Source organism: Metopolophium dirhodum, chromosome 5, assembly GCF_019925205.1.
Source record: "Metopolophium dirhodum isolate CAU chromosome 5, ASM1992520v1, whole genome shotgun sequence".
Taxonomy (NCBI): Eukaryota; Metazoa; Arthropoda; class Insecta; order Hemiptera; family Aphididae; genus Metopolophium; species Metopolophium dirhodum.
Window position 1 is genome coordinate 7,302,658 of NC_083564.1, and position 260,325 is coordinate 7,562,982.

The 260,325-nt window shown below is 30.0% G+C and overlaps 15 protein-coding genes and 1 pseudogene across 25 annotated transcripts; 8 read left to right on the plus strand and 8 right to left on the minus strand.

Moving 5' to 3' along the window:
* The first annotated feature begins 2,264 nt into the window (after positions 1-2,264).
* Positions 2,265-19,118, plus strand: LOC132945408 (protein SCAI). The gene is made up of 15 exons (XM_061015143.1): positions 2,265-3,440; positions 6,723-6,818; positions 7,997-8,083; positions 9,095-9,193; positions 10,183-10,279; positions 10,500-10,657; positions 11,972-12,065; positions 12,220-12,333; positions 12,738-12,885; positions 12,948-13,034; positions 13,522-13,612; positions 13,706-13,860; positions 15,560-15,736; positions 15,832-15,932; positions 17,363-19,118. Exons 1-15 carry the CDS (start codon positions 3,334-3,336, stop codon positions 17,495-17,497), a joined length of 1,746 nt encoding a protein of 581 aa, XP_060871126.1. The 5' UTR covers positions 2,265-3,333; the 3' UTR covers positions 17,498-19,118.
* Positions 19,119-19,932: 814 nt separating this feature from the next.
* LOC132945407 (uncharacterized) lies at positions 19,933-32,390 on the plus strand. 4 transcript variants are annotated; one of them, XM_061015138.1, is made up of 4 exons: positions 19,933-20,304; positions 21,700-22,021; positions 25,304-27,074; positions 30,179-32,390. In XM_061015138.1, exons 1-4 carry the CDS (start codon positions 20,283-20,285, stop codon positions 32,192-32,194), a joined length of 4,131 nt encoding a protein of 1,376 aa, XP_060871121.1. In that variant the 5' UTR covers positions 19,933-20,282; the 3' UTR covers positions 32,195-32,390. The 4 variants fall into 4 exon arrangements, with proteins under 4 accessions (XP_060871121.1, XP_060871125.1, XP_060871122.1 ...); XM_061015142.1 differs by lacking the exon at positions 21,700-22,021; XM_061015139.1 differs by lacking the exons at positions 19,933-20,304; positions 21,700-22,021 and adding an exon at positions 23,954-24,410.
* A 683-nt stretch (positions 32,391-33,073) lies between these two features.
* LOC132945409 (negative elongation factor E) lies at positions 33,074-36,275 on the minus strand. Its single transcript, XM_061015144.1, has 6 exons — positions 35,979-36,275; positions 35,579-35,908; positions 35,313-35,515; positions 35,196-35,250; positions 35,027-35,129; positions 33,074-33,568 (listed from the first exon to the last, which is right to left on the minus strand). The coding sequence occupies exons 1-6, from the start codon at positions 36,057-36,059 to the stop codon at positions 33,495-33,497; spliced, it is 846 nt and encodes a 281-aa protein (XP_060871127.1). The 5' UTR covers positions 36,060-36,275; the 3' UTR covers positions 33,074-33,494.
* Positions 36,276-50,274: 13,999 nt separating this feature from the next.
* Positions 50,275-69,224, minus strand: LOC132945024 (adenosine receptor A2b-like). Of its 3 annotated transcripts, XM_061014632.1 has the most exons (6): positions 69,080-69,224; positions 68,919-68,998; positions 68,033-68,275; positions 66,241-66,908; positions 53,918-54,132; positions 50,275-51,906 (listed from the first exon to the last, which is right to left on the minus strand). In XM_061014632.1, the coding sequence occupies exons 4-6, from the start codon at positions 66,617-66,619 to the stop codon at positions 51,205-51,207; spliced, it is 1,296 nt and encodes a 431-aa protein (XP_060870615.1). In that variant the 5' UTR covers positions 66,620-66,908; positions 68,033-68,275; positions 68,919-68,998; positions 69,080-69,224; the 3' UTR covers positions 50,275-51,204. The 3 variants fall into 3 exon arrangements, with proteins under 3 accessions (XP_060870615.1, XP_060870616.1, XP_060870617.1); XM_061014633.1 differs by having other exon boundaries at positions 68,919-69,224; XM_061014634.1 differs by lacking the exons at positions 68,919-68,998; positions 69,080-69,224 and adding an exon at positions 68,366-68,892.
* A 4,500-nt stretch (positions 69,225-73,724) lies between these two features.
* Positions 73,725-80,416, minus strand: LOC132945796 (ecdysteroid-phosphate phosphatase). Its single transcript, XM_061015561.1, has 9 exons — positions 79,978-80,416; positions 79,668-79,908; positions 79,379-79,577; positions 78,514-78,689; positions 78,286-78,424; positions 78,153-78,222; positions 77,638-78,089; positions 77,298-77,555; positions 73,725-76,504 (listed from the first exon to the last, which is right to left on the minus strand). Exons 1-9 carry the CDS (start codon positions 80,088-80,090, stop codon positions 76,245-76,247), a joined length of 1,908 nt encoding a protein of 635 aa, XP_060871544.1. The 5' UTR covers positions 80,091-80,416; the 3' UTR covers positions 73,725-76,244.
* Positions 80,417-80,540: 124 nt separating this feature from the next.
* LOC132945798 (DNA-directed RNA polymerases I, II, and III subunit RPABC3) lies at positions 80,541-150,475 on the plus strand. Of its 2 annotated transcripts, none has more exons than XM_061015563.1 (4): positions 80,541-80,768; positions 120,074-120,157; positions 131,120-131,306; positions 150,246-150,475. In XM_061015563.1, the coding sequence occupies exons 1-4, from the start codon at positions 80,693-80,695 to the stop codon at positions 150,361-150,363; spliced, it is 465 nt and encodes a 154-aa protein (XP_060871546.1). In that variant the 5' UTR covers positions 80,541-80,692; the 3' UTR covers positions 150,364-150,475. The 2 variants fall into 2 exon arrangements, with proteins under 2 accessions (XP_060871546.1, XP_060871547.1); XM_061015564.1 differs by lacking the exon at positions 80,541-80,768 and adding an exon at positions 108,456-108,610.
* On the plus strand, positions 131,323-142,262 carry LOC132945797 (uncharacterized; annotated as a pseudogene).
* A 564-nt stretch (positions 150,476-151,039) lies between the features above and the next one.
* On the minus strand, positions 151,040-159,777 carry LOC132944796 (uncharacterized). Its single transcript, XM_061014305.1, has 3 exons — positions 159,493-159,777; positions 155,990-156,448; positions 151,040-151,565 (listed from the first exon to the last, which is right to left on the minus strand). The coding sequence occupies exons 1-3, from the start codon at positions 159,775-159,777 to the stop codon at positions 151,356-151,358; spliced, it is 954 nt and encodes a 317-aa protein (XP_060870288.1). The 3' UTR covers positions 151,040-151,355.
* A 12,187-nt stretch (positions 159,778-171,964) lies between these two features.
* Positions 171,965-174,981, minus strand: LOC132945334 (replication factor C subunit 4). The gene is made up of 2 exons (XM_061015048.1): positions 174,731-174,981; positions 171,965-173,148 (listed from the first exon to the last, which is right to left on the minus strand). The coding sequence occupies exon 2, from the start codon at positions 173,132-173,134 to the stop codon at positions 172,055-172,057; it is 1,080 nt and encodes a 359-aa protein (XP_060871031.1). The 5' UTR covers positions 173,135-173,148; positions 174,731-174,981; the 3' UTR covers positions 171,965-172,054.
* A 127-nt stretch (positions 174,982-175,108) lies between these two features.
* Positions 175,109-176,493, plus strand: LOC132945336 (density-regulated protein homolog). Its single transcript, XM_061015050.1, has 3 exons — positions 175,109-175,262; positions 175,714-176,008; positions 176,075-176,493. The coding sequence occupies exons 2-3, from the start codon at positions 175,739-175,741 to the stop codon at positions 176,327-176,329; spliced, it is 525 nt and encodes a 174-aa protein (XP_060871033.1). The 5' UTR covers positions 175,109-175,262; positions 175,714-175,738; the 3' UTR covers positions 176,330-176,493.
* Positions 176,494-177,476: 983 nt separating this feature from the next.
* On the minus strand, positions 177,477-188,104 carry LOC132945333 (WD repeat-containing protein 76-like). Of its 3 annotated transcripts, none has more exons than XM_061015046.1 (12): positions 187,895-188,104; positions 186,662-186,823; positions 185,984-186,076; positions 185,764-185,906; positions 183,660-183,765; positions 180,988-181,124; positions 180,739-180,899; positions 180,557-180,650; positions 180,350-180,488; positions 179,977-180,161; positions 179,024-179,145; positions 177,477-178,045 (listed from the first exon to the last, which is right to left on the minus strand). In XM_061015046.1, exons 2-12 carry the CDS (start codon positions 186,790-186,792, stop codon positions 177,881-177,883), a joined length of 1,476 nt encoding a protein of 491 aa, XP_060871029.1. In that variant the 5' UTR covers positions 186,793-186,823; positions 187,895-188,104; the 3' UTR covers positions 177,477-177,880. The 3 variants fall into 3 exon arrangements, with proteins under 3 accessions (XP_060871029.1, XP_060871030.1, XP_060871028.1); XM_061015047.1 differs by having other exon boundaries at positions 186,662-186,832; XM_061015045.1 differs by having other exon boundaries at positions 186,662-186,813; positions 187,895-188,103.
* Positions 188,105-188,218: 114 nt separating this feature from the next.
* Positions 188,219-191,784, plus strand: LOC132945332 (splicing factor 3B subunit 2). 2 transcript variants are annotated; one of them, XM_061015043.1, is made up of 2 exons: positions 188,219-188,376; positions 189,465-191,784. In XM_061015043.1, the coding sequence occupies exon 2, from the start codon at positions 189,644-189,646 to the stop codon at positions 191,570-191,572; it is 1,929 nt and encodes a 642-aa protein (XP_060871026.1). In that variant the 5' UTR covers positions 188,219-188,376; positions 189,465-189,643; the 3' UTR covers positions 191,573-191,784. The 2 variants fall into 2 exon arrangements, with proteins under 2 accessions (XP_060871026.1, XP_060871027.1); XM_061015044.1 differs by lacking the exon at positions 188,219-188,376 and adding an exon at positions 188,653-188,916.
* A 3,709-nt stretch (positions 191,785-195,493) lies between these two features.
* Positions 195,494-196,565, plus strand: LOC132945335 (tetratricopeptide repeat protein 9C-like). The gene has a single exon (XM_061015049.1). It carries the CDS (start codon positions 195,581-195,583, stop codon positions 196,418-196,420), a length of 840 nt encoding a protein of 279 aa, XP_060871032.1. The 5' UTR covers positions 195,494-195,580; the 3' UTR covers positions 196,421-196,565.
* A 3,419-nt stretch (positions 196,566-199,984) lies between these two features.
* LOC132945083 (atlastin) lies at positions 199,985-208,331 on the minus strand. 2 transcript variants are annotated; one of them, XM_061014708.1, is made up of 9 exons: positions 207,924-208,331; positions 204,128-204,351; positions 203,746-204,057; positions 203,390-203,678; positions 203,132-203,316; positions 202,842-203,063; positions 202,534-202,748; positions 201,500-201,566; positions 199,985-201,435 (listed from the first exon to the last, which is right to left on the minus strand). In XM_061014708.1, the coding sequence occupies exons 2-9, from the start codon at positions 204,344-204,346 to the stop codon at positions 201,250-201,252; spliced, it is 1,695 nt and encodes a 564-aa protein (XP_060870691.1). In that variant the 5' UTR covers positions 204,347-204,351; positions 207,924-208,331; the 3' UTR covers positions 199,985-201,249. The 2 variants fall into 2 exon arrangements, with proteins under 2 accessions (XP_060870691.1, XP_060870692.1); XM_061014709.1 differs by lacking the exon at positions 207,924-208,331 and adding an exon at positions 205,253-205,399.
* Positions 208,332-218,940: 10,609 nt separating this feature from the next.
* On the plus strand, positions 218,941-221,774 carry LOC132944979 (uncharacterized). The gene is made up of 2 exons (XM_061014560.1): positions 218,941-219,598; positions 220,742-221,774. The coding sequence occupies exons 1-2, from the start codon at positions 219,236-219,238 to the stop codon at positions 221,375-221,377; spliced, it is 999 nt and encodes a 332-aa protein (XP_060870543.1). The 5' UTR covers positions 218,941-219,235; the 3' UTR covers positions 221,378-221,774.
* On the minus strand, positions 219,613-222,146 carry LOC132944978 (putative nuclease HARBI1). The gene is made up of 2 exons (XM_061014559.1): positions 221,645-222,146; positions 219,613-220,594 (listed from the first exon to the last, which is right to left on the minus strand). The coding sequence occupies exons 1-2, from the start codon at positions 222,086-222,088 to the stop codon at positions 219,809-219,811; spliced, it is 1,230 nt and encodes a 409-aa protein (XP_060870542.1). The 5' UTR covers positions 222,089-222,146; the 3' UTR covers positions 219,613-219,808.
* Between the last annotated feature and the right edge of the window lie 38,179 nt (positions 222,147-260,325).

Genomic DNA, 260,325 nt, shown 5'->3' on the forward strand with positions numbered 1-260,325 from the left:
GAATCTACGACAAGAGATGACACCACTATCGATGCAGTATTTTCAAGATATTTGGAAAAAATTATATCACAAACATACATGTATCATATTTCAGTTATCACAGGTATGTAATTTCGATTATTGAATATGATTAATAATAGTAATTAAATAGTAATAATAATAATTTTCATTTTCATTTATTTTTCACATTTACTTAAATACATTTACTTATTGATAATTACTTTTATTTTGAATGGTTACACTAAAATGTATTTGTAATCTATAATATTTGTTGGAAAAGAAACTTCGTTTTTACCGGATGTCCCAAGACAGCACTCACTTTCAATATTTTTTTTTAAATAGAGTTGGTATCTGGTTAAAATAGGTAGGGCCTAAATAGTCTACAAAATATTGCCCATTTTCGTGCACTTTACAGGTAATTTATAAGCTCTATGTTTTCAAAATTGTGAAAAAATTGAGTGATATAATATAACTCTTTAGAAATCTAGTCGAGCCACAAGAACTCGAAATTGTCGATACCTATTTAAAACAAATAAAGTTTCACTTCAAATAAGAACAACACTTACGTAATGTTTAAATAATCTTGTTGACTCGAAAATTAATTTGACAAGTTTTCTATGTCTCTAATTTATTCAAATGTAGTACTAAAAATATGTAGTATATCAACGCGATTTGTAAAACCTAACAAATTCAAAATTACTAACCTAACCATTACTAAGTACTAACATAGGCATTGAAGGTATGGAAGATTTATTAGAACCACTCGATTGTTTAGAAAATAGATTTGAGTGGAATTTAAATAAACAACAACAATTAACCTTAGACCAATTCTTCAAAAATGATAGCATGATGTAAATAGGTATATGTAATATACTAATACGCATAAATATAAATTTGTATTATTTTTGTAAACAACATACTGTAATTTAAAAATAAATGAGTACTTTTTTAAGATTTTGATAATTCGAAATTTTTAGTAATTTGAATTTTTTGTTGCGCCCCTTGATCTTTTAGTTACCGAGAGTCGACTATATCTTGTTCTAGCCTTCTAGATTTCAGGAATATCGCATTCTAAACTTCCTATAACAGAAATATTGTGTAGTTCGTAGTGTTTGTACTATCCGTAACGAGTCCTGATATCTTTGATTTTATATTAATGTATAACATATTTTGGTCTAAAACCTTTTACAATCTCTTCCATGGTTTCAAACAATTTATTTAAAAATCTGCAGGCTTTTCTTGTGGTTTTGCTTTTTTTTTGTTGGTAAATAATTATTTAAGACTTGTGCCATTTAGTGGAAGGTTTCTTTTTCTAATAATAGACAAGTTTGCGTTGCTGTCATTGTCAGTCATTACCTATATATTATATTATATTATGCACACTTTGCTCAGAATCGTTTTCGTATACAATGACAATATTACTAAATCACGAAGTAAATTTGAAACTATAAAGCAGATAGAGTTTTCTGTTTTTTTATTACGACTATTGTATTTTGATGCAGAACTGCAGAAGCTTTACTTATTGAATCATCGACATTGAGGACAGTTTCTATGGCATGATTTTTTAATAAGCAACCCCCAGTATACATATCATTTTCAGTTTTCATGGTTATTGCGGAAAAAATAAAACAAACAATCGTGAAAAAATGTATGTAACGCCAGTTTTTGAATCAAGTAGATTTTATTTTATTTTTCATTAAAATTCAGAAAGGATTTACACTTGATAATGTATGAAATGATTGTTAAATTATTTTGTCACTTTTGAGATCTTTATAGACATTTTAAATTCAATAGTTTCTTCATTTTACAATTGTATTCAAATCATTAGACATCCATTACGTTTACCTAATTACCTATATTCAGATACAACGTAGGTTAATCCCCCGGGCCAGCTCGTCATCTCTGATAATATCGTTATGGCCTCGACGAGCGATGTCGCTATAATAACACTCGTCGGGTGTAATAATAAAAAATAAATAATAATATAAAATTCAATACAGCTGCTGCAGGTCAAGAAAAAGGTTTTGAATAAAAACCGTAACTGGTGTCGACATCTGTGCGCGCGGTAGACCAAAGCGCGCCATCTATAAGTAGTGCTCGTTTCGGCGACATCGCTACCGGCGCGTCGTCTGTCGTCGTCGACCGGTCGGCAAAAAGTTCACGGTCGTTCGTCGTCGGCGGTGGCGGCGGCGGCGGCACCCCGCGCTGGCCAGATCCAACCCTTCACGTGACGGTGCGGCTGTCGTTCGCGGGGAGTGGCGGTGCAATCAATAACGACGCAACCCTTATGCGTCGAAGCCGGCGCAGCGGATTCGGCCGACGAGACGCGTCGTCGTCGTCGTCCGTTCACCGCCTACGCCGCGCCGCTACCGAAATTTAAACGACCGACGCGAGCGCCGCCGTCTCCAGTCCACCAACGCAACCACCCTCCACACCACCACTCATCGAGCCGTACCACTGCTACCACTCGCGAAAACCCGCAAAACGCGTGCCACCGCGCCCCGAGATTACGTATTTTTGTTGTTTCGCTGGACGCGGATGAACGCCGACCGAGCGCGCGCCGCAGCCGTACATCGATCCGTACACGTGCGTGGGCGATACGGCGCTAAACACATCCCCCGCCGCCCACGAGACGCGTCTCTCGATCGGCGATTGTGCGATCGCCGTCGCTGCTCGCTGCACACACTCCCGACGACAGACGTGTATACATCGCGGTCGCAGCACCGTTTACCGGCCACTGTACAGCAACCGCCCGTGAGTGGTACCGTGTGAGTAATAATAACGACGTGACGAAATACCACCTACCTACGCGTAAAGTATAAAAATCGGAATAAACTGCGTGTGTCGATCGTGTGACGATCGGTTTAAAATATTGTATTAAACCCCGTCGCGCATCGCCGTGTATTGTAACAATATTGTCGTCACAATATTACAATATTATCGTATCCTATCAGTGCCGCGGGTGCCGGTGCCAACGGTTGTCTGGTCGGCGGTGACCGACATGGACCGCCGCGCCGAACCACCGACCACATCGGGCGCGACGCGGTCCTGCTGCTGCTGCTGCCCGACGACGGGACGGACCTGCTGGTCGTCAACACGCGCTGCGGCCGCGCGAACACGTCCCGCCGCTAGTACGTGAGATCGCTACTGCTGCTGCTGCAGGGCTCCGTCCGCGGCGGCGACGGTGACGACGGTGACGACGACGACGACGTCGTCGTCGACCACTGTGCAGCGAAGGTGCAGGCGGCGGATGAGGCGACGTGGTGATCGCCGGTGGTGGCTTGTACCGTCACAGCAGCAGGTCGTCTCTCGACACCGGTTTACGTGATAATTATGGTCGTGGCCGCAACCATGGCCAGCATGGATGACCACGAGCGGAAGATTGTCGTCGAGTTCTGTCAACTGCTCGAACAGTCCAAGCAGCTATTCAACGGGCTCCGGTAAGTGGCGGTGCTATAATTACGTGTGCAGTCGGTGACTGATTATAATATCAACCCGTCGGGTGAGTGACGATGATCGATGTCCGTCGTCACGTCTATAATTTGATAATAATTTATTTAAATTTTACAATAGCCTTTCGGCGCGAGCTTTTAGCTTTTGAAGGGTTAACAATAACTTTTTTTTCTTTTATATGACGTTTATACTGATGAGTTATGACTTATGTTGACTATATTGACGGACTAAAAACAATAAATAATTTTTAAATTTTAAATTTTAAATAATAATTGTATACTTATATTATATACTTTATGGTAATATGTCAGCGTGGTACGATATTATGATATTATAACAAGAGAGAGAGAGAGAGAGAATAGACGATAATATTCTCTTATCGCGTCCTCGCGTACTACAGCTAAAATATAGCTGCAGCGTACACGCGTATGCGTCATGTCCGTATAATATATAGACCGGTGTTTTTGCGTTTTTATGTATTTCGTCATACTCATATTATAATATTATACTCGACGATCCAAATATTCGACGTTACTGCTTTTTGAAAAAGCACGTAGCTAGGGGCGGTTCAGAATTGAAAAATGGGGTGAGGGGGATTTTTTCAGAGAAAATTTAAATATAGTTTTAATATACACAACTTTAACATTTAATATGCCATTTATTTATTAATATACTAAATGCGTGATGTCAGACAAGTCCAAAGGGGGTAAGCCTCTTTAGCCCTCTCCCCATCGTACTAGATCCACTGACGCACGTCGTATAATATTATAATGACGTCGACAAATTATTGTTTCAATGTGGTGCTCTCGTTAGTCGTTATGTAACTAAGCTTAGAGTAGGTTTAAGAAATATAAATACATTTCCGAGTATAACACTAATCATATATAGGTATACTTTACCTATACGCCATAATAATATTACATTGTATTTACGTCATCGTGTGGCATTTATACGTCTACGCAATAATACACCTATTGTGCTCGCGTTGACAAAAAACACAAACACGCACATACACACACACACGTCCGTTGAAATAGTAAAATACTAACGGTAGTACGTTACCAAGCGACGCTTATATACCCTGATTACGTTATTTCGTGCGCTTAGCGTTTTTTTTTTTTTAAATGATGGTTTTACGAATATTATATTCAAACGTGGGACGTGATTTAGTCGTTCAAAAAAGTCTGTATGTGGGGGGGGGGGGGTTTGGAAAAATATAATACGAGACCATCAAAACACGTACCGGGTGCCCCATCCAGGAAGGTATACGAATATATAGTAATATAATCGTATCGTGCATCGTTATGAATATGCACGGGTTCGATTTTATTTTAATTTTCTACAAATCCGGGGACGTTGGCGGTTGACATCGTTTCAGATTTTCAGCAGGGAGCAAACGCTTTAAGCACACTGATTTTATCCCACACGGCCCACATTTTGTTTTTTACCATACCTACTAAACGCTTAGGTTTTAATGGCGGGCTAGGGTCTTTTTTTTAAATATTTTATATTGCCTACCTGTCTACATTAAAATATTTTAAACGATGGTATCCAGTGAACATTTATACGATTGATATATAACCGATTGGCGATTATATATAATATAAGTACAAGGTACTTCCGGTAATATTCTTATGATTACATAATGCTAATTAGTAATTACACATAATGATAAATGATAACACATGATATAGAATAGAAAATGGGGAGGAAAAGAATACCCAGTCTGACGACCACAAATAACGTTTCCAGTGATTTAAGTTTTTCACTGTGCTCAGTGCTGTGTATATGCCTGTATATTATATTAGTAGTGTTAAATACATATTATTATGATCCCTTCCCAATAAAAAAAAAATTGCATCGTTTTGATACTTATATTTTGTTTAATACTTAATTGTTGGGTACATAATATTTTTACTAATCGTTACTAAACGCTCGACATAGGTACATTACGGTAAGGTTAGGTAAGTACGTTTCATAGATCTCCGTGCACTGAAAAACTTGTTAAGCTCAAATATATCACTATAGAAACCAAAAATACAATATACACTATAAACAAATCATATTATAATATGTCGTATACTCGAATGGTGTATTGATAGGTATTCGAGTATTCGACATTGGGGTAAAGCCAAAAAATCTAATATTAACATCATCCAATTCATTCTGTTAATCAACCTACGCTCAGTGACAGGTGCATCGTGGTTCGCAACCTACGACGATAGCATAACCACTAACTCCACAATTACTTAAAAATACAAACACTTGCTAAACTAGTCTGTGACCATTACAGAATAAATTCCATGTCACTACACTAATCCGTCTAAACCACACAAATACATTTTTTATCCAGGCTCTACGCCTATACTAACGCTTTAGTAACCCCTCACACCATTTTTAAACGCAACTCAAATGGCAGAGATCTCTTCTAATATTTTCATCATCTTACTTTACAACTAGCAAATAATAACAAAATAAAAATATTTATCTCAGAGTATAAATCCACGGCGCTTTTGAAGTGATCTTACTGGACAACCATTTCCCACAAGTCAACGCGTCACCATTTTTAATTGAATCAAATTTACACATTCTATAGGTATTTGTGTACGGTGTATAGGTACTGATTTTAAATATTTACTTTAAAGTAAAATATTTTAGAAAACTACATATTTAATAACATATTTACCTGCAGAATGTGCATTAAAAACACCCTGAAAGGGCTGCGTACGAATTGATTCCCGGGTAATCAAGAGGTATGTACAAGTTGAATCCCTGGTCATTTTATATTATTTTCAATATTTAGTCAAATATTCAGCCTATTAGCCTCACCCAAGAAACACCACGAGGAGGTTGGCCGACAAGTTTCTCAAAAATATTGTTCATTTTAGTTTTTTCATGATTTAAAAATCATTCAATTTTTTGTTAAAAAATTATTATTTAAAAAAAATAGTAATTTGGTAAAGTGTATATTGTATAACATATTGTTTTTAAAAATTGGTATCTGCAGGTAATGAGAATACCAGTATACCATGAAATATAATGACCCGGGAATCAACTAATACATAAAGTAGGTCCAGGAATCAACTCACCTACTGCACCTGAAAGACCCTGTTATGTCACTTATAAAAAAGTCAATTGGAGGTCTATCCCTCCCCCGTACAACCAACCACCACGAAAAAATCGCCCACACACGCAGTGATACGCAATGATTGTATAAACTATTTTTACCCAGAGAGATTTTAATTTTTAATTTTAAATTCTATTTACAGAGACCTTCCACAATGCGGTCAGAAAATCTGGCAAGGGTATTTCGGCAAGACTTTCGACGTTTATACAAAACTTTGGAAGTTTCAGCAGCAACATAGGTAATTCGTGAATGTGTATATTTTGTAATATTGTAATATAACTCTTACATTGAGGCAGCACAATTATTATAATAATTGGTCGTATATATATACTGCAAGAGGGATGACCAACCGGCGGCGGGTCTATCCGCCAAATCGTTTTGTTCGGCCTACTGCACTTTAATACTGTTTTTCATTGTCTAATATTAATATGAAGTTTATTATGTATATTTTTATCAGTAACTATATTAAATTAATAATTTAATATTGTGTTTAAGCACTTCATTTCACATGACAATATTATACGATTGACAAAAAAAACCCTTTTTTTCTTGTCCGCAAACATTATAAAATGTAAAACATTCATCTCGATTGTTATTTTTTTCTTTTTTTTTACTCAAAGTAAATATTATATTATTTAAAAAGCTATACCGTAATAACCAAAATATCACACGTACAATGATATAATTTATGCGAATTTATTATTATTATAATAATTTAATATTCCTTTCATGTGTTCACTTCAGTGTTGAACAAAAAATATTATAGAATTTAATCTTAATTTTTTTTGTCTGTTTTTACTTTTAACAATGCTGTTTAGTATGTTTTAACGTTTTTTGATGACATACTCTCAAGTTTATAAATAAAAGATAATTTGTTGTACTGCACAGCTTAAATTATTTCAACTCTTGATTACCTACGTAGCATATAATAATTATATTTATTATTTATATAATATGTACCTACAATTGTACACTTAGTATTTTATACAGTTTACCTTTGTTTTTTACTATAAATGAAAAACTTAATCAATGTTTTTTCTATTTAATATATTTTATTGATCGTTTATAACATTTACTCGCTGTAGTTTTCACATAAATGAAACTTAACTCATAATGTTTTGATGTGGGGAACTATTTAAATTTGATTTTTTTTACATCGTTGCGGCGGTACCCAACAAACTGTATAAATTCGACCTTAAATAATAATATTATTATTTTTCCAACATATTAAAAATAAATAGAATAATTAACGCAGGTACTTAAAATAATAATATACAATGAAAACATATTTACCTGACCAAGTAATTATATACCTCCAAACCTAATAAAACATTTTTCTCGAAAAATACTCGCACGACTAAATCCATAAAATCGAAAATGTTCAGTCTAATTTCATGTTGAATTGTTTTGTTTCAGACAAGTGTTGGATACAAAGTATGGCTTAAAGCGATGGCAAATAGGTGAAATAGCCTCGAAAATAGGTCAACTGTATTATCATTACTAGTGAGTATATTCATATTCTTCAGTCAGGCATAAAAATTCCACACTATCCGATGAGCCCATAACTATATTGATCCCTTCAACATACTTAACGTGGTGTAAAGATAAAAAAATTCGTACAAAAGCCAACGAACCAAGCGACGACAGCCCCTAAATGGCAAACGGGCAAACTAAATTAATTTCGAATTCGACGCTGCTGTGTTTTACTCGAGGTTTTAAGTGTTTTTTCGGGTTATCCTTATAAATTATCGGTCAAGGGTTTTAATTATATTATCCACTTGTGAACGTGATCTCGGGGAAAAAACTACCATTTTACACTATTACGAGTATATATATAACATATATATATATAGGTACCCTATTATAATGTATGGCAGTCACTCCATTATATAGCTTATTTTACATAATGCGTAAAATCGATGCAAACGCGGTCATACTTGGACTTGTCGGCTTATATATACAGGGTGTAACAGAAATAACTGACACACGTAGTAAACCAAATATGTGTAATGACTTTGGTTCTAAGTAATATAACATTTTTTTTTTTTAATTTATTAATAACAACAGTCGTAATATAATATTTAATTTTAAAAAAATATTTAAAACAGATATTTATAAAAATAAAAGTTATTCCATAGTTGGTTAATTAAATCTATCAGCTGTTTCTATTACACGCTGTACATGGGTTTTTTTTTATTTAGCGAGAGTTTTAAGGGATTGGGGGTAGTATAGTTTTCAAGTATAAAACAATAGTGTCGTGGCATGTCTTTTGAGCGTGACGGGCCTATTTTTTTTTCACAATTCACTTATCGATTAAAAACTCTTTGGCCGTTGTATAATACAAGTTTTCATTACACAAGATCCATGTAAATTTTAATTTAACACATTCCTACATTATATCATATAAGTAGGTACGTACAAAATCCTCACATTTACTTACACAATATTATTATATCCATCACTCCATTAGGTGTATATGGCATAATTTAAATGCAATTAAATAATTTGTTTTAGCCTTAGAACCAGCGATACGAACAATTTGAACGAAGCGTATTCTTTCTATTCGGCGATAAGAGGAAGACAATACTATTCTCGAGTATCTCAGGAAGATAGGTAAGTTAAAAATAAACAAATTGACATTTAGCAATAGCAATTATTGTTTGATAGTTTAATTATAATATTTATATTTTTGAATTAAAAGTTACAATTTAGTATATACCTATAATAAATACACTGACAAAATAAAATTAAACACATATTATTATGAGTATTAATCTTTTATTTCATTATTTTTACCTATTATAAATACCTCCTGACATTTAAAGAAATATTAAGTTCTTACGATGACATGTAGCTAATATTATATTTATGCATCATGACTAGACATATAGCTATATGAAAACACATAATTTTGTATTGGCCCGAACGAGTGAATTAAAATCTATATTCCAAATATAAGCTAATTAATTTTAGTCAAGTTTTAAATAAAATTTTGATTTAATTTTGAACAAAGTCACTATTTTTTTCAATATAATATTGTGTAATAAAAATTATGTTTATAAGGTCAGTAAATAATTTAAAAATTTATATTTTCAATATATTTAAAATTAAAACTTTACAATTTAATGAAAAATATTTTTGAAAAATATTTTTGTAAAAATACAACCTTTTGTATAGATAAATACCATTTTATGTAATGTAAATAGTAAAATAAATTACCATTTTGAGACACTGAGACGTTAAATTAAAATGTATAGTTACTATATACTGTTTGAGATAACAAAATACAGCCTTTGATTATTATCCGCGAAAATATGAAAGTATATTTATACTCGAACCTTTATTATAGTTAATAGTTTTAATGTCAACTATACTATAAATGGAATAGTTCATTTTCAATATACACCAGTGTTTTAATGTTTTGATTGATCAATAAGAGTATAATATCATCAATTAAATATATAATGCTATATCCTGTTGGCCATAATACATTTAATAATAATATGCACCTTCTTATCGTATTATTATATTTTATGTTTAAAGCTGTTTTTACATCATAATGTTTAGTGGTAGATGTTAATTTATAAATTTTTTTGTTTCAGGTCTGATCTAATGGTGAAGAAACTGAGGTACTATGCTAGGTTTATCGTGGTGTGTCTGTTGCTAAGAAGAGTGGGAGCCATTCGCGAATTATTGGCTGTACGTATAATTTAGCGATAATTTGTATTAATATGAAATATATTGTAATTATTCTGAGTCAGCACTCAGTATCGTTTCCTCTTTACGCCTACATAATAATAAAGAGAAAAAAATCGATAACATTTTCATTGAATAGCATCGTTTTATTTTTATTTTTTACCTACAAGCATTTTTCTTACGTCTTATAAATTCGTGACTGTGTACTATTTTATGTACCTAGGAGCTCGACAAGCAAATCGTAGACTATACGAGTACGTACGAACCGGACGACCAGTTGGAATGGTCTTTGGTGTTGGAAGAAATCAAGACATTCGTAAAAGCCGACAGCATTGTAAACGTTTTACACGCTGACCAGAGCAGTGTCATACTTTCACACAGGTAAACAATACAACAATATACCTATAAAAAACACAATTCACCACACAATGTAATATACATACACAATATAATATAATATCATACTTAAGCCGGGTCCACACTACGCCATAACGTGTTGTTTCGCGTTTTCATGTTTATATCAAAATGCAATACCAATGATATGAATATTGTACTTGATTATAACATAATATAATTTTTTTTTAGTTATCACTTTTCCGCACATAAATGTAACCACACGGTCAAAAGTTGAATTTATTTAACTAGGCGGTATCGTCTGTTCACTGTTACTGGTAACTGTAATTATTTTATACGACACGGTGTAGTGTGAACCCGGCTTTATTCATGTCGAATAATATATTATGTTCCTATATATTATTACCTATGTTCCTTATATTCACGATACTCCACAATAGCTTTTGAGTATTCGTACTTCGTATATTATATATTATATTATAATGGTCGCCTTTTTACAGGCACAAGTGTTTTCAGCTCGTTGAAAATTAAAACTTATAAACCTAACCACCATATGAACGTGACCATATGCGTATGTGATAAGAATCCGGAATAAATATAAATTATATCATTAATTTTAAAGAATTTAATAGTCTACTACTTTAATTAATCCAATATGTAAATTTTTATTTTTGACGATATAATACAGGAACGTACTAATTGTAAAAATAGTACCTACTATATTATCTTATGTATCACAGCCCTATAGCTTTAGCGATGGTCCGACTATTTTGAATTTTTCTTGTATATTTCGCTATTGTCACTTATTGTTGGAAATTAAAATATTATGATAACAAAAACAACTATCAAAATTAATAATGATATTATAATCACTGATAACTTACGGCTCTCTGGTAACAAATTTGAAAATAACATAGATCGACAAGACGTAAAACTATTCCGAAGACATTTTAAAATATGAGTTAATATCGAATTCGCTAAGAAAAAGAGCCCTTCAGGCTTCAAGGGGATAAAATATAATGAGCTTTTTCTTGGAGTTCTTGGAGAGAATACCCCGTGCGCACTCCTATGCATTTTAGGTATGTGAATATTGGCTGCAGTACGTGTCTGCGGTATCTTTCCTACCCGTTCAATTTCCCTCTGTCAACAGCCAACAGCCAACATTCAATATATTTTTCGTGTTCGCTACACCGCAAATGATACCATACAACGTACAAAAGCGTTAACGCATGATTCGTTTTCCTTATACTCGTTTGACACGCACATATGCAATAAAAAGAAACTTTTGCAGTGCTACAAATTATTTTATATTATATAGGTACCTACCAATTATGCTTACAGGTTAACACCGCTGACTACGCCACCGGTGGAAAAATCCACGATGATGAATCTCTCGTTGCAAGAAATCATACTCATAGGAAACGCGTCAGAACAGGTGGGAAACACATCGAATACTATTATAATATATTATGTTATAAAGTATAAACGCATGGACATGATGCATAATAAATAATAATACTGTACAAATATGATCTAATGCAATCATCAACGATTATAATTTTTTATAACAATACAACTGTCAATTGTAGGTCAAGTTCAGCGAAATGACGATAGACATGTTCCGAATGATGCAGACGCTAGAAAGGGAAAAAAACCGAGACGAAGTTAATCACGTATCTGATCCTCCTTCAAGAGCATCATTTGTAAGTTATCACGATCAAATGTAACATTGATTAAATTTGATTTAAATTAAAAACAACGCATGATGATATATTCTGCACTGTATACGATAAAACATACATATAATATATTATTATGATTTATGTTAGTTTATTTGTGATCGGAAAAACAGAATATATTAAATATTTTAATCTATAAAATATCATATTGTTAGTCAGTACTTAGTTATAATTACTAAACATTTTTCGAAAATATTATAGGGGAGTGCTTTAATCCCCCCCCCCAAAAAAAAAATTGGCCTATGATTATAATTTATAATGTATAGCCTATAGTTATTATAATATAAGTTTGAATATTAATAATATATATAATATATATTTATATTATGGTATGACTATTGACTAAATCATTTCAATTTATTTTATAGGAAAAAAGTTACTCGATAACCAGTAATAAAACCTTAGCGTACCCAATGATGGCAAATCACGACGTGAATAGTTCAAGAAGAGAAAATCCTCACAAATATATACTTTATAAGCCAACTATTACTCAAATAATGATGTTTTTAGCCACAGGTTCAAACACACAAATTTTATTTTATTTATTCTCATTTTTAATTTATTATTTTTAATTTAAGGGTTTAAAGAGCTCCCTGCAAATGGCGTGCTACTCATGTACGTTTCGGCAGATGGATGCTTTCAAACCTCGAAACACGTAAATGATTGTAAGTAAAATATTTATAAATTAAATGCATGTCTATAGGTACGCGTTTAGCTTGTTCCAAAAGACATATCATGAATATTTCATATACACCTATATAATAATATAATATAATATACAATATATCATGTATTATGTTAACGGTATAGGTAGGTACTTATAACCATGACACAATAGATAGGTATCATCACAGTTGTAATAGTTTTTTTTCAGTATACATCTCCTTCACCTCCGGCCATTATCTTAGTTTTCCACTTTTCATTGGTTAATTTTTTTCTATGTTATACATATGTATGTATGTATATGATTGATAACTAATAAGAAGTGGAGAACTACGATATAAGTGAAGTTAAGAGCGGAGGATGCGTATCAAAGAACAGTGATGATGCCTATCTATTTTGCCATGCATATAACTTTATACAAATTAGAATGTTTTTCGTGCATAATATATTTGAAATATAGTTACAACCTAATAGACAATTATTTTTCAGTGGGTTACGATTGTGGAGGAGTCATGGCAAGTAGCAAACGAGAAATGGAACTGACCAATAAAAAAGGTGTACATGTAAAAGAAATCCACTGGTAAGAATTAGAATAACGTTCTAACCCAAAATATTATATATAATAGGTTGTAAAACCTAAAAAATGTATTAATTTATTTTATTCATTTGATAGCTTATATCCAGGAGATCTTTACCCGTTCACTAGAAAACCATTGTTCGTTATTATTGATTCCGATAATAGTTTTGCCTTTCAATACATACCGAGGTATTTCGGCCATCCGTTCGTCGTGCTCATGTCTCCCCAGGAGTTGCCGGATAAACTTCACGGTCGGAAGAATGATATTATAATAATAAATAATAACGTAGTAATAATATAATAATATTTTTATAAAAAATGGACATATGAACTAATATAGATGATGAATTTTGGTTAATGAGATATCAAAGTTCTAAGTCATTATTCTGAACTAACTGTCAACAAAACAAATATTACTATTTTCGTGCACTAATGTTATTTTTAGTCTAAATTTAGTCTAAAAATTGAGGATTTAAAACGCCTTAATTTAAATACCTTAAAATTACAGTAAATATTTAGAAAATGCCGTTTTTTATAGAAAATGATAAATTAAGTAATATAGTGGAATACTTTAGTTTCTACGATTAATATTTTTTGAATATTAAGAAAATACCCTTAAAGTATATGGCTATATTAAATATCGTTTGAATCGTTTGATGATAAATCCTTATTATTCGTTTAAATACCTATCTAATGTTGTCAAATTATGAACTTCAATCGCTCATAAAAAATGTATTTGGATTTATAATCATAATTACTTAATATTTTTTTTAGTAAAAAAAACTTGAGGTAATTTGTTTTATATTTTAAAGTTTCTTTACTCACTAACAAAAATTGAATGATAACTAAATATTAAATAAAATTTTGAAAAAGTCAAAAATATTAAATGAATGGCAATAAATACCAAAAATAAGCGCCTAAATATTTTGAAAATGATATCATGTCTAGAAAACAATGTTTAAGTCTCTAAGTTGTTAATTTTTGAATTTCAACTAAAAAACAAGATTTTAACATTTTGTTGCGCTTAAACAATTTCAGTTTCCTAAAATTTTATTTTTTATTTTTCCTGATTAATTTGAGATGTACCTACTATACTTTTTTAGTTTTGACTAATCCACCTTCTCCCCTTAAAATAACAAATAGATCCGATTATCTGCCAAAATCCACCCTCAAAGTCGAAGGTTGAAACATTTTTACTATAGATACTCCAAAATGTGATTATTGACACAAAAAAAAATGTGATTTTTGACTCTTCGACTACACGCTCTGCTCAGAACCAATTATACATTATACTCTTTTTATTTAATACTTAAAAAAATAATAAACGAAAACAGTTCTTCATTATATTTTTAACGACATAACTCCCCACTTTTTCCCAATTTATAGTTTTTTTTATACAATATAAATACCAAATTAATAGTTTTTAACTGCACTACAACTTGGCTAGGCTATTATTTAGAATCCTGTTGGTACAGGTATTGTTTAGATTTTCACTAGTTTACGGTTGGAAAATAGTGACTAAAATGACTGACTAATCAAAAAAAAACAATTCACATAATACATAGGTCGGTACACAAGATAGCCTCTAGAAATACCAGTGGCTAATCTTAATTTTTTTTTTTTTTTGGGGTGGGGCAAAAGTAAAATAGTACAAAAACTGGCTACAAAATTAGCTAAATACGGTGTAAAACATAGGGAAACTACGGTGATTGGGGGAGGAGCAAATGCCCCCTCTGCCCCCCCCCTGGATCCGCCACTGAGAAATACATCAAATTTTTAACATCAACATATGTGTCTTCAAATTAAATTGCCTTATATTACCTATAAAGCTTTAAGATATTATTATATTATTATGTTGTTTAATTAAAATATATATTTATACATACCTAATACATATTTTATACAAGTGTATGATTCTTATTAGATTATGTGTCTTTTTTTATCCAACAGAACAACTACAGCATAACGGAAGTTTGTTCACGTTGTTCTTGCATAGCCCTTTGACTGCATTCTGTCTCATATGTAATATCCTAACGGTTAAAATGCATTTATGGGAGAGGGCCAATTCGTACGTAGATAGGTTCATCACGGAAGCTAGCCGTCTGTTTACCAGCAAAGTGAAACCAGGTAAATAAACCGAGATACAAAAAATACAAGATTCCATAAACAATTGCTTCGTGCAACTATTATTTGATACATAAACGTTAATGTTATTTTTTCAGACGTGTCTTACATACAGTTCTTCGGTGACGACTTTTTACGGTTATTATTATTGCGGTACGTCTTTTGCCACGTTGTACTTCGTCATCATCGAGCATTCGTTGTGAGTTAACAATTATATTATTATTATTTTTATTTATCATCATTCGTCAATATTATTATAATGTACAATTATACATTTTGAGTTAACACTTGTGTCATCGTTTTTCGTTAAGAAATAACAATTAACACAATATATCAAGTTAGATGTACCCATCATTTATTACTATACCTTTTGGCTTTTAATGCTTTTATATTAAAATGTTAAAAGCTACAAGAAGAGGATAGTAATATTTATTTAAGACACATACCACACACGATAATATGTGCATACAACAACTCGTACATTAAATATGTTTTAATTTAGACATTGGCATAAAAAGTATCTGCAAATTATACGCATTGTGGAAACGGTTTGCGATAGTGAGATGTGCTATTTTTGAATGTACCAAACACATAAATATATATTAACTTTTGCAAACAGCGTAGGAATATGCGAAATCCTACGGATTTCTGAAAATCTGTAAATCGTTTTCAAATATATTGGAATGTTTATTAAACAAATATTTAATCTCCCTAAAACCTTATTTTACTTATATTGTATTTATATATATTTGTTTTCCACTTTTTAATAATACACACTTCAAAGCACTATAATATTATCGAAAATGTATACGTCACTACGTCGTGTATACGTCATTTACTTTGTAAATTCACAAAAATGAATTTTTTATTCAAATTATCCATAAATAATAACAAAAATATATTATGAATACATCTTCGCCTAGACAATGTTGTTTATATTCTTGTTTGTATGATAACTTTATTATTTTAAGTGGTATTCTGTGTTCATTGACTACCGCTGGTTCAGCAACAACATCTAAAAATAATTTGTCTTCAGATGTATAAGTCTAATAAATATTGAAACAAGCGTTCACAAAAAAACAAAAAAAAAACATGCAGTTACATAATAGTGCGTGTATTTTATGCTCAAATATGCTTCGTACGTTTTCGACCATGAACATTGCAGTTTGCACATTGCACAAGTACCTAATAAATAATAAAAATATAAATATACGAATTTCGACCGTAGGAACTTAATTCCATAGCTTTTACGCAAGAATAACACTCGAACGCCATTAAGTAGATTTTAAAGGTTTTTTTTTTAAATCCACAGCCATGGTAATTTTACGAGTTGTATAAGTACTGTTATTTCTACTATCTCTTAGACTCTAGCATACAAACATGTAAGTTCTTACATCTTACATATTATTATTTATTATACATTTTTCCGATTAGCATCCAAATAAATACCGAATATCTGAATAAAATAAAAAAGACAGGTTATCTACACTAATTATCTGATAAATTTATCAGTGTCCGTTTGGGACGAGGGATAATATTTTTAGTCGTTACATTTTTTTTTTACATGTTTGCCTATTTTATAGATCGTATAAAAGGCGTACTAACTAATAACAATTTTATCTGTTTTAGGGAGAACAGTATCTTCCGCGGTGTCAACCGCCATTGCCTTTGGCCAGTTTTTTAGACGAGATATCTCTGAAGAAATACGTAAGAGAGTTGGCCAAACACTTGGACGTTTTGTCACATTTCGAAAACTTCGAATGATCCCAACGACCCACTATTATTATTATATTGCTCGGCGGTCGTCAACTTCTTCCAGTATAAAAATAATAATTATTATTATTATTGTTGTTATTTTATTATAATACGTCATAGTATGTAGTATACCATATTATTATATAATATTATGTTTCTATAAATATTGTACAAAGTCGTGAAATCCGCGTGTGACCTATAATACCTGCATATTGTGTGAAAATTGTTCGGATATATGATGTAAGTCAACGATATTTAAATCTGTTTAAAAATCTTGATTTCGACCAAACGTACGTAAAATGTGGTGATTCAATATTCGTCTAGTTTATAGATGTTTATCCCACATATATTAATTGTTTTGTTTCCAATAACCGGAGTTCGATATTTTGTTCAACATATTAGGTATATACGTTCAGTTAAATAGTAGTATCTAGATAAATTAATATAATATACATATGTATATTTATACGATTTATGTTCATGTATAAATATATGTATATATATATATATTATATTAAAAAATAAAATATCTAAGATATAATATATATATTTATACAATATATGTTTATATGTATACAGGGTGTTTTGCCAAAGATTGGCCACACTGCTTTTTTCTTTAATGATAAACTTATTCAAAATCTGAATTTTTGAATCTTCGAATATACTTAAAGACTATATTTTTTAATACTTTATACTGTGTTTGCATCATTTAAGGAGTAGCATGTGTCAGTATCATCAAACTTCGGTTTTTTAAATGGGAACCATAGTTTTCAAAGGGTGAACCTTAATTTACTTTAAATTATTCAGCAGATATTTTTTTGAGAATTGTTATGTATAAAAATAAAATTTGCACAAGTATAGATTCCGAGCTATTAAACATTTAGTTTATAGGTGCTAAGGATAATAGGTTTGGAAAATATGAAGGCTATGGTGATTTTAAAATTATAGTTATATTAATACTAATCTAACAACATTTTAATTTTTTTTTAAACAGTCTTAGTATAGTAAACACTAATTTCAACATGACATCTATTTTGTATTTTTGTAAAACCATTAATTTTAAGGACTATGTTATCCCTAGATTATCCATTTTAATAATCAGAAACTACTCGTCTGATTTTTAATTTAGATACCTACATCAAAATTATCAACAAAAAAATGGTCTATTCAATAGTTTAATGTAAAACAAGGGTTCTCGTTGAAAAAAAAAACAGAAGTTTTAATTTCCACAGAATACTTCTTATCTAAGTGGTACAAAAATCTGAAGTAGGTATTCAAAGAATATAAATACGGTCTTTCAAAAAAATTCAAAAATCAGATGAATAACTGCATTATGTATTATTTAAAAAAGAAAGGGGTGGACATGCTTGGCGAATCACACTGTATATTATATTATGTTACATAAATAATATATGATTATTATTTTCTTTGTTTAGGCCCTAATGGCTTATTTATTTGTTCATATAATCTGTTAAAAACTATTTAACTCCATCGTAATATATTTGAAACTTAATAATGTGTTATGGTTTAATCAAAATACGTTCGATCGAAAGTACAATAAACGTATATAAGCGCTAAGGAAGCCTATAATGTTTATATGCGTCAATAAAAGTACCAAACTACAATGTTATATTATTATATAAGTTATGTGTACCAATTACATTTGAAAAAAACCTGTAACACTTTTCTTTTTTTAAAATTCTAATTTCTAATAATAAATAGTTTAATTTTTTTCTAAATTAATAAATCAATTTCCAAATCTTCCATTTTGTACTACGAAAAATCTCTTAAAATTGCATTATATACAAATTGTTAGCGAAATAAAGTACAGTATTTTTTATAAAATTCATTAATCTATTTATATTATAAAACTACTTGGTTTAAAAAAAAAAAAAAAACATTGCTGCTTAATAAAAACCAAGTATCCTAAATTAGTTTTACTATATAAGTGTTTTATCGTCATTATTATTATAAATTACTATTGTTTCTGTATATACTGTTTCTTGTAATCCCTGTATAATTTTGTTGTACCTACCTATACTTCGTGGAGAAGAGTACGGATTTACGCGTACCGTGCAAGTACTGCTGATGTACATGCGTGGGTAATGAGTATGACGTACTACTCGCATATATATAATTTAATGTTTTAAGCGCTATATGCAATTGTTTACTATATATACTCAATAAATCGGCCGAAAACTGTTTAATTTTATATATATTTTTCAGAAAAATGCAATGCGCTTGTCCGTTGTTCTGTTTATAAAAAGTGAATATAGAATTTTAGAATTTTGTTTGGATAACAATACTCGGCCGTTGCATTCAAATATTATTTATTATTGTGTTATGTTATAATGAGGGTGGGGACTGGGGAGAGAGGGATAGACATCGATAGAGAAAACGCTACGATTTCGACCGTTACATAACGACGGCGGTCGGAAAACCAAGAAGAAAAAAGTGAAAGATATGGGCCACTCCGCGATATGACAAATCCAAAGGGTCGAGTTTATTTTTAATTGACGAAATTGGACGCGGCCCAAACATGTCTGAGCGCCGGGACCGCGTCGTAAACGAGCTGCATGCACGCACACAAACGGTTTTCCGCCTCCGGTGCACGAGATCCGACCCGTGTGCGCGTCAACTGTTAGTCGTCAAAGCCAAACGACAAGGTCTGTAAAAATACAATAAAAATAAAAAACCGAGCGCTTGTTGAAACGGATAAAGCGAAAAAAGCTGTGCGAATGATACTCGTTTCTGGACCCGTCAACGCGTAAGTCTCATCGCGTGGCGTGTGACAATGGAACTGATGGAAGAACCAGGTCGGTACCTATAATACTATACGTATATAATATATATGATATGCATAATTACTATACGCAGTGTATCCCAAAAGCGTCTCCGTGAAACCCTGACAAATCAATAGGTTAGGCCTTATCTAAGAGTCGTTATTCAACAGTTGTAGATATGAGCTATAAGAAATGTATACAAACCAATAATTGTTTCTTATAGATTTCTGTTGAAAAAAACAGCATTTAAATATTGTATATCTATATAATATAATATCATATTGACGTGATGTGGTCTCGCAGAGATACTTAGGGTGATACTGGACTTTTGGGACATATTGTTTAAAAGCGCACATATCTGTAATTAATTTAATTTCAAATACATATGAGCACTGCGGGCCCCAATGAGAAGACTCGAGTTTCTAAATAAAACTATATAAATAATATACAGAACATGATTAAATGTTAAATTAACGTTTATTACTAGATATATTATTAATTCGTCAGCAAAATCGTATAACCATTAAACAATTTATTTATTGAATGAATTAATTGGAAAATTTAATATATTAGATAGAATTGCATTTCATACGAGGGTTTGGTGCCGAATATTTCATAATGACTACCAGAAGTAGTTTTTTTCGATTTTTTTTTTTTAGTAGAAAATTGAATTTGAGTACCTAACTATCGAATGTATTAATACCATGTGATATTGGTTGTAATCAATTATGGCTTTTCATATATATATATATATATATATATATAGCGGTTATTTTTAGATAAATTATCTTTCATATACTAATCTAATGTTATGGACTTAAATACAAATTAAATTGTTTTAGTTTTTATTGTATACATTAATTTTATCGATTTTGGTACTGAAAAAAATTCACGATGAATGCTTTAATCCAGTGCCCCGAATAAGGGATGGAAAATGGCATAGTTGGGTCGGGGGGTAATGTTTAGGGGTGTCACCACTTTTAACGTGTGTTTTTTAATAGTCATTACTTAATTAAAATACTTAACAAAATTGAAAAAAAAAAACAAGATTCATAAAAATAAAAATTGAATTTTTCCGTTGTATTATACCTAGATAATATATTTTAGACTTTAGATTTTAAATTTATAAATAAATACACTTTTAACAGTGTGATTATTATTACTTAATGAAGGGAGTATAGTGTATAATATTACGTGAATATATTTATTATAAGGGTAATATAGGTTGGCACCATACAAGAGGGATACCTCTTACCGGGTACCTACCTACCATCGGCCGTCAAATTTGTTGATATAATATACGCTGCAGCCGCTTTAAATTTTCAATCGCATTCAATTATTTTGTTCGTTCTCGGACTCAACCATCCACTCGTCACACACTGGGCGTTTCATCATACATTTTATATTTTAGTAATATTTTTATATTAGGTTCGCGTAAATCAGTGTCCTGCGACAGGGACGGACCGTACTATTCGACGCTGAACCGGCCCGGCCGGTCTCCATCGACCAGGTCCACACCGTGCAGATCTACTTCGCGCAGATCTACCCCAGGCCAGTCTACATCGGGCAGATCTACTTCGGTGTGCAGCAGATCTACCGCAGACAGGTCGACGACTCCCGAAGCACCGCCAGTCCCGCCGGCCACCTATCACTGGGAGGAGGTGAGGAGAAAACGGTCGGTGGGCGGGTACCCGTGGACGCATCTCAACAAACCGCCTTTCGACGAAAACACCTGGGTGAAGTATGAAAGGCAAGTATGCACAGTGTGCAGGCGTCAGTCACGCCGTCGACGACCTGTTAACAAAGTACGTTTGCAGCTTATGGTTTTAATGGAAAACAAATGAAATACAATCTATATACCAGCTAAGTATAGGTATATAACGGCTATACCACAGCTGCTGTATAATAATTTAATGTATTGCACGCCATAGTCGCGATGTCAAAATATGTGTGTCAACGCGTTCGTCGCTATCGCCTAGCTGTTGTCGTAGGCGTTTCGTTAAAAAAAAAAAAAAAAAACAATGCCAAATCGAAAATAAAATTCGATTTCCGATGAAATTGACAGAAACTATATACCTACATACTTTAAATTACTTGTTTGTTGTATGTCCCTACCTACGTGCAGTCTGCGGCGACGGCCAACAACTCGCCAAGTATTCGGCACTGGTCGAGTATATAATAATATTATTGCGTGTATAAAATCAAATGTCTAAACAATTGTTTGATAATAATAATAATGACGACACATCGATATGATCCGCTTTAAAGTGTTAATGACGAGAATTCATAGATAAACATAATAATATTTCCTACCTACTTATACCTAATAATAATTATTATACAATTATTATTTCCATAAACATTTCACACGATCACCAATCCTAACGCATGTCACATGTGGTACGCGTATGTATATATAATATATATATATATTATTTTTTTTGTTTACAAATTGTATATTGTTGACTATACCACAAAGCGAATTTATATTATATTTTTTATATCTACCTACTTAAAAATATATTTTAAACACTATTTTATATTCAAGAAGCAATAGTTTTTAGGCTATTATTCGCGTTTCCTGTCTTACTATAGACTACCTACTCGTATGTCCTATTATATTATAATATAGCTGTATACAGCTGACGTCTTCGCCGGATGTTTATGACAATAACGATATCATAATAATCTATACTAATATAATATAAAGTTGTAGAGTATGTTTGTTTGTTTGTTTGAACGCGCTAATCTCAGGAACTACTGGTTCGAATTGAAAAATTATTTTTTTTTTTAATAGTCCATTCATCGAGGATGGCTATATATAGACATATATATATATATAGACAAATTAATAGAAGTCTGGGGAAGTGCTCAAACAGAAATTTTGAGATTTACGGTGGAAATGTTTGTTTTTATATATGGTCGCTATTGGTTATAGAAGAAATAATTAATAGAGAAATTAGTATTTATTTATATTTGGTTGCCATTGGTAAATCAGGCGAATCAGGTACAAGCATGCATTAAATCAAATTTTCGCACATTGCCTACCAGGGTGGCTGATATCCACTTACTGCAGTGAGTTACACCAAAAAGTAGTTGAACAATCACAATTTTTTTAAGAGTTGTCATTTTTTACGGGCCACGAAGTGCGCAGGAGCAGCTAGTATTTTATATATATAGATAATAATAATAATAATAATTATTATAATATTTTTTTGTAATCAATAGCAACCATTTAAATGAACAAAAAACAAAATAAAATAAATGTCTTATAATTATCACAATCACGCATTTTCTACGTACGACTTTGTTGTATTGTGCCGATATTCTCATTAACAATATCACGACCAAGATGATCAAATACTTCACGACAAAGCCGTAATGCAACTAAGGATTCAATTATATATATATAAATGAATGTTTGTGTGAAGATAATAGGCTAATTTAAAAAGGGTTAAATTTGTTTGTTTTTTTTTACTTTTTTAAAAATAGTTTGAGTCATATAAAAGTTTGTACATTTAACGGGTACAAACGAAGTGCACGAAATCAGCTAGTATATAATATATTATGTACTAATGACAATTTTTTTTCGCCTGTATCGAATAAACTTATCATTATAATAATATGTAGGTAAGTTTAACGTGGGTAAATTATTTCGATCTCGAAATTTCAATCAATTACGCATATATAAGACCGAGTGCATTGACACTCGCGCGGCCATTATATATATATTATTTAAATACCTGCAGCAGACTGCGCGGTACATGTGTACCATTTGGCTATATGTAAAATGACAAAAATCTCAACTATATATATTGGCCCAGAGATGATATTAGTTGGAACTTGGTAGTGACAAAAAAATAACGAACACTCTTCTCGTCTGAATATTCGGGTTATGCCGGACGGCCAAAACACATTTGGCAACCGTTGCGGCAATTTCGATTTTTCTCTCCGCGTATAATCGAGCGCGATTGTGTGGCGCGTGGTGGCGATGTCGAAACCGGGGAATGTAGTATAGTCTTACGACCATTCAGTGTAGTCCGGAAGTCATTTGCGGCCGCTGGTCTTCCGCGGACACCATTGAACAACGGATAATATTATTTTCCTCCAAAGATGCCAGCTACACTGTCGTCGAATTTGTAATTAACTTGAACATATTATTTTGTACTGCATGATTTAATATAGGACACGTCCAGGCATGGGGTGAGTATGTTATACAAAAACTTCATTAAATTTATCTGACACATCTAACGAACCAAAAATAAGAGAAATATTTAAATAATTCCTTGTATTATAATACAATACAATATATAATAATGAAATTACTAAATAAATTAATACTTGGTTAAAAATTGTGTTGTCATAATATTTAGGTCTGTATGTATATTATGTATTATCTTATAATATATGTATAATTATAATTAATGAGCATAATTGTACAGCTCTAAATCTAGCGGTTTAAGTACACATTTTTTTTTATAGCTATTCTATATTGGTACGACATTCATTACGAACACATTATATAATAATATACTTTGCGTACTACGATAACAATAAAACAATGAATTTAAATTATAATATGTAGGTATATAATTTACGGTTTTTTACGTTTTTTACGTTTTTTACGTTGAACGTAATGTTATCTCGCCTTGGTACGTCAATTTTAAATATTTTATCGTCCGTTAAATGAATAAATTAACAAAAAAAAATATTATACTGTATACTGTATAGTATACACTATATAGGTACACGGTGGATCCTAACCACTCTACGTCTCTACGTCTACTTTTAGCTCCGGACCAACAGACACCTATAAATAAGTTTTCGCTCTCTCACGAGAGGATTCTTGGCATGTCGAATCCTCTGTCTCTGTTATTGTCGCCAAATAATAAATAAATTTAACCCTTCTGTCGTTACGCCGGTTTTTTTCCGGCGCCCGTTCGCACGTGAATCAGCCATTATTTCTGAGGCAAATATTCAAAATATGTTTGGCCCGATCCGTTTTTGATAACATTACATTATTTTTTTTCAGGGATCACGTATACGAACCTGTCACGCCAGCAGCCAGCACTGACCGGATATCTCCACCCGTCATGAATCCGTTAAAAGACGAAAACCGTCATTTTCTACGCATACCATTGACGGAAGAACTCGTAATGGCCGACGACACGGGTTCGGAACCAGAAAGCGAACAACAACAACATCAACAACGACGACCAAACAGAGAGAAAGAAGATGACGAAGACGATGAAGACGACGACAACGATGACGATGAAGAAGACGACGACGGCGAAGATGACAATGACGACGACAATGGAATTGTCAACAAAAAAAATTTAAGATCAGACGAATCGATTTATGAGGGTGAAAACGAAAACTCATCCATGGGCGATGTAGAGTCCGGTAACACGCGTATGAAGGTGTTCCAGCAAAAAGTCAAAGTCAAAGCAGACATACTGCGCTCCAAGTTACAAGGGGTGACTAAACGGAAGCCCAAGCAAAAAATAGTCATGGACACGCCCAACAGCGAAAAGCCCCGGCGCAAGTTCGGCCAGTTCGCCACTCTGCCGAAAAAGTTCACATTCAATGCACCCAAAGTGAACTTCTCCACGGCCTTTGGACACTTCTCCCGGAGATCCGCGGACCCGAACGAATCTAGCACGGACGAGACGAAGAGCGTTCGAGAAGAGACGAAGAGTGGTCGGTTCTCGCTGCCACGTTTTGGATTGTCTAGGACGTCGTCGGAATCTCCAAAACCGTCAAAATCCGTAAAAATCGGTGGCTCCCGGCTGTCTATACCGGGTTTCCGGCCGCGCACTTGGTCGGACGCGTCAAAAGTGTCGAAGCCGGACAGTCCAAAACCCCGGATAATGGATTTTGGCACGTACCCGAGAATATTTTCGAAACGCAGGAAAACCAACGCGGCGAATAAAGCAAAAACACCACCACCGTCGTCCGACGGAGGAGAGCCAGAATCAAATAACTACAAACGAAAGGACTCTTTCCATCGGCGCTTCTTTCGGTCACACAAAGAGTCAACGCCAGCTCCGACGGAAGAACAAACTGCCACGCTGGCTGTGGAAGAAGAGCTGGACGAGCCACCGCTGCAGGTATCCAAGGAATCGTTGGCCGAATTTGGCGACAGCGATCTACAGGAGGTGATATCGCTGAGCGACGACTGCAGCCGATCGAAGGACGCGAAGAGCTTGTCCGATCACCGAGCGGGAGTGATCGAGGAGATTGATTCCGATGAGTTTTTCCTGCGTGAGAAAGGTCTGAGTCGCGGTGACGTGCACATCAGCAATTACCTGTCGTCGGAGATCAGAGACGTGTTCCGGTCGAACCGGACACGGTCCGTGGAAGGCGTTAACGACAACGACAACGGCGGGGTCGCCAGAAACAACCGCGAGACCAGTAGCGGTATCGCCACGCCGGTTAGACCGTCGCGGACCAATTCGCTGAGGAGACCTATACGGCACACTGTAACCGACGCGAACACCGAGCGATCTTACGTCGCTGATCGGTTCAGCACGATGCCGAAATCGTTCGGCGGCACCAGGTCGTTGAAGAAACCGGAAGACGACACGCCCGAGAACATCATCACCAGTCAGACGTTTGAACCGTCGCAAAATCCAGTGCTCCCGTCGGGCGTGCCCTGGAGGACTTCCGGCAGGCAGACTGCCGCCGCCACCGTCGCACACATGCCGCCAAAACCACCGACCAGACAACGCATGTCCAAGTTTTCCACGTTTGACACGCGGTCGATGATTGATTTGTCCAGAAAGAGAAGCCAGTCACAAATCGTAAGTATTCATTGTACATATTATAGCAACACATCGCATACTAATTAAAATAGATAACTTTTATATTTGTACACTAGATATGCCCACGTTTTCTCGATATAACACGGACTACACTTTTTTTATTTATATTGTATTCTAAGAGTGGTTGTCTTAAACAAATAAGCTTGACTGATATATTTAACAGGATACACACTGTTTACGTTAATCGTTTATTGTGGTAAAATAGAAAACCAAAATACTAACACCTAATTAATTACCGAAAACAAAATTAAACAAGTAATAAATATCAAACAAATACCTCGTAAATCACCAAAAAGCTGCAATCAATTCTTAATTATAACGATGAACCATATGTATAATATGTATATTATATTTATATATGTTTAGTGTTTACTATTAACTATTAAGGCAATAAGACCCACACACATGTATATGTCGTAGTAACTATGGTTACAACTGGTAACCATATAGGTTTAAAAGCAGAGCTTTAAGGGGGGTTCACACTACACCGTGTCGTGTAAAATAATCACGGTTACCACAGTACGGTTAGGTACAAGATAAAGCCGGGTTCCCACCAATTTTTGGTATACTCGGTTGCAACTTGGTTCTTCCTTGATACCTGCTAGAAAAGTTATTTCCAATCACAATACGATTTTAACGACACGACACGACACGACACATAACGTGTATTACCTTTAAGTATAGATATAATTTGATTTTTAACCTTCACCGTCTATCACGTGAAATATGAATAAATGTTTATTATAAGCAAATACTCTAATAAAATATGCGTTTGCCTATAATACATTATGTCATTTTTAGGACGCACGATTTGCACATTTTTAAATAAATTTCAAAAATATAACAAAGAAATCTAAGCAAATTTTGTGTAATACAAACAAGTGAAAAGTAAATTTTTATTTTATTTTCTTGCTGACATATTTATAATTTTAGATTCCAAACGGAGCAAAGAATACATTGGTTTTTCAATGTGTTTTATTTTACCATTTTCGAGTTTTACATCAGGAGATTTGTACCAATCATCTACATAGAGCCATAGAAGGTTACTGGTATCAATTATTATTTAGTTGAACTTCGAACTTCGGGTCAGACGTCATAGCCACATAGGAAATTCTCAGGACTTTTCTTAATAATTGTAAATTGGGGAAAACTAACAAATGACAGCTGGTGAACGCAATATTACGCAACATCTGTTCGACGATTCGATTTTGTTTTTTTTTTACAAAAACTTACTTACATAATATATAATATTGGCACTTCTAGGCATGATATAATTTTCAAAATATTTGGCTTTTATTTAGATATTAATATATTATTATATTAAAGTATTATACACAATACTTTGGTCCCGGGTAAAAAGGGCTTAAGTACATTTTACCAACTTTTTGCGACAGCAGTATCAAAGTTTGAAAATTCTTACTTGTAAGTTCATTATATCCATACATATTTAGATACGGTATTTTTATATTATATATATTACATTCTTAATGCATGTAAACATTAAAATTCTTGTCACTATGAATATTTAACGAGATAACTGAAGTTATGCCCTTTTGATTTCACTTGTTCTGACTTATGCCCTTTTTGTCCAAGACTTATGCCCTTTTGATTTTACTTGTTCTGACTTAAGACCTATTTGTCCACCACTTATGTCTTTTTGATTTAACTTATTTTGACTTATGTCTTTTTGTCCAGGCATAAGTCATCATACGTTTCTACCAAATGTAGAAACGGTTATGTTTAGATATGCCCTAATTATTTCTTCAATGATATGAGTAATATTCGTCACTGATTTATGCCAAATGTACCAAAACAATCAGCAAAAATTAAGCTTTACATCTGCGGAATAAATTTGTGAAAAATTGACTTAAGCCCTTTCTACCCGGGAGCAAAAAATACATTTTCGATTTATTTTGATTACGTTTATGAATTTCAGTCAAAATGCTAAAAAGCTTATAACATTAAGAAAACTACGTTCCATACAAGTTTTTCTTACAGCAGTTTAAAAATATCTAGAACTTTATATAACTCATAGTAATTAGTAGGTATTTTTTATGAGCGAATGAAATTGAAGTTTGATAATTCAACGAAAAATAACGATTTTTTCACAAACGAATTTAGTTAGTTAGGTAGATATTTTGTTGTAATTAAAAAATATTGACTTGACTTAAATACTTCTCAATCATTATTATTATTTTTATACACAATAACATTTTCATATAATCATTAGATAATTTAAAGCTATTTATACCACTCGAACCTATTCACAAAATTCAACGGTATGTACTAGGTATGGCTACAGCAATAGATACATCTGACCAGTGGTGTATTTACCCCCCCTCCCCCCCATCCTATTGGCCCCATAAATACACCTATTTAAACATCTAATATATATAATATATATATTATTGTATTCTGTAACGGAGCGGGCACTTAAATGTGTTGGAAAATTAGATAGACCCCCTCCATGAAAAATTCATAAATACTTCACTGGGTTTGACCAGGCACGTACACAAACAAAAAAATTTGGGTGTAGGGAGGGTGGGTTCATAGTAATTATCCTGCAGTATAACGGAATAAGTAATTACAAATAATGATAGAATGAAAAATAAATCATATATCATATGTCATATATATTACAATGATCTTCACGGCTACATGATAACGAGGTCACTCGAAACATACTATGCAGCAGAACTGCAGAACTGAGTTCTCTAGCATTTTATTCATACCAACGTTGGTCGTATCAATTAGTTTTTCTATCCTTGTAAGCTTTCACTCATCGTATCACTCGCGTAAATAGTTTTATTATTTCATCCCATTTTGTGTTTCTCATTTTTGTGAATGTATGTTATTATATATTAAGTAATTTTGTTATTTCAAGGTGTGGGTTAACCACTAATTACCTAGAAATCGTATATATGGGACGTCCGTACCGCTTGTAGAGGATTGTATTTTATTGGAAGATTTGTATAGAGCCTGCAAAAACATTTAGTACAGACTACAGGGGCACCCTTTGAACTTTATACTGCACAGTTAAAAAATTGTATTTTAATTTAACAATTTTTTTGTTTTCATCACAGGGATTCCAGCCGTCAATGAACTTTTCGGAGACCGTGCCAAAAGCGCCGATGCGTCGGTCTAGGACTTCGTTGGCCGGTTCCGACCACGATATTTCGTCGGCGGTAGCCGATTATGGCGGCCGTCCTTCGTGGGCGGTCAACGGTAGCGGCGCAGGAGTGCCGACGCCACCATTGCGCCGTTCGCGGATGTCGCTGTCTGTGGACGCGGACGTCGAAGAGCGGTCGGCAACAGCCGCCTACGCTGTAAACGGTAGTGCGTCTGCGAGGTCCACGGGCTCCACGCCTCCTCGACCACCGCCGCCCAGGACGACGACAACGACATCTTCCGCAGTCGCGGGTTACGCGACGGTGGACAAGTCGTCACAATCCACCGCGACGCTACTGTTACCGCCACAGTCACCAATGCGGCACAGACGGAAAAAATCATACGACGTGATCAAAAGCCAAGAGTTTGGGGCGTTTTTCACCATACCGAGGTCGTACAGCTACTGTGACAGGAATGCACGGCCGTCCACGACTGCAGACACAAACAGCGCGGCTAAACTGCCACCGCCATCGAGACCCGCGCGCGCCTACAACACACTGGGACCGTCTCGACCACTCCGGCGCCGGTTACCGGTCAGCGAACACGAGTATGGTGACGTGGCCGACGACGGCAGTGGCCGCCACCGTCATGACGACGATGACGGCGACGACAGGAACGACGGGACGGCCAAAGCCGCGGCGGCATTGTGCTCGGGCGACGTAATCGAAAAGATGAAACTTCGGCCGTTGCCGTCACCGCCACCACCACCGCGCAAGTCGAGAGCGGCCGATGACATGGCCACGCCTGAACCCCAACGGCGTAGAAACACCGATTCGGCCCTGGTCCCTTTTTTAGATCGGCGAGAAACGTCTGCAACATCGTCTAACGATTTTTTTGCCGACGTTTCTCGTGCGTTGCTCGCGTCTGCCGCCAAAAACGCCGTTGCTATCTGCGCCGACGACGTGTCCGTGGCCGTTCAGACCGACCCGTCGCCAGCAGCTGATGATTACCTATCGGACGACCATCGCGATGACGGGTCCTGCTGTTCGGCTGATTCATATGACCGGCCGTCGAAGTCTACAGCAGCAGCAGCAGCAGCAACGCCACGACACCTCGCTCCGAAAACGCTAACCACCGCCGGTTCCACTACTGACCGACCCAGAACCCGGTCGTCGTCCCAGATCACTGAGTACGTTGACCGGCCGACGTCCGGCATGTCGGTAACCGCAGCAGATGACTGCAGCTGCAACGGTTACGCGATGGTGTCCGACGCGGCCGCTGCAGGCGGTGTCACTGCAGTGCGCGCGCAATGCATAACCGTCGAAGAGTTGCAAGTGGGCAGGATGATCGTGGCCGACATACTCGGGCAGCGAATGGCCGTCGACGACATGTCCGGATCAAGTCTGAAGATCGCTCAATTCGCCGCTGCGGCTCAACATCCGTCTCTGCAGCAGGACGCTACGGCCGCTGTTCAAGCCTCGCCTGCATGTGCAGACGACCCGATGACCACGCACGTTCCGCAGCTGCAGGACGATGCTGCGTCGGTTCAGTCTTCGCGAGTGTCGTCCATGTACCCGGAAGTGGATTCGGACGAGGACCGAGCCAGCGTGTTGGCCGCGCCCACGCCACCACGTCGACGCAGCAAACCTCCGTCCTCGCCGCGTTCACCCGCCACCGCCGATCACCACGACCAGGGCAAAAACGGCTGCAGGCCTTCGGGAACCGTGGGCGCCGTCGACCTGTCCACCGCCGACCCGTCCATCACCGAACTCAGCTGTCAGCTGTTCCGATTGTGCCACTCGAACGTGTGCAGCCTGTTCACCAAAGTCGTCCAGCAAGTGGTCCCCGAGGACACGGAGAAGCGGCGCGACCTACAAGCCGCCCTGTGCTTCCTGAGCATCATACTCGCCGGTCTACTGATCCTGGGCTTCGGCAACGAGAAGACCATCCACCACCACCACTGGGACTTTCAATTTCCTCCCAATCAGTAGTCACACGCCAGTCGGGCGTTGTTGGGCTGCTGTTGTTATTAATGTTGTTATTGTTGCTAACCGATCGTTGTTTCTTTAAGTTTTGCATTTCGATATTTTAATAATTCAATTGTTGTATAGCACGATTGTTAAAAAATATCTTTACCCTATATAAAAACAACAGTCGTTTTTGTCATTGGCCGGCTGGTAAATGATACATTTTAGAGCTTTAATTCAAAACACTTAACACTTACGGGTTTCGCGTTATGTACCAACCTAACTTTTTCCTAACGGTTTCGTTTTACTCAATTTTTCTTCTAAAATATTTTTGAAACTCATTGTTGTCTCATTTAAAAACTGCGTTTTATTTTCTGTTTTTCAACGTTCGAACAAACCATTAACAGAAAATAGTTGCTGTTAAACTCTACAGTGACGATTAGAACACAAATATTATGTAGGTAGGTAGGCGGTACATAAAACTTTGTAAGAATATTTAAAACATTTTATCAATTAATTGAAAATTTAAATGATATTCCGCTATTTTATGTTTAACGGGGTAACGCAAAGTGAATTCAACACACTTTCGATTACCCTTAATGTTTAGAATAGAATAAACCTAGTATATAATGTTAGGTTCAACTGATTCAAGTAGAAATGCTGAAACAAGCTATTAAGATTTATTAGTAGTCCGTGTTATTAAATGAAGTGTAATGTCTCTACATTAGCATATAACATACGAAACTACAAATTTAGAACTAAATACAATAAGTTTGATCAGAGGATAACAGTTCTAAAACAGTATAACTTCTACTAAGTCAGTAGTCACATACCTATACAGGTTGTGTACAAACTCATAAAGGTGAAATCATCAAATATTTAATTTATATAAGTAATTAGGCATTTCTGACATAGATGTTATTTTATTTATGAAAGGTATTGTTTCATTAAGTCTTTATAAGTAGATAAATGCAAAACTATCATTATCATTTTTAATTTGTATGATTATCTACAGATAATGGTTAGATTATAAATCTCCATTGCTACATCAATAACTGAAATCTTAAAGTAATATTATTTATTATAAGCCATGTGTTTTTGTAACTACAATAGTAAAGTTACAATTACAAAACTTAATTTTTGATGTCATCATTAAGTTTACAACATATTTTAATGAATTCATTAAATAAACAGCAATATTTTTTTAATAAAATAGTTTATAAAAATTACATCAATAAATTACATGAACATATTTTTTTAAGACTCAGTCTATGATAAAAAAAAATGTATTATATAATAAAAATTTAAAATAAATAAAAACAATTTATTGAAATAAATCATCATATGTCACCAGTGAACGATCATCTCGTTGATTTCCTTTTTGTGATTTATTAGTAGCTAGAATCCAAAAATTAAATACATAAGTTTTGAAAATTAAAAGCTGTACATCTATATTATGTTGTAACCATATAATTTATTTGTTTATATTTTCTGAATAAAAGTATATTTTCACCATGGGTTTAATTTTAACTCATTTTTTGGTTAAATTTTGATTCATGTCATTCAATCGTATCTGATATCCAAACACTTTTAAATCATATAGTTGTTGCATGACAACAGAAGTATATAAAGATATCTACATAATATATTTATTTTAAAGGTTCCAAAATCCAAATATATTATGTATCAAATGATTCAAATGTTGTATTATAATAATGTTATAGGTAGTGTGCTAGAAGAAAGTGTTTAACAACTAATTCATGATTATATTATATATTTCATAAGTCAGATATTTTTATGAATTTAATGAAAGTGAAAAAAAAACCAAAGTGTGATATACTTTCATATCAAAAACTTAATATTATTATACATGGTGATTCCCCAAGCATGCTCCGTTCTCATCTTTATTTTCCCTTTTTGGATTTCGTAAGTATAGATTAGGACTATATTTTCAATTATTTAGATTTTAATACCATTTAAGGAATGTTGTCCTATTACAATACAAAGTTATATTTTTCAAATGAGCAAATGAGAACCCATTTTTTTACTGCAATTGTGTTATACATCATGTATACAATAATTTAGCTATTTGAAAAACGAATATATATAAGATATGAAACAAAGCTTATCACTCATTGGAATATTATAAATAAATATTTTTTACATGACTATCTTACTAACTGTAAGGAGCATGTGGTAAGTAGTAATACCACTAAAAGTCTTGGTTGCAATTATCGCTCGGAAGTTGTATATATTTTTTTTTACAAGTATACTCTTTATTTATAGCAGATCAAACTAAAAAATAATTCTATATTATGATGATAAGTTTGAAGATCTAAAATTTAAATGTATATTTTGCCAATTTAAGAAATAATTTTTTGCGATTTTTATTATATATATTTTATTTATATATTCGGTTATCAGTATAACTATAAGTATAACTAATAAGTGATAATTCGCCTCAGTTTTCCTCCCCTTTCACGCCCTTCCATAAAAACGGCCTCACTTGAAATAAACATAGCCGTGACCTATCCATTTCTTTATTATCTACGAGTTTACACACATAATTGAATATTCAAACACACAATTTAATTAAAATATCAATCTTTACTATAAAAATGTATTGAGTTCAAACTTAAATGCATATTTTTTCTCCATTTTTTACATTATTCAAATCATTATATAAATATTACAAACCAAGAAAACATTTTTTGATGTTACAAATACACATTTCTAATTAATTATCACTTACTGTACCGATATATAAATGTATTATACCTACATATATATTATAATTAATATGAAGAATTCCAAAAAATTGAATAAACAATTTAAAATTATTAATAAAGTGCTTACCAATGGCATTCCACGAATTAATTCCTTTATCGCCAAATTCAATAGGTTGATTTCGCGAAATAGAAACTTTTAATTTAATACCAGAGACTGTGGTGGTGTTCATCTATGTAAACATTTAAAATTAATATAAATAACAATAATAAGTTTTCAGGTATTTAGAATTAATTACTTGAGCTACTGCTTTATCAGCAGTATCTGGGGAGTTGAACGTGATGAACCCTCGACTAAAATATAATTTGTTTAATGAATCAGATTTTGAAGTAAGTAAAATATTTAAAAAACTCACTTTTTTTCTATTTCCATTGATATATTAATTATTGTACCAAATTTACTAAATGTAGATCTTAAAAATTCTTCAGTCATTGAACTACTTCCTCCAACAAATATAGTGATGTCCTTACGAGTAAGTTGTTCAGGAACTGGTTCTGGTGAACTTGGAGCTGGTGGAGTGGTTTTAGAAGTGGAAGAAACAAAACTACTATACAAATTCTGCAAACACAAAAAGTGTTAACTAAAACCATAGATTATTCCAACAAACAATATTATACATACAGTGAATTTAGTAGTCGGGGTTGCTTTTGGAGTGCTATCGGGAATGACTTCAGTTGTTTTGATGACCGGCGAAGCTGCCGAAAAAGGTTGATAGCTACTTAAAGCCTGAGTAGTAATCAACAGTTTGCGTTCCATTCCACAAGGTCTCTTAAATGATTCCTGATCTGTACGATTGGGTACTTTTTTTATCGGTCCTATAGCACCAGACTTCAATAGTTTTTTCGCTATTTCTCTTGCGTCACGAGCTGTTTCTTTGGGCCTTTTGGGATTGAGTACAGGCGAAGGCTCAGGTTCAGGTCGAGGTGTTTTTTGCACTTGCAATGCTTTTTTCTGGATAAAGAGAGTATAAACGTTATACGTCGAGAGTTAAAAGACGACGATGGTATCTGAATAAAATTACCTTTTTTCTCAATTTTTGATACTTGTTTTGCAGCATGAGTTCTTCTTCTGTCAGATTCGTCGGAAAGTGTAAGTACACCATCTCGACACACAATTATTCAAATGTAAATATGTAATTTACGAAACTACTGAAAGAAGCCGAAAGACTACCGTAGTCGTCTATTGCACTAATGACTAATCGCAGTTTGAAACTTTGAAATTTGAATTGTTTGAAAAATATTAAAATGCCAGACCCGATCTGCCATCCGTTTGGCGTTTACCGAAGAATGACGATAACGGAAAGTAAACAAATGTGATACCATTATCAGCGTCCAGACCACAGTAAATTGCGTACATGATCATACTGCTGCTGATATATAACAATTTTTATATATCTGGCACAATCACGAACCACGGCCACGAATTAAGATATACCTTAAGTACCTATATCTTAATTCGTGGCCACTGCTGACGGCTATAAACTATAAAGCATAATAAATTAAGTATACATAATATTAATTATAATAATTATATAATTATATTAAGTATGAAGTATATAAACTATAAACTACGTTTATGTAAATAAGTCCGTAGTTGCCAGTTGATAGTTTGGTACATTTTTTGGACCTTTTCTGAGTTTTTACTGAGACACTGTGTATCTGTGTTACTTTCTTGGGTTTCTTCCAATTACCAATATTGAATCTTTTAACTTAAGAGGATGTCGGCGCACTATTTGTTTTCTCTCTCTAGCCCACGCGCAACATAGACAAAATGCATTTGCGCAGAATCGATTTTTTCTATGTTTTTAAGTAATCTTAGAGTAAAATCACTCATTTCAAAAAAGATGGAGAATAATATTTTTGAGGAAATGACTTATCGATTTCTCTAAATATTGTTTCAAGACAATTTAACAAAATTTAAATTTACAACATTTTTTTGTTTATTTTTAAAGTCGAATATAAAGTCAAATAACAATAAAATATTAAATCGTTATGTCATTCCCTATAAAATATTATTCTCTATCTTTTTTGTAATGGGTGATTTTACTCTAAAATTACTTAAAAACATAGAAAAAACGATTCTGCGCAAATGCGTTTTGTTTATGTTGATGTTGCGCGTGGGTCAGAGAGAGAAAACAAATAGTGCGCTGACATCCTCTTAAAATAAAAATATATCGTTTTTATATTTCTGTAGTTATTCTGTTAATTTACTTTTTTAAGTAAAAGCTTATAGTATTTAGCATCTAATTGACATATTTTGAGTATTTTACAAAATTACAACATTAATAATGTCATGTAAAAGACGTAATTAAAAGCGGAAACACAAAGCTACACATAAGAAAATACAACAAATGACAGTTTAGTCATTAAACGAGAAAATTTCTTATGGAACAATGAGTTGTTTAAAAAATAACGTTTTTATTAAAAAATCATGTTTTTAAATATTGTTTAACCTTATATTTTTTTAAGTTTTTTACTTTTTGAATGACAACAGAGTTTTAATTTCATTTTCCAAAGCAGAATATTTTTCTAAATATTTTGATCATAAAAATCAAATTTAGGACGAGTAGTTTATTAGTTATAAGTATTTAAAGTTTAGACAAGCGGAATAGTGGACAAACATTTTGCGGGGTAACCCCATACCACTTCACTTCCCCCATCTAAACTTTAAATACTTATAACTCATAAGCTATTCACCCTAAATTCAATTTTTATGAATCAAAATACTTAGAAAAAAATATATATTCTGCTTTGGAATATGAAATTAAAACTCGATGCTGTCGTTCAAAAAAGTAAAAAACTTAAAAAATTATAAGGATAAAAAATATTTAAAAATAGAATTTTTTAATAAAAACGTTGTTTTTCTGACAACTTGAAATTATGTTAAAAAATATTTTCAAAAACATTAATACTTTTTGAGATAATGAGTGTTTTACGCTTAATGAATCACCCTGTATAGACATTGTTTAAATAAAATATATGATGAATTAGTGATCAAATTAAACTATGAATATGGTACTGTTTAAATTAATTAAAACTTTAGAATTTAAAATGTATAATCAAGGTATTCTTTATTTTTTTAAAAATTAATAATTAATTTATCTTTAATATAAATGTTGTACAAATAATATTTTAACTCACTGTTTACATTTGTTGGAATACATTGTTTTTTTGTTCGATAATATTGCAATTTCATAAACTCATGTAGTCATCTCTTATTATAGGTATATAAATTGATATAAACAGTGAAACTTCCATATAACAATTTCTTTATAATTATTTTCTATTCAACAAAATATTTTTAAGAATCAAACCTAAATAGAACCAATTTTATTTAATTCTATTTACCAAATTTCTTTATACAACAATTTTTTTTTGTACAATGTCAGATTTAATATTATGACCCCATATTATAGATTTTTTTTTCAGACTGCTATATTTTACATTAAATAAGAAAGGTATTCAATTATTGCTATAAGATAGGAACCCTGTTTAATTTGTAAACATACTTATATGCTCAAGTACTAACAGTAACAGTGTTTATATATTTTAATTATTATTTATTTTTGTATTTTCTGAGCTTTGTTAAGTAATGAAATCACACTATCATGCTTGTATAATTTGTTATTTATAATGTGTATTTTTATTAATAATATATTACCTAATTTACTGCTCAAAGCAATTAAATTGTATATAATATTATATTGATTCTATTTAGATGGAATTTGATGGAACCCTGACCGGTCCCTCTGGGTTGTGAAGTTTTTACTAGTTACAATTCCAACAAAAAAAACCTAAGAAAATAATTTTAAACCTAGAAATTAAAACAGTACCTATATATGTAATACTTCTCATAATTATATATATAGTTAAGTTAAAACCTTCACAATGTTATAATAGTGTAATGTAGACATAAAATTACATAGAAATTATTAATGTATTGATAATAATAATTGTATACTTCAGAAAAATATTTTTTATACTCTGTTCCACGAGAGAACATGCTGTGCAATAACGAGAATGGGTCAGCTCTGCGCATCCCTCGCTAAATTCTCATTAAGTGGCGCGTGATCATATCGTGACTGCTCAGCGTTGATGGCAGCAATGGCGTAGTTGGTCAACAGAGCTCATGTGCATCATCTACATAAGAACCAGCATTTTCTCTCGTGGAATAAAGTATAATCATAATTGTCTTCATCTTACAAATGCACAACATAGAAAAAACTGAAGCGCGGGACAACTGTCAACTATGCTCCCTCTGTACTTATAGTAGAATTATCAAAATTCCACAACCCATGAGGAAGAACATTAGCTGTCTCTAAGCGTTTTTGTTTTTTTGATAGAACTTACCAATAATTTTTAATCATTCAACAACAAAAAAATAATAAAAACTCTCAAACTAATAACTTTAATTGTATTTATGATATGCAGATAATAAAAACACTACGACACAGATAAAGTTCTTACCTATGCGTGTTGTGGAATTTTGGTAATTCTACTATAAATACAGAAGGAGCATAATTGTCCCGTTGTATTCTTATTTTTATTTTTTTAAACTATACTATTATTTCTGTTCTTATATTATTAAATTTAAGTTTTGTTAATATATTTAAATGGTATGTCTGTAACCAAGTACATAAAATAAACATTTAAATGTCTTAATTTTTTAGATATACATTTGTATTTTATTTTGGGTGAGACAAGATAATTTTTAATTTCATATTTTATACTATAAGTATATAATAAATACTAATCCTCATGTCTCATCCTTTATCAATGTAAAACCTTTTTGAATTGGTTACCTGCTGATTTGGTTTAATAATGTATATTTAGATGCTATGAAGCAAACAAGTCAAGCTGCTATCAGTAATGTGGATTTAAAAACATTAAAATCTGTTAAGATAATTGTGGAAAAATTAGACTATAATAGTATGTATGACATGTATGTTGATAAATTGCTTAAAATAAAATAAAATATTAAATTGGGAGAAAACAGTATAAAATTGGCTCAATGATTTTCAGACTGAGTACCTACTTCCTCAAATGCAAATCCACATTCTAATACAATTTATGTAGTTACTGGTAATAATTTGCATGGAAACAATATTAAAGATAATTCCTCAGTCCTCAGACATCTACTAATTCAACAAGGACATCTAAATGTAGATTTTCAAGTTCAAATAAACATTATTTAAAAATTGTGGTACATTGGTCCAGCAGATGTAAATTAACCCGAGCTACATATTTTTACTAGATCAACTACATTCATTAAAATATAATTTGGATACTGAGGTAAATAATGTCAGTTCAAATATTGTTATTAAAAAAGATCTTTCTCGTTTATAAAATTGCTTACATTTTTCTGCATCTAAAAAAACATCAACATTTAAAATTTAAAATTTAAAAATTACTAAAGAACTAAAAAATAATAATGTTAGCATTTCTGAACAACTATTAAGTTAAAAAAAAGTCTTATGAAAGTCAGTGAGTTCTAAAAATATAATTTATGCACTGAATGAACTATCAACCATTAAGATCCCTTTAAACTAAAATTAAAAGTTCAGTACAAGTCACATGTATCTAATTTGAAGTTCAGAAATTATTTACGCCTGATATTAAGAAAAACCAAGTGTACCTATTGGAATTTCTACTAACATAAAAATCATTTGTTTTATACTGTTATCTAATATAAAATAAAATCACTTATTAAACCTGAAAGAAAACAAGAATACCAGTAAGTTGACAAGGAGAGAAAACAATTCCAAACTTCCGAGTTCCGATCAACCCTGAACCCAATAATATCTTCAAACTCATACAGTTCCTATCAGAAACTCGCCTTATAAGTTATAAATTCATTTCAAATTGTATATAATACTTAATACTTATATGCTTATCATTATTTGTTATTTCTAAAAATGTTATTTTGTTTATTACCATCAGTTGCTTAGTATTTATGTAATGTATAAGTATTAAATATTAAAAAATATCTAAAATTTAATGTTACATCCAATGATCAAAAATGCCGAGGATAGTTGGTTTAATAAAAAAAAAAAAAACTTTAATAAATTATAATATATACAACCATATTAATTTGTTATGACCTATAAACATAACCATAACCTTCATATTCCGTCAGCCTAATATTTTCTGAGTAATTAATAATTATATATCTCAAGTAGCATTTAGATATGTATAAATATTTTTTAATCAAAGATTTTATTGAATAATTTTTTCCATTAAATTTAATTTGTTTGATATTCGTTATGGTAGTTACAATAAAAAATTTTTGGTTTTTAAAATAATTTAACCAATGTTGCCATTTCCTTATTTTATTAAATTATGAGCGGAGCAAAAAATGTATTGATTTTACAATGATTTGTGTCAGTGTACACGACACGCAAGTAGTCGAAATAATGCATCAATTTTCAACTTCAGTATCTTGTTTGATGGAAAAGTGTATCTATAATTGGAGCATTGTGATGTCAACAATTAAAATTGTCAGTTGTTTTCAAAATTTCAGTTTCCATTATTTTTAGTTTTCTTTTCTACAAACGTCAATAAAATTGTATTCGTTGAGTCAAAAAGCTTGAAAATTTAATACGAGGCTCCTACAATATATTGTTACAATAAAAGTTGAAAAATATTAAAAATACATAAACACAATTTTTTTATAAGCAAATTAAAAATTAAAACAGGATTTTGCAGTTAAAAATGTATAAACTATTTAACTTTTATAAGGATTCACGTAAGTAGTTTATTCTGTAACCAAAAAATCTAAAAATATACATACACACAGTTTTATTTATAGGTACCTAGTTATTTTAAGTTCAAATTACACAAAATTACATATTAAATAACAAAGAATAACGACTTCAGTTATTTTTTTGTAATTGTATAATATTATAATTCAACTTACCGGGTGTCCGGTTACCGTATAAATAATAACCAATAATACTGATAAAGTCATAGAAAAATAAATATAATATAAAATATCCTAGACTGACCAACTGTCTTCGCTCAGAATCATTTTTCGCATATCTACAATGATATTTTAACATTGAATTCAAATTTAATACCATCCTTTCAGTGAACTTCTAATAACCTACTGTACTTGTACAGAAAAAAATATACTATATTTAATGAAAAACACCTATTAAATTAAAGAAAAATGAGTATGATTTCGAGCCTATGAAGTTATGTAATACATTTTAAGAAAGTTTTTCCATTAAATCATTGTTATTTATTTTCATCAAAACCAGTAAACATTTATTAGATTTAAAGATAATCTTACTTGAAATAATAATTTAGAATATTGAAAGTAAGAAAAATTAAAAATCTTTTCATATCCATAGTGTCTTAAATCAAAGACATAATTTTCAATGATTTATGAAAACAATGCTGTACATTTAATGGAAGAAAGTATTAATTTAAAGACACTTTTTATTAATTTTAATATACTGTTCTAGTTAAATAAATATTACCCTTTCTTTAAATTAAAAACTATGATGTTGAATGAATGACGTTTTGTGTCAAATCAAGTCAGTTAACGACATTGAATGAATAACTATTGCAAAAATATATGCAATAAATATGAAGGAATTATGTTTTTAAATCAAAAAAAATAAGGAATACAAAATCAAATAAAAATGAATATATTATAAATTATAATAAAATAATAATAATAAAACGCATATATTATTTCTGTTAAGGTATAAAGAAACATCATTACATTTAAACTAGTAAATTCAGTGAATATAAGTAGGTGTAGCTATATACAATGTTTAGTTATAATTAGAAATAAAAAGAATTGACGAATATTTATAAGTTATAACACATTATATATGAATAAATTATATGAATAGATTCTTAGGTTTTTAAATAATAACATACACAATTTACATTCTATAAATCATTAGCAATTTGACAAAATAAACAAATATATAAAAATGTATAATATAATATTTATGAGACATAGTATAATGTTTATTAGGATTTAAACAGTTTTAAAAATGTTTTAATCTGATAAAAGTATCTGCATTATTTGGTATACTATATAAATGGATAGGAGGTCCTTTAAAATCATTTATGTTTTTCAATTCATATTCATTTTTAATTATTTTATTTATTTTGTAAGAAGTCAAATGATTTACTAATAATATTCATTTTTTTACAAAATATAAAAACTGTTTTCATCTAAACATATAATTTTTTTCTAACAAATATAGAGTTAATTCACTTTTATATGTTATAAGAACATTATTGTATGAATATTTAGTATTAAAATACATACGTTTATTGTAGCATAATTCATTTTGTAACAAATGCTTGTACTCATTGATACATAATACATTTATTTGATTAAAATGTTCATAAGTGATAATGGAAGATCCATCATCTTCATCCATCATTAGCTTGTAATTGGTGAAATTATTAATATTAAAATTAAGAAGAAATTCAGAAAAAATGATGGAAAATTGTATGCCTAGTGAAATTGTTACATTTATCCGTGAATTTGTATTTTTAGTGTAAGATTTTAATTGTTTATGTTTGGATTCAAAATTGTAAGACCAAATAATGGGTGCACATGCATGCACACACCATTATGGTGACTTAAAGTATTTACCAAAGATAAACCGGTAGGTCAGGAATGTGAATCAGGAAAAAGGCCGTTTGATATTATATCAATTAAATTTATTTTGAATGCGATCGACTTAATTTTGTAAGATATAATACAAATAGCTTATACACAATTGTCAATTACACAATTAGTAAAAAAAAACAGACTTATCTTAATAAAAAATATAAACGGAAAATAAACATACATCTTTTAGGGAAGTACAAAAATAAAAAAACTCAACTGATCAAATCCTAACGTATTGATTGCAATTTGCAATATTAGATCAGGGAGTATAAATATATTTGTAATTACAATAGTTAAATAATTTTTATTCCTATTTAGGTAATGTTTTATTGTATATAAAAATAAAATACTTAAATTAGGTACTTTTAAATGAGTACAATGATCAATTTTAATAGGTATTTTATAATATATTATTCAATTCATACATAAGCTACTTAAAATAAAATACCTATGGATCTATAATATTAGTTATAGGAAAAATAAACACAAATTTAAACGGTAGAGCTAAAAAAAGTTTATTTCAGTCAATTTATTGGGTATAATTATACTTATTTTTAGTATTATTATTAAAATTAATAAAACGGTGGTACTTTATATTCATATCAAAAATAACCTAATGTTTCTAGATATTCATCCCTTGAATAAGGTATTTTTTAAAACAACGCGTAAATATTATATATTAAGCGTTTATTTTCGTTGTTTTAATTATTATTTTAAGTCTGTTACACAAGGCACATCATACTCTTTTTTAATTTAATGCAATTATAATTCAATTGCATACCTATCATAATGTTTAAATGTTATGTTATTACTTATTTTGTGTATGTACGTGTAACAAATAATATTCAGTCATCCATAATATATATTATTAACACATATAAATAATATATTTGACCATTATGTTATCATTATATTTAATAGTTAGGTTTATCTGTAGATATGGGTAACTTATTCCAAGTTTGACTTGAGTCATACTTTTTTATTAATATATTTGAGTATTATGTTATCATTATATTTAATAGTTAGGTTTATCTGTAGATATGAGTAACTTATTCCAAGTTTGACTTGAGTCATACTTTTTTTTATAAAATTATTAAGTAGATACCTACCCAATTTCCATTCATTATTATTTTATATGTATGTGCCTATAAAAGTATCTATATTGTACAATCTAAAAATCACAAATTATGTGGGGCGTCTGCTTTTGTGGTGGTCAGATCAAATTGCCACATGTTCTTTTTTTATTTTCTAAAGACATTTAATGAAATACAATTTAATAGAAAAAGCTTAGAAATATAATAATACCTATAATATAGTAGTACCTAATACCTATAGTATATTATATACCTACATACAAGACATTAGACCTAAATGCCGATATCATCATCACTTGTAAAGCAAGTCCACAGGATGATGGTAAAACGTGATAATCGCAATAGTGAAAAGTGAAAACTAATATCATGATATAGGTACCTATCTATAATATGACTCTGTAAACATGATATACATAATTAAGACTTGTGATTTTGGGGCTTGAGTAGCACTTGGAATCGTTTTTTCATACACTAATGTCCTTTTTGTAGGGCATTTGAAATACTTTATGATATGTTTTCCCTTCCCCGCTTATCCCTAGCTAAAGGTGGATTAAATATAGTATACTATATTTTTTATTTCTATTATTAAAGTAAAATTAAAATTGTGTGTAGGTAATAACCTATAAACTATGTGTTTTCAGTGGCGTAAACATGATTTCTGAAAGGGAGGTGATCAAAAAAAGATAACGTCCTAGCTAAATGGGAGGGGAAAATTGGAAAATCCCCCACCCTCTCAAAACTTTTTTCTTAGGTAGTAAAATATTTAACAATGAGGAACAATGAATATAATTTGAATTGATTCGAAATTCACATCAAACACAATATGGAAGATTATCTGCTCCAAATCCAATGGGAGAGGATCTGACCCCCACGCCCCCCTTGTATTCGCCGCTGTGTGTTTGTCAACAAAATGTTTTTATCTCTAAACATTTGCCATAATAATTAATAACGTATTTTAAATAAAACAATTTCTATAAACAATAATAAAAAAAACTTTATATTGGATACATTATACCTAAACTATCGTATTTTTCTAATGGTAAAAAACGACCAACCTATATGTAAAATTAGTGGTACGGTGTACAGCCAAACCATAATAACATAATTCCCCCATTCACCAACGATCACATCAACATCAACATACAACACAACTTGGGCAAAACCTTGACCAAACCCGAAACTCAACAATCAAATTATTAATTTTCTAAAAACATTTATTCTTTAGGTACTAACTATGCAATCTAACAAAAGTTAGAATAACAAGGTTAAAATGTATAATTATTAATTTATAAAAAAAAAACTGCTACCAAGAATAAATAATAAAAACAGTAATTTTCCAGATTTTTAGAAAGATCACATTCTATAAACTAATTGCCTTATACTCAAAGAATAAAGATAAAAAATTATTGGACGCTTCTACAATAATATATAATATTATATAATATGTTTATTTATATATCTAAATATCTTGTATCACTATTACCTATAACTAGTATGACTTAAGATTAATTTGGAATTGTACATATTCTCACAATTCTAAAAAATAAAACACGATATACCTACAACATAGGGACGTAATAAATTATATCAAAATTTTTTTTTTTTTTTTAATATGTAGGTATCTATACGCAATTATACATTTATACAGCTGGTGAGTGGGTGACATATAAATGAACGCGAGGGAACTTCTGACACTTCAAATCTTTTTTCCTTTAGAGATATAAAAATTGACTCGTAAGTCGTAGGTAATATTTAAGACGAGACTTGGAATTCTGCAGTTCCTAAATTACTTTATTACCTACCTAGGTACTAGAAGTAAAATATTAAATCAATTTGTATAATACATAATCTTATTCTTAGATATATATTGTATTGGACATTGGCGGCTACTGCAATATTTATAAAAATGTAGGTACCTAACTATATTTTAGAATCCAGTTCAAGGTATCTATGAAAACCATTGTTTGTGTACCTAGGTGGTTAGGTATAAATCTATAGCCAATTATGTAGAAAAATATTTTAAACTTTGTTTCTACTCGTAATAATATATCAAATTTTTTTTTATTCGTAGGTACCCACTTATAATCTGTATAATATATATTTTATTTACATTTCACAAAACCAAACTTTTAATATATATGTTTTATAGCTGTAGCCGCTGTAAGTTAATCTGGTAAATCAAAAATAATGAAATTTAAAACTGTAGTTTAATATTGTAACTATAAAGAGTTATCACTAGGACACCGTAGGGCATATGCTAATAGCTAATAAGTAATAACCATAGATATTGAAGCCTTATAATAATAATAATAATAATATTAAAATATTCATATCTTTCTAACAATTCATGTGTAAATTTAAAATTTAAAAATACTTAGGAACTCTACAATTACATAATTAACATAAAATATACCTACATATTTATATTGTATATTGAACAATACACATATTTTTAATTGTGCCTACATTACTATATTTATTATTTATAATACCCATATTATTTTATTTCGTTATACGATTATTTTTTTCTATATTATTCTGCAACATTTAAAATCAGAATGCTTTAAAGAAAGAATCCCTATCCTAGACTATTTTTTAAATAGTTAAATGAAATGGTCTGATTATACTATTATAGAATTATAATGTTTTTGATATAAGTACCTACAAAAATAACCTAAAACTAGGTAGCTGTATATAAGTATTTTATACAATTGATGCCGTAGCGCAACGTTTGAAAATTGAAACGTTATAAATTACAGTAATTACACAAGATATTTTTCATGTGAATTTTTGAAATTTGAATAGTTTATAATTACCTAAATAATACCTATGCAATTGCCAATTATACAGAATTTTCAAAACGTACTGACCAATACGAGTATATACGACCATAATATTAGCTAGGTATATATTATTATATATTATGTGTATACCTAGTGCAGCACTCTTAGAGTCTTCTGTCAGTTTAGTTTCAATCATCGAAGTATTTGTTTGCAAATGTTTATGTTAGTTTAAAAAGTAAAACTGTATTTCTGTTCAGTAGCGTATATAGTAATTAATTTCGGGGGGGGGGGGGGTATAATGTGTAGGTTTGACTCATTATTATGTAGCATAATGCATATTATAATGTCTATTATTGATGTACATTTTGCGTATGTGTATATTGTACAGGTGACTTAAAGTGGGTTTCTAAGATAAACCGGTAACCGGTATAACCAATTAGTCATCAGTGATGAATCAAGCGAAGAACTCATCATCGCTTTATTTACATGATATAGAATAGCGATGAATATGTCTGTTTCGGCCCGTCGAGCGCGCCTATAATATTATAATAGACTGATAACGATAATATTATTATCATGTCATAAAAATATAACAAACGGGTTTCAATGAGACAAAAAATGTTTTGTTCATATATTATATGTAGATTGTAGGTATATAATATATATATCCAGTTTAAACAGTCATATTTCCCCAACCATAATGTGGAATAAAATTAAAACATTAAAAGGAGTCCCTTTTACACAAATAAAAACACTGTTGGTAGGGCAAACCGTTTTTACAGATCCTAAAGAGATAACCAACCAAATAGGACAGTATTTTTACTCTAACAGTAGTAACTCTAGTTTGAATCCAGACTTTTTGAAATTTAAAGAAACGCAGGAATTGATTACCTTACCGAGCCCCACAACAACAACAAGTCAAGGTTCAATTATCAACGATCCTATCACAATGTCAGAACTTAACTCTAGTCTTGAAGGAAAAAAAAGTAACAGTTGCGGACCAGACAACATACCGTTCTTATTTCTCCAGAACCTCTCCATTAAAGGTAAAATTCTACTCCTCGAGTTGTATAACAATGTTTGGTCATCCGGTATTATACCATCGTTATGGAAAAATGCTAGCATTACCCCTATTCCTAAGAAAGAGCAAGACAAACACAAACCTTCAGGATATCGCCCTATTTCTGTCTTATGTAACCTGAGCAAAACACTTGAAAAAATAATTTCTAACAGGCTTAATTGGTATGTTCAAAGATTCAATCTGTTATCTCCAAACCAGCACGGATTCAGGAAATCACACTCCACTTCAGATTGTCATGTTAAAATTGAAACAGAAATACTAGAATCTTATGCCAACAAACAAACCATGATTCTCATTAGTCTAGACCTTCAGAAAGCTTATGACACAGTCTGGCGACATAGAGTCTTAAATATACTGAGGAAATGGCACATTAATGGGCTAATGTTACAATTTATAATAAGTTTTCTTAAAGAACGTTCTTTCCATGTAAGAATTAACGAACACATGTCAGATAAATTTGATCTTGAGAACGGAGTACCACAAGGTTCCCCCCTGAGCATTCTACTTTTTCAAGCTGCAATCAACAATCTACCTGATGAAATTTCACATCCTGTCAAATCAATTATGTTTGCCGATGACACACATATTTATCTCAAAGGGAAAAACATTAAATCAATGACACGTCAACTCCAAGATTGCCTAAACGATCTGTCCAAGTGGTGCTTCCACTCAGGTTTTATTTTCTCACCAGAAAAAACCAAATGTATAATGTTTACCAAAAAGAAACAAAGTTCAAAACCAAAGTTATTTTTGGGAAACACACCCTTACCCTTTGTAAACAACATAAAAATTCTAGGTTTGATGTTTGATAGCAAGCTTACTTGGAAACCTCATATAAGTAAGACCAAAACAACCACGACCAAAAGTATCAATATCTTAAAAACGTTGAGCCATGCTGAATGGGGAGCTGAAAGTAATATATTAATCAACTTATATAGATCTCTCGTTAGGTCCAAATTAGACTATGGGTCCATCTGCTATACCAATGCAAACCCCAATGTTCTTAAAACAATTGATATAATTCACAACAGTGGTCTAAGAGTTGCAACTGGAGCTTTTCGAAGCAGCCCCATTCCAAGTATATTATCTATCTCTGGAGAACCACCCCTTCACATTCGTAGAATCAAATTAGCTCTAAATTATATTGCTCGCATCCTATCCTCCCCAGAAAATTCAACATTACCATTCTTAACACATAATCGTTTTGCAAATACATTTTGCTCCAATCCCAATCTAAAAAAACCACTGGGTCAAAGGATGTTATATGAAATGTCACACACCAATATTGATCCAAATTTAATTATCAAACGAGAATGCAGTGTGGTGCCCCCTTGGAGGGTTCCAACATTTCTTGTGGACACCAGCCTAGCGGATCATAGTAAAAAAGAAACGTTAAATGTTATATATAAAAATTTATTCAATGAAATCATGGACTCTTTTCCATCTGAACCACAAATCTATACAGATGCCTCAAAAACAAACTCAGGTGTTACGATCGCTATCATAAACGGAGAGCAATCCATATCGTACAAATTACCAGACCATAACAGTATATATACGGCGGAATACTTTGCACTCCTGGAAGGAGTCCACCTAGCCATTCAACTACCCGATTCCACCATTAACATTTGTACAGATTCGCTCAGCGCTCTAAACAATCTGAAATACAATTTACACTCAAGCATCCTAGCAATCAAAATAAGCAACATCATTGAAAATGCCAACAAAAACATACGGTTCATATGGACACCTGGCCACAGCGGAATTGATGGCAACGAGAAAGCTGACAAAGCAGCTCGTGAAGCAGTAAATAACCCTCTGACTGAAATACGCACGTACTCCTCACTCATCGACATCCATAGAAATGTCAACACCTATTGTACCAATCTATGGGAATCTGAATGGCGTCGTACACCCAATAACAAACTGAGAGAAATAAAAAATACTACCGAATACTGGCCTAAACCCCATACATCAAATCGTAAAGATGAAGTAGTTATCAATAGATTACGTATAGGTCACTCAAAGATGTCCCATGGTCATCTTATGCGCAGAGAAGAACCAGCAATGTGCCTAACCTGTGGAGAACTTCTCACAGTCAAACACCTCCTCATCCACTGCCGCATCCATATAGATACCAGAAAAAATCTAAAAATGCCCGACAACCTCTTTGAAGCCCTCAGCCCTACACATGACAACACCAACAAAATAATCATATTTTTAAAACAAATTAACATGTATAATTTAATTTAAGAATTTATTGTAAAACTATACTCTATTATGTACTAACTACCAATTTTGTTGCAAGCTAATAACCTAGTAGTTGATGCTGTACCATGAATAAAAAAAAAAAAAAAATATATATATGTATATAGCGCAATACTATATACTATATACCATGCATGGTCTACAATGAGACATTTTCTACTTTTTAAAAAAATCAATTTTTTTGAACGGTTTAAATAGTTTTCAATAATTATCTAGTACGCAATAATAAGCCCTGTTATTCCCTGATTCGTCTAGTACTCCTATCTTTGGAGTGATACAATCATCCAATTTTCGTCTCAATGTGGACCACTCTCCCCTAATATTATCGTTAGTCACATATTATTATTATTATTACTATTGTATACGCAAACGCCGAGGTGTTCACTCGGCGAGCTGACGGACCGACAGCAACACGGGCGCGGACGGGTCGATTATTGCGATCGCGTTGCAGCTGCCGCCGGCGCGGTAGACAGGGTCGGCGGGCCACGCAGCAATCTCGTGGGGGGCCTGCTGTTCGACGGGGGACCGCGGGTCCCCTGCAGCAGTACATGCCGCGTCGGCGGCAGGCCGAGCGTTCTTGGCAGGCCGGCGCCAACAGTCGACGACGGTCGACAGTGACGAACTGCCCGAACACGTCAGCGACGAGCTGCCGGAACAATCGTTACCGTTGACCGCGGTTCCGCTGCCACCGCCGGTGACTGCCGCCACGGTGGTGCAGCAGCCCGTCCGAGACGGCGCGGGGTTCCGGTGCAGCGGGCTCTTCTTGCACAGCAGCAGCGACTTGAACGCGTTCCGGAAGTCCTTTAGGTGGTACGCGTACAGCAGCGGGTTGCCGGCCGAGTTGAGGTGTGACAGGACTATGCAGCCGTGCATCAAGGACGCAGGCACGGGACACTCGTCGCAGAACGCCTGCACGCAGTTGATGGTGTACAGCGGCATCCAGCAGACGGCGAAGAACGCGACGATTATCGACAGGTTCTGCGTGGCCTTCACCTCGCTTTTCCGGGCCGCGCCCAGCACACGCAGTTTCGTCGGGCTGTTGCCGCCGCGTTGGCCGCCGTTCAACAGCGTCATTTGTTTGATCTGAAACGGTATTGCGGGTTTCATTTCTTCCTATACAATGCACCGCGGCACGCGCATACAGCAATAAATATAATATTGTGCCACAAACAATTTCATGGTTTCAAAACGATATTGTATTTAATAAAGTATTATATTTAGGGTTATGAGTATAGGGTTTGGGACTTGTTGCATTTGCATGTTTTTTTGTAGTGGTCGTAGATTGTTTTAGGCGAGTTATAAATCTATTTTATGAAATTACGAAATTAAATACTAAGTTTGAATTTGCATATTATTTTGTCATATTTTAAGAAAAAGTGCATATTTGAGCAATTTTTAGCATTTTTGTATCTTCTAAACGTAAAATTGTCGGGTATAATTGGATGGTAGTAGTTTGCGTATCTAACACGTACCTACGTCTGTTTATCGCTTAATAATCAACCTTTTTATCGACAATATCGACAATCGTATAGTTGTGGGAAAACCTAATGAGTATACCTATACTCCTCAAAATAAAATATTTCAAAAAAATTAATTTCATGAAGTTTTAGAAGTTTAGAACACTAATAATTATATTATACGTACACTTATTGTAAATTCAAAGTAGCTGGTAGATGGTACCAATAAAAACTATGGGTTATCGAGTTTTTTACATTTTTTTCCAAACATTTTCAAATTAGTTCATTGCCCTTATTATGGGGGTGGGGAGGGTACACCTTTAGTCACAACAATGTAACCAAACTCAGCCTTGAATTCTGGCTAACACGCAACAGGTGTATTTTAACCGACGGTCCTTTATAGTTTATAGAATATTATTTTTATGTTTTATCAGTTATTCGAGATAGTCTGATAGTGTTGTTACTTGTTGGCAGATGTGGAAAAACTAGAGACTCACTATTGCAGGTTCATCCGACTACAATTTACTGTAGATCACGTAACGATCAAAACCCTCGGAGTTATGATTTTTAGAAACCAGGACATTCTTTATGGGATACCTTGTATTAGCCACTACAGTCTTGTTAAAAATTGCTTTTAACACTTTTACGGCCTAAAGTCGCATCGGGTTCTCTACAATCACACGCCCTACATATAGAGTTGACAAAGTGTATAATATTTGTTGTTAGGTATATAATATCCCAACAAAAACACTCCGTCTTACTCCGTGTATAAGTTTTTTTTTCAGATATTATATTTCTGTTGTTTATTCGAACATCAAGCATATCCCTCGAAATCGACTAGTTTCACTAGTTGTTTTCGGTATGAAAAACAGTATGTCGAGTTGTTTAAATTCAAAACTTTAAATTGGCAGAATCGAATGATTAATTCTACTGCCCTTTGTGGCAGAAACAATGTAGATATTCCCTTGGTAAAAAAATAAGGCGAAATTGATGAAATCCTGTCTTATAATAACTAACCTATCATCGATTCTGAATAGATTTTACTAATTGATAAGATCTTGTTGTAAAGCAGTCAGCAGATATATTTTATTCTAGAAACATTGCTAGACATAAATTATTTTTTAATTACCCTTTAATACTTGTCAACTGTGAATGTGACTGAGACTGCGGCTATATGATTGTTTTACGAATGTGTAGGTATACCTACACCAAATAATATAAAAAATGTTTATTAAAATAATATGACAAAAAGTTCTCGTATTCCGGTTCTGCTCGGTAGTTATAGCTTAATAACTAATAATATAAATAATAACAAATAAATATCTATTGCAATTATTATGGAATTAAATTTAAATGTATAAAACCCTATTCAATCGTGTCTGTATCCTGCTGTCCCATTTTTTTTTAGTGTCCAAAATATATTCGAATTCACAAAATAATGATCATAATATATAATATGATTCTTTATTTTCAATCAAACCACAATAATAGAGTACCTATAGTCATTAATTTTGATAACAGATTTTATAGGTTAGACGAGTTTAATATTATATCATCTGCAAATACTATTAAATGTGCATTATATTATATTATATTTATTTGCGCTGAGTACATTACATTTTTTTTTTAATGCTTACTTGTTTTATTACGACTGTATAAATATGAGCATAGGAGGTGGCCATAAACAGCGCAGGTAAAATAATAGTCGCTAAGTATAAAAACACCAAGTAGTTATAATCCATCACGCGACTGAACTCGCATGCGTCCAATGTTGGACCTTTGGCGGCTCTCCAGCCCATTAGTGGCAAGAAACCTATCAGCAGACCCATTATCCAGCAGATACATATTATGCCTATAAAACAAACATAAAATTAAAAATATAGAAACAGTTTTGATGAGAATTCATTAACTCCACCAAAACTTCTGGTTCAAACTTTATATTAATTTATATTTATACGTAGACTTCACTTATATTTTACTGATTTGTTTTATTAAAATAATTAGTTTAATAACACTAGTCAATAGTCATAACTCATAATGTTAAATCTATCAGTGTTTAATATTTTGTATATTAGTATAATGCATAATTTATTTAAAATACATATATCACGATTTAAGTGATTTACGTTACACAACAAATTCAAAATATAATAAGTAGGTACAAATCACAAAAAAAAAGTCATGAGTATAATTCAGAATAACCATTTACATACTTTTACATGCAATTGGCAGGTTAGCATATTATACAACGAACCAATTAATTAGTTGGTTTTATACATATATTACACAATATTATTATATAGTTTATAATTTCAAATATTAAAAAGCGGAGAAGTGCAGCAGGGTGGAGTAGGTCAGCGGTGCAGGAAGTAACCATCAAGTAACCATCAATTGCATATAATATAACTAGTGGGAATAAGGTAATTTTTAAATTTTATTTGTTTCTGTGGTGATAAACAAAGCGTTAGAAATTAAAATCCCGTTTTTTCGTAATTTGTTTGTGGTTTTTCCCGTGGCGTTAAATAACTATCGAGAACATCGAAAAATAAGATACTTTATGTTAAAATCAAAGCACTCCTTCTGGTAGAAATTTTATTTGCAGAATAAAACAAAACAACATTGTAAATATAAAGTACTATAGCTTCCATGCTCCGCTCAAAATCTAAAATGTACCTATAATACACCTATACACATTGGTGCAAATATGGGGGGGGGGTTAGGGGGACTTAGTCTCCCAGATGTCGGTAGAGTACCCCCAGTTCAAAATCTAGTAATTAGTACTAATTTTAGATTCTGAGCGAAGCGATGAATGTATTGATTTTACAATGATGTGTGGAAAAAGGGGAATTTTTACGCAAAATCTGTTTTTGAGAAAATCGATTTTGGTTTTTAGTCTAACTCTAAAACAAATGACTGCAGGTACGTGAAATTTCACTGAATGTTTGTATTAGCATTTTCTATACACGATAAAATTTTGAAAATAATTTGACTCTTTTTGAGCTGTTTACGGACATTGTCAGTTTTCAATTTTAGATTCTGAGCGAAGCGATGAATATATTGATTTTACAATGATGTGTGTTTTTTTTTTTTGTAAGTTTTCAATTTTTTTAGTTTTTTTTTCTATAAATATCAATAAAATTTTATCTGTTGAGTAAAAAAGCTTGAAAATTTATTAAAAGGTTCCTAAGTTATTATTTTAAAGGCAGATGAAAAAATTAAAAATCCTTAGTCACAGTTTTTATTTATAAGCATTTAAAGTTCAAATTTTGACAAAATACGTAAAAATCACGAAAAATAGCAAATTATTTTGAGTTGAGAATTCATAAAAATTTTTCTTTTTAAATCTAAGATTTTAAATGTAATATAAGATTACTCATAAGTTTGTCTACCTTTATCAAAAAAAAAATGTCTACAAGAAACTTAAATTAAATTTTTATGAGCGTCTGAAATATATATTTTTACAACATTTGATATTCACTCGATTTCTCATGTAACAATTTTCTTATTTTATTGTAATTAAAAAACGAATGACTGTAGATACTTGAAAATTTCACTGAATGTTTATATTAGCATTTTCTATACACCATACAATTTTGAAAATATTTTGTTCTTTTTGAGCGGTTTACGGACATTGTGAGTTTTCAATTTTTTTAGTTTTTTTTTCTATAAATATCAATAAAAAATTTTTTGTTGGGTAAAAAAGCGTGAAAATTGAATATAAGGCTCCTGATATATCGTTCTAATAGCAGTTGAAAAATGTTAAAAATACATAGGCACAATTTTTTTTTATAAGCATTGAAAGTTCAAATTTTGACAACATTTATCAAATTTATAATTTATTAATTATTTTGTAGTTTAAAATGTGTAAAATGTTTAACTTTTATGGCTAAGGATTGAAAATTTAAAACAAGGCTCCACGTAAATAGGTTATATATAAATTACTTTATTCACAATAATATCATCAAATATACTTGGTAATATCATAGGCTGACTGACCGTTTACGTTCAGAATCGTTTTTCTTATACAATGATATTATATCATTGAATTCAAATTTAACACCATCCATTACAGTGACCCACTTGTAACCAACTGTACAGCAGAGCGACATCCACTTATCCACCTTTTTTTAGTTTTTTTTTTCTATAAATATCAATACAATTTTATTTATTGGGTGAAAAAGCGTGAAAATTTAATATAAGGATTGAAAATTTAAAACAAGGCTCCACTTAAATAGGTTATATATAAATTACTTTATTCACAATAATATCATCAAATATACTTGGTAATATTATAGGTTGACTGACCGTTTTCGCTCAGAATCGTTTTTCTTATACAATGATATTATGTCATTGAATTTAAATTTAACACCATCCATTACAGTGACCCACTTGTAACCTACTGTACAGCAGAGCAACATCCACTTACCCACATTTTTATATTATGTGGTACTAAGCAATATGACCTATGGGGAGGGGGGCTTGAGTCCCCCCAAAATTTTTTGGCAATTTGCGCCTATGCCTATACACCTATAAATATAATATTATATTGAATTTAGGGTCTGCGGAGTCGATATGAAATCGGTGAAATATTGATGTACCTACGCCCGATTTAACCATCATAAAAATTTAAATCCTATACGTGATATTGCGATAACTTTATATCATAATGGTACCTATACATTTATAGATAGGTACATTCAGTAATTTGGTCAAGACGACTATAGTTGAGTCAAATATTATTATAAACTGAGAATCATTTTTATCTTCTTATAAGTTTAACGTAGGTACCTATCTGAAATTCTAAAAAAAAATGTCTAGTATATAATATTATGCAGTTATAAAACGTCACAGTACTTAGGGCAAACGTTACGGAAAAAACTAAAAAGGGAATATTCAATATTTATATACGTACGTAATAATATGCCAGTGTTTGACAAAATCCGTTTTATTACTTACCTACTTTATTGTATTTCAAAAATATACGACAAAAAATTGGATGTATGATTTGCAAAATATTTATTGTTTTTTGTGCTGTTGTTTTAATTTTTTATGTAAAAAAATTGAAAATTGAATACAAGGTTTCATAAGTGGTTCTTATGGCAATTGAAAAATATCGACTGTAAAAAGTTCTAAGTAATTCTTTTTATGCCTTTGAAGTTAAAATATTAACAAAATTTGTCAAAACCATGAAAATGTACACATTATTTTCTACCTAGGTAATAACTAATAGTTCATGCAATTTTTATTATAATCCTTGAAAATTCAACACAAAATTCCTCATAATTTTTTATAACAATATTTTTTAATTTGTGAATGAATCAGTTTGTGATTATTTTATTATTTCATAATATATATACCATCGAAAAAAAAAAAATAATGATAGACTAATGTACACGATTTATATATGACCGAGAAACTTCCTGTCTATAGATATCAATACTTAAAAATAATTTCAGTTTGTAAAAATATGAATTCTAATTTTACATAATATCCACTTCATTTAATAAATATTATCAGTATAGATTTTTTTTATGTTATAACTTGCTAACAGATAGTAATATTATTCATACTGAATTATATATGACTAACTTTATAGTGAATATGTTTTTATTAAATAATGCACTATATATGTATATTATTATAGTTAATAGTTTAAAAAATTAATATTACATATTGATATAAATTGTGCCGACAAAATATTATATTATACAAGTGAGTATACATTTTTCTAAATTTTAAATTATCAGATCAGAATTATCCTATGAAGTTTAAATAAATGGCGCGAATGGTGCTACACAATTATAATAATAGGTACCTATATGTGGTATGCCAAATTGTCAAAGAGTACTCTATTAAGATCAATATTAGAAAATAATTGATAGGTACTAGGTAAAATAAATAATAATAAAAATAATAATTTGATCTGATAATATATATATAAATAGTAAATACCTACCTACTCGTTCGTTTCAAATTTTTATTCATAAGTCATTACTCATTAGGTACCATTCCTCGTTTAAGAGGCTTAGAATTGCTTACAATCACGTTTAAATTATAAATTAAAATGAGATCAATTATCAGTATAAGTTATGACTATAGTGTATAGACTAAACATTGATTTGTTATTTATATTTGTACTCTGTAGCTCAGTAGATGGGTGCTTATAATATTCAATAGGTACCTAAGAGCATAGGCTATAGTGTAGAAAGAATATCCGATGAAGCACGTGCCTCAAACCAGTCAAACCTAGTGTATTAACTAGGTATTAGTGTAATAATAAATAATTTTAATTATTTAGGTACCAACCTATTTAAGTTTATGCAATCGGCATAGATATAAGTGTATAAGAACATTTTATATTATTATCTATCGGACCTATTTGGCATTTTGGTACAATAATTTACATGACTACATCTACTGATATTACGATGATATCTTTTAATATTGTAGATAGGTTACTTATATCATTTATTTTTCTTATGGAAATAATGCTACAACAGTGAAAAATGTAAAATGTCTATTACCTATAGGTATATAGATTAGGAATTTAACACAAATACATATTTGTGTATACAATGAAATCATTTTAGAATGTTTTTCTTTCTTTGAATATAGGTACCTTTTTTTTTTTTTTTTTTTTTTATTTATTTGAAGAAATCTACAATCTATACATGCTTTTTGTATAATAAGTAGGTTTGATATATGAAAGGTAAAATATGGTATGAGTAGTTAGATTAGGGAAGATACCCAGTGGTAACACCCTGATATAGGTACCTAGATTATAGTTTTGAGTATCAGCTTTCAAAACTTGATATTTGTATCACAGATTACTTGTATGCAAGTAGTGTAACTATTAAAATATTATTTCTTTTTTTTCCACAGTCCCTTTCAAGCAATTCAGGGAATAAAAACTAAGTAAATTCTACTGAATTTTAGGTTCTGAGCGAAACGAAGAAGCTAGTGGTTTTACAATAATTATGTTTATTTTTTTTTTTTTTATCCTGTAAACAAAATGTCTACCGGAAGGAGTGCTTTGTTTACAACATATAGTATTTTATATATCTTTTAGCAAATTGAATCAAGATGGTACTTTAGAGAGGTAATTTTTCGATTTTCACATTCATTTTTTAATACCATTTTTTCTAACTTATTTATTTCTAACGCTTTGTTCATCACTATTTAGGAACGAATAAAATTTAAAAATTACCTAGTTCCCACTAGGTATATTATATTATACAATTAATGGTTACTCCTTAATACATTTTCTTTCATCGCCTCAGATTCGTTTTTTATCATTGCATTCAAATCGAACACTGTATAATAATACACTATATCCTGTCCGAAGAACGAAGGGACGATCGACAAACTTCCACCACCGCTGACCTACTCCACCCCGCTGCACCAGGGGCGGCTCTAGGAAGGGCCTAGGTCCCCCCAACTGTATTTCTTAACAATATTTTTTTTATATTGTTAAAAACAAAATAACAAAAAAAAATCGTTGACATTTTCTGAAAATTATGATTTCCCCCCCCCCCCCTCTAACCGTGTCTCTGAAGCCGCTCCTGCGCTACACTTAACCGCTTTTTAAATTTTAAAACTTAATAAAATTAATGGAGGGACACATTTGAATATTATGTTAAAACTTAATGAAATTAATGTAAGGAACCAGTGGCGTATATAGGGGGGAGGCCCCCTAGGCCAGATTTTACATAATAATTATAAAATTAAATTGCGCAATTTTTATTTGTATTATTTATGCCATAATTATAACCACCCAACTCCCTAAAATATGTATAGTTATATGTCAGTCTTGCTATGCTTGACTATGTAAATTGCCAAAATTGGCCCATAGTCAAAATAATTTGTATATACGCCACTGGAGGGAACATTTGAATATTATATGTTAAAACTTAATTTGATAATCGTACACTTACTACCTATCAGTACCTGCAGTTATAATACTATGCAGATAATAAATGGATCGATCTATAAACGGGCGGTGGTCGATTGTTCGAGTGCAATTATTTTTACCTGCCACAATATAATATGCACTTTGATAATGCGCGTGTGGTTGTATTTTATTAATTTTTAAATTTACATTAGGTAGGTTCTATATTACAATACTAGTATAACAATGTTTTTTTTTCAGTTACAGTTCCTTATTGAATATGTATATTATATGTGATTTTATATTATTTTTATTTTTATTTTATCAATATTGACAATGCACACTAACATTTTATGCTCAACAGTATAAAGATTAATTTATCTACAGACTATAGGCCACTGAGTTTAATAAACGCAATAATGTTTACATTTATAGATGATATTAATTAATCTATAAATATTTACCATTTTTTTAAATAGAATTTACATATTTACGATTTTATCTATGTACCTACCTATCACTTACCGTAGCGGTCAAATAGTGGTGGGATGAGGGGGGATAGATCCCCCCATGAACTTTTGTTCAATGTTTAAGATCTAATAACCATAAATTATATTTTTAATAATCAAATAATGCATGCTAAAAAGTCAGTCATATCCCTCCCCCCTTACACAAAATCATTTAACCGCTATTCATCACTTATGTATATAATATTATATATATAAATAATAATGTAATGTGACATGAAATGTCTTGATAATTTCTGTTGAGTATCTACAATATACCAAAAACTTATTTACTAGTTAAAATATGTAATATAGTTATTAATATAAATTTCGTATTCTTTATATAACACCATAAAGATATTGATTTTAGATTCATGGATTTTCTAATTTTTTTTTTTTAAGTATTCCTTAATCCTTTACCAAAATTATAAAATAATTATTGATAAAATATGTTTTAAAATAAAAATTAACCATGTTATAACGTATAGGTGTTGTATAGCTGTATAAGCATTTATATATAGTACAATATGTAAGTAGTATAAATTAGTTAATATTATTTACAATACTTACATCAGTAATATCCTTGTTCCACATTTGAAGTAAGACATAATTATATCAATCGTACCAAAATATATTCTATATATTCCAATCACGTCTCAATAGTTATTCGTTTAACATTTCGTGACAATAGATATTAAATAATTAGTAAATTATTATTAGTATGCAAAATTTGTAAGACAGTACTAATTAATACGCGTAACATATATTGCAAATGTCAGCATAAATGTCGCGAAACAGTCGAACGTGATTGTCAGTGCTTGTGTGGCGCCTACAAATACGTTATAATAATAATAATAATAATAATATAATCTATAGGACTTTTTAATGACATGGTCGGATTTTGCAGTATTGTGTAATATATTTTAGATGTGAGATAATTAGTGTTGTATTAATGTGTAAATTTGAAATTTATATTCATAGCACACGTCACACGTGTTAGTGTCCCTTTTTAATGAGACTTGTAATATTTTATGACATTATTTCATAGTTGCGAAAATATATTAAGTACTTGGTATATAGGTATTTGTTATAAACTTATAAAGGTAATAATTTTATACTTCCGTTAATTTCATTTTTACTTATGTATTTAAATATCAACATGTCACCTGTAAGTCAAGATTTCAGAGTGGTTATTAGTAAATCTTTTAAGAAATCCAAAAAATTGAGCGTTTATAATGGCCCCGATGCCCGAATTTATATTTATGAATGTTATATTATGATAAAACATACATGCGGCATTTAACAGTAGGTGTAGATTACTTATACATATTCCTTAAGTAGAATAAAATATTTTTTTAATCTTAAATTGTATGATAGAACTATTTTACAGTGGGTAAATAAACTGGTTTTCATGAGCGTGATGTAAGGATCTTCAAACGCAACATAAAATTTTTACTTAAGGTTTTTTTCTTTGAATAAATGTTTTTGGTTTCGCACATTTTTAAATTATATTAGGTACACGATATATAATCGTTATAATAAATACTTATAAATCGGTATGTTGATTACTATTTTTTACTTGAATATTTCCATTTTACAGTATCAATTACATTCTTAGTTACAATTTACAATTTATTATTATCATAAACCATTTTAATAGAAGAAATAATAAATTTATAACATGATTTTGAAAGTATTATTGGCTAAATTAGTGATAAAGCAACACGTAGTTAGTTTAATTTTGATAAATTATAATACATTTAAACAATTGTCTAAATAAAATGAATGTCATTTAATTAAAACTAGATGTCTACACGTGATACATTTGTGGTATGTCGTTTCTCGTATAAGTATTTATGATATAGGTATACTTAACTTACAAACATAATATATTTGAATAAACCTACTATTTGATTATAATTGAACTAATGAGAGATTGAATTTAAAATTTGAGTACGTAATACTACATTGTACATTGAACAAAAATATTTTAAACAGCTAGTGTCACTGCACAGTGCACATAGCTTATTAATAGACTACACTCAATTGATACCTTTATATTATATTATTAGGTTAGGTATGTGTATATTTACATAATTCATTGAGTTTTAAATTTACAAAAGTAATATCAAAAATAGCATAAAATAACACAAAATGTCAATGCAGTTGTCCTAAAATATTATTTCCTTTTCCAAATAAATAAAAAATTAAATTTCATATCAAAATATAAAAGTGCAAAACCGTTATTCATGAATAGGTATTTAATAAAAATAATTCATATTAATTTTCGGGTACACCCCACTACCTCAGTTATGTGTCTATCCCGCCATGAGTACCTATTATACATGAGGTGTATGCTTATATAGTTATATATGTGTCAAGGTTAATATTATGTACCTATTAATTGTATAAGTAGGTACCTACGACCTACCTAACGTAATAATGATTGTAATCAAATAAGACGAAATTGTATTATACTATTAGGTGCATAATATATTATTAAATATATTAATTTATTATAAGCCCTTTAAATTTTATTTTGATCTTGTAATGAATTTTAATTTTCAAAACATAAATAATACCAAATAAAAAATAGACGGACATGATACAGAAACAGCATTTCAGCGTATAGGTTTACCTATGATATTGGTGTCATAATTTTATACAACTTACCCAAAACGTAATATAATTATTATAAGTTTTAATGCAAAATATGTATTGATAAACCATCTCATTTAAAGTGTTTATACAAATCAGTAATGAACGAATCCCCGACTAACTATACGTAGAAGGTAGGTACCAGAGGTACCTTATATCATATAAATATATAACTATATAACTTATATGTATAACTTATAAGTGCAACTATAATATGTGTTTAAAAACCTTGGCCATAAATTGTAAATACCGTGTCAATATTTGTATTTTGTTTTAAATATTAAGTTAATATATAAGGCTAAAAACCTATGTAGTTGAAGCCTTTTACTAAATAGGTATATATAAAAAATATATATGTTTACATTTTAAGTCATATAGATAGGTATAGGTGGTACTCATAAAATAAATAAATTATGAAAGATAATTTACAGTTTTGGAATTAAAAAAAGAATAAAATAACTAAAAGATGTACCTATATGCATTAAAATATGTCATCAATCGTCATCTTTTTTACGGTCGTCGGTATGGTAATTTTCCCCTACACTTTGGTCTTTGGGAAACTGTTAACAAATCAAACAATTTTTAAAGACCTAAACACTATAGTTTAAATTTCCATTTGATAAATAAGGTATAACATGAAAGTAATTTGAAGACCAACGGATAAAAGGAGTAAAAGGAGTAATAATATATATATAAAAGAAATTAATTAATATGAAATATGTCATGAACGTATATTTCTTCAATATATTTTGTCCATTAACACACCTACCTATAACATATTATTCGGTATTTCGGTGCAATAACCAGATATGTTTTGGACGTATTCTGTGGTTGCACCGAAAAAACCAATATTTAAATATTTAGTGGTAATATTATTGTGTTTATTTTATTAAATAATTGAAATTTGTTAATTATATAATGGAGTTATGTGAAATAGATAATGTATCAATATCATAATTCATAATACTTGAACATTTTAAAATATTTCTAATATATATTATATACAAAAAAATGGTTTTTGTGTCTCCTGAAAAATTGGAAATTTGGACGTATCTTGTTATTGCACCGGTGCCAATGTGCCATTACTGCTATCAAAAACAATAACAGACAAGACTAACTAAATTAACTCACCACCTAATACAAAAAAAATATAATTTATTAATAGACATTCCTAACAATTAAATAATACTGTAAAAAAATCAAAATATTATTTGTGTTATTCTTAAATATACATAGAATTATTTAATGTTCATTATAATATATGCATACATTAAATATACATGTAAATATGTAATAATTTTATAGTTAATATAGGTAGGAATACCTGGTAAAAAATAGAATTGTTGATTCAATTACACAATAGTATGATTGTTGAAAAGTTCAATTGATTAAAGCTACTAATTATTACAATTAGAACTAAAAACTACTATAACTAAACTACATTACCGTCATCTCTATATAGATCAGCGGTCATCAACCATAGGACCACGAATAATTTTGAATGGGTGGCCAAAAAATTAGTTATGAAAAATGATATTAATATAAGCACCAAACATAAGTAAAAAATAAAATTAATTAAGAGTAATAGTTTCTTTTAGTTACGCGGTATATGAAAAAAAATAAGGTGGCGGGGTAGGGTAGGTAGTCCCACATTAAACATAATTTTTAAAAACGTCCCATGAAATATTGGGTAAATATCTAAGGTCGTCAACACACAAAGGTTGAGAACCGCTGATCTAGTACAGATAAGTCAAAACTATTAACACACTACTAAAAATATACAACTTATGTAACTACTACGTATAGTATACCTATAATATAGCAGCATAGCACAAAATATTTTAATAGTCCAATTTGTGAAAACTGTTGTTTTGTACCATTTAAAAAAATTAATTCAAATTGTATATTAGCCGAATTATTCACAATATATAATATAACGTATACAGGAGTGCACTATAGTACCTAATACGTACCAGTATAGATATAGTATTATAACTGGTAGGTACTCGTGTATTTCTTTATCATATAAGATTGAGATTTGAAAAATCGAGACTTCGAGTAGGTAAATAATATAATTGTATAATTATAAGTACTAAGTGGGTATAAATTATAAATCATAAATCCCGAGATATTGTCCAAATTGTATACCTCCAATCTAGTATCTGCATTCTACATTATATATTACCGTAATTCTCAAATATCAGCCACGTGGAAAATAAATATAAATAATATTACAAGTGCATTATGGATTTATATCGACGGTAATGTGACATTTAAATTTTAGACACAATTAATACAGCATACTATTTTTGTGTATAACGATGTTTTTAGAAAAAAATTTAGTATCTTAAAATATACGGCGATAAATAAATCCCAACAAAATATAAAAATACTCTCTCTTAATCAATGTTGTGAATAATTATAAGTAAAAGACTTATTTTATTCACTTTTTAATTAAAAAAAAATTCTCGGACGAAATTTTACCGAGCGCGTCCATTTTGACCATTGGTCGGAGCGTCGAGTGGAATTCGCGTAGGGTAGGTAAGTAAGCAAGCGATTTACACATAATACTGCATGATAATGCTATAGTTTGTATTAAGTATAGAGTAGGCGGATTCAAATGGAATGCACGATGATGGTTATTGTCAGTCGCAGCGAGAATGATAACGAAATGACAACCTTCGACTCCTTACTAACTCATATTATAATAATTATAGCTATCCCGTGTTGTTAAAATATTTTAGGCCGTATCTTCCTATATAGATAGGTGGGTTATATAATACAATTTGCATGTATTTTATGATATTTTTATTTAGACGACTCCACGATGGTAGCCGACAGCAGCAGTATATGGGTACGCGCGTAGAGCTCCGGGCGTATACGCGTGTGCAAGTGTACAGGTACTTACTGATTGCGATTTTGGTGTTCGAGTTCGTGGAGTAGGCCATCGGGTAAAGTATGGCCCAGTACCGGTCGGCGGACACGGCCACCAGGCTGAGTATGGACACGGTGCACAGGACGATTATTAGCGACACGGAGAACATGCACAGGTGCAAGTGACGGGGCAGCCCGACGCTGGACAGCACGGCGCAAGGTATGCCCACCAGACCGACCAACAGGTCGGCGACCGCCAGCGACACGATGTAGTAGTTGGTGCGCCGGCGGAGTCGTCGTTCCCTGTGAAAGGCCACAATCACCAGCCCGTTGCCGATGGTCGCTCCGACGGCCACCAGGCCTTCGAGAACGGCGTACGGCACGTTCAGCCCTCCGCCGTCCGCGGCCATCATTGTGACCGACGCCCGCAGTGCCTGTACGCCAACCTGGACGGCCGCTTACTGGTGATCCGTCGCGGTGAAGAAGACGGTCGCAGACGACTATTGTAGCAACGATGGTGACGATATGGTGACAGAGGCGGTGGTGCGAAGGCGTCCGCCGTGCACGCGTTCATAACGCCAAACCGTGACTGACCTCAACGGTGGTCGTGGCGGCAGGCCGGCGGCGTCTCGGGCTTTCCGCGCACCTCCCTCGTCCCCACCATGACACATATATTGTTTTACACCGATTAGGTATATTATACTTTTAGATATAATATAATAATATTAATATAAAATATATTATACAGGATGATTCACCAAGCGTGCTCACCCCAATACTATATATTCGTATCTATACCTACCTACTTTATAATAATATACTAATGAATTTGTTAAAATAATGCTGATTGTTATATTTACAAATTATTGTTTTGATGTATATCGTATTATTGTATATACCATTTAATGGATGTGTCCAGTGACGTGATACAAACTCCATTTTTTAAAATTAAAACCAACCTTTTTTACAGCAAATTATCAAGCAGATAATTTTTTTGAAAATGGGGCCAGTGGTGAATAGCTCTGAACTATTTTTTTTGGGGTGGAGGTAAAATATTAAATATCTACCTTACTTTAAAATGATTAAACTGTAAAAGTATAATATAGTCCAAAATAAATATGCATTGAGCAAAAGAATAAAAATCGTCTTGTGAGGGGGGGGGGGTGATCCCCCTGTTGCCACCACATAAATAAGCAACTGACGTGGTGTCTAAATAAAAATTGTTTCTACTTTCTGATACCCTAAGGATAGTAGTTCTAAAAAATTGGTCTTACAAAAATATCAAAAAGATGTAATAGGTATTGGATCTAGTATTTATTATATTATTATAGTCAGACAATTGTCAATTTTTACAAATTATAAAAATTTTGATAGATTAATATTAATCAACTACTAAAATTTTCAAATAATCTTAGCTACCACATACATATCTTCCATTCTTCCAAACCCATTAATCATTTCATAATCATAATGGACCTATTATCCATAATATAGGTAGTACATAACGTTAAAAATAACTTAAAAAATTACGTTAGTATTATGATTTAGATAGGGAAATCAAAATGTACAGTTAAGTAATATGGTTAACAATTTATAGTAAAAAATGGTGATTTAAATTTTAAAAATAAGTTTCTACCACCACAGGAGTATTCTTTAATGATATAGTTATAAGGAATCCAAGTATTTAAAAATATGGCTCATAGTATATTTAAAAGTTCCAAAAATCAGAATTTTAATAAATTCATTATTTAGGTGAAAATGGGGTGAGCATGCTTGGTGAATCACCCTGTTTACCTATAACGTGTGTGCGATAAATGATAACTTACTGTTGTAATGGTGGTCAACCGTGACGAGTGATTACGGTTATTACTTATTACCGCAGCATAAAATATTAATATAATAGGTACGAAAATTAATAATATTAATATGTCGTTGTTGACATAACGATACGATATGTAATAATAATTATTGTTTGCGACCGTTAAACTATTGCAGTCCAATCAGGTCGACCGACTAGGAACGTGAGATATTTTATTACCTCAGCAATAAGCTGCACCACCAGTTGGAACCTAAAACGTATGCGTATATTTTAATATTTATTTACGCTATGTTTATATAACTATTATTATACTATATTTTTATAACCGTAAAATACAAACCACCTACGTCGATTTTCCCTTGATTGGATTGCGTTGGGCGTGATCAAATATTATTTAATATTTTATTTTTTTGAGGGTGGCAGGTGAACAAAGTAAGTGTATTACGACGCCAACACGAACTATATTTAACGGTACCTATTGTTATTTATAGATGTTAATATCACTTTGCTCAATGCACGCTCGATTGACGCTACAGTGTTCTAATCGCAGGGATATAAAAACTATAATCTATTTATTTTAGATTCTGAGGAGAGCGAAGAATCATATTAATGTTACAATGATGTGGTTTTTTTTTAAGACACATTTTTAATAGTAAAAATTATTGTGCTAGGTCTGAAAGCTTAAAAATGTAATACAAAGTTTCACGTAGGTAGTTCTTACAGTGATTTAAAAATTTCGAAAATACCAAGTTTAAACTTTGACAAATTTGGATATATAAACGAAAGATAACGAATTTAACTAGGTAGCAACCAAATTTATTTGAAACAAGAATAGCTGCATAGTGCATAAATATTAAATTTATCGACAAAGATAAGAAATTATCATAATTTACCACAAAACAAATGTGGGTGGATCTTGATATCTTGGTGAACAGCACCATCTCCTCCCCCGCGATAAATTAATATCTACAAACTGCGTACAGACGTACTGTAGATTAGAACAAATTATGATATGAAAATAAAGTTATGATTTTTAAAAATATTTAATAGTCACCAATTACGAATATTATAACAATATGAGTTTTTAATTAACGTTAAAATGTTTTATTATAACGCCGTTAGTTGCTAATTCCATTAATTTAAAGCGTAAAACATTTAAACGCCACTGTACAAAATAAATGTATGCAAGATTGAATGAATGATGTGTTTCATTATACTAATGACTAACAACATAATAAGTGAAATTTCATTATCTGTAGTGCACTTGAAGTCTGAACGAATTCTAATGACAATAATTATTCATATCAATATTCACTCGGCTTACAAAAAAATAAATAACTGATGTTCACGCATGCTAAAACTACTTGAAGTTACTTATATATTGTTACATATTATAGTAGTAGGTACAAATTGTTTAACTTTATATGTATAGGTATACGAAATAAATAATTTTTCAATATAGGTATACCTATTATCCTATAGTACTATAACAGACAAATAATTAAGTGCGTGCACGTGTCTAACATTTTTATCGATAACGGGTACTAGGATTTTGTTAGAATTTCGCACCTAGGGGGGTTTTGATGCAAGGAGTTCATCGATCAAGTTCATCTATAACGAGTTAGCTCCTAATTTTGTTTCTCTTAGGAGTCAGAAAGGTTTTCAAGAAATCTTATAGTCTATACTATATAGACTCTATAGAATATAAATTAATAGAATTATTTCGTTAATTAATTAGATATCGATTATCGAATATCGAAGCGAAACACAGACACCAGACAGGCCTCCGGACGCTATAATGGGTTGCAAAAAACGTTAAGGGGCTTGCACTTAACCTGTTTTTTGCTCATAAACATTTCCTTACAGGAAAAACTCTACCGCCTCGTAGAGTGATCCGATTTCGATAATTTTTTTTTTTTGAAAGAGAAACACTTCTTACAGGGCGCATTGGACTTGGATTTTCAAAATTCTATTTCCAAACTATGTAATACGACTTTGAATAAGTACTACCAATTTTCACAGGCTGTTGTTATTTTTATTCTGCTCGATTTAAACAACTAAATTAAAAATCGAAGCCCAATGCGCCCTGTAGAAAATTATCCTCTTTCTAATGAAAAACAAGTTAATCAAATCATACCACTCTACGATGCGTGAGAGTTTTTTTCCTGTAAAGCGTGTTTTGAGCAAGAAATCATTTTATTTTTGGTCGGTGGTGCCGTTGACATGGTTGATGTGTTGGCATGCAGTGCGTGTGTACAAACTGCCCGCACCGCATACAATCATATACTCACACTAATCATCATTGACGACTAACACAAATGCCAAGGGTGGCGGCAACGAAATTGCATATTGCCCCTTATTAAAAATACACAATAGGCCTATTAAGGGGATTCCATACCGACCGTTTTTAAGGAGTTGAGTATAGGCAATTTATAGACAATCTGTATAGTATGTGCGTGCGTGGCGTGCATGTGTGTGTGTATAGTAAATGATCAGTAGCGTGAGTGACTTCCCGGCGAGCTAGATAAGCGTTGCGCACTCGCACTTTTGCATGCACATGTCACATTATGCCTAACAACAAATTTATTTCATGGCGAAATGTTGTAAATCATAGACCTAAACGAATTCCAACATACCGACTTGTGTTGTACACCGATAATAATTTTGAAAACAAATTTTGTTTTGTTGTTTTTAATTTATTATTCTTAAAAAGAAAAAACCTCACTTGAAATTTAGAAAAATACCTTGTATTCTTAAAAATTTTATTGGACATAATTATTATTATTCTGATTTGAAGGATTCAAAATAGACTTCATAATAATTTAAAATATGTTTTCAAAATTATTATAGGAGTAAAACTCAAGTTAGTACGTTGGAACGCGTATAGGTCTATTTTACTCTAAAAAGTGGTAGTGTGGAATCCCCTTAAAAGGCACTATAGGATAAGATAATTAATTTAAGTAACACAGACAGACGGGCTGAGCTATTAATTAATAATTTACCCTCTATTTTATCCTCATAGGACTTTTGAATAGGTATTCGATAAATATGCAATTAAAACCCGTATGTTTGTCGTCGTAAAATTACAATACTCGAATTATTAGCTAAAAATAGAATTATTGCTTATAGCCTTGGTTACAACATAATATGCTCAATTTCTTCTATTCGTAAATTATGTAGTATATCCTGATATACGACTCCTAAGTGTCAACGCTTTGAATTTTGGCGGTTCAACAGTGTCTCGTTGATACTGCTATATAAGTGTAAAATATGTAATAAAAGATCAAATTGATTGGATTAAGAATAATCAAAAAAAGACTTTGACAAATAATTACACCTTAATTATGAACTTTATAATCAATCTAGCTGAACAAAGGCTACTGTTGCCTGTTGGGGAAAAGTTTTTACCTACTATATTAGGTACCTTATAAGTTATATTATACCTTCTTCATTTTCAGGATCTACAAAATATTATATTGAACACGGAGATGCCGTGGCCTGAGTCCGTCCGCCGTCTCCGTCGTCTGGGTTGTTCTCACTTATCCCAAGTAATTTATCACAATATTACACCCAACTATCTGATTGTAATGAAATTAAGAAAGCAGCTGGAATAAAATGTTAAAACAAATAAATATATAATTTTTGAGAAACTGAACCTGAGATATAAAAAGTAGGTATACTTACCTATAGAAGTTGTACTGTTATGCATTTTAAAATTGATATCGGTTTTAAAACTAATAACATCAATTTAAGATTATAATAATATTATTGATAAGTATACCCATAGGTGGAAATCCATTAAAATGTCAGGGGGGGGGGGGTTAAAATTATTATCATAATGTGAGCGGGGGGCTTCGATTCTACAAAACTATAAAGGATACAATTTTAGTCACCCTTTTTTTTGGGGGGGGGGGGACTAAGTCCCCTCAAGCCCCTCTCTCCGATTTCCACTAATGGTTATACCTTTTTGTATTAAAACTATTTCTATACAAAGATTCACCAAATAAATCTATATTGTTCTCCCCAGTCATTCTTTTCTTTTTTAAAGAAGTAAAATCTGAATATATTTGATGAATAATAGGTACGATGAATGTTGATCATTTAAATCAATAAATTGCAAAGTTTAGGTACGAATGGATTATAGATTACAGATATCGAATAGCTTCGAAATACCTGACTTGATTGATCTGTTCGAAGATTCGAATCATTCAATCCACTGAACGGGTGCTGTGGATTTATCGGACTTGGTGAATATTGAAACATTCGAAACGTAAACCAAGTTTGTGGCATCTGATGCTACCGCTGGGGATTGAACTGGTGCCATCGTGGTCATGTTTGTTTTATGGTGTGAGCCGGTTTGAAAGACTTGGCCATCTAAATATTATTTTGGTAAACTGTAGGTACTTGAAAGTTGAAAGAAGTAGGTACTTATTTATGGGTCAGAATGCCCAGAATAGGACTAGGTACTTAAATAAAAAAAAAAACTGGCGACGATAGTAAATATGAGTTGTTTGTACGTAGGTACTGAATATTTTCACATGATTGGTACTATAGGTAGTTGCTGCCCTGATAATGTTTAGTTATTTCCAGGTTGTAACAATAAATTCGTTAAGACGTGTGAATTGGCCCTGAAAAGATCATTATATTATATTATTATCACTATAGTCAGGTATAGTGTCGAGCCCGGATTAAGGGGGAAAGGGTAGGGGGGCCATGGATCTTGATAGTTGGAATTTATTTAGGGGCCTCAGATTTGTCCATTACTTTTTTCGTTATAGGCTATAATACTGCATACATCACCTACAAAAAAATCGATGATCATTTAGCGAGAAAAAAAGATTGTAAATTATAATTTATAAATAAAGTGTTACATTATACATTATTTATTGCTATGTACGATGTACCTAATACCTATATATATTTATTATACCAGGTACATAGTATATACATAATTTTTTTTTTCGTACAGGCCTCATTTAAAACGTTGGCCCCTAGGTCTCAAAATGACTTAATCCGAGCTTATATAGTGTCAACTGTCAATTGATAGGAGTCCAATTTCACTTATTATGAAGGTGGTAGCTATGGGAGACCGACTTCTGGTATACAAGTATTGACTTATAAGTTAATAACAGTTAGTAATATTATAATAATTATTAATAATAAAATGTATGGGTGTATTTGGCAAAAAATAGTTCAACCTATAGTATTACTAATAGTAATATAAATAAATTATAAAATATCCTGAGGAATAGAGGCTGACCACCACCTCTAATCAGAAATCAGAATGGTTTTTCATGTAGGTACAATGGTTTATCATTGAATTCAAATCCAATATATCCATTACGGTGACCTACTTAATGACAAGATTTATATTTCATGTTATGGGAAAAAAATTCTGGTGTTAGACCCACCTACCTAAAAAATTTCTTTAGGTACTCCTAATGAATAGTGCATTATAATCGCAATATATTGCCTGGTGACCTGCCATACTCATACTATTATTGCCTATTCTTTACACTTACCATTATTGTTAAATTATGATGATGCTTAAATATTAAATACCACTAATGACTGATCACTTATTATCACCCACCTGACCCAACCATAAATAGTTCTAGGGAATTTTCCCCAGTTATTACCCATGTTCGACGCCACTGATGACAAGGTATACTCGAGACCTACTAAATAGCAGATAAACTTCCTTGGTGTTTTTATTTATTATTAACTATTAATTTTAATTACAGATACATTACAATATTTAATTGATTTTAATATAATATATAGTATATACAGATAATAAATATTATACTTTTGAATGATTAAAACATTTAATTTCAATATTCATATTACATTTTTAATCATCACTTATTGATTATCCACACTAATCTGTTCCCTCTTCAGTCCTAATTTGGAGAGGATAATTGACTATCTAATAATACCTTGTGTCATGTTGGGTGCATGTGTCAAAAAATAAAATATTAACATTCAAAATATCTTAAGACTAAGACATAAAATACTAAATATATATTATATAATAATAAAAAAAATACAAGGTCTTGGAAAAAAATAGAATAAATTATCACTTTCACCTAGGAACATTAAGTACATATTTTAGTGGTCAAGTGCATAGAATAATTCTTGCAATAATTAAATTAATTAATAATTCCAAATTACCCTAATTTCAATACATTGTAATACAAAATCAAAATGATAACAATATTATTATTTAAATTATTGATTTGCTATAACATTTTTATGAACTAATGTTTTAATACATTTATATTGAATGAATTGTTAATATTTTACATTTGAATAAAAGGCCCCAGGTAGAGATGGGTTAAATAACAATGCTCTTCAAAAAATTATTCATTCAGGAATATATACATATATTTAAGTCCAGTATGAATAAAAGTTACTATCTATATGAGTTTTAAATTATATTTTTTAATTACTTTGTATTTTCAACATTGAGACAGACTAAACTAAAAAATAGTGTGGAATTAATTCTTAAGAAAATTATTTATTTTAAATATTTATTGCCCAATTACCTACAACATGTAGTACTAAATTTAAACATACATACATTATAACATAATTTTATTATAGGAAATATATAATAAATAACAGGTCAGTTTTTAAAAATCAAATGTTGAACAAATATGTTCAATTCTATTCCATCAATGTTTTTTGATGTTAAAAACAAATATTAAAAATGTTCATTTCATAATTTTGTAATAAGAATATTATAATATATTTTAATACTGAAAGCAAATGAGTACCGATTACATAGACATCACTACTTTTAAAAACCATATTTTTTTTTGTCTATCATGTAACCCTTTTAACATAGGATAACATAAAAAATCAAGGAGCATTGTAAAATTTACGATATCAAGTAAATTGTTACAAATAATCATAACATTAACAACAAAGGCTGGATAAGTAAACTAATTTTTTTAATTCTTAAAGGTAAATAACTTTTTTTTAATGAGTTAAAGTTAGAAAAATGTAACTCAACTTTTATAAAATGTGTTTATTGTGCTTTGGTATAGATGATAAATATTCTGTAAAAAAAAATGTATCTGACTTTTTAATCTATGAAAAAAAACAATTAGGACATTTTATAAAAGTGAATAAAACAATTATCATAAAAGTAATACAAATGAGTAAGAGTAGTTTACAAAAAATAATAATAAATCATTTATTAATCATTTAATTACATTTTTACGAGATCAAAGCACCTACAAGATTTTTGGTAGTGTTTTTGTTGAGATATTTGAAATTTGAAATGATTTATATAACATTGTATCTTACTTTGATCCCTATTGAAATCCAGAAATAGTACATTTAACACTAACAGTCTACAAAATTATTTAGGTACCACAATTTATTCATATACCATTATAATTTATAATTTATATTTCTGGTTATTTATTTTTTTATATTATTATTTATTTATAAACAATTATTTGTCCAAAACAAAATATATTTAAGGGGTTTGTAAAAAAAAAAATTTTTTTAATGTACAAGGTTATATAATTAATTAACAGATTAACAACTGCATATTATTGAAAAAAAAATGTAGAGGTTGGAAGTTAGAAGTTGCTCTAAATAAAAATGTAATACTTTATGTAACTTAGTTAAGAAATACTTTTAAACTTTTTAACTTGTTAATGCCCAGCATTGTTAACAACCTAAATAATTAAAAATAAACATATGTTGTAAATATACAATATTCAAATATGCCATTATTTTTTAAAGTTATAATAAGTGCGCTTTTCAACATTTACAATTTAAAAGACATTTATTTTGTTTTATATCAGGTCGTACTAGTTTTGGGTTTAACGCGTTGACTATCATGTGACCCCCATTGGTCACTTGATAATATGATGTATTATGTATTATCGAAACACCGAGTATATTTTTCCATGTTGTTCCAAATTTGTATATACTATTATATTTGAAATATATAAAAATAAAATATTAATTACATCAAAAAATTGTAATGATTCCTACTATGCTACAACACTCTTCTTTTTAGTACATTATTGCAGCGCCATAGAAAAGTTAATAATATAAAACCATATTAATTTACGGTCATTGACGGTCATGTGGCATGGTAGTAATGATCAACTATGGGTGTCGGAGGTCACACGAGTATACAATTTGAGAATTACAGAAGACCGCCAGCGGTTACATGACAGTCAGCGTGTTATAACTTAATTCGGGGAGACATCAATATCTGTGGTTAAAACTTTCCAATTAAATCTTTTATTAATAGAGTTAGTTAATGGTGGAACTGGGGGATCCACAAACCTCCAATCATTAATTCCATCAGTCATTAAAGTTACTAGGCCACAATAAGGGATATCTTTAACCATTTTTACAAAATTTTGTTTATTACGTGGAGATTTATGAAGTAACGATCTTGAAAAAGAGTCCAACGAACAAGCATGACCTACCAGCAATATATCACCACCTAAAAAAAAATTTTTTTTAAATATATATAATATTATATTAAATGTAATATTTTATGTATATTAAATAATATAGTAGATTCTGAGCGGTGCAATGAATGTATTAGCTTAACAGTGATGTGTTTTTTTTGGTTTGACGTCAACTTTAGGAGCAGTGAATATACAATCTTCAACACTGAGTGGTTATTGTAAAAAATTGGATCTAGTTGGGATGAACAAAAAAATGCATGGAAAACCAAGAATATTTAAGCAAACCCAGTTTTTGACAAAATTAGTATAGATGGATACTTTTTCACAAAATATTTATAAATATATATAAATAATATATAATATATAAATAATATATATTTATAAAATAAAATATCCTTAGAAATAGAGCCTGACACCACTATCTCCACTCAGAACCGTCAATTGTATGCAATGCTTTATCATTGAATTCAAATTTAATATATCCATTACAGCGACCTAATCAATGACTAGGCACACTCAAAACCACAAATTAAGACATATAGGATACCGAACGAACATGTGATAAGTGAAGCCCGAACCTTCTCGCTGTTTGGCATGTCAACTAGCACTTTCTAGGATTGTTCTGTGTTCAAAACAATCTTATAAAGCGCTAGTTGTCATGCCAAACAGTGAGAAGCGGACGGACTCAGAAAAACATTGATAAGACCTTTCTGTTTCGTATCCTGTATATCTTAATTCTTGCTCAAAACCATAGATAATACATAATACATGTATTATCTATGCTCAAAACAAACAACATAGTGAGGTTTTTGTTTAATTTGTTACCTTTGGGTTCAGTTGATTTGATTAAATTCTGTATTACTTCATCACATCTAATATAATACTGTTCAACTGTTTCTGACATATTATCAATTAGGAATGACAATGATATTAAAGCTTCATACTTGGAATCAATATTAAAACCAGCAGCTATTAACTCTTCATTACTCATCCAATCAGGTAGCCCAGACTGATTATACCAACCAAGCCATTCAAATATACCGGGTTCAATACAAATTGAAACTTGTTTATCAATATCAAGTCCTATATGAAAAATTTTACATTCAAATTAATATACATATTGTCATTATATTAATAATAATTTATAAATATATATATTACAAACCAACTAAGATATTGTGGCAAGTTTGAACACAGCGTAATGATGGTGAACAAAATACATATTGAATTGATTTGGTTGAGTGAGCAGCTTTCATACCCCATCCAGTTAATTTAGCTTGATATTCACCAACACAAGTGAGAGGAGTATCGGTTTGGTAAGAGTTTGGAAAATCCCGCCGTTGAGGAATATTTGGGGGCATGTTTAAATCTTTTCTGACATATTTCCCATCGGAATCAAAACTATAAGGCACCCAAGTTCCAAAAGTGAAATCTACTCTTTCTCCGTGTCGACATATGTATATTTTTTGAGATTTGGGACCTTTCGGAGATTCTGAATGAGGTGTGTAATCAACCGGAACAAAACTAGTACCATATTTTTCAACTAGTTTTTCTTCAGTCATATTTGTTTCATTAACTTCAATAGATTCATGATAACTACCATCTAAGGGTAATGAACTGCAAAAAAAAATGCATTTAAAAATTAGTGGTTACTAATTTTAATGTAATAATACATTTTACCAATGTAGAGTCCATGTATCAGATTCAGCAGTACGTTCAGTGTAACATAGTGGAAAGTAACCATTACATCCTGTAAACATTTTCAGAAATTCAGAATTTATTTAGAACTTAAAATTACAAGTCTATTTATTACCAGTTAACCATGACATTCCTTCAGCCCAACCATCAACAGAGTTATCTATGCTTTCTTTAGAAACATATATATAATCACCTATTCTTAGTTCTAGTTCATCAGCAGCTTGTGGGACATGTGCATACACAACCTTAAATACCTAAAATACTTTATATGTTATACATAATGTGCTATAACAACCTAATAATAAACATAAAATATTTGAAACAAAATAAAATGTATACTAACCTGTTTATAAGCAGCTAATGCTTCTCTAGAATATAACTTTAGTTCCCATAAACATGGAGTTGATGGATTTATTGTGGACTCAATTAATGATTTCAAAGTTTCTTTTTGGCTTACATCAAATTGATAGGCCAGAGTTAAATGTAAAGATTTTAAATGAGGATCTACTTGAGCTCCAACTGGAACAAGTAATTACAAATTAAACTATAAGCTATTAAAATTTAATATCTAAGCATAAAATTAGGTAATAAGGGGTATTAACATTCAATATTATTTTATTAAGACATTGTTTTTTTTTGTTTGATTGTTAATAGTCAACTATAGATCAGCTGGGAAAAAGTTTCTGAATGGTGACAGTACTTTAAAACTTAAGAATTAATGATCTGGTTTAAGGTCCGTGCATATCAATTTGGAAAGAATGGACTACACCATTAAATTCTAAACAATGTTTATTGAAAAATGACACTAACTTTAACTTCTATGCCAAATTTAAATGTTATAAAACCAAAAATTGTTATTTTGATAGACAAAATTACATTTTTTAAATTATAAATTCATGAGTGATTTTACTGTTTGAACTTCTAACTATCAATATATTTAAATTTTGTGAAACTAGTGACTATAATTTCTTCCACAAATTAATTCTTTACCAATTATTAAGGAAGAAATGAACATTAGACCTAGATACACGAGGCCCAAGGTACAAAACTACTCTATTATAATAAATGGAGATGTAAAAATGCTAGTTCCAACCACTTTCATTCTAAATAATTCTGTGTTGTTTAGTATCTATTGGATTTTTTTTGTACCCATTAAAATTATAAATAATACATATTATTATAAAATATAAATATTGGTTTAAATTTACCAAGCTCTGTGATTCTTTCTGCATACAGTACTGCAATTTTTTTTAAAAAGCTTGATCCTTGATCAGATAAAAAAAACCCCATAAAATTTGATGAAGTGTAAGTTTCTAAATGAAAGTCATTGACTGTCATTTCTTTAATGACTTCATCTAAAACATTTTTTAGTATAGATACCAGTGTATTGGCATATTCATCAGGTACCTGTAAACAATATTTATAAAATTAAACTTAGTTTAAATATTTGATTTAAATGTTCCATAGTTATATGTATACAAAATAATTCATAAGTACCTGAAAAAATGATACAAGAGTAATATGTGGCAAAAAATTATGAGCTCCATTACGTCCACACTTATTAGCTGATTTATTCCAAAATTCCCTTAATTCATACATAAATGATCCACTTGGACAGGCATAGATGATATACTCTCTACTAGTGCTGGAATCTAATGAAGTATCATTGACATGAGCCAAGAGCCAATCGGCAGCTAATTGGACTCCTCTATTGCCGGTAGCTGCTAATGCTTTTTCTCTATTAAAATAAAATACAACATAATATGTATGATATTGATGTTTAAAAGTATCAAACAGTTCATCTTACGTTCGATTTTGGGGGAAGCCCATTTGTAAAAGGGTTTCAAGGGGCGTCATTGAATGTTTACAACTCTTTTCAGTTGACACGGTCTTCGTTTTCCGAGGTGGAAGCATAGCCATTATAATCTAGTTAAGAGTTGCAGTGCAGGGGGTTGTATCGTTGTAAGTTCAACTAAATGGAATTTGTTTAATTCCAAGCATTGAAAAACAAACAATTAATACTGAAATAGTGAAATATTCGTTACCGACAGACAAGTATTGAGTACGGGTGTCGAGTTTGAGTACCGCACTACCGCCTAGCACACGGACACACCATATTCGATATAGACTATATTCTATTTACTATTAGAATATATTATAAATTTCATCTATTCTGTGCTATAATATCGCCGTCCGCCGACCACCAGTACCGGGACTCCGACGACCGACAGCCACGAAAACTACGATAACACCATACTTTATTCAATCATACATGGATAACACCAAAATAGTAAATAAATACATTTTTCAAGTTTGAGGTTATTCAAAAAATTTTTATTTACACTTTTTTTTATCATTTATGTTGACGTTTCTGATAACATCTTCGTGTAATTTAAGCGTTAGCGGTTGTCTCTGTTGTCTTGCGGCTTCGAATTGCAATCGCGCTCAGCACGCTCAATTCTTCACCTTTACACTAAATAGTAATATAGTATTGAAAAGTTTAAAACCAATTTACTGAAAAAATGGCTCAAGGAATGGTTTTTGAAGATATCTTCAATGTAAAAGACATAGATCCAAATGGCAAACAATTTGATCGAGGTAAACATAACTATTTATTTATTATATTATAATAATGCTGGTGTGTTTAGTCCACAGATATCATATAAAGTTTAGCCTTTATGGATATTGGACGATTGTTAGTTAAAGTTAAATTATTCTTTAAATATTTCCCACTAAAATATCAGTTTAAATAGATATTATAGTACTATATATAATCTACTGGTTATAAGTAGGATTGCCTTACTAATAATTCATTAGTAAAATATTTAAATATTAAAGTTAAACATGTTGGTGACTTAATCATGTTGGATTGAACAGTAGATTTTTTGATAGTGTAAAAGTGCTCCATTCACACTGGTCAATAGCTGTTCTTGGGACTTGTTTAAGTATAAACCAGTGGTTCTCAACCAGTTTGACATTTGGACATGTCACCATGAGGTGACACGGCCCTAGTGTATAGGTGATATAAAATCCTGTGGAAAAGAAAAATACATTAAATTGTTTTAAATGAAGTCTTACTATTGTCTTGATCCTTGTGTAAACGCCACCACTGCCGATCCAACATATTAATGATCCCAAATCGCCACTCTCCACATTAAATACCCTTGGCCATTGACAAAGGCTGTTGAAATCCTCTTTCAGTTTTTAATAGCCGGGTTATGTGAACATAGATTTAGTGAACTCATAAATAATTAATATGATGGATAAAATGACTTGACAAAATACGGTAAAGCACAGCAGTGGTAGGTAGATGATATGAGCCTCTCTCTTTCCATCGTCCCTCAAATTATCCAATTTTGTAAAACAACCATATTTAAAATTTTAAAATTAATTTTTTTTGGCTTTGTCATTAGTCATTACATAATAATTATTATTTTTAATTTGTAAAAATGTCGACTTTAAGAAAACTCCATACCTGTAACTATGTAAAATATTACAATTTCAAAATGCTCATAACTAGTTTTAAATTTAAATATCAATAAGAGCTTGTGAGATATCTTAGTGATATTCTTACCTTTAAATTTGATAATACTATAAGTAAATTTACTACTATTTTAATTTTAAGCTAACAATACAAAATTGGTTCTGCTGAACGCAGATTTGCTATGATGTACATTTGTAAGACGTAGACTACACAACAGGTTGAAATAAGCCTCCTCTTAATGACTTAATCTAACCTGCAACTAAAATAAAATATTTGTTATTATTTTTAATAAAATAAAAGTTGTTCATGTTTATCTTCTAAAATCTAATTTTAAGACATTAAGATTATTGCATATTTTGGTCATATGGTTACACATTTTCATGTATTATACAGGTGTCAAAATAGGTTGAGAATCAGTGGAGTATAAACATTATATTTTATTAATTTCTAGTGCAACATAAAGCTAAGTTTAAAGTTATGAAAGAAAACTTTGAAGACTGTAAACTTGGTTTTTTATCATGTACAAAAATGAATGATTTATTTCTTTTTGAATTTTTTTAGCGTACCTATAATTTACATTTTTATTATTATCTTGCTATACCTACTTATGATTACTTTTTTATTAATTTAAATTTTTTAATTCAAGAAAAAACAATGAAGCGCATTACTAAAATGTTACAATTGCTTTTGTAGCTAAATATTGTTATTATACCTACCCGGGGGGGGGGGGGGATGATTTTGTTTACATATTTATTATAATGTTGTTGACAAAAATAACATTCTGGTGGTAGGTAATTTAATAGTTTTAATACAACTTGATTGTATTTTTTTTTTTTTTTTTTTTATTAGGGTTAAGGCTTCGACTGCTCAGGTCATTAGCCTGATGATTGTATTTTATGTATAAAATATATTACTCAAGTACTCGTTAATACAGAATTGAATCAATTTTTGATTTATCAATTAAAACTTAACTTTTATATATTTTCTTCTATTTAGGTAAATCTAGTAATTTTAAAAGCCAGTTCTACAAATACTTTGTGTAGTAAGGTACATGTTTTTTAAATATAAGTATAAAACATAAGTAAAGATATGCTAGTTCTTAAGTTTTTATTAAAAGACTTAATATTAATAATAAAAATTAAAAGTTTATTTGAGTTCAATTGGTTACTTCTAGTAGGCAATTATCGTTAAACAAATGTAGTAAAAACGTAAAAGTGTAGAAATACAGATAAATCATGATTATTTTTTTTATATACCTAGCACTTATATATTAATATAATTACCAACTATAAGTCTCGTATAATAATATAGAACAGTTCATTTTAGCAGCTAAATTTGATACAAATATAGTGAGTAAATTACCTAATAAATATTGAAAATTGAAGATTAGGTATCAATTTACTAACTTGTCCTAAACATAATATATCCCTTTAAGTCTCGCTTTAAGTTAAGTTTTTATTGTACATATTAATAATTTTATTAATTATTTACTAGTTTAAAATATTATCTATATAAATATTTTCAAACGTTAACACTTTTTTAGTGATAATTGTATGTGCAAACTATTTAGTATTCACTATTCATTCAACCTCTCTAATCTCCCATCACTAATCTCTTGAAACAAATTCAAATTAAACAGTATTTTAAATTGTATTACCATGAACAGTTTAATTGTTTTTTAAGCATGTATTTATTTTTATATCTTTTTATATTAACAATTTTAATTATCAAAATAGTATAATATTATACTTTATTAAAACATTTTAAGGGGATCGGTGGCGGACAGTTTTTAAGGAGTTCAAATCAGGCAATTTGATCAAATTGCATGCATGCGGGTCTTGTAAATGTGTACGTAGTAAGTGATTATGATCATTAGTGTGTGTGACTGAGTATAAAAGAAATAGCAGAGCGTTCCCACACACGCATGTACAAGTCACTGCACTCAGTGGCGTCGGGCGCGTGAACGGTAAACAATTTATGCTCATTTGTATGTATTTTGTTCCATACTACCGATCGATCTAATAATGCTATAATTTTCAGAAAACTGATCTGAACTCGTTATAATGTCTACTTGAGATTGGTCAGTCTACATTTTAAGATTTCTGTTTGAAATTCCAAATAATCAAAGTTTGAAAATTCCAAAATTTTAAAATATTCAAACTAAATTTATAGTTGTGGGGGGGGAGGGGGGGGGGGGGTGAAATTGAAAAAATTGGACTGACCAATGTCAAGAAGACATAATAATGAATTCAAATCAGTTTTCAAAAGTATCATCACACTACTAAGTCAATCAGTATGGTAGAATAAAGATTGGTATGTTTTGGTTAAAATAACTATCCACCACCGATCTCCTTAACGTAAAACTATTTATAGGTTTGTAATTTGGAAAAAATTTAAAAAAATAGCGAGCCATGAAATATAGACATTAACATTGGGCATTTATCTTGCTTCACTCTCTGGGTAGTATAGAATATTATATTTTTAATAATTATTGCAAATAAGAATACAATAATAAATAATGACATTTGAAGAACTGTAGATTTACACAGATGATAGTTTTAACCTTAAAAGTTATTAAATAAAATAATAATTTTGTTTTTTTTTTAATTGGTTACTAGAGAGAATGGACTTTGCTTGCTACTCAAATGTTGAGTATTTGTTCATGAATATAATAAATGTATTATAATGTCAAATATTAATACCCAAATGCCAAACCATTGAATTATTATAAAAGAAATATTTAAAAAAATATAAACAGTAAACATAATATTGAAAAAAATTATCTATAATAAGTAACCTTTAAATATCTATCTTAAATGTATAGTAGTTTATGGTTCAGGTAATATAATTAGTTGAAATTATATAGGTAATGAAAGTATACAACAAATTTTCAACATTTAAAATTTAGCCCAAAAATGATCTTCATTTTTGTAAATTATGTATACATATAACTGTAATTATTGCTATAAACTATATTATTTTCACCTGTATTACATTTATGTTGTATTATTGTTTCTGTTTTTAATTTTTTCTATGTACAATGTCGACTAGATAAAAGTTTAAATTATACCAATTATTATTATTATTATAACCTTGATATCTTATAATTATATTGTATAATGGACATAATAATATGTCAATTAATTGAATAAAATAAAATAAATTATACTTGATTAAAAACTTTATTATTATTTTAAGTATTATTAATGCTCAACTATCAAAATTAAGTGGTTTTTCTCACCCAAAAAAAGGTTCTAATAAATTAAAAAGATATCTCTGAGGTTATCTCTTGTAAAGTTCTTTTCTTACAATATTTAAAAATTGGTAATTACCTAACTCTTGGATTTTTTAGAGCACTTCTGTCTTCTACTAAGAAAAATAAACATAGATTACATACATAAATTTTGCCCATTGCTCAGGATCTATATCAAACAACTCAAATTTCATGGTTTGTTTAGATTTTTGAAGTTCTCTGTGTTTAATATTTCTGGATAATTAAATACCATCCACAAAATGTTTGGTTCACAAAATATTTGGTACTTAAACTATGTTATAAAATATTTTCTATAAAAAAAAACATTTAAACCTATTTTAATAACTCCCTATTTTACTTTTAATTGTTAAACTAAGACTTTTAGTTCTTTTTTAATCACAAACTGAACTTTTTATTATTTAATGAAATAAAAGTGTTTTTGTCAACCAGTCCATAATTGTTACATTTTAGTCAGGTATATTATTTTTCTTTATTACAATTATTATAATTTAAAAAATTAATGCGACAGGGTTTCTTGACTACGATTTATTTTAAAATAATCTGTAGTTTGCTGATTTTGAAGTTGAGCACGTAAAATGAAAAGGCGCAATTAAAATGTTGTTCTTAGTCCCATACAATATATTATTTTTCATAAATACCTAGTAGTTAAAATTCCTATGAATACTCGCGTTTATGTATAATTTTTTTTTTTTTTTTTTTATTGGGTAACCTGCGGCAACATAGGCCATTGGGTGTGGGGAGGGCACTGTAGGTTTTTATATTGGGTAGGTTGATACACGTGTGTTGTGTTTGGCAGAATTTCTAATGGGGCACCCGTAGGTTTCTGCCGTGCCCCGGGGTGGGGGGATTGCGGCACTTGTTCTCCGGACACCGTGACTTGCACGGAGAAAAATGCCGCCCAGTGGTCGAGGATCGAACTCGGACCGGCTGTGCCGAATCCGTCGCGTTAGTTTATGTATAATATAATGTATATTAGGTAATAATTATGTATAATATATTATATTAAAATAAAATTGTAATAAAATTAATAACGTAAATATGATTGATAAGTGATGACAATTTCAATGGAGAATTTAAGATTTTTTTAAAATTTATAAACACTATTTTGAATTTAAACTTTATCAATCCCACGGAGGTATAAATAAATTGGTTTTACAATAATGTATGTGTTTTTAGTCGCCGGAGTTTCTGGTAGAAAGTTAGATCCAGGTAGTAGGTATTTACGCAATATCAGTTTTCGACAAAATCATGAAATTAATTACCATAGTCCGTAGATAACAAATAACGTAGATACTTAGACACCACGTATTTAATTTAGACGCAAATAGCGTATATTTGGGAGGGGGGGGGGAGTTAAAGCCTTGTTTTGATAATATTGAATTAGCTTGAATATCAAAATTTAGGAAATGTTTGGTGGAGCTTAGCCTCTAAAGCCCCCTCTCCCCATTTGCGCCTATGGTATTTATACTAGCTTTTTCTGGTTATAAATATAAGTATATAATTAAAAATTAATTATATAACTATCAAAATATTTTGGCGCAATTAAAGGTATATACTATACACATTTAGAATTTTAATTTTTTTTAATTTAACAAAATGTGCAAATTATTTTTGAGTTGAATATGTATTACAATGTTCTTCATTAGTTATTCTTTGTACAATTTAAAAATATCAAAAATACAAGTTGGAATAAGTGAGGTACCTATAACATTTTTTTTTTACAAATTTAATTTCTTTTTATAGTTATTCCATGTTTAAATGTTGGCTTAATTGTTTATTAAAAGGACTCTCTAACTAGTAAATTTTGTTGTAATTTAAAAATTATTGATCGTTGACTTGAAACGTTTGTCTTTGTTATATACGGAATCGCTATGTCGGCATTGATTCGTACTTTCATAACAATAATATAGGTAATATGGTGTAATATTAAAATTATTATTATTGTATAATATGTGTATTGTGCAATGTTTTTGGCAAAAATTAGTTCAACCTACTGTATAACTAATAGACAAATAAATATACTTAGAAATATAAGCTGTCACACAGTCTCCACTCAAATTCGTTTTTTGTATGCAATGATTTATATAATTTAATTCAAATTCAATACATTACTAACAGTGACCTTTTTCAATGATTAGGTAACCCTACTATACTACAAAACAAATTCTCTGTTGTTTTTTTTAAACGATGATTATAAATCATATTTTTATCTAAACAAATTTATATATTATGTATACTTATGTTTTATTTTATAATGTAACATATTACCAATGTCCAATGTCAAAAGTTCAAAGGGTGTGTCCGTGGCATTTGTGAATTTCCCGATCCCATCAACCCCCTCGGGGGCGCATGCTCGGCACCATGAAAATCGATAGAGCCCCGAGCCCGGGTTTAAGCACGGTCAAGGTCTTCTCTTTTCCAATTCCTCCGCACAATATACACATTGAGTGTACTGTTTTGCTTTCAACTACTTTAGTCTAAAAACTATAGTTACACACTTCATCATAACCTTTGCACTCTTCAAAATATCATCAATGTTTTACTTATTTAACCATGAAAGCTTAGTAAATACAATGCCGTCATCTAATGTTTACCCAGTCAAATTAATTTTATTAAAATACGATAGGTTATTTTTGAAAACACTCTGGATAATATATAAATTAAAATGACGGGCGTATAAAATATTTTCACAATGTAGACTTGGAGCATTAGTGTTTTAAAACAAAAAAAAAAAATGTATTCGATGTTCTATTTAAATTATAGGTGATTTTGTTTGAAATTCTATTTTAGATTCTGAGCGGGGCAATGAATTACTGGGTTTTTGATTTATTTGTTTTTTTGTGTCTATCTTTACGTTTTGGAGCAGCAAAATGCTTCAATTTTCAATTAAGAGGGTAGTTTTTGGTAGAAAAGTATTTAGTTTGGACTTATGTGATCAAAAGTAGTAAATTCTTTATGGTTTTCAAAAAAATCTGAAAAACAAAAAAAAACTGAAATATTTATGCAAATTTATAGTTTTTGACATGTCTATTCTTTTTCTTTTTTGTAATTTTAAAACAAATAACCATGAAGACTTTTCACTAAACAATAATTATGTTAACATTTTTCAGACATGATCTAAGTTTCAAAATACTTTAGCTCTTTTTGTGCTCTTTGTATTTTATATTTTTATAATTTGTAAATTTTTTTCAATTTATGTTTATAAAATTATTTTTTCATAGCTAAAAAGCTTAAAATATAGATATTAGTACATTACCATTGATTATACGTATGAATGATAGTACATTTACTGCACAATTTTTTTTTTAGATGTGATGTTTAAATTCATAGCAATAAAAATGTTGATGAAATTGGATATTTAAAAGAAAAATAACTATTTCAGTTATTTAGTTTAATTAATTAGATACTTGTTGCCATTGTGTATATTATTATTATCTTTACACAACGCAATTTTCTATTAATTTTAAACTATTTTATACAATGAACTGAAAATGTATCTTATTATTTAATTTTTTTCCAAACTGCCGAGGAAAGCATAATATTGTGTTAAGAACTGTATTATGCTTTGTTATATTTTTATAATGATCAAGTAGCAAAATACCCATATTTCTTTGACAATTAACTTTTTTATTTATTTTTAAACTAATTGCAATTGCGTCCAAATTTTATTTTATTTTTATAACGTTTAAATTAAAATGAGAATGTTATCTAAATTTGTATGATTTGAATATAAAGACGAAAATTCATTAAATGTTCAGGAGGCACTAACATCAATGTGAGCGGGGGGGCTAAGCCCCCTTTGCCAATGGATTCGATTTATTTTATCATACAGGGATAAATTAAATTAATATAAAATAAATTAATTAAAAAGAGGTGGATAAGTGGATGTCGCTCTGCTGTACAGTAGGTTACAAGTGGGTCACTGTAATGGATGGTGTTAAATTTGAATTCAATGATATAAAATCATTGTATAAGAAAAACGATTCTGAGCGAAAACGGTCAGTCAGCCTATGATATTACCAAGTATATTTGATGATATTATTGTGAATAAAGTAATTTATATATAACCTATTTACGTGGAGCCTTGTTTTAAATTTTCAATCCTTAGCCATAAAAGTTAAAAATTTTATACATTTTTAACTACAAAATAATTAATAAATTATAAATTTGATAAATGTTGTCAAAATTTGAACTTTAAATGCTTATAAAAAAAAATTGTGCCTATGTATTTTAATATTTTTCAACTGCTATAAGAACGATATATCAGGAGCCTTATATTAAATGTTCACGCTTTTTTACCCAACAAATAAAATTTTATTGATATTTATAGAAAAAAAAACTAAAAAAATTGAAAACTGACAATGTCCGTAAACCGCTCAAAAAGAGTCAAAATATTTTCAAAATTGTATGGTATATAGAAAATGCTAATATAAACATTCAGTGAAATTTTCAAGTATCTACAGTCATTCGTTTTTTAATTACAATAAAATAAGAAAATTGTTACATGAGAAATCGAGTGAATATCAAATGTTGTAAAAATATAAATTTCAGACGCTCATAAAAATTTAATTTAAGTTTCTTCTAGACATTTTTTTTTTGATAAAGGTAGACAAACTTATTAGTAATCTTATATTACATTTTCAAATTTTGGATTCAAAAAGAAAAATTTTTATAAATTCTCGACGCAAAATAATTTGCTAATTTTCGTGATATTTCCGTATTTTGTCAAAATTTGAACTTTAAATGCTTATAATTAAAAACTGTGACTAAGGATTTCTAATTTTTTTCATCTGCCTTTGAAACAATAACCTAGGAGCCTTCTATTAAATTTTCAAGCTTTTTTACTCAACAAATAAAATTTTATTGATATTTATAGAAAAAAAAACTAAAAAAATTGAAAACTGACAATGTCCATAAACAGCTCAAAAAGAGTCAACATATTTGGAAAATGTTATGGTGTATAAGAAATTCAATTATAAACATTCAGTCAACATTTCATATCCCTACGGTAATTTGTTTTAGAGTTACACCAAAAACCAAAATCGATTTTCTCGAAAACAGATTTTGCGTAAAAATTCCCGTTTTTCCTTAATTTTTCTTTTGTTTTTCACGTCGCGTTTGAAAACTACTGGGAAATTTTTACTTTTGACCCCCCAAAGTAGGTATCAACTAGATTCATTTTCGCTTCGCTCAGAATCTAAAAAAATTATTTATTATTCATTTGTAAAATGTAATTTTTAATATACAATCGATGCATGCATATTATTCATGAATAAAATTTTATTTTATTTCAATTTTTATTTTTCGTATATAATTTAATAAATTGTTTAACACAATTTGAAACCTATATAACACAATGTAATCTTATATCTGATTTAAATTATGTACCTGAATAATTACCTGTCATTGCACAAAATGGCATTTCAAAAGTAGGATGTTGTGTTTAGAATATTTTGATTAATAACTAGAACGTGATAGATGCGAACCTATTTAAGGTAAAGAAATATTTAAGATATATAATCGTATTAACACTTTCAATCCAATATCCAATGCTTTATATTAGATGCGGTTCTGACAAAATAATATTCACACATAAGTACATTAATATCGCTAGTAATAATTAGTATTGTTTCTTAAAGTGTAAAAGTGTCTTTATTTTACAATATAGTCACATTTATTAATAAATAAAAATTATGAAGTAAAATTAAATGTTTAGGTATCTGCGTATACAAATGTACAATTATATAAAAAAAAATGTTTGGAAGTTGTTAAGTTTAAAATATTATTGTATTGATTTTGTTGACCATTTTTAAAGCGCATTAAAAAAAAATAAAAACAATATTATCACCTAACACATTGAGTCTAAATTGATAAGGTCAATAATGAGGGTTACTTCTTAAATTGTATTTTAAAATATCTTACTTATTGTATGAACTGTGAAAAATAAAGAATAAAATAATATTGTAAAGTGCATTCTTTCTTTGGTATTACATTGGTAACAATCTGCGAACAATTAATCATACTGAAGATAAACGTTGACCGCCAACATGAGCGTAGAGGAGGCAATTTGCCAAGTTGCTTTTTAAAATGTTTTGTTAATTTAATAATGGCTAGCTTCCTCGAGGTCGAACTGAATTTTGTGTGTATTTTAATGTAACTAGGTAGTATACGCGCATCGCACATAGAACCCCTTATTAGTTATGTATTTAGTTCATTATAATTTTATTAAACATTTTTAAACTGCAATTCAGTCTTAAAAAATAGATTTTAAATAGATTATTTTACATCTTTATTTATTTAATAGATATAATGTCTGAAATTAAATTAGCTAAACAATACTTTTTACTAGCAATTAGCATACATTTTAAAAGTTTGCATATAATAATTACGTAATATATTAAAAATGAAATACCTTATCAATCATAATTTAAATTTATTAATATGAAAATATAAAAAGGTGGATAAGTGTATGTCGCTCTGCTGTACAGTAGGTTACAAGTGGGTCACTGTAATGGATGGTGTTAAATTTGAATTCAATGATATAATATCATTGTATAAGAAAAACGATTCTGAGCGAAAACGGTCAGTCAGCCTATGATTTTACCAAGTATATTTGATGATATTATTGTGAATAAAGTAATTTATATATAACCTATTTACGTGGATCCTTGTTTAAAATTTTCAATCCTTAGCCATAAAAGTTAAAAATTTTATACATTTTTAACCACAAAATAATTAATAAATTATAAATTTGATAAATGTTGTCAAAATTTGAACTTTAAATGCTTATAAAAAAAAATTGTGACTGTATTTTTAATATTTTTCAACTGCTATTAGAACGATATATCAGGAGCTTTATATTAAATTTTCACGCTTTTTTACCCAACAAATAAAAATTTATTGATATTTATAGAAAAAAAAACTAAAAAAATTGAAAACTGACAATGTCCGTAAACAGCTCAAAAAGAGTCAAAATATTTTCAACATTTTATGGTGTATAGAAAATGCTAATATAAACATTCAGTGAAATTTTCAAGTATCTACAGTCATTCGTTTTTTAATTACAATAAAATAAGAAAATTGTTACATAAGAAATCGAGTAAATATCAAATGTTGTAAAAATATAAATTTCAGACGCTCATAAAAATTTAATTTAAGTTTCTTCTAGACATTTTTTTTTTAATAAAAGTAGACAAACTTTTGAGTAATCTTATATTACATTTTCAAATCTTAGATTTAAAAAAAAAAATTTTTATGAATTCTCAACTCAAAATAATTTGCTATTTTTCGTGATTTTTCCGTATTTTGTCAAAATTTGAACTTTAAATGCTTATAAATAAAAACTGTGACTAAGGATTTTTAATTTTTTTCATCTGCCTTTGAAACAATAACCTAGGAGCCTTCTATTAATTTTTCAAGCTTTTTACTCAACAGATAAAATTTTATTGATATTTATAGAAAAAAAAACTAAAAAAATTGAAAACTGACAATGTCCGCAAACAGCTCAAAAAGTGTCGAATTATTTTTAACATTTTATCGTGTATAGAAAATGCTAATATAAACATTCAGTCAAAATTTCATGTCCTTACGGTCATTTGTTTTAGAGTTACACCAAAAACCAAAATCGATTTTCTCAAAAACAGATTTTGCGTAAAAATTCCCGTTTTTCCTTAATTTTTCTTTTGTTTTTCACGTCGCTTGTGAAAACTACTGGGAAATTTTTACTTTTGACCCCCCCCAAGGTACCAACTAGATTCACTTTCCTATCAGAAAAGTTACTATTGAAGAAAATCCAAGCACTTTTACTGTCCTAAAAGGTGATGACAGACACAAAAAAAAAAAAAATAAAAAAAAAAACACACATCATTGTAAAATCAATACATTCATCGCTTCGCTCAGAATCTAAACTTTAATATATATACAAAACTTTTCAATTTTTATTATGTTTGCCATTTTATTTATAAAAAAAAGTAAAAATGTGACTGAAATTGGATGATAGTTGATAACTAATATACATTCAAAATAGGAAAATTTGATTTTTTCCAAGGGTGTAATGTTATAATTTATACATATTTATCAAACATCAAATTGTCTATATACTATTATTTTTAGTAAATAAACACATTATAATATATTTTTTGAAAATACCATGTTTAACAAATAGCATTTATAAATATATTTTATTATTTTTCCTAACAATTAATTATTTAAATTATAAAACAACTTTAGAAATTAATCAATTTAGAACTTTATTACTATGAGTTATGAATATTTTCAATGTTTGTCTTCACATAAAAAAGTAATTCGAATATTGGCACTGAACCCAGCTCTGTTTACACGATCGATTATTAAATTGTGATGTGTCCTATTTTTCAAATGAAAGTATGAAAACAATTAAATCAGATTCTGAACGGAACGAGAATGTATTGATTTTACATTGATTTGTTTTTTTTGTAAAATATTTTCTTAAAATTTTAAATTCTGAGACTTCTGAGCGATGCATGATTATACAATGATGTGTGTGATTCTGAGCGAAGCAATGAATTTATTGATTTTACAATAATGTGTGTTTTAGATTCTGAGCGAAGAAATGAATGTATTGATTTTATAATGATGTGTGTTTTTTTTAAAATTTTTTTTATTTTTTTATTTTGTGTCTGTCATCACCTTTTAGGACAGTAAAAGTGCTTGGATTTCCTTCAACAGTAACTTTGCTGATAGGAAAGTGAATCTAGTTGGTACTTTGGGGGGTCAAAAGTAAAAATTTCCCAGTAGTTTTCAAACGTGATGTGAAAAACAAAAGAATAATTAAGGAAAAATGGGAATTTTTACACAAAATCTGTTTTCGAGAAAATCGATTTTGGTTTTTGGTGTAACTCTAAAACAAATGACCGTAATGACATGAAATTTTGACTGAATGTTTATATTAGCATTTTCTATATACCATACAATTTTGAAAATATTTTGACTCTTTTTGAGCTGTTTACGGACATTGACAGTTTTCAATTTTTTTAGTTTTTTTTCCTATAAATATCAATAAAATTTTATTTGTTGGGTAAAAATGCGTGAACATTTAATATAAGGCTCCTGATATATCGTTCTAATAGCAGTTGAAAAATATTAAAATGCATAGGCACAATTTTTTTTTATAAGCATTTAAAGTTCAAATTTTGACAACATTTATCAAATTTATAATTTATTAATTATTTTGTAGTTAAAAATGTATAAAATTTTTAACTTTTATGGCTAAGGATTGAAAATTTAAAACAAGGCTCCACGTAAATATGTTATAAATAAATTACTTCATTCACAATAATATCATCCAATATACTTACTAATATCATAGGCTGACTGACCGTTTTCGCTCAGAATCGTTTTTCTTATACAATGATTTTATATCATTGAATTCAAATTTAACACCATCCATTACAGTGATCCACTTGTAACCTACTGTACAGCAGAGCGACATCCACTTATCCACATTTTTTTCATTTTTTTTTGTGTCTGTCATCACCTTTTAGGACAGTAAAAGTTCTGTATATATCAATACAATTTTATTTGTCGCGTAAAAAAGCTTGAAAATTTAATAGAAGCCGCCTAATATATTGTTTCAAAGACAGATAAAAATATTAAAAGTCCATAATCACAATTTTTTTTAGAAGCCTTTTTAAGTTCAAATATTGACAAAATACATAAAATTCACGAAAATATGCAAATTATTTTCAGTTAGAAATTCATAAAAATGTTTCTATTTAAATATAAGATTTGAAAATGTTATACAAGATTCCTCACAAGTTTGTCTACATTAATCAAAAAAAAAAAAAATGTCTACAAGCAAATCAAATTAAATTTTTATGAGCGTTTGAAATTCATATTTTTACAAGATTGGATTTTCACTCGATTTCTCGTGTAGCGATTTTGTTATTTGGTTGTACTTTAACAACGAATAACTGTAAATACATGAAAATTTCAATGAATGTTTATATTTTCATTTTCTATACACTATACAATTTTGAAAATATTTTGACTCTTTTTGAGCTGTTTGCTGATATTATTTGTTTTTTTTTCTATAATTGTCAATAAAATTTTGTTTGTTTGGTAATAATACGTGGAAATTTAATACAAGGTTCCTAATATATTGTTACAATAGCAGTTGAAAAACTTTTTTATAAGCATTTAAAGTTCGAATTTTGACAAAATTTATCAAATTTAAAATATAATAGTTAGGTATTTTGTAGTTAAAAATTTATAAAATGTTCAACTTTTATATCTAAGGATTGAAAATTTAAAACAAGGTTCTACGTAAATAGGTTATATATAAATTACTTTATTCACAATAATATTATCAAATATACTTAGTAATATCATAGGCTGACTGATCGTCTTCGCTCAGAATCGTTTTTCTTATACAATGATAATATATTATTGAATTCAAATCTAACACCATCCATTACAGTGACCCAGTTACTTGTAACTTACTATACTGCAGAGCGATACCCACTTGCCCATCTTTTTTTATACATGATTCAATTTTAAACATATCATGATTCCCTTTGAGCTATTTATAGGAATGAGACATTTTTTTCAATTATTGTCGTTAAATATTTTTTTCTTTTTGCTTGTATTTGTTCTCTAAACTCTAAAGACTGAACCAGTTTTGTAACTCTGTTATAGTTGAGTTTGAAGCAAATGAAAAGCTCAAATTAGGTCGGTATTATTTAGAATTAAAACAGTTTTATCAGCGAAGGTAGCCAAAAAAGTATTATCTGAGTGAGCCGAATGGGGAATATCGTAGGGGAATTGGTTATGTAGAGTTGCAGCTATAATACCCAGGGGGTGCTTTACTTTTAAGTAATAGAGATGAGTCTTTTACGATGAATTCATCTTTATAGCGTACTGAATAAGATCGTTTTGTTTATAAATATTTGATCATCTATAACATATCAAGTGACAAAAGGGAAACCAAAAGAAGGCCATCGTGTCAAAAACAGATGAACGCCTGAGCTGCGTCAAGGAAGACACCTGTACAGTATTGTTTATTTACGATTAGTTACTGGATATGACATAAATTATCCTATGGACTTGAGAGATGAGTGCTTATTATTGAAACCAAACCGAGCGTCTAGAATTATGTTTTGGTTTGATTTGGCATTGCATTGATTCTTTTTACTATTATTTTTTTATGTTTTTTGAGAGGGTGGGTAAATTGTTTAATGGGATTATAAGATGAAGGTGAGTCGGGATAAAGAAACAATATTATAAATGTGGGAGAAACGAAGGAAATAATTAAAAATTATTACACCCCGCGATCAGACGCCTGTCCGTTGTATACTCGGATATTTTTTATATATACGATGTACTGTTACACAACTTTCAAATAAAAGTAAATAATATTTTTATATTGTTTACCTGACTGTTAACAATATTAATTGTACCATATTTAATGATTAATACTTCATAATTACACGTAAATAAATACAAAATTGTATAAGTCATAATGGTTAGGTTAGGGCTTACCTAACCCAACCTAATCCCAATGGTCCTTAAATGGTTAGTTTTTCCTTGTTTTAACGGTATTTTTGTTGTTGTAAAAATTATAATGCCAGTAAACATTGTGGATAATAACTCTTTAAAATTCATTTTTAACAATATTTTAAAATAAGTAACGTTTGTATCATAGATTAATAGATACGCATTTGAAATTACATATACGTAAAATATAGCGACAAGCCAACAATATGCCTAATAAGATTATATTATAAGAAGTATTTACTATATTTCCATAAACAGGTGTACATACTAGTCTGACCTATACATAAGCTATCGATATATGGAGAAATATCGACCATGAATACCTATCTAATTTTTTGATAAAATACTGCTGATTTTAGGGGCGCCAGGTGGTGGGGTGATACTTTTTATGCAGCTCGGTTATGTATTTCCAAAAACGTTAGTAAACTGTTAGTAAATGATATCTATTTTTATATTTTTTATTAATATTTTAATATTAGGTATGCACGATTGCACGAATTTTCGAAACTGAACTAGGAGATTCAGTTGTCGACAAATTATGTAAAACATAACTATCTATATTTAGGCAGTGAGACTTTAGTGAAAGCTAATGCGAGACCTTCGATAGCATTACTAAATAATCAAATATACGAGTACAACACGAACTATGTTATTTGGATCTAAAAAAACCAAGTGGGAATGCGAGTGCTGACTCAAAGCAATCGTTAACGAATTACCCCTTTCTCTCATTGAATGTGTATCTTTACGTTCGTTTGTATATGTTTGGCGGGCGATTGCAAAACAGCGTGGAGATAATAGTATACATACAAAACCCTTGGATTACATTGCATAATCTCAATTTCGTATTATAACTATTTGAATTCCGTGTTGCCCAAATATAGGGTTTCTAAATTTACTGCTAACAATACAATAAATACATGACACAATAGTCAAAGCAATCAGCTATAAGATTTAGTAATAGCTTGTTGAAAATAACTGCTAGAACTCGCAAACAATTTGACCAAAAGTATAACTCAAAATCATGAATCTTTACCTAGTTATAATTTATGATATATAATGACAAAAATCAGTTTGATCCAGTATTTATGTGTATAACTTAACTAGGTATGAAGACATGCTGTCAATAGTTAAAACCAAATGTTAACAATAGATTTTGTCGTCACATAAAATCTTAACACAAATTATCTTTACCAAAACTGTGTAATTTGTTTTCGTATACTAAATATATTATTATCAATTATTATTAATTATTATTTTTCCTGAGTAATTTCGCTTTATAATTATTTAGCATTTACATTTTTAAACTAAAAAATAACTTCTAACTATCTCATCAGACAAACTATGCATTATTGTTTAAACAATACAAAATTACCCATAGAATAACTATTAGGTCATATCGTTTTCTTGGTGCGTTTATAATTATGTGTTAACTCCAATCAAGCCAATAACCCTGAGGATTTTTCGTGGTGTACACCTGACAAAGAAACTTAATGATAAAAAATAATATTATAAGAAAAAACTATCTATAAGTTATTATATTAGATGATCGCAGACATCCTTGAATATTGTTGGCTTGGATCATTGTGTTACGCCTTTCATCTTTTCATGAGTACAATTTTAAGATCAATGCACTCAGTTGATTGCTTCTAGTGCTTCCACTGTATACTTGATGTATACTTAATCAGATTTTTGTGAGGTGTACCTATATTTAAAATAATAGCCAAACTCATGTCTTAAAAACCATATATTATAATAACATTTTAATAAACACGATCTTTAGGGGTTAACTAAAAGGCTTATATTTTGTAATTTTATCATAGTATTCTTATTTTCATAATATAAAAATAAAATTTAAATTGTACCATTATTTTGTTATATTTATCTTGTAGGTATTCATCTATTTTATATTCATAATTTATATATATTTATGTATACATTTTATAGAACAACAAAAATGCATTCACGTATAGTAATCATATAGGTACTTACTGGTTTAAAAAATTATATAATTTATACAATTCATATTTTTCCTCAATATATATATGATAAAATTAAATAGTTTATTCAATTTAATTTATTACACTTGTACAAGTACTTGACAAGCTAACTTACTGAATGATAAAATAATTTTTAATAAATAATTATTTAGCTGATCACAGTTTTTTTAGTAGGAAGCTGCATTCTTATTTTATCCGTATAGGTACTGTTATTTTGTAAGTATTGGTTAAGTAAAAAAATATAGAATTTTTTTTCTGTGTAACACAAAAAAGAATAATCGTAAATATACATTTTCACAAAAAATGGTTATATTATAATTGTATATAGGTACATGATAGGTAAAACTTTCAAAATATTTCGATGCCTTTCGAGCTTTGTGTAGACTAAAATAAGCGACCACAGATACATGACATTTTCACTGAATGTTTATGTCTATGCATTTTCTGTACACGTTTTGAGCTGTTTAGGTTATTATTGTGAATAAAGTAATTTATATATAACCTATTTACATAGGGCCTTGTTTTCAATTTTCAATTCTTAGCTATAAAAGTTGAAGATTTTATAAATTTTTAACTACAAAATAATTATTAAATTATAAATTTGATACATTTTGTCAAAATTTGAACTTTAAATGCTTATAAAAAAAAATTATGCCTATGTATTTTTTATATTTTTCAACTGCTATTAGAACGATATATCAGGAGCCTTATATTAAATTTTCACGCTTTTTTACCCAACAAATAAAATTTTATTGATATTTATAGAAAAAAAACTAAAAAAATTGAAAACTGACAATGTCCGTAAACAGCTCAAAAAGAGTCAAAATATTTTTAAAATTTTATCGTGTATAGAAAATGCTAATACAAACATTCAGTGAAATTTTCAAGTATCTACAGTCATTCGTTTTTTAATTACAATAAAATAAGAAAATTGTTACATGAGAAATCGAGTAAATATCAAATGTTGTAAAAATATAAATTTCAGACGCCCATAAAAATTTAATTTAAGTTTCTTCAAGACATTTTTTTTTTGATAAAGGTAGACAAACTTATGAGTAATCTTATATTACATTTTCAAATCTTAGATTTAAAAAGAAAAATTTTTATGAATTCTCAACTCAAAATAATTTGCTATTTTTCGTGATTTTTCCGTATTTTGTCAAAATTTGAACTTTAAATGCTTATAAATAAAAACTGTGACTAAGGATTTCTAATTTTTTTCATCTGCCTTTGAAACAATAATCTAGAAGCCTTCTATTAAATTTTCAAGCTTTTTTACTCAACAGATAAAATTTTATTGATATTTATAGAAAAAAAAACTAAAAAAATTGAAAACTGACAATGGCCGTAAACAGCTCAAAAAGAGTCAAAATATTTTGAAAATTTTATGGTGTATAGACAATGCTAATATAAACATTCAGTCAAAATGTCATGTCCCTACGGTCATTTGTTTTAGAGTTACACCAAAAACCAAAATCTATTTTCTCGAAAACAGATTTTGCGTAAAAGTTCCCGTTTTTCCTTAATTTTTCTTTTGTTTTTCACGTCGCTTGTGAAAACTACTGGCGAAATTTGACCCCCCAAAGTACCAACTAAATTCACTTTCCTATCAGAAAAGTTACTATTGAAGAAAATCCAAGCACTTTTACTGTCCTAAAAGGTGATGACAGACACAAAAATAAAAAAAAAAATTAAAAATTAAAAAAAAAACACACATCATTATAAAATCAATACATTCATCGCTTCGCTCAGAATCTAAAATTCGATATTTTTAAGGTATTTATATTTTATACAACAAAAACTTATTCACACCGTTCTATAATAGTATGTCGGTATTGACATAATAGATAACTACAGTATTATATGAAATCATTTTAATAATTATTCATTTATTATATATAATATACTTTGTGTTTTTACCAGTAATTAGTTCAACCTACAGTATTACTAATAGCAATGTAATTAAATTCTGAGTGGAGCGATGAATATATTGATTTGGCAATGGTGTGTGTTATAATATGCAAATAATATTTATTCAACTTACCGGTTACTTACTTACCAATTTGTAACCCACTGTACAGCAGAGCGTAATACAGTATTACTTATAACAATAAATATATTTTTAAATTTAATTTCCTACCTAATTATTTGTTATTAAACATATTATACCAAATGTTTTTACAAAGTTAAGTAAATTTTTCATAAAATATTCTTAGAAGAATATAGGCTGACAAACTGTCTCTACTCAAAAATCAGGACCCCAGTGTTTTGTTCATTGTAATTTGAATATGTTATAAATAATTATGAATATTCACTTGTATAATATTATATTCAATTTATTACCAACATTATTAACTACTTATATTAATTAATATTATGCTTGATTTTATACTATTTGTAATATTTTATTTGCTTAAATACCTAATAGTTATTTATCCAACTATCGTAATAGTACACACTATATCCATGAGTATTGAGTATAATATACCGTTATTTCTGATTTCACAATTTTACAGTTAGTAATTTTACCAACGAACATTACATAATATATTCATGTATGTCAGAATGTCATATTGCCATAATCCGTCTTCTTCGTCTTCAACATAATTAAGTATTACGTACTTATAGTTATATTGTTACCGTTTGATTTGTGTGTATCTAAGTATATCTTTAAATTACATATTATATTATACTTTTAGACTCTAAATGGAGTGATGAATGTATTGATTTTACAATGATGCATGTGGATTTTTTGTATTTATGTACACGATTTATAGTTGAAAAAAGTCTCTGATTTTCAATGTAAATATCTTTTCTGGTAGTTAAATTAATTTAGTTAATACTTTTGGTACTTTTTAGCTTTGGGAAAACGGGAATTTTCACACAAACCTTTGTTATTGACAACATTAATGTTCTTATTTTGTTGAAATTCAAGAACGATTAACCGCACATATTTGCAATTTTCACCAAATGTTTATACTAAGATATTGTAATCATGTTATAATTTTCAAAATATTTTGAGCTAATTAGGCATATAACCAATAATTCTTCACTTGATCAATAAAAAGAGCGAGATACATCGTTGTAGCTCTATATTTTATGTTTGATCTTTTTTTACATAGCTATAATTTATTTATATATTAATTATATGTTTATTTATAATAATTTATTATTTTTATAGTAGTAATACAAATTACAAATACATCATAAAATATACTTAGTATAATATTGGCGGACGAACCGTATTCGCTCAGAATCGTTTTCGTATCAATGATTTATCAGTGAACTCAAATTACCTGTGCTGTAGAGGGGTAACCTACTACTTGGGTGTATTTGTAATTTTCCTTTTTTAAAAATATAAGATACTTACAAATCCATCATAAAACGAATTAATACTTTTCTGTTAAATTAGTTCATAACAATGTTTTTATTTTTAGCCTACTGATATTTTATATAACTAATATTTTTTTATTGATACTAAACAATATATTCATAAGTTCATTATTTTCTAAATATTATAAGATATAAACCGGCATTGATGCCATTTTTCTGTATTACATAATTACTAATTTAATTATATTAATATAAATGAATGAATGTTTTTATTATGTAATTTCAAATCAAATTTTTTTTAATTGGGTAATTCTCTTCTAGGCCTACCGGATTTTTAGCGTGCGGCACAGCTGCGCAGCCATCGTCGACACCGTACAAACGTACATTAGGTGTTTAGAAAGTCACTGTGTAAATGTTAATGGATGTGTTAAATTTGAATTCAACAATCATTGTATACAAAAAAACAATTCTTAGCTAAAATTAACTAGTCTTTTATTTTTGACCCCCAAAGTACCAACTAAATTCACTTTCCTACCAGAAAAGGCGCTGTTGACGAAAATCAAAGCATTTTTACTGTCCCAAAAAGTGATTATAGACACAAAACAAATACACACACATCGTTTTAAAATCACCATCGGAGCTCAGAATCTAAAAGAGAAAATGTTTTGTAATAAAATATGATATAAATATATAAAACTATACAAAATTAAGTTGACGATAATGACGATGAAGTAGAGATCAAGACGTCTTGAGTGTGGCTGCCGGCATAGTACCAATGAGCTGTTTTTTTCTTCAATCGAGTTAAGTGAATTCAGACCTCAAAAGAGTTGGTCTTTGATCTAAATGTCTCAGAAAGTAAGAACGGTATTCCTGTGTAGTTGCGTACTGCGTAGCTGGTTGTTACGTATGAACCCTGAGTCTTTTAGAACTATTATGAGACATATAATATGTTGTGTTGTCTGAAGCTTTTTAATTTTGGTTGAAGATGTGGCCCACACTAGACAGCATATTATGACATGTTAAAAGTGACCTTATTACTGATGTATATAAGTATATTTTATGTTAGATACCTATAGGTACAATTATAGTATAGTATTAGTGAGCATTTAGTTTGTAATATTAAGTATGTTTGAGCAAATTTATCAGTTGGTATAACATATTTATTCCTTGTAGGTCTGGTTTAGTTTTTTGATTTGTATTTTAACATTAGGTAATATCGCCTACATATTAAAATCAAATTTATATTTATTTGTTAAATAATAATAATATTTAAACATTACTTCATGGTCCATACTATCGCAATTAATCTATAATAATTCAATTAGAAGAGCTTGTTTTTTTCGATTGTAAATATTTTGTTAAATTTTATTTCTACGATTTAATTATATAAGTCAAAGGTTACCTTTGATATAAATCTGATAACATGTACATACATTTAATAAAAAATCAAAATTCAAGTGCTATATCAATTAGGAAGTAAAAAAAGAATTCAAAATTATATAGAAATAAAAAAATATAAATTAATATTTGAATTTTTAACTGTTTTTCAAACAGAAATATCATTTATTCAATACGAACCATGTATACGAATATGATTATATTAATGTTAATCTTTATATTATATTATTTTCATTAAGATGAATTGCATAAGAGGATGTCAGCGCTCTGTTCAGCAGAACCAATATTGTGTTGTCAGCTTTAATATTAAAATTACCTATAATCAAACTTAAAGTTAAAAACATTTCCTATCTGGGATTGTACAAATATTTATGCCACAGATAAATGTCTCTATAATGCATGGGAATTTTTAAATTGTAATATTTTACATACTCATGATTTGTATAAAAATTGAAATATCTTAGAAATAAATATATTTGTCTTACATACAAATTTGTATTATTTTCAGAAACCATTAGGTTAAGATGTTAAGCAACTTTAATAACACATATAAGGTGGTTATTACTCATACTACTAATATTAAAACAGAGTAATAAAGTTGGTACCTACCATTAGATTTTATCAGTAAAAGCCAATTTTTAAATTAAAAAGTGAATTATCAAAAATACTTTCAAATATTAAAACATTTGTATTTTTCATTTGAATCTTTTTTATTTATTTTTACAAAATGTATTTACTGTGTACCTATAAAGCTACTAGTAGGTACATGCAATGTATTTTCATTCTTATAAATAAATAAAATAACTTAATTGTTGAAGCAATGCAAATCACAGTGTATTATAATTATATTATCAATCGATTACAAAAATTGTTTAGTGGTTATACCGATGAGACTTTGACGTGGCGATAGGATCTAGGTAGAGTTCGGCCTGCGCGAGGACTCGTTTCAGATGTATAGTTGCTGAAAGTTTAGTGCTTACTAACTCGACACACGTTTTTAGATATTTAAGATATAAAAACATTACACCTACATATTATGTAGATTGCAATAATCATTTCGGATAATATATATAGAAAATTCGTTGCGCTGTCATATATTGCGGCGGTGGTGTGACGAAATGGGGCCCGAATTAGGTTGTTGGGCACGGTTTTTTAGCAACCGACGCTTGTCCTTGGCACATCTGTGTGTGTATCATACTGCAATAACAATGGGGTACCCGTGGGCCCCCCTCGTATAATATTTTCGGCAATACGGTCCGACCACGCCAAGGACGTACATGTGCCAAAACAATATTATCACTAATAATCGCGCCCGCGGATCGTTAAAGAGTTCCACTAGTTTCATTATAATATGGCTGCAATCGTGCAGCCTTAAAATATAATACCATGTACCTTTATATAATGTATATAGATATAGATATATCTATCTTATATAATGTACCTACGTATTACTTTTATGTACCAATTTTTTATTTGTACTTTTTAATTTTTTTTTCGTGAGACAGCTATATTTGTTATACAATATATATATAGTACAATTTTAAAATATCATTACCTATATTTATTATATTTGGTATATTATTATCGGTTTTAATATAGTTCTCAAATCGTAAATTTAGTTAATTATTATTTTTATAATACTAATTATTATATTTATATTACTGTTGTATTATTGTCGTCTTTCCTATTATTTGAGATTTAATAACTACTGTAGTACTGCAGTAATGATAATCACATCTTCACGTGATACCGATTACTGTTTATATACTCTTCATTGTGGTTGATAAATGGTTGTAGAACTTTTTCCAAGGTTGATATTTATTCGCAAGGTGATTTACTAAGCATGCTCACCCCCCGTTTTTCCCTTTAATAATACATTCATTCAAATTCTGATTGTTAAATTTTAAGTATAGGTACTTTATTTTGAATACTTATATTTATTATTTCATTAAAGAAGTGCCCTATGGCGATAACAACTTTATTTTTAAGATAAGAATCAATATTTTTCCTGTAGTCTAGGTAGGTTTTAACTGTTAAGCTGATGAATAATTAAAGGAAAGTTTAGTGATGGACTGGTGAGCGTGCTTGGTGAATCACCTTGTATATAATATAATGTATATAATGTAAAGTCCCTCTTGTTATAAACATATACGTAAGATATACGTAGACAAATGCTCTGCACGTAACTCAGAAAAGTTAATTACTATACAGGGTGATTCACCTAGCATATGCACCCGCAATTTAGATTCTGAGCGGAGCGATAAATGTATTGATTTTACAATGATGTACGTTTTTTTTTTTTTGTTTGTCATTACATTTTAGGACAGTAAAAAATGCTTAAATTTTCTTCAACAGTATCTTTTCTGATAGGAAAGTAAATCTAGTTTGTACTTTGGGGAGCCGAAAGTAAAAATTTCCTAGTAGTTTTCAAAAGTGACGTGATAAACAAAAGAAAAGTTAAGGAAAAACGGGAATTTTTACGCTTAATATGTTTTCGAGAAAATCGATTTTGGTTTTTGGTGCAACTCTAAAACAAATGACCGTAGGTAAATGAAATTTTTACTGAATGTTTATACATTTTATACATTTTTAACTACAAAATAATTATTAAATTTTAAATGTGATAATTTTTGTCAAAATGTGAACTTTAAATGCTTATTAAAAATAAAGTTGAAAAATATTTAAAATACATAGGCACAATATTTTTTATAAGCATTTAAAGATCGAATTTTGAAAACTTTATCAAATTTAAAATTTAATAATTATTATGTAGTTAAAAATTTATAAAATGTTCAACTTTTATAGCTAAGGATTGAAAATTTAAAACAAGGTTCCACGTAAATAGGTTATATATAAATTACTTTATTCACAATAATATTATTAAATATACTTAGTAATATCATAGGCTGACTGATCGTCTTCGCTCAGAATCGTTTTTCTTATACAATGATATTATATCATTGAATTCAAATTTAACACCATCCATTACAGTGACCCACTTGTAACGTACTGTACAGCAGAGCGACATCCACTTACCCACCTTTTTTTTAAATTAATTTATTCTAAATTTTGTTTTTGGAATTAAGATTGTTTCTACCATATAAGGAGTTTAAATGTTATAAACAAGTCTAAGTATTATATAATATATATATGGAATATATGGTTTTTAATATTATAGCTAACAATTACAAAAATCAAATTTTGAATAAATTCATTAAAAAAAATAAAAATGAGAGTTTGCGTTGAATCATCCTGTACAATTATAAATATACAATTTAAATGTTTTAAAACGAATACCTATGGAAAATATTTCGCTCCAGAATACAAAATTAAAATCGAGCCGACATTTAAAAATTTTAATTTTTTTAGTGAAATTTAGTACCTGGGTATCTATTTTTTTTAACTTGCCATTTAAAGTATATCCTACAAGAAAATATATATTACGTCTCATATACCTAGGTACTTTATTTATATATGTACTTTCATATTGATCACATCTATCTTCTTATGGCATCATAGAATGTGTAAACATGTTTACCAATATATAGAAACCTATATCGAAGTTAAATGCTGATCAGACTAAGTCTCAATGATTACTGTGGTAGTATCTTTGAAGAGTGGCTACATGATTTTGTGGGATCAAATCCCATTAGATAATGGATCCAACAAACTATTACATAGAACGCATAATTTTAGGGATATGTTTATCATGTAGGTAAAGTCTTACAATAGTAAAATAGGTATAGACGTTATGTGCGAAACTTTGAGTTTATATTCTGAAATAGAGTAGACATGTAACCAATGGTAATAATACACCTATATAGTATGTATGTGTATAAAATAAATACCTAGTCATAATATTTTACCCCAGGATTGTCGTCAGTGATCAGCAACACTCTCACAACGCCATTGCAATACCTAAGCTTAACAAAAATGCTTAAGCTTGTTTTACAAAATTGTATAGATTCTTTAATCCAAATTTAAAACTTATAGAATGCAATATGCTAAAAAAGGGTAGTGGTGTACATATTTTACAAGTTAGAAAACTACTTTTTTTAGGTGAACTAAGTAGATGTGTAATTTAAAAATGCAGTGTCTTATTTTTATAATGTTCTAAGTTAAATTATGAAAAATTACAAAATCGGTACCTACTTATGATGTTAGGGTTGTGAATAACAATACGTTTTTTTTAAAAATTGTAGTTCTTATTCAAACTTAAATCTTAAATATTATGTATACCTAATACAACAAATATATTTACATAATATTCACCGGTGCCATCAGCTATATTCCTTTTCAGTTGTCACTCAATATTCTAAACGTCACCGTTATTTTCCAATAATTGCTTCCTTTTCTATCACTATTTTCACTGTTGATTCCAAGTAGTTGATTTTTGGCAGACCTTTTATTTTCAATTTTATATAGGCATATATAGCTATATATAGCTATAAGGTCTTAATGTCTTTTAGATCGTTGAAACTATTCATGTATAAGAGTTGAGTATTTTTCTTTTTCTATTGAGCTATTTACGTTTTACACTTAAGTATACACCACAAGATCAATTTCATATTTGGTCACCTAACCTAACACGTTTCATATTTCCACATAGCCAACTTTGCTAACTTATGGGAATTGGTCGAATATGACCTAAATAACAATTATACCTTTACATATGTTATTTAGTTAATTATTTAAAATTCAACAATTATCTATCTACCTAAAGAAAAAATAAATTTTTTGATCTTTCACAATGGTCTTTGAATATAATAATCATGTAACTGTTTGTGAATAATTTATTAATTCCTAATCATCTTGTTATTTAATTTGTAATTTGTAATATTTGTAATTATTTTATAAGAATAATTTAATAAAAGTCAATATAATTTTCATCAGTGTCGTATACTTGTATTTCTCGGCCAAGTGAACTCTATGCCATATAGAATATTAGAATGTATATGGTCCAAGTTGTAAAAAGGACACTTTGCGGGTGCTTAAATAGTTGGAACGGGTGAGCTTTTTGTTTTCCATCGCATAAAATTGGACAGATTGTCTATATGTACTTTTAAGTTATAACCATATGCGGCTGACGAACAATCAATTCCGTTGCCCCGCCACATGAAAATACGAACGGGTTTTGCAGTCTGCGTATGAAGTGAGAGCGTGAGAGAGAAAGAGAGAGAGGGTATAGAGGTTTTTGGCAATCTAGGACGGACCTTGGGACCTTGGAAATATGAACGCGCAGTCGTACTTGTTTTGTCGTTGCGTGCTGATCGACAGCTGATTCTTTCTTCTTTAGTGTACATAAATGGATATTTTCTTTATCAATTCTACCGGCATTTTATTTTAACTTAAAAATGATTTTTGAAGTACACTACAATTCAAAAACAGACAATTTGATGGATACAGGAACATTTTATGCAAGGTCTATATTATATATATTATTAACGTTTTATTATTAGTTAATTTATAAGTGCACTTTTGTGAATTTAAATTTATTGTGATAATACAATAAACTGATTTTATTTTAACGAACGTTAAATAATTTTAAAATTAACCAACATTGATATTTTTATGTAGGAAGATACCTCGGAAGACACCTAAACTTTTTACATAAGTAGGTTATTCTTTTACATCACACAAAAAATATCTTATTTTTGTTACTTTTTTTTGAAATAAACAACCGTAATGTAGAAAGATAAAAGTAGACTACAGTCTAAGATATAAGTAGTATTGTATTAAATATTATATACTCAACTGGACATACTGTAGACATTTCGTGTACATATTAATTTCGTACCTATACAAAACCGTTAAAGACCTTGCGGCCACATTTTATCATTGTTACTGTTGTACTATATATACGCATAATATTATTAATTTTTACCGAACACGATTTATATCCTAATTATATTTATACTGAGATATTTTATAAAGTTAATGAGTCAAAATGACCTTCCAGTTTTCGGCAACCTTGCAATTTCAAATATTTTAACAATAGTGCATTATCCTCTCTTTTTGAAATATAAATCTATTACAAATGTATGATGAAGTTCATTTTCAAATTGAAAACATTTGATTAATGAGTGTCAAAAGTTTAAAAACTTAAGAATAGATGACCTTCGCAACGTGGCGAAACGCCTTTTTTGTTGTAACAAAACGTGATGACTCAATTCACTTAATTTTATGTCCAACTTTGGTTGTTAATAAGTAATAACTAATAGAAATAGTAATTGACGCTATTTTGCTAATTTTATCAGTAAAAATGTGTGTAGCTCAAAATATTTTTAAATTATTGTTAAATTGACTTTTGTGAATCCAATGATTCAATAAAAACTTTGTTCGCATTGAAAATATTATTTTTAAGTTTATTTCTGACTAATCCTTATAATACTAAAATATTAAAAATAATAATATCAATGTGTTTTATTTATCGCAATCAAAATGTTCATAAACATTTTAAATTAAATTAATTATTATTTTATATTTTAAATGACTATAATGATGCATTATAAATTATATTTGTTTTATACAATACATAATAATTAGGTATCTTATTATTTTCAAATTTAATTTAAGTATAAATATTTTTATATAATTTTGACGTTAAGTTTAATTTAAATGTCATCGCATTTATTTCATGTAGGTATTGAAATAGAATATTTTCTTATACCTATGCATAAATGTACCTATATTAAACATTTAAATATTGAAGATAAACTGAAAAATTATTTATGGTAGATTAATAAGTACTACCGTTTCAGAAAATAAATTAAAAATTAACTTATCATTAAATAAACATAAATTAACCGAAATTATGAAAATTATGCATTAACAGAAAAAAAACTATATTATTTTAGAAAAATGAACAGTTTGATTAAAAATAATACTTGCAAATATTGTAAATAAATGTAATTAATAATAATTAACAGTTACCATTTTATTACTAATAAATAGTCCTTCATACTTTTAATTGATTTTTAGAATAATACAATTTATTTTTAGATGTGTCCTTAACTCTTTTTAATTGAGTTTATTTTAATTTGATATTAAATTTACTAAAACTTAATTTTAAATTTTAAATTTAAAATACAAATTTATGTTTTTCTAATTATGGAATATTAATTGTTAAATAAAAGTTTTAATTTTATACCTTAATATTTTTCTTAGAAAAATATTAATTAATTCAATATACAATAATTTTGAGATAATTTAACGAATTCCTTGGTTTTAGACTAGAAGTAATTATTTAATATTTCAATTTACTTTGTTCCGGTCTTAAACAAAATTACTTATAAAAAATAATTTTCAAAGATGATAATATAACAAGTATTTAATACTGGTAGTAGATAAAATAGTTATTGTAACAATTTGTAAATATACAAAACTAACGATACACTTAACTATTGAATTAAATGAATCTTGCATCACTAGGTACTTTATTTTTTTTATTAAATTGAACATGTTATTTTAGTACAAATATAGTTACATCAGTTTAGGTTTACCATTATTATTATTATTATTATTATTACAGAGAACTAGCGGGGTTGTGGGCTGGAGCTATCGATCTCTTCCGCTCCGTTCGTTTTAAATGTCAAAGATCGTCCGAGTCCCCCCCATCCTGTTTACTTCACCCGCTAGTTTCATTCTGTTTACGTCATAGCCCCTCTACCTCGAACGCTATCTCATTTCCTCCTCTAACCCACCAAAAAAACTTTCATCCCTTTGTATGAGAAAAGGAACAGGGACAGGGATTGCGAAATATTGCGCCATCTATGCTGACTCACCTACTTTCGTTTCGTAATTAGTAAACGCCTTTTTTAAGTACATAAAATCATTTTGTATTAGATTTTATATAAAATATTTTTACTAAAATTAAAATATATAGCTATAATAATGTTATGTTTTTTAGTAGTTAACTATACTAGTTAACCAATTGGTGCAAAAAATTCGTGTTTTTTTAAATATTTAATACTTTTGATAGGTACTTAAAATCCTCTATAATCTATACATTGTATTCACTTAAGATTTTTAAATTTATTATATAACAGTCGCCTCCTAATTTCATTTTTTAATTCAACATTTGTCGTATAAAATGTCCAATAACTAGTTTACTGATTAATATTAAAGATTTAAATAGTTATAGGATGTAAAAACTGTTGAAAGAAATACTTTAATTTTGGTTAGATATAGTTATCCGAATTATAAATAATATTATAAGTAACTAACTATTTTTGTGTTATGACTTATGAATAATTATAATTTTAAAAAATTAACATTTTTAAATTTCACTTTTAAAATTATATTATTGTAGTTTTGGTTATAAAAATTATAAACATTAATAGTTTAAATGACAAAACACTTAGTGACCGATTTTCATAACTATATTTTAACTTGCATCGTGATAATACTTCACATAATATTGTATTAATTTTTATTAACATACATCATGTTAATTTTGTATTTTTTTATTATTAAAAATTAAAAAAATGTATTAGATATTTCAATTGATAGGTATGCGTGTCACGCAATTATATCTGTATTAACAAATAAAATATATTAGGGAGAAAGATTCTGAACTTTGGAATATTATAATTTATGTACCTTAATTGTATATAATATATACATTAAGTTTCAAAAACAAATTAATACTAAGATGTTAATTGATAACCAAATGAAAATTTGTAATACAGGGTGTCCCACTGAGATCTGACAAATGAAATAACTTTTGTTCTAATTAATATTTTTAAAAAATTTCTTTTAAATATAATTCATAGACTATTGCGCTACATTTTTAGTATACATTTTTTATTTTTTAATACTGAAAATAAAAAACTTAAAAACTGATAAAAAAAATTTCCAAAATATCCAATATAGCCAATTTGTAAATCTGATTTTCAGAAAAATTTATATCGTAAAAACATTTATTTAAGTCAAGTGGCTGATTTTTTACCATTTTTTTAAATATCAATATTCTTGTTAAATAATATATGATCTAGTTTATGTTAGAAACATTATAATTTCAAAAAATATAAATCACCCTGCAGTATACCTAATATCTTCGCTAATATCACATTAAGTTGATAATTTACTATTCTAATCGAGTGATTATTTATATACAGATAATTAGTGGTTTTAAAAAATAATTTACACCGTAACCTAGTTATTATGATATTAGTTTAGTAAATTAAAAAAATTGAAACAGAAGTTCGAGTATTTTTGAGAACAATATAATATATTATATCAACGAATAAAAAAAAAAGCCGTGTGCTTGTTTACATTTCTTTGCCTTTATTTGGCATTTTTTCGTGATTTTGTCAAAATCAGTGGGAAATTTGAAAATTGGCTGTATAATGTATATGTATACAGTTATAGGCACTCTCTCCATATTGTATACAATTAAATTGTTATAATTATTTTGTATAGACAGGTATTTACATTTTAAACTTATTTATAATTATTTCGAAATCTGTAAATATGTACAGTAACACGGGTAGAGAAAATAGAACATTCCATTGTTACGGTAGTTTTTTATTATATCTTTGCAAGCGTAAACTATTAATTTATAAAAAAAAATTTTCGGCAACATTAGAATTCAAAACAAGTTACAAACAATAAACATTTATAATGACTAATGAATTAGATAAATTTTTTATTTAAAGTAATAAAGCATAAGTAAACTAAGAAATTATCAATAATTATAATTTTAATAATTAATATATAATTTCTTATTATAGGCATTAAAAAGTAAATAGTTAGATCAATTTAAAAGAAGACGAGCTATTCATTTTTCCTTATCAAATAACATTGTGTATTTTGTAGCCCTTGCACACAAATGCTAAATTGATAATACAATAAAACATTGTGTATTCCTCTTCGAAAATGTTATAATTTGCTGTTCTGTAGTCTTGGAGTTGTTGTTTCGATGTTTGTGCTTGTTAATTAATTTTTATAATAATTACACACTATGGTTATTGGTTAGTGGTCAATGGTCATAACTCATAACCCTGTCACCTGGTATCAAAGCAAAATATTATATGAATATAATATGATGTATAACTATAGCAACTCAACGATACCAACAAACCGAATGAAACACCTATAATGCCCGTTGCCCTTGGTAAACATTTTATTAGAAAAATACCCAATTATAGAACTCAGTTAGGGTTTCTCTAGAAATAATAATGATTTAATTCTAGTTTATTATTATTACATAGGTACTGCCTAATCCTTTTTTTTATCACTTGCGCTTTAATATTAGTGAAACAAAATTACTCACATACACTTACGTCTTACAATTTAATATTTGCGCGTGTGTATGTTTATTCTGGGCGAGCGCAAGTGACTGTGGGAGAAATGTTACCCCGATGGGTCGCAGGGGGTTTGTTGGGCGGCGTTGGCGGTCTGACGTCAATGAATTCGAGCGCCGCCCATAATAGCTAAGGCGCGTACCAGCTCTCCGGATCGAAGTCTCATTCAGCAAGGCCACAAGTGTCAATGGGCAACGGCATAGTCTTCTCTAGCAACTTTTTTCTTTAAAAATTTATACTTGATCTATTCTTGATTTTAATATTTTTTATTCTATAAACCATTCTAATCATATTTTGGCATTTTCAACCATATACCATGACGGAACTTTGTAAAAGTATCTACAGGTAATATTATTGATTCAATAAAAAAATAGTATATTTTAATTACCATGGTATAAGTTTTTGTATTACTATGCTAGTTTAATTTAAGTGCACTCAATATATTCTATAATAACAATAGGAAGGTCATTTACAAGTACAAGTACAATTATATGCATTAAATATAAATATAGCACCGATTAATGTGTATATTATATAAAATCATAATATACTACTATATATATTATACAGATTGAACCAAATATTGGTATTTTCTGTTTTACAATAAATAATTAGAATTCGTTCTACGCATAACACAATTTAGTTAGTCATATTATACATTATATTAGTATATAATATAGTAGTTCTATAATGATAATCAATAATTTTATAATTGTCAATAACATGTAAAAATTGTCCTAAAAATCATACGAGAGTTCATCATATTTATGACGATATATATATAACTGTGTTAATGGTGGATATGCGATTTACTGGCTGATCTTATACGTTAATTATTTTGTTATGATATTAAGATGTTTTTTTTACAAGAAATTATTTGTTTATGGCATTCAGTACTTACGTTTCTTCAAATAAACATCTGTTACTTTATGAATTTTATTTTATATGTTATAATTATCGTTTTAAAGTTAATAAACAAAATATAAAGTTAATTATTGCACACGACTCAAGTGTAATAGTAAAGTGTATCTACTTTATTTATTACTAACTATAATCGTTTAGATAAGAATTTATGTTACTTTTTTACAAATTGTTGTTTGTATCTTATGGATTATGGTATACCGAATACTTACCTAGTAAAACGGATGTATAATAATACATATTATAAATTAAATTAAAATAACATTCATTATTATTTCATTTTTATAAGAGGAACTAGAATGCTTAGTTAATTAAAACTTTTGATTTATTAAAAAAATACTATTAAAATGTGTTTTAGATTATATGATATGAGAGGATAGGATAGTCTGTTAATTCTACAATGACGTTTTTTACTTTTTCTTTTTCGTTTCATATTATTTATTTATATACCAGGACTTGGGCACCAGTAATACTGAGGATAGTTCAGGTAGCTAGTAATTTACTTGAACATTTCTAGAAACAACCGAAAACTCGTTGCAGAAATGCGGGAGATCCGTATTCGATTCCCGCTGGGTAGAAAAACTTTTTTCATTATTAAACAACTTTTAATAATCTTATAAACATAAAATAATGTCCTGTCCACGATATTTATTTAAGAATTATATAGACGTACAAATATAATTCTGAAAATGTTTTAACTTTTTTTGGACTTTAGATGAAGTGATTTTAAATGTTGTATAATTTTAATTTTGAACTTCTGTTGATCTGAAAATGAATGTGTTATTCTAACTATATTGAACAAATTTAATAGTTTTTGTTACTTAATTTATTGTGTAAGCATGCCAATAGGTAGGTTATACTATTATATACATATTATAATTTTCACGAATTATAATGATATTAATTCATATATTATTTCTTATATTATTTTTTTTGATCAAATATTTCATTTCTGATTTTAATACATTACAAATTTAATTATATTCTAATTATAACTTTGTGAAATTCTTGACTCAATAATTTTCATGAGTGTTCAAAATGTAAAAAGTACTAAAAACAGTATAGTAAATATAAATAACTGATAGCTAGCTGGTTAGTACTATAAAATAATTTTGTGAATTCAAGGTTTGCTTTCAATTCGTGGCATGCTTGTGCAAAACAAAATTATTGGCCACACCCAGTTTTTGTTGATGTCTTGTCCATGATTGTTTATTTAATAATTTGTGAACTATATCATCGCTTCTTAGAAATGTATCATGCAAATAAAAAAATAAATATTAAGATGTTTAATGAATTATATAGTTTCATATTTACTGCAAAACAAAAAATAATTGTGTACCCACTATAATATCGGAACAGAATTTTTTTATTCACATTTTATAGTTTAAACTTTATCCCTGCCAACTTTTAGTTGTATTATATAAATGTTTCAAAATGTTTAAATACATAATAAGTACTTATTTATGTAGTGCATTCACTGGCGATGACGAAATATTATTCGTCGGCATTTGTACATAGATGTTCTTATCAAAATATTGATTATTTTAGATTCTGCAGAGCGGAGCGAAGAATATATTTTTTCTTGCAAATTACAGCTTAATTTGCTTAATGATATCGGCTAATATTTTGTATGTGTAATTGTGTAGTATAATAATAAAACCATATTTGTAGTAGTAGTAAGTTTCATTGTTTTATATTAACTATTAACAATATAAAAATAATACCTCTTGGCTCCTATCATGTAGTGGTTTTTAATTTTAATCTTTTAGCCTTTCTTCCATGTTGTTAGATGTTTGGTTAATTAATCAACTAAAAATGTATAATTCAACTATACATATTTTATTATTATTATTACTAAATTTATAAATAGATAGATAGATTGAACTTGATTAATTATAATCTAGTATTCACATTATACTGTTTTAAAGCAGGGAATGTTTTTCTATTACATTATAAATATTTGTCATTGAATTATTTGTTATTAAACTATTAATTATTACTTGTAAAATTGAATTTGTCACTATATATTACTGATCTTTAATATTGAGGAATAATAAATGTAATGTACTTATATTCTATGATTGGTTTAAAAAAAATGGTAATAAATAATAATTATAATATAATAAATCAGCCGTGAGTAACCGTGAAATGTATTATTATTATACAATAAAACATCTATTTAGGAAGAGCTCCCTATATTTTTTTTTTTTTTTTTTTTTTTTTCTTGGGTAACCCGCGGCAACATAGGCCATTGGGTGTGGGGAGGGCACTGTAGGTTTTATATTGGGTAGGTTTGGTAGGTTTTATATTGGGTAGGTTGGTACACGTGTGTGTTGTGTTTGGCAGAATTTCTAATGGGGCACCCGTAGGTTTCTGCCGTGCCCCGGGGTGGGGGGATGGCGGCACTTGTTCTCCGGACACCGTGACTTCCACGGAGAAAAATGCCGCCCAGTGGTCGAGGATCGAACTCGGACCGGCTGTGCCGAATCCGTCGCGTTAGACCACTCGGCCACCTCGTCCCCCGCTCCCTATATTGTTGATAAATCATCCAGACATCCCTATATAATGGACATTTCAGATGCATACTTAAAGTTTATTTGACTCACATTAATTACAATTTCATATAGTGGAAAAATGCGAATTTCTCATAATATCGAAATTTTTTACTACGTGTATATTATGATTAATATATTATATTATATTATAATTTTTATACTTTTTGATAAACATGTGTACAAGTTATAGGTGACATTTTCTCTGATCCAAGTACTTAAATCTAAATATGTTACAATAAATACAAAATTGTTTTTACATATTTTTGCACCTTAAACCAATGTTTTTGTAATACATGTTTTTTAAATCTGAAAATATAATTTAAAATGAAATATATACAATGTATACATATTTATATTATATTATTTCATGTTATTTATTCATATTCTTTATAACATATATATATATATATATATATATATATTAAACATACACATGGGTATGGATTTAATAATTATAATGTGTAAAAACGCAAGTGATTACTACGGCGACGACATATTCCGATATTCGGGTATAAGCCATAATAATTATAATACAATAATAATATTGTGTACAAAATAATTAAATTGTTCAAAAATAATGATTTTTTTTTTACCAGTTTGTCGGCCATTTTGTTTTCGTAATTCTTTTACCAAATTAATTTACTATACACATATGAGCCACACCTGTGTATGCACAATGATATATACTATACTATAGGTAATACGAGTGTTATATTATACTATAATTTAAGAGCCGAAATTTACCGTTGTTTACAGGTAGTTGTCGCGTTATCGCAGTGCGGTGAATTATTATTATTATTATTATTATTATTATTGTTTTTTTAACATACTATCCGCGGCATCAGTGGCCATTGGACGTTACAATACGAATTATTATTATTATTTATTATTACTACAATTATACTATTATTGAGATACAATAATTTTATGTTATAATCTCAATAAAGAAAAAATAATAATAATATTCAAAAAGCATACTATTATTAATTATGTAGTATCGTCATAGCATATTTTAGTGATAGTTGGTCGTCGTCAAATAACAATCGATGAATAGGAAATTAGTATGTACTGCAATGTACACTGCACATATTATATGATATCAGTTGTAGGTACCTATAACCTACATTTACCTACTTTCGAATAAAAATAAGTTTTTAAGCTCATTTATCGATCTTAAAGCCCCGCGAAAACGAAAACGTTGGTACGACCGTACGACCTAACCGCAAATGGAGTATAATAATGATATTATGGGAATTTTTACTTTCCTGTTAAATTGCTTGTGTGTACAATATTTTAATGATTATTATTTATTATATAATGACGACGTTCATCTCGCACACATATTATTTCTAAACAGATTCGTTTTGCGGTGCGCGCTTCTCTCTTATTCTTTCCCCTCACTCCCACGCCATGCCACCAGCTTATAACCGTACGAAGTGCGTCATCGCCGTTCAATTTAAACGCTATTGACTGAATCGCAGTTAAACAGATTTTGCTATTTAGTACATCGTCTCAATATCGAACTTATACATATATTGACATATATAATATGCACAGAAATGTGTATCATTTTGTAGATTTATTTATTTATTTACCATTTACCTATACGGCTATAGAAGCGCAATAAATTTAATATATACGGTATTATAAACAACGTCACGTGGAAATGGGTGATAAATGTATACGATATTTATACATGATCGAGGCTTTGGGGTTATCATGAAAATGTATTTCGAGATGGACACTATTTTCGGTTTGTGCCACAATTATGGGTTACAGCACAATAAAACATTCCAATAACTGCAATACAGTTTTTAACAAATCTTCAAGGTTAGGTTAGTGAATTTAATACCGTGGCACAAAAAAATATGCAAAAAAAAAATGGTTTCATACTCTTGCTAAATATTGTCCAAGCATGCTTACGTTTTATTCTTATTATATTATAATGATTATACTTTTATAATAGGTATATATAATACTGAATAAATTGTAATTTTTAATATTTATATATTAAAAATAATTAACTTAAGTCTAGAGGGAATTGGTGGGTGAGGGGTCACCCCCAACACTACCTCTCATTATCGTCACTAAGTTGAATATGACGGCGATGAATCGATTACGGTGCCGTATTGATGTTGGCGAGGGGTAAAATTTGAAAATGATGAGTCTCGTAAAACGATCTACTGTCGGCGGAAAGTCCAAACTGTTCCCTACACTTTGTGAATCATTATATATTCGTATCCGATGCATTATATATTTACGTACATTTGTTATAAAACACAAATATGATCGCGATTAGTTTTTTTTTTTAGTAAATTGGATGTTCTATATTAAATATTAGTTATGTACTATACACGTCGAAATATTTATTGGCGATCCTATTGAACTGAAATTGCTTCATTCATTATGTTTATTTTGTTTTTAAAGTTCAATTCTAGACGATTGCAAAGTATTTTATTGTTGTTGCCGCTATGGATGTTTTTATAAATATTATATAATTTTATTCTTGCATTCCTCTTCACGCGCAACTCAAAAATAAATAATTATTATTACTATGATTTATAAAAAAATCGATGAATTCTGTTAGTTTTTACCTACTATTATACTTATTAATCTCGCGACTAATACTATAAGATGCGCTGAACCAATATACTTGCATTTGCTAAACGTAATAAAATTGTCAAGCTCGATATCTATATTATAATTTAAAAATATATATTTTTATAGGTATTAATGTAAGCGATAAATGTATGTTTAGTACAAATATTTGCTCTATCTTACATTTGATAACCTATTACCGCGTTTTCTCTTTCGTTTCCAATAGCTGAAGCTGATCAGTATTTATGAATTTGACCTATTCTGTATACTGTGCATGTATATATTATATATTATATTTTATTACATGACCTGATAACTTACTTATTATATGTATATTGTATATAACGTTCCATATGTGAATGAAAATGACAACATTTTTTTCCGATTGACGTTGCCTACTGTTGCAGCTATTGTGTGCGGTGTGCGTATGTAAAACAGCACAGTATAGCAACGTCGTGTACGTCATATTATTATTATGTCCTTAATTTGTATTTGTTATTTCAGTGAGCCGTTTGCACTGCGAGAGCGAATCGTTCAAGATGGAATTGATCTTAGATATAAATTCGTGGATTTATCCTATGGATTTGGGTGAGTGTGTATATAATGATATTATTTAGACATAAGTTAAAGAAAATGATGACTGCAAGGGAAGAGAGTTACAGATTATTATAATTTAAAGTAATTTTTGTCTATTATCTAAATTTAATATAAAAAAACCGTAAAAAACCTAACCTAACCGTGAGACTTCCTGTTTGGGATAATAGTATTAGTTAATATAAGTCTAGTAGGTACTCATATACTTAGAATCTTGAATCTAGTATTCTAACTGCATACTAGTATACTATACTAGAAGAGACAAGAGTATACTATTTTACCGGTCTTTACCACTTAAGTGGCGCTGTTTGCGTCACTTCAACCGTAGCAGACTCATCACTCGGTTACGAGTAACATACGAACTATACCTACTTAAAGATTTGGTCAGTAAAATGTTTAGCAAGATTGAAAGGCGGGAGGAAATATTGGGTTTTAATCAATAAACAGACATTTCTATTGTTTAAAATACTAGTTTTAACAATCCCGGACGACTGAATCAATAAAATGTATAAATAAGTGTGCAGATATACAAAGTGCACTATTTGAATAATGTATATAGGACCCGCTTTATCTCCGAAAACGATTTTTAAATCGGTCGATTTTTTTTTTTTTTTGGCGCACGATCGATATATAATAAATAATCATTATCGTGCATTCGTGCCGTATCCGAGTATAATATAATTTTACGTGCTCAACCATTTTTGCCGTTTTGCAGCTGTATTATAATATTATACTGTGTACCCTACGTAATCGTTTACACAAAAATTTGCGTTCTTCTGTTCTTTTATTATTTCAGGTATTAATAATTAATATCATATTCGCATTTCGCGTACCTATATATATATATTATAATATTATGCTCGCCACTGCCCTGGCCCGGCGGTACCGTACGAGATATCATACACAATTTAATAATAATAATATGTACACATTTTATACGAACGCTCGCGCACGCGCGCGCCCGCCCGCAGAACGTCGTCGTCAGTGGCGGCAGCAGCCGAGGCGCCTAGAGTATACACTCCTACGCCCGCCCCGCCCGTCCCGGCAACCCCGCCGGCCAGTCAGTATATTTGGCAAAACGTGCGTGCGCGCCGCCGCCGCCGAACGGGAGGCCCCGAATGGGTTGGTGCGAAAGTTTTCGACACGTAGGTTAGGTATATACACGATGCAGTAATATTTTGTCCGCGCTCGCGGGTTTTTCGAAAACCCCACCGCACGGCAGTCGCAAGTGCACTCCCGTCGCTCATCACCGTGCCATACACTGTCATCAGTCATCACCACCGTCACCGCCACCGTTTACCGTCGTATATACTGCCGCCGTGTGTCGCACGTCGCCATAAGAACGCGTCGACGACGATGGCGTTAGTAGTTTCCTCGCCGCCGCAGCCGCTTAACGCTTTGTCAAACAACACGCGCGCGCGGCCGACCTCCACCGCCGCGCCACCGCCGCCGTAGAAGCAGCAGCAGCCGCCGTAATGCCAACCACTCTAACGGTAAAAAAAAAAAAAAACACTCGCACAATATTTTTTGGTTTCGCGTTTTGATAACTTATAAATTGCAGTTATACTATTTATTGCTCGTTATAATATTTAATAATATTATGCTGTATAGACGTCGTCGTGTAGTATATTATGTTGCCGTGACATATTATTGCGGTTTTAGGCGGCAAAAATCTGTGCGATACTATATTATATTATGATATATTAGTTGTGTTATATTACAATATTATAGTATTATGTACGCGTTTCGTCGTCGCGAAATATTATAATAATAATAATTATTGTTTTGCCGATAATATTATTTGCGCAGCCGTTTTCGCGCAAAATGTATACGCACTATATTTTATACGTATAGATAATAATATTATAATGTTAACATATTGACGATATGCGCCGTCACTATTATAATACATTATCGGACTACGATACGGTGGCCACGAAGCAGCCAGTGTGAGTGTGTTGTGAATATTGTGCAGCTATAATATAATAATATGCAAGCCCGTTAAACGCTGCGGACCATGTCTATACGGAACCCGGTAATAATCGTCGTTAATTGTTAACAATATTATAAATTATAATATTTATATATTTCCATAAAAAATATTATGTTAAAAATTAGTTTTTATTATTACTGTTGTAACGTATCAGCATATCAAAATATAATAATATTACACTTGATCGTTAAAATAATATAATTGCAGACTGGCCGTGGATATCGATTCTCCCTCATACGTTTTTTCTTCTTTTCCGCCCGAAACGACCAGACTTGTGTTGAAGTGATGTTTTCATTTTGATAACAATATTATGCGTTTTACGAAAACACCGAGAGGAATTTCTCGACCCCCTTAAGACACTTCACTGCCAAAATTCCATCCGAATATCCGATTTAAACCGAAAATAAATAATTCAGCCTACAATAATCCCTTCCTCCGGCACCGAGAACGCGAATTCCGTTTCCCCGTTACATGGTGCGCGTACGTCTCCGATTTCCAACGACATATGGCCTTCGGCTATTTAATTCGGCAGAAACATGTATACCATGCACAATCGAAATTGATGTATGCGCCTCGTTAGCTTGCGTAGGTAACAAATAAAAGATAATTAATAATTTTCCTTTATAATTTAAGTAAGTACCATGTCGATTATTTTCAGTAGATTTTAGAATTTGATATAAAATATTTATATGAATATGTCGCGGTGGTATTTTGGATGAGTTTGAATAATAAATTAGGCAAATTTTAACCACTTTTTTTTGTTCATGTTTATGATAATTTATTATGAATTTCCATCATTTTAATCTCTTGAATTCACTTAACATCAAATTATTTTTAAAATTTTTAAAATTTTGTTCATTTTGCCGTAAAATTATGTGTTTATATAAAGCTGCTTAAAACATTTTTTTTCTTTTTGCCTATAAGTTTGAGAATTATATAACTATTTTGTTTTATTGTAATTGGTTGATTAAATACTATTATTCAGTTTCAATTATTTTGACGCATATTTTGGAAAAAATAAAATGTGCACAAAGTAATTTGATATTAAATACTGAACTCAAGTCGGTTAATTTTATAAAAATTCTATAAAATAGAGATCATCTGAGACGATGGTTTATGAATAATTTTAACAATTATTGTAAAACAATACGTGCTCACTACTGTATACAAAATTAGATTATTTTCATTACGCATAAGAACGCTATTAAATATTTTTTTTTGAAATCTTTTTCATTTTATAGTAGTAACTACACTTGTACCTACACTTGTACATATTATATTTACTGAGTTTCTATTACAAACTATAATTGATTCATTTTTTTTATTTAATCGCTTTTTGTTTTCTCGAAAACGCCAGCACAAGTTGTGTATTTAACCGCGCATTTTTTCCCACGGAAACCCAAAAATAAAATTGTTTAAAGTTATACATCATTGCCGTCTAATTGTAATATTGAACAGTTGCCAAAATGAAAATGTTTTTATGTGAATATTTACGCGTTTTTTACGAACTGTTCGTTTCTGTGCTTCCGATAAAACGTTACGTTTCGCGGGGCGTAAAAACGACACAATATATTATAATCACGCGGTGTCGCGGTCGTATCGATGCGAATATTTAATGAAAATTCGTCGTTCGTTTCGCCAAACGCCCGCACAGATGTTAGTATGCTATGACGTATCTTATAAATATATTTTAATGTGTTGCGAAAAGGAAGAAAATGAAAATAATTTATATATAGGCAGACTATACCTACAAAGGAAACTCATCAAAATAACAACAATATAGAAGTATCTACGTATTATTATATTATTATTATGCGCGTATTGTTATATTCGGCCGAACTGAAAAACTGCCATACGCTTCAGCTCGGAATACGAAATAATAATATTATCTCCGCGGTATAGTACCTTACAGTGACTATTGCTAAATAAAAAAAAATGAAAAACTCATTTGAGAAGGGGATTTTATCTCTCGCACTATTATAATACCGCGATGTGTTCGAAAGAAAAATAATATTATCCAAGGTTGCCCCCGCCGTCAGCTGGTGATGTGCCACACGGCACACACACTCACACCACACGACACACACGCACTCACCATCGGATCGATTCGCCTGCTACCTCCCCTCCCCTCCCCGCCGCTACCGACCTTTGTGCTTGCCCACCGCCCGCAAACGCGCGCGCACGTACTCTCCGCCGGTGGAATGACGCAACACCCGGCGTAGTGTGTCAGGTCTCTGACGCGCCGGTCTGACTGTTTTTTTTTCGCTTCCACTCTCGTCTGACCACCCCTCCACCGCCCGCACGTCAACCGTTACCCCGTTCCCACCGTCACCGAGAATTCCCTATGTGTGGTTCGCGCGCGCGCCAGGCGCTCCGCACACCCGCGCCCAGTCCGTCCGTCGACCGGCGCGGCGCCGCGTTTCCATCGCGATTTCAGCGCGAGTCTTCTCCGCCCGCCAGTCCTACCGTGCGCCGTCGTTGTTTTCAATGCCAAGGTTAGATGCGCACGGGCGGTTCTCAGTGCCAAGGTTGTACGCGGGACGTCGAACGCGACGCACTCACTCTCGCTCTCGGCCCCTATCATTCTCTCTCGCTCTCTCTATATATCTCTCTCTCTTCCCCCTCACCCATCCGCGTATATAATATTTTCATCTCGCACCGCTGCCGCCAATCGCTCGCTTGCTTGCCGCGCGCACGCTCGAACCTTCGACATTGCTGCCGCCGCTGCCACATTTACAGATACACGCACACGCATCACGAAAATTATGTAGGTACAGGGTAATTCGGTATAAGTAATGTATATAATTTTCTCTTTGGATGTTTGTGTGTGCAATAAATATTGTATGACGAACAATAAAAAAGAAAATCGGTAGGACGTGCGCGAACACGAATGCGCGTGGTAACCGTGGCCCCCTTCACACGGCGTCCTTCGAGGGTTGAATGGTTGGGGAGAGGGTTCCATGGATCAAGTTCTGCGGAAAAAAACTAGGGCCAAACTATAACGTCTCCGTCGCATTGGGTACTCACAACGGAGAACGGAGATTCGAGATTATGCACTTGCAGGACAATCGCTACCGTTTAATGCGGAATATTGGTATAATATTTAATAATTGTAGGTACAACAATAGGCAATCTATTATTATCTCGGCTATATAATTTTTTTTTAATTTTAAATCTTTTTGAACCTGTGATGTATTCGTATTATACCTATTACCTACCATATTATTTTATCGGGCATAATCGTACTAAAATTAATACCCATTACCTACTGTTATAGTGTACACTAGAATATTTTAACATAATATAATGTTATATTATGTTAAAACATTCGCAGACGATTAGCCATTTTTTTTACTTGGGGAATTAATGATATTCAAAAGATTAACTCCGGAAACTGCCGTAAACCGCCGGCGATTTTCGGTATTCGCGGTAACCATCTGTATGGTGGCATAATTGATCCAATGGTAAAAATATTAATAATGACGCATCTACAGTTGTATACATGTGAACCATTCAAATAAAAACAGTACCTATATAATATAACAACATTAAAAAACCGTTGAAAATGCAGTTTCAAAACGTATCGGTTCGCAGAAACTACCACAGTAATTTGATCACTGCTGTGACTATTTATGTGTTTGCCGAAAATCTATTTTACAAAGAAACATTACATAATTTTACGCTGAAAACTATTAACAGATAAAAAAAAATATTTGCAATAATATAACCATAGGTATTATATACCTACTATAATTGAGTATAATAATATGATTTATCGTAATATTATAGTTGCGGTAATAAAACGAAAATTAAAATCAATTTTTTTATTTAATATTATGGTCTTGTGGAATATATATAGGTACCTATTTACTAATGCATAGCCGCATATGTATTGATTTTATTTTAAATAAACGCAATTTGTACATAATATTATATCATATGATTTATAATTTAATAAAAAACAAATATTGCGATAGCTAGAAAAATTCTTTCATAAAATGATTCATCATTGGGCGCTAGGCCTCTAGGGTTATATCTTATATAATATACTCATATACACATATATATAGATATAGGTTAGGCAATAACTTTTAGTTGGATTTGTTAATAAATAGTTATATTTGATATAAAATAATTTACAATATTAAAACCTATGATGCATGCTAGCTATACAATTACTGTAATATAATATATATTATGTTTTTTGGTATAGCTTCACTGTTTTGTCTTTATTTATTTATTTAATATTACCAATAATAGTATATTTGATATAAAATTAACATTATACTATTTATTAATAAAATAATTGTGTAAAAATAAAATATGTATCTAAATAATTATATCAAATGGAAGTATGTATTGTTTTATTACACTCCATAAATTGTGTTTTTTGTTTCCGATTAACACAAATTCAATGCATACATATTATTTAAACCATAAACTGTCATACAATATTCTAGGATGGCCTCCATTTATTGACCCTTTACTATGATCAAAATCTAATACTGAATAATTTATTATATTCAACAGTGGGTACAATTAATTTTAAAGTACTTACTTTAAAGTTTTCTATTCTCTAAACAATAAATATATAAGTATGACGTTTACTTATTAAGTTGATTATATCTACTGTACCTTTGTAGGCTTTAGTACTAATACATATATGTAAACATTTAAAACTATTAAAAAGGTGGGAAAGTGGATGTCGCTCTGCTGTACTGTAGGTTACAAGTGGGTCACTGTATAATGGATGGTATTAAATTTGAATTCAATGATATATCATTGTATAAGAAAAACGATTCTGAGTGGAGACGATATGTCAGTCTAGGTATAAGACATATTATACACTTATCTATGGTATTAAAAAAAAAATTGACCTATAATAAATTCCAAATTAATCATATCACAATATCCATTAGGTACATATAACGCGTTATACATCAACAACAAACCGTGATACTATCATCATAACATATCGATGAAAATATTACAAATTAGAAGTTTCAAGTGCCCACGAATAATATTATACAATCACAACAAAATAACTAAAATAGTTATTCTAGGTTTTTATGTAATTTCGTCCAAATTTGAACTTAAAATGACTATACAAATAAACTGTGCTTGTGTATTTTTTAGATTTTTTGGTAACCGAATTATCTATTTACATGGAATCTTGTTTTAAATTTTCAATCCTTAGCTATAAAAACTGAACATTTTATAATTTATTAATTACAATGGTTGATAATTTTCGAGATTTTGATAAATTCTGTCCAAATTTGATCTTTAAATGCTTATAAAAAAAAACTGTGCCTATGTATTTTCAATATTTTTCAACTGCTATTGTAAAAATATATCAGGAGTCTTGTATTAAATTTTTACACTTTTTGGCCCAACAGATAAAACTTTATTGATATTTATAGAAAAAAAAAACTAAAAAAATTGAAAACTGAAAATGCCCGTAAACAGCTCAAAAAGTGTCAAAATATTTTCAAAATTGTATGGTGTATAGGAAATGCTAATATAAACATTCAGTGAAATTTTCATGTATCTACAGTTATTCGTTTTTGAATTACAAGAAAATAAGGAAATCGGTACATGAGAAATCGAGTGAATATCTAATGTTGTAAAAATATGAATTTAAAACGCTCATAAAAATTTAATTTGACTTTCTTGTAGAAATTTTTTTTTTGATAAAGTTAGACAAACTTATGAGGAATCTTGTATTAGATTTTAAAATCTTAGATTTAAAAAGAAAATTTTTTATGAATTTCTAACTCAAAATAATTTGCAAATTTTCGTGATTTTTCCGTATTTTTTCAAGATTTGAACTTTAAACGTGTATAAAAAAAAACTGTGACTAAGGATTTTTAATTTTTTTCATCTGCCTTTGAAACAATAACCTAGGAGCCTTCTATTAAATTTTCAAGCTTTTTTACCCAACAAATAAAATTTTATTGATATTTATAGAAAAAAAATTTAAAAAAACTGAAAACTGACAATGTCCGTAAACAGTTCAAAAAAAGTCAAATTATTTTCAAAATTGTATTGTGTATAGAAAATGCAAATATAAACAACCAGTGAAAATTTCATGCATCTACGGTCATTTGTTTTAGAGTTACACCAATAACCAAAATCGATTTTGTTAAAAATCGATTTTGCGTAAAAATTCCCGTTTTTCCTTAATTTTTCTTTTGTTTTTCACATCGCTTTTGAAAACTACTGGGAAATTAAAATTTTGACCTCCCCAATGCACCAACGATATTCACTTTCCCATCGAACAAGATACTGAAGTCGAAAATCGAAGCATTATTTCGACTACTTATCGTGTACACAGACACAAAAATAAAAAAATAAAAAAAAAAAAAAATAAAAAAAAAAACACACATCATTGTAAAATCAATACATTCATCGTTTCACTCAGAATCTAATATGTGTTAGATTCCAGGTCAAAAAATGTATGTTCTGATTTACAATGATATTTTTACTTCTCTGAAGACTTTCGAACAAAGACTTCTAAAGTTAAGTATATTATATTGGCCTGCTATCTTATATCCATCAATATATTATATTGATTGGAATTTGGGTCAAGATAGTACTTTGCAGAATTAGCCATTATACGATTTGTTCTGTAATTTTTTATAAATTACCAATCGTAAATGGTTTTAGTCGATCTCTGCAAAGAAACCAGTTTGAAATTTGTTGATTTTTGTATAAGGTACCAGTACCATCACAAAATGAAATGAGTATTCATCGTCTGCCACCTGATTTCAATATCTTGTCCTATTTATTTTTTATAGAATATATTTTAATTACTTTTAACAGTAAATTAAGATATACGACGAATTTATAAATAAATAACAATAACAAAATACAACGAAATCAGCAATACCAGTGTAAACGAATTTATAATGTTTATATATTATGAATACATATGAATAATATATTAATATTATGTTATGATTGATTCAGATATCGTAGTGAGATTGATGAAAAAGTTATGGAATATTATGCCAATTTAAAAGAGTGAATACAGCTGAATAGTATTCAGTGAATACTTTACATTTTGAGTGAAAGATGGTGAAATAAGATGTGGGAAAGATCAATACGTGTACTTTCATTAGATTGACAAGTAAAAGAGGTCAGTGAAGAGTCATTTAACAAAAGTTTAAAGGATTGTGATGATAATAAACAATGTTTGTTTGTACAAACTATTATTTTTTCAGATAAGATTTTAAATTTTAAATCAATGTTGATAAATAATAGTACTTGGTGCAAATGTGCAATATATTATTATAAACCTATACCTACTATTATGCTTGTAAAGAGGCAAAGTTCAAACCTAATTAATTGAGTACCTATTTATTCAAAGCGTTATAGTTGAACCACGAATGTATTACAATTTTAATTATAACAGTGATTAAATTGAAAATATTTAAAAATTAATTCGTATTAGGTAGGTTATGTATATGTTATATTAATTATTTTTAACTTAAATTATTTTATTATTAAAATACTATTGTTATCTATAATTTTTTTACCTTCTCTATGATGAATAATAATGCTTATTATTGTATAATTTTGGAAAAAATAGTTTTATCTAATTTCTAATGTAAGATAATATCTTAGTAATATTTAAAAAGTGGTTTTTAAGAATTTGATTTTTATAGTAGGTATATATATACTATATATTCCATACTATATTTATATATATATAAATATCAGAATATATCAGGATTCCAAGTGTCAAAATGAGTAATAACTAAAATGTGTGTATAAACAGGTTCTTTTACAACACGAAGTTCTACCTATTTGTCTATTCTTCTTATACACGTTTTCAATGATAAATATGTAATGAATAATTTTGAGATTTTCAAAATGTAGGTATCTGATATAGATCTTTCAGTAAGTACTTGTTTTATTTTTGAGGAATTAAAATATAAAATTCGTATTTTTTTAAACATGTATACATTTTGTTATGTAACTGAACTTACATTTTCGCACTGAATTTACAATTGTCATATATAGTCGGGTATATCGTATTCATATATTGTATATTTAGATCCTTCATATAATTGTCGACCTAATTTTTAGTACGTATGGTACCACTTATTTAAAAAAAATTTTTGTTAATAAATATTATAATTTTTTATTTTAAATAATATCAAATTGTTGTTATTTCTAAAAAAAAAACTTTCTATCGTTTAAAGTCTGAAAATATTATGACACTACTATTATAATATTTTACAAGTGTGTGTAAAAAATACCTAAAACAATTTATGAAATCAATTACATTTTAATATTATGCTATATGCATACGTTGGATTACGGTATCGTTTTACTAATTTTTCTCGATCTGTCAACTATTCAAAATAATTATAATAAAAATAATATTTTTAAGACAAAGGGTATGAAATGCTCAATTTCCAACAGTCTATTCAATTTTACTGCAACCACTCACTGGGGTAGTGGGTTAGATAACTGTACATATTAAATAGGTACCAACTATTGGTAATAGCAACGTTGAACGCAACGAATCGATTATAAGTATTATAATTTATAATACAGAACCCGCTCAAAAACCTTCCCAAAAATTAACATTCCGTACTCTTGCATTCACGGTCGTACGGAATAGATAAGTACTAAGTATATAAGTATGTTCATTCTCTGCAGCAGCTAATATTTACGTATGTGGTTTGGTGGTCATCGGTCCTGTGAATAATATGCTTACGCGGTGATGTAATAATAGAATTTATTATTAAGTCTAACCGGTTTCATTTTTAACGTCTCTGGTTTTTTCTTCTATTCGACCGGTTCCTAGAGTATCATCAAATATAGTATAGGTCTCATAATTATGAGTTTGGGAAATTCGGATGTAGAAAAATATAAAACGAAAATAATGAAACCCCGAAAACGCGTAGACGAGCCGTAATAGACATGTTGAAAACGGATATTTTTCGTTACAGGTGATAAATTTCGACTGGTGTTGGCCACCACGTTACGCGAGGATGGACAGCCTGACGCTGGCGATTGGAACCCCATAGAAATGGATCAGAACGGCTGCCGGGCTGACAGTTTCGAGTATGTCATGTACGGCAAGATTTATCGGATCGAAGGCGACGACAAGGTGAAGGAGTCGCACAAGAACAAACTGTGAGTACCTGCGCCATATTATTTTGCTTAACACTTTCGTCGAATAATATAATATTATGACGATAATACGATAATATGATGATGATAATAATATAATAGGCAAACGAACGTGTATTTTATTTGGTGGGGTGTGAGTGGTCGGCGATAAATCTTGACTTTTTCATTCGCCAATGTGTATTTGCAAATAAATTCTAATTCTAATTCTAATGCAGGTTGTGGTGAGGATGGTGGTTGTCTATTCAAGATTTTTCTCACATGCGTCTTAATAATAATTATCGCTTTTAACGTTGTTGTTTCAATAAAAACAAAACACTTCACGTACCAGTTCGTTGCGTCGTGCGCAATAAACACGACGTTTAAAAAACGACATTGTTATTCGCCTATCTCGTTGTCTAAGACATCTTCCATCCGCCCATCGCCACCACCATCTGGCCAGAGTATAGTTTCGTAGTTGTAGAGTGTAATAGTTTTTTGTAAGTGTATTTGTTTTTTTTTTTCAATCTATTTATTTAATAAGACGAGTCAGTCCGGATTTGGCACGGTACACGCAGCGCGATCTATGGGTAAAAGACGACGCGTGTTACCGCCACACGTCGACAACAGATCGCACTAGCGGTTATGGACGTGCGGATTTGTTTGCGTGTACACCGTCGCTACTCGTTGCAGCCAGACAGACAGAGAGAGCCGCAACGACTATTCTGTCGTGTGGGACTGGGAACCTCGCTGTGTTAACTTGTCATGTTGTTTCGATAATTATTCGATGAAATCAGAGTGAACACAGCTGGTGGTATCTCAGTTCCATCGCAGAACAATTTCTACGGACGGCATCACACCGCTGGATAAACCCTCCGCACGTATAATATTTAACGTTATACAAATTTGTGTAATAAATAATAATAATGCTATAAATTATCAATATTGTACGAGTGCATAGTAATATACTACGATATTATAGTTAATTATATACCGGCGATCATAACCATGTACCTACTACGCAATTTGTGATGATAATATTGATACGATTAATGATTATGTGTGTAATAAAATAGGTAGCCTTATTATGTTATTTTGTAATTAATAATAATAATAATAATAGTAATAATTCCGTCGTGCAATTGTGAGAACAAACAAATACAATTTGACGCTATCGTCGGTTTTGAAAAGTATAGTGATAATAATATTGTTATTAAAAATTATAACATAATATTGTCATTATGTTATCGCGGTCATTTCTTGCGGCTTGCAGAAATTAATCAAATAGAAAAAAAACGCGTGTATGGTTGCAGTGCTGTTTACATTATTATTGCCGTCTCTCAGTTTTTCTATCTCTACATAGTTATTACTTATTAGTAATAATATTATCATCTCCGGTGCGCAAACCGTTTAATTCTCAGGTGAAAAGTATTATTCGCTCTGCAGTCTGCGCGGTGACATAAAATGATACAACAATTATTAACAATAGAGAATATTATACTACCTAATCTGCCTATAGTTATTATTGATAGGCATAATCCAGTGATGCAAAACGATATCAAACAAATGCAATTTACATTTTGACAGAAAATAAATGTAGATAATGATTTGAACAGATCTAACTATAGCTAGGTTATTATATAATATTATGGTAAAGTATTATTATTCAATATTAATTTTGTTATTTTTCATTTATTTTAATGTTTTCTTTTTTATTGTGTATGTATAATATAAAATAATGAATTAAAAAAACTTAAAAAAAATTGGCAATAATACATTTATTTTCAATATTACGATATAGATTATAGACTATAGTTTAATATCGCACTACATCACCAATATGTATGTGCATTGTAAATATAATCCGCCAGTTTGTGTTTTCGGACATTTACAACCGTAATCGTATAATTTAATCGTGTAACTTGTACTATATAATAATATATTTGAGCATTTTCATTAAATAAACAGAATTATTCGGCCGAGCAATGCATAGTGCACGAACACCGAGTATTTCTCCATAAAATCTTTAAATCAAAATACGTACTTACACAAGTCGCTGTGCTGATATGAAATCATGATAATAATATTATATTGTCATCCCGCGTGTACTGCAGAGAGTATCAGGTTACTTCGACTAATGATAATAGGTATAATATGTCATATATTCATATTCACTACATATCACGTACCTAGAAATCGTTACAGATTGATTTCCTAGTGAGTGGTACTTACAAATTAAAACTTGGACATGTTCAGATAGAATCGTGGGGCAGAGTTTTGGTTTTAATTCATATTATATTTTAATATACATTTTTTATATTATTGATTTCAACATTTGAATCAAACATAATTACCTATAAATTATATATTCTAAATTAGAATAAGATATTATCTGTATTTAATTATACATCCATATTGGTTTTTTTACCCAACCATTAAAATTATATTGACATTCGTATAAAAAAAACTAATAAAATTGGAAACTGAAAATGTCCGTAAACAATTCAAAATACTTTGAAAATTTTATCGTGCATATAAAATGTGATTGTAAACAACCAGTGAAAATTTCATGTTTATACGGTCATTTGTTTGAGAGTTCCACCAAAAACCAAAATCGATTTTGTCGAAAACCTAACGTAACAATTCCCGTTTTTCCTTAATTATTCTTTTGTTTTTCCCTGCGCTTTCGAAAACCATTAAGAATTGTTTTCTTTTGACCCCCAAAGTACCAACTAGATACACTTTTCAATCAAAAAAGATACTTTTGAAAAAAATTTAAGAAGTTTTACTGCCCCAAACCGCGGTGGCGACGGACACAAAAAAAAAATATCATTGTGAAATCAGTACATTCATTGCTCAGCTCAGAATCTAAAATATGGTGAAATCTCTCTATGTCTGCGCAATAAAATAATAATTATTAAATACCTAAGTATAATTTAGTATTCATTGTTAAAATTATAAATATTAATTTTTTTCATTTAAAATAATATTTTAAGTAATAAAACAATGGTATTATTTAACTTAAGCACATCTTTTTTTTTAAAACATCACATGCTTTATATCAATGAAGAACAACAGTTGGGTACATATTATAATAATAATTAACCTTCTTCGTGATTTAATATATTTATTTATATTATGTATGTACTAAGAAAAACTGCTATAATCCTTATCAGAAAACATATCAAATCCAATTGTTCGAATTTCAAAATTAAATATGTACAGTGTACACATTATTAAATACATTTAGTTTATTTCCTACGATATATTTTGTTCGTAAATTACAACTTATTAGTTATTACTTTCCCCTTTTTATTAAATATTCATAAGCGAGCAATCCGCAATTATTCATATTTAATTAAAATGATTTAAAATATAAACCATACAGTAAAAAATATTGTCTATATTATGGTGGGTAGTTATTGAACGCCTTACGTATAGTAAATTACTCGTTTACTCAAGTTACTCTACAGTCTACACTTTGGTTGACTAATTGCCATTTTGAATAGTAATAATATGTGTGCCGTAGATTGTCTTTTAACAATACAATCTATATTTAATGACTTATGAGGTTGGTTTGAGCTCAGAGTTGTAATAATAGAAGACATAAACTAATAACAATTTAAAAAATAATTATACATATTTAAATGCTAGGTATTTATTATAAACAAAGAAGATATTAGTATTTTACGACATTACCAACCACTTTTTAATATACGACTTTTAGTATCTTATATTTTTGATTTATTATTAAATATAATGGGTTAAGCTTCAGTTAGATATAAATCAAATAATATATATATTTTTAAAAATGAACTTGATTTTTATATTTATGTATTATAACAGTTACATAAATTCCGGTATTTAAATTAATTGTTTATAAACCTGTATATATACATGATTAGTGAGTACATGACTAAATATGGGGGCTCGTGTAATGTAAAATTGTATATCAGGGTTAAGGCGATAAATTGCTTTGAATTTATTGCGCTACACAAATTGTGTAGTACCGTAAACTAACAGAGAAGATAGCTCTAAATTAAAACAGCAGAAACCGTCTAAATTAAAATTTGCCTCTGTAAGGTACCTTTGTATCGTCCTTTTTATTCGTTGAATTTTCATAAAATATTGTTCATGCATTCTTTTGATTATTTTCTAGTGTTTTTTAAACATAAATTAAACGACATTAATTGTACTAAACAAATTTGAATTGTTATGTAAAACAAAATGTGTCAATAACCATATTAATAGGTATGTTTTATTTATTCTTAAATTTCGTTGATTATTGCTCGCATTGCTTGTAATTTTAATTTATTTTTAAATGTGTAGAACTTCAAAGACTGAATATATATTCAATGCAAATAATACTTTGTGTTTAAAATATTGATTTAAAACGTAAAATAATAATTCTATTAAGTATTTTTATAAAATAACATGACGATAATAATTAACAATCATTTAAAAATTGTTTTTATATTACTTCGTTTATACTGACGTTTACTCGAATTAAGTACTAGATTGTGTGAAGGTCTTTTGATTGGTCATTCAATCATGTGCAAATGATATTAAATATGAATGGTCAAGGTTGTGGTTTGTGTACTGATCATATTATCTTCTGGTGGAATTTGTTTTTCAAATCATGTAACATATTATTGTATTAATTACACGTGATAGATACGTAGATATACAGTTGAAGTCTAATTTAATATACCGCTTAAATATATGATTTTAAAAAAGTAAATTATAATACTTACTCCTAACTTCTTTAATCCATTCATTGATAGATTTGTTACTGCTTTTTAATCAATTCCGTCATTAAAATAAAATAAAGGTATTTTATATTTTTATAAATACTTACTTATTATGTTTTTTTTATGGTTATAGTTATTATTCGGTTAATTTTTAAATCATTATATTTTACTCATCCAATATTAAAACTTTAAAATTATTATTCAACTAATTGTTAAGTTATACAAATATTTTAGTCTATAGTTAAATAGTTTTTCTTCTTTTAAAGAATATAAAATAATTAAAAACCACGCCCAAGACTAACATAGTGTAAAAAATGTAAATACTTCGTTGCGTAATTTAATATTATTGAGGGCGTAATGAGTAGGCAATTCAGAGGCTTTGGTGTATGCATCCAGCGTAAAAATATGGCCGTGTGGGCCTCGTACCGGAAATGACCGTTTCTTTAGAATTTTTTCGTTCCGCCAGTTTGCTACTCAATAAACGTTCGCGTTGGAGGTAGTTTTCCTTCTCACTCAGCCCCGCCATCTAGTTTGGCAATATAGACCTTGACGGATTAATATCTGTTTCGCAAATTGTCGGTTTGAATTTTAATATAAAGATTACAAAATATACTGGACGCACACGTATTCCGGAACTTGAATTCTTATAAAACCTACAAAATAAATTAAGTTTTTAGGGTTGGCTTTCTTTTACCACACGTCATATATTTCAGTTCGGGAAAAGGTTAAAAATGTATTAAACTTGGGTCGGAATCTGACTGATGTTCGGGAAAAATGACGTGTTTAAACATTACAATACCGTGGAGTAATAATAAAAAAACCCGTATGTGTGTGTGTGAGAGAGAGAGAGAGAGAGAGAGAGGGCGACTGAGAGAGAGGGAGTGAGAGAGAATGGTTTAAGGGCCAAGAGACGCGTGGCACGAAACCCCACGGCTGAACTGGGTCAGTGGTGCATTGCGGCGAGTACTTAATGTTGTATTCTCTCTTCAATCCCTTCTACCCCACTCCCCGACAACTACCGTACACTTTTCTCGAGGCTTTTATCTATACGTATATACATACATATTTCCTTCCCGCTCCCGTTCTCTCTACCACAGTCCCTCTCACACTCTCACGTTCGTTCTTTTATCCTTTGCCATCGCACTAAAGCTTGTCAGAAAATCTATTGTGCGAAAGAATAAAACAAAATAATAAAAGACAGGTGAATATAAATCTAATAGTGTAGGTCGATCGTGTATACGCCACCGCATACTTAAACCCCTTTGCCAAATGGGCCACGTCCGTTTCGATTAGGACGTTTATTGATAGCACATATATGACGGTTGCCAAACTTTGTTGTTGCAAATTTTACTGTTCCTAATTTGAACAGACTATTAGAATTATATTGCGTACATGCCAATTCAATCATCGAGAACCCATCTAAACAGGTCCAGTTTATAGAAATACGAGTATATACGATATTCTAAAATGTTATCGAATTAATTGAATCGATTTATATTCTAATGTTAGTATGTAACTAGGAAATTCGTTTTTAAATTGGTTTTGTTTGAAAACTAATAATGTAATATGTAAATGGTATACTTGATAAGTATACGGTATAGTTTATTTAAACAAGATGGAATACTTTCTGAATTATATCGCTGAAATAAAAATGTAAACTAGTAACATTTTAACTATGGTCTGGGTGTGAATATGTGTATTTTTATTTTTTTGGCTATAGTGGCTGTTTTCATATAAAATACATTTATTTTTATGCGCAGTTATCAAGATATAAATCTCGCTTAATGCGTTTTTATTGAAAATTATCATTAAACTCTTCATAATCGAGAGCGTGGTCATGTTTTAATTAATATAATATACCTATGTATCCTGGTTAATTGCGGGAGCTGCATTGCATACACTTATTTATAATAAACCTTCTTTGACATGAAATTTTATTAGTTAACTGCACATCAACATTGGTCTAATATAAAAAATATAATAATAATATGATATAATATACTACATAGCATACACACTATAAAACATGTCTATTGACATAAAACTATCTCCGTCTGACGCTGTCGTCGTGGTGTTTCCCTATCATTAGAAATGCGAATGCCGATATAATTAATAATCAATTACCCACTGCAGTGTACGGTTCATTGCGATCGCGTGTGGCAAACATTATTAAACGCGGGAGTCCAATATCGACCGCATCGAATGTATCGAAATATCGAATGATCATATTTTAGAATATAAACTAATGTTTGGTTTCGTATTGCCGTAATCGATTTGTTCGCGATGGATTTTCATAGTCTCGAACTTTATCATCTGTGTTGTTCTTATAATATTTGTTTCGCTGATATGTACACTCGTCCGATAACATACAGTATTACATTGTTTGATTGGAGTTCACGCGCGTGACTATATCAATCGTTGTTTTCTTGCCATATATTATGATAACGACGACGCGCGAAGGTGTCCTCTATCCGTTTTTAACAAAGCTGGGCACTAACTAATGAGAAAGTTAAAATAAGTTAGAAAGTTACATTTTTAGTAACTTTCTAACTTAACTAGTTAGTTTTAATTCATATTAACTTTGTAACTTAACTAGTCGAATTTAATTTGTAAAATAATCTAATATAACTCGTTAAAAATAATAAGTAAATAGACTTTTTTGTAGTTTTTTTTTTAATTTATTGAATTTTACAATTTCTTATTTTGTTAAACTTTCTATATTCTAATGACTGATATTCCAAGAAATTAAGATTATTAACTACTTATATATTTGATATATTTGGTCAAATTATCAGTTGACAGTTCTTCAATTTAATTTTTCTTTCATTACCAATAATTCAAGTTAGTTACCTACATACATAACTTAAGTTACTATTTACACCAAACTAACTTCTATCTAACTAAGTTATTGATTTGGTAAATTTCAGAAACTTATATTCTAACTTGGTTACTTTTTATATTAAAGTAACTTTACTTTAACTAGTTTAAAAAAAGTAACTAACTTGCCCAGCTTTAGTTTTTAAGATCCTCATATAACCTGAGAAACCGGTCAACGGGGGTTGAAGTAATTGCACAAACGCGTTCCCAGAGAAAAAATGTGGCTGTCCCATCTAGGCGTGGATTAGGGTGGGTGGGGTGCTGCGGTGGTTACGTGGCATGATTTCGCATGCGGTGGAAAGACGAGGGGGACATCGCGCGCGTATATAGTTTCCTACGACGGACACACGACGCGCGTAGGGCCGGACGCTGCCCCCTTCCCCTCACCGCGTCTGATGTGCGATGCACCGCCGCCGCAGTTGCACGCTAGCACACACGCACAAAAATACACGCGAGCATAGGCGTCAAGCGCACAATTGTGCAACGTCGTAGTGTGGCAGCGCCCGTCCGCCGCGCCACGGCTTTGGCTGGCGCCCACCACCGCGCCGCCGTCACCTCCAGCGCGGCCGCGTACATGTCGTTCATTTCATTCTTCGGTCGTTCGCGGCAGAGACCGACCGTCGGCGGCGACGGCGCGCGCCGTTACGCAAACGGCGAACAGTCGGTGTAGTGCCTACGGGCGTGCTCGCGTGCCGTCGCATCGCAGTCCGTTTGTTCTCTCGCTGTTCACTACCTGCGTCGCACCAGCCGTCCGCGTTCGGTGTTCGTATCTTCCGTATCCGTTCGTTTTCGTTTCGTTCACTCTGCGTCTCTGCTTGATATTACTCGTCCGCCGTTCACCGCCACCATCACCACACACCGCGTACACACGTCGTCCAACACGTTTCGTATACGGGTGCTCGAAGACCGTACCAGAAGTGTTTTTGACATGGACACACGGTTTTTGCCGTTCCCAAATCATGTAAATGCACTATCTGGTACGACACTTCGGCGCCCATTTTTCTACTGTCCGACCATCCGTCACTATTATACCATGTACCGCTATAATGCTGCAGGGATCGTACCACCTAACCAGTACTGCCACACGACAAGACTGCTGCGAGGACGACGACGACAACATCCTCCTCAAGCAGTTACTGTTTTGAATTTTTTGTTTACAAATCGATTATTATTTATTGCGTCAGCGTATTGATCGCCACGAATAGGTACGGTATGCCCGCCGTGCGCGTTTACTTTTATTGCCTCCTCGCGCGCGCCGGTACAATCGAATACGAGTGTAGTTGCCTGTACGTTAATATCGCGCCTGCTGTATAATTATTATTATAATAGTGGTCACGATTCGAACGTAGTTCAGTGTAATGTTCCATAACGATAATAATATTATGTGCATAATCTACGCATAATAATATTATTACGATGTTGGCGTTGGTAAATTATTGTCGTGCAATACGCGTGTTTCGCGCGGGATTTGGCCCACTGCAGCGGCGCGCGTTACCCTCTTATCCGCCGCGTAGCTCTAATCTAACCGGGTCGGTCTATTTTTAATCGGTCACCGCCAAATGAATAATACTATAATAATATTACTATACTGCAAGCACAATGTCCGTTACGATCCGTAGTCGTATGTGCGTATTTCATCTAGCCCCGCGCGATAATGCAGCAGCACTGCAAGGAAACGACGGCGTGCTTACGCCCCTCGGCCGTATCTCTTTTTCCGATATCGCCGCCGTCGTGTTTCGTAATATTCGTATTAATTATTGTACTGCGGTGCAGTTTATTTTTCCCGACGGTCTACCTGTGGTATGCATACCGTCGTTTGTAATATTATGCACGCGCGCAGTTTCTTCGGTTCGCCGACGCAACACTCGCGCACGCGCGTAACGAACGCGTGTAAATGCACTGCAGTAATCGCAATTAATGATTTACGACGTCGCGAGCTCTGTGTAATAAAATTTATCAAATTTAATAAATTATTATTATTATTATTATTATTATTATTATTACGTGTGGTGTTGTTTACGCGTTTTTGTTGTGTTTAATAGTATATTGTTTGTTCTCGGCCACGACGGTTAGGCAGGTCGAGACGTGGCTGTAATAGGTATTATGCGAATTATAATAATATTTATTATTACAAATCCTTCGGTTCCAAGAGTTCAACGCGCGCACTGCGTACCTATACTATTATAATATTATTATTTATAATTTACAGTTTAAGTGCAGCACGTTATTATTGTTACTTAATAAATAATAATAATAATATAACAACTGCTGCAGTAATATAATAATATTATTACGTACGCATTAAATCGACCCCCGAGAACGCGTAGGTAATTATTGACTGAACAATAATAATAATATAGACGACGAGTTCGGAGTTAACGAGCTCACGTTATGTGTAATATATTATTATATATTATCACGTTTTGTCGCATAACATAATGTACATAATTTTTGGACAATTACATAGGTCTGCGGCCACAATTATTAATATTCTCGTTCAGCTCTTGGAATCGGTCCCACTAAACTGTTGTTACGTTAACTTTTTTTTTTTGTACGACGTAAAACTGTTTATTATTTTAATAATATATTATAACGTGTAATAAATTTCTAGATATATATTGTCATTGTTGTATTTTTAGTATTTTTATTGTTTTTTTTTTACTTCAATGTTCCTCATAATGCATACTTAAAAATTAGTAATTAACATGTAACAATATTTGTGTATGTCATGCAAGCGTGCACGTTTAAAATGTTTAACTGCAGTTAATAGTATTATACTTTCGTCTGTTTTTTTTTTTATTATTATTATTTTTTATACATCTTAGAAACTAGGTTTTAATTACAGAATAAAACTAGGTATTTTAGTTTGCATACTATTATGTTTTTATATGTATAGAATATTATTATAATATTATGTTATTAATCTCTGGGAAAGTCGCCAATTATTATGAAATCAACTGGATTTTCGAGTTTGTTTTTTATTTTAACTTTTTCTCTCTACCAATAATTAATGTAAATAAATATTATAGTTTTAATAAATTCCGACAGTTTTCGTTTAGAAGCCGATTAGAACCGTTAATAACTTAAAAAATTATAAATTATTTTATATCCATGAATACATTGTGTATACGTTGCACTATGTAGGTGTCTAACACCCTAACCCAATAACTATACATAATATTCAGTACACGCTGTAAACGGTTCATAGGATCTCATGTTGGTAAAATTTTTGGAATTCTATTCATGTAATAACTAATAATATGACAATTTATTATTAGTGCGTACTGCAGCTGCTGAGTGGTTGACAGGTCATCGTCGTTTTGTATACGTGTTCGTAAAATATAATGTACGAAAACGAGGCGAGTTGTTAAATGGCGATCATCATGAGCGTGCGCGTGTGTGTGTATACGAATGGCTTTAATGTGCTGCAGTATGTGTTTTAATATAATGAACAATTTATTATCATTTAACGTCGTGTACGGCCGTACGGGTAGGAGAGGTCGGCCGACCTCTGCTTCAATAATAGTAATAATTATTATTATTGTCGCCATCTAAAACACTGCGGGCCCATATTATATCATTATTATTGCTGGTAGGTACCCATAATATAATATTACAAGTTATAACCTTTGGCGCGGCTACATCAAGTACTGGCAGCGGTCGGTCGAAATTCCACCGACGACGGACGGACAGCTCTGCGGTGGCGGCGAAAGGTCGTCTCGGCGACTCTTCGCTATCCTACCGTAATATTATGATAATAACAGCGATACAATATCGATGATTTCAATATTGTGACTTACGCGTCACATTATATCCGCGTAGGCCGCGATTATAGTCATTAGTCGTGGTCGTCGTCGTCGTGGTGGGTGTAACGGACACGTTCGTGCAGGGCCCAGCAAGTCGAGCACGGTTTCTGCTAACAGAATGTTGCGCGTCCGAAGTCGTGCCCGAGATATTTGCGCAGTGTCATATAGCATAATAATAATATCCGTACGGCTGTTTACGACAATCGAGATAGATAATACGCACATTTTTACATACATCCGACGCTCGGCGTTTCCTCACTCCTTCCCTAGTCCCTTATACGCAATCATATTTAAATATATACATAATATGTTCGCCCCCCCTGCAGGTAGGTATATACGAGCAGCTATACCGCATCAACATAACTACCCTATACAAATGAATAGCGTGAACGCACGCGACGTCCGTTTAATATTCAGGTCTTTGCATGTAATTTGCTACTATATAATATTATAATGTTGTATATATCACACACGCGCACGCACCGTCGTACTTCCAGCGGTTGTTGTGTTCAGATTGACGTGCTACCCCCGTTCCACTGTATACGTATAAATGTATAATACAAGTAGGTAGTTATGTACATAATTGTACAAAAACCGTATAATATTATAATCCTTTAAACGCGAATCGTCGAGTATTTCTTAAACGTTCGATGTATATACAGGGTGTAACAGAAATAACTGACTTTTGGAATAACTTTTGTTCAATCATTATTTTAATTTTTAATACTTAAAATAAAAATTTTTTGATTTGAATTTTTTTGAATAAATTCAAAATAGCCAATTTGTGAATCTGGCTATAAGAACGATTTGGATGGTAAAAACATTTATCTAAGTACAGTAGTTTATTTTTTTGATTAAATTAATTTGGAATGCAATAACTTTTTTAAAAATATTATTTTTGGAAATTTGGTAACATGGGTATATTTCTTAAACTATTTACTAATCATATAATTTTATCAATTTTTGTCATACATTTAAGTTGCATAAATATTTTTTTTTTTGGTCAGTTCATTCTGTTATATTCTGTATATGACTTAAGTTTCTGAATAATAATCTCGTATGCCGGTCAATGATGTCAATACTCTATATTTTTCGCGAAAAGATGCCTCCCTTTTATACGGTATTATAATATACAAAGGCGAATACTGCACCTTCCGATTTTCTCGACCTATAATCGTTAATACTGTACCTAATTCTTGTCGTGACTCATCCTGTATATGTATTTATTGTATAATGACGTGAATACACCTATGAAACATCTATCTAATAATAAATATCAATACCATCGTATACTATACGTATACATAATACATATTATATTATTATTCCTTACCTATTTATGTCGTATTGTTGTGCAAAGACGACGACGTATATTAACTACAGCACACTGGGTCGACGTGACACGATATCGATCCTATACGCCCATGTAGCTATAAGTCATAACATTTTATAGTCTTAAACACACGATGAGCGATCTAATGAGATGACGTACGAGAATATATTATAATTTGTAATCTTATCTTTTATTCGAAAATCGACAATGTCTGGTTCGTAATTTTTATATTTGCGAACTACGACGCCGTGAACCCAACTAGCAATTATAATATTATATATTATTATTATACCCACATTTAACGTGACGAATGACAACGGAGAGGCACTATAATAAACTACCTAAATTGTACACACGTGCAGTGGTGCGTGCACTCGGGGACATGCAATCGATGTAAAACGATTATAAGTTTTATTTCCGCGATGATTGAAATACATTTCCATACACTGCAGGTGATTCGTTCAACGTAAAACAAACGATTTTGAAAATATTTTTAAGTTCTTACTACTTACTACTTCTTCTCTGACAACTTGCATTTTTCATATTAAAAAATTCGGAATAGATTTGATATATAAAAATTAGATTTCAAACGAATAATTAATTGGTACCTATTTTAAGTTTAGATAACCTGATCATCTAAACTTTAAATACTTCTAATTATTAACTACCTATTCTCGTCCTAAATTTGATTTTTATAAATCGAAATACTCCGAAAATATTCTGTTCTAGAAAAAGCGTTGTCTGATTAAAGCGTTTCTGCCAGTAGGCCGAGTTTGATTTGGTGCCTCCCCCACCATTAAAAAAATAATTTTGTCGCGCCCCTAATGAATATTGGCCGATTGGCGCCCTAGGATGCAGCCTACTCAGCCTATTGTTTAATCCCTGATAATAAGAAATTGAAAATGTACGTTATCATTAAATAAAGGAAAAAATGACAAGCTCAACGATAAAATGAAATAGCAAAAAAAGGTTTAAAAAACGTTAATAGTTTTTGAAACAATGAGTACCCTTTGATAAAATAATACACTGCACACAGTAGTGAAATCCTCGTCTTGCAGTGCCGTATAGTACTATCATATATAATACTATAACAGTTAATAGGTAGTATAACCCCATAAGCAGCTTTATGTTGGAGGCGCCCGGCGGTCACCGTCTACCTAAATCCATTTTACTCGGTTTCTCCTGATGCCCCACCACAGCTCATCAAAGTCGTCCTCCTCAGCAATAAAAGCGTAGTACGACGGGTAATGTCCGTGACGTGTTCTGGGCGATGTACAAAATGATATAATAATGTAATATGTAATACGTAGTAGATATATAATATTACACGTAGGAAACGCAATTTTTTCTACCAACGCAAGCGGCAGATGAACACATATATACGCAATATATACATAGTGTTTCCACAGCATAATATGCCAAGTATACTAAACTATATTCGTGGCGAGGAAAACAGACAAAAAAATATTAAAAACTAATACTCGGGAGTCGGGGCCGCATAAATATAATACGAAATCACATATTCGTATACATATAACATAATATACCTACCTATATTACACGCTGCTGTTCGGCGTCGGCGAACCGCACACAATCGATATACCTAATATATAAACATCGTAATAATACGCATGTGTGTCCTTATGCTTTTGTCCTGTGTTGCGGTTGGCGTATAATATACACCTCGTAGCCCGTGGAAATGTGTAATGGATAATATTGTTTGTATTCGAATATTTTAAATGGCGCATATATATAATAGGGCGGGGGTAAAGAAAACGCACGCGATCTAGGCCGGCGTGCGGCATACTCGTCATTATTATTATAATATAATATATTATATTATTTTCATAATAATTATAATAATATGCAAACTACAACTATGTTTTCGATTGATAAAAATATCAAAACATGTTTTTTTTTAAAATTCTTTTCGCGTTTGTAATAATATAATGTAATACATTGTAATACCTAAATATGTATAAGACTGCACGCATTGTATTATTTATACAGAGTGATTCACCCAGCACGCTCACCCCAATTTTTTTTTAAATATTAATATTATTAATACCGACATTAAGTACCTACTTTTAAGTTAAGTTTAATTTCGTTCGAATTTTGATTTATTTATATCAACATTTCCAAAATGATTTCCTCGCAAGGATGTCAGTGCATTATTTGTTTTATCTCTCTGGCCCACGCGCAACATAGACAAAACGGATTAACGCAGAATCATTTTTTCTATGTTCTTAAGTAATCTTAGAGTAAAATCACACATTACAAAAAAGATAAAGAATAATATTTTTGAGGGAATGTTATATCGATTTGTCTAAATATTATCACAACATTTTTTTGTTTATTTTGAAAGTCGAATACAAAGTCAAATAACAATAAAATATAAAATCGATATGTCATTCCCTCAAAAATATTATTCTCTATATTTTCTGTACTGGGTGATTTTACTCAAAGATTACTTAAAAACATAGAAAAAATGATTCTGCGTTAATGTATTTTGTCTATGCTGCGTGTGGGCCAGAGAGAGAAAACATATAACGCGTTGACATCCTCTCAATTTACAAAAAAATTCTGCTACCTACTTGTTTGAAAAAAGAAATATTTGTATCATAGCAGGATACATTAATTTTGCATAAAAAAATCCAAGAAGGCTCCTATTTAAAAATATGGTCCTTGAAGTATAGTCCACGATATATTATATTGTGTAGAAGACATAGGAGCTATTCTGAATTAAAAACTATAATAATCAATATTAATATTGTATAATTTGTAAAATATTGTCCACATCTATATAAATTGCTACCCGCATAATATTGTGTTGTCTCCGTCTTACAAATGTACAACATAGCTAAAAACTGTTTTCGCGTAACAATTTTACTTCTCCTCTGTATTCATAGTAGAATTACCAAAATTCCACAACGCGTAGGGAAAAATTTGCCTATGACGTAGCGTTTTTATTTTTTGGACAACATAAATTAAATTCAAATTATAAGTTTGAGAACATTAGTTTTTTTTTCATATAATTAGTTATCAAAAAAATTAAGACTACGTCACAGATAATGTTCTTCCCTATACGTTGTAGAGTTTTGGTAATTCTACTATAAGTACAGAGATAGTTAAGTTGTTACACTCAAAACAGTTTTTGGCTATGTTGTACATTTGTAAGCCGAAGACAACACATACGGGTAGCACGCCCTCTTAAACGAATGTTAAAGAGAGGGTAATGACTAAGATAATGTTTAGTACACAAAGTTTAATAAACCAGAAACTAGGTAGTAGCCAGTAGATACTCATTTGCTTCTAGATTTAGATGCATCAATATTTCCAAATAAAATCATTCGCTTAACTAACAATTCACCATAAAACATGTCGGTTATAACTTATAATACTATAGTATTTGAAAATATTGTTATTATAGTGTAAACTTGAAAATTCCAAAAATCAGAATAAATGAATAATTTAAGGATAAAAGCGGATGAGCGTGTGAATCACACCCTGTATTTATTTATATACCTATATTGTTATGTATAATAATATATAATAATATTATATGTGCTAATGTGTGTATATTATTATGTATTACGTATTTATGTATATTTGTATGTTTGTCCGTATTCTATCATCGTTGCAGCAAGTGTTTATGCCGGATTTTCGCACTGTGGCAGTGTGATTAGCTGGTTGTGTACATATTTGATATTATACTCACGGCCACTAAACACATTCCACTGGGCGTCAGGCCATGTCCGACGACAACGACAACGACGACGACGAAGTTCACTATGTAGAATAACGAAAATAGTAGTATATTGTAGTAGGTAGTAGTAGTTAATATTTAATAATAACAACATTATATTCATGTATAAAAATCAGTTATTCGTTACTGTTATACATTGAATCATCATTACCACATTAATATATTTTAATACGTGTATTAATGTATCATACGTGTTAGGATCGCGTTAAATTGAGCTGTAATATATAAACCAGAGGTTATCACTATGACGTGTTTATTTTTGTATTATGTAATTTTAATAGTAATACAAATGTCAAATACCTATACAATATTATAATAATGATTATTTTTTATGTTTAAAATAACTACGCGGTCTCCAGTGTACTACTTGAGTTGATGTACAACAGACCAGATTTAATATTATATAATATTATCATTGTGCATGTGTTGCTGCACACGCATATAATATGATGGATGGGGCCATGGGTGGCGTTTATCAACGCGTACATAATTTATTGCAATATTATTATTGGCCAACTGTGTAGATTTAAAAAAAAAATAGGTACCTCAAAGACCGTTTCGAGGAGTTTGATAATAATATATTCTTGTACATACATTTTAATAAAATTTATATACAGTACAAACAATACACACGTAAAAGTGCATTTATATGCAATATACATATAGTTCAGAGTTTGAGACGGGAATCCATACGACTATACAGCTAGTGTCGCAACAAAACGTTTTATCGAATTGTACCGATCGGTCGAGTCTTAGGAGAACTTACTACCGCAGGCCACAAAGCTAATACGCGCGTCATTCCTCTAGATCAAAATATTTTTTATTACATTATTAAATGCGCACACGTTGAATGCGGTCGACGGTACGCGTCGCGAACAGTTTTTACACCCAGATTAGATTTTTTTTTGCACGTATGTAGGTATATGCGGTGAACCGTGAGCAATTAAAAACTAAATAAAATAATAACACTTTACTCAGGGCCACGACACTTCAAATAAAACATATCTGGTGTATACATAATTTATTTTTATTTTTTATCTTGCCCGTGTTCGTTTGTTTGGTGTGCACATATTATTATCACATATTACATGTTAGTATAATAATATCTGACATTCATACAAAAAATGACTTATTTATATTATTATTGTCCCCTTCCTCTAGGACCAGTATAACTTGACAAAATATTATGTTAAATGATAATATTATATGATATTATATGATAAATCGACGTATGACAATATTATAACGTATAGGTCCTATGCACAGATAATCGCATTTCCGGGGTGTATCATTTTTTTTTCTTCTCATACTAAAATATTGTGTCTGTATATTTTAACCAATAAACATCAAAACTAGTATAACTTTTATACGGAATCAATATCTGTCGTCGTGGATGAGTTGGTGATATTATATGTAGTTAAAATGTAATTAGCGCAGACGGTAAATAACCTTTCGATAGTAAAAGAATCTCAGTGATTCGGTGTAGACCCAATTACTTGAGTTCGCTTTTATATGTCCGAGTCGTATACACATACAATGCATATAGTAATCCCTATTTCCCTAGAGGGCGGTATAAAAGTAAATTTTACTTTAATGAAAATACGTAAGTTTATTTTTCTGAAAGAGGAAATACATAATATTATAGTGTGTTTTTCATTTAAATTTGAAACTAGCTCGCAGATAATAAAGCTCCACAGTCATTCAAAGTCATAGTGTCACAGTCGCCGTGATAAGAGTGAAAAATAAAACATAAATATAAAATCATTTATTTTTTTTTAAACGCAAAATAACTCGACGGGTGTTACGGTGATTTTTTTTGCGTCCCTCTTGTTACTTTGTGATAATGATAAATATAAACTTTATAATATTGAAAATATTCTGTTTTATGTGAATTATGACAGTGACATACCCAATGTACGAACGAACGTAGGTGAAAAACCTAAAAAAAAAAACTAGTATATCCGGACTCTCCGGTTTACTGCGGGACTTTCTGTAGTAGGTATAATCTGTACTCGAAGGTTTTCGTACGTTTTATTGCGATACTGTTCCTCTCATTATTGCCGACAAACTGTATTCACTGAATTCTATAAAAAGTAGTGTAGAATAATATAATTATCATCTCTCATTGGCTGCAATCAATTACAAAACGAAACAAACGCGTAACTCCCTGCATAATCCTATACCTATGATACGAGTTAATTTAATGGCTGGCTGCATAAAAATTATATAGGTACGATTGTATAAGAAGAGAAACTATAAAAATATCGATGAACTCCTTACCCCTCTTGATTTTATTTACAATACGTTCTACGCATAATATTATATTACATTAATTCATTCCTATATAATGTAGTAACGCTTATTTGACATTTTTTTTAATATAACATGATAATAAATTTGTTCTCTTTTTAATTTTGTAATTTTATATTTTAGTGCCGCTTATGTATCATTCGGTGGATTATTGATGCGACTGCTGGGTGACCCAAACAATTTACACGGATTCGAAGTGGACCAATGCGTTTACCTGCTGATGAAGAAATTAGCTTTTTAAAGTTATTTACAGTTAGGGGGAAGAGGGGGGCTGTAATTAGTTTGCAAAGATAAACTGTATACATTTTTATACAATTAAAATATAAACATTACAAATATGTATTATGATAATATTTGTCTTATTATTTTTATTATTTTTTTTAAATACCATTTCATTGAAATGTGTTGACGGTACCCTTATCGTATGCATGATAAATATACCTCCTATCTAGATGTGTCTGTTGATGTCATGCGGTAAGTAATGACAGGAATGTTAATTACATCCAGTTTTATAATTGATAATAGATTGCAAAATATAATCCCTCTACCTATTGTGCCGTTAATCGATTTAACGATATCTACAATAACTGCTGCAATTCGTTTAATTGCCTGCAGCTTTATTTATGCAAAAAACAATCGCCGTTTTCACTCCAGTTTTTCCAAATAATTTGGAATATCTTGCAAAACATTATAAATATAGTGGTGCATCTCATTTCTGTCATATTTCATGACTTTGGCTGCATACTTTCCTACATATAGGTATACAATGTACATATTATAATAAAACTCTCAAACGTGTGGCTCTAGGCAGGGTCGATAGTCATGCGCTTAGCACCCCAGCCGGCGGAGATGATCAGACTCACGCCAAACCACTCAGCGTAGAGCTTTTAAAATATACAATGGACGATCATTGGAGTGCCGTCCTTTTTCCGCGCTGCACGATAGTATATTATGGATTTAATAATAACGAAAATCCTTTTAATTAGGATTCCGATGTACATATTATTATATGCAGCAAGCGACAATGTATGTTAAAAAGTTTATTAGATTTTCTAAAAAATATATTAATTTTCTTTCTTTCGTAGTTTTCGATATCACGCGTGATATATCTTGCAGTGTTCACCTGCTGTAAAAAATTTAAAAATTAAGGATTCTGATATCTCATGCTGGTTAGCGTGCTATATAATATGAACATCTTAAAAAAATCGCCTTCGCACTTCAAGTTCAACGGGATTATTTTGGTATTTTGCTGGCCGTCCTCCGTCCTGCAATCCAACGTTTGTTCTGCGCTGCTCCTGCAACCGGTATCAGCTGGAAACTGCACTCTACGTGTTTGTTCACAGACATGACGGCGCCCGGCAAACCGTATCCATTGTAATCGGGTGCGCTGAACACGGTCACCAGCTTGCGGCCCGCGAAAAATTGGTAACCTCCCTCCACGCACTGTGTGCAGGACACGTAATACGTGATACATTCATTATGATATGATTATAACAATTTTAAACACAAATAAAAAAATAAAAAATCGTTCGGCAATCTTTTTCTGCAGTGACACACTATACGTAAGACTAACTAAAGTGGACAAAGGCAGGAAATGGCAAAACATTTTTAGGAATTTTAAATGCTTTTCATACGCTTTGCACGTCTTCGTTTTAGTATTTCGCACAGAAATAGAGCCAAACTAAAGATGTGGATTTTACCGGTTAAAAATTGTTCGGTAAGTTTACGTAAAATTTGGTAAATTGGCAAAGTTTTTCAAAAAAATTGTTGGATGAATATTTTTTTTCAATTTTACTATCTACACTAGACTATTGACTAATCCTATATACGGCTGTTATACGACTATACTCTAAAATACACAGTGTCTGCAATTATAGTCGTATACTATATCGTATAGACTTCTCTGGCTATACCTAAATAAAAGTTAATACACGAGTAAAAATATTAAAAATAAGGGGTCACTCGATTTTATGAACGGTAAAATTTAAGTAAATTTACGCTTAACCGGTAAATTTACCGAGCTCACATCCTTATACCAGACGCTTGCGTTTGATTGCAGATCGCCAGCACATAATGCAGTATGAATGCATAACATATTATGGTAATTGATTAGCGTATAGTAAATCAAGTGAGTAGTAAGTACCTATAAATATATTCCACCTACAATTGAATATTAGTATCGTATAATAAATATTATATAAGAAATTTAAACTCGTGATCACTCGTTTTCATAACCTACATTTTAGGTTCAATGTCGCACGAATCGGAAAAATATATTATACAACTATAGCAGTACGGTCCGATTACAACTGTCTTCGTTTAAGCATATTTGCTGCATATCTATGGGCTACGACTATCTATACTAATCATGCCGTAGATTGGACTGCATTGCTTATAGAAACATATATAGGTATTCTGTATTCGTATTCAAATAAAATAAATAAATACATATTATGTTATATAAAGTATGCTTTATTGAACCAACAATTAAACCTGTTAAATTGATCAATATGAAAGGTTGTGGACAGAAAGCGCAGTAACCTATATCATTTACCCTTACAATATAAAATATAGGTAGTATAATAGCATTTTAACTTTAATAATACTACAATAGGTTGACCGAAAATTAAGTACCTACATACACTTTTTGATAACGGTTACACGTCATACAGTCTTGGACTAAATAATAATTCATTTTAAGTAATAAAATAAACACCCTATTTATCCACCCTATTCTGCAAAACGTAATATTGTTTAAAAACTAATTTACATGCTAGGTACGCAGTCTTATTATTTAAAAAACACAACTCTATCGTAATCTGTATACCTAATACATATACATATACATACAACATACCCTCCTAATATATGATGCCTATATAGATACCTAAAGGTTTATCACGATAAATTATGTTTTTAAATAAAATAATCCTAAACAGTTGATGTAATTAGGACATCTAATATACACTGACAGTCTGGCAATATAATGTTAATTAGTTTACTAATAATATAATATTAACTTGTTTAATGTGAACGCTGTAACGGTGTACAAAGATTTTAATTAGGGAGTTAAAGTTGCACATTTTGTACCTAATAAAGGTAATAAGTTGCTAAATTACCTACATAGCCTTATAATATAATACATAATACTATTTTATTACGTTACTCAAAGAAGTAACAGAGTTTGGGTAGGTTCGTCGTACGTCCTTTCTAATTTTAATATTGTCTTGGCAAATAGAATAATATTTTTTTTTTTAAAAAGTAGTGACACTTTCGTAAAATGTATGAATAATAAATATTTTATACTGATAAATTGAACTTGTTCTACAAGATTTCTTCACAAGGTTACACGCTAAACATACATATAATAAATTATTATATAATATTATATTACCATAAATTACGTATAATATTATGACACATTAATAAATTATAATTAATATATGATAATATTTAATAATAACAGCTGCAGTTCACTTAGATAATAATATGATTTAAGTAGCCACTGAAACTTTTGTAATTTCTGAACTTACCTATACCTTAATTCATCTTAACAAACGTAACCTAGTATTTCTAAAAGCAATTTGTAATGTACCTACGAAAATTCCAAGCAAAAATTCGGTTATACCAATCTATACTTACATTCCACTTGGATAAACTATTTTAGCTTGAAGCGTTGATATTAATATACCCACGAACCAGGTGGGAAACTGTTATATGGGGCATAACGATTTGCAGATAATCCTTGTTGACCTATCTAAAAACTTAAAGATTCAACGTAATTTGTTTCCTATTATTATTAAACTTATATTATATGTGAAACTTTTCCTTGGAAAATGATTTATAATACCTATACATTTATAAGCTACGTAAGAATTATTTTAGACTAGTCCTATTCGAAAATAATTCTTATTTATTATTATTTTTCTTTTAGCTTGATTTTTTTTTCTAAAGGATAAGTATTATAACTTTATTATTGGCTTATAACTATTAGACATAGAGCCAATAATAAAGACACGACTGAGTTATAACAAATAACCATTGTTTCAATTAAATACTCATAAATAACAATTATAAATTAGACACCTTCATTATGGCACTACATAATAAACAAAATCGTTTTAATTTACATACGCGTGATATGCATAAAACTACTTTGTTTTGAATTTTGAATTCACTGTGTCAAATGTTAAATAATAATAAACCTAGTGTATATAGCTCGTGGTCGGTAGTTCGGTACTAAGCCCCATAATGAACTTATTTATTTACTTATATAATCCCTGCAGAGACGGTACTAATAAAATATACTTAGTTGGTATATGAATGCATTATTTAGACCTTTATAACTCTAGCAAAACACTGTGCACACGGTATATGCAGGGAATAATAAAAAATATAAATGTTCGTGGTCGAAATAAAAAATAAAACAAATTCATTAAGCGTAGAGATTTTGATGAAATTGGAATAAAGTTCTTTGAAACTACCTCAATACTTGGACCTTACACATCTGTAACCACTGCCAAATTATAAGCAAACAATTCTATATCATTATAAACATTAAAACATTAGCATAGTTGGGCTGTGTACCAACAACGAAGATATAATAATAATGATAATACAATCTCGTAACGAACGCCCGAGTGACCAAAACAGAGGACAACAATATAACTGGCCCTGCATTTAAACATATAGTATATTCTATAGACATTTATATATGTTTAGGTATATAATATATAAATATATTATGTAGGTATAGATGTATAGGATTGAAAAATTCGTTTCCGGACTATTAAAATAAAATAGTAAATGCGTAGAGCCGTAGAGGATAAGATCAAGGGTGGTAAATGTTCGTCATAAATAAAAAATATAATTTTATGTTTGATGCGAATACTGATCGGATGTCCGCTTCGTGTTCGTAGGTACTCGACTCTCCGTACCCGCCCATCAACTTTATTATTTATTTCCATCAAAGCGGGATAAGTAGTCCAAAAAAATAAAGTAAAAAATGTAATAATTATAACATATACAATATACATAGTATAATAAGTATACACGATATAAAACAATGACGTACTGAACGAAATATTATATAAATAAAAACGGTTTTTTTAATAACACAGAGTATAACTAATTCAATTCTTAGAACTAATAGAAGCATAATCTTATGTTTATTAATAATATACTATATCTTGCCATCTTGGCCAATATTATATAGATAATATTTCCATACCTATTCACATCCTATATTATATATTTTATGTTTAGGTACGTCAAATCTGTTTTAAAATATTTAACGGTAGGTATACTCTGTTCAACGTACAGATTCTGCGCATCCCCCCGCGTCACACTGCTATCGAAACCGGTTCTTCTATGGCGGGATGTTGCGTGGGGGAACCAGTTTCGGTCGGTGCACCGTGCGTTCTCTCGTTGAACAGAGTATAGGTATTTAATTTTTTTTTTTTTAGTAAACTTACCTAATATCGTAAGAAAACCATAAAATACATACAATTATAATAAACTTGACTCTTTTTAGTACAGCTTAGGAATTTACAAAAATATTACTTAGTTACTCAAGATTGTAGAAAAAATTTATCATCGGGGATTCTAACTTGACACCCCCGCAACCTATAACCAAGACGATGCAGTAACCAGACACCGGGTGTCCGGGTGAATATATTTATGAATATAGTATATAAGTATACCATGCATACAAGCTGCAGTGTAAAGCTAGGTTCCCATGACTCGTGTATTTTACGAATATACACGAATACCTAATCGTACAAGCGCCAACTCTGTTCCAATACTTATCATGACGAGCATTCGTCGAATACACGAGTCGAGTACACCGGGCCCGATATAGCTAGTACCTGATGAGCCCTGACCACCAACTGGAACCGGAATCTGGACAGGAAATCGGCCACCCGGTCGGCGCCGAACACGTACGACACGTTCCGGCGAACGTTCTTGCGCCAGCCTTGGATCGGGCCCGTGGCCGGATCGGACCACAGCAGGTCGCACAGCACACCGCGCCTGGGCACCGTGGCGGGCCTCCGGATCCGGTCGATCTGAGCCATGTGGTGCAGATCCGGGCTGAGGCCGCCGTGCGTGCAGAATATTAGACCGCCGATGACCGCGGCCACAGGCATGCAGTCGAACGTCCGGTTGAACGCTCGCCACAGCCGTGCGCCCGTGAGCAGGCCGTACCGGGACCGGCACTCGCCGTAGAACCCGTACCGGACGTTCACGGTACGGCACTCGTGGTTCCCTCGGAGCAGGTGAACGTTTTCCGGGTACCGAGTCTTGAGCGCCAGCAGTAGAGTGATCACCTTCGCGACGCATTTAATGTGTATTATGTTTGATTTTATTTCATACAAATATAATATAATAATAAATAATAAATAAATATAGGTGCGTGGTCTGGCTAGGTGGTTTGTCTCAGTCACTAACGTTTTCTGAGGTCAAGCACCGGCCGACGCCGTTATAGTTCCCAGATGGGTGACCACCCGGGTTTTTAGTGGCGAATCCTCGCCCCGCATACACGTAGTGTTCCTAAACCAACCGTAATCCCCTACAAAATCTAATGGCCATCGTTGACTAAATAAAACTAAATCTATAACAGGTAACTGATAAGTAATACGCTGCAATAACTACTATTTAAATATATAATAGATAACCTGATAATCTATATTATATTGTTATGCAGTGGTGGAATTTAGTGGGAAGGTACATTTTTAGCTTTCTGATATTTTATAAGCCACCCGACGTCTAACATATGCCTATTTTTATAATTATGAGGAAATGTAATAATATATTATGAAGGCACTGATAAATTCTTATCTTAATATTATTCAATATTTTTCAGTAACATTTTAGCAGTTGTGTTTAGTATTGTATTTTAATTTGTTCGAACTTTCTGAAAAAATCTAAAATGAGCAAGGCACCACAATACCACATTAATATAAGTGTTAAGTAAGCTTCTATCGTGTTTTGAAATAAAGTTTGGCTATTAAGGGGATTCGATACCGTGATTTTCTGTTTTTGTATAACATACACGCGACATAGGATTTTAGACTGGTTTTTTGCCAAACATACCAATTCATTTAATGAAGCAATAAGAATTCTAAAAACAGATTTGAATTTGTCATTCAATCTACTTGAAATCAACTTCCCCACATTTTAGATTTTTTGGTTTTAACTTCTCCAAAAATTAAAATACGACAATTTTTAAATACTCTTTTTTAATATGACATTTTTAGGAATTTGAGGGATAATATTATCAAAATATCAAACATGTGGGAAAGTCAATTTCAAGTAGACTTGACGACAAATTCAAATCTGTTTTCAGAATTCTTATCGCTTCAATAGATCAATTGGAATGTTAGACAAAAACAGGAAATCACGGTATCGAATCCCCTTAAGACTATTTTGCCTACCCGAAATATTAAAATCATTATGTTAGATAGGAATTGTGGTGAGATAAAACTGTTAGCGGAAAACAGCTTGCGATCGTATATTCTTTTGTAATATGGGCTTTTAAAAAAGGTTTCTCCTCCCGAGCCCCTCCAATTAAAACTGAAATGAAGTCATGGCACCGTGTAGGAGAGACCGGGGTTAGTTGTCACGCGGGTTCTTACTTGTCACAATGTTATAATAACATCAAAAAGGGATGGCATTTGTGTTCGTATATAAGTGTTTTCCCATGTACATTAACACAGAGAAAATAATAATTTTTTCTTGTGTTACAGACAACACATATTTATCATATTAAAATATGCATTAAAATTAAACGAAAAATAGGTATAAACAGCATACTAAATGCGGCCTGCGACTAAAATAGCTCACTTCCCGTCTACTATTAACACATTGAATATTTACTATATGAAGAAGATATTTATTTAATAAGCTCGAACCCAGTTAAATGCCTATGAATGTGTTTTTAAATGTAGGTATTCTTCATTTATTATTTGTCTTGAACTATTTATATAATAATAATAATATGGCGGGATATAACTGATATTAAGGGTTCTCTAAAATATCTTGAATAATTTATTAATTTTTTTTTGTGGAAATCGGAGTATAACCTTTGGCGGAAAAAGGTTATGGTGATAATGGGCGAGGTCATATAGGAGATGATCATAGGGTCATTTTGGCGGAAAACGGTTACGCCCGTTTAAACTGTGACAACTAGCGCCCAGGTTTTCCCCACGCCCCATCGGGCTGCAGCAGTATGATTATTACCTATAAACTGTTCAGACATTTTGACATTTTCAACAAATATATATACATATCGAAGTGTAAGGAGGTACTTGCAGGAGGGCAGGCTACAAGGCCTAAATAATCTATATTAAGTTGTTAAACTATAATTTTATCGGTTTTAAATATTTATACGAGCCCGTTTGAAAAGCTCAATGAGTTGATAATAATATAGTCTTAAGCTACACAGACTACACCGTGTCGTGTAAAATAACCACGGTTACCACAGTTACCAAATGATACCGCATAGTTGAATATATTCAACTTTTGACCGTGTGGTTACAATTATGTGCGGAAAAGTGATAACTAAAATAAAATAATATTATGTTATCATCAGGTACAATATTCATATCATCGATATTGCATTTTGGTGTAAACATAAAAATACGGAATCACACGACACGACGAGGTGTGAACCCACCTTTGGAGTTTTAGTATAACAGTTTTACTATAAGTTAAAAGTTTATAACTATTACATTCAAACGGATCACTTGTCGTATTATCTATAGGTACTAATATTATTATAAAGGCGCATGTTTGAACACTCTAATCTCAGAAATCACTGGTCCTATTTTAATAAAAGTTGGATCAATAGATTCCTTGAGAATCGGAGTGTGGCTTCTATATCGAATAATGTATTTTGATCATTTTTATGGTTGCCCATTGGTTACAGAAATACAATTTATAAACAAAAATGTTTATAGACCTGCCAGTCCGCCACCTTGCATCACTATTGGTTATTTTTTAAATAAAAAAATAATAATATTTATTTCAAAACTGTTCAACAAAAGGTAATGCTTGCACGGACGTGCTCGATCGAATTACCTACAAAGTTCACTAAGCGAGGTAAACCGATGACGATTTTCCCGTAAAATTAAGATAATATACTAAAACGTCTAAAATCTTAGTGATAACTGATATATAGTTAATGTTAAAGATATCTTTATAAAAGTTTACAACTTAAACCGTGACACACCACCGTATGCGTCGCGATTTATGTTTGTTTATTATTATTCACCGCCCCCCCCCCCCCACCCCCGGAGAAGTCGGGTATTAATACGGTTAGTATTTTATAAAATGTACAATATTGTTATTATAATATGACGTGTTCTCATACTTCGACGGACTGAGGGCCGCGGTCTACGAAATCGCCCAGGAACAGGAAGTCGGCGGCCGGCGGCCGGCCGGCCACTTCGAACACCCGAAGCAGATCACCGAACTGGCCGTGTAAGTCGCCGACCACTTTGATAGGGGCCCGCAGCCGCAGCAGCATGGGTTGCCGGAGGAACGCCCGCCGAGCGTCCACGCACAGGGCCCGTAAGCGCGGTTCTTCGCAAAGGCGGCCCGCGGCGCCCAACAGGCCGTCGACAATGTCGTCGTCGGTACAGCGTCGTCGTGACATGTCATCTATATGTACCTGTACTGTGATTTGGTTTTTGGTATCTCAAAGACAGCGGCGGCGCGGCGCCACGACAAATAATTATATGGGTCACGAGACGGCCGACTGCGAAATTATGATATTGTTATTATTATCATCATAGCCATCGTCATTATTGTTATTACACCCAGCACACAATATAATAATATAGTAAGTTGCTGTATCGAACAATCGCGGCCGTGGTAAGAAAACGGTCGCTATGGTAAATGTAAAAAATAATTTATCGCAGTCGTCCGCTCGGCTCGAACGCGATTCATACCGAAGTAACATCATAATATTACGAGCATAATATTATATGGATGAGGAGCAGTGTTTTGATAGTTTTGAATACGGTTTTGTAGTTTGATCTTCAGATATCAGTATATATATATTATAACTTATAAGTCTATGTTTGCCGTGTATCTGGTGTGTACAAGTTCAAAGCATTGTGGAAAATCTGGGTATTTTTGGGCAATATATGAATTAGGTTGGTTAAACATTTTCTATATTACCATTTACCCGAACTTTTTAACAGAAAACCCGGGAAATTAATAGAATGACCGATTTATTGGGGACAATATTGAATATAATGAACTTTTAAAAAATATTATTTTATACTAAATTACTATTATAGGTATTAGTGCAAAAAAAACTAATATGTAGTGGAATTGTACCAGATTTGAAAAGCTATTGAACTGCAATAATTCGTGTTTGATTTCATATTTTAGTTTATTACTTATTAATTATTATACACGATATAATAGTGTCGTGGTCGTCTATTTTTTGAATACTATAATGTTATCAACTATCAAGGTAATAAATATTATCAAAGGTAGTCCTAACGGCCCAAAAACATTATCTAAAATGTTTTAAAATTCTCCGAAACGCAAAACGTCTAGTAAACCGTATTCCGTGTGGCAATAAATAATAACAAAATATAAAAAATGATTTTTAAAATAAATTTAAATTAAATATGAATACCTATTAATTCAATATAAAACCTACTAGGTACCCAATTACTTACAAATTTTTTATTTCTTAATATAATATGTATCTATAAATAATAAATAACACTCAAATGTCTCAATTATAACGTTGTGTTATATATAAATTGCGCGCTAAATACATCATGACGTGGTCGGATCATATTGTATTAAATGCCTGGGTCGTGTGTATCATGTATATTGTATGTGATAACTGGTAATTATTTTACATTGCCTACCTGCATTGGGCATCATAATATTATACGCTGCCCAACAATTAATAAAATTCCCAGTTTTCTATACTTTGCCCGTAGCTAATATGCGTAACGAAAATTGTATAATATAATATGTGGTATTTAGCCGACATTTTTCACTATATATCCGATAATCGATGAAGACCTGAACTCGAATCGCACTCGAATCGCGTGGTGCAATCTCGTGGCTTGCAGCACGAGAGCCCTTCAACGTGTGCCTTTAACTACATACAATTGTTTATACCTCGTCCCCGTGCGTTTCGCTTGTACATATATATATATATTATACGGCGGCAGAGCTTATGTCACAAAGGTTGGATTGGATAAAAAAAAATTGAACGGCTGGTTCTATATTATAATTATACACACGTATTCTATAGTTCAAAAATCATTAATAACACGCAACAGTAACACGTGGGCTGGGTTAAAATGTTAAAAAGGCTTCTTCTCGCATAAGCAAAAAAGCTGCTAATTGCAAAGTACAAAAATATGTCGTTTGTTACAGACGACAAATGTATTCACAAAAGTTACGATCAAGTTACGCGACAGTGGTTAACGTATACGTTATTTTGGTACGCATTTTATTTTTATATTTTATTAATATCACGTAGACGTAACTATAATATCGTAAATTATAAATCATAATAGGTACATAATATCAGTTTTGGTTTTCTTTTCTAAAATATTATGCGTACAGTGTATAATAGGTATAAGGTATTAGGTATACAACTAGTGCAAATCAAATATTCAACTATTATGAAGACCATTTTAAATTAATATCAACAGCAAGACAACATTAACTTAGCAACCTTTGTCCAATCACAAGACGTGTAGGATATTATTTTTTTCAGTTTTTGCTGCCCTGCAGCATATAACAGCAACCCGATGGATGCGCAAAGATATACCTATACATTATATAATAAACAAGTGTGAAACATATATGAACAATAGACGGCGCAAGTAACAAAAAAACGAGTCAAAGATAAAAATCACTACATTTCAGGAAATTAAAAAAAAATGTTTCATTTCTATATTGTCTGTAAACGCTTTTTCATTTTTCATAGGTATATTAAGATAAGAAAAAATACAAAAATCAAATATTTCTATAATGAAAACTTCTAAGTTGGGTAGGTACATATACTATAAAGGTATATATATTTTTTCTTCGAAAAGATATAGCAGTAATAATTGAAAAATGGCCAAACGGCCAAAATGACGTCTTTTGACTTTTTCCTTCAATAGCCTATAGCTGGGTGTAGGTAAGATAAATAATGTTAAACGCACATTCGTATATATTATTATATTATTAATTATTATACATATATATATATATATTATATAGAGTATAGACACAATATTACTATTAGTTAGTTATTTGGTACCTATTTAACTTTTATATTATAAAAAAAATTGTAATTCTTAGAAAAATGGTAATCATTTGAAGATAATAATATGGCCGACTTAAATTCTCTAATCGTACGCGTATGATGCGGTTTGCCAATGAGGACTCATCTTTTACTCTGTGAATAGCCAAGTTTCTTGAGTATTTTCTTTTTTTTCTTATTTTATACCATTAATTATAATATATATTATATACTGTACTATTCTTATTTGTTTTTTTTTTTGGATTGTCCTGTTTATTTTATACAAAATAAATCAAATAACATAAAAATCTATTGTCTATACTATTATAGATTATAGATATACTATTATATATAATATAATACGGGGTGATTAATGGTGAATAAATATTATATTTTCTATATCACTAGCCACTAGGTATAATATCAAGGGTGTTAAAATAACAATTATAACTTTATATACAATACTGTATTACTGTTACAACAGTGCTTTTGTAGTCTATCCCCGATCGATATGTACACCAAACAATATACGTCTATAGAAGTTCTTATAGAATCGAGACATTCCATTAATTTATATGGTTTGTAAATTGTATGGAGGACCAGAGGGGTCATCATCATATTAGTATGGTGGATCGGGGAAAATGTTCTTTTATGGACTTCGGTAGTTGTGTAAATAATATACAATTTTTAAAATGGCTGTATTAATAGAGTTGGGAAAAAACTACGTTATCCGTTAAAAGTGCCCGACCGTCTGGTAATATTTTATTTTTGTTATTTATTATTGTTAAATATTGTACTATTATTATTATTTATTAGTAAATAATAATTGATTTTTCTTTCTTTTTCTCTCTCACTCCCTTATAATATTATGAACAAAAAATTGTTAATATATTTGTTTCGATGTACGATTGTATCCTTAATGCCATATACTGTTCAATATATCTCTTAATTACCTATTGGCTATCGTATATTATTGTAACATGGGTGATATGGTTAATATATCCTGCAATAGTGCAATATGTATAGGCGCCTGCCTGCATTAGCTCATGCGCTGAGTGAATGTTTAAATAATTATTAAAGAAAAGATCATTTGTTCTGGAGCGCGACGAGTTCAGTAATTTTTTTTAATTAACCTATAACTCCATCAAAACACATTCAAAACTAATTGAAAACCATTGGCTATTATACTATACTATAACAATTTAATTGTTTTCATTTGGTAGTCTTTTCCGCGTCGCGCTCGCCGCTCATACAATTTATTGTTGCATTCCAGCATGGTACATAATATTAATATATTATATAGGCGTACAGCAAACGAGACAAGCTGCAGCAGTACAGTAACATATTATTTACAATATTTACATACCCATAAAATATGATAATAAATGTATTTTATTATAATATAGGAGATTACAGCAGATTGTATTGTAAACCTTATATTATCATCATTCAAATCATCAATATCTACTACCTACCTACTCACGTAACTTTTCGGAAAATGTTCGTACAACCCGAAAACCCATTATTCATTAAATATACCTAATACAATAATAATTATACATCCACGTCTTATATAATATGTTATATAAGGTCTAACAGGACTATTTAATACATTTCCATTACAAATGTTACTATATTTGTCAAATAGTCCCGTTACGCCATAGGCACAACTTGGACAATTGATTTGGGGGGGGGGGGGGGGCTACATTTATAAAATCAATACAGACTCGCATAATTTGTTTGTTAGGTGGATTTAAGAATGAATATATTTAAAAACTTAGGGGTGCTTAAATAAAACTAGGAGGGGCTAAGCCCCACTAGACACCCCCAAATTGCGACTATGGGTTACACCTTGTATATGTATCGATTAAACACATTCTATTCTGGTTGTTTATCTTAGATAAGAATATAAATAAAAAGCTATAACAGTAAGTTTAAAGTGTATATAATTATATTATTTACCTAACACATTTCAGGCAGGTACGCAACATATTAAATACCATAGGGATTGACATTATTTTAAAAATGTTGTTGGTGGGATTGCTTTAATGGAAAATAAATAATTGTGGAGTATCTATTATGCAGTATATAAAAGGTATTGTGTTCTACAGCAGCTGCTGTATAATATAACAGATATAATAAATGTATATTGTGTATACAAATATACATTATAAGTAAAGTATTCTTCCACCTATATGACCTATCAACCTATCTCCCGTTTTATTTGCGTTACACCAGTATAATATGGAATATATTATAGGTATATAATAAATTCATATATACATTACACATATATGATATATATATTATTAGTATATATATATTATATATGTATATATATATATATATTATACACAATATAATATGTAGTATAATATACAACTCACCATGTGTCTATATAATATATATTCGAATTACAATTCGTTTCTAATAACAATGACGTTAAAATGTAAAACTGAAATCGTCATAACTCATAATTGTTTGCATACATTATAAGAATAAGAATATACCTATATATAGTATGACTAGACACTAGTACAGTAGTACTAGACATAGTTCTATACATATAGTACTATACAGTCTACTAGATGACTATTTATTTTAAAATACTTATAGTCATCTTTTTACTGAATACAAGTATGTAACCGACAAACAGGATATATTTGGTGTGTATATTATATTTATGGTGTTCAAAAAATAAAAATAAAACATATCATTAAACACAAATAATTAGTGTAATAAACAAAAGTCAACATGTAAAGTTGATTAGTATAAACTATAAGTACACATATGTGTACCTAGCACAATAATACCAAACATTGACATTTCTGTATATAAAATAATACGCAAACATAATCATTAAAATAATAAAATGCATAATTACGGTACAATTTATTAATACATGGGTAGTTATAAGTTATAGCATATTTGTTTACTTTCGCAGTTATAAACATCACACAAATTAATTAAAACTTGTTACTTATGCATTTAAAAATTTAAAACTACTTTGGTTATGTACATTTTTAGAAAACAATTATTATAAGAACATATTATTATTGAATATTGATTACAATAATTATCATTAATATTAATTGTTCGCATTAAACGGTAACCAAAATTGCATTTATAATAATGAATATATTATTTTCCGTTTTCTGTAAACTAACATATTTTCTAACAGCACAAAGTACAGACCTATAACTCCGAGACATTACATTTAGTAATGATTAAGCATTTAAACATTTAAAAGACGTGATATAATATGAAAACTAAGTAAAATGGCATTTTGTAATATCATAAATACCTATGACGACAAATAAGATTTTAATTGTAAAGTTATTACAATAATGTCCAGTTCAATTTGATTTAACTGAAAGTTAAGCTAGCGTATGGTTTAGTGTAGAGGGGGCTATATCGGGGAGTATAAACCAGACCGTTATTACAATTTTTCTGTTAGTGATAACATATTGTTTTTTTATTTTTTTATGGTGGTTATTTGTTTATATTTACTTAAACGCCTTGCCAATTAAACATCATGTTAACTAAGTGTTCAACTTTAAAATTAATCCTACTAAGTAGATGATTTTTTTTAAACTTAGCTTTTTTTACACGGAGTTATAACGGAAGTGCTTTTGCGGTGTGATAAAATATATAGCATGATGAATAGAATATCGAAAATACGAGAGGTATTTTAAGTGGCGGGTATCAACTAAGCCTGCAGAGAATACTTTCTTGGCGGGCGTCAACTAATCCTACCTTTAATTTTAATAGTAATAATACCTAATTGTATTAGTATTATTAATAACTAGCTGATCTTGTGCTCTTCGTTGCCCGTTAAATGTACCAACTCTATGTGACTCAAACTTTGTTCAATTCGTTATTTAATATTCGGTGTATGGTGTTCAAAATTTATTTTAACTTTTCTGTTGCCTGGAATACAAAGTCTGATTCGCAGCAATATATTATCAGGTATCTAACCCAGTGCTGTTTGTACGTAAGTGTATGATTTAACTCTAAAGTATCAAAGTTATACCAAGTTTATTTTGATATAATACGGTGGATTAATATAGTCAATTAATACATAATCCTAACCTAACCTAACCGTACTAAAATCCGATGAATAAAAAAACCAAATTTAACACTTTTTAAATTAGCCTATCTTCTTCCCAGAGATCTGCACATAACATTAATATATACATAACATAGCTTATACTGCGCACTTCGTGGCCCGTAAAAAATGACAGCTCTTAAAAAAAATTGTGATTGTTCAACTCCTTTTTGGTGTAACTCACCGCATTAGATAAGTGCAACTCAGCCACCCTGGTAGGCAATGTGCGAAAATTCGATTTGATGCATGCTTGTACTTGATCTGCCCGATTAACCAATAGCAACCAATATTAAATAAATACTATTTCTATTAATTATTTCTCCTATAACCAATAGGAACCATTAATAAACAAATATTTCCATCGTAAATCTCAAAATCCCTGTTTGAGCACTTCTATTAATTGGTCGTAGGGTGATGTTATATAGCCTATAGCCTTCATCGATGAATAGACTATCCAATAAAAAAATAATTTTTCAATTCGAACCAGTAGTTCCTGAGAATTAGCACGTTCAAACCAAAAAACTCTACAGCTTTATATATTAGTATAGATTTAAAACATTAAAAAAATTGTGAATTGTGATACTGACGACTGGTGAATTTGTTTTGACTCTAATGTAGACAATTATGTGCAGTACCCTAGCAGCAAAACTTAAAAAATGTATATTCATACACTCATATTATCAGTCGTATTACCTCTAATCATGGTCATATTAATTTTTATATTGTGGGAGTACCTATAAGGCAAGCGTATATTAATTATTAACATATTTATTAATTGTAGTAGGTACATAAAAAATATGTACCTACAAGGTGTGTCCAATAAATACCCAAAGAAAAAATTTATTGTAAATTATATTAAAATGATTTTTTTCAAATTAATAGTGTATACTTTAGCTCCTATATATACAGTGTTTCCAACGGTATTTCCACTTATGAAAACGTCTTTGTATTTCCGCCAAAGCTTTTATAGCTTTTAATTCTTCCATCGTATTACGAATGGTCTTATTATCATCCTCAAATTTGACAACCGGACTTTTGTTTTGGAATCATATTCATAAACCTACGTTTTATCTCCTATAATAATTAATTTTATTATATTTGAGTCATTAGATTTTAGAAGATCAATTTTCTTTTCTTTTCCAAGCTCACTTCAACGCGATGTTCCATTTGGTCCCATACTGTTAACAATTTTAGTAGGTATCTACTCAATTTGCGGACACCATTTTCATACCCAATTCATCTGTTAAAATTGAATAACAAGAACCAATTAAATGCCAACTCCATTGGTTACTTCTCTGACAGTCAGTTGTTACAGAACAGCTTTAACTTAACTTTATCAAGTCAAAAGTCTCCTACTTAGCATTTTACCGATTTTGAACAACATATACACACGTGTACTGTGTAGGCTGTATAGTTCGTGAGGGGAAAATACGGTGGGGGGGGAACGTTTGGTGACTCTGGACCTAAGCTAACGCATAACCGATAGGCGATTACCTGACGAGTGACCTGCTGGTCGCTGGTGGTTATAATAAGTTAGCATACGTAATAGGTATATCGACCACGTAACTTTGAAACAGTAAGTTTTCGTACAATTTTCGAAACATTTTTAAGTCGGCAATTTAGTATTTGTGGGAAAAAAATTTCGAGAAATAGATTTATACCATATATAATTCGGTTCAGAGCACGCGATAGATGAGGTCTGGCACACGTCTATGGTATATCGTTATAATATTATATTATATTAATTAGTATTCGTATTTCGTAAAATAATTGTCTGCCCGTTAAATGTGACTGCCCCGCATTGCGTTGTTACTTATTAGTAAGCATAATGAGTAATGATCACCGTTGTTTGCACACGTCGTTGATAATAATATATCATCTGCAGACTGAAGTTATATTTTATTAATATTATTATTATTAATAATAATATTTAGGAACGTTACAGGTAATAAAGTCAGAAGTTCTGGCTATGGGCTATAATTCGGAAGCGTGTTTGTTGATGACAGCAAAATAATTGAAAACGTTCAAACAGTAACAACTTGAAACTTCTATCAGACGACTGGCGACTGATATACATAAATGAATCCAATATAATATCGTACATTATCATAATTTATAAACATCGAATGTTATTAAATATTTCATATTTGTATCTAATAATCTGTATTAGACTTGAACACGATATCCTGGATTAACATGAATGTTATATATATATAGGGTATTGGGTATAAACATATTTATATATATATGTGTGCGTGTGTGTATGTGTGTTATACCTATAGGTACAGTTGCAGTCAGTTATACGAATAGCTATTTTAATTTTTTTTTTGTATACATATATATACATATACAGTATAGATACAAATACACTTACTATAATATGTATAAGCTCTCGATATAAAATTAAATTCCTAGATTATAGATAGGTATACCATCACAGAATTTACGTGTTATAGCTACGTTATAATTTATATTTTATTAAATATTTATTGGAGATATTGAATTATTGATGACTAGTATGATGTTAAGCAGTTTTTTGATCATATCGAACAGTTTGTTTTTTCACAGTAGATATAAAATATAAATGATTCAATATTTCAATACTATATATTGTTGAATCGAAATTCATTTAAATCGAATTTTATTTTACCGCAAAGGCAATGTAATAATATAAATAATAATACAATAATAATTGTATTATTGCTACAATACCTAACTATTTTTTATTTATCTGATTCTTTGCTTGAATGTATTTTAAATACTTTGTTATACACTTTTTATTAAAAGTTCAAACACATTTTTGACAATGACAGTCGACATTAACTATAATCTTAATTTGAGTAGTTTTACAAATACTACTTGTATATATTTGGAATAGTGGTACCTCTTAAAATTATTTTCGAAAACACTGTTTAAATGACTGAATGTATATATGATAATTAATAGTTACGTTAATTTACATAATTTAATAGGTAGGTATATGTATCAATACTATAGTACCTAATGATATAATGATTATTGGTTATAACTTATAATCTCAAATACTGAAATACGTATTATTGTCATTACATTTATACATTAATACATTATAACCATTTATATTACGCAGCATTACTATATTTTGTATAGAACAATAGTTTTGTAGCACTTCACGCCATAATATAACACATTAACACTTTACACTGTCACACAATGCTACATAAATGATTAATGTATAAGTCACTGCCACTAACACTATAAACGAAAATACAAAAAACTGATAGGTTGGTGCCTGTATATAATTTCAGGAATTGAGATAGTATACCACCTACCTGCCAATGTATAAATATTTACTAAAAATGTTTTAAATGTTAATATTACGCTCTAATATTAATTCGCTCAATTGACCTATATAAAACATAAGGGCAACAAAATTGTGTCATTATCTGTGTTTAACTCGTTGAAAGTATTGTTCCGATATCAAACACAATATGCCAAAATATTAGTTCAAAAATGCTAAATCGTTTCAAAAATTAAAATATCGAAAAAGAAAACGATGACAAGTGACAACAAAATGCAAACAATGTTGTAAACCTTTAAACTTGATAACATCAAGGTCAGTAATTCAATAATTATTCATATTAAAATATTTAAAACCTACGAAACAGCCAAACGACGTACACTTGCTGATACATCAAATGCAAGTTGCGGCATCCTTCTAAATTCTAATAAGCATCTTTATTTTTTAGAGATCTTGGTTCGCCTATAGCAAGAAAAAATAATATAACTTTACTATATTATAATATAATAATACGCGATGTTCCATTCGTTGGATTAGGGTTAGATTAGGTTAAAATTTAAATCCAAGATTACAGGGGCGCCTGCAGAAAATCAGCTCAGTAAGTGCAAAGTTAAATTTATGTTATACATACATTTAGGTAGTCACATATTTACATTATTATACACTGATTTTTCGTTCATTAAAAAAAAAACCCAGTTGGTGATATTTTCATCATATTATCGTCGTATAAACAGCGTCATATTAATATAATTGGGTCAATATTAATATCTGAAAATTGAATCATTTTGTACGGCACCTCTGTCTAGTGGACAAGTTGAGCGGCAGTCAAGGTAAGTTTCTCCGCCGACGAGTTGTTAAGTCCTAAACGACAAGGGTAGATGGGACTGCCGTCATCGTCCGGACGCGTTGACCGAACATAAATCGCCGTCGCCAGCACTGCAGCTCGGTTAATAATTTTTTGATTCCGGTATTCGGTATTTGTTTTTTACCGGTATCTACGGCATTACCAGTTATACGGTATATTCGGATTTTATTGAAAATACCGTACCTCGATAATTATCAAAAATACCATACCTTGGAAAATTTGTTAGTGTTTCTAAGTTCCCAACCTAGGATAGGGCTATTCTATTATGTCACTACGATTATATAAAAATAAATAATAAAAGTAGCGAAATATGGCATTTTCGGTAATTACTGTGGCTACATGAGCGTAATTAGGGGGGATTAGGGGTTAGATCCCCCCAAAACTTTTTTTTACTGCTAACATTTTGATCAAAGTATTGATAATGACCATTCATGTTTGATAAAAACGTATATCTCCCCCAAACCAAGTTCCTAAGTACCCCGTAAGGTTGAATTTTGAAAAATCCTTTCTTAGTGGGTGTCTACATCACAAAACAAAACTACTGTCCAAATTTCATACTCATAGCTTCACGTTTCCGGCTAGACGATGATGAATCACTCAGGACAAGTCATTTTATGTATAGAGATAGACAAAATATAATAGTATACCTTTTTCTGAAGAATTCCCATGCAGCATGATTTATTTTGATTATTAACGTAAATCTGAGAATTCAAATTTCGTCGCGAAAAGTGCGATAACGGATTACAAACACTAATGTTCATTTACTTCTCACACATTGACAGAACCAAAATTTATATTTAATATTAAATACATAAACACTACTCCTTAAAACATGGTATACTTCAGCCCCTTTAATTCATATGCCTTCCATACTCGTATAGTATCTATATTATACCAACCAATTACCAGTTACACACTTCAATAATGGGAATATTATAGTGTTTATAAGATCTCCATACCATTGAATATTGATAAGTACTAAAATACAGTATTAAATTTCAGTCACAGACTAGAGCTATGGTCTAGAAGGAATATTACCAAGGTACTTAAGGGCTAAGATTTCCTTATTTAGTTTTTATTTACATTTTTATCTATACATACTACACATTGATTATGTGCTGCAATTGACATCATGTATTTAATATTTATTGTAAATTTATGGTAGGTGATAGATGTGATAAATGTACATATAAAAATTGTAATTACTCAAATACTTTTAAAAAGCAACACTGATTGTGATGGAATTACATTGTATAGTTGTGGAAAGTGATGGATGAATTATTAAAATATAGGATTAAAAAAATATTGATATCCTGCATATCCTGAATATACTTTTTATTTTATAGTTCAAAGTAAAAATATGAATTTAATAAATATGAAAAAAAAATTACAAAGCGCCTTTATGATTTTAACCTTTTAATGCTTTAGCAACTGAACATAGAAGATTTAAAAGAGTGACATATTCACTACAACCTTCTTGTAGTCTATAAGCACAAATACTAATAGATTTACAAACTATTGCCTTCTGATTGTCTTTTAAATCTGTTGAAAACACTATTTTATCATGCAATTGCTCTAAAATCTGAGATGCTGAATATGCCTCAAATATTAGATCTTCCACAAAACCATCCATTTTTTGATAGTCGTACATGCGACCCATATCTATCATACGATCTAACCAGATGTCTGGAACAGTGCCAACAACTTCTAGAACATCTACTTCTTCAATACCATCTTCTCCTTTTAATCTAGCTGTGCTTTGGAGTGATGTAATTGCCCTACGCATATCTCCACCGGAAGCATCAACCAATCGTGCCAGCACCCGTGGTGCACATTTTACTCCTTCTTCTTTACATATGTGCTCAAGACGAGTTAGCATTATGTCATGCGATAAAGGTTTGAATCTGAATTTGGAGCAACGGGACGTCAATGGGTCAATAATGCAACTCACATAATTACAAATAAGGCAAAATCTAGTAGTCTTCGTCTCTCGTTCAATAGTACGCCTAAGCGCTGCTTGAGCAGGTGCTGTCATTGAGTCAGCTTCATCTAACACAACAATTTTGAACGGTGGACAAGGTTTACCATCTGGTCTTCGGTCAGAAGCTGTAAGCTGTGCAAAAGTTTTAACTTTATCTCGAATAACTTGAATACCACGATCATCAGATGCATTAAGTTCAAGCATTCGGTTTTTGTACATATCTCCAAATAGCTGGCGGGCAGCTGCGATTATGGTACTAGTTTTACCAGTTCCAGGTGGTCCATAAAACAATAAGTGAGGCATATCGGCACCTTGTTCTAAACATTGTTTTAGTACAGCCACAATCTCTGACTGCTCAGATACCTCATCAACTGTACGAGGTCGATATTTCTCCACCCAAGGTGTGGTGCTACTAGAAATTCCTCGTGATCCATCTTTACTCTTGAGACCACTGCTAGTTGATTGTTGATCTTGGTTGATTTTTCCGGTTTTTAGAAAAGAATCCATAGCAATTATAGTTCCTATAATAAAAGAAAATTATATTAATATAAAATATTTAAATAGTAATTATTAAAAGATAATTAATATTTAGAAAGAAAGAATACGGATTATACTAACACTATTCAAACTACAAAAAGTGAAGGTAGCAATTAATGTATGTTTTGTAAATTTTTTTTAAATATTTTATTTATACAAAAATATAGTGCAAATAATACCAAACCAATTATTTCTAAAACTTTTATAACATAAAATGTAAAGAACAATATCATGGTTCATCAAAAATTAAAATTCACTAGACAATCTTATAAAATTGCACTACAAATGGTTGACATAAAACCTTTAATGGTACGTTTATATGTCTATGTTAAGTATATGTTAAGTGTCTATGTTAAGTACTGGTTTATTATTTCCATGCCTGTACTCATTGTTAAAATTGTCGCTCCATAATACCTATAATACTTTCAAAAATTAAAAATGTAATAATTAACTATCATTTAATTTTGAATGCCACATAAATTTCACCATGTAGGAATCTAAAAATATTGTTTACTGTTCCTTGGAGTTTTTTATGGTACTAATTTGCTAAATCTTAAATTATCTCCCCATTTAATGTATGAGCCTTCGAGTTAGGATTCACTAAATTGTATCAATATGACTTAAATGTGCAGTAATCCTAGTGACAAATTTAATTACTATGAGCATTCAGAAAAATACATGGAACCTGGTATAATATATTTGTTCATTATTGGTATCAATGTCTTCTCTAATTGATTTGGCAAACTAGTCGTTAATTATGAAGATATGAAGTATGATGAAAAAAAAAAATACTAAGGCCTTAAAGACATGATGAAGGTTTCTATATAAACCAAATACCAATAATACATCTTTCCCCAAAACCATTGAATTATTTGATTAATTTATGATCACTATTAGTATAATATGCAATATATCGACTATATGAGTGGCGGAACGATACAATGTTTATGAGGTCAGGCGGGCTGATAAAAAACCAGTATCAATGATTGCAAATATTCTACCTTAATTATTAACATACTTAAATTATAATTATTATTTATGTAAGACATCTATAATTGGAAATAATATGTATGTAAATTCTGTTTTGTACATCTGTATAATTTAAAGTTTAATACTTATTAACCATTGTTAAGCCAAATTTCAAAACAAATCCCAATTTTACTGACTTTTATGCTTTCTAAATATGATGCAGAATTACTGATAATTGTTTGATCACGAATTGTGGATAATGATGGAGAAAAATACTCAAGTTGGATCCACTTTGCTAAAACTGATGAAAAAATAGTTAACCATGGAATCCACTTAATTTAAAATTGCTGTGAATGGGTAGTCTGTACATAAATATAAATAAATTAATAAATGTAAACAAGAGCATTAGGTACCTATAACCTATATACCTACAACCTACACCTATTTAATAAGACAGATCCCAAAACCATAACAGCATAGACTGACATTCATTTTATGGTGTTCAATACGAAGATCTTAGAAATTGTTAATGTTTATTAATATGAAACATCAAACAAACGATTATTGGTGGGTATTTATTAATTGTTTATTACTTACAAATTCCGAGTAATTAAAAACTCCACTAAAGTCCGTCTGCCGTTGATTCTGAATGTCTTAACATTCAAACAAAGAAATTGTAATGAAGAATTCAGGCTGTACTGCTGACTGCTGAGGAATATTGCATGTATCCGTTCAAGTACGTAGCGCAGAGCCCCAGAATGCGGAAGCCGGAAAGTCCTATAGACGGAAGAATTAGTGTGATACAAATTTGAGTATTGCCTATTGAGTATTGACTATTTGAGTGATAGTAGATAGTGTTTTGTACATTTACCGCCAAAAAAATGTTCCATGTTCCATGTAAAATTTATTGTTCGTGTTGTCATACTTTAGGTTATGTTTATAATCAATTATACCACGGTCTTGATTATGATTATTTAAAATTGATAAGACTGTATTGAAAATCTATATTATTATACAATTGTTTTCAACTTAAACCCTATTTTTTTTAAATTTTTAGTCTGTAATTATTCATCATTGAAATTTCATTAGACTCTGTAAATAATTGTACATAAAATATACACCGTATAAAGTAAGTAGATGATATTCTTAAGTCTTTTATACATTTAGCAATTTGTATAGTGACTCAAATAGTGATAAGAGGGCTGAGATCCCTCAACAATTTTTAAAATTTTCTAAAAAATAAAATGTTCAACTCATTGACAATGATTTGATAATTTTTAACACATACTAAATTTCAAAACTCAAGGAGAATGCATGCGTTTATTATTATTATACACGCAAAAACTTTTTATTTAGATAGTTTTTATAATGTTTATAAGTTGTTTTCAATCTGCCTATTAATTAACTGTAGTTAGTTAGCTTTTTTGTTTTAGGTTTAACCTAAAATTACTAATGCAAGTTATGATTTTTTTTTTTTTAAATTATTAATAATAAGAAAATATTTAACTCAATATTTATAAAATACACATTATTAGAATTTAAGGTTAATAATTGATTATAATGTCTTCTTGTTTTTGTAGGTAACAAAATTATTCTTAAAGAAACATGGCTGAAGAAGAATCAAATTCCAAGCCTTCATATCCTTTGAAAGTGTTTTATTGCGGTAACTGTTCACTTCCTCCAGAATACTGTGACTTTTCCTCAGACACGGATCGTTGCCGGGAATGGCTTGAAAAGTATTTACCTGATGAGTTTAATAGGATTATGACATGTAGTGGGACTGCTGGTGGTGATGACTCCGATGAGAAAAAACGTCAAAAACGTGGTGGAAAAGGTATGGTTAAGTCAAAGAAGAAAGATGATGGGCCCAAACAAGTAAGTAGACTTCAAAATAACATTTCCCAAAAATAGTTCATTTATGAATGTATTGACATTGTATAGGTATGTTTATCCAGAGCACCAAGAGGCAAAAAGAAATCTGTTACTGTTGTAACTGGCTTGAGTACATTTAACATTGATTTAAAAGTTGCAGCTAAATTTTTTGGTACTAAATTTGCTTGTGGATCAAGCGTGACAGGCGAAGATGAAATTGTCATACAAGGTGATGTCAAAGATGACCTGTTTGATATAATACCTGAAAAATGGCCCGAAATTGATGAAGATTACATTGAAGACCTTGGAGATCTTAAACGGTGATCGCAATAAAATGTATTTATTTTCAATGTGAAATAAACTATTCAGCCATTGAAGTTTTGTCTGGCTTAAGTCAATATTTAATCTTCGTTGTTATCACCTGGAATATTTAAAAATGTACGTAACCAATATATTGCTATGGGATATATATTCTTTCCATTCACCTATTTGTTATTTATTTTTTTTTTATGCAAACAATTCCTTTGTCCTCTTCTTCAAAAAAGTAAAAGTCGACTGACGTTCTATTGACTTACCAATCATAACATATTTTTTTTTAATTTACGTAAATAGATAATGAGTAGGTTATATTAATTTGTTCTGTAATGAAGTAAAAATGTAATTACTAATTAGTAATATTAGGTTTTCCTTATGATATTCTAAAAAAATAATTATTTTAAATTAATTAAACCATAGACAACATATGATATGTATTGATCATCTGTATGATGAAAAAAATAATTTCCAAAAAAAAAAAAACCATGTTAATCTACAAAATTTGAATTTAATAAAATCCTATTTTATCATTTGTTGGTTATAAGTATTCTCTGTTCAAGATAAGAAACGCAAACGGCGGCGACCGGTTTTCGTTGGTGGCATTCAGGTAACACCCGTTTGTCCTCCCCACCAAGTTACCAATCTATATACCTGCCTTGTAGTATTGCCACACTCCTGCCGCTGTTTGCGTTTCTTATCTTGAACAGAGTATAATATAACCATGGGCTAAGATAGAGTAGACTATAAATAATGAACAGGCAATGACAGAGAAACATGCAGGCCTCTTACGGTTTAGTAGGTACTGTATCAGCTAAAAGTACGAGCTGCCCTATGTGCAACCTATTCATACACCATTTCTATATGAATATTATGGAACAGAGGCATGCTTGTAAACTGTTTCCCTCACAGGTACATTCCGGTTTTTTTCTTAATTCATGGCTATAAATTTATATTTAATCAGCTTTCAATATAATCACAATTGCATATTTTAAGTTAAACACTTCTGTCTATTGGAATAATACCATAATGATGTCTGCTTTGATAGTAGAACTAATATTGAAAACAATCTTGATATAAATTCCAATATTTTAGGTACTAAAAAAATACTAGTCAAATCTCTGATAGTAAAACTAGAACAAATGAACACTTAATTACATAATAGCATCGATTGAATATATAGTATAATATTTTACTGCAACAATAACAATCTGTGTTCCAAATGTATTCTATTGGTTATAGTTTAAAACTAATTCATACAGAAGATGTTATAACAAATTTTAGAGTTACATTATTAATATAAAAAATACAAGTAGTATTAATTAGGAAGGCAACCACAAATTAGTAAAATAATGTGCCAAGGCTACAACTTATATACATTGTACATGTTACTATGTTAGTATATTACAGTATATCACTGAAAGAATGATTTTTTTTTTTTACTTAAAGTAGGTAAGATAATTTAAGCCTTAATAAACTATAGATTTGTGTTTGTAAAAAAAAAATGTTTTGCTTATATATTAGTATAAAAAGTATAAATCAATAAATTAGTAAAATAACGTTTTATGTTAGTTGTTCCTTGGTGCTAAATATATGCAAACGACCAGATCCATTTCCTCCGACATAAATAGCCTGAGTGGGATGTACTTCTATGACTGAACAATATGTAGTCATATTTGTAGACATTAGATTGTGCAATACATGTCCGGCACAATTGTAAACTTGTATCTGAAAATACATAAGAAATTAATTATGATGTATGTTTAAATAATAAAAGAATTCATTACATTTGATAAAAATTACATAGGTTTGTACTAAACATATAAAGATTAATGATATTACCAGTGTCATTTACAATTTTAAATATTTTTTTATTTAGTCTAGTATTTTTCAACTTATGAATTCATTATTAATATTAGTAACTATTACAAGCAATTGCTTTTATTCAAATCAAACCACCACACACTCAAATACCTTTTTGTTTTAGATAAAGATAGAAAAATGTATTTCATTTAATTTATATGCTAACGGGTAAACATTATTTTTAGCCAATAAATGCTTCCCCTCCCCTTTAATATTTTGTGTTAAATTATCAATATTGATCAAAGTAGTTTTATTACGGTACAACTCAATAAGAGCCATCAATAATATCAACCAAGTATTAATTGAAAATACAACATACAATGATAATTTAAAAACTATTGAACTATTCCACGAGAGAATAATCAGTCTGCCAACCGATTCTCGTCAGTACTGCACATCCCCTACCAACTACCCTGTGTTAGCATGATTCTCAACACACAAATCAGATCATTCGCGAAAAGTTATTATTTTCTCGTGGAATAGAGTATAGATAATTACGTATGTATGAAATATGCACCTATTACTTCGGTCAACGCTGGAAGGTCACTTTGAAGTCCAATCCATCAAATACTTTGTCGAAGTATGTGGTAGTTAATTTTATTTTATATAAAAAAGCTTTTTTAATATTTTAAGTTTTTTTATTATTTATATTGCCTTCAAATTCTAGTTATTATTCTAGTTATATAATTATTAAATATATAATATCATTAGTCAATATATTAATGTATATTTCTATAGTCATACTAACAATCCTTTAAATTATTAATTGGAATGTATATACTATATAAGAATATTCTATTAAAAGCCATTTTAATGTAACTGAATATTAATTATTAAACATACTCTTTTTGGTGATAGCATTGATCCAACGAAGAATTCATTATCTCTTCCAGGATTCCATTTAGCTTTAAATACAGAAAGCCAACGTCCTGTATGATTGTTATGTGGAATTATGTTTACGGGTTCTAAAAAAATATTATATTTGAATTAATATTTCATAAATATTGATCTTGTTTGACTAGCACGGATGCACCTCAAATTAGGTCACATCACTTGGATCAAATGTTTTTTTTTTTACATAAAACTGCATAGAAAAACGCTTATTTTTAGTGCTTAGTTAAGTGGGAAAGATATGCATGTCAATTGATCAAGAATAACATTTTATTCATCAAAACGATAGCTGAATATTACTGTTGAAGTGTTGAACCATTATATATTTTTTATCATGAGATAATTGTTCTAAGTTAATTTTTATATTTATCAATTTATCTTCTAAGTAATTGTAATAATTTAAAAAATTATAACATATTAAACATTTTTTTTGTCCAGTTAGTTTTGACATTTTTGCCACTACAGCTGGTATAATTCACTAGGGCAGCATTTTTAAACCTGTGGTACACAGAGAGCTCAAAGTTGGTACATGAAGAAAAACTACCCTTATAAAGAAAATGGAATGGATTATTGTTTACATTATCTAAATATTATTTGGTTTATTTGATATTAATAATAACATAAATAATAATTGTTCATATTTAATTTAATTTTTGTACATTTTTGATAATCAAAAATAAAAGGTTATTTAGTCAAGTGGTAAAGGAAAATGTTCAAACTGTGTAGGTGATACGCAGATATAATAAGGCTTAGAACTGCTGCACTAGCGTATATCTTGCTTTATGTAAAAATTGGGTCAAAGTGGGTAATTTTTATTTCTTGTTCTGCTGCAGTATTTTTATAATTGGAAAATAAATAATTTAATAAAAATTTTTATAGAAAACCATTAAGGTTTATTTACTTACTTGTAACACTTGAATTTAATCTTTCAGTATTAAAGATTCTAATGTTGTCATCGTTACATGTTGACACCATCTTAGTACCAGAGGCAGAAAAAAATGCACTTGTCAATGATTTAGGATGCTCAAATTGTAAAACTGGATTAATTGATTGGTCAGTCATTTTTCTTATGTCCCACAAAGAAACTTCTCTATAAGTATACATATAATATAATATTTTATTGGTGAATGAACAAACATCATAAAAATATATTACCTTTAGTCTATACTATAAAGCTAAATGTTTTTAAAACTACATTTAAATGCTATAATTTTAGACACTAATATCACAGATTATTTAACAGTTTAATATAATATTATAATAGCAATAAGTAATTACCCAATTCCAGATGAAGTTAAAAAGTGATGTTTTTCCAATGGGTGGCATTGAACTGTACGCACAGATCTTTCATGGCACCAGGCAGTGTTAATAATTTTATTTGGTGTTCGTGTATCAACCAAATCTACATGACCAGAACCTTAAACATAAAATAATAAAATTTTGATATCTTGTAACAGTTAAAAGGTGTCATGCGTACAAACATACCATTTCCTATGAGGAGATTTCTTTCAAATTCAGTGTGCCATGTGGCATGGTTCATTTTTGATTTACTTTGATTCCTCCATTCTGTTTTATAGATCTATTTATTTAAATAGTATAACTTTAATTGACATAGTTACAAACAAAAATCATAAACTCTATTCTGAAGTGAAAAAATTTTTACTGACAATATCAAAAGTTCGTTTAACAATGTCACCACATCTGGCCGACCCATCATGACTAGTTGAAAACAACTTATGTGGATCCCAAGTGCAAAATGAAATGCAATTAACAGGAGCATCATGAAGTCTATACTCGCGCATTTCTGAATTTTTATTGTTATACAATGCTACAAAATTGAATCATTACTTATGACTTAACATATTATCACAGAATAAATTCTATAGTAAAAATATTTAATTATATTTTTTTCTCACATATGTTTCCTCTCAGGTCCCCTGCTGCAACTATCAAAGAAGTTTCCGATGGATGAATAGCAAGAGAGTAGATACGTTTTTCTGACACTTTTATTGATGGTGTATACATATCCAGACTTTTTAACACATGAACAAATCTAAATATAAATAAAATAATGTTTAATATATTAATTCCAGCTCCCTATGCTGTCACGTGTACACACTTTCACGTATTAAAATTAATTTATATAATTTTAAATATTAAAATTTATATAATTTTAAATTAATATTTAATAAATTCATCTCATATATTGCTGTATTGATAAAAAATGAATAAATTCACGGCAATATAGACATAAATGTATAAATTTTATTTTTTGATGTGCATAACTCTTGAATTTTGATGTCTGGTTGATTAACTTTATGTATTATTTTTAAATGTCTTATTACAGACCCAGACACCCAGTTGTTCTACCAACATAAGAATGTTCATTATTTTCATCTCACATAATTCAAAAATGCCTTATCTCTTTTTCTTTAACATATTCCCATACCCAAGTACCCAACTTTTTTTTTTACCCATTAGTATAAAAATTGTAATGTAATATTTGGCAAACACACAATAAAAAAAAAATAACTTGTGCTAATACTTGTTGGTAAAATAATTGTTGCTATTCGATAAAATTAACAGTACTCATCCACTCCAGATTGTACTCACGACAAATAAATGTGCAATACAATATTAGGAGGTATACTTATTTATGATTAAATGTGTGGACGACATTACATGCGAAATTTTATTTCATATTTATTTATTTATTATTAATTAATGCCTGTTTGGGCAATTTTACAAAGGTAAAAGTAATTTTTGAAACACTTATTATTACAATAGTTTTTTTTTAATTAACAAGTATCTACATGTAATGTACAATAATAGTAAATAAATTAGTACACTTGAAGTATACATAAAGGCCGATCACCATTAATATTTGCACTGCTCTACAATATCGCCTACACAAATATTCGTCAATACGTGAAGTATACAACACATGCATCTGACATCCCGCAATCACTGCACACAAACATAGCCCTCTTCGCGGACGATACTGTCATTTACTCTGAATCTCGCAACCCAGAAGCAATATCTGTACACCTACAAAACCACTTAAATACATTATCTGTCTGATGCAAGAACTGGAAAATATCAATTAACCCATCAAAAAGTTTAAGTGTATTATTCAGTCTACGCCGTAATCCTACTCCACCACCGCTAACTTTTAACCACGAACCAATCGCATGGAAGCCATCCGTCAAGTACCTTGGCGTAACGTAAAGATTAACCTGGTGGCCACACCTCTCATCTAAACTTCAACAGGCCTATCAACGTCTAGGGATGCTCTTCCCTATCTTAAACAGAAAGTCTTCGCTACAAAAAAAACTTTCCCTACTTATTTATAAGCAAGTACTACGTCCATTAATCACTTACGCCTGCCCTATTTGGGGTAATTGCGCACAAACTCATCTTAAAATACTGCAAATATTTCAAAACAAAGCTTTAAGAACGATAACAAACACCCATGGTTCGTAAGGAACTCAAACATACACAAATACCTCAAAATTTCAACTCTTCAAGACCACATCAAGCTCACGGTTGTGAGCTTCTTCGAATCCATCCATAAGTCAACAGGCTCAATGCACTACCACCTCCACAGCGCCGTCTCAAACGAGGTCGCCCGCACGACTTAATTCCTCAAGATACTATCTAACTTAAGTCTCTAACTACTGTTTTCATCTATCATAAAATTGTAATTTATTTATCGCACTTAATACGTCAAAATGTATTATATCTTTCATATCTAGGTATAGACAGCGAAAGCTAGGAGTACCTTATTATAATAATAATAATAAAAAAATAATACAACACATGAACACGGATAGTAAATTGTATTAAGATTACGTGAATATACATTTTTCGTTCACGTGTACACAGACTTCGTGTTTGCGTATATATTAATTTAAATTTTTAATTGAGACTTCTAAATTCTAATATTAACAGGGTTGGCTAAAAAAAAAAACCCATTCTATTATTTTTAATTATTAAACACTTTTTTTAGATTTTCAAAATATTTTTCCTTATTGAAGTTGAAAACAAAACCATACACTGGCAGTTGCTAATTTAGGAATAGACAATAGTAGTTATTTAAAGCCGAAAGGTACTGTACTTAATAATAAATTAAAACCCATCTATATTCTAACTTCTAAACATAATATAAAATCTTACCCAATTAATTTATTATACTAAATGATAAAACTTTTAGGACATAGGAAGAAGTTGTATTAAAATATTTATAAAAAGGATTTAAAATCAAATACAAAATTTATTATTTTGTGGGTTTTATTATGGGTATAAATGGTTTTTTTAAAAAAATAAAACCCATTTAAACCCACCCTTGAAAAATTCTGGGTGATTTTGGGTTTTATGATAAATTACCCAATTTAACCCAACCCTGAATATTAATAGTGAAAAATGAAATTATTTAGATATCAGTTATGAGGCTTAGAAAAATATACTTTTTAATGGGACATAGTGAATGTCTGTAAGCAAATACAAATAGAATGATACATTTTCCAATTTAAGCATTATAGGAAAATATAAATTAATAATTATTAATAATTTTAAACTTATTGCTTACTTATGACTTGGTAACACATGAAAATCTTTAACAGCTTCCTTAATGGCTAAGTCATCATTCAGTTTTTCAACAAAATCAGAGTCTTCTTCTGGTATTGATATAGATCCTTAATTAAATAAAATAATCTTAATATATTATTACATTTTACACCTATTTATTTGTTAAAATATAATTAATAATAAAGAAAGTAAGTTTTCTTTAAAGGCACATACTCTGGCAATTGCGGTGAAACGGATCATAATTTATTTTTTAAATGTAGTTTACAAACAGAATACATAGATTGGGTTTCGCTGTGTAAGGCACTTATCACACTGATATTTTTTTAAACTTGGATAAAAAGTAGTACAATAATATGCAATTGGTTTGTTCTGAGTATCCCCACATCTCATACTAACCAGTCATTCCTACAGAGATCATCGCGGAAAAGATTGTTATCGGGTAGAATCACTCAAAATTGGCTGCGTGAGCAGACTTGAAGGAAAAAAACATTTGGAGTTGGGACTATTTATTTAAGTGTTGGACACAAAAAAAAAATGAGTAATTTAAGTATAATGTTCGTGCCGGGAACGGAACAATAAATAGGCTGTGTGCCCCGGTCACTGACTGCTTCGTACGCTACACTCAGTTTTGTGGAGCACAGTCTGGCCAGCTGGTCTTAAAATAGCTATAATAATGTAACAGGCAAAATAATAATAATAATTTGACTAAGATATTAGTTTGCCTTTATGGCTCATAATAATAATAATATATTAGGCGATTACTATTAGCAAAGACAAAAACAATATAATAATGACTCAACACCACCGTGACTATACAAGTGTCAGTAAAATAAAATAGTAAAAACGAGCGGTGACAGGTGCACACAAACAAACATGTTTAGTAATAAAAAAACTAAGAAGGAGATTAGCTCCTACAGATTTATAATGATAAAAGAAAAGCTTCGGCAATTCGCGCACATAAGCTTGACTTTTTAATGAGTCGCGTTGACGGTCAGTTGCGCACTGGCTGGTCAGAAACAAGGCGGCTGGGTGAACTACTTTTACGTGAACCAGACTGTCGGCAGCGTTCGATTGCGTCTTACACCTTGTATTATGATAAAATCATGTACATGTGATACGGACACTATTGTACAATAATAGTAAGCGACTGAAATTCAATTAATGATTAATATTAGAGTTAAGATGTTGATGAGTTTTGCATTATTTTTCCTTTGCTTCTATACAATGCTAGCCTAGCTAAAAATTTGTTTCATGCTCCCTTGATACAGAATATTCTAATTTTATTTTGTATTTTTTGGCATTTTAAGCTATAAATGTCATTTTTTCATCTTTTAAGACATTTTTTGTACTTTTTGTACAATGTGGGGCATTTTTCTTAAATTATAGATTTCAGGGCAAATGTTACACCAAAGTTTGGAAACAAATCTAATTTATTTAAAATCTAACTTTGGATTTGGACAAGTAGTAAAAATAATTTTAATATTATTAATGCTGGATTTTTGTTGTGATTACATTTATCGCGTTCCGATAAGATTTACTCTTTCGAGTGTTATATATTAATGAAACAAGTGCTCTTTCAGACATACGCCGATCATACACGCTTATCGAGTATTATATTTATAAATTATATGGAATAAATCCGATAAACAAGATTAAATTGACATAGACATTAGACCTATTGATTGACGTGCTTATAATTGCAGTAAAAGGAACTATTATCAGTAGTGATTCGGCATTCACGGTCACCATACCGATATTTTTCAAATTTTATATTTTAATTTATTTTTAATATTGAAATTTATTTATAAATTATTTAAATGCTTAATATATTTATAATTCATATTTTAAATTACTATTACACCCATTATCACACCCATATCTCTAATAAAAATTATTATTTATAAATACGTTTTTTCACTAACTTAATTAGTTTTTTAGATAATTTTTAAGGTCATTTTTTGAAGTTTATAGTGCATTTATGCATTTTTTTTAGGGCATTTTTGTGTGTTTTTAGGTCATCAACATCCTAACTCTAATTATTATATTCATAACAAACCGCGCGAGTGTGTGAGGGTGGCGGCGCAAACATATATAAAGGTACTAACTTTGATCTTTAAAATTAGTTTCATAAGAATCATATTTCTTAGAACTTTCAGAATTGTTAGATTTTAATTCAGATTCCCCAGGGAGATGATAATCTTGAGATGCAGGCAAATTAGCTATTCTCAATGAACGTCTCTCAGGTTTTCTAAAAAAAATATAATATAATTTAGGAAGTTGAATTAAAATTATTAAAGTAACACGATCAAAACATTTAATACTTACAAGCTTGTATTTTTAGGTTTAGCTTTTTTAACTGGAGTCTGTTTTTGTAAACAATTTACCAATGTTTTTGCAGCCTGATTTACACCAAGTATACTAAAATATTAATATACATTATTTAAACCATCAATAAATTATAGATGAACAATGATTTAAATTTTAGGTATTCGTTTAGTATGTGACCTATCAGACAGCGTGACCTACCGTATTTGGCTTAATATTTAAATATTTAAGAGGACAGTACCCAAACATTTGATGTCTCCGTCTTACACACATACGACATAGCAAATTGTCGTTCACTAGTTTCAATAGTGTGCTGTTAGTTTTGATACTAGAGTGAATTTACCAATTATAAAACTTTTAGGTAAGAACATGATCTGTGCTTAAGCGTTGCCGATTTTTCAAAATTTTCATTTTCAAGCAAGATATAGATATATGAAATATCAAAAATATCTCGCTTGAAAATTAAAATATCGAATAAAAGCCAACATTTCAGCACAGATAATGTTATTATCTAAAAAATGGATAATAAGTCAAATCATTTTAATATCAAAACTAACAGCAAACTATTGAAACTAGTGAACGAAAATTTAGTATGTCGTTCATGTGTAAGACGGAGACAACAAAGGCATACATCTTCTTAACTGTTGAGAAAAATATTTTTCAGGGAAAATAACTCACTCCAACATTTCTTCATTTTTTTTCATTCTTTTTTCTCTTTGTTGTTCATATGTCAAATTTTCATCTTCATCATCAGACATACTTTCAATATCATCCATTTTTGAAGGCGATAAGTTATCGATTTTAATCATCTTACAAGATTTTAGCGCCAACTAAAAAATACTTAATAGACTATTATATAGGTAATATATTTTATAGGTATTTGGTACATAATAAATATTAATCTACATTATTCAACCATAATAAGGATCAAGAAAATACAAAAAATGTTAGCTGTGTACTGTGTCAGTATGATTATAAATGGGAAAATAACATTAATAATTACTATGCTTATAATATTAGACGTGTCGTAATTTATAACTAATAAGTCAGCCATATAAGTAAATAATTTGTCAGCTACATGTACATCTAAAAATGGCTCAGCAGTATTCGGTACCTAATTGGTTGATACCTTGACAGTTATACTGGAATTAATACTATCATATTATTAGACCATTAAAAGCACGTTACACGGACATTTGTTGTCTTCGTCTTACAAGTGCGTAACATAACAAATCATACGCTCAGCAGATCACGTTTAGCTCCGCTAGTTTAAAAATTAGAGTGAATTGACCTCTAATAAAATTTAAAGATAAGATTAATATCTAGGAATCTCACAAACTTTATATTATATTTTTATTTTAAAGTGAGTTATGAGAATTTTAAAATTGTAAATTGTCACATCTTCAAATACTCATAACTCACTTTAAAATTAAAATATAATAAAAATATTATGAGATTGTCTAGATAATAATCTTACCTTTAAATTTTAAAAGAGGTCAATTCACTCTTATTTTTAAACTAACGAAGCTAAAAGTGTTTTACTGAGCGTACAATTTGCTATGTTACGCACTTAGACAGAGACAACAAATGTTGGTGTAAAGTCTTCTTAAACATTTTAGACAAACAGACTCCCACTTAACTGAGTTTCTGCGTCCTGCGAGTAGTAATAAGTTAGTAATTGGGTAATTGGGATTAGGGCACTTCCATAGAAAAAAGATTAACCATAACAATGGGCATTTCATCGAGACCTATAAACATTTTAATATTTTATAGTTATTATTTAATAGATGTTTACTTTAATACTTTCGTCTATAGGGAAATGGGGCAGTGCTAGGAATTTGAAAAGAAACTTGGAAAGTAGCAAATTATAGTTAATTAGTTAAAGATTAAATCATGATAAAGTAACCTTACCTTACTAAAGAGTAAAGATCACCAAACCTTATCATGGGTCGATTAATGTCGAAGCTATTCAACGACTAGTGAATTGTGAAAAAGAATTTCACATGAACAAGCATGAACTGTTTTTTACTGTTGATGATCGTGAGGTACTCTGAAACTCCGAACCTTTAATATTTTTTTTACGGTCTGAACTCGGAAAAAATTAGAAACGATCTACAATTATGAAATCCGACTAACCTTACATTACCGAAAAATAGCGCGAAAATTTACAATCTCCCAGATATTCTCACGGCGTCTATTTTGTTATCTGTTCAATGTTTATCATCCAACTATCAACAAAACACAGACGACAGACGACGTCCCGACACAATTACTACACAAGCACACACAATATACATTTTCCCTGTGTTATTCGTGACTGTCGGTGTCGGTGTGGTCTATAGAAGTAACATACCCGATGGAAGTTCATCTCCGAAGTGGAACCAAATAAAATGGTATGTTGATCATAATTGCTTTGTATAAATAGTGGGCGGATTTTAATACAAATTGTGTGCTGAACCCTGAATTTTCAGATACACCTAAAAGTTAAAACCTGTATGAAGTTCACTGTGTGCATTATGCATCACCTTTTCTTATAGTGAAGAAGTTATTGACTCTTGCCTTGTAAATAATCAATTACAAAACAACACGTAAACTATACACATTGATAACTGTAATTAAACCATTTTTGGCAATTACTGTCATTTGTAGTCATTATTAGCTACGGCCTTAATTCAATAAACTTTCATTACATAAAGTTATATTTATATATATTTTTGATACTTTAACAAACTTACTTTCAACTCTTGTAAAGGTATAAAACTACAATTTTATTGTGCTTCTTATTCAGTTTTTGGCTTTTGCTTGTTATTTTCCTGCCACCAGAAGACCAGACAACCTTGTTGGCAGTATTTTTGTCTAAAAATTCAATATGTCTGTATCTTGCTAATTTATTTGTTAGGAAGTCCATTACGAGATACATTCATAGACAAACGGTAAATAAATCTTATAATAGTTAAATTTAATAATTACCTATTTCAATATAAACATGATATCAGCTTGTCGCAATAATACTATGTGTAGTTGTAACTATTTTAAGTATGTACATTAAATCGTATTTATAAAAAAAATGCCAGAGTAAAGCAACAGTCACTTGTAGGTGGGTTGATAACAAACAAGTACCCAATTGTATATGTTTTAAATATTGTTGTTTTGTTATAAGACTGAATACAAAACCTATATATTATGTTCTTAATTAAACCAAACAGGTAAAAATACATAAAATCAAATACCATATAATCTGCAACTGATAAATTGATAACTAATTTGCATTATGTTTAGCATAATATGTGATATTATGTATGTTATTTTATTTTCTAGATACCTAATGGTTAATTTAATCAAGATATTGGCAACCTTCAATTGACAATTTCTGATAGCTTTTACCCAATAATACCTAACTATTTTTATAATTATTTTACATTTAACAAGTATATTATTTACATGTAATTTATATTTAATAATTAAATCCATATGTTTCTAGGTGAAATAGTGGTGATTGCTGATGGGAATAGTGACTCTGTTCCATTTTTAAGAAACATAGAATACCTGGATATAAAATTCATTCAGCAGTACCTACTCGAGAGCTTTCAAAAAATATTCACAACCGTAAGCTTATTTTATAATTAAAATATCTGTTCAAATTTCTTGTGTGGTTCAATTATGTATGAACCAGAAGTTTTCGAAGAAGATTTGCTAATTCCACCTGGTGAAGATGTTGCTCTTCCCCCAGCCCTTGAACAAGCATTGAACTATATTCAAACAACAGAATATTCACAAGAAGACAACACTGAAGTTGTACAGCCTATAATTGAAGATGTTGAGGATGATGAAGATGACGATGACGATGATGATGAAGAAGAAGAACAAGTAGTTAAAATGTCTACTAAAGATCGTAAAGTAGCTAAAAGAAGGAAGAAAAAGTATAAGAAAAAAAAGAAGAAGCAGTTGAAAAATGAGCAAAAAGTAAAAGAAATAACATCTTTAGACAAAGAGAACAAGGTTGAAAAATTAGAAATTGAGGTTGAATACATACAAGAAACTGTAAGCGTGTTTGACCTTAAACCTATGTATAGGCAATATACTAAAGTGTTTGAGATTTTCAAAATTCCTGAACCAGAACAAAAAACAGCAGATCTAGATGGTAGTCAAGAAGCTACTTTGCCCAGCTTAGATTTAAAGAAAGTGCCTAAGCTCCCTGAGCAAGAGGATGATGATGATCTTAGAGATAAAGATGGAGAAAATCAGCACAAGGGTCCTGATAAGTTGTCAAGAAGACAATTTAAAAAGGTTACTCGTTTAAGTGTAGCTGAACTAAAACAACTTGTTTCTAGACCAGATGTTGTAGAAATGCATGATGTGACTGCTAGAGATCCTCATCTCTTAATACAGTTAAAAGCACATCGTAACACAGTGCCTGTACCTCGCCATTGGTGCTTCAAGCGTAAGTATTTACAAGGCAAACGAGGTATTGAAAAGCCGCCATTTGATTTGCCTGATTTTATTAAGCGTACTGGTATCATGGAAATGAGAGCTGCCCATCAAGAAAAAGAAGATGAAAAATCATTAAAAAATAAAATGAGAGAAAGGGTTAGACCCAAAATGGGAAAAATAGATATTGATTATAAAAAATTACATGATGCATTTTTCAAATTGCAAACTAAACCAAGGTTATCTCTCCATGGTGACTTGTACTATGAAGGCAAAGAATACGAGACTAAACTTAGAGAAAAGAAACCTGGTGATTTAAGCGCTGAATTGCGTACTGCTTTAGGTATGCCGGTTGGTCATAACGCTCACAAAGTTCCTCCACCGTGGCTTATTGCTATGCAACGTTATGGTCCACCACCGTCTTATCCAGCTCTTAAAATTCCTGGTCTTAATGCTCCCATTCCCGAAGGATGTTCTTTCGGTTACCATGCTGGTGGTTGGGGTAAACCTCCTGTAGATGAACGTGGTCGACCTCTTTATGGAAATGTGTTTGGTACACCGTCTGATTATGATGAATCCCATGTAGCTGAAGAGCAGATTGATAAATCTATGTGGGGAGAACCAGATTCCGAATCAGACGCAGAAGAAAGCGAAGAAGAAGAAGAGGAAGAAGAAGTAAAGGAAACTGAAGAAGTAGCAATTGATGCTAGTGGTATTGCTACACCGGTTGCTGAAGGCTTAGCTACACCATCAGGAATTATGTCTGGATTACCAAGTGGTTACGAAACACCCGAATATATTGAATTAAGAAAACGTAAGATTGAATCTGAAATGGAAAGTAGTGAGCAACAACCACTCTACCATGTTTTACCAGAAAAGAAGGTAGACACTGTTCGTGGCTCTATGATGGCATCTACACACATGTATGACATACCAACTGCCGCGGCAAATAAACCTGGCGAAGTTGAAGTCAGTTTAGATCCATCTGAATTGGAATTGGCTGGAGATGTAGAAGCTATGGCAGCTAGATATGAGCAAAGAATGAAGGACCAACAGGGCGGGGAAGACGATGGCACAGAGACCGAAAAGAAGAAAGGACAAAAACGGAAAGCTGCTCAAGAAGCAAAAACAAGCAAAAAATATAAAGATTTCAAATTTTAAACAAATAAGATTAAATTATACCTTGTGCATTTTAGAGAATATTATAACATTGTTTATAAATCTTATAACTCTTTGTATTCAACTATTTATAGTCACTATAAAGTGTAAAAATTATCTTGTCATTGAACTGAATTGGTGTAAAATTTGTACTGAACTTAAAATGAAACCCACTTAATAAAAAAAATATCTAAAAATACATGAACAATATTGAATTACAGTTACAAATTATTCATGAAAATTAATTTAAAAAAGATTTTAACTGTGTTATAAATAAATTATATTTGTGGATAATAGAAACAATGAAAATATTATAGCTGTGGGGAAATAATAAATATTTATGCAGAGGAAAAAACTGTAAAATAGTATTGTGGTACCTAAATTATTTGTTGTACGAGGCATAATTATTAATATGACATATTTAGTGTACTATCAAATAATTATGATAAAATTATATATTTTTAAAAAAAATTTAAGTTTTTATTTGATTACATTTTAAATGTATACACCTACATATTACGGGCATAGTAGAGTTACACGATAGTCAATATATGATATGTTAAGGATAACTGTGACTAGTTTGAAATAAGTTATAAATGTACAGACTGCCTTGTGTTTATTTTCAGGTTTTGACTGAATATGCTTTGGTGAATAACGTTGAAGTATTTTACGATCCACTCTATCGGACTGGAGACAAATTTGATGTAACGTTTCAAACAAATTCGTTAAGTCATATACTTAGTGTTTGTGTCATTATTTTCGGTACAGTATAAGCGCAGAGGCAACAATAGGTTTATGATTTTACTTAACTTTTATTAGACATTTAGTAGAAAGTTTGGGATCCAGTTCAAATTTAAAGAAAATCGACTTGACCTGATCCGTGCATTCTTGCAGACAGGCCGTCGACGTTACCTGCAAGGCGCATAACACCTGCACGAGCTTTCGACGATTGGGCACTCGTTCCGTTTTGTCGTGTACGCAGCATCCATATAGCTACAGCTGTTAAAGCGCAAACTTTCGACGTCACTGGCCGTTACAAAAAAAACGACCATTGCCTACTCCAGTACTTCAAACAACTCTCTATAGTATCGTCTCATACAGTCGTACAGACGCGTAATGTGTTTTACAGATGGGTGACTGCGAATGACACAAAATCCCGGCAACGTCTGCTGTACTTTTATTTTTTGGTCACTCATCACCCGTTTCTGTTAAAGCTCCTGCAGGCTCCGGTGGTTGCTGATAAATACTCGCAGGTAATGCCCGCCTACCCCTTTGCGCTTGCACCCCGTGGCGCGGCAGCGTGAAATAAGTTATTTAGTCCCGACTCCCGGGACTCAAATCAGTGGGTAGGTGGGTTATTGAAAGGTAGATATCGACTACGATTGTAAGAAGGAATAAAGATGAGTTGCCGAGTAGGTAGGTTTTCAAACTTAAACCTAATAGGCAATAGGACTCATTAAGTAAAATATCTCCCACCACTAATTGCTCATGTAGCGGGAATAGTGTGACCTCAAAAACATCACGCCCAAATATTTTACGACTCGCGTTAGTACATCGCTCATCCCTCATGCAATATACATTATAATATACCGCATTTATTTTATCGAAGTGACGAACTACTCACTTCAAAAACACGTTTATAAAAATATTTTTTTTTACTTTATTTTAAGTCGTTACGAAACAATGTTTTAGAAAAAGAATAATATTTTTTATCATTACCGTTTATAAGTTTATGCTTTTTTGAACGACATCATACATTTTAGATTCTAAGCGGAGCGATGAATGCATTGATTTTACAATGATGTGTATTTTTTTTTTGTGTCTGAAATCACGGTTTGGGGCTGTAAATCTGCTTCGATTTTTTTCAACAGTATCTTGTTCGATGGGAAAGTGAATCTAGTTGGTGCATTAGGGAGGTCAAAATTTAAAATTCCCAATAATTTTCAAAAGCGCCGGGGAAAACAAAATAAAAATTAAGAAAAAACGGGAATTCTTACGCAAAATTGGTTTTTGACAAAGTCGATTTTGGTGTAAGGTGTAACTTTAAAAAATGACCGTAGATAACATTAATGTCAATAAAATTGTATTTTTTGGGTAAAAAAGCTTGAACATTTAATACAAGCTATGACTTTAGTCTTGGTGTTTACCTCGAAGAGACAATGTTAGGGATATTTGAGTCATATTCCACAGCCTAACTTGCTGTTTTCTTCGCAAATTGAACAAATTTGCTCAAAATTCTTAAGACATTTTGTTTTTTTTAATTAGAAACACAAAATAATTAAAAAACGAGCATTGTCTCAAACGTTACTTGATTGGGTTAGCTTTACTTAATATACATAGACACAGAACAGTTGAAGTTGACAAAGAAATTGATTTATTTGCTGGCAGTAAAAAATAAATTTAGATTTTGTTATATGATTCGTGTTTTAAGTATTTAACAATAATTTATAATAAAGTTTCAGATTATATTATAACCATAAATAATTGTGCAATTAATTTATACCCCCCCCCCCCAAAAAAAAAAAAAAAAAATGTTCACAGGTACGCCACTGCAGCTGTTCTAGTCCTACATTCTCAATAAAATACCCACCTAACTATCGTCATAAATTATAATAATTCCGCACAGAATATAGATTGTATCTATCGAAAATGTAACAAATTTTACACTATTGTTTCGATACAAAATGCTTGGTTATCTATGGTTTATTCTAAAGTTTTATCTCTAATGAGGTTATTACATATACACAGCAATGGCGTTGACATGGTGGTGAGGGGGGGGGAGTTATGGATCTCTTCATGATTTTTTTTAGATTTTGAGTGGAGCAATATTTGTGTTGATTTCACAATGATGTCTGTTTTTATTTTTTTTTGTTCGTTATCATCATTTGGCTAAAAGGGAAAAACTTTCAGTAGTTTTTAAAAGTCAGGGAAAAAAATAAGTATACAATTCTAAAAAATCGATTTTGTTATTTGGTGTAACTCTAAAAAAAACCGTACCGTAGATAAATGAAATTTTCGTCAAATTTTTATATAACCAACAAAATTTTTAAAATTTTTTGACTTTTTTTAAGGTATTTATACAGAATAAAATTTCGATTTTTTTTTTTTTAAATTATTGTAAATACAAATTATTTTGCTTGGTCAAAAAATTTAAAAACCTTATACTAGATTTCTTATAAGTTGTTGGTGGAAATTAAAAAAAAAGTTGAGCGTAAATTCACAATATTTTTTTATGAGTGTCTGAAGTTAGACATTAGATATTAGCCCGTAAATTAACAAAGTCGCATAAGAATTTTCTTATTTTTTATTGTAATTCAAAAACTAATAACCGTAGGTACTTGAAATTTTCACCAAATGTTTTTATTTTATTATTTTTTATACCTACATGAAAATTGACTAAAATATTTTGACTAATTTTAAGCTATTAATAAAAATTTTCATTTTTTTAGTTTTAATTTTTACATATCCCAATCAATTTTTAAATTTACTTATCTAGACACCAATAGTACCTACAACAGATCAGTACCTACTTGCCCACTTTTTTATGTATAATATATTATTGCGGGAGGCTCTATCTTATGATTTATCTTAATAATTATGAATATATATCCCCCTCCCCAATGAAAATGCCTGTCTACGCCACTGGTTTACAGTAAGTTTTCTTTTAACTCCGTTTATCTGTCTATGCGTTATACTGTACTTTTATATTTTTGTTTTGTCCTTACCTAGTTGTATAATACCTATTTTACCTAACCGATTTTGTTAAATTGTATTTATTATGTAGTATAATAATATACTTGCCATAGGTATATATATATATTAATATATTATAATATTATAATTATATATAATATATGATATTATATTATTGTATAGGTACTTGAGCTCATACGGGCGTTTATATTAAAAAAAAAAATTAATACTAATGCGGGTATTGCAGTGACTGCGTGGAAATCTCGTGGATCCAAAGCCTGCTTGAAGTCCTCAACGAACCGTGACGGCTGCGCAGAAATGAACAGGATTCCCGTTTGCGAGGTGATCGACCAGCGTCCGTTGGCCGACAAAGATGAGTCGCCGCCGCCGTCTTCCGTGTTTCGACCGCTGATCGGAGACGAGTGCTCCGTCACGCTGATGGACGTGCGGCTGCAGGCCCCGTTGACCGACTGCGGCCCGTCCACGTGGTTCAACGGAACGGACCGCGTGCTGGTGTTTGTTCTCGGCGAAGCGGACTGCGTGGTGGATAGGGGCCTGGAAGCGGTGGTGGCCGGTATGCGACCGGGTGAGCTCCGGGAGTTTTGCGTGGGCGATGGACGTGGTGGCCGCGTTAATGGCCGCGTCCGGTTGTCGGCCGTGCGAAAGGCGGCTGGCGGAGCTAGCTGGCGCGGCGACGACAGGCTAAAACTGACGGAGGCAGCCCGACACAAGGACGTGGGCAATCGTCTGTACGGACAGGGCCGGTTCGCGGACGCGTTTCACCGGTTTAACCGGGCGGCCAGGGCGGTGTTGTTCGTCCGCAACGTGGACGCTGTCCGCGGCGACCGGGATGCCATGTACACCGTCGTGTGCAACAACATGGCCGCCTGCCAGTTGCGACTGGGCAACTACGAGCACGCCCGCCGGCTGTCCGGCAAGGCGCTGGCCGTCGAACCGAGCAACGTCAAAGCCCTGGTTCGCCGGTGCCAGGCGTCCGCCGAGCTCCGCATGTTCGACGGCGCCCTGGTCGACGCGGTCCGTGCCCTGGACATCGAACCCGGCAACGTGGTGGCCGAGCGTTACCGGGACGTGGCCGCGCGCGGTGTGGACGCCCAGAACGCCCGTTACGGCGACATGGTCAAGAAGATGTTTGCCTGAGACGTGTGCGCACGTTTTTTTCGTGCCTGTAACAATGCCGTCTAAGAACAAAAATGTCGAATGATATAATATGTACCTACTTACCTATAGAACATAGGTACGCTTTTCAACATGCAGTGTGTAATAAATAACGTTGTTCATACGATGTGTGAGTTCTTTATTTATATTATTGTTACCAGCTATAGGTCAAATAGGTCAATATGCAATATATGCAATACATGTCAATATGCATAGGCGCAAATTGGCTAAATTTTTTGGGGAGACTCAACCCTCCTTCCCATAGGCCATATTGCTTAGTACCACAGAATATAAAAATTAATACTAATTACTAGATTTTGAACTGGGGGGGCTTAGTCCCCCCTATTTCCGCCAATGTCATTATGATTATGTGTAAATTAATAGTCAAACTCAATTATAATTAATAATGTCATTATTATATAATATGACCAATTGGGGGGTTTTTTTATGACTGACTTGGTGTTTAGTCTTTTTACCCGGTGCCATGTTTAGGTGTAATAGGGATTTATAGCACTTAAAATTGCATTAATATGCACTATAATATAACCTCAAATAGTAAAATATACAAAAATAGTAGGTATAATATTAACTGGAAGAACTTTTTAGTGTTGATAGTCATGATACGTACCTATCTATTATTACTACAATAACTATACAGTAGTACAATATACCTAAGATATTAAGATACCATTGTCCATCGAGTCTGCATTGTATATTTGTATTTATTCGAATCTAGGTTATATAGATCTCTGTACCAGCTATACGTATGTTGTAGGTATATATATATTATGTATATGTACCTACGTATATTTATAGCTGGTACAGAGATCTATATTACCTAGATTCGAATAAATACAAATATACAATTCAGACTCGATGGATATATATATATATATATTATGTATATGTACCTACGTATATTTATAATATAAATCATTGATAGAATAATTAATTTTTTATGATAAAACGAAAAAATTCTATGAAAAAAAACATTAAAAACCTACAATCTAGGAATTTTAATGCCACCTGTAAAATTTTTTTAAATTTTGCCGCTGGAGGCAAATGTCCCCCGTTAAATACGTTCTGTACTAAACTATTTACCTAGCGTCAATGCGTCATGTAAACATGTTACTTTACCTACATTTGAGCTTAGTCGTAGGTAATCGATATTGATAGTAACTAGTAGGTTGAAGGTTCCTAGTTTATGACTGTTTAGATGTATAGATAATTTACTGTATGGTAGGTAGGTACCATATTGAACAATATTTTATCAAAGTAGGTATTGGGGAAAAAATATTCTGTTTTTGTATAAGTAACGACTAATAAAATGTATTAAATTTGTTAAATTTGAATTTAATGTTATAATATCATTGTATAAGAAAAACGATTCTGAGCGAAGACGGCCAGTCAGCATATATGATATTTCATATTATTAAGTATATTTGATGATATTATTGTGAATAAAGTAATTTATACAGGTACCTATTTACGTGGTCTTGTTTTAAATTTTCAAAATTCGATCTTTAAAATAAATGTATAAAAAAAAATGTGCCTATGTATTTTTAAAATTTCCAACTGCTACTGTAACAATGTATCAGGAGCCTTGTATTAAATTTTCACACTTTTTTACCCAACAAATAAAATTTTGTTGATATTTATAGAAAAATAAACTAAAAAAATTGAAAATTGACTATGTCCGCAAACATCTCAAAAAGAGTAAAAATATTTACAAAATTGTGTGGTGTATAGAAAACAGGAATATAAACATTCAGTGAAATTGGTATGTATCCACAGTTATTCGTTTATAAATTACAACAAAATAAGAAAATCGCGATATGAGAAATCGAGCGAATCCACTGTAGTAAAACTTTGAACTTCAAACGCTCATAAAAATTTAATTTGACTTTCTAGTAGATTTTTTTTTTGATAAAATTAGTATAAACGTATGAGGAATTTTATATTAAAGTTTTTTATGAATTTCTAATACAAAATAATTTGCTCATTTTCGTGATCTTTAGGTATTTTGTCAAAATTCAAACTTTAAATGCTTATAAAATAAAAAATTGTGATATATATTTTTAATATTTTTCAACTACCATTGGAACAATGTACTAGGAACCCTGTATTAAATTTTCAAGCTTTTTTACCAAACGAATACAATTTTATTGACATTTATAGAAAAAAAACTAAAAAAATTGGAAACTGAAAATGTCCGTAATAACATCTCAAAATAATCCAAAATATTTTGAAAATGATATGACTATATGATATATAGAAAATGCTAATATAAACATTCAGTGTAAATTTAATGTATGTACGGTCATTTGTTTTAGTGTTACACAAAAAACCAAAATTAATTTTTTTGAAAACCGTTTTTCCTTATTTTTTTTTTGTGTTTTTCCTGGCGCTTTGAAAACTTCTTGGAATTTGACCTCTCCAACCACATTCACATTCACATCAAACAAGATACTGAAGTTGAAAAACGAAGCATTATTTCGACTTTATCGTGTACCTATTCAAAATAAAAATTAAAAATAAAACATTCGTATAATATTAGTACGAATGTACGATACTATTTTCTTGTTAGTAGATAATTATAAATTTACATGAGATCTTTTTTACTTCCAGGTTTATTCCATAGAATGCTGGTTGTAATTCCTAAACTTGTAAATATTGTTTTTTATCAATTTTGATCTTGGTACATACATATACAAGTCTTATAATCTTATTTGTATATCTCTTTTGAACATATTTTTTATTCTACTCAAAGAGTAAAGCCAGTGGCAGTGGTTATGAGGCACAATAATTTATATTAGTAATTATAAATACTTATATATAAATAATTACGTACCTATTTATTTACGTAAATGGTAACTGAAAATGATTGGCTTAGTGTACTTAATTAATTATTTACTATACGTGAAACGCCCCTATTCTCCAGGACATCCACCATTCTTTAAGTTGAGGCACTTGCCTCAAATAAATTTATTAAGTCCTTCATCACGCCTTTGAGCTAGGTAATATTTAGTTAGCAGGTCAGATGGATAATGGATTGGGAAAATAAAAATTGGGTAGGACCGACCTTGTAAACTTGCTACTGTTGAATCAATAAAATATCAACAGACTCAACTTTTGTTGTTGTAGCAAACTTTATTTACAAATAGGTACATTATAACGTGATATAAGAGCACACGGTACATAATATAAATAAGATATCTAGAGAAGCAAGTCGTTGCATACTTTGCATAAAATTGGCTATTAAGTTGTTATAAAAGATTAGAACTAAATTACTTTTATGTACCATCCAGGTTCTGCTTCAAAAAAAAAAAAAAATGAAACAAGTATGTTTTTATACTTTTTTCTATTGAGTTTGAGTTTGAATTAGATGATTAATTAAGTAGATACTTACATCAACATTTTGTATGATTTAAGCTACCTATAGGTTGAAATAAAAAATGTTGGAACAGATTATAGTTTCATGTTATTTAAAAGGAACTGGTTAAAAATAGATATTTTGGGTTTAGGTTAAGTGCTTGATTGACAAAATTCACAGTATTAATAACTATATATAATAACTCATAAAGTACAAAATATGCTTCATTAAAAATATAGAACATACATTTAATCATAAAATTATGAACACAACAACCTAAACACCCAAAACATTGACAATCAATGTCTGACACTAAAAATGTAATATGCTAAATACAAAACATCTGGTATTTTTAACATACAACTTGTACTCACATAAAATTAAAGTTGCATATTCACATTGTATTGGAACAAATATCTTAATTTTGATTGCTCTATTTTTACATACAATAAAATACCATTCGTTTAAATATGATTATGAATATTACAAAAATAAATAATATAACCCTTGTTTTTAATATTATTTTTTGCTATAACATAAATCCAGAAATAAATAACAGTCCCGTACTTAACTTAACATCCATGGCACTTAAAATAGTAATATTTATGTACATTCAATTTAATCTTAAACCCACAGTAAAATGGTTATTGATTTACATATATATAGGCAATGAAATAATTAATATATTTTAATTCTTTACCAATAAACCGTTGTGTTTAATGTTTTTTTACATAAAACAATAGTATAATCCATTATTAACATAAATTAAAAATCGGAAATACAATAACTTAATTAAATAGAATTATTTCAACATTAGTTATTAATTATTATTATTGCGAATACATTATTGGCGATTAAGGCATAACAGACCTAACAATAAGCCGTATGTTAATAAAAATATTAAAACAAAATTAATATAGCTGAGTATAAGAAATTTTACGGCTTGGTTTCTAGTCCCTGTGATTTGAGCAATTTATCTAAGAAAAATGACAGTTAAAATAATTTTGGAAGACTAAGATGGGATTTGCTAATTAAAAATTATCAAAATCAGATAATATAAAAATGATTGTTGAATTGAATATGTCTATTAAATGATACAAATGTTTTAATAAAATAATTAAAACTAGATGTTACGTAATAAAATTGTTACTATTTTTTGTATTGTTAAAATAGAACTGGGGTAGAAATTTCCTTGAAACAAAATGTATTACTTGCTTGAAAAATAATGAAACAATCTTTACGTATTCAACACAATAAATAGTATTAACTATTAATACACATTAACATTTAAAAATGATGATAAACAAAATGAATTTAACATACAAGTAGATAGGTATAACATTTTATATATATATAAAAAAAAAATTTATATAATCACAGAAAGTTGACATATGTGTGCCATTTATGATATGGCTTAACGCCATGAGGCAATATTATATCATGTCTGTTTAAACCTGTCATTCATCTCGACATGGGAATTCATTCTTTGCATAGGCCTTTTTACAAATGGCGACTGAACACCAGTAATAGGAGATGTTGTGTTGTTCACAGCTATATTTATAGCTTGGTTAGTGGCCTGTTCTAAACCTTTTTGAAGAAAAATTTCATAGGTTGGCTTCAAAAACTAAAACAATTTCAAATAATTAATAACGATAATATATGTTTAAATGATTAATAGAAATACTAACATTGTCCCACATAATATTAGCAGCATCATCAATAGTTGACCCTAGTTCACTATGTACTCCACTATACCTGTATAGAATACAAAATTTAAAATATTTATTGAAACTCTATAAGCATGAGGTAAGTGGTAATAAAGACTCAACAAAATATTAAAATTCATGAATCACAAGCATTGATTAAGTATTCTTCTTTCACTTCTTTCTTTAAACAATAGGTTAACGTTGTATGGATAAAGTAAGTTAGACGAGGTATGTTCAATAATACTAAAATGTTTACAAACCAACTTTATCAGTACCAAAATAATCTAGACATAACTTACAGTATTTTGGTAAACATTTAATGTTATTTTCTCAAACCAATCATAGATAGATTGTATTCAAAGTTAGAAGTATTTTATAAAAACAGTTTCATGATATAATGGTACTACACCTATGTAATAAATTTTGTTTAAAATCGATACAAATCTACAGAAACTTTTGAGTTGATAAGTAAGCTTTTTAAAGTTGTTTTGTAAGACTGTAACTATTGACTGATCAAAGGTTAACTGTAAGAGATGTAGCTAATTAAGTTGGCATATAATTGGTTCGTGTCATTCAATTTTAACAGATGAATTGAATATGAAAATGGTGTCCACAAATTAAATACTAAAATTGCGGCGTTGAAGTGTTTGAAAATGAAAATTTGAGACCCAAATATAATAAAATTAATTATTGCAGGTGCTAAAACATGGATATATAGATATGATTTCAAAACCTAAGTTTAATTGTCATATTCAAGGATTATAATGAGACCATTCATAATTCAATGGGAAGAATTAAAAACTTAAAGCTATAGCTAAAATTCAAAGATGTTTTAAAAAATGTCAAAACCGCTGGCTGGAAGCACTGTATAGAAGCTGAAGGACACAATTTTGAATTAATTTAAATAAAATGTACAATACATTTTGTCTGGGTATTAAATATAAATTGAAAACACCTAATAAGTACACATTTTTTAAACTTCAAATAATAAATATTAAAATAATTAATATACTTGCCTTATATATGACCATAATATAAGAATGAGAAGAGCAAGACCCATTATTAAGTTAATACCACTGGCTACAGAGTATATTCCAAAGAAGTTAAATAATCCAGATATGAAATAACAAGCAACTGCAACTGAAAAGAATACGGCTGGTGTACGTGCAGATTTAAATACGTTCTTGCTTTCATTTTGTGATTTAAATTTTAAGAAGTCTTCATCGATATCCTAAAAATTATTTGAGGATTTATAAGTTTGATGATATAAAGTAATAACTTATAAAAAATGTATAATACACAATAATAAATAAAATTGTCTTACATTTTCTAATTTAAATTTGTATGATTCCGAAAATTCATCACCACCCATTTTTCTTTTAGCAATGAATTGTTCTATTGCAATATCTTTGTTTTTGAAGTGTTCAACGTCTAGTGAGTTAGAATTCAAATATGGTCTGTTACCACCACAAATAGTATCCATCATAGAGCGGTAAACTTCCCGAGCAGATGCGACTGCGGATAGATTATTAGCTTCGGCTGTGGTCTAACATAAAATTATTACAATTATGGTTTTTTTTTGCTTACTTTTTATAGGCATTTACTTAAACTTACATCAAACATAGATTTTGGTTCTGGAAGTTCTGCTCCAGTACACAATTTAATATATGCTTTGAAATAATGGACTAACTCTTTTGCTTTTATTTTTTGTCCACCAATTTCTTTTAAAATTAACTTGTTTGGACTTAACAACATCGGTATTAAAGTTATAAGGTTTTTTTTAAAGTCTGGTTCAATATCTAAACAATAATATTAATAAAAAAATTAATATTTTATTTCATTAAATATTATTTTAGTTGCAATTTTTATTACCAGATAGTTTTCCATCAAAGTTGGGATTAGTAGCAACATTTAGACCAGGATGAGGCATTAAATAACAACCGATATCAGAAAAACACGATTTAATGTGTTTTCTTAGAGACTGATGTTCAGGGTGTTGTTTGTCCGATATTTGCATTCTTTTATCTAATATTTTTTTCCCGCCTTCTGCACCATATTCAGCTTCATATGGAAAACTCCAGTCTCTAACCAAGAACTGTAATTTCTGGAATGGTTTTGTACCAGAATCTTCAAGTGCTAAACGGCCATATTCAGTGAACAGCTAAAAAAAAAAGTTGGTCAAAATTAGGAAGGTGAACTGAAATAACATAAAACAAAAAAACAATTACTTGTAGATGTTGTAAATCATCTTCTTGTATATTAAATTTTAGGTTATATATTTGGATTGAGCTAAGCAAAGTGCTTAATGCAAAGACTGTGGCACAATCTTTGACTGTACTTTCACTATCAAATGTACCTTGGGTATCTAGTAGTACGATGGCTACTTTTTCACCATCGTCTAAAGTGGCTTTAAATACTTCAGACCACATAAGAATACCTGTGGTGTCTCTATCAGATCCGCCACGCCAGGAAAAGCCATCCAATGGCTTATCGTCTGAACCAATCCAATGTGCATCTTCATTTATTAGGTTTAAATGATACTATAATATTATTATTTATTAATGATATTATAATGTTTAAGATTAGTAATTATTTTTTAGGTTTATTTACTGTGGCTTTCATGTATCGGAGAACAAAATCCATTAAAAATGATTTCCCTTTTCGGTAAGATCCAGCAACAGATACCACAACAACATTTCGATCTTTAATATCATCCTTCAAAAGAATACTTTCAAGAGCTTCTTCATCGAGTACGAACTGATGATCTTCTTCAGCCAAAACTATTGGTACTGGTTTACCAACATTAGTAGCATCTTGAACTTCTGCCATAATGTCTGCAAAAATGATTTTAAATAATTATTCCATGTTATTAAATTAAATAGTAACCATAGGTATGTACCTAAAATACTAAATTATATTGCAAATAAAATATAAATAGCTAAAAAATATTTTCATACTGATTTATATATTAAGTTGGAAAATATAATATTTGAAACAAGATTACGATGGATATTTTTTGTTTACATAAATACCTAATGATAAGATATTAAAATTGACTGTATATTTTTCTACTAGCATTAGTTTTTGTTTATATAAATTATGATAAGATATTAAGATTAACTATATGTAGTAAACTTTTGAGAGTATATTATTGGAAACAACAATAAAACAATTAAAATTTGTATCCTTTTTATTAAAAAAAATATTTAGTGCTTAAAAGACTATTTTATTTTTTCTAAAGTCTAATAAAATAAATAAGTAAAGTTGTATGTATATTACAGTATGATTCGGTATATTAAGTCAATAAAATTAAGAAACAATTTTTGGCATAATATTCCTATATTGAAATACAAAACAAATATCAATTAATAATGTAATACCTAATATTATACCTATCAATATTATAACTTTTTTTTGTATTTTTGTTAAGTAATAACCTCGGTAATAACTTATATGAATACTATTTTTACTAGATAATTTTGTCAAAATGTTGAAAACAAAACAATATATATTATTATTTTACTAGAAGAACGCTAATAAAAGATGAAATATTGATGACAGTAACCACTAAATTGTTGTTACTCTTTTTTATATCAAGTGACACCCCTAATTCAACTTTAAATTCATAAGTTGGTACTTACCAACAATATAAAATGTAACTACTGTTTAGGTTAAGTATTATGTACATTAATTACCATGAAATTACTTTTGAAAAAATGTGTAATGCTACTTAACCTGTTAGATTGTAGTATTGTACTATGATTTCATGTAACCTTCTAACAATACAACGAGGTCAACAAAGAGGCATGACAAGCTGATTTTCTCCTACTCAATAATACCAAAAAATAAAATGTATGTTTCTATGATTTACTAAAAAAAGAAAAAGAAAAATGTTAACTAAATTAAACTGTTAATTAATATACTTATTTTATTATTTAACAACTTGGAACTAATAAAAATAATAATTTTAAGTTTCTTTAAACTATTATGCACAAATTAATATTTTAAAGCAACAATGATTAATGAAGGTAAAATAAAACATTTTGTTTGGAAGGCGCTTTGATGTGGAAAGAAGGCCAGATGACCTGGAAATGATTATTTGCCCAAATCCCAATTGGCCACTAGTCTGATGGTATTTTAAGACTTTAGAAATACATGCCAAAGTTTAAATATATGTAGAAATATATATGAACAGTCACAAAAAATGTTTGCACCTTATTCAAAAATAATAGTAAATATAATACTTAAAAGAATTGTATAATAGTTGACATAATAGTTCCTAAAGACAGTATACTTTAATAAAAATACAATTTCAGAATTTATTCCGTATTAATATGGTTAATGAATACATTTTGATATGGGTTTCAATTAATTTTTTTCCAAATATAGATATTTTTTAAAAATTAAAAAATATTCAATTGTGGTAGGTAGAAGAAAGTGTATTGGGTAACTAAATAATTTAAAACCATTAAATGTAATCAATTATTGATTAAATTTGGCTAATAATTCAGATGAAGATGTATATAATGAGAACAAAGAGATTGGAACTAAATGATCTTATTAATTATTCATGCGTTTATTAATTATGCACTTTTTAGAGCATTTAATAAATTGCACCCTAATCATTATATAATATATATACTCGAAAAATGTATGAAGTATGTTTTTATTAGGTATTAAAAAAAATCACCAAATCTTTCTAACCTACAGAGCAATAAACTAACAAACCACAAAAAACATGCAAATGCAACAACTTTAAAACATTTATGATGAGTAAAGAAAAGATAGTTATATTTTTTATCGAAATATTTATACATTTAAATGGTATGTGGATTCAGGATTGTTCCAAGGAGGGGTAGATTTTCAAAAACTATATATATATCACAAGGGAGAAGAATCGCTTTATCACCTACTCACTGTCATCTTCAATGGTATTAAATTTGTTTCTATTTTTTTTTTTTTATAAGTACCTATGATGCACAGAAAAACACTACTATCTTAGAATCTAGATTATATCTGTTATATCTATATTACCTATAGAAAACACATTTTATCCATCATTATTCAATTTCAGGTATGATGGAAATTTTTTTCTTTATCAAAAACTGTTAAACATTGAGATTAATTAAGTAGGTACTCGGGACTAAAATAGTATAATATTTAACTATAATAATTTCTAGTTAAAAATAAATTTGGTGGAAATATTCAAGAATTAATATTATGTTATTGAGTACCTAACCTATGTACTTAATGAATTTATTGATATTATTAAGATATTACCGGATAATTATTTTTTTTTTATCAGTACCTATGGTCTGTCCAGCAAGAAAACGTGCTGCGCATCGACCAAAATTGGTTTCTCTACGCAACACCCTGCCATAGGGGAACCTGTTTCAATAGCAAGGGGGATGCGCAAAATTATCGTGTTCTCTCGCTGGACAGAGTATAGCTATATAATTTCTAAAATTATTAATTAAATGTATCAACATTCACCACACTGGGTGTTATCAAAAAAGGTAATTAAAATACATTATCCCTGATTTTAAATTAAATTAAAAATAATAAATTGCTGATTTAATGTAAAAAAATTTAAATATACCTACTAGGTTCTTATACAAGTACTTAATAAATTATTACTCAATGTGAAAAACATTGAATTGATGAGAGGATTAAAAATTAAAATTAAATTTTCTGACGAGTAAACTACCTATTAATTTTTACATGATGTTCGGTATAATGACATTTTCTATAAAATAACAACATTATTAGTTGTGTAAAAATATTGTTATAGTGAAATTTAAACATTGTGATTGTTTTTGACACTTTATATAGGTAGATATTACATGAAAACAAAATAATTATGTGCATAAACGTATGTTCTAACAGGTGATACAAGACCTTACATAATGGTACAAGAATGTTATTTGAATACAGAATAAATACCTAAATAGATTATAGAACAACGACAGTGTTTTAAATCAATGCTATAAGTTTATGGCTATGGATCTGTCAGTTATCATTGGACTGTTACATTATTCAGTGATAAGGTTTTTTAATAGTAGGTAACACAAAAGACTAAAAGACCAACTAATAACTACCTTTTATAGAGACGAGGATCTCGATAAATACTGCACAATCACCTAATATTGCAGACACACACACATACACACCGATATTAGTAGCATCCAGAGTACAAACTACATGTCATTTAAGGGCATTACACAGAGTAGGTGGAGGGGGGGGGGCACTAAAATGGAATCCTAGTAAGCTGCCCACGGTAAAAATCAATTTCACTATCGTCCTAGTAGCGGCACACAAATATTTCGGGACACCGCCGACGACATAGGCCTCGTTTTTACGATTAATTATTGGTGTTTCGTGTGTAATGCATTTTGAACGTGCTTACCGGTCGTAGATGGGCAGCGTTCTGGGTTTCTCCGGACAGTCTGTGGGCTCTGGACGTGTAGAGTTGGACACGCACGCTGAAGAACCGAAGATCGTCAAAATTAAAACGAAAACCCAAACCGGGATACAACTTTGCGGTAGACGTGCGGGCAGGGTATCAGAAATCGCCAATCAAAAATTAATAATTAAATCACACACATCGACACGATACGATCGCATGCACACGAAAACGGCAACAGTCACCGTAAATAATTCGAACGGTATTATCTCGAGCGGACACCCACTTGTTTCGGTATAGCTGGCCCACGGTCGGAGCAGGGAAAAAAACAAACGTCTAAAGTCTAATGTCTATCATTAAAAAAAAACTTGTTTATCGCATATTTGTGTTGACGGCTGCGCGGCAAATGGAACTGATGCGCGTGCGCACGCCGCACAAGGTAGCCGCGCGGCGAAACGGCCGCCGAAAACCGTTGACGTCACCACCACCGCGGGCAGCGCCATCTGCCGGACAGGTGCCGGACGCGCCAAGACCGCAGCGGCGCCATGTCATTATAATAAATAATAGTATTCTAATTTATGGGATTTATCATTTATGTAATATTTGTATTCAATAATAAATTATTTTATTATTATTATTATTGTTTAGTAAACTCATGAGTTATCGGCTATTAATGTGCATTGTACACCAGGTAGGCTGTAACGCATTGCGTTTACGTAATAATTCGATTTTAATGTTATTGATGTCGATGCAGATTGATACTTTTAGTTAAATGTTATGTCTTTAATATTTATTGCTATTTATATACCTAGTCAACAGAGCTTATATGCATAGAAATATAAGACCAAATAGTTCAACGATCGATGTGATCATCGATCACCGCACGATTGATTTCATAATTTCAGATAATCCGTGTCGGCGTGTCCGTGTGTGCAGACTGCGGATCAAAACTATTACAAAACATTGTAGCAATTGTTGTATTAATAGCTATAATATAGGCATTTTATTGTTATAATAATATTTTTACCTAAAATTATTATTTCAACAGTGGTCGTTGTTGTTGTGACTCGTTGTTTGCAACGCCACACACCGACAGATGTCGCTTGCGCAATGCTTGCGGAACAGAAAAACATAGCGAAGTCAGGTCGCGAAGGAATGCCATGGCGAGTGAGACGACTGGAATGTGGAAGTGGAACTGAAGAAGTCTCCTTTTCCTGCAAAACGGTAAGACCACCGTTTGTTGATAATATTATATTATTTCCGTCGACAATACATATTTTTTTGACAATCAGTTGTCGTTTTAGTCTTAATGCAATAGAATTAATAATAATATTATTATAAAATTTTTTTTTTTTAAATTTTTTAAGCGAGAAAAGATTTAATAAAACGCCCACAAAATAAATTGTATCTTCATATACTTATAATATTTAGTTATCACTAAAAAACCTCTATTTATAGATCCATCACGGTATAAAAGGTTTTCTTTAAAAAATCGCAATCAAACATAATCGTACATTAATTATCAAATTTAATATTGTTGCGTAAAGCGTGGGAGTGTGGGTATAATAATAGTATGAGTATTTACTATTTATAATAGGTAGGTGGTAGTTACTAGTTTTGCTATTATTAGTAACGATTGTTGGGTGTGCGTAAGTTTCGAGAGACAGGAAGTCGTTTCTGTCTTGGACCGTCAATGACGAACCAAACACCACTCCTCCTATTGCCAAGAATAATTTACCTTGTGAATGTTACGATGAACGATAATGATTATTCAACCGATCATTTTGTGTGTGCGTATTTATGAGAAAAAACGGAAATTACAGGCCAACGCGTTATTTTGACATGACGTATCCGTCGGTAATATTAAAATAATGATTATATTAGGTACCCATGGCAAATAATTGCAGTGTATTTACTATAAAAATAAGTTTAAGGAGAAAAATATGATTTACATGATATACTCAATGATATTATACCTAGGTATGTAAGTATGTAACCTGTACAACTGACGACGCGATCATTTGCAATAGGTTTTTTTGTTTTCTCGAAAAACTACTAAGCTGTGCCTGCGATCGTATTATTCGATTGCAGTAATATTTATTCCTTATTTATTATTTTTAAGTACATAATATGTCAGCACGTAGATAAGTAGGTATGATCCGCTTTGCGATGACGTTCGCACGTGATCTAAACTTCGATCTGATACGAAATAAATGTGTTTTTCTTCGTACGTTATGGAATATTTTTTTTTGTGGTGGGGAGCTAAGCTACATATTTTATTATTTATACATAGGTTAAGCTTGGTATTATAAAATAATAATATGTAGTTCCCGATGTAGTTTCAAGTTTCAACTATAATATAGTAATTATAGTATGGGAAAACCATTACGAAGAGCAACATTATCTGTGTTTTGTCTTCAAAAGCTTTTTTTTTAAATTATTTTTTACTTTTAGGTAACTTACCCATTTATAATAATAGTTATAAATAACTAAATTACTAATAACTTTTTCTAGAATACTTAAGATTTCTTATCCATGCAAATGGTTATCATATCGACTTATGTCCTATATATATTGTTCAAATATTAAAAATCAATTCATAATTTCAAGTAGGTAGGTAATCGTAAATGTACCTAGTAGGTATATTAACGATTTACACAAACAAATTCGAAGCACCTAAATATAATAGGTACCTACCCATGAATTATGATTGTGTTTGAAGTATTATTTTACAAATTAAAAGTAAATTATTAAAATAATTAATAGGTAAGCAATAAGTAAAGTTAATATAGGTATCTATAAACAGATACCTAATGATAAGTGTGATAACTAAGTCTAAAATAACATTTTTTATTAATATCAACAATATTGCTAGGTATTCATAATTTATTTGGATTTAAATTGACAAATTGTGCTCAATTAGTTTAATTATAGATACAATGCTTAAGATAGTATAAAAACACTTATGTCGATATTTATTTATTTTTTTTTATGAATTATATACAGAATATTATTTCATTTTCAATGACACTTCAAAATTAAATCATATGTTATAATTCAACTAATTTTATTTAAGTAATATACCTATTTAACGGCAGGAACAGCTTATAAAGTTATTTAATAAAATCGACTAATTAAATTAAAAGCTAATAATATATTTTAATCTTACACATTTATTGTTAAACACGTTGATTCATTTTAATATAAACATTTTTTTTATTAAGCTACTTAAAAACTTTATTTTATTATAGTATCTGAATATGATCTTTATTTTTAAATTAATTTTTTGACAACTATTGAGTACGCTAATTGTCTTTTTATGCCGTTAAAATATTTTAGTATTGGTACCTATAGATTAATATATAGGACATAAGTAGGTAGTCATCATTCATCAATTTATTGTTACAGATAAAATCCGTTGGTATTTGTATTTAACGTGACAGGTATAATATTTAAAAAATTTATTAAATTTATTATAAATATTATTAGCAACATATTATTTGATTATTTGATCACCTATAGTACAAGTATAGGGATAAACATATTACCTATAACATTTTAAAATTTTAAATAATTGTTTGATTTTATAAAAATAAAAGTTCATAATTATCTAATATATTTTTATTAATTATTATACTATTGAACGAGATAAAATACAGTACCAATCAGGATAATCTTTATAAGAAATGTGTATAATATGTGAGTCCCTGGTTTTAATTTGAGTATTGAGTTTTGTAATCCTAATGAAAAGCGAACCAGTCGTCTCGTGAAAATACAATCTAATTTCTAACACTTTTGACGTATATGGTATATCGTTGTCAACAAACTACATACTCTGGTCACTGTTGAAAATAAATATGTATGCTGATTATTCTGGTATGAAAAAAATTATACCTAAATATTCTTCAAGCATTCTGGAAATAACCTATGATATAATGTTATAAAGTTCCAACTGAAAGACGTTTATATGTATACTAAACAAATAATACATTAAATACCTATTTTAAACAGTGTTTCTTAATAATAGTCGATTGTTATATTTATCATTTCTTCAACACCAAAAACAACATTTACCCTTGGGAAACATAAATTCAGTGCTATAAAAATGGACATGTTTATTTTGGAAACTTTTAAAATGTGCTTTTTTTTAATCACGGCAATTTGCACGGCCCCAAAGGATAAAAGGGCGTGTTTCAGTATTAAGGGTAAAAATTAAAAATTCTAAAACAATTCCTAGCATTCCATGTGAACTATTTGTTTCCCTAACTACATTTCAGTTTCTATACACATATATATATAATACGCACGCACATGTATGAGGCTTAATTCGATTTGGCCGATTGCAGACTCGAGTTTGTTGGAAAGTTAATTGAATAACGTTCGTAAATGTAATATATGACACTAGTCCCTCAACCCTTTTCTGGGCTAAGCTATAGTAGAATAATAATTAGTTTCACACTTGGAAAATGAGTTATGTTTTTATTGTTTTGAAATAAATGTGGAAAATATAGGTATGTTGAATGGGAATGGAAGCTTAGAATCAATCTTTATACACACATAATATACATATATATATATTTAATAAATAATGATATATTTAATATATTGCACAATATTATTTATTACTCGTATAAGCTATATAATCCGTAATTGAGAAATAAAAGGGCAAATATTGCATGCGTTTACAATAAACAATGTATTAATAGGTACTAAAAGATTAACAATTATATCACTATGATATAAATTGTCTATAATAATGAATAATGGATATTATTAATGGTTCATTGATGAATTTTAGCAAATAATATTCTGATTATACATTAACATTATAAATTAGTTTTAATATTGAAAATAAATTATCTTTTCCTTAAAATTAAAAATGAATCCTACAATATTATATGAGTGGTATTTTTTTTTATAAAATAATTAAATTAATTATTGGCAAATTTTTAACTCAGGAACTACTTGCATATATCTAGCTGCATTAATGCATATTATTATTGAATATATTATTTCAATTTTCCCTTTACTCAATAAAGTCATATATTATAGGTGTGTCATATTTAATGTGCTTTAACACTTTAATAAGTAAATATAAAAAGCAACTAGTAACTAACTTAAAAATGATAGTCACGTATTTGTTTTACTATATAAAGTGAAAGTAGTATAATACCTACTCGGTTACTCGTTGAACTTTTGTGTTAATGCATAGAAAGACGATGCGTATGTGATACAATTATTTAATACCTACCTAATGAAACTAGAAGTACTAGAAACCAGAAATATCTTCTAAAATAATGGTACATTTTATTAAAACTTACTATTATAATTCGATTAAACTGGTTATATTAGAACTATTTAGTTATTTGCACAACAGTCGAATTATAACAATTTCATAAAATACATTTTTATTTAGGCTTAATGAAATTATAATATTCATTTTTAATTAATCATAAATTCATTTTTGACAAAGAGTACATGACGTTTACTTTTAATATACTTATGTTTATATTAATATGATCCTATAAACTATTATAATTGTAGTGAACTTGAAATTGTTGAAATTGTAATTAGTCTAAATAGATATTGATAATTAATTAAATTAAAAATGTATTCACATAGGTACATGATATTATAGTCGTAATATATATCACGTACTTATTCCAAATTGGTATAAGTTTAAATTATTAATCCCTAATAACATTTCATATAAAAATAGATTAATAAAAAAATGTAAATTTAGCTTTTTTAATATTCTATTATTTTTTAGTAAATAAATGAAAATTTTAATAACGTCATGTTTCATTCATGATGAGTTATATATTATTTATTATTATATTTACATAACATTATTTCTGATAAAGTGTATGCGTTTTCTAAAATGTACACCATTTTAACCAATTAAAAAAAAAATTAAAACAAAATAAGACATTAAATAATTTAAAAGTGTAATTAAATTTATTAAAAATAAATAGTTTTAAAAATAAAAATGTCGTTTAGAAAAAAATAAAAATACTAAAAAACCTCGGGAAGTCACTCTGATGTATAATATAAGGTGTCGACTGTCGAGTGTACATCGTAATTTAGAAGGTCACTGTAATGGATGTATCGAATTTGATATTTGGTAAAAAATTCTAGTTTTTACAGTAATTAGTTTATAAATTATGTAAAACAAACACAAAATGTATTTTGTCAAAAACTAGGTTTGTGTAAAAATTTGTGTTTATCCTTATTTTTTGATTGATTATATTGAAAAGTATTGAGGATTTTTACTTTTGTCTACTTAAAGTACCAACTAGTTCTAATTTTCTACCAGTAAACCAATTTTAATTTTTAAACTAATTTGATTACTCCAAACATCATTTTAAAATAAATAAATTAATCGCTCCGATCAGTATCTAAAATAAGAAGTAAGATAGGTAACCTAACCTATTTAACCTAATAAGTAAAAACCTACCTAATTAAAATAAAATAACTTTTTTTTATAACAAATCCATCACTTCATTATAAAATAAGATACAAATTCAATATTTATATTTTATTCGACAAAAATTGTTGAAACATTGTCCTCAGGAAATCTTAAACACCCTAGAGATGTGGACAAATTTGTGAACCCGGTATTACTGGAGTGGGAATGAAGGTTGGGGTCTAAAAGCTTTTTATTAGCATCTATTGTATAAAGAGGTCTTATGCATGCGTGTGCTTGTGGGTGAGGAAAAAAATTGGTTTTTATGAAGCCACAGGGTCATTGTTGAACACTCGCAGTTTTAAAGGTGAAATAATTTTACCGACCAACTCGCAATGAAAACTTGCTGATTTCACGAAAACTATTATTCGTGAAAAAAAGTTTCAACAAAGGCCAATCCCATATTGTATAATGTGTGCACACTGAAAGTCTTAAAGAAACATATATATTATATATTATATAAAATACTTTGAAATATCCCTGCTGTATTAACTTCAGTTTAGTTTGCAAAATGTTAACTGGTGCACCAAGAGTAGGTAACAACTATTCATACATTTAAATCTATATCGATTACATTCAAATATATACGTGGGATGTTCATAAAATTGTTAACAACTGTACTACCTATACATATTATACAACTTGAAAATAATTATTTAATTTGTAAATATATGCAAAGAGTGTGATTTACAGGGCCGTATTTAAGATTTTGTCGCCCCTGGACAACATTTTGGCGCTCTCGACTTTGCTTATGATGAATTTTTCCTATTTCAGTATTTTACACATTATTTATTATTCACACAAAATCAAAAATAACTGTCTCATGATTAATTAAATATAATTTTAAATTAAAATCTTTAAAATGCGAATTTTGGAAAATCTTTTCTTAGTGCACACTTACATGGTTGTACGAAGGTTGGCTCTATACGTTGATCTGTCAGTAATTCAAAAACATACTTTCAGTTATTCCCAACATAATTTCCCGTGTAACTTTTCTAATTTAAAAAAAAATGAGCCAAATTGGTCCAGTCGTTCTCGTGTGGTGTGATTACTAACGAACAACATTTATTTTTTATTTATACATAAAGTAATATATATATATATAGATAGATATAGATTACTTTTATATTTTTACTACTTTTGGCATTTTTCTAAGATGTATTATACATTAAAACATTTCCCTAGACTAGGCTAATTCATTACCTAGTGAAATGTGTACTAAAATCCGCAAAAGCATTCTTTTCAAAATATTTAAAAAAAAAAAAAATGATTTTCTATTTTCTAATATACAATATAGATTATTTTTCTAGTACATCCACATGACAATGATCTTTTTAAGAGTTAAATATTTAGATACCTACCTATTGTAAGATGGTATTTCTATATCATACTCCTATATGGTACAAGCCACAAGGTAATATTATAGGGATTTGTGGTACCTATCAAATATAGTATTTAGAGAAAAAAAGATCATTTTAAACAAACAATTTTTCACTTCGTCCGAAAAATAATCCGCAGTTGTACCTATAGATTTACTGGGAATCAATATTACAAAATTTACTTATACATTTATTATTAATTTTCTATAGCGTATTCGAAATCATCATTTTACTTTTTTAGAGTCACCGTAAAAATATTGTCACCCTCTAACATAAGCCAGGGTGGGGTATAGCCTTCTTGAATCACCCATTAAATACGGTCCTGGCTCTTTTTAATTGTAATTGAATGTTAAATTAATATCAGTGAATTACTATTATACAATATTACAATGTACAATACAATATAAAATAATTATACAATATACATAAGTAACACAATATATTTTTGTATAAAGTAATAAAAATACATTGAGATATTTTTGATCTCCGTTTAAAATTATTATTATTAGACTTAAGTAACTCTATAAAAAGTTAATTTTATAGTTTTTTTTTTTTAAATGTATGTTGTTATTAGTTAAGTAATTTTATTTACAGAAGTTGTTCTTATTTTGTTTTTGAACATTTGAAGTCTAGAGCCTTAACTATGTTATAAAGTTACGTTTATATTATTGATACTAAATTGTAATAATATTATATAAGTCACATTCACTGAACAAACTATCATTTTAAATTCTTTTTGTGGCTCAAGTACATCATGATACCACAAAAAAAATCGTCAATTCAAAGTTGGGATCGTGTTTTTTCCTTTTATGTTTATTTTAATTGCATTAGCAGTCGTGGGAGTGTTTCAGTCGGAATTTGCTTTTTAACCTCCTCCGACCATCGTTTACACACACACGCGCAGTATCCGAGGAAAATATTTAAATTAAGCTTGGAGCCGAGGAAAAGAAAAAAAAATGAAAAATAAATAAAGGAAAATTCCAGGTCCCCAAATCGATGAGTCGGTTCGATTTTTTTTCAATCAGTTCAATCATGACGGAAAAAATTGTTCGCTCAACCAAAACGAAAACACCGAATCCCTTTTTGCTTTTTATGAATAAGCTTAAAAAAACCTTCATTTTATTTTAAATAATATAAGGTGCCATGCAATTCATTTAAACGTTTATTTTTTCCTTTATTAATATGGTACAGTGAACAATTGGAGAAAGTACTTCCAATGTTTTTCTACAAATACGCCATTTGCAATCAGACGGAAAGTCTTTTTGAGAAACCGTTCCACTATTCATATAATAATTATTTGTAATAATTCTTAAAGTCAAGTCAATTTCTTTGATTTAAATAAAAATAAATGTTGAAATACTTTTAATTTGTTAGTGTATAGTTTAGGACCACAATATGTATAAATAATAAAGAATAAACGATGGCAGCTTAAACGTTTTGTTTAATCCATCTACTAACTTAATAAAACTTTAAGTATTATATGCAATAATTCGCTTTTTGTTAAAATATAAGAACTTATTTTATGTAAATTTTACATTTTAGTCTATATCAAATAATTGTAATGTTTAATTTTGTACCTGTTCAACTGTAATTGTCGAGCTATCATAGTTTCTACTAATAGCTAATAATAATAAAAAAAAAAAGAACTTATTTTTAGACGTAATGCTCTAACTTACGTTTGATAATGATTTAATTGAAAAAATAAAATATCAAATTATGCAATGCTTATGTTTAAAAATAAAATAAAATAATCTTTATTTATATTTTAAGAAACATCTTAAATACATAATAATATAATACTGTTATTGGTTTTCAATTATAAGCCAAGATAAAAATAGTGGGATATGTTAGAAATTAAAATGTTTATTTTTATCACTATTTATAATAAATCTATGATAAATTAACACAGCTATTGTTTGAAAGTACAATATTATTTTAGTTGTATTTAAATGTTTTAATTAGGTACATATAATATTTTCATTGAATAAGTTAACAGTATATTTTGCGTTTATATATTATTTTTGTTTACTTGTTTTTCTCTATATTTTTTTTTTCGTAACGGGACAGTCGCAAACTCGCAAACCATCCTACATAATCACCTTTTAAATTATGCTGAAATGAAAACCTCGAAAAGCTCGGGCATTTTGAGTTTGTCACGTAGAATGTCATATATAATCAAAATGTTTACAAAAATGCTGATCTTCGTTCTCGCGAGCACCCAGGTTTAAACGCAGGATTATAGTTTGCGCTGTTGAGGGTGAAAAGTTTTTATTTTTAGAAAGAACGATGGGCATGCTTGTTCCATAAGCAATAGCAACGTTTTGAAAAAAAAAGTTTTTTTGTTTAGAATAGAGATTGGACTTTTAAATTGTTTTTGGAAGATTTCACGGTTTTACACCTGTATGATAATTTTGGTAAATCCAGAAAAAGAGAATTAGAAGCTTATAATATAGTTTTAGTTGTATAATCTGACCACAATAATTATACATGTTCATGTTATATACCTACCACGTTAATCGAAACAATAACTATTATCATTTAGGTTATTGTACATCGATAAATTATTTAGGTATATTTGTTTGATAGAATAATATTTTAAATTTGAGGAGTTTGTTTCGGGGCAAAATTACTATTGTCTATTGATGATAGCGGAACGAAAAAACAGCTATTGCGCTGAAAAATATGTACGGCAAGGAAAAATATCTTGGATGACAGCGACAACAAAGAAATAGCGTTTGGTGTATAATTGATATAAGAGACACTCGAGGTTAATTAAGTATCACATGGGCATCGGACGGGAAGTATATATAAAGCCATAGAGCTGAGATTCAGGGCTGACAGTCATTCTAATTTATATTAACAACTTCAAACAATCAACATAATTTTGGAGAATTTCAAGTTTGCGGCCTTTGCCGTCGTTGTGTAGAACCGCATTCAACCAATCCCGACGACGTATATGACTATTTCCCTAAAACAGTCATTTAAATATATATTAACTGACTTTGTACTAAGTATTTCCCTTCACTCCACCGACGCCCATTATCTATGAAGCTGGTCTAATGACGACGTCCACTTCAGCAGCAACTGGAAGTACCTGTAACCTCGACGAAGCTAAATGAAGATTCCCCACACACCTTGCAAGTTTCCACCTCTTCCTGCGCCCTCTTATGCCGGGTTCACACTGTTGCAATTTCTTGTATGCTTTTTCCCGCATGCTTATTTTTACTCGTGCAAGAACAAAATTGAACAAATGTGAACGTTAATAATACGCATGCAAGTTCTTGCATGCTCAAACTTGCACGCAGTCCGGCATGTCGGACAGTAATTGAATGCAATTAGGTAATTGTATGCCAGTTTATTCTCGAACACGTTCTAGTGAACCACGTGGATTGTGTTTTATGAATTTTGTTTAATTAATAGAGTATTTAGTTAAGTACATTTTTTAAATAATTTAATTTGTAAACACTGAAATGGCCTCCAAATCAAAATATAGTTTGAACGAAGAAAATGTACTAAAACTAATTACTTTGTATCGTCATCACGAAGTACTATGGAACGTAAAACTGGACCAATATAAGAACAAAGATGCACGGAACCAGGCATATAAATTAATATCTGAAGAAATGAATGAAACTAATTTTGGACCATCTGATGTTCCAACCAAAATAAAAAATTTACGTACGGCCTACCACCAAGAAAAAAGAAAAGTAGAGGATTCAAAAAAGTCTGGATCAGGTGCCAACGATGTATATAAACCAAAAGTATTTTGGTTTGAAGCACTTGATATATTTTTGCATCCGGTTGTCGAATCAAGGAAAACTCACTCTAATTTGGTAATTTTTTAATATATTTCACTACCAAAATTTAAATAAATTAAATTACATAAATACCAATAGTAAATACTAAATTTATGGATAATATAATATTAAAATTTAGTATATAAGTCCGTGAAGTTGGCCGCACAATGTCAAAATTTTAATAAATGTAATATGTAACTAATACAAACATAATAATAATAATAATTAATATATAGATAAATGTACTTAAAAAATCATATTATCCTGCCATGGAACAGCACCTTCGTTATTAAAATATTGTGTGTATTTTTCTCGCAATGTTGTGGCTGATGTCGACGGATATCTCGGTGGATGAGAAGTCATATTTATAATTCCTGTTGGTTGTATTTCATTACGCCATGATCCGGGAGACCAATTACAATTATCTAAATCTTCATAATCAAATGTACCCGATGGTGTGTAGGTATTAGGCGATTTTATTCTTAGCCAATTATGTAAAGCACAAGTAGCATTTACGATACTGTCTACCTTTTCTGGAATAAGTGATATTGGTTTTTCATAAACTCTAAATCGACTTGTTAAAATTCCAAAAGCATTTTCTACTATACGCCTAGCTCTTGACAATCTATAGTTAAAAATTTTTTGTTCTTTTGTTAAATTTCTTCGGGCATATGGTTTCATTAAATATGGTTTCATAGGAAACGCTTCATCGGCAACAAAAACTGCGTCTTTTGGGAGGTTTAGTTTATTATTTTCAATTGCATATTTTAAGGAACAATCTGCAAATATACCACCATCCGACTGTCTTCCTTTTGCTCCAATATCTACATAACGAAAGCAATAATCATGATCTACACTTGCCATTAAGACTATACTACAAGAATTTTTGTAGTTGAAGTACTCAGTCCCTGTCCCCGGTGGTTTTTTTACAACTACATGTTTCCCGTCAAGGGCACCAACGCAGTTAGGAAAATTCCAACGCAAATTGAAACCATTTTGGATTTTTTTCCATTCTTCTTCTTTTCTAGGGACCTGGAAATGTATAAAAATATTTCAGATTTAAAAATAATATAAATATTAAATATAACATAAAACCATAAAACCATTTGAACAGTTGATTATTTTATTTATCACGTTTTCGAAGTACCCACCTAATTTTCAACTTATTATTTATTATAGGAAATGCTCATTGAAAAAGATTACGAATCTCAGTCAAATTCTGTTTGTGAAAATTTAACATCAGCCGAGTCCATTAAGCTGAATAGTTCTTTTTCATCAGTTGAAAATAATGCTACATTAATCTCTACAGTTAACAATACATCCCAACTATTATCGGACTTATCAGAAAAAGTTTTATCACCTCCGCTACCACCTCCACGGGCTTTAAAACGATCAATTTCAAAAAAAAGGAAAAATGAAGTGTCGGATACAACATATCTTGATAATGCTCTAAAAAAATTAGACGAAATATCTGATAAAACAACACAACCGTTGGAAATGAACGAATTTGATGCATTTGGTAATTTAGTATCAACAATGTTAAAAAAATTACCCATAAATTTAGCATTTCAGGCACAAAGTGATATACATAGCTTACTTATTAAGTATAAATTGCAAGCTGTACAACCAAGTGGAGTATTTAACTTTTCACAAACACCAGTTATTTATAATCAACAAGCTACTAATGATATACATGTGGATTATTCATCAGGGCACAACACAACATTAGCAGTTCCATCAACCAGTAATCAAATGTCAAATGAAAGTAATGGTTCATCAGCCTATTCTTCAAATGATGATATTTTTTCTTTGTAAATATTTTATATTTTTTGTAGGTAGGTACCTAACAAGTTTTTTATTTTATATATATTTTTTAAGTTTTTGAATTTTGATAAAAAAAACTAAGAAAAGGTTAAGTTTTATTTAAAAAGAATATTATATTGATAAATTTTATTTTGGTTAGTTACAATTTTAAATCTCGTTAAGATTTTTTTTATTTTACTTACATTAATTTTCTGTACCTATATTGTTTACCTAATTTACTTTTTGGTGATAATAAAGTTAAAAATATATAGTACTTACTTCAATGAATTCTTTCAATGCAGTATAAATAGCATTGCATACATCTGGTAGAAACGTACTTATTGTGTTCTTAGGTACTCTGAATAAATATTGAAGACTGGTAAAAGAATTGCCTGTGGCCAAAAAACGAAGTACTATTTCCAATTTTGTACGTGCAGGTAATGCTTTTCTAAAAAAAGTGTCTTCTTTTTGAATTAATGGTTTAACTTTCTCCAGTAAATATTGAAAAAGGTAATAATCCATTCTCAAAAAGTTTTTGTATGATGATGGATCTTCATTTCTTAATTCAAAACATAAACTATTTGATGCGCCAACACTATTTCTTCTACTAATCCATTGTCGAACCCATAATCTTTTTTTTTTTAAAGCTTCTTGCTTCTTTTTTAAGATTTCTTTACGAAGCATATCGCAAACAATAAGTACTCCTTTTTTTGTTGAATCCATTTAACAGTCTCGTAAAAATTAAAAATATTTCAAAATTGAAAAAAAAACAGCACTTCTACTCGCGATCAGATCACTTTTGAAACTAAACAATATTTAAATACATACAAGACTACACATATACAAGCATATATGTGAACATGCACTTGCGTATTACTATGCGTATTCTTGCATGATATATATTGCAAGCAAGTCTACAATGCAAGAAATTGCAACAGTGTGAACCCGGCATTACATCTGTAGCCCAACGCTTAATTGTTCGGTTCCCCATTCTACACATTGCCTCAGTCTTATTTTTCCGGTGCATGTATTCCGACTAACGAGGATAGGTGTATAGCCGTTTGGAAAACTAGCAAAGTTGATCTAGTTGACACTAATTTTTTGAATGAAAATTCATTAAAACGTTCAAGTGTGGCAAATCAACGTTTACTAAATTTAAGTATATAAATCATGTATGGTTTTTCAGTTCAGTTCAGTTAATAAAATATTATGTTGTATTAAAGAAGGTTTCTTGGAACGACTGTTAAATATTATACATGCATAGTGCATACAGAGGACTCAGAACTGATCATATTATTATACCACTGCAAATATAGTGATTAGTAATTTAACCTACTTAATCAAACAATAATAAGTGTTTATAAAAATAAAACAATTAATTAAATGAATATCAATAAATTATGTAATACAAAATGCAAATTGTAGTCGATTTAATTACAATTTTGTAGAAGTAGGTAATGTATTTCTGTGGATTAGTTGACGATATGTTTAGGAAGTCTTTGTTGAAATGAAGTATGCAGACTGCCGTGTAAACAATTAGGTATTAAAATTATGGCACTGCAGGTTGTTATGGAGAATACTCCTAAAGCATAGTTAATTAAAGTGAGTTATCATACGTTGGTTGTTCGAGTGAGTACAATGTTTTCCTTTGCATTTTCACTTACCCAGAACTGAAATATTATTCAACATTGGCAAGGGTAAATATTTATTTGTAACTGTGTTTATTACCTCGCTTATACCTATTCGTTACGATGACATTATAAATTGTATACTATATATGATTTGTAAATCATTGGGTATGTAACAACAAGTATACGACTATCAATGTACAAATATAATAATAACAGACCAATAAACTACCACATATTCCTACATATTCGCTTTACAAAATATAATCGAATATTGAACTCGTAAGTTCGTTATATGTTAAAATATTTCCGCTTGCTCGGGAAATCGTAAACACAACCTTCCGCGTATCTAATTAACATGAAATATAATGTGCATACGTTATAATATCAAGCCTCTATCAACTATTTATTCTCATACCTACTCGTGTTATTCGAAAACAGTTTATGCGAAACAATACGGACGAGTGGACGACTACATAGCTTGGAAAACGGGCCAAGGTTTCCGGATAAATACGAGAAGTGTTTTAGTGGATTTCGTATCCCATGCCTTGGGATTAGGTTAATAGGCAAGCTTTGTCTTGGCAACAAAGTGTTCAGCGAAAAGAATAGATTGTAATATTGACCTCGTTAGAAATACACATAAGAATTCTTATTATTAATATTTATAATTAATTATTATTATTATTAATATTTATAATATTTATACTTACCTATAAATTATAAACACAATCACTTGAATAAAATGTGTAGGTATTTCTATGGCCGCTAGTGGCAATGGCAAAACTAGAAAAAACTTTTTAAAGTCATATTATTTTTTGATTTTATATTCTTAGCACATTTGCATCCACTGCAGGACTATAGTAATTTATAGTGAAAATATAATATACCCAACAGTAATCCCAATGAACTCGATTATAATATATTAATGTAAGATATATTGCGTGTGTGGTCTTTTACATCAAACCATATAGGTTCTCGGTTAGCTGTTCAATGTAACGTGGTGCCATATTATGCGTACGCATAATAATATGATATATTATTATAATCTTAAGGTAGAAAAAGGTGACAGAGCTTATACCAGGCAGTGACCTAAGTACGCGTGAAAGTATTTTCCAGGATAAATTAATATCGCTAGGTTATACGCTGTTCCGGGTGTAAAATTTGATTGTCACACCGGCACTCGTATATAAAAAGCTGCGGGTAGCGCGGTTACCATTGGGTAGGCGGCAGTGGCGTCTGTATAGTCAACGGCCACGTGTGGGGGGGGGGGGGGGGTGGCGGGTCAGAGCAGGTCGCATGTACGTCTCTCTCTCTTTCTCTCTCCATCTATATATAATATGTGTTTATCTGTGTTTGTGTGTGTGAGTGGAGTGTAATGTATATATATATTTATTATACGCACACACACACACACACACACACATGCATATAATTGTGTGAGTCGGCGACGCGTGTGTTTATTTTATTCGCGTTTTCGCGCGCCGAGTGTCAAAAGCCAACGCTATATCCTACGAAAAAAAGTCCTCTTTGCCCGCTCCGGGCCAAACTTCTCGTTCCCGTTTGTATTTACGCACACACACACACTTACATACACACATACTCGTACCAGTCACACTGGGCCCTCTCACTCTCTCTCACTCTTTCACTATAGTATATATATATTACATTATACTTCCGCACGCAAAAATGAACGGTTTGCGGTTGACAGTCGTCGAGTGCAATATGTGTATGTGTAGGCAGTGAGCACGTATGTATGTGTGTGTGTGTGTTGGCACCCCCTGTCTGATTGTGCTACAAAAACGACGTGTGTGTGTGTGTGTTCTGGTATAAAAAGGGTCTGCCACCGCCTAGTTGAAACGCCATGTGCCGCAGGTGACATGTCCCTTAGCGCTTTTCATTCCACCCCTCTCTCCCACAAATCAACAACGGACTACTGTCATATGTTTTTCTTGTGCTCTCGTGTATATGCGTCGGCAACGAAAGTCTCAAGCCCTGGATTTTCTCTTTAATTTTCATCGACTACCGCATCCACTTGGAGTATTAGGTATCAATTAAATACCACTCGTATATTGGTTAGTATAAATAATATATTGGTGTTGCATATTTTTTAAAGACCCCTAGATTAAAATTTACAAAAATCATAACTATACATCAGTACATCACTCATGTTGAAACGTCACATGTACAGTGTTGAGTTTATCTAGATAAATATTCTTTTAATATATATTATAGGTAATAGGTATGAACTAAGAAAAATAACAAATCATGAATTTTAAAAGTTTAGTAAATTATACATTTTTATTAAAAACAACAGCAGCCAGTAGGTATTATTTATTTATAATATTATTCTATGTACATTTAAATGATTTTTATAATTTATCAAATACATTAATATTATGTAATACAAATTATTAGATTGTACTTTTGTAAAAAAAAACTAAAAAAAAATCTAAAAACTGATTAACTGAGAGTGTTAACTAACAATTATTGAAAACTGTTGCTCACTTATTAATTTATATAAATAAAAAAGATACTAGGTATTTTAATAATATATACTCGAAATAGTTTTGACGTTTAAAATAATACATTTTATTTTCAACATTGAATTCAATAAATACTATAAAAGCAAACAGGTAATTTATATTTATGACTGACACTCCATTGTGTAGTATTGTAAATAATTTGTTTCAAAAATGTCATTGGGATGTTCTTGTCAGACATGAAACATCACGAATTGCGTTCCAAATATATATATATATATATTTCATGAATATCATCCAAAGGATCGTTTTTATCTAATAATGATGTCTTTTGTGACATACATTTTTAAACATCTTTTTTTAACATCCTACAACAAGCACGTCATACATTCAGTTCTATACTCGTAAAATAATTACATATGTGGACCATCGATCAACGTTTCCAATAGATGCTTCAATAATGTTCAATGCATCATTGTGTTACATCAGGTTTCTTTTTTTTATCAAAATGTTTTCATTGGAAGCACAATAGTTCATACCATATAATATATATTAGATATTAACATTATAACATTATAGATCTATTATTTTCTTTAAGAACACTGCTGTATTATAAACGTACATTTACATCTATTTAATGTGTGGACTTTATTTTAATAATGAACTAAATTATTCGCTTTGAACAAAATTGAAAATAATGTCGATTTAATTAAAAACACCGAAAGGCTGAGAATTAACGAGTTAAAAATTATAATTTACCTAATATTAACTATGATCCAAGTTAAGTACATAGTTACTTTTTGTAATTAACTTTAAATGTTTAAACTTCTAAAGTGACTTTTTAACATAATATATAACGTATTAAGTTCAAATTAATTTTATACAGAGGTATTAAAATTAAGTACAATTTGTATTCATGCCTCTAATTTATAACTTTGTATATTTTAGAAATACCTATTAGATATCATAGAAATGTCCAAGTCCATACAGAAAATTCAATAAAACAGTAAAATGTATATTACTTATTAATTTGAGGTTTTTCATAATATTATAAAATGTTAAATCATAACATGTTGGTATTTTATATTTTTATGCATATTTCCCATTACAAATATAACACTTAGTACTTGGTAGGCAATGAGTAATAATAGTTTGTGTTGATTAAAAATAAAACAAAAATAACTTACTAATATACATATATTATATAATAGTAGGTAATTATACGATACGACATTATCCATTGTGTGTAAAATATATTTATATCATTATTGTAACTGAACATAATATTACATAAATATAATAATATATTAATATATTATTGGAGGCTGGCTTTACTATATAGATAATATTATACTGTTACTTTATTATATTTTGTACTTAATAATAATGTAATTTTTTGATCTATTTTAGTTGTATACTAGTGGTTTTTAAAATAAAAAAAAATAAAAAAATATTCATAATATACAATCACATTATTTTGCATACTATAGAGTATAGTTTATGACTCTTGGTTACCGAACGTAGGTACCTAATTTGGATTTTGATAGTGTTATGCCCGTGCAGAGGTTAATCCATTTTGTAGAGATGCTAGTTTTTTTACTGATCCAATTAGAAAGTCAAAGCTTATTCTTTTATTTAAGTTAATTTTTAACATAGCTAAACTTACTTTTTCTTATATCAACTTAATTCAACGAATTAAACAAATTCGTTAACTTGTCAAGTTTCAATACAAACTTTATTAAGACCTTAATAATTTAAAAAAAATACTTTTTTACATTTTTTAGAGACTGTATTTCGATAAAGCGTAATAGTTTGTTCTAAACACTTTTGCATCTGTTTGTTTATTTGTTAATTAGAGTATTTTAAGTCTTAATAGTGTTAAATTAAAGATATTTTCAATCATTATTTTAACTTAAAATCGTAATATTACTAAAACATAAATTAAATATTGAAACGAATATTTTAATTAGGTACATTATTTTATGAGTGATACATTAACATCATAAAGATAATGTTCTAGTGTTTGATAGTAATATCTCTTAACAGAATCTATCCTAAATAGTATGCATCGTAACTAACACTTTTACTGCGCGTATCAGTTTTCAAAGCTATAATTAGGTGACGGTCGTTAAGGGAACTATGTGTACATAATGGATGTAAATATATATTTTCAGGTAGGATAGGGTTAAAAATATGTATATTGTTATAATATATGAATATAATATTTTAATAATAATATAATATAACATTTAGTTGATACTTAATGTAGTATTGAAGTATTTTGACATTCGGTTGAAAATATAACAAAAACCAAATTTATTACGACAAATTATGACTTTGAAAATATTAATGTTAGTGTCAAAAGTTATTTTGAATATTAATTTTATAAAATGATGAAGATATTTCCAATGTTGCAAATTATTTGCAAGAACTTAATACTAGTTAGGAGTAAGCCGATCAGACAAAATCGTGGTACCAAATATACATACGTCTTGATCTGAGTATTATTTAATTAGATGTATAATAGACATCTGATGTCTAAAATAAAATATAAAGGGCCCTCTGGATCATTGCTCAAATATTAAAGATAAAGTTTAATACAATAGAATCGAGATCATCAAATATTTTTAAGCTGAGACACTATCAAGTACATAAATATTTCTATAAATGTATAATAATTTGTTGTTGTATAAATAAATTATTTAGAAATTGATTAGAATAATTTAAATTATTTCTGGTTACAATTATATAGCGAGAACATTTTACAATGACCGAATGATTTTTCAAACGCTGGCTTATACTATTTATTACCACTTTCCGTTTTTATTTTTGAAACAATGGTATCTTGTAAATAGTACTATCATTTATAATAATTATATCCCATATTTAAATAGTTGTTAAAATAGTATAAATATCTGTTTCAATGTCAAACAGTAATTATAATTTTAAATTATCGAAATGATTATTTGTATTTACAATTTATTAGATATAATTTGTATACATCTAGTATTGGGCTAATTTTAATGGTAAATCAAGTATCAACTATTGTAATTTATAATACGGTAAAGGCTGAGGATTGAGAAATAAAAAGAACCAGAAACGTTATACACTTCGATAATAGTTAGTTTCTTTCGCACTAGTCACTACCATTCTGATTTGAAATTTAATTATATATTATTTAATTAAATGACGTAATTTTTCAGCTAACATTCGTCAACTACCATAGGTGCCAATTATTTGTAGATACATGTGACCTATGACCAAAGAAAAATCCAACAATATTTATTAGACTACTATTCTTAAGGTTACATAAATGTTATTGATTCATTGCTTTCACGCCAACTTTTTTTTTTATTATTTTCTGATGCATATGCTGTTTTTCGCCAGTTTTTATCCCGACGTGGCCGTTTTTTTTTGTGTTACAAACGAGGTTAGATTAGATTTGAATTTGTAGAACACAAACCAGACTTCCATGAAATTTCAACAATATATTCAAGGAATCTCTCTAATTTAATATTAGCTTGCCATTCCTGCTCATCCACGCGTGCCCCGAAGCTCTCAAAGAAAATTATTATTACAAACACCCTACCGCCGGCCCACATTTTCCGTCATCGCCGTCTCGAGCTTCCACATCCTATTTGTTTCGTTCGTTATTAGCGATTGAGAAAATATCCCTGCTGTCGCTCTGGTTTTCCCTTTAACAGAATCCTTTAAATTTAAACGTCACGTTTTTATGAGTTCTTCGTTCAGTTACTGTGAGAAAGAATTTCATGCAGAATGCTGTAATGACAACGTTTTAGTGTCATTTGTCGTCCATCGGATATACAGTTTTAGCGCGCTTACAATACTAACTATAGTAAGTATGCTTGTTGACTAGGAAAATTTAACATTTAAATTTTATAAGAATAAAAGCCTAATTTGTGAAATCTTATTACATTGATTTTTTTATATTCTAAATGATAGTTATTTGTTTATTTATAGCATATGTGTGTGTAATGTCTCGTACTATTGGGCTAACGATCGATTAATATCAAAACAAATAAATATTGATCGTACTGTGTCATTGTAGTGGAATGTATCGGTCAGTCTAGTAGATGTGTGTAAGCATTGTTAATATTGTCTTAATATTTAGAAATGTACATAATTATGAACTCTAATATAGTTGTAGTTAAAATAATGTAGTTAACATATCATAATATATTATAATATAATAAAGTTTATTTTGTAAATATTATACATAATTATTATGCATAGATGTCATACTGTGTTAAAAATTACTTTTCATGTCATAGGAGCATCTATTATAGGAATGTGAATCTACTTTTGAATACTTATTCAAATACTAAAGCAAGTATACGTAGTATACTAGCTCTCAGTGATGTCTGTAATGAACTTAGTGGTATAAATAATTAAACTTGTCCTAATTCCGTTAAAATATCTAATAATATATTTATTTATGAAATTTAAATTTGTTTTATTAATCCTCTTATTACAACTATTTAATATATCTCTTGCAAAAGGAATCATTTCAGACAACTAGAAAATTTATTTTATTTCACCTGTTCAAATTGGAGATATTAATCATGTATTAAATTAGAACCCAATATTTTCTATTATATCGATTATCCCCAAAAAGCGTGGAAAATATTGTGTATAAGAAAATTATTAAAAAAAATTGTTATAGATATGTCACATGATCTTATGTCCGATACAACTACAGCCACTAATATCTTAGTTTTTCAACCTAGTTTAATATTTTGGCCACATTAAAGGGATATAATGGTAGATGCATTTTATCCACCTATAAAAATAAACTGCCACACAGATTTCACTAAAGCATTTGATAGAATTTACCATAATGTAACTACCACCAAATTGTATCGTGTTCGTGATCTGTGCTATACTTAGCTATTCGTACTCTAGAAAGCAGTACGTTAAATTTTGAAACTATAACTCTTATGTGTACAATGTTACTTCTGGCGTACTTTAAAAGTCCCATCTCACTCCACTTTTTTTTCAATATTTGTATTAACAATTTGTTAATTTGAACTTACTACTGTTTTCTGATGATATATTAAACTATTTTATATTATAAGGACTCCACTATATACTGAACTGCTTCAGCATGATATTTATAAGTATAAGTAATCGGTATTATACAAATACACCAAACACTAATACTTGAATGTTTAAAAATGTAATATAATTACTTTCTCGAAAAAACGTTCTTCTTTATTATAAAAGATTTCTTAAATGGTGTAGTTGAACTAGATCCAGCCAATCACATAAAAGATTTAGTCATTTATCTTGATTCATCTCTTTCATTCAATCAACATTATGTTTACGCGCAAAATAAAGCTTATTCACTGTTTATAAGTTTATAAATCGGATCTGTAATAATTTTGACAATCCACTCGCTCTTAAATAACCCTATATTGTGCCTTTATCCGATCAGTTTTAGATTAAAATTTATAACTCAGTAATTTTGTCTCATTATTCTACTGGTCCTATCCAGTCTCTTAAGGAAATTCAAGATCGTTTTTTTAAAATTAGCAAAGAAATAAATGTAATATTCAACGTTAACCCCACTTATCTGATCAACCTATATTATTTTATTTATAGCTTGACACTCAACAAGTTGGAAAGACAAAGTAGGATATTTGTTTGTTATATAAATTATTGAATGGCTTTATTTACTATCTAGATTTATTATAAAAACTAACATTTCTCATCCTGAGTCAGTTCCCGGTCATTCTTGTAATATAACCTGACAGGTTGATGATTTTTATGTACCACCTCATCGTAAGCTATATAGAAATAATTCTTCTTGAAAAAGGCTACACAACTTGGGAATAGTTTTAATTTTGAAATTTTTGTTTGTAGTTCTGTTGATTTTTTTAATGTACCTTAGTAATTTAATCACTTTAATGTAAATTGTACCTCGCACAACATCATGTACGTACTATATGTATTTCCATAAACATATTATTGTCATATTTGGCTCACCCGTTTAAATCATAATAAAATATTGCTTAAAATGATTCTAAATATTTTGAAAATTTCATTTATATAGAAAATAATAATTATAGTGGAATATTCCATGGTACTATGATAAATATTTTTTAATTTAAAAAAAATACTTACTGTACTTCTATATAGTAATTAATGCTATTTTAATGTTAATGTTGATAAAAAAAAGATATGTTTTTGAAATTATCATAAATCAGATAATTTTTTTAACGAAAAACCACCCAAGTAATCTATGTTTTTTTATACTTTTATACTTATACAACTAAACTTGTGTTTTTATAAGTGCAATACGTTTTTCTATTAAGTACTACGTATGTACTATTTTGTGTAAAAAAATGATTTCTAAACATTTTGAAAATATTGATCACTGAATTATAACTTGTATTTATAATTAGTTACACGGCACAATGTATAGGCAATCTAGGTACAAAGAGTTCTGAAGATGACATTATTAAAATGTTCATAATAATATATTGTGAGTACATTATTTTTTTAAAATATTTAAAAAAATTATAATAACTTTAACTTTAACGTTCAGAATGTAAACAATACTATAATATTGTTAAATGTGGCGGGCTATTCAATTATTCAGAGATATAGTAAAACCACTATTTAAGAATTTTATAATATAGAGGTAATCATTGACTGGTTGATTGAAGTGTGTAATTCGGTGGAATATCATCTTAATGAAATATTTTATATTATTACCAGGTTTTTTCTTTGACTAATTGAATGTGTGGGTTCAGTGTTTTTGATAGCTGGGACTATTAATGGTTGAATGGAGTATTTTAGAGAATGGCAAAGCATATTTCACCAGTTAGGTTGCCTTAAAAAAACATTGACCCTATTAGATGGGTAATTTAAAATGACAGATAACACATTAATTTTTAGGCCACCAAGTGTGAACGTCGTGTAAACAAATTGGATGCTAATAAAGTATATATTATAGTCTAGTTATTTTAAATAAAAATAATTAATACATTTACTGAACTTTTGAACAGCCATAGTTGGCATACTAATGAGTTTAAGTTTATGATATTTTGTCTATACCTACCAAAATGATCACTATCGCAAACTGTTATGATTTTTACAGTAAATCCATAGTAATTTGTTCTATGTAGTACCTACATTATTTATGTTTAGTATAATTTTCATAAGGACAATTACTTAATAATTTCGAGAAAATATACAGATTATATTATTGTACACATAACTTAAATATAATAAGTAAAATAATAAATGGTATGAAGTTGAAAAACTTAAAAACCACAAAAAAGTATTTAATGGTAATGTTTAATTATTTCCAACCCATTTTATATTAATATTTTTGAACATCAATATTAGGTAGTTGACTAAAATTTAATTTGAGTTATTTTGGTCGGTTGAATAGCTATAAATTGAGTTATAATATACATATTGTAGTGTTTATTATTAACTATTATAAAAATATATAGTGTTTACAAGCCCCACTAAGTTTAACTATAGGTGGCAATTAATAATTATGTTTCCTAATAAAATATTTAATTTTGGTTATTAACTTAAAATATACGGATATTATTTTTAAGGTAACCATTGAATCGAAACACGGATTTCATTTGATTTGAGTAAAAGAAAAAAATTGTTTTTTTTTTAATTTGGTAAGCTTAATGGAAAAGCAAACAACAACAACAACAACAACAACAACAACAACAACAACGACAACATAAGATATAATCGTGACAGTAAATAGAAGCAAAACTACTACAATTTTGGTACCTCTAATGGCTGGTATTTTATCAGTCCGCTATACTCTTTGTGAAAGTTTATGTCTTATCGACATAATCAACTCAACGATCGTTTTCTCTATGCCCAATGAAATCCAGCCGTATTGTCCCCAAAGTGCTTTCGTTGGCCAAAATTTATTGATAGCCCATTTTCTCTAAGAACCTAGTTCAAAATGTCACCCTAAGGAAACTCAATTTTCTGTTCTTTTTTTTATTGCCAAAAGTCACGTTTCTTCTATTGTTACACCGTGCGAAAAAAAAATGTTCTATATTGACAAAATCCGTTAGAAATACCATAAGAAGCGCGCGTGCGCACGTGTATCATGTATATACATATATATATACATTTCTTCCAGACGATTTGATTGGCATTCAAGCCGATTATTCCGTTTGATAACCTTTGCTTGGATATTTGGCATTTCCCTATCCCATCCTTCGCAGTTTTCACTCGATGTGGGTCCAAGGATTTTGAAGTTTTATCGTTTAAAATATATTTCCATGTCATCGATCGTCTAAGCTATTAACTCAATAGTCACGCGGAACAATTTTTAAAATTATTATTTATTTTTATTACTATTTTGTTCGATGTTTTATTTTTATAATTTATATGAATGTTGATTACTTTTGTTTGCTTTTCTTAGTCCTAACAAAATTTCTCCCTAACTAGATCTTATGTTGATCATAAAACTTAGTAAATTTATAACTGTTTAGTTATTGAAAATGTAGCGTTACATTATTATATTAATTTAGCCAAAAATTGTTTATTAAACATTTGACAAAAGCCTATCTATTTTCATAATTATTTAGTAGCATTTAGTACATTGATATAATATTACAAATTATAATATCCAATAGGAAAATTGAATAACATTTTGATGTAAACAGTAACTATCTGTATTTAAATAGTTAAATATTCAGAACATTTTTTTGCTGTTAAACCTATACAATAATATTATATGATGTTTTACAAATTGTATTTATTATTGGCGATATTATAGTGAGAATAATATTATCGTAATATCGTATATTATGTTATTATATTTCGATTCTGGCGATTGGATCAATCAGTTATTTAAGGACAATTATAGTAATATTATACTATTAGCCGAATCAACAGAAAATTAAAAATGTTTAATGCGTAGACAGTACCTGTAATATGTCAGTATGCATATTAACAAGGGAAATTCGTCACGTAATAAGGAATGACGAAAAGTAATAAAAAGTTTTTGTTATTATTATTATATTTTGGTACGTGCGGGACATCACATTTTATACAAAAGGCTTTTGTGAAAATATGATGTTCGATTGAGGAACACTGTCCTCCCATCACACTAGAGAAGAGAAGTCGAAGACTCGGGGACAAAAGGTCCCAGTCAATAACAAGTCATCCCTAGTGCGCTGCTAATGATGGCGGAACTGGCCTAGGGATTACACCCCGAGTTATTGGGGGACACGCTTCCGTTGTAAAAATCAGATAATGATGTGCTTTTTTTTGGGACCCGGTTGCCGAGACTACCGACATAATTGGACCGTGAAATACGCAGAGATAACAAGCTATATGAAATGGCTGGTTTGACAATATTTGACGGTAAACGTTTCGATGTAGTATAATATATATACTTATACAGTATATATATATATATACATTTGCAGAAATGCTGTCTGACTCGCATTTTATAATATATTTTTACGACTCAAATACGATCCCGTGTATGTCTTATGGTCGATAGTAATTATTGTTCTGTAGACTGTTATTATACTAGGTATCTATATAATATACTGTTTGATATTGGAACAATAGGCGTTCAACAATGTTAAAAGAGTGACTCCGCAAACATTAGTGTAATCATTATGAAATTTTCATTTACCGTGGTACCGATAACGACGTCGTAACGTAGTTTTGGTGTGGTGATGATAACAATATCGTGGGCACCCATCATTACGCCGCTTCTTAGCGTATTGTGCGTATCACGCTGCGAGTCAGATTTGAGAGGACTTTCTGGACAGCCGGCTCTGTTTAGGCTTTTTGGTGAAAAACCCTAGGAATCACAACAGCTGATGAGATAGTTTCTTGCATTCCCTGTCCCGTTGTTTCCCGTTGTGTCATTATTATTATGCTCAGGAATCCGAGGAATAATCAAGCCATGGGTGTGTGGTGTTCGTCCAAGACATAAAAAATTCCTCTCAAAAATGGCTGCTTGTTTGTATGCGAGAGGTGGTCGAGAGTAAGCATTTACAAATCGAATTTAATTAAAACATAACAATTTACAATAATTCTACAAAAAAATAACTATGTGTTCTATGGTTATAGACATTAGACCTTATACTTATAGATGGAACATCCATATCTTTCCCTGTGTGATGGTGTGGTCAAGAGCAGTAGAGTTGCAGTAATGCCCATTCATTGAAACAAAATTATTTTTTTAAATTTCCACACGATAGTTATTGTGATAATAATGGCGCGCGAAAAACAGCTACAGCTTACTTGAAGTATTCAATTTACATTTATCTCAAATAGCCCGAATAGGTAGTTAAATACTTAAATTTTTAAATAAAATCAATTACAGGAATGATTGGGATAACTTATAAATAATAACAATGCACGATTGTTTACAATACTATTGTATCACGTAAATAATTCTCATGCCTTTAGTGCACATGTGCGTAGTGCTTCGGTGCTTTATGAGACTGTCTACCTGTCGCGGAAGATGTGAACTACACGATGTTTCATCTATAACCTGTTCAAAATAAGAAACACATAGATTTACATAAAAAACCCTGTTTTGCCCGTGGCCGTCTATGTGCATCTTATTTTAAACATGGTATAAGGTATAAGGTTTAGGTATGGTTGTATGGTTTGAACAACGGTACATTTTTTTGCAAGAGAAATTATACACCTAATTGTTTCGATTTTGAGAATTTTAAATATTAAATGTTTAAGAGTGAAAAAATATTCAATAATCATACCGATTAAATAATACAAACATTTTACATTACCTACCTATTTATGAATATAGTAGTTACTTGGCACTTTTTATACTGCCTGTACTACATTGATCTTATTCAAAAGAAATAATTATTTACGTTCAATAATTTAATATATAAAGTTACCTATGATATATTTTTTTATAACGAAAATTATTTTAGTCTATTCAATATTTTTCATCGCAATTTTTAATAATGTTTATATTATACAACGAGCGTAGACATTTCAGCATTTGCAGATACAACTCAAGTAGATAATAATTACTTAATGTGCTTGTGTTTTTTTAGTACCGTCACTTATGCAGTTTTTCTGAGGTCCAAGTAAATCTAAATATTCGACTGCACGTGGTGAAACGTGTTGGGTAAACCTAATAGTTTGACAGATAACGACGTTAACGTTCAACTTTCTATAGTATATTCTAACGACCTAGATACTAGTTATATTATTATAAATGTAAAAAGCTAGCACATTTTTTTTATTAACTACTCAATTGAGTTTCGTTTTTGTTGCTCGTACCGTTCTATAATGTCTAATTGGATTTGAACGGGACAGTATAAAACTGCACAATATACATTCAGGAAATGTTTTATAGAGTCTCAAATGTTATAAATTAATTAAATAATTATACGATAAAGTGTTTTACCTTTGTGTGTGTGTGTTTGTGTGTGTGTTGTGTGTCAATAGTAGCTTTTTAGTATTATTCGCAATATTATAAATAATTCAAACGATGACCCGTAACGCAGCTCAATAGTTTCAGTATATTTTTATTTTAAAATAAAAATAATATTTGTGTGGAATATAGTGATACTAATGCGCTTTGCTGTAAATTATGTACCTACTTAAAAATGTTATTATACGATTCAATCAATAAATTCATTTCAGACAGACTAGTTTCAAAAAAAAAAAATGCATATTATACATACTATGTTTGTTACAGGAATAATAATTAAACAGTGTAGGTAGATAGTTCCGGTACTAAAAAAAATACATTTTATAAATTCCTATACAAATATTATTTGATAATAAATATATTTGCTTATAAAAATATTCTATATGTACATGACACATGTACGGTATACTTGATTAGTAATTAACTAACAATACAAACATTTTTTTCGATGGCAAATTTAATTTTTTATTCTTTTATCATAATATAATAAAATTTTAAAACCGAAATAATTAATTCACTAATATAATTACAATATGTTGTTAGCTATTAATTGAATAATATTGCTGTAGAACATTGTAAGATGTTATAAAAAAGACATTAACTATTATTAATTTACGTTTATTTAAAAAAAAATCAATTAAATGAGATAATTTTTTTAAATTTCTCGAATCGCTTATTTAAATTTGTCACATTTTAAATATGTAAAATGCTAAAAAAAAACCTTTTATGTACAAAAATAATAAAAACGGTAAATAAAAATGCGGGTTTTCTGAGAACCGGCTTGTCAGTCAATACGTATGTTAATATATTTTTATTTAATAATTCGAGTAAAGTATTGGAATTAAAATGTAAAATTGTGAATGAAAAATAAAAGTCAAGTTTTTAAATCTAGCTGTTTAAGTATACCTTTAATCAAATCCATTTAGCATTTTATTTTTTAAATAGTTAATGCAAAATAATCCAATTTTTAGTAATTGGTTGGTGATTTAAATAATAATGTGCTTTTGAGTAGTTAATTTATAATGTATAATGATAATAATTTGTTGTTCATTAGTATTATATAATATGTGTGTATATAATATTAAAATAAAAACAAACCTAGTGTTAACTTAGCATCAAAGTTGTCTGTGACTGATGTATTTTACAGTCGTAAAGTCCGGCTTATTATAATTTGACATTTGTTATACCGGATTCAAATCGAAGACCAAAAAACTGAATTCTGTACACATAGAATTAAACTAAAAGTGGACAAAATTAAGTTTATTCAGCACTGGTTCATTTTTTGGAATCAACAGAAAATTGATTAAAGCAAATAATCACCGCCTGCCGTATTAAAACTACTAAATGTATTTTCGGACTCATTGCTCGGGCCAAAATAAAAATCAGTTCACTATGATTGAAGTTCACTGTGATTTAATGACAAAGCTACTGTGTTTAATCAAAACAAACATACACTTCGTGTAAGCTAGGGGACATAGTTTTATGTTACCCAACCGAGTTTTTAGACGCAGAGAACAGTTTTTAAGAATAAAGGAAATTATTATATCTCCAAATCAATATTTTGACATTTTCAAGAAATTCTGCACTAATAATGAATATGGTAAAAATGTATCATTGTTATGATGAAATGTTGCCTAAACGTACTATTTCCATTGAATTTTTTTTTTTTTATTGGGTAACCCACGGCAACATAGGCCATTGGGTGTGGGGGAGGGCACAGTAGGTTTTTAAATTGGGTAGGTTGGTACACGTGTGTGTTGTGTTTTGGCAGAATTTCTAATGGGGCACCCGTAGGTTTCTGCCGTGCCCCGGGTGGGGGGATGGCGGCACTTGTTCTCCGGACACCGTGACTTGCCCGAAGAAAAATGCCGCCCGCGGCCGAGGTATCGAACTCGGGTCGGCTGCATCGCAGCCGACGCCTTAGTCCGCTCGGCCACTCCGTCCCCCTTCTATTGAATTATAACAAAACAAACTAAGTGATGGTAATAGTACGTTATGGAGCGATTCATATTACAAAATTATAAATTAATGTGCCTAAACTTAAATTTAAATATTAACAAAATATAATAAAAAGGTTCAGATTTTTTTAAGAAATTTTAGAATATTTCTGATTTTGGCTATGACTTTCTAATAAGCTACAACGGAAAACCAATGTTTCTGGAAAAAGCAAAAAAAGCACGTTTTGCATTGTCGCCCATATTAATCTATTTGTTTGACATATATACTCCGTGTCCAAAAAGTCACTTCCAAACGTGCTGGTGTGCTTGCAGATTTAAATTTTAAGAAGTTTTCGTCGATATCCTAAAAATGATTCGAGGATTTAAACAATTTGGTTATATAAAGTAATAAATATCGTATATATATTGGCTTACACTTTCTGATTTAAATTTGTAAGATTCTGAAAATACATCACCACTAACGCGCTGTTGATGTTTTGGCGGATAAGCAGTTTATGGTATGTTTGCTGTAGGTACTACACTAGGTTTCAGTCTCCTGACAGGTCATTTTCCCAAGCGTTCAGATTTCAAATCACGTTCAAAGTTATTTGAATTGAAATGTTCTGAACATACATAATAATATGACAATTGATTATACATTATTATTTATTTTTACTATATATTTTAAAATCAATGGTATGACGTACCTACTAGGATTCTAAGCGTATAGTAAATATTATATTATACTATCTTAAATCGTGGTTAAAACACTCGTGAACGGATGGCGGCAATATAATAATTAATAACGTTGTACGACGGCGATACGGTGCGTACAATTGCATTGACGTAGTTTCCCCGCTGCTTATTTTTCATAAATTCGACGGTGAGGCAACCTAAATACCTATTTAAATAATTAATGATATACTTACCTATTACTTGCGTTAATACGCCCACAATATAAGAATGACTGCTATGTGTAATTAGGTACTGACCTAGTGATTTACTGTGATAAATAATACAAATAAAATCACTATAACTCCGAAACGAAGATCAAGCGTCAAATTCTGATTTCGCCACTATTCTTAACTCGATAAAATAAGGAATTTAAAAAAAAAAATTCGTAATTGGCGTGGCGTGCGGCAGTAAACTACGTTGTTTTGCGCATGCGTAAAAATGTATAATCACATAATTCCCAAAATAGGTAATGTTACGCGCAATTTTTTTTGCAACATTGTTCTTAATTCGTTAAAAAAATGTGTTTTAGCTAAAGTGCAATTATACCGTCTGCTCTAATAACGTTCGTTCCTCATATCAATTAGCGTATAGAAACTACACCTAATTAATTAAAAATCTTTTTTTTTTTACTTCTGCGCTGGACAATATTCTGTATAAATGTTAATTTTTAACTAAATGTAAATGTCGATCGACCGTACATAGAATAATATTTAAATATATTTAAATAGGATCAATAATTTTGAATATTGTTTATTATGCAAATCGTTATTTTTAATCAGAGACAATTTCATTAATTTGCCTTAGATTGGACAGTGTCAATCAGTTTTGAACGGAGTGAAGGTAATGACTTATGAAGCTAACGGTTTGATGTTGAATTTAACGTGATGGAGAAAACCTAGACCATATAGTATGTCACATATCGTTACATTCACTAGACGAATTTTTATTTTTATACTACCAAATAAATAAAATCCCCCTTTTTTATGAAATTTAATGTTTAATATAATATAATATTAACTATTTTCAATTTGTCATATTTCAAAAACTAATTTGATTTTATGATTCCACAGCCTCTTAAAACATTATTCGTGAACCAGTTTTTAATTGTTAATTTGACATGTACCTATACAAAATATATTTTACACAGGGCGATTTACCAATCATACTTATCCCTTCCTATTATCCTTATATAATGTATTTTTTTTAATTCTGATTTTTGAAATTTTTAAAAATTTTTTTTTTAAGTACCATCATACTTTTATTTTACATTTTTGAGCATATATTTTTTTTTTGAAAACGTTGATACTAAATTGAAATTCAACTAGTAAGGTATAAACATTTTTGTACTAAGGATACAAAAGTCCTTAATAATAGCTGATATAATGTTATGTTAAAATATTTGCTAAAAATAATATGACAAATATTATCTGAGAATTTGTTTCAAACAGAACAGACTGAACAAAGTACACACTAATATAACGTAATATTTTGAATCCCAAAATAAGAAAAAAAATTATAATTATATTATAAATGCAATTTTGGTTACCGTTTAATGCAATAAATTAATATTAATGATCATTATTGTAATCATTAATAATTATATGTTCTTATGTTAATTGTTTTCTTAAAATTTACATTAGCAATTGATTTTTTTCAAACTCATTTTTGTGACGTTTATAACTTCAAAAGTGAACAAATATGGTATAGCTTATAACTACCTAGGTATTAATTGTACCTACCGTAATTGGGTATTTATTTTAACTATTATGTTTGCGTATTATTTTATATTTTACAATACTGAAATATCAATTTGTGTAAATGTGTAATATTGTACTATCTTACTTAACATGTTGACTTATGTTCAGTATATTAATTATTTTTATTTAATGTGTTACAATGAAGTATAGTTATTTATTATTCAACTTTATAATATAGGTTTTAATGTTATTTTCTTAAAAAAAAATACTCAGTCAATATGAAGCTTTATATAACACACAATAATGTAGGTAGTATGAAGAGAAAATATATTAATTTTCTTTCTGTCAACACCTACTTATATATTTTATTCTGGCAAAACCATTTCAGATTATATTAGTTTGTTTTTATAAGCGAACATCGCCGAAGTATATGCCAGGTACTCATAGACTCGAGATTTTAGTATTAAAAGAAATTCTACTGTACAGAACGGAAAATCGTAAAATATGCTATTTCTTATAATGTTATGAGTATAGTAGGTATTAATATTGTACACCGTCTGTTATGAGTTCCTCTGGCCGGACATAGATAGTTCAACATTTGTTTGGTTATCGGGTGGAATTCTATGGATAGAATGTTTCTCGACATGAGTTGACCGATTTTGAAACGCTTAATAAAGCGCTTTGAGATTTCCTGTTAAACGTAAACTGTTGATAATCTTAAAACGTATTATGTAAATATGAGGAGAAGGAAAATACTGACAGGAAATTGGATTGAGTTGTTTTCCCCTCGCGTCTTGTTTTTGCGTCTTTTATTTTATTTTTTGTTTGTAGCTCGTTATTCGGAGACCTTTGAGAATCCAAATTTCCCAAAAGACTGCGTACCTTTTGTTTTTTATCTTTCGCCGAGCTTTTAATTTCACATCGCCTATTCCAAGAATCGTATAGCATTTGTACGAGGGCATTGACGTGATGTGGAGCGGGGAAAAAACAGCCAAGGGACGTTAAATAGCACTTAACGGATTCCGAGTGTCTTAATCGACCGCATTACAGCAATAACTAAAAGTGCTCAGTTGTTGTGTTGTAATTGCAATTCGCGCGCGCAAAACTGTTTTTCGAGAATAAAACGAATGTTTCGGCTAATTTTATCGTTAAAGACTATTTTTTCAAAATGTCTCCTAGTTCAATCGTTCGAATTTAACAACAGTTAGGGTATCACTGTTTATTAGATTTGAGTTTCTAATAATATACGTACCTACATACGATTTTGTACATATACTTTGTTCATAAATTTATTTATTTATGCACCTAAGTATATGACTTTTTTTAACCTGTATTAGGTTGGTTTATAACATTTAACTTTGTTCTCCATTTTTTACGATCTTCAGTAAACCTTTTCCACATGGCGTGAGTATTAAGTATCTTTCCCCATATATTTTTTCAGCTGAGATATTATGTACGAATTTCTTGGTCTTTTCGACTATCGATATAACTCCTTCTATGGTGTGACGCGATTCTCTATAGTATAACGACGAACGTGTCCCATTTAAATAAGATGATTTAAGTTATGATCAAGTCCTGAAAGATGGAATCATCCTCAGACACAACAGGAGAAGCAGGCGATGTACGTTGGCGGCCTATCTTCAGAGTAGGTTCGTAAGGAATCTGAAGATCTTTGATATCTTCTAGTTTTTTTCTCGGTTACCACAGTGTCCGCACCCGTGGAAGGTGAAGAGAGCCTTGAAGTTGATAAAGTGAAGTATAATCGAAAAAAGCTAAAACTTGTGTAGCTGAGACAGCCAGACTTGAGGTGTATCATGCATAAAGTTACCGATGTAGGTAGATATTATGATGTTATAATTTCGATCGGATATACATTTTGATGGCCGTTCCTTTGGCCTGATATGTCAGTGTCTTATCAGTATGACAAAAAATTACTGCACTTGCACGATAGTTCTCCTTTACTCATCGGTGTTGTTTTACTTGGTTATAATTTTCCTATTTGTCGATGAGTAATATTACTCGTGACGGTTTGGTTTTAATAATGGTTGTATTATATATGTAGCTGATTTCATATGTTGCGGTCCTACGAATGATAAATTTTGTCGTTACATACGTGATTCATGTAAATTGATTAATTTTAAATTTAACAATAATAATATTTGATGATGTTTTCTTAGTTTCGGTATGGTTATTAATAGTATAGACTACAGAGTACCTGGCTAAACATGTTATACATTTACCGTGTATATTCTATATTTCCAATATAAAAACCTTTTCAAACACGACTAATAAAGTAATTGGTGAATTAATTAATCTAGTAAATTGTTTTATGGTGTATTTTGATTTGATTGAATATTTATCATAGACTATAATAATAGTTTTGAGTTTATCTTAGTTTAGATATTATAATCTAATGGATATCTTATTAGTTATTCAATAATAATTCCATTTTGTTAAAATAAATTCATGAAATATTTAACTTAAACACATAGGTACTAATGTAAAGCTGATGAATTGAAATCCAAATAGTATTAGTTAATATTTAATAACTATCGTGTAAACAATCCTCGATGATTAAATTAATACAGATTAATATCTTAATACCTAGCTGTTTTAATAATATACACTAAAATTTAATTAAGCTACCTATGATTAAAATCAAAATTAATATGTTACGCAATTGATTGAAGTTCTGTATTAATTTACATATTCTCTGTTAAAAGCTTTACAGGTAATATAATTTTTCGGTACGAATCATAAATAATTGAGGTCTCAGCTCGTTGGATATTTAACGCTGGATAAATTATTGAACACAACGAGATGTTAATTTTAGTTTAGAGGTTATTTACCGTAATGTTGCTGTGGCAGAGGATTTAAATATTAAGTAAAACACCTTAAAGAAGTAAAATGGCTGTGAGGAATATAGAGGCGTTCAGACTTTTGTATCACTTGGCATAAACGATAAAGCTTGAAAAAAAAAAATAATACAAAGACTTGCAAAGAGTTAATAATTACTACGAATCCGTACAATATAATATTTATATAATAATATATTATTATACTGTGTTTTAGATTTTGCACGATGTCTGCCGTATTAATATTATTACATCAGCGAAACGTAGGTGTGCCCCCCGAAGATTCTTAGATAACAGTACGGCGGGAATCATTAGGCACGTTTCCCCGCGCCCCAGTGCCAATGATATTGAACACAACAGAACTTAACCCATTTAACTTGTGCGAATCGTTTGCCAAACGCCCAGCAGTAGTGTGTGTGTGTGTGTGTGTGTGTGTGTGTGTGTGTGTGTGTGTGTGTGTGTGTGTGTGTGTGTAGTGTAGTGTGCGTGTGTAGTGTAGTGTGCGTGTGGTGTGTGGATCTGCCTCTGGCTCGAGTCCAGCCGACTCCAGAGAACTGCATGCGTCGATTTTCGGCGATCGCCAAAAACCGCCACTGATAATAATATATTCGATTCGACCCGACCACCGAATCCCGACCGTCACTTCGTTTTACCCCTCACCCTTACAGCACATCCGCCACCGGTGCAGGCGCTGCAGGTTAATGCCCCGGCAGTGGGGGGGGGGGGCGCACACACAGTGTGGCTTAATGACATCGTAAACAATAGATATTGCATTGTCTCATCACTTATGGTCCATTAATATTTATTACCGCGCTTTTCCGGAGGTCAATCGGTGCATTATTTTATGCGTGCGTGCAACATTCTAATGAATATATTGAACAGGCCCGTTTCGCGTATTAGTGCATATAGCTATACGGGATTACAATAATAACGATAATAACAATAACGATACCATGGCGCCTTCTCTGTGGGCATCCCTATTCCCAATCACCAACAAGTCGGCTAGAATAGCAATTCAAACTTTGCCGGAGAAAACGAGAGGCGCATTATTCGGTACACCATTAGTGGGGTATGGTCTGCTCGTTATACGGTCCTATAATATGTAGACTAACGTTTTTGCGATTTCAAAAATAGACGTAGTTTGGTCTACATCAAATTGGTTTGGGAAATTTGATTTTTAACCATTTGTATTTGCATTTTGTAGTTGTTGTTTTTATTTGATCGGGCCACTATTTTATAGTCGACGAAATTTTTTCTTTTATTACAACATGATGTATAACAAAAACTTAAATTAAACTAAAACGACAAAAAGTGATTTTTCCATCTACAATTCACTTTTGTAAGCGATTTGAAAAAAAAAATGAATACAGATACAATTTCTTTTTTAAAACTATGATGGAAATATATTGAGTAAATCATTATAGTTTATTTTTAATTGTTGTAAAATAAATATACATTTTGTATTTTTGAAATAAATAATTATGTCATCATCAAATGTTATGCAAGTTGATTAATTTTTTATCTAGTTTAATATTCTAACTAAAATCTAGACATTTGTACACATAATTATTTATTTTGGCAGAGAGCATGTTAACTATTTGACTTTTGCCAAAAATTAGAATCACATATACATTCATATTTGTATAAGTTTTGCTGAAACCGATTGTTTTCATGTTTGTTTCTATTTTTTACTTGTGCTAAAATAGGTGTCTAGTTAAATTGTTCAAGTTTACTTGTGTATTTTGTAAAATACATTGTCTTGGATCTGTTCCCAATCAAGAAATCCTTGGTTAGCGAGTATAAAAAATTTAAAAGAAGTATTACATTTGCAAATTTTAAGTAATGAGTTGACCTACTTTTGAAGTATTTTCAAACAGCATAATTTTTATTGTTAGTATTCTCATTTTACATACATAATTTTTTTTTATTAAATATATTTATAGAAGCAAAAAACTGTGTATTTTAATCAATAAGCAATTGTTTTTTTAGTATAAGATTAATACACAACGCAACGTTAAGAAAAATATTATCTTTTAGAATTTTAAATAAAACTGAAAATTCCCAATGGAAAATCTTAATTACTATTTTATAAAATAAAAGAGTGGATGAAAAATATAATTACTATAAGTATTATGTAATTTTAAGTTTTGAAAAATATAAAAATAAATTTAAGTAAATAAATAAAATATTATAATATATAATATTAAAACAATTTGTATTATAAATTACAATCACCTATCGTCAAGAATTGAGCAACTTAATAACAGTTAACACTAACTAATAATTATATACTATACATTATACACATCATATTATATAAACAATAAGCTTTTAATAAGAACAATATTAATATATAATATTATTTTTATATTTTGTTTATTTATAAATTTAATAGAATGTCAACTGAAAACGGTTGACGAGGATAAAAACGTTGAAATTTAAAATTTTGAATAAATAAAAATAGATTTCATGAATAATGTATTTTTTGTATGAAATATAACTATATAATATTAAAATGGTTTTTAATGAACATTTATCGGTCTGTCGAAGTTTCCTTTTAGCACTTTTCAATGAATATACATTGTCCCTAAATGTTCACCCATTATCAACAAAACTGCTGGATCGTCTTTAAGCTAAATGGATAAACTTCTTCACTTGAACTAGTCTAATTCAGTTTAAACAACTTTCATAGAATTGAATACACTCACGACCGTAGGAAAGTTTTTACCACTAATTTGAAAGAGGTTGGTAACTTTCTAAAATTAATCGAAGAATACAGTTTACTCAACAAGCTAAAAATACAATTAAAAAATAACGTCGATCAACAGTAAAAAGTTTTATAACATTTACATTTCTTATCAAACCACATTAAACTAGTAGGTAAACGTTTTTAGATATTTAAGAGTTAAGTGTATTTGAACAAATTTATAGAAAAACATAATATTAAGTTACCGATAAATTAAGTATTAATAATATATTAATTTAAGTACCTATATCTGTTCGAAATGAACCTTAATTTCTTGCACTTATAGCTGAAGCAGTATATTTTAAAAATTATCTAGTTAACAAGATCATTATTTATGTATAACTTGTGAACAAATAATTATTAAAAAACTTAACAAAATGTTATTTTTATCGTTAGTTTATATTTTGTGTAAGTTGTTTTTATTGTATCATCAGTTCTTAAAATGTCTCGCAATACATTAAATCGGTATTATATATACTGATTTTTTTAAGCAGGAATGTACTTTTATTTTAAGTATTAAAATAGAGAAAATACATAATTTAGATTCTGAGAGTTGCGGAGATGCTTTTTAATTTTGTAGTTATTTTAATATCGACCAAATAATATAATAAATAATGGCCATTTCAATATTTATACAAAAGTGAAAGTGAAGCAAAAAATAAAAAAAATAAAAGATAAGTAAAATCACTCAATTTATTAAAGTTGTAGACTACTATGTAATATAATCATTAAATCATCTTAGGTACTATATATTAAATGTATGTTCTGTTTATTTCAAAATATAAGTATGATTTTTTTATTCTTTACGGTTACAAAATACTAAATACGTTGTGTGTTCTAGTGGTTTAACAAAAGTTTAAAATTTAAAATCATTTTTGTTCTAAATGGTTTTATTTTACAACAAAGCGTCGTTTAGTATTGTTTAATTTTATCATTGCGAATAGCTTGGTTTTATAATGTAAATAATATCACTCGAGAGCTTTACAACATACTATTTAATTGTATTATTATAAATGAAAGATTTATTACTTTTGAGATTCTGAGCGGAGCGATGAATGTATTGGTTTAAATGGTATATTTTTCGTTGTTCTCTGACGTCAATTTTAGGATCAGTATATTGAGGGTTGTTTCTAGTACCATATTTGATCTACTTGGTGGTACTTGTGAGGACTTTAAAAGTAAAAATTCCTAGTACCTACTTATTCAAATTTTAGGAAAAAACGGGAACACCAGTTTCGATAAATTCGATTTTGTCTGTTTGCCGTAATAAAAAAGTATAAACAGAGACTTTACATATTCCAAAAAAAAACATTATAATATTATCATTTTATTGACATGAATTAATTTTCAAACAATTTGACTCTTAAGATATTTTAAATAATTGTTTGGTTTTTCTTTTAAGTACCTATATGTAAGAGTGTCTTGTTAAAATGTATGTTTCACTCTTACATTAAACCATACCTAATACTTATATCATTTACTTGACTTACCGTAAAAAGATGATTCTGTTTTGCTTTAAAATTGGAAAAAACAAAAGTAGTAAAATTATAATATAATATAGTAATAGTCAATAGTAAATGTAATTACATACGTCATACATGTATAATAAATGTTGGTTATCCGGTAATGGGGTTATTTTTATTTAGGATATATTTTATTATTGAACGGATTGTTTTATTATTTTTACTGTCCAGGCCAGAGGTAAACTGTTAAAAGGAACGACATGAATGCCAAACACGCGCATCATCAATCTGTGCATAGGTCCGCGCATTTTAAATTATTTTATTAAATATATTTCCTACAAATATTTATTAATAATACATTATGCATTTATACTTTGTACATACCAAGCATAATTTATTTATTTTTTAGCTAATTATATTCTTATTATACACTTCAAAATATAAAATAAACATTTCATATTTGCCTAATGTCGAAATAAAAAAAACATTTTAGTAAAAATGTTGTATGCATTACTAATGAGTTTTCAGTTAAATAGCAATTTTAAAGTTTTGACGTTTAGCCATCGTTTTTATTAACTTACCAACCCATATTATACGAAGTTATGAATACTACAGCACAATATTACCTACCTACTAAAATATATGGTTTCACATTTTTGCGTTCCTGGTATGGAATTCTTTTAGTTTATATTAAATCTGTAAAACGATCCTTGCAAAATATCAAAGATGAAATATATATTGCGAAGTCCGTTTAGAAGTGATATTACCTGAAATTCAGATGGAAATATAATTTCTATGTTTTGTATAAAATAGCCAATCGATATTTATGAAAAGTAGGTCATTTGCCAAAGCACTCTGTATATGTACTTCTAAAATAATTTTATTTATAAATATATATATTATGTGACTACGATTTTCGAGCACATCTTGATACAGTATAAGACACAAGATAAAAAGATAATATATTTCGATTATGTGCCTCCGAGAAACTAGGAAATATAACCGAATTTAGCGGAGGGTATATATTTTTTAACTCACTTTGGGCATTCTTTTACCGACCCTTCGCTTCCCCTCCGTTCAAAAGCCTTATTGTAAATTGAGTTTTGTATTATACACCCTCTTTATATACGTCCGAACGCCGTCCAGAGGAATAACGTTATACTGAGACAATCGCTTATTCCACCTCCGCTATCATCTCGAAGTAATCTCCCGACTACCTACTATTGACGTTTTGTACGCAACACGCGCTGTATTGTTTAACCCTTATGAGCTGAGCTATTACTATTATTCTTTTTCTTATTATCATTATTATTATTATATTATTTTAAAGCTAATGTGTTCAGAAGTCAGTGCTCTTGTCGGTAATCCCGAACCAGCCGAATTGGACGTCTAAAACTACTATATTTTCTTTGCCGTCTTATGTTTAAAAGATGAGAACAAGCAATTAATAATAATGGATTGTTAAAAAAAAAAATAACCTAAATGAGTTGTAAATTACCAAACAAGCCTGTTTTATCAGCTGAAAAATAATACGTCACCGAAATGGTGTAAGCGTGTATGGATATACACCAGCTTTAAAAAAGAGCGAAATCCTCGATGATGTTTTTTTAATTGCGACAGTTATGAATAATTGTATTTCTTTAACGGTAAAAATAATTTAATTAAAGATTTTATTATAGAAATAAGAAACTTAATATTAAATATTCAATATTGTTAATTTTGCATTGTACTTTTAGATGATTTTTATTTATTAATATTTTAGTTTAAATAATGAAAATATATTTCTATAGAAAGATATTGAAAATAGATTAAATAATATAATACAATTTAGGTATCCTTTTACAAATTTAGTTCTTAAAGATAAATTGTATTGCTATGTAAAGGTTTAAATAAATGTTAGGTATAATTTGTTTACACATATTGGCTATAGTAGTGCACTAGTACATATATTTTGCTTAACGATGTCGCAAAACTTAGGTTTATTATCATTGTCTTTAACAAATATTATTATGACTACTTGAGATAAAATAAAAACAATTAATTGCAGATCAGTCAAATGATATAATATTTGTGTTGACATTTTAGATGTCTCTTTCATTATAAACATCAAGAAAAGTTAATTTTGTATTATGTATCGACGTATCGTATATTTTATTCACTTACATAAAACAAAACACTCAATACGTAAAATTAATTGTTGATTTAGTCTCTATCAGTACCTAGCCTTAAACTTGTCGGCGACGGAACGCCAAAAAAGGTTTCCACTAAAAAAAAAAAACCATCTTACGAAACCTCTAGATGCTTTTATTATTTTAATATACTTCCACCGCATAATGTGGGGTTCCTCGTGGCTCATCTTACTCACATTGACTCTGCGACATGATTGTGTGTGCATTTGCCCGACTCCACCGGGGGATAGGCTTTGGCAACCTGCAATCTGCATAGTCGTTCGATGTTTCGCTAGAGACCATGCGGGGAATCCTCTAGGGAAAATTTGAATGTACTTCAACCCCTCCGGGTTTGTACTCGCTCGCCCAATTATTTGTAAACAATAAAATGTATAATATATATTATTGCGTTTGGTTCTACCTATGTTTGGGGCCTATGATGATTTGAAAATTAAAGTGATTCTTGATTAATATTAATCCATCAACATTTTGTAATCTGGAAATATCGGCAGAGTATCTATAATAAATACTAGATTTAATATTAAATAATAAATTTAAAAATTTTATGAAACCATTTTTATGGAATCTTATTCTTAGCGTATACATTAAACGTGTCAATATCTCAGAATTGGATCGACTGAAATTATGTCAATTTTATGTAAATTTACAATTTCAAAACAATCACCTGTTTAGTAATTTACTGAAAAAAGGTTGGTTCTCATTTGAAAACGTACCTACTTTGTATCTCTACAAAACACTCGTTAAATGGTATAAAAATCTAAAAATTAAAAATGTGGTCCTCGAGTTTTTAGTGTTCAAAAATTCCAAACAACATAATACTAAGAACACGAATAAATTCATTTTTAAAGAAAAAATTTGGATGAGCATGTTTAGTGAATCACCTTGTTATAACGTACCATCTATATAATGTTAGCAACTCAATTTTTTCTTAGGCTGCAGGTCTCCCCCGTAACAAATTTCAAAGCGCGTTTTTGCATGTGAGAGTTTTAGATACAGGGATAACGAAACTTCTTAAATACATTTGTCGTGGATCGTAAATCTATAAGTTAGTTTTAAACGTCTTTATGCTGTATCTACAGCTTCGATGCTAACGGGAAAAAAAAATTATTATACAATCATAAACTATTAATTAACTGTCATTAATTTATTCACATTGATCTGTTATTATAATAGGTATATTTCGTTGAAGTTATCGTATATTATGAATTGTCCACAGTCTACAGATATTTGCGTGGATTTGTTTCTTTACTTATAAGTTATAACCATTATGATTGTGCTTAAATTATCCAAGTAATCAAAAATTAATTTGCGTAGACATTTATTAATATTAAAATACATGACAACCGTATAACTAATAAGCTTTTAGTATAGCTGTATATACAAATATATCGCAAATATATTTGTTTATCTAATGTAAACATAAGCCCAGGCAATGTAAATTCAAAATTTCATTAATTAATTACATATTGGACTATTGTTATTAGTTTGGTGAAGCAAGAAATATTACATAACGATGCCGATGTGTTTATCAATGACTGTATGGTTGATATGTTGTTTATTATTTTGTGCCAATGTTGCTTGATATGATTAATTGACACTAGGTACAATCATTATTATATCTTCGTATCAGTGTATGACATTTATATTGTTGAGCGCCGCTGTATAAATTACCAAATTAGGTATAAAATACAATATAATATTTATATAATAGGTATACCCACTATACCTAGGTATAAGTATTTAAATCTTATTAGTTTAGAAAAAACATGACATAGTGAATTATAAAAAAAAATTGTATGCATTCAGACATTTCAAAATAAACTTCGCTAAAATTTAATTTTAAAATGCTCTAGTCCAACATTTCATTATATTTTGATAAATAATTGACATGTGTCTAAATGAATTGTTATATTATATTGTGTTACGACGTTTTTTAAACGAATTTGGACTTTTGAGGAATATTTTTAAGGATTATCTTTCAAACACTGTTTATGAAAGAAAAAACACTTGTTATAGCACTTAATAAATACTTTTCAAATAAAAAAATAAATACAACCTAGCTATAGGATCGAAATGTTTCACTGACGGACAAAGACCTTTCACTGTTATGTGTTTGGACCAAACATAGTGGCACAGCTACTATTACAGGATGACGGGTTTTTTTTTGTAGAGGCCCGAGAAATTACATCTATTTGTAATGGCGAGTAATGTAGAGGTGGGGAATAAAAAGTTAACGAATAAACTCGAGCAAAAAGTACTCCGTGGAAGAAGAGAGATAAAAAACAAACTTATTTATTTGATTACTTCTTCCTGTCAAATTTTCTCCAAAGTACTTTGCCAAAAGGACGATTACACGGCAAACCGGGTGTGGGGTTTTTAAAAGCGCGAAAAAAGTATAACGAAAAAAAAAAATAAAGTAAAAAATAAAAATAAAATAATAAGAAATGAGTCACGAAAAACTTTTTTAATTTCCCTTTGGCGACAATAAAAGTATTTAGTGTGTTTGAAAACCAGAGGGCAGTTGTAGGCCGAAACGCGCTCATAAACGAGATATGGACCTGTGTAACGTCTCATGGAACAAACTACAAACCCTTCTAAGATTTAACATGCAAATCATAATATTATGTATAGTTGACGAGTGAAAGAAGTATTCATGGAACGAATACAAAAAATTAATAATAACGGTCTTCCCTCAGTGAAATGTTGTCGAACCCCCTTTGGCTGAATCTTGTTTGAACGCTAACCAGACTACATATTAAATTATTTTTTTTTTTTGTTTCGTCGCCGTTTATTAAACTAAGAAAGGAAGAAATTATTAATTTTTTACTTGCCTCTTCTCATACTTCAGGGCCTTCGGAGCTCAAAATTGATTATTAATAAAAATCCATTAATTTACGGTTGAACGGTAACATTGTGAAAATGACAAAATAAAACGAACAGAGGGAAATATTATATACAAACGTACAATTACGTTACCTCAGTTTATTGAACTAAAAATGGGAATATAACCAAGCGGAAATTTTTTTATTGTTTTTAAACCTACGCACATATCTGTTCTCGCCATTCAACATAAATATATTATAAAATTAGAATGATATTGGACAAAAAAAATATGTACCTATATGTATAGGTAGACAGTTTTGCCCATAACGTGATCCCGTTAACTTCGGTTGAAAAATATAATTTGATAGATTTTTTAAAATTGATTATAATTTGAACCCGTTGTACATTTAGCAAACTAGTTAGGACTAACCAAAGATGTCATAGTGTTGATTCGTCAATTCTTCAATGAACTAAAAGATTTTTAACCATTTTTTTGAACGAAAATAGAAAAGTTAACATTTTAGTTAAGTATAGGTAAGTAAATATTAAATATTACACATTAATGTTATCATTATTATTGATTATTGTACCTAATATAATACTATTATTAAATCATGATAATAGCACTGACTATATGAAAACAGATAGCTTACTGTCCGAAAACAATGGGAAAAATAATAAGTTTTGTATAGTCTGCGATAATAGTTTATATTATTCTATTTAATAAAGCTAATATAAATAAAATATTAACATTTTAAACAACATTATTTGACAAAAACAATTGTAATTATAATACTATAAATCAATAAATAAATAAATCATATACAAGGGTTATCAATAGTTTATAAATCATAATTAGTTTTAAGTCTAAACCCTAAAGCATTGAATTTATATGTGACCAACAATTTTCATTAAATGCTTTAAACTCAAAGCCAGTGTATTGCAATAGTCACAACCACATTTTACGGTCCTTTTGCAAAATATCTCTGTATTGGTAAATCGTAAATGACTTACAAACATTACCAACAACCTGACCACAATTCAATGACAGTTAATGGACACTCTAGAATAACTGTAACTGACATTGTGTCAAAATGAACAAACATCGGCAACAGTACCTAGGTATTAAAACTGCAAACGTTATTTTAGGCGATTAATCAATAAAAACGTATCATATAATTATAATTGAATTTTATTCTTATAGATGTTTTCGAGAATTATGTTTTTATAATAATATACGTATCTCATTGTTTGTTGATAAAAAAAAATTCGTCATTTTCATCTAGGAATTACTTTTAAATTTGCATAAAATATTTTACATTTTCATCTCCAAACTTCATGACACCACGAGGACAACATTACACAGTTTTGACTTGAGAGTTTCGAAGGAAAACGCATTCCAGAACTGTAGCTGATGTCGTCGTGTGATAAGATTAGATGGATTTTGATAACTGCGTGCTCTTATTCCCTCGGCGGCTGACAAGTTTAATCAAAAACTTATAAAATATTATACAAATATATATTTAACTTGACGTGTTAGACACATATTGTAAGATTAAACAAACATTTTGTTTTAGTTATGCAAATCAGTGTATCAGTGTATGCAAAAAAAAAATATTTTAAATAATAATTGAACCTGTATTGGTTGTAATGTTGTTTATTTGTACCTACCAACAAATTTTAGATTCTGAGCAGAGTGACAATGATGTATGTTTTTTTTAAATTTTTTTTTTGTGTCTGTCATCACTTTTCAAGACAGTAAAAATGCTTAGATTTTCTTCAACAGTATCTTTTGTGATAGGAAAGTGAATTAATTGGTACATTAGTGGACAAAGTGAAAATTTATCAGTAGTTTTCAAAAGCGCTGTGAAAAACTAAAGACAAATTAAGGAAAAACGGGTATTTACGCAAATTCTGTTTTCGAGAAAATCGATTTTGGTTTTTGGTGCAACTTTAAAACAAATTACCGTAGTAAATTACATTTTGACTGAATGTTTATATTAGCATTTTCTATACACCATGCCATTTTCAAAATATTTTGACTTATTTTGAGCTGTTTAGGGACATTTTCAGTTTCCATTTTTTTATTCTATAAATATTAATAAAATTTTATTTGTTGGGTAAAAAAGTTTGAAAATTTAATACACGGCTTCTACTATTCTTACTATTGTTACAATGATATTTGAAAAATATTAAAAATCCTTGGTCATAGTTTTTATTTATAAGCATTGAAAGTTCAAATATTGACAAAATACGTAAAATTCACGAAAATATGCTAATTATTTTGAGTTAGAAATTCATAAAAATTTTTCTTTTTAAATCTTAGGTTGGAAAATGTAATACAAGATTTCTTATAATTTTGTCCACCTTTATCAAAAAAAAATGTCTACAAGCAAATCAAATTAAATTTTAATGAGCGTTTGAAGTTTATATTTTTACAAGATTGGATATTTACTAGAATTCTCATGTATCGTCGGGGTCGTACCGATTTTGTTATTTTGTTGTAATTCAAAAACTGTTGATACATAAAAATTTCACTGAATGTTCATTTGATCAATTCCTATTCTTGATAAAATTTTGAATCTTTTTGAGATGTTTACGGACATAGTTTTCAATATTTTTAGTTTTTTTTCTATAAACGTCAATAAAATTGTATTTGTTGGGTAAAAATGCGTGAAAAATGTAATGCAAGGCTGTTACAATAGCAGTTCAAAAATATTAAAAACACATAGGCACAATTTTTTTTTATAAGCATTTAAAGTTCAAATTTATAATTTAATAATTATTTTGTAGCTAAAAATATATAAAATGCTCAACTTTTATAGCTAAGGATTAAACATTTAAAACAAGGTTCTACGTAAATAGGTAATATATAAATTACTTTATTCACAATAATATCATCAAATATACTTAGTAATATAATAGGCTGACTGACCGTCTTCGCTCTTATACAATGACATTAGATCATTGAATTCAAAATCATCAGCATCCATTACAGTGATCCACTTATAACCTACTGTACAGCAGAGCGACATCCACTTACCCACCTTTTTATCAAACGTCGTCCGGACAGCGTAATTTTGAACTGTTTGTATGTTTAAAACAAAACAAACTCTTAATCGTTTATTATTATTCTATTAGTAGTACGGTAGGTTGGAGCATTGAGCTGTAATTTGCACCTACATTAGATCGATTATCCTATACATTGTAATATTAAATAATATTATATTATTGTGATTTACTTTAAACTAAAAACAGATGTACCATAGAACGGTATAATGGACGGTTGTTGTATAAATAGCTTGGATAATGAATCTAAATATTTTATAAATTTTTATCATATAATATAGTAAATAATAATATAATATGTACGTAATAGTAAAAAATATATAGCGCTTACGAAATGATGAATAATATTATTCAAAACAAAATAACTAAAATCGTAATTTTTCAACCGCATTTTCAATTTTGTTAACATTTTCAGTTGAAATGGCTACAAAAAAATGGTGCATGTGTATTTTTGAGATTTTTATGATTCTGTAAGAACGATTTATGATTAGCTTCGTAATGAATTGTCAATCCTCAATTATTGGAATTGAAAATGTAATCAATGTTCAACTACAATAAAATTCCAAAATGTTCGTTATTTTTAAAATGTTTGTTAAAATTTGAACTTCAATCACTTATAAATAAAATTGTACCTATATGTAGGTATTTTAAATATTGGTGTAAAACCAGCCAAATGATGTGTGAGTGTGGGATTATGGGAAATGTCAAATTCTACACTGGGAATGTGGGAATTCATTTGACGATAGGTATATGTAATAATTTTTTAGTTAAAAAGAAAAATACATAATATGTTAATAATTGTAAAATGAAAAATTGTTCTCAAGTTTGGTGATTGTTTAACAAACCCAAAAGAGTATTAATCAAACCTAACTGAAATTCATTTAAAAGAAAAAAATCTAATAATTGTGCTTCTGAGGTTTCAAAAATAACGCTTCGTTAAACTTCATCGCACGGTTATGCTTCCAGAAAGTCAAATTCGAATAAAACGCTGGAAAAGTTTTCAACTCCGCTAGTTAAAACCTCGGATACACAGTAGAAATGTAACTTAAATGATTCGCACCACCGGTCGTCATGTATATTATTATAACTTTTTGAATCATAAAAAAATGTGTCTGTTTTGAAATTCAAATAACCTAAATTGAACAGCTCCTCGACCAATCTATATATTGTATTCGAAATAAAATATTAAACTATATAAAAAAACCTATACCTACGTATATATTATAAAGATTTTTTTTTGAATTCGTGAATGTATAATATGGATGAATGAACATATTAGTCTATTATTACCCATATAATATTATATAGAGTATATAATATAATAATAGAAATGTAGAATAGCAATTAATGTTCGATTAATGATTTCAAGTATTAGAAAATACATAATATTATATCTTACGAATGTCAAATCTAACGTTGTGTGTATGTTCTACGATTTCGTTATAAATTTGGTTTCGTGGTTCATGTTTGTGTTGAATCGGTGTGGTTCAAACATTAATATTTTGTATCCGATTGTAGTTGTCGACAACCCCGTGGGTCTGTTATTCGTCAGTATATAATAAGTACGTACCTACGGCTAGTTGAATATTGTGATCCGCAGTCCAAAGGATATCAGCCATAATTTGATTTTCATTCCATTTGGTCTGGCACGCGCGCATCTACAGTCTACAAAGCCCCTGTAAGACGGGACGCCACTGATCCGGATTATCTCATGTTCGAACGAATCCTGCGCAATGACCTAATTCAGTTATCTGTTCTTTATAACAGACATTTAATTTCCATGAAAGAATCATATTCCGCAGTTAATATAAGACCTTTTCACGAACGCAGGTTATTGTTGGACCTGCAGCGGGATTATGACGGACGCAATATATACATTTTAAAGTTTAAACGGATTATTGGTGCTCGCGGCGAAAACAACTTTGCCTTAACAACGCAACTTTTAAAACATGCGCATAAATATTTAAATATTATATATTATATTGTTATATTAATATGTACAGTGGCGTATCCAGAGTTTTTTGTTGTTGTTGTTGTGTGTGTGTGTGTGTGAGGGGGGGGGGGAGGTGTTGAAAATTAATTGTCAACAAATTTTATGTGAAATTTATTTATTGATGAGTATTTTGTCATTATTTAACCATTTTCGGGGTGGGGGAGTACAACCCCCTACCATCCCGCCTGGATACGCCACTGTATATAATATAACAGTGTTGTGCGTTATCTAGATAAAACTGTTTATCTTTTTGTCTTATACAGACAAATAAAATTTTTATCTGCAGATAATTAGACAACTGCAGTTTCATTCATATTACTCGATTTTTCGTTTTTCTATAACTGGACTTGATATTTGAAATTCAATCTAACGCGCTAAACGCCACAATTATAGTTCACAAGACGTCGTCCGGACAGCGTAATTTTGAAATGTTTGTATGTTTAAAACAAAACAACACAGATTGTTGGTATATATTTTCAAATATTTTAATGATCTGTGCAGATAATTATATTTTTGTTAAAATAAATTGTGATATTAATTCATTAAACAATAAAATTAAGTGTCTAGATAATATAAAATGTTCAATAGGTACAATATGTTAAACATTTTTCTTTTTTTTCATTGAAATTTTATATTCTTATTTAATACGATAAATTAATCTTAACTATAAATTTATTGGAGTATGCTATATAGATATAGTAGATACGTTGTGTATAATGTATATATTATAATTTGTTTTATAAAGTTATTAAAAACCTAAAACTGTAAAGGGATATGTATTCTTATCTAGACAATTTTTAAGTTATCTGTGCACAACATATAATACACACAAGTTATGTCAACGATGATCTACTCCGTCCACGTCTATATAATGTATAATATGTATATATTATATAATGTCGAAAACTCAAAACTAATGAACATTGTGTTTTTTGTGCAAGCGAAAATTCACATTTAGATTGTATGGAAACACGCGATGGCGGCGTATATGAAAGAGTGAATAACTCTTTAAATAAAACTCTATAGGGATTTCTTCCCCGGAAATACGAAAATAACGGGTGTCGGGTGATGAAGCGCAATGGGTCGTGAAAAATTTACATTTGAATCGGACCGTCGTGCCACTCCATTATACGAGACTGAACGAACGATATGAAGACCACTCACATTCACAGCGTATAATCAGTTTCATTTTAATCCAAAAACTTGTGCGTGCAGATACCTAGGTACTTATTATAGTTACTTCTCGTACCTGTTCGGAGAGTTCAACAGAAACAATAACATTTTAGCGTTCCTTATCCTTTCATTGAGATAAATAAAACCAGATAATGTTTTACTATCTAATAATAATAATCGATAAAAGAAAAAAAATATGTATTATGTTCAACATTTCGAAGAAAACTTAAGAAAAGAGTGTATCTCCGACGAGCGTTTGACTAACGCTAGTGAAGTCACGAATGTAAAATTTCCTTTTTTTGTTTTTGCAAAAAATGTAAAATAAATCATTTAAATAAAAATACAAATACGGTCATCGGTATTTTCAAGTTAACACTTTTCCTTATCTAAATTGTACACAAAGGTAAGTTTTATTCCAGTGTAGATGTTTATACGTTCTTAGTACTTACTACGTCGTACCAGGATCAGATTGTTGCAACTTTAATGTAATTTTATGGACCTTGAATTGCTTTCTCAATTAATTTAATTTCCCTTCTGAGAACTAGTGATTTAATTTGAGATACAAATCTTATAGTATTATTCAAATTTGAATATAATACAATAGTATTACACGTTACAATTCTAAATTTAGAAATGACGAGAATTTAGGTGAATTTTTTTTGAAAATGTAATTAACTCGGTGCAGAGTTTTACTATGTTTTAGTTTTAATACAAGTGTATTCC

Excerpts from the sequence above, each read along its gene's own strand:
- LOC132945408 (XM_061015143.1), top strand. The coding sequence starts at position 3,334 with ATGGTCGTGGCCGCAACCATGGCCAGCATGGATGACCACGAGCGGAAG. Across the intron at positions 3,441-6,722 it reads CAGCTATTCAACGGGCTCCG|AGACCTTCCACAATGCGGTC; the intron begins GTAAGTGGCGGT and ends TTCTATTTACAG. Across the intron at positions 8,084-9,094 it reads CAACTGTATTATCATTACTA|CCTTAGAACCAGCGATACGA; the intron begins GTGAGTATATTC and ends AATTTGTTTTAG.
- LOC132945407 (XM_061015138.1), top strand. The coding sequence starts at position 20,283 with ATGGAACTGATGGAAGAACCAG. Across the intron at positions 20,305-21,699 it reads GGAACTGATGGAAGAACCAG|GTTCGCGTAAATCAGTGTCC; the intron begins GTCGGTACCTAT and ends TTTTTATATTAG. Across the intron at positions 22,022-25,303 it reads ACCTGGGTGAAGTATGAAAG|GGATCACGTATACGAACCTG; the intron begins GCAAGTATGCAC and ends ATTTTTTTTCAG.
- LOC132945409 (XM_061015144.1), bottom strand. The coding sequence starts at position 36,059 with ATGGTGTACTTACACTTTCCGACGAATCTGACAGAAGAAGAACTCATG. Across the intron at positions 35,516-35,578 it reads CCCCGACTACTAAATTCACT|AATTTGTATAGTAGTTTTGT; the intron begins GTATGTATAATA and ends TTGTGTTTGCAG. Across the intron at positions 35,130-35,195 it reads CTGATAAAGCAGTAGCTCAA|ATGAACACCACCACAGTCTC; the intron begins GTAATTAATTCT and ends ATGTTTACATAG.
- LOC132945024 (XM_061014632.1), bottom strand. The coding sequence starts at position 66,619 with ATGATGGCCGCGGACGGCGGAGGGCTGAACGTGCCGTACGCCGTTCTC. Across the intron at positions 54,133-66,240 it reads GAACACCAAAATCGCAATCA|GCATAATATGTATCTGCTGG; the intron begins GTAAGTACCTGT and ends TTTGTTTTATAG. Across the intron at positions 51,907-53,917 it reads ATACAGTCGTAATAAAACAA|ATCAAACAAATGACGCTGTT; the intron begins GTAAGCATTAAA and ends ATACCGTTTCAG.
- LOC132945796 (XM_061015561.1), bottom strand. The coding sequence starts at position 80,090 with ATGGCTATGCTTCCACCTCGGAAAACGAAGACCGTGTCAACTGAAAAG. Across the intron at positions 79,578-79,667 it reads CTCTTGTATCATTTTTTCAG|GTACCTGATGAATATGCCAA; the intron begins GTACTTATGAAT and ends TATTGTTTACAG. Across the intron at positions 78,223-78,285 it reads AGGAATGTCATGGTTAACTG|GATGTAATGGTTACTTTCCA; the intron begins GTAATAAATAGA and ends AAATGTTTACAG.
- LOC132945798 (XM_061015563.1), top strand. The coding sequence starts at position 80,693 with ATGGCTCAAGGAATGGTTTTTGAAGATATCTTCAATGTAAAAGACATA. Across the intron at positions 80,769-120,073 it reads TGGCAAACAATTTGATCGAG|TGAGCCGTTTGCACTGCGAG; the intron begins GTAAACATAACT and ends TTGTTATTTCAG. Across the intron at positions 131,307-150,245 it reads GAGTCGCACAAGAACAAACT|TGCCGCTTATGTATCATTCG; the intron begins GTGAGTACCTGC and ends TTTATATTTTAG.
- LOC132944796 (XM_061014305.1), bottom strand. The coding sequence starts at position 159,777 with ATGTCACGACGACGCTGTACCGACGACGACATTGTCGACGGCCTGTTG. Across the intron at positions 156,449-159,492 it reads GCGGCCCTCAGTCCGTCGAA|GTGATCACTCTACTGCTGGC; the intron begins GTATGAGAACAC and ends TGCGTCGCGAAG. Across the intron at positions 151,566-155,989 it reads TGGTGGTCAGGGCTCATCAG|TGCGTGGAGGGAGGTTACCA; the intron begins GTACTAGCTATA and ends TCCTGCACACAG.
- LOC132945334 (XM_061015048.1), bottom strand. The coding sequence starts at position 173,134 with ATGGATTCTTTTCTAAAAACCGGAAAAATCAACCAAGATCAACAATCA.
- LOC132945336 (XM_061015050.1), top strand. The coding sequence starts at position 175,739 with ATGGCTGAAGAAGAATCAAATTCCAAGCCTTCATATCCTTTGAAAGTG. Across the intron at positions 176,009-176,074 it reads AAGATGATGGGCCCAAACAA|GTATGTTTATCCAGAGCACC; the intron begins GTAAGTAGACTT and ends GACATTGTATAG.
- LOC132945333 (XM_061015046.1), bottom strand. The coding sequence starts at position 186,792 with ATGATTAAAATCGATAACTTATCGCCTTCAAAAATGGATGATATTGAA. Across the intron at positions 181,125-183,659 it reads CATGTGTTACCAAGTCATAA|ATTTGTTCATGTGTTAAAAA; the intron begins GTAAGCAATAAG and ends ATTTATATTTAG. Across the intron at positions 180,651-180,738 it reads TTAAACGAACTTTTGATATT|ATCTATAAAACAGAATGGAG; the intron begins GTCAGTAAAAAT and ends TTAAATAAATAG.
- LOC132945332 (XM_061015043.1), top strand. The coding sequence starts at position 189,644 with ATGTATGAACCAGAAGTTTTCGAAGAAGATTTGCTAATTCCACCTGGT.
- LOC132945335 (XM_061015049.1), top strand. The coding sequence starts at position 195,581 with ATGAACAGGATTCCCGTTTGCGAGGTGATCGACCAGCGTCCGTTGGCC.
- LOC132945083 (XM_061014708.1), bottom strand. The coding sequence starts at position 204,346 with ATGGCAGAAGTTCAAGATGCTACTAATGTTGGTAAACCAGTACCAATA. Across the intron at positions 202,749-202,841 it reads ACAAATTTAAATTAGAAAAT|GATATCGATGAAGACTTCTT; the intron begins GTAAGACAATTT and ends AATAATTTTTAG. Across the intron at positions 201,567-202,533 it reads ATATTATGGTCATATATAAG|GTATAGTGGAGTACATAGTG; the intron begins GCAAGTATATTA and ends TATTCTATACAG.
- LOC132944979 (XM_061014560.1), top strand. The coding sequence starts at position 219,236 with ATGGCCTCCAAATCAAAATATAGTTTGAACGAAGAAAATGTACTAAAA. Across the intron at positions 219,599-220,741 it reads GGAAAACTCACTCTAATTTG|GAAATGCTCATTGAAAAAGA; the intron begins GTAATTTTTTAA and ends TATTTATTATAG.
- LOC132944978 (XM_061014559.1), bottom strand. The coding sequence starts at position 222,088 with ATGGATTCAACAAAAAAAGGAGTACTTATTGTTTGCGATATGCTTCGT. Across the intron at positions 220,595-221,644 it reads CATTGAAAGAATTCATTGAA|GTCCCTAGAAAAGAAGAAGA; the intron begins GTAAGTACTATA and ends ATACATTTCCAG.